Raw genomic sequence first — 267511 nt, 5'->3', positions numbered from 1 at the left:
TCCGAAGACACAGTTGTTAGGAAATGTCTTTGTTTGCAATTTTCTTCCCAGTTTTCATTCCCTTTTTTCCATTATGGCGCTACACAGCGGAACCGGTGTGCTAGTGCTCTTTGCATACTAATTACCTTTTTTTTCGCTCCCGTGTTGCTTTTCCACTTCCATTCGGTTGCTAAGAGGTCTTTTTTGTGTACTGCCAGCGTTAAAACTAAGACAAATCAAAGAAACCATTGAAATTTTACGTTCTGTAGGGTAGAGTCGACATCATGGAACGGAGGACCATAACAAAGGGAGTTTAATTGTGGCACTGCTTTAGTTGGAGAGCAATCTTAAAACCACCAAATTACGTTTCTAAAGCACTTTTATTTGCGGGTTACTTCTATTTGATTTTTCTTTGTAAACATGTAAAAGAATAATTGTCCATTCATTTTACATTTCAGTCATAACTGGTCATTTCCAGCTTTGTATTTTTTAACTAGATAACTTGACGATAATCCAGCCCTGCAAACAGAAGCACGATCTGGATGCAATTTGATACCGACCTACAACAGGGTCACCTCAAGATATTGAGGCTCGCGGTTCATATAAAAATATTCAGCACTACAATCTTCTGACCGTTTAATGTACTTGTTCAAAATATTTTCACTTGTCTGAAGCTTTTAAGCCTTTGTTTTTGCATACCAGCACGAACGGAAACATCCTTAAATTTTCGCTTCCTCCCATAGTATACACATTGTGCAACACTCCGCTAAGTACTATCAATCAAACTCTTATCGCTCAGAAGCTTACACACGCTGATCGCGTCACACGAAATGTCGAGAGCGTGAACATAATTTACGGTCAACTGCAAATCATTTTCCTTCCCAACAATCGTCTAACCCTTTCTACCCGCCATTTGTTGCCCATGGATAATGTTGCTAGCAATAAATAAAAGCGGCATTTTAATTTTTCGTCAACCACAGATGCGTACCCGTTTCGCGCTCTCGTTCATATTGCACCTCGCCCTGAAGTACAGATTTCCCGACGGTAAAATTTGTCAACAATCTCTCAGACGTTTTAACGCGGACGACGACAACATGAAACAGAGCAGCAAATAACAATAATAATAATAATAATGAAGAGTAGCCTGCCGGGGTTCGTGACACCATATGGACATGCAGCCAAGTCTCGCGTTTGTTTTGCTGCATAAATTTGCAACCATTTTGTCACCGCGCAACGTCGTTGCACCGCGTGACTGACGGTGCAACTTATTGCTTTTTGCTGCACACCTAATAACCGCAGATAGGACAACACGATCCGTTGGACATTGTTAATCGGTTCGGGCTGTTTTTTTTCTCTCTCTATTGGCTTCCGTCTAAACGATCGATCGAACGGTGGAGATCGTGAGGGTGGCAAGCGTTTGCTGAGCCGTGGTCTGTCAATGAAACGCACCGTTCGACGCATTTTGTTAGTTGAGAAAAAATCATACCTACCTTTCTAATCGATGCGAGGCCAGTTTTTATCATCTTCCTATCCTCTCTCTTTCTTTTACTGCTTTGATTTCAGAGCGCCAAAGACTCAAGGGTTTCCTCAAGGGGATATCGGTCGACGGAACATTGAAGAGAACGGCTGCTTGCTTGTGTACAATGTCTAGTAATTGATACGTTTAAAAGTGGTTTCATTTAGGTAATTACGACCTAGGCAATATTAAATTATTTTTTTTAAAACATACAGAATATAGTGGAGTGTTACTTGGAATAAACTAAAAGTGATAAGCGTATTAAAAAGCAATGTGAAAATAGTGAACAGATTGTGCAATAGAAGCAATACGGTGTGATGATCGACTTCATTTGTGCATTGTGACGCGTGTGATGATGTGTACGGGTGCGAGTGTCTAAGGTGGCGTCTAGAAGCCTCGCTCAGGTGAAGGGCGCTTGGTTGGTTTGATCTTCGACATCACTTCGGCAAGGCAACATAGACAGCTCAGGCTTCACGTGGAACCGTGGCACCGTGGGCTAATTGGTAGTGGAATTGTGCAATCGCCTTCAAGCTTGAGCTGTGCCGTTGGAAGTGCAAGTGTTCACCTGAATCTGTCGCCGGCGAGAATGTTGCACTCGAGGAGAAGCCGTCGGCCTTAGCCAACTCAAGATCAGTCCGACTCTCTGTGCGTGGATTTGTGTGAGTGATTGTGTGTGTTAGGCCACCAACTAAGGTCCAGCTCTTTCGGTGAACTTCTAGAAGACCCTGCACAGGTTCTCCCAGGAAAATCCCAAGCCGCAGTGAGATTGATGTGTCTCGGTGTCTGTGCGTGCCCGTGTTTGTGACAGTGTCCGTAATCTATTCTGCCAGTGCTCGGTGCTTGACCATCTGTGGTGGAAGCGGCTGTGTTCGGTGCAGTTGGCCGGTTCGAGCGCAATGGCAGTATCCTGCCCGGAAGTTATGTACGGTGCATACTATCCTTATTTGTACGGCCGTGCCGGACCGAGTCGACCATTTTATCAGTATGAAAGGGTAAGCACATCTCTAAATCACTCACAGGGGGGGGGGGGGGGGCTGGGAAGATTTTACGAGTCACTACTGTTGTTGTTCTACAAAATTATTGATGTTTTTACAATTAGATGCAGAGAAATAAACATCGCAAACAGTTCAAATTTGACAGCTACGTTGCTACGTGCTACGTCAAATGCGTTAAGTAGTGCAGTAATAGTACGGACCACACCACTAGCGTGCAGAGTACAAAGACTGGTTGTTGTTGTTCTTCTATTAGTAATTAGTTCTGTTCCATCGATAATCTTGGAACTGTATTACCAAGAATGTGGACATGTCGCTGAAAGAGCTTAACACAGTTAGTAACAATAACCATTATAACTTCACAGATATGACTAATGAAGTCATAAAACCTGTTCGTGATAAAGCAATAGTACTTTCAATAATGATTTATTGTTACGAGCGCTCAGTGTGGGCAGCCACCATCGAATGGAGCAAGATTAGAAACTAATTAATCACCTGCGCCATTTAAAGATAGACACTAATTTCACCTCACCGGAGGCTAGCAGGCCATTTGCTGCCAGTGTTTCGCTCCGCGTTTTCTTTTTTTGTTCGCTCTGTAAAGTTGTTTCTTAAAACTTCCCTTCGCCCGATGCCGGTTGGATCGATTTATTTGCTTCTGTAATGTTTGCAATTGCCGCGACACGCATACATACAGCTACAGGTGAAGCAGGTTTTATTTGTCCAGTGGCTCTGTGAACCAGTTCCGGCAGCGGCGGTAGCATGTTGTTGCAGTAGCGATATGGAGATGTTTAAGCGATGCTGCGTAAAGATGCTACCGGAGCGATTAGTCGCGACAATGTTGCTAACCCGTTTCCACTACCGGTTGTCCACAGTTTGGCACAGAAAGCAGTAGAAAGAGTACCCCATGACGTGGGGTCAGTACGGCCAGTGCGGTTGATACGCCGTGGTGCACATTGTTCGTGAAGAGTCCAAATGGAAGTTGAAGGTCTTCCTGAAGTTGATGGCAGGTAGCTTTTCATAAATCACACAGTGTGCTGCCTCAGCTTCAATGTTACAATTACTCCACAGCGGATATACATTGGTATGATTGCATGGAAGTCTTTAAGCCACCAAATGTACGAGATGCCGCATAAATCTTGCAGAACCATTCAAGAAATTTATGACACAACTTGACTAGTTTGCACAAACTGCTTGCAGGCGATGATGACACGTATCTAAGAAGGCAGGTGATAGATGATACTATAAAAATTAATTGCTATTTGTTTCACTCCCATTTGGATCTCTTTCAAATTCCTCAAAGATAGTTATTGAAGTGTATGTACAGACAGTTACGGAATGGGGTTTTCGAGTGTACTGAGACGCGGTATTATGGGTATACGTCGCCATATAACGCTAATATGTTGAAATAGTATCATTGAAAACGAAGAATAAATTTAAATCTCCACAGGACGGTCGTATCTTACACGTTGGGTATCTCGTAAAACTCGTATTTCTCTAATGCACGCCTGTTGGACCTTGAGGATGCCGATTACTCGCAGTCTCTCTTTCTATACAACATGAACCGATTCAAGCATTGCAGATATAAAAACCACCATTCCCATACCCAACATTTCTCTGCAGTCTCCCCCCAAAGGCATAATGCAATGGTGCAGGTGCGTTTATCGCTTTTTGTTCAACGTAGCACGGCTCTCGGCCACTCGATGCGTATAATAACAAACCTGCATTCGTTACGCACCTAAGCTGCCACGCTGGCTCACGCACCCGCCAGAAGGCACGCCTGAGAGCGATCCAGCCTTGCTCCCAAACAGCGATAGGGGCCTCGTTCGAGCTTGCAGAAAGTAATGAGCAAACAACGGATGGTTGGGTTGGTTCAGTGCATAAAGTGTGTGTGTGTGCGTTTTTTTTTGGTCTCTCCCTTTCCCAATCTCAACCATAGATCGATGCACTACGGCTATTTATCAGTGCGCTCAACAATTCCACTAATGTTGTTTGTTTTTCACTATACCTGGGAGTCGATTGGTAATCGGTGAGCCGGAGTAGCGGAAGCGTTTGCGGGGATTATTTTTTTTGTTTCCATTAGCTAACGATTTCGGACCGATCATGCCACCGGGCGGTGCATGTGTGCGGATCGGTTTCGATAACCCATGCGCTGTGGAATGTCTTGTGTGCATTTGCCTAATGAATGATTGGGCGTCTCCATAACACCGTGTGCGTATTGCATTTTAATTTAAATTAATTTATATTCTGCCCTTTCGCGGAACAGTAACCCATGACGGAGCGACACGTGAAGGGGCACGAGAGATTTATGAACAAAAAAAGTGAAAAAATAAATGCATCCTCAGCATTGGTACAAACGAGGCCAAACAAAAAAAACAAGCAATTTGTTGCACCTGAGAGGTTTGTTTTGGGAAGGGCCATGAAATATACCGACAATTATGTATTTTAATTTATCAAATTTACTGCCTCATTTGGTCGGCCAACGGTAGCGTTTGGCTCAATTGGTACAATTTATGCGCCATCAAGCGGGAAGAAAAATCGGTACCATTGCCGGTGGGTTAATTTTACAGAATTGATCACGAGAGTTCGTTGATTAAATTGGAACTCACCGGTTGGTTGTGGTTAATTGTGCCTGATGAAGGTAGCGCGCGGCCCGGGGTGTAGCTTACACATATTTTTTACTCGTTGTGTCAACAGTCCGTCCGTGCTTGCAACAAACAGCCATGATTAACTCAGATTACCATCGCATGGTTCGTTCGCCTCGTCTAGGAATTGATTAAATAAATCTACCTTTTAAATGGTTGCCCAAGCGATGAACGACCAGAAGCATAATTCTAGCTGCCTGTCATTAGCTTAGCACGACCCTCGTAAGTCGTGAGATTTGATTGATGTTGCGAGCCAACCGCCCTCTAACATGAACCCTCTTCTACCGACGTCAAGAAGGTGCTGTGAAGTTGCAAAACTTCACACGCCTTCACTGTAAACGTTAAAGCGAAGCAGCGACTAGCGAAGAAATTGGCTTTAGTCCCCGTGATCCTTTGCGTACGGCAAGCGCTCTCTGAGCTCCGGCTCCACATTCGCCATCTCGCGGTGCTTGCTGCTGGTCGAACCGTCCACCGAGATGGTATTAATATTTAATGAGAAAATTAATTATTAATTTCACCCAGAACCAAGCACAGGAAAACGGCCATTTTGATGTAAGCGCACCACGATTCGTAACATCATATCCGAACAACCAACCAACCAACCGACCGACCGACCGACCGGCCGTACCCTTGTTGGGGAATATAATTGCACCTGACTTCTCGGTAGCTCAACCCATCGGGACCGGTGTGGAAGGGAATTAATTATGCTCTAATTACGGGCCACCGTAATTTCCACGAAACGTGCAGCTTGGAGGAGCAACACTGGTCAGGAGGAAGCCATCTTCTTGTGGCGTTGTGAATAGACTTTTCAGAGCTCGGGGCGGATGTTTCCCGACACTCCCGTCTATCGCTGCCACGCACACGCACTGGCCATTGTTTGCTAATTTGTCCTAGAACTCAGCTGCGGGTAGCGGTTAAGTTTTGCGGCTTACACGAAGAAACACAGCGAGAACAGGAGTGTGTGTGTGTGTATGTGGCTGTGATAAACATACAAACCGTCCTTTGGGTTTGTGGTTAGCAGCTAGACAACTTACCAATCAACGGATTTAACAACGGGTGATAAGACTACCGGGAAATGCGTCCGATCTGAGTCATAGCTGAACTCATTGAGCAAGGCAAGAAACCGGAATGTTGATGAACGATCGACGCACGGCCGGTAACCGTGAAACTAGTGCGGGAAAATGTGCACTTTCCTGAGGCCACACACGTGGAAACTACCCCGAGGTAAACACAGTCAACTGAGCGAAGGAGAAAAAAAAACCGTGTAAAACGTGTGTGTTTAAAAAACGATTAAATTATTCATTCATTGACAGGAAGCTCGAAGCAAAGACGAGCGGCCTGTGAACACGGAATACGGGAGGAAATAATTACAAAAGCTAAACATGACATGGGGTGGGTAGCATGGACGAAGTGCTACTACTTCTGAGCACCGTGATGGTTTGCATTATAAGTAAGGTTGTTGTTTGCTGTGCCTTTGCTGGGAAATACTAGAGTGCTTACGCTGAATTACACAATACAGGCGTAGTCGAGATACGATCGGGAACCCTGGAAAGATGGTGATGTGAAAAACATGTATTATTTTGATGTTCAAAACATATCCATACTCGGCTTACATTGTAGTTTTCCCAGGACAAATGTCTTTAACGGATCGCTTCAAGTCTAGCCTACCAATGCACCGCAACTTTGCTCAAGTACTAGATTAACTGCTTTGAAATTAAAGCAACTTTTAACCAAAATCAGCTCACCAAACCGATAGTACGGCACTTCTTGCAGCACATTTCGGCCGAGATGTTGTTTACATTCGGTGTACTGTTTGTACTGCCAAGGTGTTTATATATATATTCAAACAACTTAATTTTTCAGAATCAGAATCAGATACAGAAATTTATCTTAATCCAATTGCTTATCAATCAGTTAAGTCTTTACTAAATCACAATAATTTACAATTTACAATCACAATTGTGCGATACGTTGCAAGATTATATCAAATTAATTTAACTTTCGTTGAGATGTTCATTGGGGCCAATCATTGTAAACATTACTGATGAGGTTATACCGCCTACTCGAATAGTTGCATGTGGGGAAGATGTGGTCCAAATTTAGCTACGTAAATACTCACGACGAAATGGTTGTGTCGTACAATTTGAAGAAGAATGAACGTGCGTATTGTGTTGTGAAATTGTGCAAAAAGATATTTCCCCATTGTGTTGTTTGTGATGGCATTGAATCAATAGGTAGGCAGATATTTATTACAAACTCAATTTAAAATGTGTTTCGCTTGCAATCCCAAAAACTGTAGCTGGACATATAAGACCGAAATCACATTGCAGAGCAGAACACGTTATTTGCGAACGGTTTGCAATTCCGCGGACATTCTTTGGAACAATCGTTCGCGCAACATCTGCTGCATATGTTGCCACTGGCGGAGTTTGTTTATCACTCTAGGAATTAACTCCTTGCGCTTGAAGAAGTTCTCTTCCGGTCCGTCACGTTGCTGCACCCGGGTTACCACATCATAATCCGGCTCGTAACCGATCATACGCAGGAAGTGATCGAACTGTACCGAGCAATAGTTCTGATAGATCATATCGATCTCAAAGTTACGTCGTTCCTCGGGCGTCATCGAGGCATTATCGCCAAACGCCGTTCGGAATATGTCGTCCAATTTGGAGACGTGTGGTTTCACCACCTCAACCGGCGGTTCCTTGCGTCGGAGACGGGAGCGCGGTGGTTTAACTTTGTGATCCGGCTTCTTGTAGGGCGGTGCAAGTCCGCGGCGTAACTGTACCGCCAGCTGGCTAATTCGATGTTCCTCTTCCGCTGCTCGGACCGCTTGAATCATGCGCCTTCGTCGACGGAAACGAACCTTATGTTCGATGGAGTGCACTAAAGCGGCGGGCATCTGATCAAAGTCAGCCAGCAGTTGCAAGACCATGTCGAAAATGAACGCAAAGCATGTGACACCGGACAGCTGAACCGTCGAACCATCGTCGCGTTCTTGCGCGGGCGTAAGCTTACTATAGACGACCGTAACCAAACTTTCTATCTCCCGGTTTCGCACGTTGTGGATGGCTTCTTTAAGCGGTCCTTGTACCAGCTCATCGAACAGTAGTTTTAACTCCACGGTACGCTTCTCATAGAATTTACGTCTTTCATCCATGTCGCGAATAAACCGACGTATGCCTTGAATTTGATTCGCAAAGTTTCGTTGCACTTTTTCCGATTCCGCTTCAGCATTCGATTTTACCCAGTTCATGAGATCTAGCCGAGACAGCAGCGTCATGGAGTTGGTGTTCAGTTCGTCCACTCCGTTCAACAAATCCGCCGCACTTGCAAAGGCTTCGTGTACGGGTTTATTCTTCGCAAGGTACTGGCGCTCAAAGAATTTCTTCACCGCCCAGATATCGTTACCATCGTCAATGTTACGAATATTAACCACATCGCGCCGACTGATCGAAACCGGGTAACTCTCGAGCTGCCCGTGATCGTCCTGATGTATCCAGTCGTTGCGTTCGCGCCATTCTTTGGGCATGATAAGGTAGAGGAAGTTTTGCAGCTTCAGTCGCTGCACCCAGATGCTTTCCAGCCGCACCACCTGATTCCACAGACTGGTCATTCGGTTTTGCAGCGCTTTCAGCCGTGTCTCCATCTGGGCAGATGTTTCAAAGTATGGTTTCACCGTGTCCAACACTCTCATGGTTGCACTGAACCGTTCTTGTCGAATTGTGCGAACAGCTTCCCTGAGTTCGGTGCAACGTTCCGCTAGCTGCTGGTAGCAATCGTTCTCAATGCGCTGTTTGCGCGTCTGTCCAAAAATATACTCCTGACGATAGTACGTCTCGAATAGTCGGCGTCCCGATTCGCGTAGATTATGGATGGCGTCGATACGCATAAAGTTTCGTATGCGGGGCCGGTACGTTAGTTCGTTGCGATAGTGTGCATCCAGCTGGGTGGCCAACCGTGAGGGAAACTTTGTTGATTTGTTCGGTCCTAGCATTTCCTCGTCGAAAGGAAGCTCCTGAACGTGCAATCGTTGCTTCACGTCCTGACAGCCACGGGAGCGTGCCGTGTGAAATTTACTTTTCTTCGCATTACGCTGTGCAATATGTTCCGGTGTTGGGACCACATAAGGATTGTTATAATCACCCTGTTCTTGCAGCTCGGTTTCCTTGGAACTGCTATGTGCAATCGATTCTTTCGGGGAGATTTTTCCACTCTCTGGAGAAATGTCGCGGAAGAATTCTAGTGGGAATTTGCGTCCATTCAACACTATAAAGCTCCCGCTCGTATCACTTACACACTCGAGCGTGGAGATATCGGATGGTGTTGTCTGGGCAAAATTAGGTTCGGCCGCTTCCTGCTGTAACCAGTCATGTTGTAAATTTCGAAAGAATCCTTCTTGTAGAATATCTTGATATTTTGCTCGTAAATTTTCTACCCTCTGCATAATCGAATCGACAGACGGTGTGTTTGAAGTGCCGGATCCTTCCGAACCATCGGACCCTTCGGAGGAGGACATTTTGCTGCTAACTTTTGGCTTGTCACGACTCTGTCACAACTTGACCCATGGATTGCTTTTCATGTTTGGACGCATAATCGCTTTCAGTTTTAGCTTCATGGCATGCTCTTGTTGAGGTTGAATCGTATTGCGCAGCGTTTCCTTGGAACATGACAGAACAATATTCTACGGATGACGTTCGTAAATTAGTAACCACAAGTCTCCCAAAGCTTGTGTACAGCAGAACTGGTTCCGATCTGTTTGCTCAACTCACGCTAATGAGATCAGTCGTGCTAATGGTGTAACATTTTCTTCACAGTACATACCAATGTAAGTATACCAATCGACAAGCGCGAAAATAACTGATCACTCATATCGCATAAACTTCTCCCGCTACAGGAAACGAACGGAACAGCCGTACAGTGACTCGAATGGTTAGCAAATGAATACTTTGTTGCTTCCCGCTGTAAGCTTGTGGAATTTCAACATCAATTTCCAGTTTCGGTGTGCAAGATTGGGAAGCGCTGTTCGCTCTGTTTTAAAGCTATAATTTTCTTAATTCACGGCAGCCTTACACTGGTTGTCAATCGTGTCCAGCTTGAGTTTGATGAATTACACCTTTTTAGGATACATGTCGAAGGTGGCATAACTGGTGGTTTATAAAGTAACCCCTTCAACACGGTGCATAAAGCATAGTGGAATTTATGCAAAAACTTAGTACACACGTCAAACATAAGAACACGCGAACACGTACTGTGAAGTACTGTAGTAAAATCGAAGGAAAGAAATATCCAACCGATCCAAACAGTGCACATATTTGCAGACATTTTCGCTTAACCGTCTCGAACGAGTAAGTCTCCAGGCGGGCTGCGGACGAGTGCAGAGCATGACCACGTTTGGACGGTGGTGCTTAATTAATTAATCAAAATTCTTGATGCCAGGTTGCTGCTGGATGGGTAGTACGAAGTTCTTATTAATGCTATTCCTAGAGCGTGGACTGTGAAATTTATATATTTTTTATTGCTCTTTCTCGTACGATATTGCCCAGGTGTCGTGTAGTAATCTCCATTTTTGTAGCACTATTGAGATGAACCGCCGCCGGGGTGCATGCCAGTGCTAGCAAGCCTATCACCTGCTGGACAAGCTTAGAATTCCATCTTCGAGGGACAAGATTCAGTTGCAAGTGTTCGAAAGTTAGCCGTTGCGTGGCAATTCAGAGTCACGTTCTTCGAGATATCTCCTCATCTCTGCGGTGGTAGATATCTCTGAAGACATCTGCGGTGGTAAACGAAGCTAGCGCATGAAGGCGCGCGGTCAGATGTAGGTAGAGGTAAAGGTACAGAGATGTTTGATCGTTTCATCAATTCAAGGATTGGCACCTGAGTCTTATGTTTATGGTGTCGGGGTCTCCTGCGATGTAGACTGGCAAGCAGATTCAAGATCGATCGCCGCTACCATACAATACGCACCCAGCTCCATATAAGAATTGCAGATCGCCGCCTCTCGCCGTTGTCGTTGTCCGGCTATCTAGTGGGTCTTGGAGGTGTTTGTAGCCGTGTCACTGTACCTTGTTTTGGGTGGGGAGATTGCTTTTCGGTAGCCAATGGTGGCGGTGAGTGACAGTCCGCACGTCAGTATCGTTCTCCCGGTGACAAGCGGTCGTGGTTGTAGGAATGGTCCCTATCGAAAGATGTAATATGTAACATCGTACCTTCCTAGAGCACCTAACCCAATTGTTGTATTTCTTTTATTTATTTTCGAACGAAGGGTTTTTTAAGAGCATTAATTGCTCCATGAATTTAAATGTCATGTTCGTCATTAACAACCACTACTATGTAGCAACTGTTTTGTTGTGATGCTTGATGTAAATACCAAAACTGCGAAAGGATATGGCTAATTTGTTCTAGCGAGCTCAATCCCAAGAAAATGTACTTGTTAACAGTTAATTGCCACGTTTATATGTTCTAGATTTGAACTCTGTTTACGCCAGCAAGGGATGTCCATGAAATATGTACCTAGAATCTTCGAGAAATATTCCCGGTGTGTCCAAGATTCCGAGAACCGTGAAGCAATTCCTGTCCGTGAATGAAAGCACCAGCACGAAGAAATCAGTCAAACGATATGGTTGTGGATGGACTGTTGTACGGGTAACTCCATCCGTGGCACAACCGATACCAGAACCTGTGGATGGCAAGCCGGCAGAAAACCAGTCCTGAGGGAATTCGGTTGATATCACTTCTCTTTTCCGCGCTGGAGCTAAACGATACGAGCCAACAAGATCTTGTGGCTCGCGTATTACTGCAGACGGTAGTTACGTCTGATCAGTCAATCAAAAGTGATTCATCGTAACGATATTGTGTGCATTTGTTGCATAGTACGTGCGTGTGGTTAACTTACTAATATATTCTTTTTTATATAGCTTTATAGACATTATCCGGAAGGGAGCTGATAAATGAATTCTCGTCAAAAAGACCACCTTCAGGTCACTGTGTTACTGGTAATGCGAGAAATGTGCTATCGTCTAAACTTTGCGAAACCTCAATCAATCGATCAAGTGATTCGTTATCACTTCCATCGAACCTTTCAACGCCAGACATTGGGCTCCTTTTAGTGGATATTATGCCGCGTTTGGATCGTTGCCTCCGTGCGGTTGGTCATACGCGTCATCGCGTTCGGGTGCTCCGTCGATGGCCTGGTTCGATGGAATAATCAATTCAGCCCAGCCACCGAGACGCACCAGATGCGGGATGACCAGTTTTTCCTGCGCTTCCTGCGTCGGGTGCTTTTCGCGACAACGGAGCGTTGTTCGGGCCGGCGTACAGCTTGAAGCGATTGTCATCGTTTAATCAAGATAATTGACTAATTGACTGGGTTATCGCAAGATGCGAATCTAATTGAAGAACGCGACACACGGCGTCCCAGCGGCGTTCAACGGGGGCACCTACACGTCGCGCGTACCTGCCAGGCGCGGGAACACGAACATGCGGATGACATGCTTTAGCACGCAGCATTCTCACCCAAACAAAAAAGCGTTCGATCCAGCTGTGGACCGTGGCCGGTGGACGGTTTGTGATTAATGGGTTTTCTCTGGATGCAGTGAGAAAAACTAGACACCCCGGTCGGTCGGATGGTCCGATATGGCTAGACTGGTGAAAGTCGCATCTCTCTTTGTCCGCGTGGAATCGAGTGTAAATGCTTCACTAAATTAACAATCCATCCCGATTGGTCCCTCACGGCCACACAGACCACCAGGTCTCGCTTGGTGTCGCTCTGGTCCGTGTCGCTCATGCGTATCGAATTAATTGCAGCGTGGTTGTGCTGATTGTTGATTTGATTAGTCTACTAACTGCCAAAGACCACCATGTCTCGGGGGATTATTTTTGAAGCAAACGGTACGACACATCACAACCGCAACAGTAAGTCGCAACATCGAGCCGTCTTTAGAGCCTTCTGTATTGTGGTATTATTCTCTTTTGTGCATCTTACGATCTGATCGTGATGAAAATACTAATTTCATCGAACGTTTCGGATGAAAGTGGTTTCTTTCTTGCAACCATTCAATTGACTATGTGCAACTATCTTCATATAGTTTCGTTTACTTTAAGCTCAGCAGTTTAAATGTTTCGATAGTGCAATAAATCAAATATCAAAGTATTATTGATTCGGGAGCATAAAACATTTGTAGTTTTGTTTTGGTATCCCGCCGTGTTGGGAATGCTGCCGGTGAGGAGTCAATATATGGAATGACCGCATGCAGGCGTTTGTTTTCGAAGTTCAATATCAGAACTCGTGCTACACCTGCAGAGTCTCCGAATTGCGTTACCTGCATAAAGGGTGATTGATTTTGAACGATAGACAGAGAAGAATGATTTATGAAATCTATTCTTTTATGTAGTTCGATCTATTTATTGGGTATGGTTTTGTAGGAAAAAGAAACTGTCAGAAAAAAATAACTACGCAACATTTATTATCATAAAAAAGAGATTTAACTAATTCAATTCACTGTAACGATCGATCGATAAAAAAAAGAGTTTTATCATGGTTGATCGAAATGCGATCGGGATGTGCATCGAGTTTCGCATCGATGACGCACTCCACACATGCATCACGGGGGTGCATCGGTATGTGGCATGGAATGCAATTCATAAGATGCTGCTCTCCGTGTGACCGTGCGAGCAAGGAAAGCAGAGCAACAACAAGAAAAAGTGTAACAAACCTGCCTTTGTCCTCGTCGTCATCGTCATCACATCCGTCCGGAACCTCCAAAGTGTCTCAAGTCCACATAAATCCACACAACTCTTCGGGGCTTGTGACGGTGACGAGATATACCTTGAGCGTGCTGTTTTGAGCGTGTGTGAGAATGTGTGGTGCGTATCAGTTATTGATGGTTTTGTCGCTGGTTCCACCTTCCGCGGGCGAGACACTGCTGGAATGCGGTAAAGGTGCCAATGTTCGAGCGCGATTCACGATACGCGAGTGAACGCTTGAACGTTTGTGGCATCTTAAACTTCCGTTTTTGCGATCCGTCGGGTGGTTGGATACCACCCGGTGTTCCGTCCCGGGGCCCGACTCTGTGTGGGATGCGGGTTTTATGTATGTTGGCATTTAGAAAATACACCCTCATTATGTTGTCATGCAAGTAAGGATATTCATGGCCGAGTCTGTCCTTTACAAGATGCTTGTAATATCGGCCCATTTAGCCACGCCACAGAGCGGAGTTCTAGAAATGAAAAGATAAAAATACTTTGGATAAGAAACTTTGCGGTGAAAAAAGGGTAAATGAAATCTGCCTTAAGTTGTTTAGTTGCGGTTTTTTTCCATGAAAGAATAGTGTTTAATAATAATTATGGGTTTGTTTCTTTTTTTGCAGTTCAACCAAGATCTTTACTCGTCGTCCGGTGTGCCGTTGGCAGCGTCATCCAGCACCTCGGCCGGTTCACACTCACCCTGCAGTCCGTTGCTACCTCCGTCGCTACCTTCCAACGTAGCGGCCGCGGCAGCCGCTGCACAGTCCAGCTCGGCCCTTACCTCCTCGGCGACGGTAACCTCCGTCAACCAGACCGCCATACCGACCATCCCGCTAGGTGCACTGCAGAGGCACATTACCAAAGAGGAAGACATCAGTACGGCCCGAAGTGACACGGAAGGTACGTTTCTCCGCTCCATCACCCGTCCTTGGGGACAGTCAAATTTAGAACGGTGCAGCGTGCATTTAGACGCACGACGGTTGGAGAACAAAACGAAATCGGAGAAAGGAAAAGTCACAAAGCCCCTTAGAGAACGAGTGTGACCCCCATCGTGTACCGGGTGCATCATATATTATTTATGATTCGATGATTGATAATGGTCGAAGGACAATTTATTTATTGGTCTGCCGATCCGGTTCGAGGCAGCGCAACCATCACGGAACCGGGCAAACACACCGCATAAAGCAAGCGGTGTGCATCTTTATGCGCCGTGGCTCTGCCGGTCGGTTGGGTGTTTTTCTGCCTCCATTTGAAAGGGCAGGTGACGACAAGCATGCATGTCGGTGGGTTTTCCGTTTTTCTTGCGCTAAATATGAATTGTTATGATCCACTCGTCACCGGTACGGTGTGCTAGTTGTGCTGGATCAAAGGAGATAAATTATGAACCTGAAGGAACAATAAAGCTGCACACACGGTTCCATGGTCGTCGACGTGTGCGTAAATATGCGATTGCAATCGTTTGCCACCTATTGAGCTTCTGTTCGTTTTGGAAACGTACGCAGCACATGGCACGGGAAGGTAATAAAATAATCGATAGCATAGCATCAAACACGGCAAAAAATGCATCCGCCGCATGTCGAAACTGAAAGTGAGTTCGATGGGGACAATTGTCCACCGAACGGGAAAGTGTCTGGTTTGGTTTTTAGTTTTGCAATTTATGCAAGATAGTGATACTTGCCAACTGTGGTGGTTTGGGCAGATGACTATATGTTGGTTTTCTTGATTTAAATGCGAATTCAAGCACACCTTTAATTAAACGATTTGCGAACCTACAACAAATTAATAGCAATGGTTCGAACAAAATGAATGACAGATATCGCTCTTGCTTTATTATTCCTCCCCATCCATTTAGCAGGAAGATTTTAAAGCACCTCACTTTGGTTAATTAATTGATGTTTAATTATTCTCTCTATCTTCTTCGACCCACTGCAGGAACGATTTCCGGCGCGCACAATGATAGCTCGTGCTCTTCCGGGCCTGACTCACCGCACAATCTCAACCAGCAGCAGGCGGATGCGAGTGGGCTGGCGGCGGCCGCAGCTGCAGCGGCAGCAGCCGTGGCCGGCGGTGGTGGCAGTGGCGAATCGTCCGGCGGTGGTGGAGGATTAATGGCCGGTGGTAGCGGAAATGGCCGGGCACAGTACGTGTCGGCGACGTGTGTCGTGTTCACGCACTACTCGGGCGATGCAGCCAGCGTTGTGGACGAACACTTTTCTAGGGCGTTAAATTTTAGCGATAAGAATAATAAAGGTAAGTACGCGATTTGCAGCACGTTCGATATTGCTGAAACGAAATTTTTTAACACCATCTGTTCCGGGAAATGTGGGGAAAGCCAACCCTGTGGCATGGCAAACTGCACAATGAAAATGATCTACACGCGAGATTGTGTAGGCGCCTACAGGAGAATAAGTGAAGACACGGGAAAAACACCCATTAAACTAACGATGCGATCCCCACCCGCAAACGGTGCTTAATTAGCTGTTTATGAGTTTTTATGAGCGCCCTCCGGTGTTTGTTGTACGGAGCTGTCGTAAATATTGTGCGTGTGAGAGGTTAGCGAGTGTGGCCGCGCTGAGGGCAAAAGGCGTCAGAAGGTCGTAAATATAAATCACAGCACCAGCCCATAAAAGCCGACACCACCGCCGTGCATAAACGCGTTGGAGATCGCGTTAACTTATGGCTGAAGATGTTCACTTTACATCTTGCAGGGAATATGATCGTGGCTAGGCGCATGGGAGAAGGCAAAACTCCATTTGCAGGGCACAAGAACCTTCCCTTTCGGAAATTGTCGCAACTGTCGGATGAAGCTAACATGCAACCATGGCGGTGGGAGCTTCTGTTTTGTTTCGTTTTACGGTTTGCTTTTGGTGTGCGATAGCGGATTCAGTTGGTGGGGTTATGTCACCGTGTGTGACGTATAGGCGTTATACAGCCCTTTTAGTGACATTCCCAGATTCAATCGGGCGCAGGTTTTACGGGACCGTATGGTAAAGATGATGTTCCATAAGGAGTTTTTGGGGTGATTCGAACAGAAGGGGAGTATCGATAGAAAGAATTTAAACACGAGCAAGATGTTGCGTTTGGATTGTGGTTTTACTTTATGTGACGTCTTTATGGTTTTGGCGGTTTTTATACAACGCCACACGATGATTGGGATCGTGTTGTGTTAAAGAGCAAGATAACGAGTAACGGGGGCTTATTGAAACCAATTCATTGTGTTCAATTGTCGTTAGGATGAAAAGTGTGTCTTAATTTTTGTCACCTACATAAAAGACATTTTTGCGGTGTAATAATAATATTGTTTGTTTGCTATAAATTTTTACATCTCTTTAATGTAATGAAAAGATTTCAATAAGTGGGATGCAATTCAATGAACCGACACGATCGATTCAATAGTTGTTGGTTGATTCATCCTTTGAAGAATTTTATATCTGACGATCCTATCTGAATCACTTTCATGTTTTTTCGCTGTTGTCTGAAATGTTCGAGAAATGCTTGCTGACTAATCAATAAAACCTGGGCATTCCCTGATCAGGACTATTGTCTTTTTGTCAGCAAACATCTCAAAAGCAGGGAGATGTAAAAGATGTTTCTATTTCAAAGGGTCAAAGGTAGGAATTGAAGGATCAAGCAGAGAGAAACAAAAACCGGAATAATATTCCTGGAAAAAACGAACCATACAATGCACGAAGGAATCTCCAAAACGGAACCACATTTTTATGACCACCAAAACTGCTTCCGAACGTTTACGTTTCCACAGACAGACAGAAAGGGGTTTTCTTGCTCTGCGGGGAGTTTGTTTTGGGACCGGTGACGATGTAATGGACGAGTTTATTTGTGTTATTGTTTACATCATCTTCATCCTCATCATAGGGGACCACAAAGGGTCAATGATTTATTAACGTACAAATGGGACAATTATGAGTGTACTGCGATATGCTTAATATTTATCACGCACAATCAAGAGTCCCGCGCAATTATCTAATGTTATTTCATGGTGACATGGTGTTTTCATGTTTTTAACGATCGTTTGTGTTTGACAACAATTGGACAAAGTTTACAAACAAAAATTTACTGTAACTTACTGATAACTTTTTTTAAATTCAGATATACTGTCAGTCCCTTTTGTCCTCTCTTATTTTTATGATATTTTCAAAGGTATCCAAAATATCTACTGTTCAAACAAATCTTCGGACTAATTACTCCATACAAAATTCCACAACAACTTTATTAGCAAACGAAGAAGAAAGTTGGCTTAGTACGGAAGGTGCCCCAATAGCATCATAAACATTAGTCTGATTTTTACGATGATCCCCGAAAGGCTTCACTTTGCCCATTTGGGCGTCCATTGGGGAAAAAATGGGAATTAAACGAGAACCCCCCTGCACACTTTCTTTGATGGCCATTTCTCACGAAGCTATTTGTAAAACAGGTGTGAAACGATAGCAGTCACTTTAAACGAAGTGCAAACCATAAAATTTAACACCGCCTCAAGTTTTATGAAGGTAGCAATACCTCCGGAGCATTAAGTTCTCCGGAGCACAAGTCTTGGCAAGCGCGCACCGCAGGGTGGGGTGTTGTAACGATAAAATTGTAACAATTTTTATGGCACATCTTCGCTATTGTTTGTTGTGCGAGAGTTGCAAATGCAGCTGAAACGCATCCGGTTTGCAGATTGGTTCAGGTCCAACCAAAAGGTCGCGGACAGACGCATTTTAATTTGAAGTTGTTGACTTTATGCTTTATCGTTGTGTTTCAAAAGGCAATGGGTTAATTTTTCCACGGCCAATTTACTGCCCGGAGGCTTTTCCGACTCGCAGTGTGGTGAGTGATGCGTAGGAATAATTTTAATGGTTGTGTTGTTACACATGCAAAACCGGGTGTATTCTTCACAGGTAGGTAGGATGTTTGCAGAGGCGAAACAGAAACAGTTTGTGTGGAGTGGTAATAAAAATTAAAATTCTCCATTATTTCACTCAGCAACCTTAGCTGCAATGGTTGTTAGGGGAAACACGAGGGCTGTACAGCGCATGCTTAATTGTGCAACTATTTTAATGTGGCCATTTTGATTTGTTGGACGAAGGTGGGGAGATCTTTGGGTATGGAGGAAACATTTCTGCATTGGTGTGTATGCTATAGCAACATTTAATCTACTTCTAGTTCGCCGAAACGCAGGATTTTGGCCTAGTTGGGTGTAATAAATGGAGGAAAAATCGAAAGAAATCTGTCCCATCTTTTCACATCCAGGTGAGCGATGTAGAGATTTGCAGGAGGAGAGCAGTCGAAAGGAGGTTGCTCAGCTCTTCTACTGCAGACAGCGAAGGAGATTAAATGGCGTCATTTAAATTTAAATTAAGATGATTAATGTCTCAGTTGGGGAGTCGCCGGAACCGATGTGTCGCGACCGTGTATGTCACAGGGTAGAACGTGTGTGCTACCTTACATTGGAGGAACTTGTTGCAAAGGGTGGAAGATTATGTGTAGACGGGAAGATTTAAATGGTTGCATGATAAATGGCGGCAGCCGACTAAGCATCAAAGCATCAAAACATATGTCCACAACACCATAAAACCACGATACGACGGGTGGGTAGGTGGCGGAGCGTTGTTTTGGCTACAGTTTTGCTTGTTTTGATTTTTGCCTGTGCGACTTTAGTGTGGTGGTCGCATCCCCCACCGCGAACCAGGATGCAATAAATGGCTGCAGGACGAACAACGCGGCAGTGCATAACGTCGTACTACGGATGAGGAAGCGAAATAAAATGCGTGACTTATTACGCAGCTCACATCGCACAGCCCGTAAATTATCTCTAATGATGCAAATTAAACCGATGATAATTATTTGTAGTTGGGGATTTGTTTTTTTGTGGCTGCTGAAGATTTGGTGCTTGTTGGGGAGGGGGGGATTTGTGAGCCACAAGCAGACAGGATACTTTATGAATAATGTGTTTCTTTTCTGGATAATGTAGCTTTGTAGCTGAAACTTTCCAGACCAAGGAGGGCGTCCAGTGGCAGACGCTGTCGCATATTTTGTTTTAACTTACTTAAAAATTCACCCCCAAAAAAACATCACCGCGGTGAGTCAGCGGGTTTTATCCGTTGTTGTCTCACTTTTTTCCACATCGGATCGGCCATTAGCACTATTTTTGAGCGCTCATTTTCTACACTCGAACTCCTCCGAGCACCAGCGGCCTCTCGACACCCGGGGAATAAGAATTGTTTCGTTTGCCCGAACGAACTCGTTATGAGATAATTAATTCATTGCGTTCGGTTTTGCTTCCGATTGCGCCACTCTCGTGGCTTTGCCGTGCTGGTGTACCACGGCCCGAAGCCGGACGTCTAATATGCGTTGGAATGTCGTCTTACTGCAAGCCGGTGCGGCGTGTCCCGGCGTGGATCTTGCGATGAAACGCGTGATTCGTCAAAAAATACGCGTGCAAAGTCTCGAGTCCACCCGAACGCAGGGCGACACATCTTCGCACCAACACGGCTGTGGTATCGGCCGGCAAGAAAAGGTTGAGAAGAAGGGTGTGCACAAGTGTATGTGTGAATATTTGAGTGTAGCTGGTTAAAATCCCTTTAAAATTCTCTAGGCGTTAAAGACACAACATAATGTGAAGAGAAATACAGGGAAAAGATGTTAATGGAATTCGGTTGCAACATACAGTGCGTGATAAAAGATTGATGCTGGTTCTGGGCTGAAGCTCAGACAGAATTTGGGGGGGGGGGGGAGGGGGTTTAAGTAGCGCGCAGTTTTCCTCATTAATGTATTCCATTTTCATGCAATTAATTTAGTCTTCATTTAATTGTTTTGTAATCAATCAATTCGGCGATGAAACGAATTAGATTTCCCGAAATGTGGTGTGTAATTTTATAGACGTTAATTGATTACTTTGAAGCCCTGTTAATCTATGCCCATCCAAAGACGATCGTTGTCATAGAAGTGGACAAAAGGTACAAAGGTTTATTTTACTTAGTAATTAGCGATTTATTGCAACGCAAAGTTTTCGAGGTTTTGTGGTAGACCTTGTTGTTAAATCAACTAGCAGAAAATTGAAAATAAACTCATTCGGACTTTCCCCGAATTGTGGACGAATTTACGATGCATCTTACACACAATAATTACACCTTGCAGACGCAAAAGAAGATATCATAAAGTAGATAAAATTGTAATAATTATCACAAATCCCGGCACCCGGATTGTTGGTCCGTTAGCGTTGCTGAAAAAAAGTATTGCAACGATGGTGCGCTCATTCCTCGTTCAAAGTTCAATCTTCATTCACTCGCGCGAGGAAGCGAGAGTTGTTTAAGCGACGCGTGACTGATGCAAATTCCTCAGATCGTTGGGCGTTTTGTAAAAATTCACCCAAAATTGCATCGTAAATTTTGCGGTTGGCAAAGCGAAAAACAAACAAATCTTCGCAACCCTTTCCGTTCTGGGTGGGTTTTTTTGGGAGGGAAATTATTCTGCTTGCCGCGATAGATATGCAACGGTAAGGAGGCGATGACGCACAACGAGCCGGGCAAGACGAAATTATGTCTGGCGAACTTAATTTAGTCGTTTGCTCTTTGATCGAAGATAATAAATTTAATTTCTTAGCTACCAATTTTACGCTAAAATAAGTACTGTGCACACACGCGCTGACGGGTTTTCGCCGTCGAGCGACGGGGTTTTGGGTTGAAGTACGTCTAAGTATTGGTACGGTAACCCAGTGAACAATATGCAGCACGGGTCGGGCAAGATTGGGGAGTTTCCTCCCCCTAGGGGAGAAAGCATTCACCCGTGAAAGAAGAGTACGGTGTGGCTACTACTCACGGTTCGCGTGTACTGTGCCTTGAACTGTTGGGAGCATTTTTCCGCAGGAGCTGTTGTTGCCGCTGTCGCGCATCTTTTCTCCAACACAACACATCGTTACAGGCGGCAACCAATTTTTCCCGACGGGCATCAAAGTTTTCCAACCGTCTTGCGGCGTGCGTGCGCTGTGTTCTCGAAGTAACTCTTTTAATTATGGCATACAAAATAAAACGAAACAAAATTAAAACTGTAAACCCCGTGCCCAGCCACTTCTATCGCTCTCTTTACGGCAAGCGCAAACTTCATTGTTTGTTAACCCTGCCGAAGAAAAACGTTTTAATGAAGGAAGGATTTTCCACCGGTTTGCCACCAAAAACGCACAAGGGAGGGCGGTAATACAGCTAACGGGGAAGATGTTACCTTTTGTTGCCTTGTAACCGGTGTTAGGTCTCGTGTTTCTTCGTGCCCGGGAAGCATTAATGCTCTTTAAGTAACTCTCCTTCGAAGGGAAGATCGTACGGGGAAATTGTTCTAACTTCATTCTAGCCCCAGCCATTCAACGGAATAGCTCGAATTCCATATCGATCAAACGGAGTAAGACGCATTGCTGTTTCGTTTCTTTTTGTGTGTGTTTTTTTTTGTTTTTACTTTTCCGGGCATATCTTCCCTAACGGCAATGCAGGAGGAAGCACCTTCGAATGGATACGGGGCGGGCAAATAGCATCTGTGATCTTTATGGTTCCGTTTTCCCGTGGATGTTGCAGTGTACTACAAGATCGCCCGAACAGTCGTCTATCTCAGCCAAAAATTCGTCAGCTTTCCCCGACCTGATACACAGGCTGATGTTGTTAATTTAATTTAAAGTCCCGGCATGGACATGTACTCCATTCGGGCGCTTAAAAGTGGAGCCTTCACGACCCTTTCTAGCGCAGCACGGTCTCGCAGCTCGGAGAATGTGTTAGCGCACACATTCATTGTTCATCGGTTTCGTGTTTTTTTTTTCGTCAGTTCAAATGCGCACGCCAAAGTAACGAGAAAACATTAATTAAAATTTCATTGAAAACTAGACCAGCAGTCAGGACAACGAGATGCTGCGAGCGGTTTATTTTGGGGGCTCCGTTCAGTGGCCGTATTCGTGCCGCGTGTTTGCAACCGTTTTTCGATCAGTTTTAAATTTAGCTAAGGTTGTTAAGAATGGGTTGAAAGCGATGTAAATCATTGTGCATGGTGACAAGATGACGGCGGTTTTGTAGTGATAAACCCGAATGGAATGTTCTGGGGTTTTCGGGTCATTTTTTTTAGTTTACTTTCAAAGAGTTGATGCCCCCTGTACTTGTATCGAATAATTGAGAAATTATTTCGTCGACAAGCTGTATATTTCCTTTTAAAGATCTGACCGTGTGCCCAGAAATGATATCGATTCCATATTGGATTTGTTTTCTCTAATAACCGTTTTCTCTAATAATCTCGTTGTATTGTTTTCATCTGTTTTTTTTTTAATTAATATTCGCTAAACAATAACATTCATTGGACGTAATCAGCGTAAATAAATAATATTCGATAATAATAATATTTTCGATTCGATTATTATAATTTGATTATTCGATTATTATAATAATAATATTCAACAAATAATATTCGGTTCTCGAAGGGAAATGCGGTACAATGTTTGCGAAACTGTTATGTTTTGTTTCATAACTTTCCATTCCGAAGCCACAACTTGACCGAGAAAGCGTGTTTGGAAAAAAAACAAGCGTGTTCCCGACGGGTGAGTTCGATTATTCCCTTTTTGCCTTCGCTCCCTTTTGTGCCACAATGGGCGAGAGAGGCTAAAAAATCTCCGTCCGTGTCGGCATGGCAAAAAGAGTATTTGTTTTTGACCCCGCGTAAACATTCCACCCCCCCCTGGGTCGGCCATTCTTTTATGGCAATCCTTTCAGTTGGGTGGACCGAGCGCGAAGGATAAAGCACAAAAGCGCAGCACGATGGAGAAACTGAACAGAAGTATTAAGTAAATCACCCGATCAAGAGCGATTACATTGGAGCCCGCGATTGAAACGAGGATTGAACCGTCGAACCGTGCCTGCCACGATTAAGCTGCAACACACTGTCCCTTTTGGTTCTTCTGGATGTGTCCTTTGTTTGGGCGTTCTTTGTTCCATATCTACATCACCTTCGCTTCGCGATTCGTGTGGCTGGTGCGTGAACTGATCGCGATCATCTCGGTTCGATAACCGGTCACCACATCGTAAAGCGGTGAGCTGATGAGCATCGATTGGGATTTTCCGATACACCAAAAAGGCGGTACACACAACAAATGTTGTGAAATAATTTGTTTCCATTTGGTCAGTTTCGCGTCAGGTCGCGAAAGCGCGTGACAGAGAATGCCGGATGGGGGCAAATTCGATTGTTTGTTTTTCCGCTGCTACCATCGAACGGGTTTTAACTTCTGGATTTAAATTTGTGTGGGAGTTTTTAAAGCATTACAGCAAGGGTCTCCAACAAGAATGGGAGGAAAATCCAGTTTTACCGTTACGACGAAGTGAAGGTCGTTGCTAGAAAGCATCCTTTATGGATTACAAGATTTATTCATCGGTTGTTTTCTGCCGGGGTTCTATTATCGTCGCGAAAACTAATGTAAATTTAGAAGAAAAATAAGTGTGATAATAATTTCATCAACAGTTCATCAACAAGACATTAAATGTATTGTGTATCTAAGAATTTGAACGTCCTGGAACAAAATCTCAACAGGACCTTCCTCACTAATAAGTGGAATGTGTTTATTTTGCCATGGTTTAATGGAGATGTACACCTTTACATAGGAAGAAATTATTAAATATGAAATGCGCTATATTCTCCTGTGCGTTTAGGTTATTTAACTCTAAAAGGGACATCGTAATCTGACGACGTGATTAATACAGTGTTGTGGCGTCTTTAAGACACGGATGTGACATTCCTTTTTCGTTTTTAAAAACAGGATCAAATTAAAAAAAACTGTATACAACACGTGTCCTAACTCGTTGCACCCTTTCAGCTATCGTACCCCTTTAACATGGGTAGGGAAAGCTCGATGGGACCTTTTTTTATGTCACAATACACATCCTGACGTACCCATCCATTTTTTTGTGTCTTCTAATCGAATGCGACAACCATTTCTACCATCTGCATTTTCCAGCTCTGGCTCTTCCATCACGAGCTATGCATTACCACCGGTGTGTTAATGGTGAACCCTTTCAGCAAACAAACACGTGGGGACGCGTATCTCTTCATCCATCTTGTGTTTCGTGCGTGGCCACTGTGGCGATGGAGATGCGTTCTTTTTCGGCATCCCCCGGATTGCACATTCGACTCTGCACCGGAACCATTTATCTTTGCCCGGTCGCCTAATATTTCTTCTAGACTTCTAACTCCTCCGTCCTTGCAGGCGATATCTCTTCGCCGGCACTCGGTATCAAATTAATTTCTACGGATATTTAACGCATGTTTTACACCAGAATACGCGCGGGAGTGTGCGCGCGCGTCCAACACTACCTCACTGTTTTGGCTGCGTACTTCACCAAACTGTGCAGGAGAAATGGAGAAGCGGCCTTTTCGGTTTCGGGGAAAGGATAGGTAGCGGTGAAGAAGGCCGGGATCTTGGTTGGTTTTGGTTGGTTGCCTAGAACCGCGCCTCGCTGCCATCAAACGTGCGATAATTTATGCTTTCTGTACGCATTTTCATTAACTCGTTTAACTCGTGGTTCAGAAATTGCTTGTTTTTTTGTTTTGGTAGCATGCAACTACCAGTGCGCTTGTCTCTCGTGCCATTGGTAACCCGGTAGAGCTGAGAAGGGTTTTGGGTATGAGCGAGGGAACTACGCTAGCGAAGCGTAACCCCGTGATGATTGTGGAGGACTATTAAAATCATGCTTCATCATTACAACACGGTGTGTGCACCCTCCTAACACCCAAGACACTTAGTTACGGGGGATGTTGGATCTTGTACTTGAGACGCCGTCTAAGCGAGACAATTTATAGGGACTACCCACATGGAAGCAACATCCTTTCCTTGTTGTGTGGGGATTTGGGAGATTTAACCCGCAATGCTTCCATCAGAAGACGAAGCTGCCTTAAGCACTGGTCCACAGAGACTGGCACGAATGATTTATACGAAGCCAAAGGTAAGATCCATCATTCCAAAGGGTCGGACAAGACGGATATCTCCAGCTGTAGCGCAAGAAAACCATGAACAAAACATTACGCTGTGAGTTAAGTGAGTTTTAATGTGCAAAAGTAAAATAAATTTAGCATGTAGTATCTTAGTATCACACTGTATCTACAAAACTGATGCAGCCTGCCTTCATTCGGTTCAACTATTTTTGACCTCAAAACGATTCGTTCCCGGCGTTCCACGGCACCATTATTATTTGCTAGCGGAACAACAGTGCAAACGTGTGTTCCTTTGGGGGGAGCGAGCATTTGGTAGCCGCTCCCGTCAAGTAGCTCCGTCCCATTAACGCACAACCCATTACTCATTAATGTCATCATAATCGAGTTTAATTAGTGTGGAGCTGCATTTAGCACACGAGTGGCATCACTGCAAACAGGAAGGGATCGGTTGGTACGCGTCAAATTGTGGTAATTAAAATATTAATTAACATAATAAGCCACACCTGACCGAGGAGGGGCGTTACGCGACTTGAGTGACATTAGAGAGATGCTTCTTAAGCCCTTGAACGGATCAATGTCACACCAACCGGGAAGTGACTTCTCGGGCCACACCTAAAACGATGGGATGGTGGTGTCGCCCGGTAAAAGAAGTCATCAACCGTCTGTCATGTGGCATTTTGTCACCCTGTCAAGAAGGTACAAATTAACCCGTTCTTGGGTTTTTTGTTTTTTTTTTCGGTGGGATTGGTCTCGTTGCTGTCGTCGGGTAATCTCCGGGAGGTTGCTTGAGTTGCTCCAAAAAGTAACACCGTTATGACAGATAATCGGAAAAAGAAGCGTTTGGGGTGATGTTGAAGAGAAACCCCCCGATCTATAGGCGTTAAAAGGATGGATTGAAGATATCAATTAGCATGTTTGAAAAGTGTCCTCACCACCCAGACTCGAGTTGCATGGGTGGAGGTGGAAGGAAGGTTGAAGGAAAATTTGGCCAAATTCATACGAGTCATCGAGAAATGCGAATAATGCCCTTTCCTCCCTCTCTCTCGGGGTGGCGCGTGTTCGATGGGAGGCAAATATTTCCTCCTTTAACCTTTCGGGCTGCGCAAATATGCAAAACAACAAATAGTCTAGTGGCGTGAACCGAAAAGTAGGAGGAAGTGTCTGCACAGTGCTGCCGCTACTGCTCTCGATATCGTTCCGCGTTGCACGGGGCCCCGTTCGCGATCGACGATCCCGAACAGATAAATTATACCCCGTTGTTGTAATCTCATCAATTTGGGTGTTATACAGATCGTTTAAATTAGAGCGGTACCGTTTCTTGGAGTGTAGCGTACCGCCACCGCGACCGCGGGGCCCGAATTGTGTGCGTTTGAACCCGAAAATAATTTCCGCACACGAGAAGAATGCCACCAATTCGGTGGAAAAATGTGTGAGGCCATGCTTTGCTGATATCCGCGAACGCCCGGCACGCAAACTTGTTGCGGAGCGGTGAAAAGCGTTCGTCGCCGCCCAGCGTATGGTGTGAGGCCAATTTGTTTTTTTTTTTTGGGTTTCCTCGGTTCTATTTTATTTGTTTCATCTTTTGGCTGCTGCGTGCTCAAAACACCGCAACATCGTTGTCACCATTAGCGTGTGCAATACACGCACACGCAGGATATACACGCATCAGGACCGAGAGCTCTGCTGCTTTGAATGCCTCTCGGTCGGGGTATTTACCAATGTCAACAAAAATGTGTGAAACGCCACAAACAAACACAAAAATAGTCAAAAGAACAAAACACACACACACACACACACACACTCGAGTGAGGAGGGGGAGGGGAGGGGGAGCATGCTTTTAAAGCATTAGCCACACACAGGTTAAAGAGCTAAAATGGAGCAATGAATAAAAAATAAATGAAAGATTAAATGAATTTTAGCGTTCAGGCGAAAAATGCCTCACTGGCAACGAAGCGAACGGGACGGATCCCCGCGCGACAAAATTCAGGGACCGAAATGCTAATAACAACGCCCCAACGAGAACTCCTTTTAAGTTTCGTTTGGTTTTTTGTTTTAGAAAGTATGATAAATTTAATTTTCCACGTCACGGATGGATGGATGTGGATGGATTTAGAATTTTTATTGTTATTTTGGTTTGTAGTTTGACAATTATTCCCCAATTCTACTGGGTATAGGACCTTTGCCGAATAAGTGGAAAACACGGATAATGAATGTTAGTGTATGCTTTTTTCATTAATTCCAGCACGAATAATCCAATACCCGGTTAAAAGGCGCCTGGATAAACGGTGTACTACTATATTTAAATTTTGAAGTAAACCACTTGTCTCGTCACTTGTGTAAGTTGCTAGTAAAGAAATGTTTCCAATACTACACATTAAAAATCGCTGCGTGTTTCTATTTTGTATCAGTTCGAACCTCATGCTACGTTATGGCTCGATTGATTTAACGAACGAGATCGTGCGTTCGAAATGAATCACGCACGTGAATCACGACGCCTTTCTGTGGCTGTCATCGGCGGGTGTGGACACACGAACAAAACACACGCGCACACTTACCCACAATTTGCTACATAATGGTGTGTGCTGCCCTATTTGATAATGCTATTCAAAATATTTGCACCGTTCGAATGCATGAAATAGTCGAAATATCTGTCTACTGTTAACCATCCATCTTGGGGATGTTATGTTATAAGGGTAGCAGGACAGCAGAACGAGGGAGTGAAGGGGGTGGGAGTGGGGGTGATCTTGTGTAGCGGAAAGAGAGAAGAGATGCCTATTTTTCCGCGTTCGCCTACAACACACAACATCCCCGAGCGCTTCGAGATCCGCGTCACATGCGCACGAACGGTGCGTTAGCAGTACCGTGCGTAGTACGAACACCGACCGACAGATGGCGACACCAGCTTTGTCGTGGTGCGCGAGAGCGATTCGGTTTAAATTATGCATGTAAACTATTTGAAAAATGTCCACTACTGAAGTGTGTTGCTTGAGTGGGGAAGAAAACGATGAGAAACTTGCTAAATGTCTCTATTTTGTGGTTGATGCTAATTTGTTTTCGAAAGGGAGATGCGTTTTATTAAAAAAAAAACACTTTTCGGTAGTTATGTTGAAGGAAAAAACACATCTTGCGGCCTTGGTCGGAGAGATATTGGTAGGGAGGCGAATATTATAACACGATCCGAACTTTGATCGAGTCGATCTAATGTGTTTAAATTATTTATTTTACTTTAACAGCACCAAGCGGAGGAGAACGTGCGAAACATAGCGATGGTACATTTTGCTGTCCGCCAGTAGATAAATTTGTCGTCGAGTGGATTCAACCGAGTGTGCGAGCGGGGGAATTGTTCTAGCATAGGAAAGAAAATGAAACTGTTGTTGCCTAAAAATTGTGCTCTCCACCTCAGGCTGACATTCCTTCGCCCTGTGGGGAATGTTGCGGGAGTGAGAGAAACAGGAACGGAGAGCTATTCGAGGAAAGCAACGTGTAAAAATTCGACAATACTACCAACCCCTTCTCGGGGGTGTTGGGGAAGTATCGTGCAGGGTGGCCAATTCGGATCGGGTGGGTTCGTTTGTTGAAATTTCAATTATCGTCAGCACATTTCGTCCACAGTGCTGTCGTACGTCCCCAGCGGAAGTCGCGCAGTTGAATGGTGCTGTTTTGCTATGCATTAACGTACTCACATGAATGTACGTAAATTAATTTACGCATCATCAGTGGGATGCCTTGCACGATGCAGGCATCATAGATAGAGTCGTCCGAGAGATCGTGTACATTAGAATGAAATTGTCAGAAAGTGGTTGTTTTTAATTTTCATTCAGTCGTTCTTATTAAAGTCACTTAGTAATCATTAGTAAATCTATGAGCGCTAGAAGAAAATGACTACTTGTGTTTAAATAAATTAATTTCCTACTATTCTTACAGCTAAGGAAATATGAAAACAAAAGAAATAAAAGTTACTCCTTTTCGATACGATCAGATCCGATACACAGGGGGACAGGCAATTTTTCCCGTGGAGACATGCAAACCCCCTTGTTACAATGCGTGACGGTTGCCATTTTAAACTTTCGCTGTTCGCACTCCTGCCCCGTTCCCCCGATGGTGTCCCAATCAAAGATCCGATCGCTCTGATGGGTTTCCAGTTTGAAATTCCTTCGGTCGACTTCGATGACTGCGCTGCGGGGATAAAGTAAAAACTCAATTGCCGCACCGGTGCCGACAGTCGTTATGTTTTGTTTATAATTTTGTTTTGCTTTTCCCGCGTCCTGGAAGATCGTTCGCGGAAGATTCGTTTGGCGACGACGCTGAAACCAATCGCACACTGTGCGACGAACGGAACCACCGAATGGTCATCGTTGCCGGAAGGAATAAAGGCTTCTCGCCGCCTTTTCTCCCTTTGGCAGTGTGTTCCATCGCGGTCCCCCCCGTCGGTATGTGCCCCGTTTGGCCCGTTTGGACCGTTGTGAGCTTCTTGTAAAATGCGGGACAAAAAAACTTCGAAATCGTTTTGCTTGCTGGCAACTTTAGAGTTGCGCGAGCGCGAGCGGGAAAAATGAGAAGGAGATGCAGAGATGCTGGGAATTTTCGCGTGATATTTTTCTTTCTTACTGCTCTTTGCCATCCTCCGGGTTTTGTTTTGTTGCGGCTTTTCTCTCTATCTCACTTGATGTGATCGAGGGCTAGCTTTTCTTGGTGTGCTGTACCTTCCACCTGCGAAGAATGCACGCGCGACCCTTCCACCCATCCAACCCGAGGCGGTTCGGGAGGGAAATTATCGAAAGCTGGAATGTCGATGCTTGTTTAATTAGATTTTTCCAACAATTTTCGGCTGAAACCATCGCGCTTGTGTGCGAGGGGAGAGAAAATGCAACGGGAGGAAGAGGGGAAGACGGAGACAGGGTGGAATCAATGGTTGGGAGACTTCAAGAGAGAACGTCCGTTGGTTTGGTCCCGGATGTGCAGTTGTTTAACAGGTTGTGTATGCGTCGAGAACCAACTGTTTCTGTGCGATGTTTGATTGCAATTATGCTATGCATGTGGAGTTGCATACAAAGTGCAAAGCGGGATTTATGTTTGCTGTATGGAGTGATTGGTATTGTTAGCTAAAATGCAAATTACCATCGCATCGATAAGCAGTATGAGTTTATTACAAGTTGATAAAGTTAAAATATTTCTTGGTACTTGAAAAATTTCAAAGTGCTACTAACATCGTTGAAATATTTCACATGATTTAAAAAAAGTTTCAATCTACTAATACGCTCTTGTGTGTCTATGGTCTCGTTTATTCCTGCAGGATACAGTTCGATGTCGAGTAGAAATTTCCCTCCCTCATTCTGGAACAGCAACTACGTTCCTCCAACACCTGCCCCAACGCATCACCAGGTAAGTGGACGAAATCTTTTCCCGCAGATTTTCTCGACAGATCTTATTTAACGTGAAATGTTCTCGCCCTCTCCTTTCGCAGGTTTCCGACCTTTATTCCACCGACGGTGGTTATTCGGCGGATCCGTGGCATGCGGCACACTACGGTTCGTACGCACACGCTGCCCATGCGCATGCCGCACACGCCCACGCGTACCACCACAATATGGCCCAATATGGCAGCTTACTGAGGTTACCCCAGCAGTACGGACACACGTCCAGGTGAGTAGTGTGGTGATTGAATAGATGTGGAACGATCTATCTACTTGTAGAACCTCTTAATTTGGAATAATTTAATAGACAATATTATGCTGTTTCAATATTGGAACATTGTTTGATTTTTGAAAATTTCTTTGCATTTTTAGGTTACACCACGACCAACAGACGGCACATGCGTTAGAAAGTGCAGCGGCGTACACGAGCTATCCAACGATGGCAGGTTAGTACAAAGGGGCAGGGACATTCTACAATGTAGAGTTATTTAGCTGTCTATAGAAGGGAAGGAATTAAGGTTCCAAAGACTTTATTCAGAATGAAGAAGTCAGCCGTGATGCACTGTCCATTCCAGATAATTCTTCTAGGCGATGCACCGTTCGTTATAAGCGAAACGTTTAATCGGTTCATTTCTAACATCGCCGTTTGATGTCTATACCGTCGGAATCTTCCTGCTTTTTTTTTTTTTTGGTGGGCACTCCATCATTTGTTTTCTCGTCTTTTCATCACTTTTCCAAATCTGTTGTCTCGCTCAACATTCCGACGGCAATTTATGCTTTGTTCTCCGTTCGTCAGGTCTGCGGACTGCATCTATCGGACCATTCGGTTGGACCACTCTCGTTGCATAGCCTCCACAGGAGATAATGCTCATGATGGGAAAGTACAGTTGATTTACATGGAAAAGAGAAACAAACCAAGCCGTGCGTGTATTTGGGCGTATTTGGTTTTTATTTTTGTTGCGATTGTCCCGTCATATCGTACCATGTATCTCTGGACGGTAATCGTGAAGTGTTTCATCATCAAAACGATAAAGTAAGAGCATTGCCGTCGGTACTTTTTGTTGTGAACCGCCTGAGCCCTTTCGATTATTAACAAAGTTACAAATCATGTACTTACATGCTAGCGAGCCCTATTGATTCGATTAGTATCACATGCATTTAAACGGGCTTAGAGGTTATCGTAGTTGAATTCATCAAACAGCATTTATGATGTCTTTCATCGTACCGCATACGGCCATATTTTCCCCAATAATGCTTGTCTTTGATAGATTTTGTAAGTTGCTTAATCAAAAAATTCGAACCTGAACTGTAACTTTCTGTTCCTCCAGTCGAGATAGCTGAGGTGTACCTCAAAGTGTCTCAAACCCTCCTGTGTCGCAGTGAGTGGAAAAATTTGTTAAATTGAACCATCCGAATTCTTATTCTAATGCACTCGGAACATTACACACAAATCCCCGCAACGAGAGCAGTGTATTTTAGCTCTCGCTTGTTTCGGTAGCGCAATATCACACAACAGGCCACGGCTCTTCTTATTTTCGATGTCCACCAGCCGCCACCACACAGTGTAGCTTCCGACGATACGCAGTGCCGAATCTGGCAGTGGAATGTGTGGAATGCGATTTGAAACAAGCGGCGCGACTACGATGAAGCTAAAAAAAAAGCATCGGTCCAAGCAGCGAGTTTTAAAAGTGGTGCAAAAGAGATCGAAGTAGTCAGAGAGAAGGGTTTTTTTTATTTTGCTGTTGTACGGCTGGCCGTTGTTCCCGTTGCTAGTAGTGTGTTTTTGGCGGTGGAAGCAACGCGCGAACCTTGCGCCGAAAAGTGCGCGAGCAAACATACCCGTCGAATCGGTCGCAGCAATCGAAAGAATGTCACCGGGAGTCATCGCTGTCGTTGTCGTCGTCGTCGTCGTCAGGTTCGGTCGCGTTGTCGATCGCGACAGATTTTCCGATGACATCTCTACGCTACTGGTTTTTTTTCTGTTGGTTATTGTTGTTGCTGGTGTGTTCATTCGGGAGGTTAGAATGGAAGCAAGGTATAGGCGGACATATCGCGAGTTTCAACGCGTGTACCATGTGTGGTGTATATGTGCGTATGCTACACACCCGTCGGTCATGCCGAGCAGTACCAGCGGGGGGAGCGAAATTGGGCTTTGGAATGCATTTGGTTTGCCGTTTTCGTCACCGCGCAGAACATTAGCTCTCTATATCTAGCTAACTAATCGATAACGATGGGACAGACAAAAAAAAAACGGCACCAAATAAAACATAAACACATTCGGGATTGCGATGAAACGGGAACCGCGGTTGGTGCCGCCGGGGGATGTCGACGTTTCCATCATAAATTATCATAAATGCTTCCGATTGGACATTGCGGCATGATTAGAAACTATCGCACAACCAACCGGGTAGAATTCAAGGCAACACGAATTTACCGACGCTTTTTTGGGGCTTTTGTATGCGGCGGCAGCGGCGGCTTTCTTTGACTTGACGTTCTGCTTGTGCTTTCGCTTGTTTCGGGTTTGTTTTTAGTGAGCGTTGTGTAGCTTTGCCGCCAGTGGGTTTCTGGCACCGGTCGGATATGAGATTGGCCGTCATTATGATGGATGGCATGTGGTCCGTGTTAACTTGTAAACCCGCATCGGTGTATTGCTGATCCGATCGGTTGCCATGACAACGAACCGGCCACAGAAAGATGAAGTGACAGGTAATCGCCTGTTGACAGCAGATAAAACTGTTAAACTGTCAAGTAAGTAGTTCCAACAAAAAAAGAAGTTAGTAATCAAATTGACAGCTGGGTTTAGTAAGGTTAAGGACGATATCAATTTATTGTTAAAAAAAACATAAATCTTATCGCTTTAGTGTGAATCAATACTTTGCGGAATGAGTGTTAAAGTTGCGCAAACAAGGAAACAGGCGACAGCAAAGTTTGTTCTCCTAGCAAACGAACGGTGCTTCAGCTGTTAAGGAACATATTATCAGAGGAGCAGAGCAGTACAAAGCACGTGTATGCCCGAGTGTACGATCTGGCACATACGCATGAATTCACCTTCAAGCCATGGATTTGAATCTAATAGCACCCAAGCAACGACAACGCCACCGCGTCCTGTTTGATCTAAACTTTGTCCTTTTAGATTTTGTCGCAAAGACCGTTCGGAGAACCCGACCAGTGACTGACGGCGGTGTGTTTGGGCGTTGTGGTGAGTGCTGAGAGCACTGGGGACATAAATAATTGCATTTTCCTTTCCCGTCATGAATAAACTTTGACCCGAGATGCAAAGTAAAAGCCCCCCGGACCCCGGGCGTACTCTTCGGTAGCTACTTCCCAACCCTTCTAGCGTTCATGTGACGTTCCTCTTCCGCTGGTTCTTCGGTTCGTAGAAAAGCGGATCCAGATTAGACAGTGGAAACTAATATATCCTGGACACAACACTGACAATATGGTGTCGCTTTTGTGTGCGTCTCCTTGCTGCCCGGTGTACGGTACCCGTGTATCGCCACTTGACAGACCAGGAACTTTCCCGTATATGTACGAACGAACGCAATACTTGTTTTGCCTTCGGTACACGGAATGGGAAAATTTATGTGACACATGAAAGAAAAGTTCTTCTTCGTTTGCTACCGTTTTGGATCGGGATCCGTTTGCCTGGTACCCTGGTTTGGATGGATATGCCCGTTGGAAACGTGTGTGTACATCGGAGACATTGTTGGAGGACCGTCACAGGACGTAGGACCGATACTCGGAACCCTTCTTTTTCAAGTGGGCGCTATACTATGAATTTCCTCGTACGCTTTGTGAAACAGGACATTTTGCTTTGTCGCCACCCGGGGGATCGGTGTTGGTCCAAGAACTTGAAACGTTGAGCCAAATGAAGGATATGCTGCTATGCGTATCCGATACGTAGCGTAGCGTTATCCGTTGGGCCTAGTGTTTGTATGTGTGTAGGATGATTTGTAAGCTATTCACACACTCAGTTCCGGGTCAAACATGCACAGCAAGCGTCTCCATTACACTCTCCTTGCATGTGTTAAAGAAGTCACCCTTCTCCACGGCCGGTATCCGTTCGTGCGATCAGAAAGCATACATGCAACCTTTGATGATAATATCGATTATTGTGTGTGGTCGAAAATATATTACTTGTCGTTTTACTTTTACAAAGGAAACGCTCTAAATCATTGCACTTAAAATGGCCCAAAAATCACAATAATCGAAAGGCCATAAATAACGAAAATCAAAAGAAAACATCTTACGGGCTAACCATGTAGCAAAACTGTTTCGTTTCGTAGATGATAAAGTGTTGGTATGTTTAATTTATGACCACCGGGTGCTTCTTTGCCACTGCGGCGCTGCCGAGAATTGTAATTAGAAATCTGACCACTTTGCCGAACGTGAAGATACATAAGACTCAGGCAATTAATTACAACCAAAGAAAAAAACAGCACATGAATTTAGTACATTCCAATTATGAAGTAATGAATATTTTTTCTATGCTAAATGGTTCCACACTTTTTCATTTTAGGCGCAAGGCGGGTCGTGGACAAGATGGCATCATCAAAAGCATTTGTGAATTTGGGGTGGAAATGAAACCACATTTATCAAACGGAAAGGAAAATGCGTGAAAACTTTATGCAAAAGCGGAAAAAAATACTCCAGAACTGCTCCATGCTCCATCCTCTTATATGCGTCTTTGATATTTGCCGCCCCTTAACCAGTGGTAGTGTGCCAGTGTCCATCAAAATAATTTTCCTGTCCATCATTTCAAACGGGCGCTGATGAAAGCGGATGATAAAGTGAAGAAAAGCGAATCTCATTTCGGAACGCGGAGAAGAATTGGGAAAAATTCTTCATTGAGTTGGTGGGGGTTTCCTCTTTGCATTTTCATTCGCACACGAAATTAAGCAATAGTGTGTGTGTATGCGGGGTGACTCCAGTGGTAGTTTAATTTAATGTGCATCATTTCCCTTCATTCATAAGTATATAAGTTTTAACGAAAGAATAATGGGGAGGAAAAGGAAAAAAAAGTGTGTGTAATTTGATGGCGAACTAAAATTCGTTTCGGGGCGCTTATTATTTGGCTTCCAAATTGCTGCAATTATTCATTCGGTTCGTGTGTACACACTAGCTCCAAAAGTTTTATACAACTTACATACACTCTTATGCGCACAGGACACGGAAGGGAACCCATTCCGAAACTTCCTGCTCACGCAAAGGCGGAGGGTAATTAATTTGGTAAATGGTTAATATTTGCCGCTAGAACAACCCGTCTGTACTTTGTGTGTTCGAAGTCAAACGGCGTTAAGATAGATGGTATTTTATATAGACGTAAACTTTGCTATAATATTTAAAGGCAAACACGTTTTGCATGAAACTTCTTTTCGGTGAATTTATGGACACTTTTGACTTGAAAGTTCAAAAGCCACAAAATCAACAAACTATCGGGTCTTTTTTATGCAACATCCCCTCTTGAAACAGCTTTGCGTCCTAAAGACAAAGTTGGTTTCGTTCTTTTGTGGCTTCTTCTTTGGTGTGTCCTTTTTCGGTGACCACCGGTCAGTCCGTGCCCGCAAGAAGGCAGATGAATCAGAATGGGGAGGAAATAAATAATTTACTGCTCTCTCTCCCCTTGGGTTCAACCAATTGCAACGGACGAACCGCCACCGTGGGGACCGCTTATGTTTGCTCTTTTGCCGAGGACACGCCCTTCGATGGTGGTGTGTTGTTGTTGTATTGTGGCCACCGCATTATGCTGCCGCACAAAATATATTTGCGACGGTGGTGGTAGCACGCTGAGCCAACGGTTCGATGGAAAGGGTACTGCCATAAAGCCCATACTCTTTTTCAGGAGTCGATATAGTCCTTACACTGGTGACTGTGTGTAGCGAGCTGTAATATTACATTCGGTGCAGTAACAATGAGGCATTTTATTTGGAGGTCATTCCGTTTGGTAGTATGACGAAATAAAATGTTATTGATTGTAATTGAGGTATTTTATTGATGGTGTAAATCTTATGGATACCATAACTACTCTCCTAGTAGCAACAGCCTGAAACAAAAGCATTTTTGTTTTAGTTTTCAACCTTTTGTTGAAGCATATTAACAATGCGTTTCGTCTATACACGAGTGAAATGTGTTATTGATTAAGTTATTTTTTTCCTCCTTTTTACTGAGTACTTTACCAATAGTACTTGTATTGAACGCACGAAATAAGTTGTTTAGCTAATTTGGCTATACATGGTAAAACGCTAACAAAACTTATCATAAACATAATTAAAAAAAACCTTAAAATATAGTATCTCTTCCAATGATTGATACTAAATGGCATTATTTTAGCAACTGTTAGTAGCGCCATCTATTGCTCGGAATCATTACTAAGCACACTGCTAATACGTTTCTTGCCGAATGGTATCATTCGCAAACGATTTTAAAGTATGAAGACATTAATAAACCATTTAATATTCTTCGAAATAATGTTTCAATGTAAATATTCGTGTGGATTAACATTTTTATTTGTTTTATCTTTTCTTTCCAGGATTAGAAGCACAAGTACAGGAATCGTCGAAGGATTTGTACTGGTTCTAGATAGTCAAAACTGTTGCAAAACGATATTAGCATCAGGTAAACCAGCATGACGAAGCGAACGTTCGTTAGTTACAAAATCTCTGCTCTAGCAAAGGCACAGAAAAAGAAAACAATATATACAAAGATGCAACCTTATACATTTGTAAGTGCGCAATATTAGCGGTTTTTTCGGTCGGTACAAAGCAAAGCTAATACGCGCGATATGGACAAAAAAAGGGAACCGAAAGCATTGAAATGACATTGAAACTCTGTGCAAAGCGTTGGGAAAATCTTATCGACTGAAGAAGGACAACACGCGCGGCAGCGACGTTTTGTGCTTATTTTGTACAACTCCATACACTCCCTTCATCCCCATATGCGAATCGTTTTGCCCCCTTAACCCCTGTGTATAGTAGTGTAATAATATTAAACTAGAGTTCCGAAGCATACGATCGTTTCAAGAAAGAAAGCCACAAGTTTGTGTGTTTTTTTCCGCTGGTGAGATTAAGCCCAGTCTGGAGAAGAGATGATGTGACAGAAGAATAGACAAGAAACAGTCTTTTACGCTGTGTATAACGAAACAGGCATGTTAGTAGCGTAAGGAAAATAGAAGCAAAAAGGAGAAAATATTGAAATGTATAATCAAAATCGAACGAGCTCTCGATCCCAAGACAGTTGATGAAAAGACAGATAGGAAAAAAACGAACGTTAGTTATAGAAAAGTGGTAAACAACTCGGTAAGACGCAAGACAAACCAAAACCGTGCGTGAAAATGTGCATATTTTTTAAAGTGCGGTGCGAACCGGAAAAGGATATTCATTGTATTTTTGTTGTTTTTGTGAACACTTTTATTCGATTGAATCAATTATGATTGAACCGACTACCGTTCCAGCCAGTTTTCCATCATGCGAAACATTTGAGTGAGTTTTGTTAGTTCGGGGTGTTCCAAAAAAACTATTTTGAGTAGTTCTTTTAGTGTTCGGTATGAAGTGAAGAAATGAAACCGTACGTAACCGAGAAGCATATTATAAACTCAGCGATGTAAAATAAAGGTACGAGGAAACAATGTGAGATGCAGTAAGCATTGCGTGCGAAGATGAACAAAGACAAATTTGTTAATTTCATGCTATTTTTCTACCACAATGTAACCAATATAGTAAAGCGATCGTATATGATATGGCGAGAGATAGAGAGATTCAACCGAAAAGGCAAATTACTGTTCGTACGTTAACTTTTGTGAATAATTGCAACACGCCATGGTAGCTATTTGGGATTGAAGCTTTGAATTTGTCTGATGAAACGCGCCTCACAAAACATCACACACTTTGGGTGGGAAATGTAAGTTTGTCTAAGATTGTCTCACTTTCACCTAAAAGCAAAACACACAACCCAACATTATCACACAAAATGCGCACGGTTTTACAAGCCACAAAGCGGGGAAAGAAGGTGGTACCGATCGGGCGTTTAGTTATTTTAATTGTATAAAAACAACTAACGAAATCAAAATCACCAACCAATCCTTCTTATACAATAGTAAAGACCACTTAAGAAATACCGTACAGAGCCGCGTGTATTCGTTAAGACCGATAGAAACAGCAATGTTTTTGATTTAGGAAGGAAAAGATTTAAAAAGGGCACGAAAGGAAATAAAAAGTAAAAAAACGCGTGTAAACTGATGATATTAGCATGGCGAAAGAAGCACTCTCGAACTTAAACTGTCACACAACACAAAACTATACATATATTATATATACACACAAATTATCACTCATCCAAAATGTGCAAGTATATGAGAACGAGAAATAAATGAAAAAAAAAAACAAACACGTTCGGAAATGAAAATTATTACTAGGATCGTAATTTTGGTTGAAATGTCCGAAAAAAGAAGCATTACCTTTAAATTTTCATAAGATTTGTTCGCCAGTGTCTATGTCGTATGCACGTGTGTGTTTCTTTTCTCCATCTGGTCGTACAGCGCAGCAATGTTTTGTCACGCTAAGCGCCAGTACGATCTGTATGAGTGTCTGACGATCCCACAACGGTTCCAATTAAACGGAGAAGAAGCAGCACACACCGAAAGGACAACCATTCCCATTCGATACGGCCAGGCGACCTTTCATCCGCTCATTAATCATTCTCTACTGTTCCTGGTGGCAGGTTGGTGTCTCTAGTTGTTTTTTTCTTTGTTACGACCCTAGATCCTGACGTCGTGTACCGATCTCATCTGCGTTCCCATCGAAAATCGATCCCGAAAAACAAAAACAGAAACAAGAATAAACCCCGCAGCAGCAGCAACAGCAGCAGGATGCACACAGCGTCCCGAAAACCGCTTCGCATTCCCATATAAATTAATACACGTTTAATTGATAAAGTGTAATGCGTTGTCAAATGTCAGAAAAACTGATTTATTGCCCAAAACATGTTAATTATGGTCTGGCGAACCGTGCACTCCGTGGTTGATGTGCATGCATGCGCGTAGAAACCGCGGCACGTCCGGTGGGTTTCGTCAACGATGCTGCGCACTGGTGTGTACTGTACTGGCTAAAGTTCGTGTCTGTTGTTGCTACAGGAAACAGGAAGCCGGCAATGCAGCAACAGGACAGATGAAACTCAAGAAATAACAAAAAAAAACAGATCGCAGTCAGAGAGGACATCTCTCTTACAAACTCACACTAAGCTTAAAAGTGCTATCCTGGGATTGCTCTGATACTGATGCATGAACGTTATGACCTTACAGGTGCGCTAATTCCCTCGCATTCTCGCCATTCGGCAGTGAATAATAATCTGTTCATCAAAGTCAACAGTTTGCATTTTACATTCGGACTGCAAAATGAAGCATTCCATGATAAAAAAGAGTGTTAATGTGTGGAGATATTATCGGCTCGCGGTAACATGGGCAACCGTACATGGTTGGTACATAAATTCTTCTATAATATTCGCCATTAACCAAAACAGAAATCATCTTATGAAACAGTTGTGTGACAGGCTTGCTTGAAGATATCGTTTATGCAACATTCCTGAAGTTCCTTGCCTCTGAGGACAAAACCCAACATGTTAGTATCGCTGCATGAGCCGTCGACTTGTCTGCTTAAATCAAAAGAAGCAAGCTATGATTGTAGAAAAAAGAAACGTTAGAATGTTTAACATTAAAATCTTCTTCGCTTGTAGTCAACATGTGTGCATCCGATCCGGCCCGTGGTGGCCATTTATTATAAATTATGACTACAAAAAAGGTTCTTTGGTCTAATGGAGCTACGCAAGAATATATCATTTGCAGCTCCTTTTTCGGGTTGTTGGAGACAGTTGTCCAAGATGCATTCTTTGCAAATAAATACCATTCCTCGTATTATTAACGCATTACGCGACTAATGTGACTGTTGGTGAAAATGATACCGCAAACCGAAAATGATATGAGCACTCTTGTGAACTGATTAGAATGCCATTAAGAACGACTATGCTATATCTCGACAGCCATTGGAAATGTATGGTGCGACAACCCTATAATATACTACACCACACTACACGTTAGAAGGAAGGAGTGAGTTTTATGAGAATGATTTTTTTCCCACGGTACCGTAGCAGACATGGTGACTCCAAAAACAAACTTGGTGTATAATGGAATTTATTCTGCCTACAAAAGCGACACAGGTTATAAATTGCTACGTTTGATGTAACAAAAGCGAATAAAAATAATATTTATTATTATTTTAACTAGGTGTGTTACAATTTATCAAGGAGTAGTTAAATGATTAAGAAAAAAAAAACCTTGGACGATAACGCATCAAATCGTTCGGAAAGTAACTCGCGCGTAGTTCGTTAAGTTAATTTTCGTTACTGGCGGCTGTTACAAATAGAGCATCTTCTTGAATAATAATATTAGAAATTAAGCATAGCAACCCATTCGGAGTTATTTCTTCAACTTTTCCTGACGCTTCTTGGAACTAGAATAGAGGAGTTAAAACAAGGTTAATCACTACTGGGAAAAAAATCCAAATAGTCTCATTGGAATCTGTAATCAAACTGCTCTTTATACTTTTTATCAGCATTGTTGTTTGGTGTATAATTCATTCTCAATAGGTCAGTTGGTTCGTAGCGTATTGGCTCATTCGGTGGTGTTGGATATTTGATGATCCAAACACTCGGCTTAACATCGGGAACCATAGCAGACAGTGGAATTGTTGGCACAGGATTGTACGAGGTGTTCTTTGTACGCTGGAAACCATCGATACCAAAACGTTCCGTTGTACAGTTAGAACATCTGAACACAGTAGGCTGCAGTGGATTTTTCATATTTGACGGTACGTTTTGGTACAACTCTTTTTTCCGTTTAATCCTTTCTTGCTCTACACGCATCGCTTCAATGGCTTTTTTACGGCGCGTTGCCTTATATCTTTCGTAGCGTTCAATTTCCTGCGTCCGATCATCCAACTCAAGCAGAATATCAACAGCCATCGCTTGATGTCCTCTTTCAAACGGTGTCAACTTTTTTCCGACGATTTTTCTACCGATTGGTTGGGTAGTGGTCGGAAAATTATGATTGGTCTCGGTAGCATCTGTGCACTGCTGAGGAAGTTCTGGTTGAGGATTATTTGTTTGCACATTCCAAAACGTCGGTTTTTGTTGTACACCGACGTGGGATGCTACAGAATCTTTAGAAGTGCCATGATCATATAATATTTTCTTCGTGGTGTTCCATTCTTCAGCCATAACATTCAGTTTGAATGTAGGCAACTGGCTAGTATTGTTAAATTTGGTAGAATTAAATACATCAGGGATAACTTTTCTTATAGCACCTGTGTCGCTGGTTGATAGCTTTGGCTCTAGCTCTTTTTCTCTTCCCCCACATACGTTATCTTCATATTGCTTAGCGGTTGGGGCCAAGAAATCAATTTCCTTGATATGAGGAGCTGGGACATCATTTATAATACCTTCTGCACCGTATGATTCAGTCACAAGAACCCGGTCTTGAGGTTTGTTTGATTTTTCTTTGATTTCCATCAAAGCAAGCTGTTTTTCGAGCCAGTTCATATTAGAACCCTTTGCACTAGTTGTCGAAATGGTGTGCTCAAAAAGGGAATTATCTTTAAAGGCCCCGCAGTTGGCCCTGAAACCGACATTCAACTGTTCCCCATTTATCGCTCCAGTATGATTAGTAACCGATTTTTTACTACTTATGCCATTGATCATTTGAAACGGCTTTTTGAACCCGACCACCTGTTTTGCACCATCCGCAGGTACCTTCATCGGTATCTTCACATTAGTTTCACCATCTGCAAACACCTGAAACCCGGAAGAAATGGTTGCCTTCCCTATGTTCCGTCCATCTTTAAACGGAATATGAGGCTGGTGCCTTCGATTTACATCGATATCTGCACATTGAACGAGAGAAGCAATTATAATCTGACCGATTGAAGCAATATGGAGACTAAACGCTATGGCACAGTACTTACCCTTTAGCGGTCTCCGTTCTGTTGTCGTATATTCACTAACCACTGGCGTTTTGGTTTTCAGAGCCTGTGTTCCAATCATTCTCACTGATTTTCGATACTTTTTCGTGTAAAATTTCTTCAACTCAAACGTAACACGAGCAATATGAAGTGAAACACTTGACGTTCTGACTATGACTGGCTTGTGAAAATTGGATGCTAGCAATGAGTCAATCTTGCGCGGCCTCTTCGATGGTTGCTATGGAAATACACAATTCTGACCGCATACGCACAAGAAGCAGAACGCAACAGCTACAGTGTGTGACAACTGTCAAATGTCAAGGGATATGTCTTGTCAGGGGTGTGCAAACAACATATGCATGTGACTATCAGAAATGACCGTAATAAATGATTTGCATCTGATAAAGCACTATCTGGAACTGTCCCGGACACTTCTGCCGCAAACCAAGACTTCAAAGCAAATGTAATACCGTGGTACATATCCTTTCCCAGCTTAAACCGCAATTGAATTTTGTGGAAAAGCTTGATGTGGTACAATCAATACAATTCTCAGCATTAATTTGAATAATCTACCATATGATTCCAGTATCAAAGGCATTGCGTAAAATTCGTATCTATACTCCTTTTATCGTGGGAAACACATTCTCGGAGCAGATTGTTGACATCCTTGTGTACGAGGCGACATCGAAGAGCTGTTAATACCTATTCGCACGACACGAGTTTTTAAAATCGTCGCAATATTTCACCCATTAATTGACATCATTAAGAAAGACGCGAACGGAACGACGGGTTCAAAAGCGGCTAACCATATGGCTACTTGGCGCGTACAGCTGGCAGGCAGGTTTGGTCACTGGCTAGCGTCGTCCGGATGAAGGAGGTAGAATATTTGAAACATCATCCGCTGTGCTGTAAGTTCTGCTTTACTTGCGGAGCCTTCGCACGTTCTGCGCTTTTCCACTCATATTTATCATGGTGGCGCAAGATTAAGAGATGCCGCCCGAAATCTTTGAATTATCTTGCCAAATATCAATCCTTCGCGGCGGTGGAATCGCCGTTCGCACAGTCAGCCGGCACGGTACCCGCGTGCCGTGACACGAAATGCCCGAATGTGATCGCTGCTAAACCGGCCGGTGTTTGTAAAATCGGATTATGGAATGTGGAACGGTACGCGCTTGCAGGGGTATGACGGACGATTGGGCGCGACTGGGTGTTGAAGAGGTGAACAGGTTTTGCGCGTACCATTTGTGCTTTTGCCGGTCCGGCGCCGTTTTCGAAACAAAGCCTGGTGCGCTAATCGTTGGCCATTAGTTTTATGGGGGAGGCTCGATCCAATTATCGATTATGGTTATTAATCGAACCCGATTTGGGGTATGGAATTGGAAGTGCCAACTGTACGGCTCGAGCGGCAAAGAATTTCATCCTCGGCTAGGAAAGAATGGCGACTGGTATGTCAGGAACGATTTCTTTTCCATTCGCGTTGTGTTTTTTTTCTTCGAACAGTTGACGATCCCAGAACGATCGTACTCGAGATCTCAATTTTTTCGGTAGAATTCAAGAGCAGTCAAGCTCAGCCATCACGACGCGTTCCTGCGCGCTCGGGTGTATGCTGGTTTGTAGATCTTTAGCCACACGGATACACAGCTCTACCGGCGCTCCGTGACAACATTAGATTAATCATTGTGGCAACCTGACCATCGGCGGCCAGAGATGATATTGATTGATCGTAGCCATCGTTTTCCGAAACGTGTAGAGTGCGTTTACATGCGTACCCACAGTACCGCCATCGGACGGGACGCGGTCTTCGTCTTCGGGATCGCGACAAGGCGCTTGTAAATATCAATAATCGTGACGCGTACGATGAGTGGAAAAAACGCAGCAGGATAACATTTTTCGAATGCCTTCATCATCGTGCGCGCGCGCTGCCTTTGAGATTTCGGTGCTCGGTAGAACTGTCTGCCGATGGTGGTTACCGTACCACGGTACGGTCCCTTCGTCGAACCAGCGCCTTCGTCTTCATTGGTGGAAGTTATTTAAAACGCTTAAGCTTTGCGCAACGGGTAAGTACTTATTTATCAACACACTGTCGATTCTTTCATACCCAATTAAGGTGTTTTTCTTCGTTGCCAACCGCTTGTTCTCAGTGGTGTGTAGCTGAAAGTAAACATTATACGGGTATTAAACATTCATCAAACAGTAATGTTACGTGGAACGTAATACCTACACACTGGAAGATCACATCTCCCTAATCCAACCCGTAACTACATTTCACACCTGATCTGGCACTTACCCTTCTCGACGTTTGTATCAATTAAAATTTTACATATTTTAATTAATACCTAACCGTTCGCGGTGCACTGCTGCCTTCCTTGGGTCCGCGTTGAGTTTGGCGTGCCCATTAAAAATGGTTCCCGTTTGGTGGTTACAGCGCGGCATACTCTTTCAACTTGCATCACGACGACGCGTTAAATAGGAACCGCGGTTCGGTTTGGGTAGCGAGTACCACCGTACGACAAGGTCAACAAGACAAGGGCACTCCCGGTGACACAATGGGACACCGCTGCCCGAACGATGTGTTTCCCTTTTGGACGTTCCGCCGGGCTTCTTGGTACCGTTTCCAGCGTCGGAGATGGGGGTTTCGTATTCTTTCGATCGGTGTGCTTGCGAATTGACCAAAACTGTACCACACTCCACCGCCATACCGTAACCATGTTCCGCGAGCTCTATCTCCTTCGCTATCTATTTATCTGCGATTCTGTGTGTATGTTTCTGGGTTTTCGCGAATCATCGAAGAAACGGCGTTACTCAAAGTGTCCCGAAATGCTGACCCTCTCGTTCGCTCCTCCGTTCCGTACTTTTCTTCCATTTTTTTTTGTTCGTGCTGCTTCATCCAATGCACAAATGTCCAACATGCGCGCATACTGGAGAGGCAAGAGTGTGGGAAAAGTCGCAGCCTTTTTGAGACCGATGCCGCCAGTCGTCACCATACGGAACCGTGTTCCGGCCGGCTCGACAAACTCGCAATCGATGAACGTGTACGGGCAGGGCTACGGAAGATACAAATGAACGAAGGACTTCTTTAGCTGGAAGGTTTGTTTGGAGTGTGTGTTTTTTTGTGGGTTTGCACTTCTTATCCTCTTTCTTCCCTATTCTTTCCCATTCCCAAGTGCCATACAAACCACGTTGGCTTTTCGCCTTTTCACGCTTGCTCGAATGGGTCTGGACACACTCGCTTGCTGCAGCACGGAAATCGTTTTGCTCCGTGTGTCCCATTTAATTGACCGTGCGAAAACGAGAAAAATTACTACGAAAAATGCCGAAAATATAATTCCCGCCCGTCGATTTGCAATAAATAACAACGTGACGACGATAAGTATCGAATCGAACGGTTGTTTGGTGGAGCAGTGGTTTCTTCGCGCATCTTTTTTTTCTAGCGTCAGCATGGTTCCTTTGGGTTGCCGATTCGATGCTGCTACAATGCGTGTGTAGCGTAGGGCCAATTTCTAATGCTGTAGCAATGCTTCTCTATGCGATTCGCGCGGTATGGATTTCTATTGTCCGAGGCAGATATTGAATTTCCGGAAGGACAGTTGCTTTTTTCGGGATCTGAGGAAGACATTGAAAAATATTGGACTTTAATACACCGGATGCGATCCACCTAAAATATCTAAAAAATAAATCGCCAATATATTAGATATTATTTGATAATTTAAGAAAAAATTATCTCCACGTTGCATGTCACGCAACATAGCCTCTAGACAACATCTTCCAAGAATGTGCATGTCGTGACATTTGGCTACCGGGTGACATCGTCCAACTGTCAGGCTGACCGTTAAAATTTAAGTGCCGATTTTTATAATCGGTCCTAATCGGAAAACCGCTATCTTTTGCGTACAAATTTATCGTGCTCATGTTTTCCCAAGAAGCACCGGCCAAAAAGCTCGTAAATAACATCACATCCTTTCCAATCCCGTTCCCGTTTAATGTCCCAATCGCGTTGATCAATGCTCGAGATGATCGTTGGAGCCTGCTCTGCGACCTGCTCATTAGAATAAACGATACACCAATCGATGGTCCCATATCCCACCGGCACTCGGAAGGAACTGGAACTTGCGTTGCTTTATCTTTGGTGCACTGTCTGGACACCAGCACCAGACAACGAGATTTAGAGCCTCGAAGGACGGTAACATTTATCTGTGTGGTACAGATTTAAAATGCGTCTTGATCGAAACTCGATCGATAAGTCTTGCCCCGAGGGGGCAGAGATTCTGTGACTTATTGATTTCATCGATTGGTTCACTGCTATAAACTTGACGAGGGGATTTTGTATTGTCTGGCGTCCTGATACTTATAGACAGACTCTTGGGAAGATTTTAGACACCATGCATTGATTGTATTTCTGCCTGGATTGATCGCGTTGGCGTTCTGGTTGCTGAATCAATATAAAATCCAACTATAAACGGATCAGATGAACCATTGTGCTGCATATTAACATTTGGCTCTAATTAAAAGTCACTGGCTCAACTTTACGGTGAATGTTTTACTTCGTATCGGTATCAAAACGGAAACTTTAGGAAATAAATCACAAAATTTCGGAACGGATCCCTTAACAATGACGAATTGCCTTTCTGGATGCGAGCGGTACAAGCTTATTTTTAGCCGTTCTTCCAAGATACTGTAGACTGCGCACGTAATATTAATTCTGGGAGGCCTCTGTTTGTCGGTCGGCCTAAGAAGTGTGTAATAGGCAGTTCGTCTTTGTCTGGAGGCGCCAGAACACACTCTGCTTTGTTCAGTTTTTGGGAAGACAAATATCGTCACATATGTTGTACGATGTGCCCTATCTCGTTGGGTACTCGCTCACTCGCCCTATTTCTCGCTTTGCTTTTATGTCGTTTAATTATCGGCGCAATATTTCACAAGACATAAAGGCACTTTCTTGGTGGGAAGCACTTCCATTGGTTCCAATTGCCAGCTCCGAAATCAGTTATTCGAAGCGCCAAATAAATCACGCGTAGGGTGTACGTTTTTCCTGGAGAGAAACAACGCGTAGTCAAGACAAGCAGGTTTTCCTTCCCGATATTTTGGCTACCCGCTGAGTTCCCTAATCCACCCGCAGCAAATCAATAAATTCTTGGTAAATTGTCAATAAATTCATAAACATCATTAATTACATAATTTAAATATTTGGTTCGTGTCCACCCGGTTGCGGGTACGTTGAAGCAATCGACAGTCAAATCGACAGAGATACAGACAATTCGATTCCGCTTCTAGTCAGACGATTTCGAAGAATTCTAGCCCAACTTCTTTCCTATCTCAACCCGCTCAATTCCAATAGCCAGTGGCGTTATCTATGAAATAGATCACCGTCGGCGTCCGATCTGGAATCTGTAGATCAATGGACCGATCGGGTGGTTTTGGACTATGGATTAGGGAGACGTTTGCCCTTGGAACCTAGGATAGAAGAACAGCACAGGAAGATGAACGAGGTAAGGAAAGATAAATGATGTCGCCACCGCTATTTACCAGGAATAAATCGTTCGACATGCTGCGCTCAGAAAGGGATCATGGTTCCTTCACATTGCACATCACAGATTCAGTATTGTGATCAAACTTTTTTGCTCTATTTACTGAAGACATTGTGGTTCTCTTGTGGCATTATTTTTATCTAGGACTTCAGTATCATTTCTTTGAGAAGAAAAAAAATCCCGTGACCTCATCCTTGTTAAAATCGATTGTGTCGATCATGTCTAATTTAGAGACATATGTCTCTAATAAGTTTCGATTGTCATTATCATAAACACGCCTCGAGTTTCCTAGGAAACCTGCTCTTTTGGAGCTGGCCCCCGTGATGGAGCCGGGGGCTAAAAACAAACAAAACTCACCAAACAAACGATACACCATCTGCGGGCTAGAACATCAAGGAAACTGAGAAGGCGCAACGTGACGGCATGGTGTTGATCTAATAAATCATCCACCGTGGTAAAGATGCGATCCAAACGGGAAGGAAGAGCCAAAAGAGAAAAAAAAGGAGCCACCGAGGCTGTTCTAAACTGCTTCGATATAAAAATACAACCTTCTTCACACGGCTTCCAGGGGTTTGTTGTGGTTTGTGCCGGGGACTGAACGAAAAAACAACAGCGGATCTGATTCAGAAAAAAAAGAATACAAGAATTTACGAAAAAAGACATCGCACCCGTGTGGTAGCTTCGATCGGTGGACCGTGTGACTAAATGAGGACATGAATCGACTGCAAATGGGTCATAAATTTGAGACTGTTGCTCCCCAACCCGACAATCCCGCCAAATCCACCCGGTATGTTGTGGCTGAACTTGGGCAGGACCCGGAAGGCTATCGTCCAAAAAAAAAAAACAAAAACGTAGACCAACGTACAGAAAACACACACAGAAAGCGATCGATCGGTTATTAATTGATATTTATGCGATTAGATATCAAGTAGCTGACCGACGAGTTTCTCTGGAACTATCTCCGGTTACTGTGGGGTTTGTGTGTTTGGATGTTGGGGTCGGTGTGGAGCTAGCTCACATAAATCACCCAACAATTCCCAGGGTCTCCACGGGTTTGGGCACGTTTGTTCTTCCAGGCATTTCTAAATCGAAGTTCGATCTAAAGCGATGAAAATGTGCCTTTTTCCTGTGGGGACGCTTTTTGAGCGAATTTCGTTTGCAAAACACATGAATATAGATGTAATGGCGGAGATAGAGAAATGGTTTACGCGCGACTAAACCACCTAACTATTGGAGTGTTCGTTGGTTGGCTTTAGCACCATCGTGAAGTTGCATCTTTCATCTCCGGACGCACCACGCATGACGAGGGTTTTGTGGAATGGGCCTGAACTAATTACATCGCAGCTCCTCACTGAGTGGTCTTACTTCTTCGCCGAGAGCTTTCCGCTTGCATTCACTCACCAGGCAAGCGTTTTCCGGATCGTATCTCCATCCAGTGGCGTTTTCTTCAATGGCGCAGAGATGGTTGATTGTTTTCTCAAGACATTCGACAGCTCCGTTGTCGGTAGAAATCAAAGACTTTCCAACGGCTGGTTCCCGCTCGCGTTCGAGTTTGGGGTCGCGATCGTTATCGACGTGCACGGGGGGGGGTTTGCTACTGACGGTTTTGCCGGTAGTGATTGCGTAATTAAATCGATTGCATTGCCCCACTCTCCCGTCCCCAGCCTGCGCCAGCGGGTAATGAGTGATCCTGTGCTGCACGCGGTGCCCATGCCTTTCGGTTGACCAGCATCGAAACGGATGCTTCCATCCAAGTCGAAGACCAAGCGCGTTCAGTTAAGTGTCCGAGTGCCGACGTCGTGTTCCAGTTTCATCAAAAGTCCAGCCGACCGAACAAAGTGTATTTGACTTTAATCGTTAATTAATCAAAACACAATTAATTACCGCAATTACTTCCGTTTTGGTCCGGCGCTAGCAGGGCACTACGGGAAGCTCGCTATTCGGTCTGGTAATCTTGTGCGATGGTGAAACAGCATAGTTTTGCGAACTTACGCGTTGAATGTAATGCTTAAAGCTTGATGGTGGTGTTGACGCTGGCACGGCTCCGGCTGTTAGATTTCCTGGACATTTATATTCTATAGTCCCTTTAATGTTCAATCATAAATGAGCTAATAAAATATTATTGTACGGTCAATTTAAAAGCACTCCTACCTAAACAACCACCTTGTGGAGTTTATGTTATGTGCCAGCCGGAACAAATATTTACTGGTAGTTTAATATCCACGTCCGTGATCATGACACTCTGTTTCCCTGGAGAACTGGAAGGATAGCCAGTGGTATTTTAGCCACAATGTGGTTCACAATCAATTCAACTGGAAACGTTCGCGTCTATGCAGCCAATTAAACCATCTGCATTATTGTTTCTCTGAATGCATGAATTAACCCGGCACGAGATTAAATCGTACAGAACAGATTTGTGTTCTCGCGCTGCGTAATGTGCTTTCCTTCATATTTGCCATCAAATTTACGATGTTCATTAGCGGTTTGGGAGCTGAAATCATTACTCATGCTGTGTTTTGTTTCACCATTTCCGTACCGTGCATCATGGTTTGTAAATTTGTCACGGCATTACCCAACCAGTGCCGGAGAAACAACCGTTCCAGAGACGCGTGTGAACAACGGCACAATGTCGAGAAACATCACGTCACAGATCAATTACACGTTCTGCCACGGAGGTAGGCGATGGAAAGGGGGTAGAAGGTAGCGCTGGTAGTTGACAAAAATAAACCAACATGACACGAAGCGTTGACTGGCGAGATTAAGCATACTTTACTGAACCTCCCCATGCCCGGTGCCCCATGCTACTGTTCTTGTGCCGACTATTAAATAATGATGCCACCGAAGCAACGGCAACCGAACCGGCAAGCACTGAATGGGTGTGAGTTTGAGCGATGAACAACGTGGCAACGATCGGACAGCACGCACGCGATCGTGCTCATTAAACATCTGTGAAGATTTCTTCAAAACAGAAGAGAGTGTGTCTATGTTCTAAGGGTGGTCCCCGTAAGGGTCGTGTACCGGTGGTCACACGACACGAGCCGCCAACAAGGTGTCAAAGATTGAACAGCAGCGATATGATCGCACCAAACTTCGGTCCATGCGTGGAGCGTTTGAGCCGGCTCCCGGTAGCTTTCACCAAAAGGTGTTTGAGTAAGTGATGTACATCAATTTCGATTAGAATTAACAAGCTACACGTAACTCCGATGGGGGAATGGCAAATGAGGCTCATTTGTTTTTGGTATCCGAAACAGCACGCGATTATCCCCACGGTTGGTTGAGCCGGCTTGACGGCGTCTTAAGACGATCGGATTAATGGCGTTATCCCTCCCCGATGTCTTCTTTAGACCCTCACTAAGGGTAGTGTGGAGAGTAATGGGTTCCCGGTAACGCTTCGAGTGCGTTGTTTTCGGTCAAGCTGTCGGTGTGACTTATCTTCTCATCATACACGAACAAATCTTAATTGCTGTTAAACATGGAGCTCAGAACTCGAGCAGCAAGGAGGGCATTTTCTCTAGAAATGTTTACTCCATAGTTTCGTTTACAGCAGCAAAAAAGGGGAAGCAAAATGGTGTATCCAGTAAGGGTATTTTAAACGATCGGTTGAAGCTATTCTTTTGTGCAACAATCATTGCGCATTACGGACAAAATGAAGAAAACTTGGCATATGAAACAAGTTGCCGAACCGAAGACGACTAAATCGCGCCTATACCGAGGAGTTGTTCAAAGACAACGGAAAAGGCAAAAACAAAAACAAATTAAAAATCGCACCGCATCGGACGCGATTGCGAAACAAACGGATTCCTTTTGAACTTCAAGCGGCCGCTGGTACCGATTTCCGTGAAATGGTTCCCCCGTTGTTTCACCCTTGCTCCCTCTGGTTGTTTTACCGCCTTCCTCTTGCGCAGTTGTGGAGATTTCTATTTTACGCCACAGCATACCGTCCACCCGTACGCAACAGCTGAGGATGTGCGCCGAATGTCGTCCGTGCGATGTGCCGTACTGAACCTGAACGTCCTGAAAGGCGAAGGATCGCTCGGCCATTGGAGATGTTAATGATAAGGCGTATTGGATCTTGGATGGTTGTGGCGGTGGTAGAATACAACAACAGAAAAACAAGCTCTACGTTGTGTATAAACCTCCCGAAGACGGTTCATTTGAGCCTTTTCCGTGCCTTTACGGTCGATGAAGAATCGAATTTTTTGCTGCTGCTGCTGCTGCTGCTGCTGCGGTTGCATCGCCCTTCGTCGGCCATCGAGATCCGCATCCGATGGGATCCCTCAGCCGTGGATGGACAGAAAAATGGCCGACCAAATTTAGCAGCATGGAACTTTCAAGCGGACCACGGTGAGTACGGAAGAAACTGTGGAAGCGAAGCGGAAGATTTGGTGTACTTTAGAAGCTACTCCAAAAGAAGCGCACTAGAGCTGCCTGGGGATGACGAGAAGCTGCACCGAGACGTGGAAGTAAACTCATTAAACGGTGCGTCCAGTTGGTCAATGAGGGCTGTGTACTGTGGCTACGGTTTTTTTTTCAGTTTGCTCATTCTGTACTTCTTCGACACGATTGTATTCACCGCTATTGGTTGGGGCAATTTCGAACGATCGCTATTCGATCGGTATACACCCTCTCCGGGGCAGCAGGGAACGCGGCCCATGGAACGCGTCACGAAGCGTTTGCCCCCGGGGGTCGCGGGTTCGGGCTTTCGTGCCGTCTTGTGTTCGACCGAATCGACCGTTTGAAGTTTGGCCGCCGTGTACCGTCTGAATCGCATTAGATGTAATGCTGCAGGTTCTTGGCTTTTCCTTTCGCTCGCCTGTCTGTTTTCTCACAGGCACACCGTGGACAGAATTTTTCGCGTGGAATGTTTTGCGGACGCACGGTCCGCATGGGAAAGTGTGTAGAGTTGTGGTGTTTTGTTCGCTTTTTGGGGGTTTCAATTTGTACACCGTTCAATCATTTTTTTCAATCATTCAAAATGGAGTTAAACACGGTAATTGTGTGACGTTTTTGTTCATGTTTTAGCCATTTTGGTAGAATGTGTTGGGTAACAGTGTTTAGTCTAACAAGAAAGAACTAAATGATGTCAATCCTTCCGTTAATAAGTGTTTTAAGCACTACTTAGATTCTGGACTCATCTTCGGTTTCGAATGCTATGCTTTTTGCATACCTTAAGGCTCTTGAGGCTATGAAAATTAAAGTATTACACTTTATATCAAGAATAAAGCAATATCAAGAATGAAATGATTACTACTTTCTAAGGCAAAAATATTCAACATAATATATTATACGATTACACGAACGTTTCTAACATTTTTGAGAAGTAATGATAATTGAAAAATATTTATAATCCCATTTAATTAAATACTAAACCCTTTTAAAAGGTAATGTAGCGACAATTATTATTTTTGTTGGCTTGGTCAGATTTTTAAATTGATCCTTAAACAATGTTTCTCGACAATTTTCGTTCGGTAACGCTTAACCAGAGACAAAAAAAAACGTTTACCTCGTCCGGGATTAAGGATAAAGCTTAAAAAGTGACAGCTTCCAATCCCGCGACAGTATTCCGAAAAGCATAAATGCCACCACCTGGACCGGAGATGCACGTAATTACGCATCAACGTTGCGTTAAGTCGAGCTGATTTCAGCACTGACAGACAGGCTTCCGGGCTTCCACCGTAAGCGAGGAGCCTCGTTGCTGCTTCGTGCCAAGGTGTTACCGTGACAAAAGCACTCGAGCGCTAATATTTCAGCTATTTGCAAAGGATCCGATTGACTGGTGTCGGGATTCGATCGGCACCTCGGTTTGACGGGTCTCTGCTATTTATAATGTCGCCGAAGCATGCAGCGTCTGGACGTGAACCGGACGATGATGATGATGGTGGCGACTGAACGATAATCAATTTATTTGATTGCAAGCTTCAATTAGAGTGCGGTGAGGCGTCTGTGAACCGCAGGATTGCAAAGAGGGTGGGATAGCAACTCGGTGCCCCCCTCCCCCGGTTCCCAAAACCCACACCACCTTTAACCGCTTGGCGCAATGATCCTACGCGCCGTGGTATAGCGAACGGTATCGAAGCATTCAATAAATTTGTGTTATTACATTTTGATTGATACATTAATTGATTGCAGACGAATACCGAAAGCCGGAAAGCCGAAAGGTACCTTGGACGGCCGCCCGCTGGGTAGAGATCGCAGGCAACGCTAATGCAGCGTACACAATCATCGCCGACAATCAACTCAATCGTGGAACGTGCGGCGGACGCGTTTGTTATGGCTAGAAGATGGAGTCGTTTGTTTGCTGAAATGGGAACGGCTTTGGGAGCGCTTTCCCAGCAATGGTTCTATTAGCTAGCGAGAGTGATGCTTCTATGATTATGTAGCGAATTACCAGTGCGAAGAAGAGTGTACTGAATATTGGGAACAAACATATTTTGGAACCTGCCGGTTCTAGGAACCAGAAGGTTCCAGGAGACAGTTCATGAACTTCATGAAAAATTTAGTCTAAGGTAAGCCCTTTCTTCACAGTTTAAAACGAATATAAAATTATAATAATCAAAACTCAATCCCTATTAATGTTAACTCTAATCACATCAGCAGCATCTCCAGCTGGCTAATGAAATTACACAAAGCCGCCATCACCTAATGAACGGCACACTGGGACTACCTGGAGCGCATTAAACAACAGCAAAAATAAAACAAAGTTCCCCAAATGCCTATCCGTATTCTACTTTGCAAAAACCTGCAAAGCCTCTCAACAAAGTGAGGCCGATTTTCAATTAAAACCTAGCATATCTGCAGCACCTGAGGCATGCGTTTGATGTTGATGTACTGTGCAGCAAAACTGCATCCGGAACTGCATCAAACCCCCCGTACCACCTACAGTCTGGAGCCTGTAGTGGGTAGCTGGTGGGGACGGCAAAATGGCAACCGACAAAACCCCAATCTGCAATTCGCTTTTCGCCCAGAATCGGATGGGTTGCCGCGCTTTGCAGCACAAATTCACCGGCAAGTAGGCAATATCTGCAGTGGTTGGTTTGCGCTGCGGGTGCAACAGGAACCACACCATCACACCCGATGTTCGTAGTTTGCAGGGCGACGCAGACAGACCGGAGTCTATAAATTAAAACATTGACTTCATACGTTTGCATTCAGCATACCCGGCCGGTATCGTAGCACCGGCCCGCACACAACCGTTCGTGGCTTTGATGAATGTGAGGAAAGCTCTTGGTTGCGGGTGCCTGAAGGGACAATCATCGAGGACGCGCCTAGGCTTGAGAAATCTTTAGCATTTATCCGTTTTTAAGGCCCACTCGTTGGTAGGAGGATGGGGCGAATAATTTACACACAATTTCAATAAAGATTTCTTCGGTTCGGTAGCAGTGGTTCGAGAACTAGCTGGTCGTAGATTGCATCCGGACTGTTCGACGGAGAAAGATCTTTACACGGAGAAGTCCGAACTCAGCTCCGGTAGGCTTGGTTGCAAATGCCAATGGTTCTTCCAGTAGCATCTTATCGACACCGCACGATCCACCGCATGCACCGAAGGTCTACCGTTTGCTCTAGCAGCCAGTACGGTCGGTAAAGGTACAAAAGGATTTTTGGACCAGTATGGACTAAAGGAAAGCAGGACTCGTTTCCGAAAACATTCCCCACGCCTGTAGCAACCGGCGATAATAGCAAACATTATAATCTTAGTCCGAAGTTCTCTGCTGAATCTGGGCAGATTCCCTAACCAAACTCGATATCTTCCCGATAGGCCAAAGACTGGTGCTGTACGCCTCCTTACGTAGGCCTAGAATTTTATGGGACTGGGGGAGAAATAGTTGAAGATAATTACAAAATACTAACCAAAGCCACTGAAACTACAACAACAGGAAGATGGTACGATGTGTGCTTTTCAGTGGGTTTGTCTTATTAAAATATTTACTCCTCTACCGGTGTTTGCATTTATTCTACGAGCGCGGTGTTCCAGCGGAACACCATTAATGTACTGGATATGGTAAAGAGTTTCCCCTTGGGAAGGTACCCACATCCGTAAGACGAATGGACGCGCGTTACAACGCTGTTAACTAAACCAGTTTTATAACGATTCCAAAGTTTTGCTTTGCTTTTGCAAAAGGCTTTGTGGTTTCTGTGTGCAACTTCCAACTTCCCTGGGGCGGAGTTTTCGTAAGCGGGGTTGACAAAAACCGTACCTTTTGCTGCACGCGCAGCCTCGGTACCGAAGGTGTGTAGTAATATTTCAGATCTAACACGATCATCTCTTATCTGATTCAATTGTTCTCCCTTTCGACACGGTCAGCAGAAAGGTAGCGATGGAGACATACTGAGCGCGGCCTTGATGACTCTCTTTGACACCGCAAAGGCACACTGGCTGAGGTGGCCCTTTTAGCACCAGCAATATGCTTGCGTTTCGGAGAATTTGTTCATGTGCTGTAAGCGTTTTAAAAGGATAGGAAGCAATCCAGCAAACAGAATGGCCCAATAAACGATACACATCCGCGGAAACTGCATCTTGCTAATCGGCAAGGCCCTTCGGCAAGACCTCTGCTGCAGGGCGTGTGTTGTTGTATCGGGCAGGATCATCAATTAAGATGTTTCACGTTGCTAAATTCCACCGAATCGTGGGCTAACATCTGGATTAATAATTGTCCATAAAGTGTACGAAGAAGGTTTAATGTTGTATTCCACTGTAATACTCCCACCATCGGAAATCGGTGATCGAAGATCTTCGAAGAACGAATACGGGGAAAAATAATGTAATTGAAGTTTAGTTAATACTATTATAACTAGCATTATAGGGTTTGAGTTTCAACAAAATTGAGTATCTTCTCACATGATTTAACGCTTGAGAGAATTATTTTTCTGATTATTTAAAAATAGTGTTACGTACCAAAATTTTAACTTATAAGTTAGGACCTATAACCATTACCCTCTTAAGAATTTGGATATTTTTCAATAGCTTCCAGTTTAGTAAATGTCAAGAACAAATGCATTGTATAAATGTTGTAATGTTGTTGTGCTATAGTTTCCCAAAAACTTAAAATTACCGAAAAGTATAATCATAAACCAACCATGTTCGTCGAAGAAATCATAGTGAAGCCACTCAAATCACTCAAAAAGTCCCTTTAACGTTAACATGTAATCGTTTGTAACTCTAAAATATTGTCTATCTTCATTCGACAACAGAAAATCCTACAATTGAAGCCCAACAATGTAAAAGATCAATTATAAAATAAATCCTCAAATTCTCCGTCTATAACACAAGAACCCGAACTCGTTCTAACTACGTCATCAGGACCAACTTTTTCGGGGCGACACGAAAATGAGAGTGCCGATCCGAGGATGTGGTGCATTGGTAGCAATAAAATTCAAACAAGCTCACCAAGAATGTCGGCAATTTTCCAAACACTTTCCCACGCTCTACCGTGTGCACCGGTGATAAGAGTAGAAAAAGCAGAAGTAAAACACTTTGAAATCCCCTTTCCTGAGACGACCCTGATCGGTTTGTTTCTGTGTGCGTATTTTTTGTTTGTTTGATCATCCTTTTCGTTTGCTTCACGGCTCGAAGTGTAGTGAATCGATCGATTTTAGGTGAAGATCCATCCGATTCTGGGGATAAGAATTCCACCAGTAACCCTGTTACGGTGACGAAGAACGCAGCATCGCGGGAAAAGCTGCACAGTAAACGGTGTTAGCGCTTGGTTCCCATCGACTGGGTGTAGATATTTGGGGTAAAGGGGAGACCAACCTAAAGCCAGAACAGACGAACTACCGCTCGAATCGGGGTAAATTATGTGCAAAAACCATTGTTCTAACCGGCTCAACAAGGACAACCGTCCGTTACCATGGGAACGGGGGAAAAATCCATCCTTATGGAGATGTGTGATGCAGGCATAACAAAAAAAAAACGTGCACACTTTGATGGATGAATCATTAAGCTTTGACGATTAATTGAAGATAATCGAAGGTGAGCCTTTGGCGATAAGCTTGATCACGTCGATAGTTTCCCTCCGTGCAACATTGTCCTTTCCTGCCCGTACCAAACCACTCGCTCTAACGGGTTTCGCGTATCGGTCACGTTGTACTTTCCGGTCCGGCGAAACTATCGATGATACTGGAGCGTAATCTACGGGCAGTTCCGTAATTACTTTATTGATCCCGGTGGATGCCGATACGCATTCGTAACGTTGCTCAAAGGGTTTCTTCGCCAGCTAGGCTAGCCAGCAGGGCCGTTGCGTTGGCAAGATAATCGGTCGCGAATGTCACTCCCCTTTCCGTCGGAGATCCACCCGGGAGACACGGAACCATTCTAGGAATCGATGTCAAATGAAATGATTCGCGCGCATTAGTGGCGGTTGCGGTGGTTAGGTGCACGGCGGTTCCCGATGGCGGCAACCATCAATCAGATATTTGCGAGCGGGGTTGTTTGTTGCTCACCCGGCACGATGAGCGCGCGGAAAGCGATTTTCCTATCCGGTTTAAAGGGCCCGACGCGAAGGATCGATTGATCGGTCGTTTTTTTTCCCTCCTGCAACAATGCGTACAAAAGTCCCTGCACAGTTATGGCTGAGTGGCTGTGTGAGTGCCGCTTAGGAGATTTATTTTTTCGTCATTTCTAGTCGTAGGGATAGTTATGAAAAATATGCTGCCATGCCTTTGTACGCTCGGTTGGTAAGGCAAGAATGTCACATCTGGTTCCGTTCGCAACTAGCAGATCTACAAAGCCAGACACAGAACTATGGGATAACGACATTGGAAATAGAACAAGTTGTTGGATATATTTGTATATTAAAAATAATTTACTATCCTCGAACGTAGATTGGTCTACGTTGGCCTATTTAGAATAAATGAATGAACAACTCTGCTCTTGTTCATATTAAACACATGAGGAATGTTTAAGAAAAATAATACTTTAGATATTAAGTATGCCTTACTTCCTCATGTCTATTCGCTTTTCAATAATCCCACTGTGCACAACTATGTATTTGATTCATCTGGCATAGTTTTTTTTTTAGGTTCATAGACCACTTTCCCGGCGTTTCAGTTAATTTTTTCTTGCAAGGCGTACACTTCTGTCATATTATTTAATTTGATTAATTACGCCTAGTTGTTCTGATTATTTCCTGTGGGCTTGCCTCCAGCCTGCGATGTTGTAAAGAAGGTTTGGAATCTTTTATTACATTCAAATAATGAGCTCTTTATTTTTTTTCTATGAAATGTTGAAACACAATTGAATTTCAAAGATAAATTGTTGCTGTTGGTGGCTATACAATTATCAAACGTAAATAGCATGCACCAGTATCTATTTTAGTACAACTACCCGTGAAGTGTATTTCCAGCCTTGCAGCGTGGAAAAAGAAAAAAGCATTAACGTGGCATTCTTCTCTGCCGTACAATATACTCGGAGAAAAATAGCCATTCCTTTCCCAGACACAATAGCATCGGATGCATTTCAGTCCATCGTGCGTTCGGTTCACTTTCACCACTTGGCGGCGAAAGTGACACACGTCCAATTTGATTTGGAACGATAGTCAGTGTGTGTGTATGTTTTTTTCTCTTCTTTTTGTCTGTTACTACTATCTACTGCTTAGTAGACTTAGTTTCGTTCCTAAATTTTCGCTATATTTAGTTGTTCGATGCTTTCGGTCGCTGCGCCGGTTAAATGCAACGTATTGCCCTACTTCGGAGAGTATGTTTGAATGCTTACAGTGAAGTAAGAATTAAACAAGTTCCCCAAAGAGAAGCCACTGCGAAGAGTGAAAAGTCTGTGCCGTAACTTGATGCGTACGCCGCGAATGTGTCGGTGGATGAAAATTGGAGTAAAATTAGAAATTCATCGATCGGATTCGGTGCTTAGCCGACGCTACGAATAACCGCGCGGATTGTCACCGATGTCACGTGGATCGCCCGGCACGCCGAGAGCAGCCTTTGACGATGCGAGGAATTCTGATCGGAACGCTTTGGGTCCCCGCTGGTCTAGCACTATCGCTACGGTCACTGTGGCTGCCCGTCTTGCTCCACACGAGCGAAAGACGACGTGCCGTGATTCTTGACATTCTCGAAGCACGTTTCTAGCCGGCGAATTAGGATGGGCAAGTTAAGAACACGAGCACCTAATACACTATCGAATTTGTGAGGTGCTAAGAAAAAAGTGGATTAAAGTAAAAATATGATATCATCAAACTTGTCCGTGCAGAACGAGACAAGTGTTGAATTTCTGAAGGCTCTACAATAGCGTTGTCCTATCAAACGTAGCTATTCTAGTGGTGTACTGAAGGGAATTGCATGATCTACTAAAAAATTGATGATGACTGCATTAGACTGTGCATGCATAATTGCCTCAAACGAGATTTTTATTTTATATTCCCCAAAAACTTTCTATTACTATTTTCTATTACTCAAGAAAACGATAGGTGTATTGATATTTGTTTATAAAAATAAGACGACATGGTCCGATAAGGTCCCGATATGGTGTTAGCAAAGGGAGTTGCTCAGTCAATCATTTTTATTACTTTTGTTCCCTTTCTTTTCAAGTACAAACTTAGTATTATTTTTCCTACCACGTCAAACTTGTCCTTACAGAGAGTTTGCCAGACACCCAGACTCAATTTCTCTGGTCCTATATAAGTCCTATGATGTCCTATGCCATGACGAGTTAAACCTGCTTGATTCAATGCTTTAATGTTAAGTAAAAATATATATTTCAATACTCATAAACGTAGAATCTTAATATTAACCCGCTTATGTCAAAACACATCGCACATAACTAGCATTAGTTAGCGCCATCTAGCGGATTTAGCACAGAGCCCGCGACATTACTAAACATGTAGTACTATGTGTACACTATGTAACTATGGGACCTTTGTGCGCTTAACATCGAAACTAGTGGAATTTTTCCAATTTTGGTGACAATTTCACCAGCATATTGCTCTTAAATTGCATTATAAAAATATTTTCATACTAGAGTCTTGCTAGTTGAATATAGATATCCAATTCTCCAATCCTAATTCGCAAGTAATTACACATAGCATATGATGTAAATGTGACAACTCTCATACAAGTCGTTCAATCATTACCCATCGACCTTCTGTAAACGACGCTATTAATTACACTAAAAGCTTCCCGTAAAATCACACCGTTTTCAACCTTTTAATTGTGTTTTAATTTTGTGATTTCCCTCGTGAATCGTGCAAGAAGTGCAAGGAGCTCAATTTTCCTGTGGACACCTTTTCTCCGGTGTCAACATAATTCAGTGTTAAGCGAGCCGTTTATCTTCATCACCCGAATTGGTGTGCTGTAGCCGGACGAACCACACCGTAAGCCACTTCAACCCTCACGTGTGCGCAAACGATTCATTCATGGTAAAGAGACGCCCGCTTCCATCTTTCACTCGCTCCCTAAAAAGGCCGAGCTGTCGACAGTCGGAAAATAGCTACAAATGCAGCTGGCAATAGCTGGCGGGGCCCGTTCTGCCAAGCACGGCCTTAAGGAGACGGCACTTTCTCCTCCCCGAAATTCCCCACCCCCCCCCTTCCACCCCGATCGAAAAGCGGATGAAAATTATCCAACAATCAATCCCCCTTGGTGCTGCATCCGAACGGATGCACCCATCGCGACCGATGCAGTTCGCGCATTCATTTGTTTCTCTAGCTGTTTGTTGCCCTGCACGAACAATTTTCCCGCACGTAGTGACTGCAGCGTCAGCTGACTTTCACCGCGGCATAAATTGCGGCCGCGAGACGCTGTCGTTATTTTTCCGGCGGCTTTTCGGAGATGCTGCGGACCCTGTCTGCGCTGCAGACATTTGCCACCGCGACCGTGTGTGTCTCGATCGTGGTATTGTTTTTCCAATGCAGCAATGCCGTCGCTGCTTTCACATTGCAGTAGGGAAAACTAGGGCCACTGATAAGTCCCGTGCGCCAGCGAGAACGATACTTTTGGGCTAGTTTTATGTTCTTACCAATGCTGTACAGTGCCCGCAACCGCACCCCGGACAACACCGCCGTTCGCTTGTAATTGTTCGGGTTGTTTCACTATTTTTAAGTCTGATGACAATTACCTTCTCCTGCTATGGGGGGATAGACAGAGCCGGGTGGAGTTCTCGATTGGGTGATCGAAAATAGAACTTGAGTGTTTGTGTGTGATGAGGTCACGTGGCGGCAGTGAAAATAAAAACAAACCCAAAACAGTTAATACACATGCAAACAACAACAAACTTCATGCCGAAGTAGAGCCGCTCATGGTCACAAAAAAGGAAGTCCCCATACTAGAGTTTCTATGCGTGCAGTTGAGAACTGGAACCAAGGACTAGGCCAGTACAATGTTATTTTGTCAGCTAGACAGCAAAACAACGTATCAACAACAAGGTGGTGGGTTATAAATCAAGCAGATAGAAATTATTATTATGCAGGAAGACAAAATTGGGAAAATCACTAAAAACCACTCGATGCAAACGATCACCAAATTTACGACTTTCGGCAGCAAGCTTCGAAACTTTTCTCGCCCTCACCGCAGACGTAGTTTACGAGTTTTCCGATAATCTTACGATCCCTTGGGACCGCTAAAGTGGGGGGGCCAAACCGTTGACATAGGCCACCGAGGTTTTTGGTTCGGTTGTTGACTTTTCCGGGTGATAATTGGTCTAGTTTACGGTTGGGATCTCCGGTTTCGAAGAATCGATCAGAGTGATACCGTCGTAAACAACGAACCCGGTAGGTATTAGATGGCTCCCAACGGTTGCGCGCTTTAAACGATCGCTCGGAACCCAAACGTTGGACATCCCATCTAGAGCAGATGGGGAGCAACAAAACATTTTTCCTGAGAAATCGTATTAAAACAATAATTTTCATGTTTGACCATACCGGTGTCCGTACCGTATAAGAAAAAAAACGGAACCCCAATTATTGACCGTTAAAACTGCACTTGATCATTTAGAATATTTATCGTTTTGACAGCAACTGTTTGGAGCTAAAAACAGATGTCTTGAAAACCGAACGACCAGCACAAGCGGCAATACAAATGCAGGTTGATCCTTTGCGAAACAATGATGCAATCCTTTGAAGTACAGATAAAAAAAAGAAAGACAGAAGCATAACGTGTGCTGGCTGCCACCTGGTAGTACTGATGTTCGGTTTTCGTTTCTTTGGTGCTAAAACCCCAACTCCCGGCTTTCCGTACGGACAGGATCGTGTGCTGCGTGTACGAGTCGGAAGTCGTCCGGTTCACTTTCCATTGCGATTAAACAAAAAGGGAAACAGCTAAACTGTATTGAATTGCAAAGCAGATTGGCCACGCGCAACGATACGTCATTCGTGTGCGGAGCTGCTGCGAAATGTGAATGTCACAACAATTGAACCGACCGGGCACCGACCGGGCTCGATTGAGAATTCATTGTCGTTGCACACTTTTTAGTTCGCAAACTTTTAAACTTACGGGCAAACAAAAAAGGGTTTTTTTTTTCGCTGTCGTTGCTGTTTGTGATGCTTTCCAATTTCGTTTTTCCGCAGCAGCATGAGTGTCTAGCTGCTTGATGCGCGGTACCCGGTGCATGATGACAGCGCTACATGATCGTATCATGTGTCCGTACATAAATAAGTGTGTCATTATACTCATAGAAACAGTGAATCAATTATTTATGAGCGTCCGTGCAAACGACACACGAATGCTTATTCGGTGCAAATAAAAATGGAAATACATTCCGGTGGTGGTGGTTGATAAAGGGCGCTGAAGGGATCCCATCGGGAGAGTGTAATGTGCGAAGGAAGATAGAAAACTTCGTTGGATGGTTTGACACCAATATAGAAGGTCTAGAACTTTAGCTTACGAAAAATAGAAGGAAAATTACGTATAGCTCAAATGTTTTTCTGTATTTTATAAACAAATTTGAAACAATTGTTATCTATTGTTATTTGACGTAGTTGGTCTTTTTAGAACGAATGATTTAATGCTTAATAATACATTTACACAATTAATTGAAGCGAATACTAAGATATGTGCTCATATTTCCTTAGAAGAACAACGATCGCTGTGCGCTTATATTACATAGTTGGATCTCAGCTACATGTAATGCAAAAGTAGACGATACACGCATAGCATTTTTAGATAAAATCTAACAAATATTCAAGAGAAAAATAATTTCAATTTATTTCCTACGAGGGCCCAATACCTCGATCCCTCCTAGATGCTATAATGCAAGATGTCGCATATTCTGAAGTTGCCTGTTAAATCTCCACATAAACCCAGAAATCTTAACGAACTGGAACAAGAAAATTATGTTATGAATTGTTTTCTGGACCAGCAAAAGGATTTAGAAGAATTTATTCATATTCTCTTACCCCTTCATTAGCAGAGTGTGAAATATTCCAGACACCGTACGTCTAGATCTTTCAAGCGAACTAATCAACCACGGGTAAAAAATCCCTACGTCCAAAGACACATCCCAAAATGGTAATGGATGGCATAAAAAAGGGAAAAGGAAAATGTTTTTAAATGTGTTAGCTAACATTCATTCTAAGACCGCATGTTTCCGTATCCCGGATGAGCATAAGAGTAATGATGAATGTCGGTACGTTGTGAATTATGTCTATAATTAATTTATGATGTCCCAAAGTAGTGCGTTCAGCATATTTGAGCTTGTGTGTTTTATCTCTTAGCGTAAAAAATGCAGCTGTGTGACAAACAAAATCAGAAACGATGAAAGAAGCGAGAGCAAAAGGGCAGCGCCCCTAAAAAAAAGGAATATGACACAAATATGTAATGAAAACAATTTTCCACGATGCACAGCCATGCCAGGGGTTGTGCTTTCCACCCAAGTTTTCCACGGCAATGAACGCGCTTCCGTACCTTCTTCAGCCTGTGCCATACCTTGCCACGCACATCACCACAAGGACACTCACAGGACGACAAACGAGATCCAGCAAACAAACTGTTTCACTCAATCACAGAACAGGAAAGACACATACACAAATGGATACGCAGCTCCCAAAAAATAATACTGCTGCGCTGTGGTATGTTTGGTTGGTATTTTTAATGAAACTTATCAAATATTCGAGAGTTAGTAATATTTTCTCACCGCTGTACCGCACCATCTCCACCTGCGGACACACACCGCAATCTGCCACATCCTACCCCGTATTCTGGCCCACAATATATCTGGCTGTGTATATACAAGTACACCTTTCACGCAAACAAGGATAATGCTGCCGGGGGACAGTGAAATGAGATGGTAACATTATATCCCCCCTGACAACAGCCTCCCCTATTTCCGACCCATTTATCCTGAACGGAGATGGCAAGTCTTTCGTCGACCCGATGGGGAACGAGATGGCGCCAATGCTGCGTGCCAAAGTGTGCGCATATTCTTATGCATCTTTATCATTGCTCGCTCCGTTTCGGTGGGTGTTTTCCGTGTTTCGCTTTCGCCATCAAGGCATTCGGGGCCCCAGTGCACCCCTCGTGGAGTTCCCGTGGGGGACGTCATAGGCGTTGACGTGCATCAACTGTAGCGAATAGAGTGATGCGGTAGCGAAGAGTTGGATATGTTTAAAGAAGGAACATAACAACAACAAACAAAAAAACAATGGACAAATATTTTAATTCACTGTGTAAGTATGGACCAGGTGGATGGAATGTCGCGTGCAGTATTTTTCGTGTTAAAAAATAAACATTTTAATAAGCATATACTGTTTATTACTGCTTGTTACAAACACAGCTTTGCTTGTAAATGAGCAGTATCGGAATATACTGCTCATTGTTTTGTTTAACATTTTTTATCAATCTGCTTAATGTGTTGATCGTACTTAGGTGCTTTGTTAGGTGCTTTAAAATCAGTTTAGTAGCTTTTTTACATTCCCTTAGTTCATTCGTTCCAGTGAATTCTTTTGTGGATTTATTTTAATGTGATAAGGAGTTGATATTTACATACACCATAAAATAATAAGTTTAATACTATGCTTAGTTCTAACGAATAATCTGAGATGGGCAGCCATTTTGGTTTTGCAGAATTTATTAACTGGCCTGCTATACTGAAGCAAGCAAAACATTTCAACAATATTTATTAATGGTATTACATTATCTAATGATCCTTGAAAATAAAGTAGTAGCTATGTATAAATGTTTAAATAAACAAGCGATTTGAAATATTTGGTGCTATACGCATTACCAGTGTTGCGCCAAATGTCAAATGTTAGTGGTTCACAGCGGCGGATCAAACGGTAGGCGGAGTAGGCGGTCGCCTAGGGCCTCGCCGTGTTGGGGGCCCCAATAAATTTGTGCCTGTTGTGCGATTTTTGAAAATTTTAAAACAAAATTAAATTATAGCAAAAAAAAAAAAATTTACAAGGTAGAAAATTGATCAAAAATATCTTCCTTGGTTATATAAAACATTTTTTTCTATGTGATAAATTAAATGCAGAGAAGAATATCGACTTTGTGACTTTAAAGCATAAACGAAATTGCACCAGGACCAGAACACTAATTTTCCCGTTGGTCGAGAAAAATTTCTTCGAAAACTACCTGTTTCCGAATGTATAATACCAGGAAAGCATCCACGGAAGAGGTAGCACCTAGTACAGCAATTTTGGTCGAAAACCGCCGAAAGGTATGCAATGTTTAAACACTAACTTTCCCGTTGGTCGTGAAAAATTTCTTCGAAAACTACCAGTTTCCGAATGTATAATACCAGGAGAGCATGCACGGAAGAGGTAGCTCCTGGTAATGCGCCGTAAGGTATGCAATGTTTATACACTAACTTTGCAACCAACTTGCAACGCAATGCGCCGTAAGGTATGCAAAGTTTATACACTAACCTTGCAACCAACTTGAAATGCAAGTTTGGTGCATGCAAGAAACTTGCAGCAAGATGGCGCCCAACTTCGTACTTGCATGCAAGCTTGCATGCAAACTTGCATGCAAGTTCTTGCAAGCAAATTCTTGCATGCAAACTTGCATGCAAGTTTGCATGCAAGTTTGCATGCAAGTTCTTGCATGCAAGGTTGCATGCAAGAACTTGCATGCAAGAACTTGCATGCAAGAACTTGCATGCAAACTTGCATACAAGAACTTGCATGCAAACTTGCATGCAAACTTGCATACAAACTTGCATGCAAGTTTGCATGCAAGAATTTGCTTGCAAGAACTTGCATGCAAGTTTGCATGCAAGTACGAAGTTGGGCGCCATCTTGCGCGCCATCTTGCTGCAAGTTTCTTGCTTGCACCAAACTTGCATTGCAAGTTGGTTGCAAGGTTAGTGTATAAACATTGCATACCTTACGGCGCAGTACCAGGAGCTACCTCTTCCGTGCATGCTCTCCTGGTACTTTAAATTCGGAAACTGGTAGTTTTCGAAGAAATTTTTCACGACCAACGGGAAAGTTAGTGTTTAAACATTGCATACCTTTCGGCGGTTTTCGATCAAAATTGCTGTACTAGGTGCTACCTCTTCCGTGGATGCTTTCCTGGTATCAGCAATCTGAAAACAGCAGGTTTTGTATGGAATTTCGTACCAGCTAATGGCGATCCAAGTAGTGGCGTTATCGTTCACCTTAGCACATACAAACGTTTATATATAGAGACTAGCTTACTAGGCCCGTTTACAGGGCTACGCAACAGAACTCTGAGATGTACGCAAGGGAGCTTTCTTTCCGAGACTTTGCTGGTGTTGTTACTTCATGTTTGAAGTACATCTCCCTAACACCGATAATGCCGTAGCAAAATTATGCGCCCCCCTTGAAAAATTCCGCCCTGGGCCTCCAAGGGGATTGATCCTCCACTGGTGGTTCAATAGTAAGCATCATCACGGATGTTGACAGATCACGAAATCAAACCATCTACAACGCACCCGGATAAACCGACAGGCCGGTTAATCAGTGTCCGCTTGAGCGATATTTAAGTATAGCACAGTAACAGTCAAAACTAACGCCAACTTATAGATACAATAATAAATAGTAATCAGTTATAGTAAAATAAAAAGTAATATGCTAAATCTTAAGCGACAAATAAAAATTGCATTAAAGCAAACAACCCATGCGGATACTTTTAAATTTCCACAAGAATTAGTTCCGACAGTATGTTATACATAATTGATGTAGAGTTTTACCAAGAATTTACTTTTATTCAAAGTAGCCATACCCGTCTTCCCAACACAAAGGCATCTTCCAGGTGTATCACCTTACTTCGTCGTGCATGTATCCCAGCTTTATGGTTGGACGAAGCCACCAAAAGCATTGCTTCCTGCTGCCCATATACAAATAAACAGGAAGGAGTGTACGACGGAAAGGGAAGAATTTCGCGCATACATTTGCAGACAAATTAGCTAGCACACCGTGTCCTCCTACTAGGGCCAAAGCCGACCCAAAACCAGCCACCCATAGCCGGGGCAGCAGTAGATGCGTGATGCCGTACAACACCGTACCCACCGTACGTACGGCAAAGCAAGACAAATTCCTAATATTCCTAATTGATCGATCAACTGGCAAACAAGGTGCGTGATGCGGTGCAGCGGTACAGTCGTTGCCAGTTTGTGCGAAATGGTGCAACATGCGGGCAGATTTGGTTGCGCTATGTGAACCATCCCAAATGAGTTCCATATTCGGGTGGTGAAATTTTAATTAAAACTACATTTTCCCTACACATGCGGGGTTCATTAGGCGTACTGGAGTGAGCAGTGTGATCCATTTCGCTTTTTCCGATGGAATGAATCGAAGATGGGGACACAATCAGCAACTGTTCAGTGTAGCACCGATACCGAGTTGGTTCGAAAATTATGTATACTCCCGAACGAGGTTGAAATGTGATTTCCTCATGTACGCAGACACTAGACAAATCAATTCCAAGCAAATGGCGGAACAATGGTATTAGCAAATTTCAAATCCAATGCAAATTCCACTCGGAAAGCTTGTGCGTACCATTGTCAATCGATCGATCAGCCTCGAAACGGGGATGCATTTGCGGAAGCCACATCAACATTCTAAAGAGCCGTTTGATAGGGCTGTCACGTTTAATTGTCTCTGCGCCTAAGACATTAATGAAAATCCGAAACCGTAACCGAATTGTTCTCGAAATCGATTGAAATACCTGAATGTATGGTGCATGCATCTCGTTTTGGCCGGTGCAATTCGGTGCATTTAGTGAATGTTTTAACCGTAAGATGATTTGAATTGTGCTTACGTGCCGGTAAGCTTGCAATGTGCAGTATACTAAAACCAACTGTCAACACTGTCACTCTTTCCATTGTTTTGATGTTTCAACAGCCGCTTGCCATAAAGGCTAGAACACGCTGACGTAATGACCCACCAGCTGGTTCATAAAAGTTTTTATTCATCCACGTGCCGCGTATCGCGCTTTTACGATCGCGGGTGTTTTGTTACACGCTCGCGTAGTTCATTTCGATGTTCACCCTTTGCTCGTTCGTCAGCTTTTAATAAACATCTTCTTTTTTTACCTCTATACAAACAACCCATTAGCGCTACATTGCCTTTCGTGCGATGGTTTTATTCTTTTACTGTATCCCATTGTACGTCCAAATCCCCAATTCTCCATAGAATGTCAAACATCGCTGCACTGCATTGGGGTAGCAGGATAATTAAACCGAGCGCCCCGAGTGATAAGGAATCTTAACCGTTGCACCCACGGTTAGTAACAAGCAGTAGCGAACATCATAGAGAAGCAATTAAAGAAAGGACGCAGCACAAAAAAACTGAAGGAATAAAAAAAATATTCAACAAGACTCATAACTCCAGCGTCACACAGCAAGATAATTAAATAAAATCAACCCTTCCAGTACCGGTGAACGGTGGACCGGAGATGGGGTTGGGTTTTTGGCCGTTTTCATAAATTCTCTACCGCCAACGGCACCCGAACACACGACACGACAACGTCGGAGGTTTAAGGACCTTCTTTCTTGCCCTCGCCGAAGAAATTGACGACACAAAACATGGCCGAAGCACACCGACGGCTAGCTATAAAAATGGTTGCGTTCGAGGTACTACCTTAGCTCGTAAAAGCTTCGTAAAAGGATGTCAATCTTAGCCTCCCTTTGTCGTCATTGTGGTGTGTCGCTGTGTGTTTTATTTGAGTGACTTTTAATTATATTCTAATTTAAGGAGCGCGCTCACGATGGGCTTATGCTAATGGCGACCGTCCCATTGTTAAGGACGCGTCGCAAAGAAGGTTGACCTCGCTGCTTAAGCGTCCTATGATTGATGGACTGCTGCTGTTACTACTGCTTTAATACCAGACAGAGAGTAGTTAAAAATTTCATTATCTCGTTGAGATTATGCCGAAAAGGAAATCATTACGCACGCAAACCGGCGCAAATAAGTTGGACTCTACGGAGCAGCAAAAGATGTTTGCCAAAAATGTTAATCGCTTCCATCCGCGGGCCAACGGTGCTGATGTTGCTGGGAAAAGTGAAAAACCAACCGCGCTCACAACTGGCGAAGGGAAATTTAATAAAGCGTCAATAGCGTCAGCTCGCTTGGGGGGGTAACTCGGAGTTTCTTCAACGTGTCTCCGTGCTGCTGTATAATGGCCGTGCGAAAATTGTCTCGCCGGCGAAGGCGATGAAAAAGGTTACCCCTTGTGAGCCAACCCTTTTGCCGGGTGAGAAGCAACTAATCGCAAATCGTGCAGCTACCGAACCGAAGGGTTCCTGTATGGACGTAACAAAAATGTCCAACAGCCCCACTAATTAGTGCACACACAGCCGAGCAGAGCGCACTCGGCAAGGAGGTTTCCCTTCGCTGGTTGCTCTGTTTGGTTGGGTGTTTTTTTTTCGTTGTTGTTGCTTGCGCCACTTTATTTTTCTTTTAATTACCTCGATGGCTCGATGGTGCGGTGCCAGCTAAGCGTGTTGCATTGGAAAACCCCGAGGCACACACAGCCGCGCGATATGCAGACTGCCTGCAGTTTTCCCATTTGCTATCGCATCAACCAATAGGAAAGGTGTGTTTGAGCGGGTTGGATTGTGTGTTGTGTGCTCCCCTGTTGGTTTTTTTAATGTGAACAATCATTTCCACGAAATTGAAACTCCCTTTTGTGCCCTAGAGATAGCCGTTGCCACCTACAAGTACGCACTCGAACGTGAAGCCCAAGGTTCGTCTCTGCCAATGGAAAGCTCCGATTTAATAGAGCTATTTTTCATTTCCAGTTATCCATTCGCCCGGTAGCTGATAAGTAGTTTGTTAATATGCATTATCGTAAATAATATAATTATAGATAGGAGAGACAGTTAGTAAATCATAAAAGTTAACTATTGCGTAAAAGGGAACGTAATTGATAAGAAGAGAAATAAAAATTCGTTCTACGACACAAAAGCTCCAGATAAAGATAAACAATCTTATCCTAGAGGCTAATATTAATAGCTTTATTAGCATGAGTTTATTTATTGAGAAAAAAAATATAATTGGAATCGAAAAAGAGATAGTTTTTATATAACTATCAATAAATTGCCACCAGATGGCATAATCACATCAAACACATCAAACACATCAAACACACTATCAAACACACAGACGAAAATGGCAGTTAAAACTTGTCGAACAGATAGTATACTAATACTAAATGTCTTGAATAACCTCACAATGCTAGACTAATCAATGTGTTATTTAAATTGGTTTGAAGAACATCATTTGTTAGTTAAAGTATTGTATGCTGCCTTCAAACAGTCTTCTGTTCTTTCTTACAGCGAAAGTGGAAAGAATTTCTCTACTTCTCTGATCCGACACATCCGACACAAAAGCGTTCACTTACGGATGGACAAGAATGTCCGCTCAAGCGCCTAGATACATTACATACCGCACATACAAACAGGACCAACAAACGTGTGTACATTTGTGACAGAAAATTATCAAAAATGAACTGCTTCAAATTCCGATTGCTCGGGCTCGGAATTGGGCGTTTTGGTATGTTTTTGGTTTGCTCGGGGAAATTCTGGAATGTCTCAACTACTCAATTAACATGACCGCGCGGACGCGCATACTGACGCACACGGCATAGCGCGCTTTCCGGCAGCTTCTCATTAAAATTAAACTGGAATGTAGTAAAAATTTACCGAAACATATCATAAAACCCATCCCCCGCCCAGAGATGGACTCTTAGACGGGACGGTGCTATTCGAGTTACCTAACGCACCGCGCTTGTGTGGCTAGAGCATGTGTGTTTCTGGTTTAAGGATCGGTTCCGTAAGATACCGTAACCGTTTTTTGGGAACCTTTTTTATGTTTAGAATTTAATTATCGAAATCTGCTGTACGGTGGGTTTCCTAGTTCCTAGGACAATCCGTTGATTTTATACCTGTGACCAGGACCGACGGATCGAACCGTATCTTAATTCACACTGACAACCGGGAGACATTGTAAACCGCTCTTTGACTACTGCTCTTTAGCTACCAAAGCGTCCCTGCTTAACGATCAACGGACCTTTCCGGCGGGCGTTATCTTAATGACTAGGTTCGGGAGGATTTTTTGTTTTGTTCGTTTTGGAAGTTTGGAACTAGCAGCTCCCGGCGGTCAACAGACAACAGGCTAAAAGCATTCGGCTGACTTCTGTGCATATGTTGAATTGTTTTCTTTTCCCTTCGACATCTTCCCGGCTATGTGAGAACAGCTTCACCGGGAGAGATATAGCTGAAGGCGGTGTCTTTGGTTGACAGTTGCGATCACCCAGAACTATCACCTATGGGTTTAGGGGTGGTCTTGGAATTGTTATGGTGTGTTGTTGTTGTTGGCAAAGCCACAACCGGTACCGATAGCCAATCCAATGAAATTTATGATCTTGAAATTATTGGGACCACTGGGATCAATACACAATAGAAAAACAATCTGCTTAGAGGTCTAGAGCTCTAGTTGTAAGTTAGATGATGATGCCCTAGACCTTATATTTGACAGTTAAAGCGAGATCAGAGAGGACTTGGAATTTCTACTAAGAAAAGCAGTTGTATTGCTCAATATTACTTTTAAAGGCAATACATATGCGTAGGTGTAACTCTGTTTTGAAGGGTGCTTTGAGAAAAATAATTAATATACTATCAATTCCCTAAGAAAGAAAAATAAGAAAATCCCTCCACTAAACAAATCCCAAATTCCCAAAGGTTTTGCACACCTCCAGGTGGCAACAAAAGCCACACCACGGCACTCTATCAGGCCCGGGTCTGATTGAAAAACTCCAAAAAATTCAGTCAAACGCCCAAAACATAACACGATATGGGGCCAAACCCGATACCGGGATATTCGAATTGTACAGCTTCTGGCGAGCAAACACCACATTGAAGCATTCTTCACCGGCAACTTGGGTGGCAAACCTCGGGATCGAAATAAGAGCGATAGAATATCTAAGCTACCGGCACGTAAAATGTAAAGCATCCGAGATCAATAAATTTTAGAGTTCGGTTCTACGCAAATGCTAATGGTTAGTGGCCGGCATCAGAACCCCACGGACGACGGAAGCGGGAGCGGCGAACGGGAATCAAATAAAATTGTTATCAACTCAATTATGATAACGACCGATCTGGTTGGGGTACCTTCAGCCGACGGTTGGCCAGAAACCGTACGGTGGATTGTTTTGTGTGAACTCGGGAGTCACCGAGTCTCGCGTATGGAGGCCTCTGGGTGAATCTTGTTAGCACACCGCGTAAAAGCTTCGTACCACTGGGAAGCTATCGACATCGGCCTCTGTTGGGTGGAAGTTATCCGCGCTTATCCGTCTGTTTGTTGTTGCTCTGCTCCTGAAAGGATCGCTGATAAGAGCAAATATTTATTAGCACCGGTACAGGGATACTGGGAACTGTCCCGGGTCCATTGAATGTCTACGCGTGTAAACGCGGAAGCTTTCGTGCTAACAAGATTTCCCATCCACATGCGCATCTTGGCGGTAGGTCTCGTACGCATACGTTGCGGAGAACCACTTCAGTTCCTCGGCTCTTTCAATCATGCCGCTTTATTGCTTTATTTATAGCGCCTTTAGGTGATGTGGCCGTAAGAGTGCCTGCTTAACCGCGCTCTGGAAGCTAAAGCCCGTTCAGCCACAATCATCCGGTTGGTTGCCGATAAGAGGACAGCCTTACCTTGCAAAATAAAACCGTCTGGACGGGGCTTTGGTGTCCTTTTCCCCCGTTTTTCGGCCGGGCGTTGTGTTTTATAATTTCACTCCATTCGCCTTCGGGTGGATGTTCACCGAATTCAAATGGGGCTTCTGATTTGAATTTTAAATGACCCCAACACGTCACCCCGAAATGGGTTTCGCTGGAAGCAATTGGGTGTTTCGGGTTCGATCTCCGTATTGGGTTTTATTTTCGTTCCTCCCGCTTTTAATTTCGAACCTTATATTCACGGTCGCTGGTGAGCTTCGAACCGAAAACTCCGTGTTTCATGGGTGAATTCAATTTGTTCGCAATTTCTCGGACAGGAATGTGTCGTGTCGCTGAAGTCGAATGCGTTGACGATTATCGTTTAGTTCGCGCGCTCGCGAAGTGTGTTTAAGCCGTGGGGAAAAGCGGTGACACCGAAGCGCCAGAGCGCCAGAGAGTGGTATTGGCATTAAGGATAAATGATTGCTCGACGGCATTCGATGGGTAAGTTGTGTTGCAATTAAATCGATGATTGAAAGCGGAGCAACATCTTTACTTTGTGCTGGGTATGGTAGCTATGCGAAATTGTGATTCGCTTGCAGAGTTAAGGAAATAGTTGGAAGTTTTGGCAAAAGTGGTATCTTTTGAGTAAAATGCTATCGAACCGAGTTTGGACATTTGTTTCAAACCTTAAGAGTACAACCTTTTGGCAGCTTTATCGTAATCATTGCTGTTGGTATTCACTTAAAGCTGATCAATCAATGGCTCGCGCCAGTATGAATCTTTAGGATTTTCGAGAAAATTTGCAGGAAAATGCATTAAAAACATGCTCACTTAACAGAGACCTATCGCGATTTTTAATACAATTTGGATTGCCTGCATATGTAGATAATTTTAATATTTTTTTTATATTCGATATTCGATATTTGCTCGAATTATCTATCAAAAAATAAGGTCGAGAATACGATAGAGCTCGGAAATAAGTTGATGCAAAAATTGCCTAAAGTTATGCAATCTGCTTAACAAAATATGCTTACTGTCAGGTACACAGCGGTTTCACTATTTAATTATTCAACCAGAATATTAAACATCAGTATTTTAATCTTACTGGCATTAGAAAACTTTGTCATGTTTTGTCCGCCTAAATCTTATTAGGTTGCATTTATTTCAATTAAACCCGCTTGAAACCCTCCATAATCTCTTCTCTGGCAGATAGATCTCTTCGCACCTGAGCTAGTTGTGCGCTCGGTAGATTATGAAGCGTGCTTTACTACCCATAAATTTTGCCTTCATCCCCCAGACATTTCTACACCTTTGTCTTCATCCCGTGTGTTTCCACTTCGCAACCAAACATTAATCACTCTTCATTTTAATAATAACTTCCGATGACAAATGTGGTACCGGTGCGGATCGAATACCCCTTGCCAGAGGAAGTACGAACACGATACGGAAGAGGGCAAGAAACAGGTTATTTGTCGTTCCTGCTCGCCCTGGGCTCATCCTGACTGCACGTGAATTCGCTTCACGCGTCACAAGATTATTGCGTATCCCTCCCCCGGACACGGAGTACCGGTGGTGGTGAAGTGCTTATTTGATTTTTCCACCCACCCAGTAAGTGAGAAGGATAATCAGTTGAACAAATCGCTTTTTGAGGGTTTTTTTCTTCTCTCGATTGCGTTTGCGTTCCGAATCGCCGCTGTGTACGAGGACCGGACCGTATGATCATATCATCCCTTACTAACACGACCTGCGAGGGGTGACGATGACAATCTCCGTCTGTTCGAGCGGCAAAATTTATTGAAATCGACACCCTGTAATCCCTGCACGGCGCGTTCCACTCTAAGTGTCTTTCGGTGACCGAAAACAAGGGATATATCCTTTACGACTTTTGGCGACTACGTGTGTGTTTGTGCCCGTCTCATCCCCCGCTCGATGATGGTCGCATTGAACCGTAGCCATTGTCTCGGAGAGTCCTTTTGCGAAACGGAACTGACCCGTTCGGAAGTGGTACGGTACGGTTCGTGCTCGGAATGATTTGTCCCCTTTCCGCCCTTTCGGGTTTACTCCCCTCCGTCTTCCGGTTCCGGTTGGTTGCTGCATTGAGAGGGTAAACGTTTTCCAATAAAATCTAATAAAAGAGCACACAAGGGAAAAGGACACACTGGACGCTCCGACAAGTGTAGCGAATCGGACGAGGGAGGTATTACCAAAAGTGGCGCTACAAGAAGATGGGTTTCAAGGGACAACCACACACACACACACACACATTGGCTTTGGAAGTGGGTGAGATAGTAGTAATTTTGAAAACGATCGCTATTCATATGTTTTTAATAAAATTCTAGCATAACAATAGACTTCATGTCGTGACGTGAGCACGGAATGGTTGCAGAAAGGACAAGGTCCAGCCGGAGACGGTTCGCTATGCTGTCGTTACGAAAAGGGTTTGCCGTTTGGTCGTTAGGAGGTGTGTTGAAATCGCCACACCGTTTGTATTCCCGGGATGGATTGCAAGGGTTAGCTTTAAATGTTAATCGTTTTTTTTAGTAATGTTATTTTCTTTTAAAAAAAGATAAAAATAATGTTTTTTAAGATTTTTTCCAAGTATACAAATTTAATGTTGATTTTCTGCTTAAAATTATTAAAGCTGATTAAATTTAATATGAACTTAAGAATTACATCGTGATTGTGACTGACTTATTACCTATTTAGCTAATTTAGTGAAGGAAACCCAGCAATGGAATCCAACGACATTCTTGAGGTTTTAGAATCGATACCAAAATTTAACCTTGATTGAATATATCTAAAATTACTTCGTATATCTTCTTCCAATTGAGTAGTTGTAACGAAAATCATACATAAACTAAAATTATTATTTAAAGAATTAACTAAAATAAATTCTAATTGGGACAATATAAAGTACAAAACTTGTCCAATTTAAAGCTCTATTTTACTTTTTTTAAATAAACTTCAATTTGAATTTGAAACGTTTGTGTTTGTGATTTGCCAACGTTTTACGTAACAAAATGTGTCTATTTTTAAACAAATTCCTTCGAAAGCGGTAACGGAAAAGCGCGCCACTACTATTTGCCACCGAGCATCACAAAACCATTCGTCACCCTGCGGAATGAGACGTTCGTCATTGAAAAGGGGCGATGGTAATAAATTTGCACACGGTCATAATGGACGGGAATGGACGGGAAAATTATTATCTGCTCCCTATGATAATAACGGGCGTCGCCCGGGTGGTGTGTAACGTCGGAGAGCAGCTAATAAAAATTTTCATAACCTTCTGGTAAACGTCTAATAGCTCATAAAATTAATACAAAGATAAATGGCCAGCTCCGTGTCGGTGTAAGCGAGGAGTTTAACACACACCGACCAGCGTCATCATCTTTGTGATCATCCGGATGTGCTGTGTGTGTGTGCTTACATGGCACAAGTGCACGTGCAAAGAAGGTCCCTTTAGGAGGGAGCTGCTCTTGTGACACTTTTTTCGCCTCTCTCTATTGTTTGCTTCTAATTTGAAACCGACCGGTAAGGACAATCAATGTATTCCCCCTGCCGGAACGCGGGGTTCCCCGGTAACCCCCCTCCAGTTGAAAGGGATGAAAATCCGGAGGTTATTAAATAAAAGTTAATTCGCCCTATCCGTTACGGCACACGTGATGCGTCGGTAGGGTTAGGAAGGATCATCAATGGCGTTGCTCTTCTCAATAGGCTGCAGTTTGTGAAGGTTAGGGCGAAAGGATGCCAAACACAGCTACAATCAATTGAGCAGACCGATAAACATGACTCCGAGTCGGTGCGTGTTGCTTCAAAAGGGATCCTATTTTTTCTTCTCTTCTCCAAGGGTTGCACTTGTTTCTAATGCCCGAAACAAGGGCACCAGGCACCATCCGGAAGGGATGATGTGTGGTGATGTTTTTTGCCTCCTGATCCCTTTACAGATACTGCAACCTGCAAACAAACCCGATCTTTGCTCTTCCGCTACCCTCTGCGTTTTGCTTATTTACTTTTTTAATAAAATTCAGATTAGTTACGCGGTGGGTGTCGGACCATTGGCGAGGGAGATGGCAAAACTACGGCACGGGGCACAAGGTTGTGTTTAATATTTGCCACTCGACATGGATGTAGGAACATAATGTTTCGTGAGGGCTGTGCGCCACGACTGTGCGCTGTGCAGAGGGTTGAGTGCGAGAGTATTTGCATATGGTTTCGCAATTAGTTTGCTCAGCGATGCCTGAAAGATGGACAAATTATTGTGTTAAATGTTTTTTATTGCATCTTCGTTTATTGTGCTGCCGACACGACAAGCGTTTCGTGTTGGGAGGAAATGCAGCGAAGGGATGGGTTTAATCATGGTCTAGTTTTATAATTTGTTTTTAGTTGAACTGTTGACTTTGCTAATTGTACAATGTCTTGTAACGTTTTCAAATCTGCAGTATAACAATATAGTTTTACCCTGTTTAAGTAGAATGAATTTCAGGCACAGAAGTAAGTATGAAAAATATAATATTAATTGATTTCGATTGAGTAGCTAGTGAAGGCAATGCATTTGACAATATAATCGACTTAGCTCATGCTTAAGCGCTGAACAATTTGTCTAAATATTTAAGTAAAAATAAGGCAAGAATATTTTCATATGTGTATCAAAAATATCATCAATATTCTTCTTGTTTCTCTCTATAGCCTCTGCCACTCAACGGTCAATTCAAGTGGTTTCAAATGTTTGACCGTAAAGGGCGCTTCATTATAAAGAAGTGAACGATCGAGTATAAGATCCTCCTGCAAGATGTTCAAAAGAGGGTAAATGACTGGAAATTTGAATGAAATAGGATTCAAAAAGAACTAACCCAGCTAACGAGGACGAGATTTTTTAACAAATACTAGTACCAAATAAACGACAATTAAAAGAAGTCCCACATGTGTTTCTGTTTTAGCTATGTTTGGTGTCAAAAAACTCTAATTTGATTTTAATAATTGTATTGCAAACATTTCAATCGTTTAACTTCAACTTTTCACGTTGATGAATAAACAAAGATTTGCCAAAAAATAAGCTATAACGTACTTCGTCTTCTGACTCCGATATCACAGCAATACGCGTCTGTTATCATCTTACCAAGCCAGCGTATCGGATGAATCCACTCTCATCTCTCCAGGACGGTCGAATTTTCGCCGCACTACTTAAACACGAAACAACCTGTATCGTTTTCATTAACGTCATTTTCTTTGGCAAACTTCCGAAAACCCCCAGCCAACGTACCGTTCCATTCCTCGAGTCCGTCCACAGTGTGCTCTCACTCACGAGGACACGCTTTTCCAAACGGTTCACGCGCCATGAATTGATCCACGCAATTGATGGTTAATAAAACGCATTTCCATCGGAATGTTCGCCTTTCAAAGGGCGCGGAGGAAAAACGCCAGAATGGCGAAAGGATGCGGTAAGCGAACTTTTGTCGTTCACCCACCGGAAAAGTGTGTGTGTGTGCGTACTTGTTCTTCAGTTTCTGGGCTTTCATGATGTCGTGGAAAGATCGCTGAGGGAAGGAAAACGTACCCCAGTGAGCAATTCGAACACGCCCATCCATTTTTTATTCGGATCTCTCGTTCTGGCCTACATGCGACGCGAGATAAAAATTCGAACACACACGTGATACACACGCAAAATCACGGTACGCGATCCACGCCCTCCATCGCGCGTATACGGATATCGCAACGCACCAACACATTCAAAGCAACCGACCGACAACGCGTGTGTCGACAGGTACCTGTGTACTGTGCTCGCGTCTGCCGACTTAGAGTTAAATTTTGTCCGTGCAGCTTACGCGCCTATGTACGCATAGGCGAACACATTCAAAGCGACCGACCGATAACGCGTGTGTCGACAGGTACCTGTGTACTGTGCTCGCGTCTGCCGACCTAGAGTAAAATTTTGTCCTTGCAGCTTACGCGCCTTGCAGCTCAGCATATGCGGCTCGAAGCCCACATATTCAACCTCTCATTTAAAGCATCCAACTGACTGGCGTGTGTGGATTTCTGCATTTAATCGTACTTAAATTATTATTTATTTATAAACCATCGGTTGTAAAGTATTGGCAACACTTTAACTAAACAATTGGAATACTTTTTCCTAAGATATTTGAAGGACAAGCGCACAAATTCAATGATCAAAACTAGGTATAATTTGATACATTCGAAGACATTGCTTTGTGGCGATCGGTAACACACGGGAGTATTTAACAATAGCAGGAAAAGTTTAAGTGTTAGATACATACATTGTTCTACAAAGTGGTTAAGAATAAGAAATGTAGTTTTGCTATACATATTAGTGGTGATTTTTCCACAATTTTTACATATTTTTAAGAATAACTAGAAAAGTAGCAGAGATAGATAAAAATGATGTTCTACAAAAATGTAAAGAATAAAATAATACATCTTTCTATGGTGTTTGAAAAGTTCTAAAACTTATACCAAAAATTTTTTTTCATTATTTTTCAATGCAAAAATTATTTCAAAATGCCTTAAATTTTATGTTTTATTTAAAAACAGCCAATCGCCAAGCCATTTGAATGTTTTTCAAAATTTTCAATGACAAAAATCCTTCCCGTTAGGCTTTGTTTATAAACCGTTAGCAACGCACGTGAGCCAAGCTACTCGCGCGACCCTGAAGGATGTACCTATTGCTGCTGCTCGACCGACTTAATCCAATATTCTCTTTCATTACAGCACTATCGCCACGCAAATATATGGGGAAAAAGAGTATCATTCTCTGATAACGGCTCTCACGAGAGAGCCAGAGAGTGGTGCTAGGTCCCCCACCCCCCTTTTTTTTGCATAGAATCATATTTTTGCTACGATCCGGCGTAGGTCCACACGCTGCAAAAGCCGCCGGGCGACTGAAGCGGGCGTGGTTACGCGCCGCTTTATATACCATGCGGTGAGAGTGTGTGCGTGAAGGTTGAAGTTCGTCTTCCTGTCGGTTGTCTACTCGAAAGAAACTTGACTCAAAATTTGACTATGAGAACAAAAGAAACTCGACCAAGAGACTCCGCCTTTGCATGACTGGGACCTATCTCACCACCATTTGATTTTGTGCCCCTTTTCTCTTTGGCATCAGCGAGAAGAAAATGGAGAACCGTGCAAACAAAGCAAGTGAAACTCCATTATCCCCGCAGGGCCAATGCTTGCGAGTCGACGTCTTCGGTGTTTGATGTAAACTTCTTATTTTCCCTTCGGTTGTTTGCACGCTTTGTACGCTTCTTTCCCATGCGGAGTAACGCCTACTCCTGATGAAGGCTTTTTGTGTCTTCAATGAAAGAGCCAAGTAAACTCGGCCCATTGTTCTTCGCAACCGATGCGGCATCGTTGGCGGGAGGAATCCTTCCTTCGCATTGCCAGCCTTCCCCAGCCCTTCTTTCCACCCCGCCGGATGCCACCATTTTCCGCTGTGATTCGAAAAACCTGAGGGCCCACTCAATGATGGCGCGGGAACAGAAAGGGCGAAAGAGCATATCGAACGGGTGAAAGGGAGGAATCTTTCTCAAACAGCCTCAAAGCACATCATCATCTTCATTTTCAGCAAAAGCCACCATGGCGAGGATACGGTAAAAGGAATCATCCTTTTGTCCACACCATTCCGCACGGTGGACTTTCCACAGCATCCAACTCGAAGCCCTTGCCATTTTCTATTTTCCACTTGGTTTCGTCGGTCCCCTTCCGTTTGCAAGTTTCATCCGGAATGCAGGGCTCCGTTCCGGACTGCTGGTAGCAGGATGTTGGGGGATGAAAATGTGGTGGTAAGTAAATGTCGAAGGATGTTAAGGAACATCCTTTAACTCTTACTGAAAAAGCCTCTTCCGTCCAAGAAAATGAAAGCAGCGCTCAAAGGGACTTTAAACAATTCCATAGAAGAAAAGGTAGAAAATTTGGTTTAAATTGAAACAATCACAAGCAGGGATGAGAATTGGACGAGCAGGGACGAAAGAAAAGCAAGAGTAGCAAAAAACGGTTTTATATTTCTAACAGGTTGAGAAGTGTGTCAATTGAGCTGAGCAGTGTTGGGACAGGGTGGAAAGCAAAAGGAAGCACAGGTTAGGATTGCACATTTTACTGATGTTCTTTAGTAACGAGTTGTAATTTGATGTGAACAAATTTTCCATTGCAAGTTGTCAGTGTTACACAGCATGGGAGATTGAAAAAGGACACAATGAACATGTACTAGAAATTGAGAGAGTTTATACAATTTAAAATAATGAGGCAACATCCTCTAGTTCAGAATGTTAAGGTTTACTAATCCTATTTTCCAAAAGATAAAAGATAGGATAGGACCAATATACAGAATTGAGAAAGGAAGCTTACCCACGTAACCACTGTATCCAGTTATTGAATAAATATATATATTTATCAATGAAAACAACAAGATTCAACAATTACAAACAGAAAAAATGAAAATGGTAACAGTTTTCAAATCCTGTGTCCGTGTTATATTAACATTTCTCCTACCTAGCGACTAGCGCCATCTAGTGGTTGCCGAGACAGTTAAATTTGTCTTGGATAAACTGTTTGGTTAAATTCGTAATTCGTTTAATTCGTAACTAAATAGTTTTAACATTATTATTCGTACCCGGTGGTGATACAGAAAATATACAGATGTATAGATTGATAGAATCTCTTATTATAAATATTGTTTTAGTAGTTAAATTAGATTTAAAAAGATATTAATGTACGTGTACATGACCGAAAGTTTCCCTTGGTGCAGTTGTCAAATCATTGCGAATGTATACAAACTATTTTCCGGTCATCCAAACAAAATAAATCATTGCATTTAAGCCGGAGAAAAATTAAGTGAATTTCATTGTAGATCATTGTACAAGCAACGTACAACATAAAAAGTGCTACCGAAATAGTGTACATATCTTCTCGAAAGTTTAATAAACAACATTCGTTTCACTGCCATAAAGCTGTTTCCTTTGACTCCAGGTATTATTTGCTGCTTGCCGATACAAAAAAACTTACTGGGAATGTAATAAAATCCATTTCCAGATGGTTGCCCCAAACTTTCAATCACACCTTGCGCAGGTAGAAGTGTGCGAAGTGCTGTACAACATTCGCGTACTTAAGATGAAGGATTCAGTGTTCCTCTACATCGGTCAAGATAAGGCGGAATCGTTCGACGAGATGGCGGTAGCAATGCCAAATGCAAGCAACGCATCGGATGTGCTGGGAACCACCATCATCGGTCCACCTGATGGTAGCGGTGCACAGGATCTAGCGCAAAGGCTTGCCAAAAAGCTAAAGAAACAGGTGTACCTCAGCCTGGGATCATCCGTCCCGAACGATCGTATCGTGCGGCCGTCGATTGAGAAGAAAATATTCGACGATATCAAAAACAATTTCGAATGCTTTTGAAGCACTACCGGTGGACCAAGGACGGAGCTAGGGTGAGATGATGGAAATACATTATATGAAGAGAGAGATAAAAGGAGGGAGCTGCACTACACTCATATTACCTCAAGGAGGAGGGATCGCTTTTTACGTACGTTAGGCGTGTGATTTTTACAATGCTTTGCTAAGGAATTATCAGATTATGCTGTGCCGTAAAATATTTTTTGAAAATAAATACAACCATGCGAATGGATTAGATGGCTTAACTCGGCTGACTACGGTTATAAACGTCGATTAAGTCGGCGACAGCGATTCGATACAATTAGCTGCAGTTATCCGATCATCAAACGGTGCTAATAATATAGCTTTATGTCGCCGATCGAGCGGAACCACACTGGGTCGAGTGCTACTGCTGGATCTACGTTAGATCATCGCTCTATGCTAAACCCGAACGGGACTAGCGCGGTGCTGTTACGTGAAAGTATGTGCTAAAATGCGGTCATTTTCGTTGTATCACTGACTGTCCCACAATGGTTGTGTTACATGTTTGATTCAATCATGCCGTAGAAGAACTGACAAACGTTAGACTTTTACTCCGTTTAGCAGCGGCCTTTGATCAGATCGTTTCACTTTGATTTCCCGTTGTTTCCGTGGCTCTAAAGACAAATAGCTTATAATGCATTGCTATGGCAAAGCTCATGCAATTATCGAAAGCATAAAATAATTTTTGGGGTACCTTTGTGTACATCAACAACATTTTGTTTTCTGAAGCAGAACGCCCAGCAGTGTACGATATTTTCGATTCGTACTGCGAGCGCTGCATAACGGGCATATCGAACATGGAACGCGGAGTTAAGCATTTGAATGATCGCTACCGAATGAGATGCTAACGTAGTCACACTGTCAGGTGTCGTTTTGCTTCAATCCGAAACCGATTTTCAGCCCCCAGACGATGGGCCCCCGGTCGGTGGTTTGAAAATAGGTCATAATTCCATTACTCTTTACATTGTTTGTGGGTAGTTACTTACGTCTGAAACGCGCTGTGCGGACCACCGTCGTGGAGCTGATGCGTGACCGTTTCTGTTACGACTGTGGTTGGAACGAACCGGCCCGGTGCGCATCGTCAAAATCGTCATTTTGGGCTGCCACTGTTAATTATGATATTGACGAACAGCGTGTGTTTGCACTGCGAGTAGCATAACAGGTGGGCTGATAATTGTTTGGCCTATGACAGTAAAACACTTTTTTTTGGCCAAATTTTTTTTTTATATTCAACATACGTCCCTTCAAGGATGATTCACCAATTATAGCGGTCTTTCAATTTTTCGATACCATTTTTATAGTAATATTTGCACCTTGCCTCAAAAAACGTCTTTGTTTCGGCGATCACCTCTTTATCCGACGAAAATTTCTTCTCAGAGGACATCCTTTTGGGATCTGAGAAATGGAGTTAGTCACTGAGAGCCAGATCTACGAAATACGGTGGGTGGCGAAGAATTTCGTGGCCTATTTCATGAATTTTTGCCATTGTTTTCACTGATTTGTTGCACGGTGCGTTGTCTTGACGAAACAAAACTTTTTTTTCTTCAAATGCGGCCGTTTTTTGGCGATTTCGTCCTTCAATCGCTCCAAAAATTTGATGTAATAGACGCTGTTAATGGTCTTTCTTTTCTCAAAATAATCGATGAAGATTATTCCTTGTGAATCCCAAAAAATTGACGCCATAACCTTGCCAGCTGATTGTTGCGTTTTCCCCCGCTTTGGATCAAGTTCATCGCGTCCAGTCCACTCGGATGACTGTCTATTGGGCTTTGGAGTGAAGTGGAGAAGCCAACACTCATCCACAGTAACATACTGACGCAAAAACTCGGATTAAATTCGCTTAAACAGCTCCAAACTCTGCTCCGAATCATCAACTCTTTGTTGTTTTCGGTCAAATGTGAGCTCGCGCGGCAGCCATTTTGCACAGGGCTATCTCATATCCAAATACTCGTGAACGATATGTCCAACACGTTCCTTAGACATCTTTAGGGTGTCAGCTATCTCGATCAGCTTCACATTATGGGTGCTCCTAATAATTTTGTGATTTTTTTCAATGTTTTCGTCAGTAACCACCTCTTTTGGGCTTCCACTGTGTTCACCGTCCTTAGGGCTCATTTTACCACTTTTAAATTTAGCATACCAATATCTGATGGTTGATTTTGGTAGAGCAGAGTCCGAAGACTCTTCATCAAGCCAATTTTTGGCTTTAACTATATGTTTCCCCTTCAAAAACTAATATTTTATCATCACGCGAAATTCCTTCTTTTCCATGATTACTCAAAGCACAAAAGTTGCGTCACACAAAATGCTCTAGCTCATTAGGTTATGGCCCGAGTGCTGTCAAATTTGGACAGAATTCGTTTGAAGGTTGGTACAAACGAAATATGATATGGATAAAAATCTTCTAGCGCGATAAATGTGTTAGGCCAAACAATTATCAGCCCACCTGTTAAGAGAAAGAAAAACATGGGTGAGGATTTGAACAAAAAAGGCCACAATACAAATGTAACAAGTGTAATCTACTCACCCGCGACAGGAACATACTAGGAACATAATATGTGCCCTTATACTGCATTTTATTCACTTCACATCAAACTGTACGTAGATCACCACTTATGTCACCAAGGGGTTAATTTAGGTTTAATTGGGCTTGAAGGACTACTGCGTTTCGTGCTCAGTACTATTGCATTCTGCAAATTCACCTCCAGTATCAGCAGGCATCTTTTACACAGCTGGAAACCGTAACAAAACGTTTGGACGAGATTCTGCACACCGATAAGGACCAAGGACCGTTTTGTTTTTGGCTTTTGGGAAGATGGCGATCTGCTTAACGGTTTGACAGCAAGGTAACGATCACTTCGTTGTTTACGCTTTCTGGAGTGTCGATCGTTTAGTTGATAGTGGAGTTGCATGTTTAGCACACGCGTAAATAACTTCTTTTGTTTAGCTAATAGAATTATGTTGAACATGTTGAGATATTGCACGAATGAAATTGAAGTGTGCGCAATGCGGGATGCATAACAATAACCGTCCAAGGTGTCATACGAAACTGGCTCGCTGGATGCTGCGGTGAAGAAGGACTATTTGGGTGTAGGAAGCTCGTACCTTTGTAAACCCATTTTTGAGAAGGTAAGTATGAGAATATATCTTAAATGTTATCCTGGGAAGTATACAAGATTGCGTTAGGGTTTGATATGTATAGTTTTAAATTCTAGAAGACGCCAACGTATTTGAAGGCAGGCGGTTATTTGGTTGCCGCCCATGATGCTGGATACCAACTCCCCTAGTCAGCAAGAAATCAATAAGATCACAATAAGTTCGCTGTCTGTATGTTCTTAAGATGTGCTTGTGCAAGATCGTTTGCATGGAGGACCGAGGATATGAACGGAATTGTGATTTGCGCACTTGTGTATAACTGTACAGATGGCGGATACTATTTTCGAACATTTGCTAATATTCTACATTCTGAAGACTTCCAGATCGTGAATGTAAGGACTTTGATTGGAAACATGGATGTGTGTCCTAACGATTATGAAGTATCATGATTAGAACGTCCATTAAGATTCACAATGGATCGTATTCGATTCCATATGATCGATCGGTTGAGGTTCAAATATCTACTATGAACATAATCCGACCACATATATTTTATGATCAGTCAGAGCCCGCACGAATCCGCGAATCATTGTGTACCGTTTAGCCCATCAGGAACTGGTCGTAAAGTGGAATACTCACCGGTACACCGATTAACCGAGTTAATATGGGTTGGCCGTTGGTTTCGCTTCCGATCTCGAACGCGTCCAGTCCGAGGTGGGGTAAAAGAAAAGCTTCCTCTCTTTACCACTCGAACGAGTTATGCAACGCGATCAAACGGTTGTGCGCCCTCGATACGCGAAGAGCGCCTTCTTGCATACGCGAATTCGCACTCCGTTCATGCCACTTTTCCATTTCGTTTATGTTCGCACGGAAAGCGCATTTGTGTTCGGATGCTGTAGAGACCTGTTTTACATTTGGTTCCCCGCATTTCCACTTCCACTTTCATTGCGTTAAACTTTTCCTAGGCTTTCGCTTCGAGGTGGATCACTTTGGCACTTTGGCTCAGAGGAGGGGGCTTATCAGTGCCAAGACGTCACGCGTTGCGCTCGACTGAACCGCAGGATAGGAAGCACTCGTTTTTTTTTGTCCACATTTTCCCCTCATTTGTATCTGTTTCGCGCAGCTTTCGCGTTTTTTTCTTGCTTCTACTTTTTTACTTCTACTCTTATCGTTCGCCCATCATGCTTCCATCAGTGTGTCCTCAAGCGTCATTTGCCGGTGGAGAAAAAAAAATTATAATCGATTATGAAGGCGAGGAAGCACATCTTACTCAAGGGGGCACGTACGGTAAAGCATAACCATTTGGGTGTGATACATAATTTGCTTCGTATAGCCTACGGTCCCGTGTTTCGATGGTTTACCACGATTTAACAAGCTGCAAACTACTGATCAACTGTGTTAACAGCGAAGGTTCCGAAGAGAGCAAAACAGAATTTAATGAACGGGTTTGCCTCCCGTCGCACAATAGGGCACGGAATGCTGGAGGTTAAATTATATCAATCCACTGCACACAGGTCCACACCTTCGGACGCATGCGGAATATGAGAAAAAACAACCTAAGGAAATGATTTTAATACACCCAACCGCCCACAGCTTCCGGCTTGCGTACGGATGCACATCGTACCAATTCCCACCACCAACCGAGGTGTTGGAGAAAATGGTTTTTTTTATCTTTCACTGGTGCATGCCATACATGGCTTTCCCATTTTGCAATCACGCGTTCCCTAATGATGTGAGCAATATTAACGCTTCGACAAGAGTGCTATAATACCGGCACAATAAATCAGCAGTTATTCTATCAAGCTGCAAACTACCGATTGCATTTTCCAATCAAAATGCTCCCTCGGCTGGCCCGCTACAACTCTACGTCAATGTGAGAATTTTGTCACATAATCAGCAGGAAGTGAACACTACCTGCCCATGTTCACCCAGGGAACAGCCGATTGAGCACAGATGTAACGCACCCAAAACAGTATGCACCACCGCCGTGATCAACGTACGGAGAATAAAGACAATTATGTCTCGCGGAAGTTAAATTATTTAACCGACAGGTTGAGCTTGTGAACCGGCAATATTGAACTACATATCCATATCCATTGCAAACGACAGTGCGAGCGGGATGATAGCGGGCATGCCTGGGTGTTGTGTGCAACATGCCCGACATGCTTGGCCCACATGCACCAACAATGTTCCCACCCCGGGGCCGGGGCATTCCGTGGACGGACGATGAGATGTGGATCTTTTTGATGGATTTGTCTACGCTGTGATGTCAGGTTCCGCTGACCATCACACTGGAATTATATGTATTTTCTGGTCTGTAACTTAAACCCTCGGATGGAAAGGAGTGTTGTCGTTTAGATTATTGAAGGTTTATCAAATTCATGGTGATTAAAAAGGAACAAATGGAAAATCTTGAAATTGATTTATGATAGTGATGCTCTTCTTCCAAGTAAGCTTGAGGAACAGCTAGGAGCTGCAGAGAATTACTTAAATAAGAAAAATATCTCAATAAGTTCCAGTGATGGAACATCCTCTTATTTCTTGAATTATCGCCAGTACTAGAAGATACTAAAAATACTGTAATTTTCATATCGGGAAGAGATTTTCTAAAAAGAAGCTGAACCCTTGTATACGGTGAGATCAACCAGAGGTTATTTATAATGAGTCTGTAAAGCTCGTTCATATTAAAAGACAGCAAATTTATTATATTAAAATATTACAATGCGAAAATGTCACGATAATTTCCTCACTATACACCTCAACACGCCGAGGGGTTAATTTTTCCCTTTCACGGGTTTGATCCACTTTCAGCCACCGTCGACCAAACGGACCGTATTATGTCATCGAACCCCGTCCAGTCCGGCGAAGGTTGTTTCCTGCGTGTCCCGGTGTGGTCGCACAAGGGTTTCAGGTTTTTCTGATCATTGTTACCGGTTTCCAATTTCCTGCATGCCAATCCGGAGGAGACTGTCGATCATCGGAACGTGCCACTGCAAGCGAAGAAGGCAAAAAGGGCTGCATTAGGACACCTAATCGCGGGCGATCGACACTATCCATCCACCCTTTCGTGTGGACCCTTCGGAAAAGGGTGGTATAACCCGGTAAAACGGATTTTGAGATATAAAATGTTTCGTTTGCTCGCTGGAACGTAATCCAGTGACACCTCTCGGACAGATCGGATCCGAGCTGGCACGCTGGCTGGACGGCTGGATGTTCATCCGTCACACGTTGGAAGGAAAATTTTGTAAAGCCCATTAAAGAGCGTTTCCACTTCGGGGCGTTCGCTGGCACGGCTCTTACGCCTTCGACACTGGGACTGGTGTGTAACTGTTTCGCGCTCCCCCTTTGGGAAAGAGAGATAGTAGCGAAAGGGGTGGAAAATTTCGCGCTCCGTACGGTTTCGTAGTGGGGAAAGTGATCGTTGCGTGGTTCTATAAGTACGGTCGGTGCACCGGTGTGGAAGGTTATTTTCCGAGCATCAGCTGGCAAGGTCGGACCGTACATTGGAAAGAGAGATAGAGATAAAAGTGCAAGTGCAGTTAATAAGCTTGAACCGAAAACCAGTGCAAGTTGCGGAAACTTATCCATCTGTTCTGTGCGAGTGAACTGATCAACGGAAAACGAGTGTTAATTTTTGGTGAAATTTTGTCGAACAAGACAAGTTTACAACATGAAGTTGCTTACAGTGGTAAAGAACATTTTATGTTTAATCTTTAATATTTAGGCGTTATTTCCTTACTTTGTGTTAAGGTGTTGCATTAAATTTTCGAATCAGTTTCGAAACAATGGTTGCTCCGACCGTTGTTACCGGAAGTGTGTTTAAGCACAAGCGCGATGATAGAAAAATAAGGAAGTAATAACGTTGCATCCTCCAAGCTCTTCCCACAACGCCGCTCGTTCGATAACAGCGAGATGTTTTGGATGCAACGGTGGCCGTATGGCGAGAAGCAAAGCACGCAACAACAGTACAAAACGGGCACATCACACCGAACATCATTCATCGTTGCATCATGCGCCTTTGTGTGGGAGATTGGGAGGCGTTGATGGCAAACGGTCTTCGGAGTGCATTAATTTGGCCATCATCGGAATTTTGTAATGCTGAAATACACGCGCGCCCGCTCGTTATGCGCGGCGCGTTCAGCTTGAGGTGGAGAAAGAGAAATGCTCAAATTAATGTAACGCCAGCTTTTTGGCAAGAGATGCAACGGTTGATTAAAAGATTGCGTGTTCCTTAACAACGTCCTCTTTATCGTTCTTTTGTGTTTTTCTTCAACATTAGTGGCTCAATTGATTGGTGCAATTAATTACGATTGCATTAATCGCTGTTGAGTGTTTGGAGACAGTGTTAACGCGCAATTTAAAATAATTGTTGTAAACTTCTAAGCGTTCCATTCCAAGAGCCAACCCAATCCGATAATCGAACAGTTGAGATATTTTAATTCAAATTTCTTAACCACTTTTGCAGATCGCAACCACCTGTCTGCTGGGAGCTACCCTGCTCCGGGCATCACCACTCAAACAGAGCACTCCGCGAGCCCTTGTCACCAGCCGGTCCGATGTGGTGACACCGGAAGCGACCAAGGACAAACCACAGTACATGATCCGCGTGATGCCAAAGGACGAGGAGCTGGAGGAGCTATCGAAGTTGGTAGATTTTTTCGCGAATGGGGAGACCGGCTCGCCCAGCGGATCAACCGGCTCTCCCCACACGACCTCCTACGGTTCCTATAGTCCGCGCCAGGACGATCTGACCGAACCACTCCTGCCACCACCGGTCGAACAAAGCGAACCAAACTATTACGCCGCCAAGCCAAAGAAAACCAAGGGTAAAAAGTATGTCCCGACCCAGAAGCTCATCAACCTGAAGAACACCGAACAGACAGAAAAGGCGAACGAAAAATCGCGTCCCGACAGCGAGAAGGTGCAGGAATCGAGCGAAGAGGATACGTTCTTCCTCGATGCAATCGATCTCGATCGGCTGCTGGCCAGTGCTTTGCTCGGTGAGCAGGACGCACGATCGGAAGCGACGGCCGCCATCGGCCGTTCGCTTTTGCCGCTGCGGCTGGATGAGCTGAACCGTGGCGAGTTTGTGCCGAGCCGTACCCGCCGGGTGGATCAGTATACGCGCCGCGTTGCCGGAGAGGATGAAGGTGCTAGAATCGATTATCAAATGCATGGGCACCATGGGCCTAACAGCTACAAGTTTGGCTATGACACGGGTGAAGGGTAAATGTGGTGATTTTTTGTGACTAACTGCACGATTGTGTTTTCTGTGTGTGTTTTGCACCCTCTGTTTGCTATAGTTTGTGTGTTTGATAGATGCTCCTCAGTGCGTAATGTACTAATTAATGTTTTTTTTGCTCTTCTTTTACCCCACGATAGGAAGAATCGTCAGTTCCACGTAGAGGAGCGCGATAACAAGGGTAACGTTCGTGGCCGCTACGGTTACTACATGCGATCGGGCAAGTTTCGTATCGTCAACTATAGCTCCTCACCGGAGACGGGCTTCAGGATAGAACCGTAGACACAACCGACCACAACGGATCGCTCTGTAACAAACAAATCATCATTAGTTACCTGTTTGAGAGTTTTATTTATTACTTATACATACTTACGTTACAAGTATTCTGTACCTTTTCGTCACCAATCGTTTGTTTTTTTTTCATAGCCATCTTTCCGTTTCATAAGCAATGGACACACGAAGTAAGAATGACAAGAAAGCCAAATAAAATTAGTTCGATTAATTAAAATGACGAACAGTTGTATTCTTTCGTTTCAAGCCTTCAATCCGAACAGAACGTTGTTAGAAAACAGAAACAATATGTATTTTTATAGATATTAATGGATTGTAGAGGTAGGAATGGTGTAGTTCCTTCTTGCTTTATAAACTCTCCGTAATATTTCATTTTTCGTTAACGAGATTTTCAATCTTACAATCGTTTCGAAACGGCATAGAACTGCTTTTCGATGTCATCCAGCAAACCGGATGCACCGAATCGGAACAGCTCCGGTTTCAGCCACTCCTCGCCCAGTGTTTCCCGAATCATGATCATCCACGCGATAGCATCCCGAACCGTTCGTACGCCACCGGCCGGCTTCAGACCAATCTTCTTTCCCGTCAGACGATAAAACTTCTGAATGGCACGAATCATAACCAGTCCGACCGGAAGTGTGGCGTTCACGGCCTCCTTACCCGTGGATGTTTTTATAAAGTCCGATCCAGCCATCATAGCCACCATTGAGGCTTTATAAACCTGTAAAAATATTTTACACTTTCAATAAAGAAATTCATAGTTTAGGTGTAAGAGCATCTTTACTCACGTTAACCATTGTGCCACACTCTCCGATGCCAAGGATCGCCTTCAAGTGAACTTTATCGCCACAAGCCTTGCGCATGGCGACGATTTCATCGTACAATTCCTGCCATTTTCCGGTCAACACTAAGCTTCGATCAATCACTATATCAATCTCGCTGGCTCCTTGCTCGATTGCGAAGCGTATTTCCTCTAGGCGCGTTTTGAGTGGATACGACCCAGAAGGAAAACCTGTCGCAACGGAAGCGATTTGAATTCGATTGAGCATTCCCAGTGCTTCAAGCGCCCGGTGTGCATCGGCCACACGGCTCGGATAGACACACACAGCCGCCGTATGCACTTGTCCTTTCAGCTGGGCGTGGACATTAAGATCCGAAAATGGATACGCAGCCCGAAAACAGAGGCGCGCAACATTCGATTCCGTATCATCGCCGGCGAGTGTGGTTAGATCGGTTAGTTTTAATGCTTGTAGAGTGTACTCCCGAAATTCGGCATCTGTGACGCGTTTGATAACAGCTGAGGTCAACAGGTCAACAGAACGGACCACGCACGCAAGATTTACTCGCACATTGGAAAGCTGCTTTGCGTCTGAAAAATAGAGCAAAGAAACGGGGATTATTTATGAACAAGTGTACATGTAGGTAATATGTAGTGATATACCATATGGAATTTCAGCGTTTGCCACCATTTCTATTAGAAGTGTTGTTAGATAGGGGGTGTGAAGTTTTTTCCCTCCGTTTTGTTTAGCCGGCAGATAAGAAACAACGTTCTAAAACTAAGAGAAGTATAACGTGTAATTAAAGCCTCTATATCTATAAGCAATGTGCCGTGGTTCTGGATGCTTACTTACGTTAAATAGATTAACTATTTACCAAAAAACTATGCAAAACTCGGTTAAAATCGAGAAGTTTGCAACAAAACAACTGTTCTGTGTGCTTTGGTGACACTGTTCGCCCACATAACAAATTTCGTTATGCAGGCATGTGTACACGTAGGCAAAAGAGTAAACATTCCGTTACGCTTTATTTTGAATTTCGTTTGGAGAACTGAAGTTGGCGATGCTTTTGTGTAGAAAAAAAGCAAAATTTTGAAGTCATTTTAAACAGGAATGATATAAACACACATTAAAATGAATCCAATGTTCCAAAAGCACATAACGGTCATATGAAAATGCAATGTTTATTTATGTTGTCCCAATAAAGCAATCGAAAGTATAACTGTATTAAAACCTCTTTGCTCTTATGTTTTTGTTTTAAAACAGTTCAAGAACAGCATTTTCATTAAAGTTTTTTGTAATTCCCGTATTTCTCGTTTCGCCTAGCTTTCTGAATAAAATGATTTTTGTTTATGCAAGCGAAAGTTGTCAATATTCCCGCCATGATATAACCTCCTCGTCACGCACCTCTGGTCGAAAACGTCAGTGCAGTGCGATTTGTTTAGGAACGGACTGTCAAACAGTGTTGTTATTTCATACGCGTCGGACGTGTGCGCGTTGTTTCCGTGCGTGAAATTTCCCCCAAATAAAACAGCTTTCTCCGCGTTGCCTGACGATCTAACGGTATGTTTCACTGCAACTGCACTATGTGACACGGTGACAGAGTGTAGAGTGATTGCGGAAAGTCGTGTAAACATTGTGCCACTGTACGCGTGTATGTTGAACGGGAGGGGTTGGAAGGAGGGCAGCGAGCTTAAATTCCCTTGCTTGCAGCGTATGCTTCAACGACGACAGGTTTTCCACGCCTCCGTCTCCATGCCGCCATCGACGGCTTCCACGATCAAAGTAAGCCAAATAAATTGAAACAGTGAAAGGAGTGTGAAACAAAAGCGGAATCAGGCTTTCTTGTCAAGAGTTATCAGTGTGTGAGCTGCTGTGTAATTTAGATTTTGTGGTAAAAATTTGATGCGTACTGGTGATTGTGTGGAAAATGATGGTAAATTTCATTTTCATCACCATCACCATCATCATTAAGTAAAGTTTTGGGTGGCTGTTTTTGTAGTTCCGCGCAACGGTGCTGATTGTCGTACCACGCGGAGTGATAAAATCGGGTCAACATCCTATGAAAAGCAAGCATGCATATTGTGCGTTCAGTGGCAGCAGAGGTGGTTTGATGTGATTGCGTTTGTTTTGTGTTTGTGTGTGTTCGGTGTACCTGGAGTCCACCGAGTTAAGCAGGCAAAAACTGGCACACGAGTAAGGTGTACCTGAGAAGAATTCCTTCCCAATACCGCGTGGTGCGTTAAGAGTGAAAGTTTCGGTGTGTTTGAATGCGTAAAATCGGGCGTGAAAAATGAATAACAACAGTTCGCGTACGCATCTGCCCTGGATGTTCAACAACTCGCTGGCCATCCGCCAGGAGATTCAGCGGTTCGAGAGCGTCCATCCGTCAATCTACGCCATCTACCACCTGATCGATCTCATCCCGGACGTGCAGGTCGCGCAGCAGATCCGAGATCATGTCGTCTGCATAGAAGGTACGATAAAGTGCAGTGTAAACTTTAATTAGATGACGCACCGGACCCCGGACCCAGAGGTTGAAAAACTGCATTGGATGAAGTTGATGAGGAGTAAATTGCAAGGGAAATCGGTAGCTACTGAGACTGCTTATTTTTGGGAATTAATTTATGTTCCATCTTTATTTTTAGAGGGATGAGAGATTCATTAATGTAGTTGGCCTTGAAAAGCTCTACATGCAGTTTCAAATGCTTCTTCAGCTATGATCAAATGAATGTTTTATTAGGGATGAGTTTGGAGATGCCCTTCGACTACGCTACCATGGAAACAATCCCCGGGGTCTCAAAGAAAAGCTTTACGCGTATTGAAATTGTAGCCCTAAATCGAGATTAGAGGCTCACAACGAGTTTGTTTGATGATTGTTGACTGTTTATTAAATTAAGTTAATGGCAATAGCAAACGACCCACCAGCCGATGTATGTTTGCTCCCGATTTGCTTTCGCCACAGGAAAAAAATGTTACAAATTCGGCGACCTTCTTGCTCGTCTGAGTGCTCCATTAATTTTGGGATTTAATTATGATTTACGATGGGCTGTGTGAACCTGTATTGCTTCCCCTGCTGGATGCCCCACAGGCCATAGGGAGGTTCGTTGGAGAATCGAAATAAATCGTAGTCCATAAAAAAGTAAATCACTCGCTCGCAAGCTGTTATCGTATCTTGTCAGCGTTTTTTTTTTGTCTCTCCATTGGAATGCTTGGGCGTATTGGGGAAGTCCTACAAGCAGACGAACGTTTAGACGAAATGTATTCCACGGTGGATGCTCTTGTCAATTAAAGTGATGCTCGGTGAACATTGTAGCTGGGTGTCAGATGTCGTTTGGAATGTGAAACAAAGAAAAAAAGGCGAGTGTGACTAAAGAGAATACGAAAGCACAAGAGGAAGAGTATTGAGCGTTTCCTTATGTTTGGTAGATTTTTGCACAGTCCGCTTTGTTGCTTCGCCATTCAAAACATAACTTTTGAATGAAGTAACTTATGCAGAACAGCTGTGCACAGTTGAAACCGTGTGTTTGTTTTGTTTTTGCTTGACATATCAAAACGAACGCTGTACGAAACATGTGCGTGAAGCCATGGAAAAGCTTGAAATGAATCCGGAGTAAAATCAAACACGGCTTGCTGACAGCACGAAACGGGCGCCCCAAAAAAATTGCTGATGATAAGTTGATTAGCAAATGGAATGGAAAAAACGCTTTATGGGGCTTGTTGACAGGGCGTTCCGCTATAAGGTATTTAAGCGTATTTAACGATTGAACTAAAGTGCTGACAGTTGGCAGTCCCCAGCAACTTCAGAACATCATATTTAGCGACCTGCTGGCTGTTCCAGCACCACCTTCCAGTTGTGGTGCAGATGCTTCTCGGCGTTATGTTTACCGTTTTCTTTGCTGGTTCTTCACACAGTGAGTCTTTGTTTTTGGTACCCCAGGGAACATTATGCGGCAGAAGCATTTGTTCTGGCAAATACCGGTTTTGGTTGTCCGATGTGCTGCTCCGATCATCATGTGCCGGTGGCAGGGCATTGGAACATTTTATGATTATGCTAATGCAATGGGCTTACGGTTAGCTAAAATTAGACCTATGCCAACCGACGTGCCGGCTAGCGGGAGCGGTTTTTTTTGCGGTGTGTGGTTAAAATATATATGGCGATCTTACCGTTCGAGTAGACTGAACCGGTCAGCACGCTAGCATGAAACAGCCGGGGATTGAGCATTTTAAAATCATTAACTTTGTGACCTAATTTTTGCGGATTGTATGCTTTCGGTCGTTTCTGGGGTTGGTGACTTTACACTGCTAATGGGGCTTTTCTTTGCCGAGGTGTTGATTTGCTTTTGGAAATAATCTATCAGTCTTCTTATTGGCTTGTTTCCGTGTTATTCTTCGTGATAATGATAATTGCATCCTTCCCTAGCGTTGTGTTCATGCATTTGCAGTCTTTTTATTGTTAGTCTGTGTGGCTTTCGAAGCAGAATTTGTCGAATATTTGTGTAATATTCCTTGAAGGAGGTCTCGCGTTTTGGCGCTCGATGTAGCACATTAAAGTTCGCGGAATACATCTTATTTGGACCTGCGTGCCTAATAAGACTAATATTAGTTTACACACTAGCGTAAAAGACTAATTTTATGAATATTAGAGATCCAACGTTTCATTCGGTCTTCGTCTAAGCAACTCTTATTCTTATATCTAATCTTTAAAGTCCCGCTAGACCTGCTTTTCTATGCGATCGTGTGAATGTTGTGTAAAGGCTTATGTATAACAACATAGAAGCTCCCCAAAACTACCATTGTCATTTCAGCACTGATGTTTGAAACGACAAATTCCTTGCCAGATTCTAAGAGTGCATTGGAAACTTTTACAAGCCCACGGATGAAGGTTTGGAGGAAAATGGGCTGCAGGATACACTCTCCGGTAGCGAAGATTCTGCCTCTTCCTGCTAACGAACAACAAAATAGCAGCTGATCTGTACAAAACTCGAAGTATTCTTTCTCCAAAGTTCGTAAATTGAATATTTGGACGAAATTTCAATGCATAAGTTTGCATCCATCCTCAAGGATTGCTCCGGAATGGCGAACGCCACAGCAAAATATCCGAGACACTGTACCAAATGCTAGACTGAACAGAATGAAAGCGAGAAGTAAAAGAGCTTTTGGAAAATTACATCTTTTATACATAAATGAGATAATCAGATAATATTACACAAACCTATGTGGAGGCGAACGGTGGGATTTATCATCAATAAAAGAATTTGAATTATAAAAGATGAAAATGTAATAAAACTATTTAGTTTCAACTGTGTGCTACATCGCAGTGATCTTCAAAATAAAAAAATGATAGCCTTTTCCAAATGTCCCCATTGCTTTTATAAAAAAAAAACCGTTAAAGTAATGAATGAATCCCAATGGGTTATTAGCTGCAAATTAATAGCTCCATTTTCTGCATCGTTAAGCACATAAATTTGTGTAAAAATATGTCTACCAAATTCAAATGAACGTTAACAGTTTAGTTCAGTTAGGGCTGGATGTCTCTCAATCAGTCGCTACCATCGAAATAGCAACGTTTTTTTTTCTATGATCCGCTTTTTATTCCGCAACATGCGAATGCAGAAGTGTGTACCGTAACAAACTCATTCGCCCGGTAGAAATCGCATCAAGAGATCGCATTATTGTTCGGCCCGGGTTTTGTGCCATATTTTATCGTCTTAGATGCGCACGGAGGCACGCTGGCTGTTTTTGGTTTGGACCGCAAGCAAAGAACCTAGCGTGGGCTTATTTTATGCTCCGACGTTTTTTTTTGCTCCCAGTAACATGTAGCGAGGCACCGGGTAGAACGAATCATCTGTGCGCTAGATCGTTGAGCGGAATCGGTTCGGTTTTTTGTGTGTGTGTGTGTGTGCTAGCAAAAGCTGTCCCGAAGCACTAATAAATTGTATGTAGATGAAAATCAGATTACGTCACTTGCGTTTAAGTAAGGAAAACGGGGCTGCACTTACTCGCTTACAGGGGTACCCGGTCCGTACCGTTTATCGTTTCGCTTCCGTGGTTCTTTAGTGATTGATTTTCTCTCGATTCACTTGATGGCTTTTTCATGCGCCGTGCAGTGTTTGCTGGTCGGTTGGACAGAGTAAGGGCTTAAGTGAGGTATGGTTTAGTACACGCTTTGGAAAGCATTATGCTTAAGATCGCTTGGTTTGATGGTGTGAAAAATGGAGTGTGGTTATTTGTGCTTCAAAAAAGTGTTGGTTTGCTATATTTAGGTCAAACTATGGCTGTTAAGCGAAAGCTCCTGATGGTGAAAGCAAGCTAGAACAATATTCTTATTATGATGTTATTCGTTACGAAGTTCTCCTCAAACGCTTCGAATAAAGAACGCTCATAGTGATGGAATACAATTAAAAACATTCTATACAATCATAGAAACTTCCAGGCAACGCCAGCTCCCTTTAGCGAACTGTGGAGAGTATTTCTTTTCCACTGGAGGAAAACTAATTTCCTCTTTATCGATTTATCTTTCGAGTGTCATTCCATGCATTTTCCCATAGTTGCAGCACACCAGCAGGAAACATGATGCAGTTTTACCTTTCGGGTTTCTCGCCACCAGCAATTCTTGCACTGGAAAGGCTTCTTGGGCGAAAGTGCTGCTGCCAGTCTATTTATAATCGCACGAAGGTCGCTCTTCGATCGAAGGGTTTTTATTTTCGTTGTTGTTTGGTTTCAGTTGCGATTGAGAACATTGGAACAAAACGTTGCGAGTTGCAGTACAATGAGCAAATTAGTGCTCCGATTGGGTGAGCTTAAAATGGTCAACAATGTTGAAATATATTGGTCTGGAGGTGTTCCTCGTTTATTTTTCGCTGAAAGCAATATTCTTTTGGCTCGCTTTGGTACGTAAATAATGAGTCTTCCTGACGCAAAAAATCGTCCTTGTCTGTCAGTCATTTATGCTTACCATAGGCGAAACAAATATGCAGCTCAAGGGAAACGATGGCAGAAGATGAATAGACAGTGTTGTGCCAGGGTTGTGTACCGTGCTGATGTTGTTTTCCCTTCGACCATCTGATTTGCTAAAAATGTTCCTCACATGAGATCAAATTTCTTCTGCACACGGATGAATGATTTTTCTTGTGAAGAAATCTTACATGACACCTTCATTCATACATATTGAGTCCCATGTACTCGTAGTCTCTTTAATGACCGAGAAGCGGGGGCCCAAAATATAGCTAAAGTTGAGCAGTAATATAATCCCTACCTGTCGTACGTTTACCTGTCACACTTTGAAGAATTCGTTGGCTAAAGGAAAGGTACCGGTTTTGGAAGATGAGCTTACAGAGTTCGGCCCTGTTTTGTTTCATCTCGAGAAGCGTCCGGATTACTTCCTCAAGGACTTCTCGAACCGGCCATAAGCTTCTCGATTGAACGTGCCGTAAAAACTCATCCACTGAGCCAATGTGTTGTTGGGATAGTTTTGGAAAAACAGAACCATTCGAATCGTTGAGTTCCCGAGGGAATAAGGGCGCCTTCCGATGCTCTGTATATGCTCTTTATCCCATACAGAACTGTTCGCTTATCTTCGTTTCGTTTCATCCAGCTTGTTGTTGCTTGGGGTTTTTATGATGTGATAATTTTCTCACTCACATGCCCACATACCCTCAGTTTGGGAATGCTTCGTAGGAAGGAGAAGGTCAGTTCGAAAGCTAACGGAGGCAAATGGGCAAAGGATGGTTGGTGTAATAAAATCCTGAAGAAGGCGCACAATGTTTCCGGTGCAACAGGGTGAACCAGGGTGTGTGTGTGTGCTTGTACTTCTTTACATGACATGATGGGCTTCTTTCCGGTTTGAATTTCAATGAGTTCGTCAGAATTTTTTGCGCATAAAGTAAACGATTTTATAGTACGGTGTTAAGCGTGGATGAAATAGTTAGAAAAGGCGATGCAAATATGGGAAGATATTGGAGAGTTGCCTTTCACAGGGTGGGTCACATTTTTTTTTCCATTCCATTATGGCATGTTTTGAGAGGATATATAATTTAGTAAAACTGTTTGAAAAAATTGAATCATCCCTTGGTGGGATGTTCGCACAGTGTGACGTAGAGCGGTGAAGATAAATATTTGTATAACGTTTAGTAAATATTTAATCACACAAGCTGGGTTACCATTAGCTTTCACCTACCTTCAGGCGGTAAAGTTTTGTTTAAGCTGAAAACTTTCATTCTACCACCAGAGAGCAGTGTTCGTGTGGGTGGAAAGACGAAAAAATAATGGAGGAGTAACATTACGTCAACTTTAGAGAATAGCATCGCTTCGCGTCTCCTAGAGACATTTGGAGGCTTAAAAATGTTGAGACTCCCAACTCAAGGCCACAGCAGTGGGTTTTCGCTCTAGCAGACGCATTTTTATTTGACCCTGATTACTGTAAACAAATCATCCCCAGCAATGGCCGGCAAGGCGCGTTCTCTTCTTTCTCTACCCATCTTGCGCAGGCAGCACACTCGTGCGCAAATGTTTACCGAAGATGCGAAGAGAGGCGGGAAGATCATCACGGCAATAAAATATCCATCCCCGAAGCAGCTGAAAACTATTCTCAAACTTTTATTTGTTTCGAATGGTGGAAGAACGCACAAGTTCCCCCCGGGCCCGGGAGCAACATTTTGATGTGCGTTGGCTCGAAGAAAACGGCCAATGGTTCGGTTTTTTGTTGTTGTTTTATCGCGGGTCGGGTGTACACCATCGTTTGCCAGATGGCTTGGGCGAGCGTTTGGTGTTGGAGCAAACACGCAGACCCGCACGCGGATGAGCTGCAAGACGTCATTCAATGCCGGGCAAGTGTGGCTATATTCACCCCAATCCGACTTCACCTCGTTTGGATATATTTTCTTATTGGAGAGCCCGCTAGAATGCTGTCAAGTGCGAGGAATTCACTCGAGCATCGGTTCGGCTACATTAACCAGCCACTCGAGATAACGCCTCCACGTTTTGCGATTATTTCCATATTAGTTTGTCATCCCACGCGCGCACACCTCCATGGCGTTACATTACACTCGACGGGGTGACAGTGGAAGTTGAAACATTAGCTCATCGAGTGCGAGGTCGCGTGCACCTACGCTCGAACTTCTGGTTGATCGTGTTGATGACAGATTGATACGGGGCATTGGAGTTTCAGGCGGGAGTTAATTGTGTACGGTCAAGGTCAAGGTGGCGTTTACATGGTGTTTGCATGCGATACGACATCAAGTTTATCGAGATAGTAAGGTGGCTACGATCGGCATTATTGTAGTAATACCTACAAGGAATATCTCCAATTGACGTAATCTCCCAATTGGTTCCATTCCCTGTGAATGTTGCCTACTGACTGACGACGGAACGTGATCGATGGATGAAGCTATTGAGTGTTGATCGCGTGCGGAACACGATCAGCTAACTGTTTTGTAAACAAATGTGGTTCCCTTTACACATGCTCCATCCGCACGACGGTGGCATCATTCAGCCCAGTACAAATAGCCCAGAAATCTGGCAGGAATGTGACCGAATGCGCTTGTTTGTGCCTTTTTTTCGGGATCGAATTCTTCTGGTCTCGCGCATATTCACAGCAGCGTTGCGTTGCGATCATTCTTTCGATTTCGCTCCCCGTTTTAATTACGCTAGGGCCTTTACACTGAGGTTCCCCGTGAGGGAAGGGTTGGAACCGGCACCCCCCGTTAAGGGAAAGGGTGTTGTTTACATGGCGCTATGTTGGTGGTGTTTTATGAGCGCACGGTGTGCAACTGCTGCTGCCAAGGTTTGTGGGAAGGCAGACGCAGATAAACAGTGTCGCATTTTACGCAAACAAGAGCAACTAAGTTTACAAGCGGGAAGGCGGGAAGTTTGCTGAAGAATTGTTGTACAGCAGCTGCCAAGTTGGAAATAATTAAAAGAAAAATATGAATTTGTGGAAATTGAACACGAAAAGCGCAAGCTTAGTTTCGAGTGGTTGTGTAATTACTCAAATAATAACAAAGATGTTATGAAATGTAAACTCTCGGTAATGTCAAACCAGTTCTGGTTACGGCGTTTTCAACTTCCATTGAAACTGTTCTGGGGGTTCTGATTTCTTGTTGAAAATTGAATCGGGATGCGTTGAAGGAACTCATCTCTTGTAAACTTCAAGATTTTTTTTCAATTTGAAATTGATTTTATACAAATCTTTCTCAATTGAAATGTCCTTAAATGCCCAATATATTAATACATTCAATATTTCCTATAAAGAGGAACTCCAAAATATTTTTAATTCGGTTTAAAATATTTTCGAACTACACTGTGTTGGTTTGTTATCAAATTTTGTTTAACAAAACTGTTGATCGTGCATAAGTTCGTGCGATGGAACATCAATAAACCTGTACGTGCCGGAACGCGTACTTGAAGTTCCTATGTTGACGAAAAACATCATTCTACAAATAGACCAAATAGAATGTTGCGAAGAGATCACATTGCATTTTGTTGTTGAAACTTCTCGGGAGTTACTTAACGTCATACAATGTATGACGTAGATGATCAGTAAAGTAATTTGAAATTCCATTTCAATTAGGGGAACGAAAGGGCGCTTGTTTATTTACCAACATTCTGTTTGCTGGTGACACACTATTCCTTTTTTCCGTCTAGACCTTGAACCAGATACGAAAGATTATGGTGACGAAAGTCGTGAGGACTTTGCTGTGACGAGATGGAACACTATTTCTGGAATGTAAAATTGCAGTTCATGGATGGCTCATTATAATTGCTTTTTTCGCCCGAGAACATCGGGATAAAGTGTTTCGGCACGGTGTGATGTGAACACAGGCCAGGCGTCATCTTCGCGGCGCGGCTCGCTTTACGTTGATCGAGTGAGTTGCCGCCGGGGTTATTTATAGTGCTTCCATTCAATGCTCTCGACGATGGCTATCCATGCCGTGTATATGCTGTGCACCATCATCATATCACCATCATGATCATCATCGTCAATGGTTGTGTAAACACTCGGCTATATGTGGCGATGAAAAGGTTGACAAAGAACGGTTTGGTGACAACTCCACCGGGGAGGGGGTGTTGTTGTATGTGCCGCCTGCAAGTGTACTATGTTTCGTTATTATTGTTGCGAGCGTTGCCCAAACCACGTGCTTGCTGTCAATGGTGCGCTTAAACACCGCCGCTGTTGCGTATTGATGGGTGAACGAGCTGCACGAGAGCAAAATGTCAAAACCATTCACTTGTTCGTGATAGAGGGGCCCACGCTGGGCGATGATTGAGGGGGCGTGCGTCGTGTCGTGTGTGTATGTTTGAGTACGGGATAGAGTTAAACATGTGTCCAATCGCGTAAGAAGGGAATGAAAGGGTTTTGGCAGGGTTTTTTGCGCAACTGACTGGTGCGGCTTATTTATAGAACCAATTCTCATTTCGGTCTACGTTCATTTCGGAGGTTCCATCCAATGGTTTGGACCCGTTTATCAATATTCATGCCCAAACGGGAACGGTGTGCTGGGTCGAATAGTGCTAAATGCAAATGAAAATGTCATCCTCGGGATGGGATTATGTGCGGAAAAGATATTTAACGTGATTTGCTGAGTCTATTTATCGAGCGTCAGCTGCGTGTACTTAACTCACGCGATAAGTACACACCATTCGAATTTGAAGGAAGTTGTCAATGGGTAATGGAATTCGTGTGACATTGTGGTGTATTGACTTTTTGACTAATTGAACTTTACTTAAGAGTTATTTTGATGGCGTAAATATCTAATATTATTTTTTATTAAATAAATATCTAATATTTATTTCTAATAAATCATTTCCAAACGATGGAAACAAGTTCAAATCACATTTAATAAATCAGTTGAAACTTGTAGTTACAGGCAAATAAAAGAATTGTACACTGCATGACGGGTGAACAAAAACACCATAACACCATCCACAACTTCAATCGGACACGTTTCTTATAGTTTCGTCTGGATCACGCTGTTAAGTGACAATTTTCTCGTGCCGACCATTCATTCCCCTGTTTCGACCTTTGCGCGTGCAGCATTTCCACACGATGCTCACGTTTTTTCCCCCCATACCTTTGGACAGCGCCAAATGTGGATCGTTTCGAATTTTGAACGAAAAAAAAAACACAGCATAGAAACATGAAAACCGGTTCAAACTTCCTAACCTAAACCATCGAACGCGCGACAATCGTCTGACAAAGGCCGTGGCGTTTCGACCCGCCACACAGAGATGTGCTAGAGGAGATCCGTGAACGGAAATGAACCTTTTTTCTTCTGCTGGCGATCAATCGTTGGAGCAGTGGAAAAATTGGGAAAAGAAAGCGTAGTAAGGAAAAGGAATGCGGTGTGTGGTGAGGGCAGTGTGTACCTTTTTGCTGTGCGTCACATTCTGCTACTTTTTTCGTTGTTGCACTACCCATCCACATGTTTTGTAACCAATGTTTTGGTACGGTGCGGCAACATACGGAAATGTCAAAGCAATGCAATGGTTCCTGATGTTGGCCCGATGTAGACATGTTGGAGAATTTATTTCCAGACATGTTTTGGTAGTTGATGAGGGAGTGTTTTTTTTTTGTTTGCGGGTTGCACTTGGTTGAGATTCGTTACAGCAAGTTGTTGCTGTAGTATGTTTTGACTAGTTTGGCTACGGGGGGGGGGGTTTCTATTCATCACGTCGGTATTGAGTTGCGCAACGATCTCGTTGGAGGCGAGTGTAAGGTGAAAGTTTGAAAAAACGGAAGATTTTTTTATTGTTAATGCAAATATTTTGCAAACATGCAGCTTATAAATGTCGATTTTGTTGGATCAATTTGCAAAATTTATGTGTTGCGATAAAACCAAATGGTAATAGTTTGTTAGCTTTTACACAACACCCAAACACGTATGCCAATTTTTCCTTTCCGCTGCATGAGAAGAGCTTCCGGCTTAAACTCCCCTTGTACTCCGAAGTTAATAAATTTGTCACCACAATTACAGCGCATTTTTCAGCTGTCAGTTGTGGGCCCTTTACCACAAAGGCGAATAAGTGCCGGCAAAATCCACCGAATCCTTCGCCTGTTTCCATCGCACAGAACGTGTCGCATCTGCAGTTGTTGGTTGGGCCCTTGTGCTTCTCCTCACGTGCGTTGTGTGATCTGCTGCAACATGAAACCATTCTGAAAGGGAGGCTGCTTTTTTTTTCTTTCTTGCATGTACTTCAGTCCCATTGTTCTTCGCATACAGTGGAAAAGCTTTTGCTACCGCTGAATAATCGAGTGCCATCATTCAATGCTGTGATGCTGGGCTGAGATGCTGCTGCATAGCAAGTGGGCATAGGGATAGGGAACGGGAGAGGCAAACGGTTTGACGAATGATACGTGGGAAGCGTAAGATGTGGTGTTTTTTCAGGAAGTCGGTACTTGCGTTTTGGGCTCTCGATTTGGCACTTTCGATCGATCGCATCTAGGGAGGTTGATGGAGAAAGGCCACTAAAGGAGTGCGTGATAAAATAGAGATCGTGTCCGTGACGATGACGTGTCACTAAATTCGAGAATTCGGAAAATAAGCTGCAGGAAGTAAAAATATCCAAAGAATCCGTTTCGTATGATTGGGGGTTCCAGTTTGCTTTTGGGTTTTTTGCGTTTGCTTTGGAGTTCGTTCATTCGACGAGACTGAATAATAGCTGCGTTTCAATTTCTCATTTGTGAATATAGTTAGTTAGTTATAATGTAAAAATAAACAAACATTTGACGAATCTTCAGCGTTCGTGCCCTTCACACCAAGCTTAAAATGGCATCGAGAATGTGCGACAATTTCAATACGTATTGACACTTCCTGGCCTTCCAATACATCACTGGCCAACGGTGTGGTGACAGGTGGCAACCTGGTGTTTTCGCTTGCGTCACCATTTTCCTGATGAAAATTGTATCTCATTCCACTCACGTACGTCACACGAGCGAAAGGGCATCCACTTAGCACCGTGCGAGGAGGACGGTGTCCTCAGACGCATATGTCTCTCGAAGTTTCTCGAACCACGCTGTCTGCCGGCAATCGTGCAGCGCATCGTATCGTCGGTAGGTGCGAAGTGTAATTTTTTGCTCATTTTGAAACTCAGTTTTATGCTCGATTACGAATAATGTGTTCGTAGGGCTGTGGCTGTGTGGCCGTTCGATTTCGAGACCCCGATGGGGGAGAAAGATTGGTGAGTCAGTCTGATGAATTGGCTGCATGCAAAGAAGTGTGAGGGATGGTAGCAAAAAACGCAAAAAATAAGCCTTGTAAACGTGATAGAAACGAAAAGATAGGGACAAACAAACGTGAGTGCTTAAATAAAAAAAAACAGAAGGAAGGCAAAGAAATTGACGAGCGACGACGAACCGACATCGAATGACCATGTTTTGTGCCTACTTTTGCCTGTAGCCAAACAACACCCCCAGCTAAGCAACGCTCGTTGGCATATGTGCATCGTCTTGGCAGCGAAATCGTGCACTTCTCGCTTGGTCTTTCGAAGGCGTTACGTTAAGCTGTGGCGCGGCAACAGCTCCGTATCGTGTACAGCTGATAACTGGTACGGCTGCATCTGGTACGGCTGAAAGACACATAAAAATAGAAGTCACGGCCTCGATACGACGTCGTACTGTGTGTGAGAGATGCCCCCCATCCCGCCATCCCCTCTGTTTCGGCTTCATCGTGTGCATCCATATCCGGTTGATAGTTGAGCCGTGGCCGAGGAAGAGCAACATCTCGCTGCAAAAAAGGGAACGCTTTCGGCGGTACTTCGGTTGGCCCAAAACCTTCCGCACGAGCTAATAATGTACGCAGAGTGTTATGTGCCGTGTTTTTGAAGGCCCTGTGCCCCTTTTGACGCTGGTACGTTCTGTTTTCGATCGGTTCGATCGGCACCTGTCATAAGGCTTCGCGGCTTGTTCGCTTGTTCGCCAGCGAGGGTGGTAATGAATGTTTAATTCAAATATCGATTTCCTTCACTTCGGGAATGGGAGAAAACAACTGTGCACGTAAGGGTAGCTGCAACCGCAAACGTGTGGTATGTTACTGGCGAGTAATATAATGCTTTACCTTCGGTGAGCCTTGCTGAAAATTGAACATCATAGGTCTTACGACCTTGTGTCACCGGTGGGATCGTCTCAATGTTAATGTACAAATGGGCACAATCTACGACACATTGCGCATCATATGTTAATGGAAAGTAAATATTTTCCATGAAAAAGGTTTAATTTGCCGTCAAAATACGTTGAAAATGCTATGAAAACCCCAACGAGGACAGAATTAATATGGACGGTTCGGTGTCATAACGTTCAGCTGTTGCAGTTGCCGATTAAACAGACCTTTAACAAATAAGTCATTGATCTAATCGCTTCTAGGGAAACGAATAATCATAATAATAATCATCATCATAATCAGTATCATAATAAACTGTCAATAAACAGTTCTTGCGAGTCTTAGGGATTCTTTGAAGTTGACGTTTTAGCAGCCAATTTCTGGTCGTCCAAATAGCAGCGTCGGTAATGCGAGGTTTTACTGGCATCACCGACCTGTGTTCAAATCTCATCTGCACCTTACAACTCTGTACTCATTTATAACACACGCAAAGTGTCGATTATTCGATTGTGGATAATGTGTTAACCAGATTGTTGTGTAATCTGAAGTAGGAGTCATAAACAAAAAATCCTGGCTTTCTTATTACTTCTTCTATTATCTCAGACCAACTTCTTTAACAGTGACTTCTTTAACAGTAACAGTGAAGTTCTTGGAAGCAGGAAATTATAGAGCCGTATTTTATACGATATTATTATTTCCCAAAGACATTTCCGTATCATGTCTTACCTCCTTAGAGATTGTGATAACTTTACGTTGGGACACCTTCCCCGTTTTATACAAGCAGCTGAAGAAAGCACGATGATGAGACCCCTCCTTGAGGGCATCGATGACAGGGGAGTTATTTCGTCGACACATTGGAGATGATGATGATGCCGTTGCAATAAGGAACAATATTCAAGAATATCATTTTAATGAGACACTCTTAAGTGATGCTGGAACATTAGCAAAGAATAATGTGACCAAGGAAAACTTTATTTCTCTCCCTTATTCTCTCTCTTTCTTTGGCTCTGAGATGATGAAGTATATAGCAGTAAAGTGTGCCGTAAGGGTTTAGTTGCAGTGTCACGATTTTGCTGACGGATGAGCGCGCAGTTTCTTTCATCATTGTGACGACGGCGTTGGTAGCCGTCTTAGAAGAAATTAATGAAGTATCCCATCCGTCAACCGGAGACATGGGCAGGAATTGCTCTGCTGCCCGTTTGGATCGTGTTGATCGTTATCGGAAGGTGTAGTTACATGATCATTATCACGCTACCATGCATGTCCTGCTGAGCATGACGGACAGCCCGCATGTTTCGGCCGGATCTTGTTTCCCGGGGCAGAAGAGCCTCACCCATAAGAGTAGAAATATTTAGCTGAAATTCGACCGGCCCTAGGTATGCAGCATAGATTCAATTGATGAAACCGTAACGAATTGGATCATCGGCGGAGAGGAGTTCTACAACAAAGCTCGAAATTGTTCCAGTTCGTTTTGAGGCAATCACAAATTCGTCTCTTCGGTGCTTCATTTTGGGTGTGCTCGCGATTGCGAGGCACCACCACCCCGGTTCGGTTGTCTGCTCTCGCTCGAACATTAGGTACATAAATCGCTGACCAATCAATGCCCTCCGCTCGCTTGCAAGTTATGCTTTCCTTTCTGCCGCCAACGTCTAAGCGTGGTTCAAAGTTCAATGGCCCCAAACAAAATTACCCCACGGGCATAGGAGTGATAGAGGTGGTGGCCACAACATAAAAAAATAAAACGCGATCACCTACAAATAGCATCATCCTTGCGAGTTCTTGCCGTGGATGCTTCATGCCAGCAGTATTACCCGGTATGTGTTCCGGGTGGAATGAAGTGATCTTTGCTTTTATAGCCCCGGTTACGTTTCCGTTACGATGGAAGCGGCCCACTCTAGTGGGGTTTTCTTTTTGCTCTCTCCCTTTCGATTCGCGATTCCTCGCCCGTTGCTGGTAGCCGATGAGGAACTGCACACGAATCCAACAGCAATTCGCCCTGTGTGTTGGAAGTGATCGTTTTCCGCAAGAAACACCATCTCGATTTCGTGAACGGCAATGGAGTTGTACGGACAATCTCGGCTGCAGAAATTCAGCCTTTCGACGAGGATGAACCAATAGGCTCTGAATGTTGCGGGACGTGCAAAACCAAGAACAAAACCACCTCACGAAGTGGCAGTTTCGTTGTGGTGTGGCCAACGGTTGGCGAAGAAAGCACGGACGAAAAGGGGAAAAAAGGGCTCGATTTCAATTTCCAAGTTCGTGCGCTTAATAAGCTCCGTTTCCATGCTGTGTTAGCTCTCACCAAAGAAAAACGGTCGCGATGGTCCGGTTCTCGCTGTAAGTGACTGCTCAATACCTGTGTCCCGTGCAACCCTTTTCAAGCTCCGTTGAAGGCTCGTGACCGTTGAGACAGTCCACGAGAGCGCATCTTCGTGTGCTAACTGTCAAAGTTAGCATCTCCCCAGCCCCATTTGCCGTCTACAGTTTTACCTGATCTGATCTAATAATCTTCTTGTTTGCCTAAGCGGAACCGACCGGTGTACTTTGTGTCCGGAGACTCCGGAGACCACCGCTTCGGGGTTGGGTTGATTTATGCATCGCTAAGAGTGATCCATAAATCACCACCAGCGGCACAAAAATGGGAACATTCGGGGCCCCTGGTGTACAACACCATGTCACCATGGGGCCTCTGGGCGCGTTCTCTTCCGCTCCGTCGTTCTGTGGCGTTGTGACAGGAATGGCAAAAGGCGCAACTCACCTGAAAAATCCGAAAAAAAGAAAGTACCTTCCGGGGTGGTGAAAAAAAAAAACTTTCGAACGTAGCACCAAACTAGTTCATCGTATCGTCACCTCGCATCATAACCTTCAAACGTACCTTCTTTGCACATCTTCGCTGTTGTTTGTACAGTTATTCATTAAAGTTCTTTCGCCACCATTGTGATCGTTGTGATAAATGCAAAACAAAAGCGCGAGAGAAACCCTTCCTTTTTACGATTCTGACCCAACTTCCAATAGTTGTTGGGGTTGTTCGGTGTGAACCCGCCGGGTTACATCGTCGTCGGGTCGTCGCATACTATTCGGCCGGAATTTCAATGGGTCGTAAAAATATGGCCAGAATTGATAAGTGGTGGCAACATAAACACGAGGTGGCGAGTGGTGGGTGGTGTGATGTTTCGTGGAGCATGGTTCGATAATTTTTGTGACCCTGGTTACCTGGTTTGGTTAGAATTGAATGATGGTATGATTTATTGACAATTGTTTGTTTTCTCATGTTTGGATTGTTGTTTGGTTGAACCGTGATCGAAGATAGGAAGAGAGAAGACTTTTATTGTTTATGCATACCGCATCATAATCGCGACACGGCAGAAAGTGTGCCGGGTTTATCGCTTATCGAAGAGGTTGTCTAAAACAACATGAATGGAGCAGAAATTATAATCGCTTATTGTGTGCTAAAACCCAGTTTTCATACAATATTTATGTGGTTCCGATGTTTAAGCAGAGATTAATCGAAAGTCAACGAGACATTTATTGATCCGTAATTAATAGGCAATGGTACTGTTTTTAGTCTTATTTCATGTGGTTCCACCACAAAACCACCATCCATCCATCGCACCATCGTGTGAGGTAGTCTAACTTAACGCGCACCGTGTTATCGAAAAATCATGCTCCGTAATTGCCACATCGGTGGCTACTGAATTATGATCGCCTTACCAGCGTGCTTACTGCCTGCTTTACTGCTGAGGTGGTGTTCCCTGCTGCCTTGTGGCCCCTTCTTACGATGTGAAACAACCTGCCCCAGAGAGCTCTACTGCTCGGTTCAGTGAAATAGAAACGGAACAGTCTTGTAGTGGGGTGGGAGTTGTCTGTTTTCTGGCCACCGGCCACATCCAGTTGCGTTGCGGGATTGTTAAAACATCGTTCCTTATTTCGCTCCTTCCGGCGTTGATTGTTCGGAAATCAGGTTTTTCGTTTTTCGGACGGTTTGTTTCTTGCGTGTGTTTTTTTTCCACCACCACCGCTCAAATCATTCGACGTTAAGACAGGGGCGATGCTAGACGATAATTAGCCACCAATAGGGTGGGAGTGTGTGTAACTAACGATTTATGTGCTCTGGAACACTCTGTTCTCGGTTTGCCGACTGCTAAAAATCGGGTTTTTTGTTGTGGTTGTTGTGTGTCTGCCATGTTTCCTGTTGGTGGTTTTTTAGCTGTTTGGAGTCACTTTTTAAAAGGGAAGCTTTCTTTAGGGAGTTTTGTTGGAGTGTTCGATGAACGGCCTACTGTGGCAATTTTTGATTGTAATTCAGTAGCTGCTATGATTAACTATTTCGCATTTTTACTCCCTTTGGACATGTCATTAATGTATGTTTATCCTTTTTTGTTTGCAGGTACGGAACTTGATGGACACTTTTACCAAAATGATGCATTATGTATGTAAGATAAATAGCATGGTTTGATACATCGAAAATCAAGTGTCCCGTGCGAGTGCAATATATTCCAAATTATGTTGGTGAATGTGTGCATATTGTACCCGGCTGATCAATGATGTCAGATCACCGTGTCGAGGAGTTTGCAAATCACGTAATCCGATTATGAATTTGAGCGCTGTAATGAAACAATCATGCCTCCGGTGCCGGGCTGGACCACTAAAGTCAACGTCACGATAAGCAAATCAAGCACAATCAAAGTCGATTGAAAGTCATTAACATAATCGTTGAATTGCATTTCGGGGGTGATGTGCTGATTTATGTTTCCTCCTATTTTGGACGGTTTTCAATGATTCATACATCCAGAATTAAATTGTCATTGCGTTCGGTACCTCATCTCCCTTTGTTGGGGTTAATAAACCGCATTTTCATATTTCTTAACTTATTAGTAATGTTAAAATTTTCACATGACAATAAATGAAGAATACTGAATTTTGAATTCTGAACTGTTCAGAATATTCGTACAACCCAAACCCTTTCAGATAGAAGCCCATATGCAATGCGTCGGAAAGGGTGCAAACGGCAAATGTGGTGGATATAATTACATGATGGAAGCTATTTTAAGCGACATAGTCAAGTGCAGCGCTGGGATCTAATAAGTCATCGTTACTTCAACGTTGTCTAGACATGGAGGATGAGCGCTATTTTAAAACTGCTAACGAAGCGACTAAAAGGAGGTGTAAAGAATCTCCAAGTTCCTGGAATGTGCAATTGTAAAGTACTTTTTAGAATTAAGGCACTTGACACCATGAATAATTGAGATTAGGTCAATTAGAATTTTTTAACATAATCAGTAATTTTCATTCATTCAATTGTTGGTTCTCTTCAAGAGAACAGCACGATCCTACATTGGACCAAATTTATATGTCAGATCTCTTGACCAACACCAAGGCTCTACTCTCCAGAAACTTATCAATCTGCATTACAAAGCACCGGATGCAGGCTCATGGAACGAGGTGAAAAAGTGTCCGTTTATGAGAGGTTCCCGAATTTCGATTTAAAAACAACACACAAGAGGACAATTTTGTAGCCAATGATTACGCATCTTAAGATGGTTTCTTCTCTGTTTTCGCCGGTGCGCCGCGAGGTCACTGAACCGTAGCTAATCGAAACCGGCGTCCGCTGCCATGTACGCGATGCCCATGGGTAGATAGAGGTGTTTACGCCAAAGATACGCCTCGTTACGCTTCGTACACCGCTATACCGGCCTGCCTGTAGGCAGTGTGGCAAGTCGTGCTGGGAGTCCTGGGTGGACGCTACGCCGACCCACGGCACAACACAACGCCCGTACCCTGGAGAAATCGCACGTGGGTGGATGTGTGTGTATTGCGGTTTTCGGACCAAGTTTTGTTGTGTTTTCTCACGCCACGCGAAAGTGATCCAATGACCGGATCCATACCCGGTCGTCGGGAACTGGATTGGTTTTTTTTTTGGGGGGAGCCTCTCCATGTCCTTGCGACGCGCCGGGCTAGGGGAAGGGACGGTGCGGGTACGCTTTCTGGACGGGCAGTTTTGCAGGTCTCTCCGGGCTATTAAAAGTAGGTCAAAATACCGGCCACAAACCATGGTGTGTTCTCGTGTGGAGGCTTCATAAGCTCTGGATCAAAACGTGAGTTCATTCATTCGCAACCGAAGGCATTAAGGCGGTGGAAGAAGTTTGTTGTAGGATGCGATGGGTTGCTTTTTTCAGTGAGTGCCCCAATAAAACATTAAACCTGTAATATATGGGTGTACAGATAGCTGGAAGATATCCGCGTTCTGAGGTAGTCTGTTGAATGACGCATACAACCATGTGGAAAAGACTTCTCTTACTGTGTATTTAGTAATGATAGCTTAGACGTACAGTAAAATCTTTATCATATATTCGAATGTTGTCTTTATTTTAATATTTATAATTGAATTGTTATCCTATGTTTAACCTCTGTATATCATTGGATCTATTGGGCTTTCAAATGTTTAGCTGCCTTTTAGTAAATTAGACACTTATATCTTACAATTAAATTAGCTTCAAAATGAGAAAAAATGGCATTTTGCCATGCTCTGGCTCTGCTTTCTTGAAGAATTCCACACACGGCAAACCTATTGCCAAGAATATCTTGCCCAAAATGTTATTAGCTTCTCTCCGTACTGCGGCACTTGCGAAAGGCAATTGTTTGCCTAAATCACCCGAAATGAACATATCTTAGTTGGTTGCGTGCGGTTTGGGAGTTACTTCTAAATGCCGAGCAACCATTTCTCGAGCTTGGGACGAAAAAGAGTTCACTAAACAAGGCAGTACCATTTATTTGAACGTTAATTTTGGTTGCCTCGCTGAACATGATAAAACATACTAGCAGTGGATTGTTGGAGAGTAATATAGAGGAGTTTGCCCAGCCCACACTTCTAATCGGCAACGAAAGATGGACTCCAGCGTCAAACGTGGGGAGATATGTTGTTTGGGGATAAAGTTTTACGTTCCTTTTCTTGCCTGCTTGCCTGCGGTTCTTGTGAGGAGTCCGCTAGACACGTGGCGAAGAGGAGTTTATCTCAGCTTTAACAGCAGGCACACACACACTCTCCCTGGAGAAATTCCCGGACTTTCCGAGGAAGTGGTGTTAGGCTGCGGAAGTGTATTTTCGTGATTTTATTCGTTGCTGGCTGGTTTCTTCATTAGCATTTCCGCCAGGACTGTGTGTTTGTGAGAAACTTTTTCAACGGAAGGGAAGTGCTCCCCAAGGAGGCACTCCTTCGCAATGCTCAAACTTTCCGAATTTTCCCCCGTTACGATTATGATGTTTTAGTTCTTCCCGTACAGTTGTGATTAAATATGTATTACGGGGTGTTTTTTTTAAGGGACCTTTTTTCATGCTTCTCGCAACGCAGAAGGGAAAATGTTTACATGTACTACACTGTGTACGTCTACCTATTAGAATGTGTGATCAGAAAGATAAAAAAATGTGTAATATTCAAATGTACATCTACAAATTGATGAGCAAAACTGTGTGTGTGTGTGTGTGCAAGAAGCGGGCTTGAATTAATGAGCTTTTAAGTGAACGATCATGACATGGTTTTTCCGACGCCGCCAAAGAGAATGATCGTTCCGCGGCGCACATGTACGGTGGACACATATGCATACGAACATTTCGCCTCATTGTGCCTACCGCCTGGGAAGTCGATCGACGAAAATTCCCAGGGCTTGCACAGGTTGAGCCCCTAGCGCGTCTGAAAGATTTATGGAGCAACTGCGGCGTGGAGCGCATGTTACGCGCAGCCAGGGAGCGCTCGATTTGGCTAACGCAGCTTCGAAGTGATTCAAGCGTGTCGAGACGAGAACTTCTCGCCACACAACAATGAAGCAATAAAGCTATTCATGAGCTGAAATTAGCACCTTTTTGGGGCCGGGAAGTTGGCGTTTTGTAGCTTGGAAGCTTGCGAGCAACATAAATTCACTCTTCGCGCGCATACATGCTGGCGTTGTGGAGCACCAGTGCAGGGGATCGTAAAACAATTTTATAGATCAGAGGGCACCCTCTGCTGATTTGATGATTTAATTACGGGCACGTGTCTGGTGTGCAAATGTTTCAATCAATCAGAGATAATTTATTGTTTGATTTTACTTAAAGTTAACCGTTATAGATTTTATTTCAGTATCTAAAAACTGTTGAAATGTGTTGAAATGCGTGTTGAGTGCTATATGAAACGATTGATCGATTGGACGAGATGCTTCCGTATGGCATGCCGTCGTGCACTGCAAACAGCTGTGCTAAGAAAACACGCAGAAGGGGAGCCAGACAGAACAGACAATTGAACGTCTTCAGTAGCAGCTCTGGCAGTTGAAGAAGTTGGTGGTTCGCACCTTAGTTCCACAACAGCTGTATCCACCAAGAACGCAAAGAAAAGCGGGAATGAAGCAGCTAAGTAGAGTGCTTAGAGTGAGCAAGAGTGTAGTAAAGCCAGGAAAAAAGCAACTCATGTTTCGTGCAATGCGAAGTACATAGAGAAGCATTTACCGTCCTGCCCAACAGCAGTGAATTAGAAGAGGTTATTAATAATTTCTTTTGATGGTCTATTGAACACTTCTTCCGTGCCAGTCCATCAGTCTTCTGGGTTCTGGTGCGATAGTTGGCACCACTCCTACTTGCAATGGGAAGAGGAACTGTTCTGTGTAAGCACAATCATCGTCATTAGTTTCTCGCTAGCTAGATGAGCGCGCCTCTCTTACCGAGACCGAGTGCGTATGGTTGAATGATTCTAAGCAGCAAAGGAAGTGTTGACAATCGGATCGCGCATATTCGAGTCACGCGTGTCGCTGTATTTGGAAAGCTGTCTAATAGTGACAAATAAATTTACATACCGCTAATAGCGTTATAATTGAAATTGATTAAATATTCATCCGCAATTCCGGTTCCGTGCGCAATGCTCAGTGTTAATGATCGATTCTGAGTGGACAAAGCAAAAAAAAGAAAAGAAGATTCTTCATTGGCTTTATAAGAGATTACTTGTTTTCTTTTCATTCTGTTATAATCAATCTTATATAAATAAGAATTTCGTAAATATTGTTTTGGTTCAATAAATTTATTATTGTTACTTTATTCTTATATTCTCTTTTTATTCCTGTAAGTACGTCCTGCCCGAATTGTTATTCCTCTATTATATTTCATTTAAATTATTCAATTAATATAATTTTTCTATTTAATTTTCGATTCCTTACTTAACTTTAACAGAATATTCATATATTTAGTTTATGTTGCTTATTTTTGTTTTATACACTGCTCTTTTAAACATTTTTTATTTAGAGGAATAAATTGATTTTTTTTATTTCTGCAAACAGGGCCGTTTTGTTAAATAAATTGATGTAATAGTTTATAAATTAACAAGACCCCTTTTAGAGGTAATTTTCGTAATAAGTAGTGCACTCTATATATTTTGTTTTATATCTTTTATAGTTCAATATTCAATTCAATTCAATTCCTATATTCTTTTTTATTACTCTAAGTAGGTCCTGCCCGAATTGTTATTCCGCTATTCTATTGAAATTAATATATTAATTTAATATTAGTTTTTATTAAATTCTCGGCTCTTTATTTAACTTTAACAGAATATTCATGCTTTTAGCTTATATAGCTTATTTTTGCTCTTTTGAAACACTTTTTTATAGGGGGATTAAATTAATTTAATAATTTTTTAATTAACAGGACCACATTCGGAGGTGGTCTGCGTCATACATTAATGTACTGCACCCTACATATTTTGTTTTAATTGAATGCAACCCTCGGAGTTCAATAGTGACGCATGATCTTATGGCACTTTGTGTTATCTGCCACCATTAACCAACATATGGAGACGATATTATTGATTTATGTCATGTTTCATGAAATATGATCCATTTTTTAATTAATGCTGTGGGGATCTTGATTAAGGATGCACTATTAGAGAATATCTTTAAACAGCCGACAAAATTAAGGTAAATTAAATGATTACCCAACGAAGCCATTACGAAGAAAGAGGGGACGTACGTGAACTGTTTACTGATGGGAGGGCGTAAAGTTCTAACTGAAAATGGATTGGTTCAATTTCTCGCCCGAACGAGCCTAACGCAACTCGGTTCTAAGCGAGCGTTTGGTTAAATAATTGGTATATTTATTGTATCGCCTATGGCGGGGGATGGATAGCGCGTTGGGAACGGCAAGGCGTCAGTTCATTTAGCCCAATGGTGTGTTTGTGTTGAAAACCAGTTCGAACTCCTTTGCCCTTTCCGAAGGTCAACGCGATGTGGTGTCCTGGGTCGAGCACCGGAAGGACATCGAAGGACGTGAGCGCGCTCGGGCGCCAGATAAGAGGACACAATCAATGAGCTTCGTGCGCGTCTGGGAAGCCGCCCGTACGCCAGGGTCATCCAGTTGTGCGTGAAAGCGAGTAAGAGTTGGAAGGAGAATTGACTTATGTGCGATGGGTTCAAGTGTATGTCAATGCTTTATGCCCGTTGGTGCATAACTTCCAGCAAAGACAATCGTACGCATTTCGTTGCACAATTTGCGATGCGATAATTTTGCATTTTGCAATTTACATCTTTTCCCTGTTTCATGGAGCTGGTAGCATTCTAAGGCTCTAGAATGTGTGTGAGTGTCTGTGGCAAACGTACAACATTGTGAGTTGCTTGATAAACAAACGACCGTACGTAGAGCAGAAGTGCCAGAAGGGAGCAGTTGCTTGGGTCGAACCTTCACATATACCACATGGTACATATGGTTCGCCGGGCGCATGATGCAACCGCTGTGCGATGCCAGACGACGATACACACGAGGAAACTTCATTGAATGGCGCCACCGGTAGAGAAAAGGGGGCCACGGGAAATGGATGGCCTTAGGTGGGAAAGTGTTGCCCCCAACACTGGTTGCCGTTATGAAATGTGTTTGATTAGAACGATCTAGGCAGGCGGATGCCGGTCGGTTTCATCGATTGAATCAGTCGACAGATAACGCTATTATGGGTGGATTATACGTACGTTTAGAAGAAAATTTTAATCTTCATGTAAATTTAAACCATTCTCGCTTGTAGTGGTGGGACGAGTCCTGTTTTTTCCGAGGGGTGTGTTATGTTGTTCAACATGATGTAATATTTTTCACTCACACAAACTCACACATCATCAGAGGATATGGAGGCCCGTTCATTACAAAGCATGAAAGCGTGTGCACGTAATACAAATATATTGAGCAAAAAATACAAAAAAAACCCCAAGCAAAGCCAGCCTAAGGGTATAAAAAGTAATCTAAATTCCACCACATCATCATCCATGGTGGCAGGCACTGGGGGTTCCGGATGTATTTGATGCTGCTTCCCTTTTGAATGCTCGCTGGTTTTGTTTTTATCCCGTTTGAAGTTGTTAGCGTCACTGTTGTTATGCTTTCATTTCTAGACTAAAGAGGTTGTTGTGTTTTTTTGTTGTATGTTGAAAACTCCGCTTTATGTACGTCACATAAAAGTAGTTGTTGTGCCTTTTTTACCGGTTTGTACTTTGGGGTTTTGCTTTTCTTTAGCTTACATTTCGACATCGGAATAAAAGATGGTAAATGCATGTGGCATTTTGCGAACCGTTTTTTTTTTCGTTGTCCTTTTGGCTACATATTGAGTATGAATGCAAATTGCCCAAAGGAAGGAAGGGAGGGAGGTACGCAATAGTAACGTGTATTTGTTGTTGTGCGGATGCGGAATCTAATATAGCGCTTTTTGTGGCCGGAAAAGGAAGGAAGGAAATCGAGCAAATAGGCTTCCATTTTATCTGCATGCACTGGCGGTACTGCCACATCGGTACGAGAGAAACTAACAGAGAGCCGCAGACTGACGAATGACCACGTCAAGCGACTTCATTAGCATAACGCTACCGGGCGCCGTATGTTCGTACAACACCGATGGTTTCTTTTTCATTGTGCCTTTGCCCCATTTGCTCTCTTTCTCCGTTGGGAGTGTTTGGAAGGGGTTTGTGCAGAGCCCCCCCACTCCACTCTGACCATCGTTTGGAATTAGTTTTTCGTAGTTCAAGGGCGACTCGCGAGCACTTTCTCTAACGCGTACAGCGACAACGCCGACCGACCTTCGCCAAACCACCTGCCGTTATTTAATACACAGCAAGGCAGATTGTTTTTTTGTCCTGCGTGCACACCCCAATTCGACGAGGTTTTGCAACACGTTTGTCCAACGCGCGTGTGTGTCTCTGTCAGGTCGTGCCGGGGTGAACCCTTGCGGGCATACTGGACTAAAGCTTGAAAACGAGTTGCTGCCGCTGGAAGTTTCTTCGACCTGTGGTGCTACTGGCGTTTGTCACCTTATATGTGGATAAAAAATAAATACGCAAACATAAACATAAATTAACCTCCCCCAACGTATCTCGGCGGTGTGAAGTGTGATCCCAAATGGAGTTTTGGTGTGTACATTGCCTCGCTGTGCTGTGAGTGCTAGTTGAGTGTACCTTTTAAAACGTGAGAGCGAGTTGAAATTGATTTGGCCACTAGCGCGTTGAGAAGGCTCGCGCTATTCGAGGTGCGAATGATCGTTCGCTTCCCGCTCCAAGCGGCAAGGTCAAGTTTCAAGTAGTTGGAGGTGAGCAGAAGCTTTTTTTTCGAAGGCTTGCCTGGGTATGTTGAATAGCAAGAGTAAGGCAAGAACAATATTATGCTTCCAATGTATGTAATTCAGATTCAAGAAATGTGGCAACTACAATCAGATAAATAATCAGGATGATCTATATCAAGCACGCAAACTTCTAATGTGTCTTTTCCGCTTTCTGCTCGTTTACGAGTTGGCGAGTTGTTCTCCATCGTAAAAGCAGCATCGTCCCGAACGTTAACCGGTCGTTTCATATTTAATTTATGCACACATCGTACTGTTATAAATTATTTTTGACGAGCGTGCCAGACACACAGCCAGCCAGCCTGCGATGCGTGGTGGAGAATCAAGTTTTTGGACAGATGGTTGCCACACAGGTCCTCCAGTGTGTCCTCCAAGCGATCGAGGAAGAATGGGGGGGAAGGTTATTCGCGCTTTTGCTTTTCTTTCGCTTTTCCACACGCATACACGAGCGAACCCCGACCGCGCACGAAGCCCGGTTGTGCATCACGTGCTAGGTGCTTAAAATGGGTCACAATTTAGGGGTGAGTTTTGCAGAGTGGAACCGAGCGAACCCATTTACAATGCAGCCTTCGCGGGCAGGGCGTGTGCACTTTCACTTTCATCGAGATGGTTTTCGGGGCATTTGTTCCATTTGGTGTGCGTCACCAGTTGATGGAGGGATTTAGTGTGTCTTTGTTTATGGGACAGTACATTTTTTTTTGGTTGGTTGGTTGTGTGGAGTTTCTGGCAGCTTAGCATTAGCATCATAGCAGCAGTAAAAGGTGTGTAGTAAATGGCTAGCAAGATGAGTATTGTGTTGGTCACGTTTTGCTACTTGTGGAGTAGTTTTTAGAGGACACACAGCGCCAGTGTGCGGAAGATAATAGAAGTGGAACGTTCCAAAGTTGTCATTTTCCTGTTTTCCGTGTCCGTGTCGTGTGTTTCCTGCTATCGCAGTATTGTGTCAGTTCAATTTCAGACTCTGGTGCTCTGGGTTGGGTGCTACTTTAGTTCCTTCCTGCGGTGAGTCTGCGGTTGTTCTGGAAAGCTGCTTTTCTCTTCGGCGAAAAACATGCTAACTGCAAGGCAATTTAGAATGGAAGGAGAAGAAGTCGTAAAAGAACGCTGTAAAAGACTCACAGGGACGTGTGTCGTCCGTAGTCTCCAGAATTGGGAGAAGATGATATCTCGTAGAAGATCGTAACACGGTCTCAAGGAATAGTTTTTTGTGCTAAATGAGGCTCGGTTGCTTCGTATTTGCTTCTTTGGTGTTATGTTGTGAAAATTTTCCCCGTCTTTATATAAAATAGTTCAATATTTACCTGATTAACTTATAAAATTGTTGCTATGCTTATACCATTAAAGATGGAAACGTTTAAAACTGTTATGATTTTAATGTGATGTTTTTTTTCATTTTCTGTAAAGGTGTTTATAAAAAATTTTCTATCAAGTTATTAACTTCCCGCAAAATTCTATCAAAGAATACATAACTTTAGGCGCTTGCAGACAAGACAGACATGAAACCTAAATAACTGTTATGAGGCGAAGCACTTTTTTACTTTAAAAAAATGAGAAAAATGAAGTGAATATTCGCAAAGGAGTTCTCGGGAAGTTCCTCAACCGGGTGAATGCCAGTGGCGTATGGCAGGACAGACGACACAGACGGCTGTCTGTCGAGTAGGTGAAAGCCAATCTTCTCGACGGTTCGCAGCATCTTTTCGGGCGCTAAGATATGCGTCGGGGAATTGGCAGCTAATTTGCAAATAGCTTTCAAAACCCATCAAGGCCCGAGGTGATAAACCCTATCGCTGTGCCACTAATGGTTTACGTTTAATGGATGCCAGGATGCGTTTGATGAAAGCCAATGGAGATTGTTTAACAAGTGTAAGCGGTTTCGCAACACAATCATTTTACATTTATTGGATGTCGCAGCTTTAAATAATTGAAAATTTATTATCTTCGTAACGGAATGGAAAATAATTTATTAAACTTATTTGCGTATTTATGAAACAGACAACTCTCTTTCGTAAATTCAGTTGAAATTAAGTTCTGTTTGAGTCGGTATTTTGCTGGTGCATCTCTTCGGGCAATAGATTTCTATCTTCCAAGAGTCCTAGAAAATGGTGTACACAGCGGTACGAAAGCTTTTACAACGTTTTCCACTCTCTTGAAGTACTTTTTTGTGTGTGGATGTTGATACTATGTAGATAGCTTTATTTACGATTTACCATTCGCCAGAAAGAAGCATCCTTCTCTTTGTTGTCTCTTCTTATTTCCTACTCGCGTTTCTAGCAGCGATGCCATACTACGGGCACTCCATTACATTGGCTGGATGCACTTGACAGTAGCACAAAATGGTGGAAGTGCATTGTCGCGTTTGTGGTTAAACTTAACATCGTTAGTCTCCACTCTGCTCAACAAAGTAACGTCAATTGGCAGCGAGAGAGAAACGGAGCAAAGTTTTCACAAGGGTGATCGTGATCAGCCGCCATCAGGTAGCATTCACCGATGCCAAGGGTCGTCTTACCGACGCTCGGTACACCGGTGTGTCGTTAAAATTTTTATTTGATTTTATTCGTACAGTCGAGCTGACGGTAGTTGTGTTAGGGCTAGGTGTTGGTTTATGGGTACGGGTAGTTTATTGCAAGTAAGTTTTTTGTTTCTGCCAACTACAGAACATCTCCATTTCCCACATACCAGCAGTGGCAGCAGTAAAAAGTGACAACCGATGTCCGAATGTGACCGCAACAACCCGACGGTAGTAAAAAGGAAATTTACCACCATCGACCATCGGTGGTGTGTAAAAAAGGGCTATTAATTTAAGGGTTTTTCTTGAGGTTTTGCGTTTGCGGTAGCTAACGGTGTTCCTTCGGTGTTACGGGGAAGGTTTACATAGCAACGCTTGAATTCATGCCTATAATTTATAAATGAATGTTATACAAAGTTTTACAATATTCGATGGAAGGTTCACCTTTAGCAGGTCTGTATAGGTGATCTCTCCCTGAGGAAGGAGACATGAACTGGTGTCTTATTCAAACAACAGACCGTAAGGGAACCCCATCAACCCGCAAAGCGCTGTTCGTTCGTTTGGTTGAGAAAGACTAAGAGAGCTTAATTTTAATTATACATGAACCTTATGGAAGCATTTCTCGGAAAATTTGCTGAAAAAAAGATGAGCCTTTTTCGTCTGCCAGATACCGAAAAGTCGTCGCCTACTTGGATGTTTTAGTTTGTTATTGTGGTTCTACTCAGTGGGAATCTGTAAAGGAGCTTGTGCAAAATGTTATTATTTTTCCAGGATTATCATTAAGCTGTTTTTTTACTCAATAAGTTTGTTTTAAAATAATATTTAAGGAATACTATATTAATAATATTTGTGATGGTTTTTGCACCTAGTGAAACCCTACTTTTGCAAATCAGTGAAATCGGTTTGTAGTACGGTTTAAACTTAATTTTCATACATTTCTCAGACAGCGAAAATGCAATCGTTTCGCGAAGTGTAACATTTTCAACTCCAATTACAATACGATTCACCTTCGTCGTCGCGACTGCTTCCGGGCGCCGTTTCCCGCCGGGAAAGCACATCGAATTGTTGTGCTTTTCTTCCTTCCGGCTTGCCCTGAAAGCTGAAACCGGGCCCGGGGGCGGACCAACGGATAACACGGCGTCGTCTAGCGCCGTAGGGTTGAAAAGTGGAAAATAGAAAATGCAGACAACACCACCGTACCGCCGGGTATGGTATGGATAGCAATTTGTGCTAAATAAATTATCCGGCAAACAAAGTCCTTGCCCAGACTGCTTGGCGGGTGGTTATGGTGTGTTTCGCTTTTCCATCTTTCTTTTTATCCAAAAGGTACCGAGGTGTTTTTTTTCAGGATGGAAAAGCTTATGTGTGCGAGACTCTTACAAAAAAAGGGAAAACACACACTCGAGGAAGGTGAAAAACTCCATTAAATGGTAGCTTATTTAAGCTTTCCCAACCGGCATTCAGACAAAAGGTACAAAGTCTCGATGGTAAAATGTGTCCCCTTCCGTATGCTTGGTTAAGTTTTGTTCGTTTCTCGTGGTTTATTTGATAAGCTCCGGTCGAGCCATAGTATGGTCGGTATTGCTCTTCCGAAACCATATAACATTGAGCACCTGGGGAACTATTGGTAGCTTCCGATCTTGCTGCTGATCCTGTCCAACGATGCGGCTTAGCTACGATGAGAAAAGAGCTACCGATACTCCTAATTCTTCTGCTTTCTGACGAAACACCGATCGGGTTTGCTTCGGGTGTTCATTTGATATTGCCCTTAAACTGTTCACAATCGAAACAGTTGGTTGCCTGCCGGGTTTCGCAACATAAAGTGTGAAATTTAATCTACATTGTTACGATAAGGATCGGTACTCTGTGTAAATCGTGCCCGGTGGTTCCTCATCGGCAGCAAAACACTCAAAGGGCAGACAATAATGCACCACACCTCTCAGCCCTCGGTGCGCGTCGAAACGAAATTCATTCCAATTTTTACGGTCGAAGGTAAGGGAATCGTGTCCCGAGCGAGCATTTTTTTGTGTGTGTGTGTTTGGATGTTGTGCCTCCGGTCTGTGTGGAGGTTGCTGATGATGCTGATGATCCACCTTTGCCGACCGGACATTGGGCGAAATAGAATTACGAGTGCAATTTTGCCTTAAATGCTGGTGCTGGCTGGAAGCTTTTTTGCCGGTGCGCCTTATGCCTCTCGAGTCTGACTCGTTCATTTTCTCGTTACCGAGAAAACGAGGAAAATTGAGTGAAACAAGATCAACATTACCGGATATTATTGTGCGCAAGGATAGAATGGTTCGTTTTGCTTTGGGTTTGGCATTTACTTGCCGGTTTCCGTCTTTCGGGACGGATGTGCCTTTGGTAAAGCTCACGGTTTGTTTTCCTTTTTTTTGTTTGTTGGGAAAGAAAATCTCTGGTGGGTCTTACATTTTTTACAGTTTTATGTTTCACCAGCGAATGGAGCTCTACTCGAAGCAAAGGAATGTTATTGAACAACGGAATTAATGTGGGTGGCTGCGTAGCTTTGAAAGCAATATAATTTGATTAACTGGAACCGGTGCTTTTATCTTCTGTATTTCGCATTGTACGAGCAACCCTTCTGGGCGAGCAAACCTTCCAAGAAGTAGCATTAATTATTTGTATTTTCTTTTCTTGCAGGTAAGCGGAAAACATTGGAGCTTTTCACTAAGGCTAATATTTATCAAAGTGTAAGTAGATATTGCAATGATAATTGGTGATTTAGGCTGTTAGATTAAGTTGTTTCAAGACATAAAGGCTTCTTCCTATTTTTTGTGGTGCATATTATTATAAGAAATTACAGGCAGTCCCCGAGATACGCGGTTCCTCTTGTACGCGGATTCGGAGATACGCGGTTTTTAAAAATTTGACAGATGAGCTAGTTTATACCACAAAATCTATTCAAAAATGTGAAACTTGGTCCAAAAAACTTGTTTTTTGTCACAAAAAGCATTTCTTTCTAACTTTTTTTAATGTAATCTTTCTAAAAATCGCCTGCTACGCTGCTTAAACTAAGTGCAGAGAAGGAAGTCGACTCTGTGACTTATAAACGATAATGCACCAGGATTCGACTTACGCGGATTTTTCCACGGTTATAGCGGTTCGCTATAATAGCGTATCTCGGGGACTGCCTGTATATTGATTTTGAAAAATTAAAGTTCTCTTTCATAATTCATAATAAGCTCGTTAAAATATGTGTATTCCATATCAGTCCCATTGTGATTGCTCCGAGTTTGCCATAAACAAACACACCTAAAATTTAATAACACCCTAGTGCTGTGCCACGTTATTGGTCGCAAAAATTACCCTTCAAAGAAGATTAAAATGCACCACATTTTGCACTCAGAATCCGTTCTGTGTGTACACTGGCAGCTTGTGTTTATGTGTTTGCTCTAATGAACGGTGATGATAATGATCGCGTGTGCAAGCGTACTCGCGATCGCTAGTTTTAACTTTCAATGTTAAAAGTCATTGATTGTTATTAGGTGTGCTTTTGTGCTCCTCGGAATTATTGAATGAGAAAACATTTGACCGAGATGAGAATAATAGAGGGGCGTGTAAGCGAGAGATTTTACGAAAGCATGAAGCGACACAGTCCCCCACGGTACGGTGGGAGACTTACGCACTTCCACTACACGATACACTGACGATGCGTTTAAGGTGAGCATGTTTCAACATTATCAACCTGCACGATGCCTCGTGGTGGCTCGTGCGTTGCGAGACGGCTCATTATCATTCATTACGGACATGCGAAATTATCTCTCACTCTTCGACCTGCCACCGGGTGTGTGTTTGCTGCACTTTCCGACGTAGTAGCGCTGCCAAACCGTGCGTGTGTTTAGTGTGGCTACATGGTGCTCGCGAAGTGGTCGGAAGAAGAGGGGGGAACACAAGGGGGATTATTATGGCCTCAATTGTTTAATTACAATTTGGTCAGGTCGCCGTCATATTGCTATTGTATGCGTCCACGGGGTGGTGGTATAAAATGATGATGTTGTACGCGCGCGAGGGTTATTTTGTGGTTTTTTGTGGAGGCAAATTTATAGGCAGTGTGATGCCGCCACTGCATTGGTTTGCAGGTCAGCGAGGTGTTTAAACGACGAGCTGCAATAATAATGTTCCAAATAGTTATGATTAACGAAATGGATTGGATGCACTTAGAGTGAATGGTAATTTATGTTTCGACACCGGTACATGACGCTTCGATAGGTGAGAAACTACATGAATCTCGCTTGAAATAGTACTGGCCGTTTTTTTTTTAAATATTTTCCATCTCTTCAATATGTGAATATGTGTATGATTTAAGCTGCCTCCTCATCTGCTACCGTTCCGGGCTCTTTTCAAAACGGAAGTCTAAACGCCTTTAATCTCCGGTCTTATTCTACGTTCCGCTTCCAGCACGTTGCACGTGGGCATCTCTCCCGCACGGAGGCTTTTATCTCCTCGCTTAACGCTACCTTTAAGTGGGTTTGTGTGCGTGACGTAAGCCGTGCAGGGAAAATGTCAAACGTGAATAGAACGTTCGCCTTAAATCGTCATCAAGCTCAGGAATCGGGCCTAATCGCTCACATACCATCTTCGTCGTCTCCACTCAGGAAGCAGTTAGACGTGCCTGGAGAGCTTTGACGGGGGGGTTGGGATAAAAAATCGAATGCCTGCTCGTACGTACAGCACTCGAGAACGATGCTTTCGAGCCGCATTGGCTGGGGGATAAATTCTGCAGACATACCAGAAATTGAAAACCGCAGGTTAGAAGTCGTATTGCTAGGCATGAAAGAATGATACCATGTGTACGGTATAGTGCCATATGGTCTTCTTAAAGAACGAGAAAACAGAGCAGTGGGAAGGCTCCGTGTCCATCTGAACTTACCGGGTTGGTATCCCGGTTTGTCCCTTATCAATGCCAACCGTGACGTTAACTACCCACCTAGTTTGGGGTAGCATCATGGTGAGCGATTGAAATTGGAATTACGGCTTCGTTTATGCAAGACGATGAGTGTCACTCCCTGCATTCTAGGTTCTGTTTAGTCAGCACGTCAATCCCTGTTTCGGAGAGGCTAGAATCATTAAACACGGTCGAGCAGATTCTGCAACTGCTCCTTGTTGTGATGCCATGGTTTTGATGAGGATTTGTGGCTTTGTTTAATTGCCCTGCATTAGTTGTAAACACTCAGATTGCATGGTATGGAAATTGCAAACCGTATCTGAAACGTAAAATTAACGATTGGTACCTGGTTGGACCTGGCCATTGGATGTTTATAGCCTTTGCTACAGGAGATCTTTTGTAACAAGCTTCTTGACCGGTTTAAGAGACATTAAATTGAAATGATGACGCAAATAAAACTGTTTATTCTTCAATTTCCGTACGGTGGTGTGCCGTCAAACTCCGCACTTAGTGTTACGGACGTACGGACCGATAAACCACGATCGATCGTAATGTCTCTTTTATTCATCGATATCCTGCGGCGCATTGTAGCTCTGTAGTTCTTCGCAAAGTTAAGGTTTTTTTTTTGTTACATTGCGTCTTGATTAAGAGAATTCTTATTTTCCAATTTCCAACTGTGACATCGTCAAAGACGGTGGATGGGTCTACGCTGGAAAACAATTTTATAAATCGCTCAACATCCTTACGGGTCTTTCCGTTTTGTGGACCATTGTTCTGGCGATATGAATTTATATGGAAAAGGATGAATAAAGCCAATCGTTTTTGTTTTTCAATCATTCTTTCTTTTTTATCTTTACAATTTATGGTTCAACTTCGGAGTTCTCTGTAGCGCAGGCAGAGAGTTCATTCTTCCAGTTTTCCCACCATAAAATGGGGTATGTCGCTTGGTTTTTTTTTGCCCTTCATCTCCCGAAAGGCTTTCCAATATTCAAACCTACCCCCTTGGGGTGTTACGAGATGGTATTTGTGGCAGGAATGCTAGGAATTACATTCATCGAATGCCGTTCATTTTTGTGGTTTTTGCGAAGTATAGGAAGTGTGCGAGTTATGCGAGAGCGTGTCTGTGCTGGACATTTTCCAATCTCGCGGCAATCGATCGATTTTCACTCCCCGTTTTCGGTTTCGTCCGATAGGAACGTGTATTTTTTTTTATATTCTCTACAATCTGATGCTCATCCTCGGGGATTTTCCGGGTTCCGATTAGTGCTTTGTATTTTGTCACGTTGGAGGTCGTTTCCGGGGATTATCCTACCCCATTTCCGTCGTTTGGTGCGGATATGGGCAGCGAAATGGAAGTTAAATATTTACCGTCAGGTCGCGTCAGTCTTTTTAGTCTTCGTTTACTCATAATCCTTGAACGGGAAAGAACTTTTGAGGGGTGAAGAATCATTACGAAATGATACATTGAATATAAATAGTAATATTAAAAAAAAATCAACAGCTTTCGTCTTATTCCCAGACGACTGTTGTTGGTTTTGATATGCATATTTCATTGTTATTTGTTTAAACAATATATTTTCTTTATTAAATGTTCTAAATAAGTGTTTTCCATTACGTTGAACCGCTAGTAAACATCGCAATATTTGTGATGAAATCTCCACAAGCCGACAAACATGCATCGAATTTTCATTGCATAAATTAAGGGGAATCTAATTGACCAAGTGCTACTACGATCACGGTTTCCACATCTGTAATCGGTGAGGTCGAAAATTTTGTGGTGACATTTTATCGCACACACGAAAACAGTCCTTCCTGCTGGAAACCATTTATCGTTCCGGCCTGCCTCCGGTGGAATAACCGTATGCAAATTATGCTCCAATTGTTTTCTAGCGCTCACTGTTGCACAAAGCGAGAGGAAGAATGCCGAGTGATACATTCCACACAGTTTCCACAGTCGGTTCGGATGTGCCTTCCATTAGCAGCATTTTTCGAGGCTTAAATGGACTGCACTTTTACTCTGCTCATAGTCACAGCGCGTGGTTCCATAAATATTTTAGTCGGATCGATTAAAGCTTCGTCGGGGTTTTTCGCTCAATATTCACAGGTACATTTCAATTTGTAGCACCCGTTACTGTCACGAGCATTCATCCGTTTAATTGGCTTTTGATCATTTAGAAAAAAGCTCAAATGAATTGACATGATTCCGGTGGTTTTTGTGGCATTCGTTGTCAGGCGGATATTTTGCTGCTGATTGCGCAACAACGCAAAAAAACGCATTAACGAGTTGAGAGTAAATGGATGAATCACGTGGTGTAAAAATATACGCCCCTTTAATATACTGATAAGAGCACGCATTATAGTTGTATTACAGAAGGAGAGCGCGATTGTTTTAATATTCGAAATAGCACGCTCTCTCATCGACTTCAGATGATGGGTAGGTGAAACTGATTGAAAAATAAAAGCATTCAACCATCTGGCATGGTTTTTTTTTTCTTCAATCGAATGTTGCCCTTGCGCTGCGTTATCAGACGTATACATGATTTGATTCTTTTCGCACACTCCGAAACGTATCAGTTGCTGTCATTTCACTCGGAGAAGTTTAATTTCCCGATTGCCTCACACCATCCTTCCAAAACAAATCTCGTTCTAATGAAAGTCGGTGTTCTCGGGGGCAGTGGAAATAATTAAGTAGCTAGCTTGTAATCGGCAGATGATAAGTGATGTCGTGAGTGTCGTGCTGACGGTTGGATTGTAAGTTGTTCTTGTCTTGGGAAAAATTAACACCTTCTTTGCAGTGATGTTTCATTTTGTGCTTCATTATCATAATTGTGTTTCGCTTTTTACGCGATGCAAATTTTGAAGCGCACTGTACCTCAAACAATCGTTTACTCTTTACAAGTCGCAGTGTTTGCGATGATAAGTTTATGGTGAAACCATAATTCTTAATGGGAGGCACCACTCATAATTCACCATTTATTAACAGGATGACATTGCGATTACTTTGTAGGTATGGGTTTTTTGTTGCGTTCGTACGCGTTGTGAGACTTAATACAGAATCACTCACCACGTGTTATTTGCATGAAATATCCGCACCATCTCATGAAACACGGCGCTTTAATTTACTTCCGCACAATTGTCTTTTACGTCAACCGAGTCGAACCGTCGGGCGCACGATTTGTTTTCACGTGCACCGGGAGCACACGGAACCGGTGACAGTATAATTCGTCCCATTCGGTCCCGTCCGTGGCGCACACGTTGTTGCAGTCGTTGTTTCGCGACCTTCACCGCGACCGGGCTGGTAGGGGGCCGACGAATGGGTAGGTTGGAAGATTACGCCATCACAGCACAGTATGGTAGCGTTATCATGGCAGCAGAAAAAAAAATTCCACCTTTCCGAAACCTTCCCAGGAAAATTGCCTCTCCGGGTTTGGGAAAAAGGGCGCACATGATTGTGTCTCTCGTGGTAGTAAAATGTGTCTGTGAAAATGTGACATAAAAAACGACCCTCCGACTACTGACTGACGCGCGGATCGGGTACGGTGTACGCTGCTCCATAATGAAAGACTAGCTTAATAATTACCCGGTCTTGTGTTTCTTGGTGGTTTTATGTTCACTGATTTACATTATTCACTGACTCTCGGGCGTTTCGCTGCGCTTTTTTTTTTGGTTCATCTTCGGCTCATGATAAAAAGTGCAGACGAAGTTAAGTAGTGCAGAGCAGTGTCCTTTCCGGTGGGGCAAAAACTATTTTCCAACCCGCTGTTCTCTGGATGGTGGATTGTTTTTTGCTTTTGTGCGGCACAAACGTACTGTCCCCACCGGGGTTTAAAATCACAGACTAATTGGATTTGGCGAAGTCGTTTAATTTTGTGTGTGCGTGTATCTGTTCGGCTACTTTTTATATCTCTATCGTCATTCTGCTGCATCAAATGGTGGAAGTGTGAAATGGGTGAATAGCTGGATTTAGTGCAGTTGTTGAGTTCTGCACCTCACGTGGATTTTTCATTTCTCTGTTGTCAGTGGACGGCAAGTTTTGTAGAATAATGAAACTGTGGAAACTGTAGAAAAAGAATAACATGGTTCGTTACAGCCATTCGTTTAATTCTTTAGTTGCGTTCTAACAACGCCCGGATGTATGCAATCACTATTCATATAGTCGACTAATACAGACTACATGGTCGTAGCACGTTTGAAATTGCATAAATCAAGGCGCGAATACTCAATTCCAAAACCAGTGCAGTAAATACGAATCGTAAGTTTGGAAAAAGGTTTATATATTTTAAAGCAAGGGTAATTTCTGTAAAGTTTGTTTAGAAATATTAAAAAATAAAGTAATGTATCCAAACTTTTTTCACTTTTGAAGTCGCACAGTGCCGACCACTGTTGTAATTGGCTGGTACAGAGGAAAAAAAACCCATTGTGTAATCAAAACTGATACCCGTCGCGCAAATGAATCTCAGACAGTGTTGTCGGTTGTGCTGCTTTATCGGCAAAACGTTTGCGTAAGCTGTGTGTTCCTCATCACCAAGCGCAAGTTATTCGGACCGTACGGGGGAGAGCCCAACAGGGAGTGAGTTTTTATTGGCGGAAATTTATTGGCGTGCTCGGTGTCCGATGGTGGAAAATCACTAGCACAAACATAGGGCACAGCACAGCAGCAGATAGGCGTATTTTTCTGACCCTTCACTCGTCCTGCTTCACTTTTCATTCGCACCACCAGTTCTCGGCAGCAACTTCCCAAAGTCGGATCGGGTGGATTCTGGTTTGGACGTTGCCGAACCGAGACTGATTTTCCAGTGAAGCGAATAAAATATGTTTTCCATCAATCTAATTGTCGGTTGGATGGGAGGAATTGGGAATTGGTGAGCAGTGTGGAAAGGCACAGAATGGGAACGAGGAGCATGAGGTTTAAAAATGATTCTTTCTTGTTTGTACTAAGTTGCTCAAAGAATGGGACAGTGGGGTAGGAGTGTTTGCGCTTCCTCATTTCGTGTTCGGTGAAGGTTTTCCCCTTTTTCGGGGTGATGCGGTTGGGTGTGTTTTCACCTTCGTTCATTATCCTTCAGCGGCGCTTGTGTTTTCCGTTGTAAATTGATGGATTCACGCCCAAAGTTGAACTCGACCCCTTGTACGTTCGATAAACGGGTTAGCTCGTGAAGAAAGGAACGGTAGCGGGAAGTGATGAGAGTGAAAAATCATCTGTCGTAGCGTAGGAGTAGTGTCGCAATATGAAGCAGCTGACTAAGAGGTTTTCCCCAGTTCGATCGATACCGAGAGGCTTTGCTTGGGATTGAAAAATTGATAGCTGAGCGCAATATTTTTGCTACGTTTGCACATACAATATTGTGTAATCTGCTCCATGAAGGATATCATTGAAAGATATATTTTTTTGTTTATTATATACAAAAAACTCCTTTTTTCAAACAAGCAATTGCAAGGAATCAGCTGATAGTGCTAAATCTGACAGCAAAGATTGTACTAAAAATGTTTGCTTCTAGTTATGCTAGCTGCTCACAGATGGCGCTGCCCAGAGACTTGTCGCCTGCTCTATGCAATCTGCTGTGCAACGATTCAAGTCACGGAAGCCCCTGAAAGTATGCAATGTGCTTTGCTTGTTTGATCCGTTGAAAAGGTATGCAATTCAATGTTTTTGTACTAACACGAGGAAAATGCTTCCATGCAGTGACTGCGGCTTAGCTTATAAATCTGATGTATTTATCGTATTATAAAAGTAAACGGGACCAATTTTAATACTGAATTTAATAATAAATAAGAAACAAACAAATAATTGTCCAATGTACGACAGTATTTGTGGAATTTCAGTGAGAGTTACATGTTTATTTGTTTTAGAACAATTTGTGTTGCTTTAAATATTTACTATGGATTCTTTTATAAAGATTAACGCTGATTGATGTGATTTGTTTTCCTGTATATATTTTAATTACATCCAACATTAATCGTTACGCCTTTCTTACATCGAGTGATAATTAAATTTTCATCGGCCAATGTTCACTTGTCAATCAAATCACGCTTCATGTGGCACTTAGGTAACGAAACGAAGGACCTTATTTCTTTTGGATCTGTAATTAAATTGCAGCACATACCTTCGTGGTGCAAACCGAACGCGTAGGAATCATTGGATGGATGGTCATTATTAGAGCGTGGGTGGCATATAATTGCACTTTTCTTTAGCTTAGCGCCGCATCATGATCGAACTGATTTTTCCCCCATTCGGAAATGACACCTTCGCCGAGGGTGTCTTCAAAGAGGTTGGGAAAACGGGGAGAATAACATTAAAGTATTCACCCTGATTACGATGCGAAGGAGCAACCGGGTGTAATCGTCCTACAGTCTACCAGAAGATAAGCTGGAACTGAACCGAAACATCCAACCGATGAGTCATCGTGTCCATACCCGAAAATAAAAGGAGGGATTTCATGGAGCGCAGGGACACGCAAGGCTCGCGCGGGTGTTCGAATCAAGCAAAAGGAAAATTCATGTACTCTCTTTTACGATGCGTTCCTTCTCTGTCCCGCCTATGGGTTGTTTACTTAGTGGGTCTTTGGATGGAGTAAAGCATCCACTCGTCCATGGATATCCTTAGACACAATTTTCCTCACTTTTGAGAGAAATTGGGCCAATGTGCTTTGGACTGTTGTTGCTTTAAATTGCGCCACGGTACGGTAAAATGGTTGCACGTAGAACTTACCGTCAGAAACACGTGCTAGTATACACAATTCCGGATGTGGAACGGTGTGGGTGAGTCTATGTAAGCATTCGTTAAAAGTCTCGTTAGGTAAAAGTTGGTCATGCTGGTTGATGGCGAGAACTTGCTCGCAGTGCAGGAAGGTTTGCGAAAAAGCGCCTAAGAACAAGATATTTGTTTCATACAACACCGTACAATGTGTGGAATAGGGCCGATTCTAGGTTCTACCTATGTGCAGTGGTAGCTGTTGCATGATGTAACCACAGCAACGCTCAAAAGCATACCTTTCGGTTGAGGAATCAAACAACAGCATTGATTCGTTGGAGCGCTTGAAGTTTTCTTCGCCAACCACCCGACGAAATGACGTGATCATTCCCCAACCGTAATCCTCGCGGAAAGATGCTGTAGAATGAATTCGGGACGGGATTTACTGGCAGCTGCAGACTGTTGTGATGAAGGTTTTTCCTGGCAGGCACCTGGAACACGGGTGGCGGAAACTTTCTTCGTGTGTTGTAGGGCACGAAATGGTTGAAAATCCATGGAAAGGAAAGCATATTTGCATACCGAAAAAGCGTACTAAAAACGGATCCTGGATCAAGTTTTATTTACCTCTCATCTAGCATTGTTAAACTTCGTTATTGGGGGTGGTTGTTGTTGATTTCTGGAGCATTCACCATCCGGGGAAAACACTGAAAAGCTTCTTGGTTTGTTTATTGTTTGGAAGGTTTTTCAGCGTTTGTGATGTTGCTTCGCCATTTGATGGTTTTGATGGTGGAATGGTAAATGAAGTATAAATGTTTTATATGGCCTAAAGTAACTGTCAGCAACTGGTTCCGGATGCTTCAATTATTCAACAACGAGGTTCAAACCCGGTTGCAGTTTTTTTCTGTTTCTTCTTGTTCGTAAATCTTGTAGCCCCCGCGCTCAGGAAACATTCACTTGGAAGGAATTCCCTTAAAAGCTAAAGCAAGTCTGTGGGATAAATTTATATCGAGGTCAAACTCGTGGTTTAAACTGGTGGCAATCCCAAACTCCCAATGGCCCCCTTTTGTGGAACAATTTATGTACTTCTTTAGTAGCGTATTACGATGAGGGTTTGGTGAAAAGGCTTCGAACGCCACAAGAGGACCCCGTTTCATGGTGCGCCTAATGGTACACCACTTTCATCACATACACACACACACACCGAACGGTGACATTTTCAAATGCTGTCACAAAATGTCCTTACTGGTCGTAAAATGTGAAAGAAAGGATCCAAACGCTCCTTGACCGGATCTCCCGTCTACTTGCGGGCTACGCTCGCAAGCGTTCGTCAATAGCAGCCACTGGATGACCTTTTCGGGATAAATGTACATTCCTTGTGGCATGGATGGATGCCTTCCTTAAATGACGTTGGGCATTGAGCGGTACTTTCTTCAATCGTGTTGAAACTTTCTTCGATAAATTATGATCTTCCCCGATGGTCGTTCGGGTTGGAAGCTTTGTGCTTTGTGATGGCTTTATTGATTTTTTTTGTATCTCGGGTCTTCCATCAATAAACTTTCGATCAGCAATGGGTGATGATGTTGTCGATCAAAGCGCTGCGTACGCATCGGGATTCGGTGCGGAAAAGGAAAGGTTCTTAAAGGATCGTATCGAAATCGAATTAGTTGCGCTTGACGGCACGGCCGGGGAAGCAGATCCTAACCGCGCTTCTCCACCCGGGATCGTAAATTGTGGGATATTGTAGCATTTTTGTTGCCTAGTGGTAAAGTATCAAAGCGGAGAAAATGTTGGGCCCAAACGATAAGGTAGCAGCGTTGGCGACTCCCGAGGTGTGTGTGACGATGATGATTGATCCGCATGGTTTAATCACTTTCGACCATAGGCTCTCAATTGGAGCGAATCGTGGCCGTGTAGCATGCGATCGTTATGCCACATTTTAAGAATATCCTTTCCGGAGACCATCCGGTTGGGATGCGATTCATCCGGGACGCGATACGGTCCGTTACGAAAGTTAAACAAAACCGAAAACACATCTGATCACCTTTCGCGACCGAAAGAGACTCAAGCGTCAAAACATACCAAAGTTGAGTGGCTATCGAGGACTACCGAACGAATAACAAAAAAATCGGATGGGAAAAGTTTTCATTTTCTGACCGGAAAAAACAAAAACAACACCAGAAATTATAATAACGGGCACTGCCCAGGATCTGTGAACCTTCAGAACCATGGTCTAGAAGGGTATGTTGTGGCGCATTATTTCCCAAACAGTTGGAATTGATATTTAAAATATAAACACACAAACAATAGCGCCCGAGCGTCCTGAGCACGTTGAACCGGGTAGAAGCGGTTGAAACAATCCTGCTCCGTTCCAAAAAAAAAAAGGACGAGTAAAGGATGTGTCAAACTCACGCTGAAAAGCTGTCAATAGTCTAGAGTGCGCTGCACGTATTTGACCTAACAGTAGCACTGGCATGGAAGCGCGAGGGTGTATGCATTCGGGTGGTGCATTTGCATCAGACGGAAGGGATTGCTTTGTTTGTCATTAAGTTCAACATTCGGACAGACGGGTGGACAGAACTCATTTTGATTGGTTAGTGGTAGAAACAAATACAAACAGAGAGCAGCACATTTGATTGGGGTTGGGAAATGATGGAAAGTGGTATATCAATCATGGGAAATAACATATTTTAATTAAAAACATAAAAGATGGACAAATAAACATAGGAAAATGTAAAGCGAATGCACTGGAAAATAATTGATTGTATAGAATGCAGGGATCTTCTCAAGAGTTCTTGAGCGAGCCATATTTAGTCGACTGGTGCAGTCGACGATACGCATGTGGAAAAATCAATAAATCTTTTTAAAAACTGTTGGAAATTTTTGTATGTTTTTAAACTAATATACTAGTAATTAATTGTGTTAGTTAAAGAAACCCTGTATTGACGGTTGGAAACTAACTGTTCGAGAATTTTAAACCAACGACTTTATGAGGAAAATATTGCTGTGAATAAAAGGCTTTTTGGTTGCTGAAGATATGACCAATGAATGTTTACTCCCATATTTTTAATATATTTCCATCTTACAGCCTTTATTAATCTCCCTCGTACCAGTCTTTTTTATGGAAATAATCAATTTTTCTCTTCCCAACATTAACACATTTACCAAACGGTTGTCCGAAAACATGTGTTAGATTTTCATCCATCCCATTGTTGGATTTGTTTACTCCCTTTCAACTTCCCGTAACAGAAGAAACGGTATCGACACACACGGTGGACATTATCCCATCCGCAGGACACAGCGTTGCTTGATCGATGATGCAAAATGACTTTTTTCGCACTATGCAATTAATTTTAATGACACTTTAGCGTTGGACACTTTAGCTTTCGGGAAAATCCTACCAAACCGAAAACCCTCGGCAGCGGTTGGTAAACTGTCGAAATAACCTCAAAACCGAAGAGAGCATTGTTTATCGAACGTGCCGACACATTGCACCATTTCCTTGATGGCCAACCAAGTTTTGCCAGCCTTTTCCTGGCGGATGTTATTTGTTCTTCACCCGTTGACATTAGCTTTTGGCCGCAGAATGGTGTCCGCCGCAGTATCCTGAAGAAGCCTTTTGTGTGTGTGTGTGGCTACAAGCCATCCCGGGGTCCAGTGTGGTCCGGCGTGTGTGCCTTTCCGTGTGGCTTGTTTGGGACATAAGGGCTCTGGCAAAAAAAGGGAGCTGTGCCAACAAAGCTGTCGATCAATCTCGAGAGCCATACGGATGGGCTGTTGTGTGATGGTGATGAATTTTGATTAATGATGCGCACCGGTAACAAATGGCAACCAAACAACGGATGACCTCTCCGACACACATCGTAATGGTCCTTTGAAATGTCAATCGGAGTTTCGACTCACGGTGGACGTTAACGGAACGCACATGAAAGCGTAACATCACGGACACAATTAGACGAGCCAGTAGCAGAGTCCAAAGGGACCCACTCCGATTCGATGACCTAATTGATAAATGTGACGAAACTGTGTGAAACGGTGTGAGAAAATGCATTCATTAGAATTATGAAGATAAATGCAACTAAAAAGAGACACGGCGGAGAAAGTGTTCTGTTGGGTCGAGTGGTTGAAATGAGGACATCGGTCGATGTATTTTTTTTCTCGGATGCACGTATATCCTTTCAATTATTTGTACTTTTCGTTTTTTTACGTTTCGTTTGCGCAACGGTCTGTCTCGATGCCGGCGTCCTTTTCACGTCCACCATGGCACGTGATGCGTGATGCACATGAAGGACATTCGCGAAAACAGTACATCTCGTTTAACCGTTGCAATACGGAACGAAAATGGATGTCCGCGGGAGCTATTAAACCGTGTTCCATCATCACCATCATTGCAATGAACGTGAAAAAGTACAGAGAGAGAGAGGGAGAGTAGGGAGGAGGATACCGAAAGGGGAGCATCAGAATTTGTATGCAGGACGAAGCTAACAGCAGCAGCAAAACAAAAAAAACCAGCTGGCAGATGGTTTCGATCGTGCACCGCTATGCACCCGTTGACCGCAGTTGCAATTGCAAATAAATAAAAACGAACAAAACACACGCGTGTGGTGGTAGTACAGCAGCAAGGGTTGGAAGGGTGCAATTTTGATGTGCCTTTTATAGATGGACGTTTGTTACGTTTTTTTTTTCAATGTTTTATTTTGCTGTACACGAAAAACAGAAAAGGAACGTTATTTTTAGCGTTTATTTTATGTACAAATGCAAAATAGTTTTTACTCCCGTTGGTTGGGTTGGGTGGGTGGAGTGGGTTCCCGATGGTCGGTCCAGCTGGGGCAATACAGCAATTGCTACTGGAATGCGTAAACATGCTACTTGTTTTTGTCGAATCGTTTTACTTTACAACCAAATTTTGTGGAATAATTTATTGTAAAATTTTATTTGTGTTTATTGTATTTTATGTTTTTTTTTATTTTATTTTATTTATATTTTTATTTTACTTTATTTATTTTATTTATATTTTTATTTATTTTTTTATTTATCTATTTATTTTATTTATATTTTTATTTGTTTTTTTTTTATTAAATTTTAATTTATATCCAATGATGTTTGTCGTTGTACAATTCATTTTAGAGATTTTTACTTGTCTCTTTTATTATTATGAACTCCAATGAACATGATGGAATTATCCAGTTCTTCAAAATGCTGCATTAAGTTACCATCTATTTCTAGCGGACCTATTTTAAAAATATTTTCCCAGTAATGAGCATTAATGTATTGTGCAGCATAAAACCACAGCAAACACAATAATGTTTGATAGCACATTACGTTAAGTACTTGCAGACCATTGCACTGCAATAGCGACGCATGATTACAATTTATGTGATCTACAAATAGAACAATTGCACGCACACAAAAAAAAACATGCTAGTTTGGAAGGAATTGTTCACTCCCCCCGAACACACCTTCCCATTTGTTCATTGTGTTACGAACATAAAAGAACTTTCCACATCCTTGAAGAACTTTGCCAAAAGCGTTCCGGGAACCGAAGGTAGGAAGAAAGAAAACAAACTTATGCAAAAAAAAAACAACAAAACAAAATCAAAATGAGGTCCAAATGAATGGTGTGCTACACATAAATAATTGTCCAACCGGTCATTGTTGGGAATGTGCAGCGGACAGTACCGTGGTGCAAGCTGGCCAAGATGTGCCACTCGAGCTCTCGAGGTTCGTTTGCCAAAAATTACGACCTTCCTCGCATCATCGCGGGATCTCTTTGTGGTGATGTTGTGCGAAGTGTGACGCTCCCTCCCGAGAAAGAGAAACCGTTCGATCGTTCCTCAATCTCCGTACTCGTGAGATGGTTTTTGTTAGCGCCAGGAAAAGGATGCTTCCGACGTCACTGTGCACCTTTTCGTTCTTCTTTCGGGGATGATAATCGTGTCTAGCAGCATAATGTTCTCATTTCAATAAATTGCAAGCTGAACGACACGTACTTAGGAAGGGCCAACTGAAACAAGATGGACAATTGTATCGTGAGTTGCATCAATGTGTCGAAGATGGTACGTTTGATGGACGGGGGATAGATCGCTTCAGGCCTTTGATCGTTATGTTTTCGCCATCGTTCGTCGTAGCATTTTAAGAAACTGAAGAGACCACTTCGACGTCGAGTGTGATGTTTACTGTTATAGCCTATTTACAACGAATTGTAATAGAAAGGATGATTTTCGCCTTGCCTTTTTGCCTAACAGACGTCAACCCATAAAAGCGAACTACATAAATTACAATCATAAACTGCCTTTTACACCAGTGTCAGGGTAGTGGTTGTTGCTGTTGAGAAAAATACTGGTTTATAGCTTCTCACACACTGATTATTAGGATGAGTGTACGGATTTGAAGACCCCGTATTTGTATCCGGCTGTTTGTTGTGATAATAGTTTTATTTGTATGCTTGGCTAGCGGTTTTTCTCTTCAAGGACGAAAATCAATCTTCTTTGTTCGACGTCAATTCGACGCTCGTTCCGAATGAACCTGTTTCCTCATGGACAAAATGTGTTCCGTTTTTCCGCTTTTCACTTTCTAATGGAACGGTTTCGGGATGGCTTTTATGGTATCAACTTACATCGAGCGGTGAGCAAATATTGAACGAATAAATGGCACATAGGACTCCCGTGTGCTATCTACTGCCTTTCGCGACCTTAATAGATATTGCTTTAATAAGAACGAAACACAATGTAAACGTCTTTCTCGCCCGTTTGTGAATACTGATTCACAAAATGGGCTCATAATTTAAAAAAGGTTTAATTTAAGTTCATTTGCAATGCAAAAGTTAGCTGCCAGCAGTTTGCATCTTTAAAAAACGATAAATAACACCATTTTCCAGCATTTTCCACCCTTAAAACAACTGATAGGCAAACAAGAAAGAGGTGATCTTTATTTGAATACCACTCCATCAACTGGATGTTGGATGCGTTGTACCGCCACACACACACACGTTTCGATTCCGATCGTGCGTTCTTTCGCGATCGTTGATGCGGAAAACCAAAGCAGGGAAAGCAATTTTCCTGCCTATCGAAGATAGAGAGCGAGGGAAAAAAAGCGGAATCACCTCATCTCTTGCTTGCACTTTACTTCTTCGGTTGACAGGATTTAGAAGTGCTGTGTGTCAATAAAACACAAGCGAACGTCATATTTTTTTGTGCTGCGTGGTTGTTGTTCTACTGCCTTGCGCTCTACATTCCTCTCCCTTTCGCTGGTGCGTGTGCGACTGATTCGTTATCCTTTTTTGTACGCTTCCATCAACAGCGTCCCGTTCGACGTTTTGTGTATTTATTGTATTTTATTTAAATCCGCATCCCAAAATGTGTTTTCCCAAAAACAAGAAAAAAATGCATTTGAATGAACTGCTGAACGGCGGAAAAAGCAATAACTTTCCATCTCTCGCGATGGGTAGAGTGGAGTGGCTGTGTGTCCAGGCACAGGCACGAAGGGTAGGGAAATTAAATAAACTGCGGAAAAAAAGTGTCCCATAGATGGAACCGCGGCTGCTGCTGCTGCTGCTGCACATGCACCGTCGCCGTTTAATGATGTCGGCAGCTGATAAAGTTCCATAAAATATGTAAATAAGCACAGTGTACGGGATGGCCGGAAAGCGGGTGAAACCAGCTCTCCCTACCATGCCCGTTGGACGGTACGAAGCAAGGATGGACGAACGGTCGGCGTAGATCGAATTGAATCGTTCAAACAAACAACATCTCACCATTCGACAGGCAGGCGACTGCTTTCACCGCAGTTTTTGTGAGGGGGTTAGTTTTTCCGTATGTTGAACCATTTTGGGATGCTGTTCCCGATCCATCTCTGGAAATGTACTCTTTATAGTGAAACAGTATTGAAAGATTGAATAATTTTTATTGTATAATTTTATGAAAGTTTATACTTAAGCATACTTTATTCATATTTGTGCAGTTATAAAGGATCAAAGTACAGCATTTAATTGGCAGTTCTTATGTGACATTAGTTTATTTCCATCAAGCTATGCTAAGTTGGACTAAGCAAATGTCTATTAAACCGTCATTAGTTTCTCCATTTGCTACAATACCCCACGGTCGGTTAATTTTCAATGTTGCGCTCCACAATCTGACGAATGTGGGAAAAAGAAAATGATCCAAATAGCTCATCATGTTTGACAAAGCAAATACACTATTCTCGCTATCGAATAGTTCCAGCTGTGATGGCTTTAGTTTTTCTTCAAGATTTCCTTTCTTTGACCGTAAAGAGCAAGCACACACAAAAAGCTGCATAATGACGGGTAAATATGTTCGTCAAATTACGGCGAATCAATAGAGAGCAGGAAAAACTGCCACCGTGTAAGCATTTTTTCGATTAAAAACGCTTCTAATTGTCTTTAACGTCGAATTAAAAGCTTTCCTTACTGTTCCAACGATTATGGCCTCCCCCCTGTTCTGACTTTTCTGGTAAGGATATTCGGGGCTCTCGGTTGTGTTGCGCCGTTCGTTTATCCGTCCATGCCACGGTTGTTTCGGTTTCGCTTCCTGTGGTTCGTCAAACAAATTTCTTGACGTAACCTCAAATTACGTACAATTAAACCACTCTAGCGAAAGGTAACCACCCTACGCGTGTTCCTGTTCGTTTTTGTGTGTGTGTGTTGTGAGCGGAAAATCCTTCCAAAAATTGGACGAAAAAAATATGAAGAATGGCTAGAGAACAAATGTGGGTCCTTTGGCTGAAGCATGGCTGCTTCCAAGATGGAGGAGGTTAAGCGTGGTTTAAGTAGTTTTTTTGCTCATCAAAACATCGAAAAGAAGCAAGAAAGAAACAAGCCACCAGCAAAGATCGAAGGGAACCGAGTTCGTCGTCTGCCCCGAAGGGAGCGAAGTGAATAAAATTATACTATAAATTGCTTACAATTTCGACAACTTCTGGTAATGTTCCGCACGCGACGCGATAAGCGATCGCGAGCCGATGCTTAAGTACCGTGTACTGGAGAGGGAATAAATTTCCGAACACCACAGCGCCCCGACACGTGATGCGTGAAAGATAAATTACACAGGCCGGCCAAAGATGTTGATGGTGTCGTGTTTTTTTTCCTACTTCCACGACGACTCAAAACACGTCGGCCATACGTCAGATGGACCCCGTTCGGTGGTCGGGCGCGTGTGCGCGAGACAAAGAACCGAGCAGAAGGGAGTTGCTTTTTGGTGCGCGATCGCGAAGGACCCGTGAAGGATTGTCCGCGCGCGCTTATGATGGACGGTTGAGGTGACCGTTTAATTAGCGATACCAGCAAAAAGGGGTCCGCGAACACCCAGCGGGACATGTGCGTTATTAATGCTGTTGAGAGGTTCGGTGTGCCACCTGGATCCCGGATCGTGCGCGATATCTTATCCTTGATGCATGATCATACATTCATAAATGCATGGCTAGGTGGTGGTGGTGTTTGTGAAACGTTTATAAAGGAAAACTTGTTAGTTTTGTAGCTAAAGGAAGGGCTACATTCCATAACAACAGGGTGTCCTGCTAAATGGCTTCATCTTGCAGTGGATGGAATTTACTGCGTACAATTATTTTCAATTTATTATGTTTGGTTTTCAAATATTACAACTTCTAAACAGTCAAAAATCGCTTCAATAATTTTTAAGCAATTAAGAATATTTTATCACAAATTCGATCATGCAAGGCATGATGCTTACATGCCACAAATTGCAAAATTAACCACCAAAAGCTTACCATCGGACATTCGCCGTCACTGCAAATTGTTTCCTTGCGGTTAAGGCGTGCTAAAGAAATGTCCACAAATTACTCGGCCGAGAAATGAATGTTGCAAATTTGTCAAATGTGGTGTCGACAAGCTTCTAACCCGTCATCCCGTGTGATGCAATTTTGCACGCATTGAGCGTTTCATGCTTGGGAGGGAGCAACTTGGTGCCATTCCTGAATGGTTGCAGTTGCATCGCTTTTAAGAAAAAGGGGTTGCACATCCTTCTACCGAAGTCGTTTGCCTAATGATGGTTATTTTAAATCTTCTTTTCTGCTTTGTTTTTCCCTTCTCTGCAGGTATGTCACAAATCGGGCTGTTCATCAGAAACGCAACAACGCCTCTCTGGTGTGACGTCAAACCCAAATGGGGCAAAGCAATCATCTTCCTGGTTTGTGTGTGTCTGGTGAGGCGAATCCATTGTGATATTGTTTTTGCCACAGTTTAGACCGGGCCACCGTTCCGGTTGCCCGAACGTCAAAAGGGCACTCTAAATGTAGAGAACGCTTGCATAAAAAAAAGTTGCTGCACCGCAACTGGCAGCAACCAGCAAACTGGAGCGAAGTAAAATAAAAACTTCATTTCCATACCAACTCCGCGCCGGCAGGAAGCGTTTCCTGGCGGTGCCCGTGTGCACATCCCATCCCATCCGATCGGCGCATCGGCGAAGAAAACAAACAGCTCATTCTCAGTTCTCATGTGCATGTGGTGCAGTAAAACCATCCGCAAAGCGATCCGATCGTCTGCAGAATAAAGTTAATGACAAAAAAATGATGCATCAACCATCGTCCGGATTATGGCGCGTGATCCTTCCGCTAGGTGACGTTAAACAAACGCAAAGCCGCAACGAATGCAACGCGCCATATGGAATGGGGCACGCCAGGACGTTTGCCCGACAACCGTGCAGGGCAACGGGCATTATCACGCCCGAAACCTTTTGTATTTACATAATGAAGCGTCACGATCCGTCGCTCCGGTTTTCTTAGGCGAAAGGATTTGTGGAAGGATTTGCAAGAGAAAGGGTGTTGGGAAATACAAGATGAACTGAAAGGATGCTCTCTTAGTAGAATACTACTCGAGAAAAAAAAGAATATTAATTTCCAACATAACTCCAATGTTTGTGGATTGTTTTACGATAAACAAGGAATTAAATGGCAATGTTTCGTTTAACATTGTCTAAATTAATTAATGATAGACCAAGTTTATCATTGCTCGAAGTCAATCATTGCTATTTCTTGTTTACAAAACTTCATAATACTATTGATGGAAACAGTACTCCTAATGGTGCTTTCAATCTTTTCCATCGTTATACTCTATTATCGCAAAGTGTTTGTTCCGCTACCATTTGTGGCACACATTAAATGCGTCCTAAATTTATCTTTCCGTTCCGGAAATGCAAAGCCACTTCGACGGGAGAAAGGTAGTCCAGCAGCGCTGCAGCTCATGCAGTGACATCTTTCCGCAACATTCGATGGTCTCTAAAAGAGTGCCAGCTCTTTTAGTGACATTTGCTATAAACGTTTGCATGCCGCCGGGTTGGCACATCGAGCGTGAGATGACTCCCAGATAAACGAAACTAGGACAACGCCACAACCAACACATCGGGCACACTGCAGCCTCATTTAAATCTTCGTCCCGATTCGTATCGTTTGGCAGAGTTTGTAAAAAGGATGCGGATCTGTCCGGTAGTGGGTGTACCGTGCCGGATGCTCTCTGATTGCCTGTCACGTGGTTCCCGTTGGCTGATGGGTTTGCGTAGTGTCCTAGTTTAGATAATTGGAGCGTCAATTCCAGGAAAATCCAACATGGCGCACAAATCGGTTAACAGGACCTCGAGTGCAGTGATGTTATCGTTGATCTCATTAAAAGAGCTGTAAAAGGATTAATGAAAAAAGTTTACTATCAATACGGAAGCACTTCAACCTTAAACGTTGAAATCCTTCAAACACAGGATCTTAAGGAAATATATATGTAGGGATTTCTGAAGATCGGGTATTGTTTAAGATTCTTTTGTAAACAAAAAAAAACCCAAAATCCCATATCAATTTCCGTAGTAAACTACGCGGTTGGATAAGATTACGTACGGTTTAATTTCCATTAATCAATTTGTTTAAGCGATTTGTTTCACTCGAGAGAAAAAATACATTTTTTACCACTAGGACATGAAAACAATATGCATCGCATACCCCCTTTTTGTTTTAAGAATATGCAGAATGGAAGCAAATGTTTGTTGAAGTTGTATTTTTTTTTTGTTACATAACAGATAAGAAAACAAACTCCAGATGCCAAGACGTAATCAAATCAAACTGATATTCCCCCGGGGCGGTTAGAAGACCGATGTCAAAACGAATCGGATGCATTACCCAGGAACACTGTAACACAGTGCTTCCGATTATGCATGTTTTGCTTTGTAGGCAAAAACAAATCATAAACAGTAGCAATATACAGAAGTGCGTCGAAAGGATATAATCTGCTTGAACGTTTTTTGGACCATTCTTTTTTTTTAGAAGTATCTTCTAAACAAAAAATACGAGAAAAAAGAGAACCTCAACACCCTTTCTTTCCAACGGATGTTAGCTTGCCGTGGACGGTGTAAAAGTGACGAGGACGATTATTAGAATCATACCCCATCTTCGGCGGTTACCGGCGATGGTGTCGATCAAGATTCTCTTTGCTTGGCATGGCAAAGATACAGCGGGAGACGGTTTATCTCGCATTAGGGGCACATACGGCAGGACCGGCCTTCTGTATCCCGAGCAGATCGAGGGATCGTTCGTCTAAAGGGTGGCCACGAAAAATCTGTCCCGAAATCGCAGCCTGTCAGTCAGCCATGTCAAGAATAATTAGCCAGATAATGAAGCGAACGAAACACGACGGTCGAGATAATATAGATTAAGATCCGAGGGACGAGTGCCGAAGATGCCGGTGCCACCGGAAAGGTGAGAACTGAGGAAGCAAAAAGCATCGCCGTATCAGGGCGCGAAACCCTTTACCAGACAGAGATTCAAATTTGATGAGGATTGTTAATGTGCGCTACTGAAATTTGAACGGGGCATGAACTGTGACATGAGTTTGCCTTTCTCGTTCCCGGTAGGTAGGAACTTCTAACAAATATGTAAACGATCAGCACAGTGCACGGTTTCTTTACGTCATCTTATTATGCCTTGAAGATTTTTTTTTTTAAGAATAAGATTAAGTCCAACAATTCATGGAGAAAACTGTTTGCGTTAGCGGAGGAAAAAAAAAATGGGCGCGATATTTGGTTACGCACCACGAAAACCGCTTGTAATCGCCTCTGTAATCAATTGTAAGCTAACAACTGTCCTCCCTGGTTAAGTACGGCTACGCTACGGTCAGATGCATCAGAAAAAAAAGGAATCATTATGATGCTGTTTATTTTCTTGCTTCTAATATTCTTCTAACATCTTTCTAAACCCTTGGAACCTGTATTATTGCTGCTGTTGATGCTGATTGTCCAGTTCTGGTTCACTGCCTGCTGAAGGATGGTCATTTCGTCTTGAAGGTCCCCAGGTCCATCTTCGGGTCGTGTCGTGTCCCCGGAGGGTGCAAACGGTCAAGAAGCAGCTCGAAAGGGGTCAAGAATGCGATGCAACAGAGGATGATGCTGCAAGCGCGTCACATGATGGATCACTTTCGAGACCGGACATTTTAATCTGCCGTGCCGAGTTTCCTGCTGCGCTGAATTCGATGATGTTTCCATTAGGATCAGCGGGCCCCGCAACTCTTTGGACGCATTTGCTCATTTGGTTGGCAATGGAAAACAAACAATTCCCAAGATTCGTCCGGAGCGGCTGGGAATGAGTTTGGACATTTCTTGAAAGGTGTTGCAACAGGGGTTAATAAGAGGGCAGAATGGCAAACTTCAACAACTCCACATCAACGGGACATGGGTATAAACGGGAATGAAGGATTGTCGGCAAATTATCACAACCTACAGCTTGAGGATATTGTTTTTCGGTGATATGGAAGTGTGAGAGAGTGTAGATTCCGGTACGGGACGAATGGCGATAGGAGGCACAGGATGTCTATCCTTGCATATCGCTAGGGATTAGTATGCCCGATGATTTATTCGTCGTTAAATCGGGTCAAATGGATAAAACTCTTTGGATGATCAGTGAGGAAACAATTTTTTTCCCACCGATTCTTAAACTAACGCGAGGCTAAAGGTTGTGAACTCTCATAATGTTTTCCTCCGCTCATAATTGCTTTGAACCCCGTAAATCACACAGCGCCTTAATTTATGCAATCGCCCTCGGGTGAGCCACAATTTGGCACCTCTATTTTGCCAACAGAATGCTGCATCAGCGTCGTCAATTCGCTGGTTTCTTTATAATTTCTGTCGCAAAATGTTGCTGATTGCTACCGAAAGCCATTAGAAATGCAGCAATGATTAGAACGATTTCCATACAGTCTCGCATCCCGCTGCGGGAAGAAAGTCGCAACCAAATGTTGCTGCAATTATGCACAACAGCAACACAACGCCCTGCATTTAAGATTCGTTTCATACTTTTTTTGTGTGTGTGTTGCCTTTTTGTTGTCATTTTCATGAGCGCACTCGAGGCGCAAAGTTCTTTTACCGCTGTACCTCTGGGTGAAACAATTCCTTAAAGTCAAACGTTCGAGAGCTGTGTGTTGCTACTTAGAATGCAATAACTGTTATGCTAATGGCAGGGCGGACCCTGGGAGTCACGCGCAACCCATGCATTTGTGTTTTCATTTCTCTTTTTCTCCAGCAGCGTTGGTTGGTGTTGCTTGCTGATTGACAATTTGTTACGCAAATCGTATGTGCGCTGTTGCTGTTTAAATTCGATCACCCAGAAGCCGGGCATGTTGCAACAGACGGTGCATCGGAGGAGAGAGCGAAAAAAAAAACGTTGAAATGGAAAACCATGATGCATCCAGCCTGGGAGGGTTTTGTAAGGAAAAAGGGGGAAAATGAACGTGCCGCGTTGCTGCTTGACATTTTCCACTACACCCCAAGCTGGCCGGCGAGGCAGGAAGAAGGGTTGTAACCCTTTCACTTGGCTTTCACTTCGACTGCAGTTCTAGGGAATCACCGCGTTCTAGGGACTTTCATTGAGATGAAAGAAGGGACTGTTTTTTTTCTTTCGAGATGTGTTGTTTTCATCTGTTCCCCGAAAATCGAATCACGGAAATTCGATTCCCCCTTCAGCGTGCAGAACAACATTTGCATCGTGCGTATCACCTGAAGCAGAGGCAAGAAAGTTGACATTCCGTTCCTTACGCTTGTCACACATCGGACAGCTAGTGTCGTAACGTGTTGCAGCGCTGTTGTGAAACGAACGAACAGGAAACACGATAGGTACCAGCGAGAGGATGAATTTACGGACAAGGATTCGTTCCTGTGTGTGTGAGAGTGTGAAAACTGCAAGGACGATTTCTTCTACACTGTCTTTACTTTCCGATCAACTTTCCCTTTCAACTGGCCTGGTTGATGTTGGTAGGAAAGTCTAATACATATTGTGCATCACACAAGGACTCGTTGCAAGGGTTTTGGGTTTCAGGCAACGATCGCCTGAAAGACCTGAGCAAAAAAAAAGGCCGTCGTAATTTCATGCCTGTTAAAATAACAATCAAAACAAGCGCATTGTGCACAATTAAAATGAAATTAAGTTTTTGTACCTCTTTCTGTCTCTCTCTCTCTGTTCAGGTTCTGATGGTTGCTATGTTTAGACGATCATGTTGCGATGTGAAAAGTGTCAAAAAGCGTACATTTCGATTGATGTACCGCGAAACGGAGTTTATTTTTTGTTTTGTAGTAGAAAGGATTATGCCCTCTTTGGGTAGTTTTTTTTAATCAAAATCATAATCAAACAAAGTTTTCTCTTATCTATTGTTTGTACCATTTAGCTTACGCATTGCACTCTACCTAATTTAGCCGATAACAATAAATTTCCACACTCAGAGCATGCCTTGACGATAAAAACTTCCTTACGATCGTCATAATCTTTCCGACAGTTACCGTTTTCCGACCTGGGAATAGACTCGATTAAGCAGCGTCATTATTAATAATGGCACGAAAACCATTAGCTGCGTGCGAGCGTTAAAACCTCGCCAAATGCCAAATCCATTTGGTTGGCAACAATTTCTAAACTTCCCCGCACTTCTTTGTGTTCGAATGGTCGAAAGATGGCGCGACGCTAATTGTTCGCTCGTAAACATAAACAAAGCCACCCGTTTGGGAAACACCCAACGCTTGGCCGGCTATTTGTTGTTTGTCGTCGTCAACGGATTTTCCACACCTCCTCCACACCTGGAAAATGGAAATGTTTCCCATCCGTTGGTGAGTTAGGAATGTTGAGTAGTTTTGCCGAGTTTCGTTTGGCCGAAAGTAGGTCAGAGCAGGACGTTCGCATATTGAATTTGTGAGGTAAATGTTTTCCTATTCTTGTGGCGCATCATTTCCGTCAGCTGGGAAAACATTGCTGGGCGTTGTAAGTTTCGCTGTACAAGTGGAAATCTTTGTAGAAAAGTGAAAGAAATGAAATTATTATTATTAATATTTCTTACGTTTCGTGCTGAATTCTTTCAACCGCTTGCAGGTTTTAGCTCATTCGCTCACTCTTACTCAGTGCTCACTACTGCTAACCACCTCCTAAGCTAACCGGTACTTTCCGAAGAAAAAAAACATCTTCAACGCAAGAATATTGTTTTCTTTTCCACAACCCAAAACATGGTTCTTCAGCGGGTTACGCTTGCAACATTTATGAAGGGTAGGAAAAGCGTTGTGTCTGAATCTTATTTTTGGACAACCGGATTGGTGCTTCCTTCGTTCTGAAGCAACCGTTCTGGAAGTTTGTCACGATGTTGTTTTTTTTGTTCTGTTCCCGGTCCCGTTCTAGCACGGTGTACCTTCCTGTGCATGAAAATCCAGGTAGGAAAACTGTAACGTTACTGAAACCTTCTTTTAAAACCAAACTTTACCCATGTCATGATGTTTTTGGTAGACCGACGGCACCGAACCTTATCGTCAAGCAAGATTTTGTGCAAAATAGATGATGTAGCTCACCGCTCGGAAAATGTTGCTCTATATGTATTTGCATGGAAACTGAATCACAAACTTCCTTATGAAAGGTGTGTGTGTGTGTGTGTAAAAAATAAAGAAAGACATACAAGGTTACACAGCAACATGGGCCAAGTACGGGTTGCGTGGAATTTGCGCAACTTGTTTTTATTATTAGCTGTGTTTGCCAACCGTAAAGAATGTCGCGAAATTTTAGCGAACCAACATTCAATATGAATGAAAAACCGAAAATGGCCAAAGGGTGCCGAAAATAGCAAAAAACGTTGTGGGCCCTTTCTGAAATGTTATCCTTTTCTGGTTCATGAGAGGTTCTCCTGTTGCATGTTCACTTAGCGATTTTCGACAGTCAACGGAAACGTTACTTTATTTTAACGGTTTTCTGTTATAGATCATCGATGCGCATGTTTTCAGCTACATAAACATGAAATGGTTATAATTAATTCGACGATGTAACCGTCACTCGTTTGAAATGTAATGAGGTATTTTAATCTTCCAAAATGGTAATTTTGAGAACTTAGTTTCTGAGACTATACAACCAATCGACCCGTTGTGGTGGTATAAGCACTTTTGTCACAGAAGCATCGCATCATAATGCGTCATATCGTATTATGTATCTATTTGTTTAGATTGTTATTGACAAAGCTGATTATCGGAACTTCCTGTATATGTCTGTTGGTTTAATCCTTTGCGGTACCAACTTCCCCCTAGCGTGAGGTCATCACAAGGGGCAACCGACAGCCATTGCCATCCATAAATCAATCGACCGACAACAAAACCGAACTCTTTTCGCATTTAAGTAGCTAAAACCGGCCGAAAACCCGATTGATCCTGATTAGAGGCCACCGAGCATTTGAATTAATTTCCATCTTTCGTACCTTCGCTCGGCGTACGGGAACACCACCATTACCAAGCAAACGGGGTTAGACCATAACCCTTTCTTGCCGTGTTGTAGCCGATATTGAAGGACCCTGTGGACCCTCGGCATGAATTCGACCATTAAAGTGCAATAAATAATAGTGTGATGGAACACACTGCCTGGGCTGCTCGCTAGCACTCTTGTGGGCCTCCTCAAGGAAACTCTAAAGATAAAACATCCCCTTGAACTATTTCCCCTTTGGTAATCGATGGGGGGTAGCGCAATTGTGCGTAAGGTCGAGAAGTGCGATTAGGATTTTGTTTTCTTTCCCTCCAAGGAACAACCCTTTTCTAGCGGTGGAAGGATACGCATGGCTGCACGCGGTTATTTCTTTCAATTTCCTCGCCGAAGGGTTGATGTACGAGGTGGTGGAAAACATTTCTAAGAAGCGTCGTCGCGAAAGAAATCTTCCGCGGTTCCGTTGCTGCAAGCGGACACTGCTGTAGCCGAAAGGTCGCAAGATATGTTCGTACGGTCATAATTCAACTAAATATGACAACTCGATGAATGGTTAATGCCTTCTAATCCGTTGGTTGTGATAGGTTTATAGCCATGTTTTTCCTCGTTGATTCTAAACAAAACGAAAACGGGAGCGAGATTTTCCTGGCAGCATGGAGGGAATAAAACCACATGTCACTAATCAAACTGGGGTCTGTTTGGATGTGATAAGGAAAAAGGAAACTTGAATTTGAAGATTCTCCACAAACCTAAATTTTCTGCTTGGGTGACTCTACGAAAAAAGGAAACACAGAATTCCCACGCTGATCGTGGCAAAAGTGCGATCGATTGGTCTAATTATTCAATGTCCACTTCTTGCATTGCAACATATCCTAAACGCATGCATCACCGTAGTTGTTTATAAATGCAGCGTAAAGTTTACGTGTCAAAATTTGCAACACACTACAACAAAACCGCCCATCTCATCGTGCACCCTTATTAGGGTCCTCTGATGTTGTGCCTTCAATTTTCTATGTCCAGTTCACTCTCTCTCTCGCCACGGTTCAACACACTTTCTCTCGGGGTGGTGTGCAAATATTTGCGCGGCCCATAATTTACGTCCAATCAGGATGCGGAAGAGATTAAGCAGAAATGTACGCAAAACAGAGCGAGTGGACGATGATGCATGCGGTTGTATTACCACCTAATGCTATGGTCCCAACATCGTAGTCGCTGCACCATAGGCATCGCAGAAACCAGGTCAATCGAATCGATGATAAATTGGAAAAAATTTGTCATACGATCGTTCCACCAACATTCGCCCCGAATGTGGCTGTACGTGTGTGAGTGGTCAGGATGGGCTTTTCCGAAGCTCCCAATCGGAGGGAAAAAGGCTATAAGCTGTAGGAAAAGGGCACACTAGATGTGTTTGGTGATGTGATTTGATCGCATGATGCAGTTTGCGCAAGAAAATAGAGAGAATGCGAGAGAGGTAGAATGCACATCCTGCTTGATAAATTGTATCGTTATTAATCTAATCGCATCGTTTTTTTCTGCCGACGGGGGAAATTAGTAGGGGTTGGCAGGAATTCGGTTAGCTTTTATGGATGCATTGGTTGGCATGCCAATAAAGCGAGCAAAATGAGTGCAAAACTAATATTGGTTCTATCTGGCTTGTTCTGTGCTTGTTCTAGGATTTTACGGACATTGATCAAAGTGACACGGTGGGAACCGGTGGGAATCGTAGTCCATCAGAGATGTTTGCCACAGACGTGTATTGTAACACGAGTGGATTTAGTTTTCCTTCCCCTTTTCACATTCACGGTCAGTTCCCGTGAATTCGGTAATGTTCTGACTAGCCCTTAATGTACGTCCGATAAGGTCCTTGATCTACCCGAGGTCACTACCTGCGAAGGAAATGGAAAAAGGATTGTCTTCTTCACAGGATGATGAGTCCTGACTACCAGATGCAAAAAAACAACGACTAAAAGCTTACAACAAGTACCCATGTCCTACGCGATGGTGGATACATCGGAAAAAGGGACATGCTTTTAGCTGGCCATCGGACAGTGTTCCTTCAACTCTCTCATTCTCTCTCGAACCTTATGTTGGGCCGGGTGCGATGAGTAGATCTGGGTCAGTGTTTCAAAAAAGGGGTCAACGATGAAATTGAGTTTGACCATCCCGAAACCAACCGGCACCATTTTTGATTGATTGTGCAACCGGGTTAGATTGGCAGATAGAGCCGTCCGATAGCAGCGGGTCCGTTGCTGGGAATGATGATGTTATTCATGAGTGACCGGGAAATGTGGTCGGACACGATGGGTTCATCCAACCGTCATATTGCACTATCGAGAGCTTAGGCTGTCCGCGGTGGAAAATTGTCCACATCCATCGGTCAAGTAGACCAGAGTATTGTGCAGAGTTTAGCTGAATCGGTGCAGGGATTCCACAATTCTGACCCAAGAGCGGATAATGGTTTTTTTTTGAATCACAAAGAAAAAAAACCAGTTTAGGGTTTGTTTATTTATGCGGCTTTACTTTTAAAGTGACGTTAATCTGTATTTAAAAAGTTCATATTGGACATAAACAATTTGCCTAACATTTTTAAGTAATAATTCAAAGGTGAAAACAGTTAGAGGTGGTACATTTTAGTATTGGGAACTTTTCTTTTGCCAATTTTGAAAAAAATCTTGTTCTTTCCTTGCAGCTGTACTTTGCAAAATAAAATGCTACATTGTAGACAGTTTTGTGGCACACAGAGTAAGGATTATCTCGTTAGAAACTCATTCGTATCTTAGCATCAAAAACACTACTTTCATGTTCCGATCGCAGCAAGCGAATCGTTAAAAAAGGTAGGCTTGAAGCAACAGTTGTGTGTCTGTACAAAGTTGCACCAACAAATAGATTGCAATCTTGCGCAACGGTTAAAATAGTTGCGGCTTGTGTGTCACTTTTTATCCGATCTGATCGATATTGAATCCTTTTCGTACCATTTTGCCCCGTCCATGCGTTACCATTTCACCGCTTATCCTTCTCGAAGACATCTGTTCAAATATAGGCATCAAAGCCACAAAGTCCTCTCAGCAGTAAGCGCGGCACGAACCCGATCGGAGCAACAGCTTGTGGAATTGGGTATTTTTTTTCTCTCGTATGGTTAAAGCTCGGTGTGAGGAGTATTTTTTTTTTGTGTTAAAAATTGCCAACTTCTTGCAGAAAGTTTAAGATAAAAAAAACGTGAAATGTCAACCAGGTGATGGATGTAAGAAGGAACTTAAATGGGAGAAAAAATATCCATGTATCACCATTGAATGATGGCAGCCGAGACGAGGCTGCTCCTGCCTCGTCACAGCATTTCCCAAACTCCAAAAAGGCTAGAGACTGCTCCTTCTTTGTCAATGGACAACTGTATCAATGAGAGTACGAGAAATTGGAAGCAACGAGAAAAGCCACAATCCGCACTTCCAGGTTAACCAAAATATTTATTTCCGGTTTACCGATTCAGATTGTTTCACGGACGATATTTTGCCACCGCCCTTGTGTGTCTTGCCGTCTGGAAAGCCATGGGGGAAGCTTCCGTGTGTTATTAGCTTTCTTTTCATGCGTTTTTCGGGCAGGCAGGATTAAACGCCATACATGCCGCATCCAATTAGTTTCTTCATTCTTTCGTGACTATTGTTGTGAAAAATTCCACGGTGAGCTGTGGCTAAACTTACCGAACGCGTCCATCGCGATCGGTAAACTTCGGAAACCGGTTCCATAGCTGATGGCTCTCGATACACTCTCACATGAGATTGACGCACCCGAATGCAACGGGGAGGCAATGCGAGAGGCCAAGAGGATAGGAGGATTAATGAAAATCCTTGCCAAAATTAAATTCCCATTACCACCGCCGAATCCCGGAAGCGATGGGAACAGGGAAACGGTGATGGATTTAAAATTCGCAGCACTGGACACCGGGAACACGGATGACCTTCTGTCCATCACGGCTCCGAGCCTGTTTCGAAACTTGATTTTTTGGGAATTGAATTGAGCGAAACAGCCACAGGGCTATTCAAATCTCCAAAAGTAAAATTAATTTAATAACAACTGAATACAGCAAAAAAAAACAGGATTTTGTTCACGCCGCCATCCTGGGAAAGGAAATCACTGCCACGCGGAAATGCGAACTGTCACAAACAATTAACGTCCTCTTTTTATGTGTTTCGATTACATAAAAAACCGGAGTAGCATCAGTGTAAGGAGGATCGTTTGAGATGGTAATGCTTTTATGCGTATTTGATAGATGCATTCACGGCACGGCTCGTGAAGTTGTTGTGCACGGAACTCGTAACATCCCAGCGCAAGTTAAGCAACGGTAAGATAGCGCGACAAGAACCCGGTGGAATGATCATAAATAACTTTAAGTGTCTTTTAATTGCACCTTAATATCCGGTAAAGTTTTCTCTCTCGTTTTCTTTTGGCCACCGGTGGATGCAAGTAGCGAGCCATTTGATGATGCTATCTACATGAGGGAATTTGGGATATTAATTCACACTTAGATTTGTATGCGTGCTGGGACGTATGTTGCGTTTGTGGTTTTGTGGTTGGTGGCAACAAGAAAGCCAAAAGTCCCATGCTGTGGCCTCCATAAAGCAGCGGGCAATGTGTGTCCTTTCTTGTGAGGAGTACTTTTTTTCGCACATTCATTGCACTTATAATGAATTACTTTCCAAATGGTGAGAAACCATTAAAGGAGTTGGTTCTATCTCACTGTATCGTTGCAAAATCTTTTATGCTGAGGCATTTGGTGGGCATTTTTAAGGGAATGGATTGGTCTATCCTAATGGTGCCGTAATGGGTTGCAAAACATAAACTATTTCGGTGTTTGAGCCATCGTAAGATTAATGGAAAATTGAGCGGTCTTTTGGATATGATTCTTTTAGGGATTTTTAAAGTTTTTCTAAAGGTAAGATGTGAAAAATTGTTTTCTGATGACGTATGTTGTATGGCAGCCAGTTTTATGTGATCTTTTTCCGAAACTAAACTACAAGTTGTGTGATTTTAGGGCAAAAACATGCTACAAAATCACAATAAAGAGGTTTAAGTAAATGTTATATTTACAAAGATATTTTTTTAAATCAATAAATGTACCTTAAACTGGGCCTTGACTTTGAAAAGTAACGCCCTTACCAATGCTCGTATATCTTAGAACAACGTATGACGTAACGTATTATGAACAAATCGTATGACGGAGAAGAAAAAAACCAAGGATTCGACAGCTATATTTGATATGGGTATTGTGCTGAATAATTTTATAACAAAAGGAAACATATTCGGGATGCGCCCCGAAATTAGGTCGCTGAATTGCAGCGATTGCACATAATGGCTGGTCAAAGTAATAAAAGCCGTTGCTTGGTTTCCGTTACATTTTCCACTACGCGGCCGATACAAAAAAAACACGCATTTCGTTGCCCTTTTTTTGATGCCGAAAAGTAAAAGTTTTCCCTTACAATCTGAAAGGTCTATTTTTCCTGATTATCCGGCCGGACTAAGAGAAAGTAAAATATCTGTTTGTTCCTTTCACATGGCGCCCTATGCTTTTTTTGTGATATTGTTGATCCCTTATTTAAGGTTAATTTTGGCATCCTTCCGGGTGACTCTTATTGATCTGGCAAGCCTCCCGTACGCGTCGTTATCCTGGCCACTCCCAAGATGCCACACAAAGCAAGCGCGTTAAACTTTCCCGTGCTAGCGAAACTTCACACACCGAAGGTTCGGTTGCCTTTTTTTAATTGAACTGCTAAAAATCCTATTTATGACAGTTCACTTTCGAAAGAAAGTAGACAATCATAAATATTGGTTGTAAAAGAAAAGGTATCATAAAGTTGATTTGCGATCTTGAGAACTCTTGGGAGTACCCACTTCAAGTTTGTGTACTCATTACATTTTTTTTGTCACGTATTGTGATGGTTCAATTATTTGTATGAACAGTTGAAAAAAAAATGCGATACATGCCATTTCAATTACATCGGAACAGTTTCTCATGTTATAATACTAGCCGCTAGGGCGATTTTCAACGTCCTGTGCGTAGAATAGATTAGAAACTTCCTTTCAACTGTTCCATGAACAAACACATCGGTTCATTTATATTAAACAATTCTAGTCAAAATACAGATATCGATCGCATTATATTTGGTCCCATTTTCTCCTTCAGGATACCTATTTCTATTCCAACTCCTATTCCCACACGTTTATTGGGGATGGATTCGACAAAATCGGGTCATGATATTTCCCACCGGGCACTCATACCAAATGTTGTGCAGTCTTGTGGAGCTTGCATACTTGATGATCTCGTTATAAACTACACTGTCCCGTATCAGGAAAGGTAGGATAAGTTCGTTGTCCCAATTCCGATCTAGTTTGCTCTCAATTACGATGGCGATGACGCACAGCGTTCTGTTTACGCTCGGGAACGGATGGTGTTCTGATTCTGGGTAACCTGTCGATCTGTTCTCTGGAACGGGACTCGCCGGCAGGGAAGCTGCACTGTAAACGTGTAACGTAATCATATTAACTTTTCATTTCTAGTTTAGTATTCAATGCGCGCTTCTACAAAATCGGTCGATACATTTAAGGTGAAGTAGGTCAAAGCGCTGGAAAGAGTATATTGATTGCTGTGTTTTGTACGACCATATCAAGACGTAGGAAAGTTTTCAGAACTCTTGTTTGTTGTAAATTCATGAAGAAAAAGTATATTTCAATTACAAAGTTGTTATTTTAGCTTAAAATGCGATAAAAAGCATAGTAACGCACACACTCGTGAGAATTTTGATTTTTAGTGGATCATCTGATGTCGCAGTACGTTACAGGATGTGGTCGATAGAAACTGACACCGATACACCATTTTTGTCGTATCTTCTATCCCTGAGAAGATAGCTCATTATCATCGTTCCAGTCAGACATTATCCTTTTCCCCCCTTTTTATGCAAATGCGAAAAGCAAAAAATAAACGATTGACGCTTTCTTACGATCCGTCTGGCTGCTCAAAACAAGCGTAAAACCGGATATAATTGTATACAAAAAAAAAGACCGAATAGAGAGACACCAGAGCTACCGCACCCAAAACGCCGGAAACTGATCGATGACACACTGCTCGGGAAGGAGACAATTGGTACGAGAAATTTAAAACCCATCCATCGATAATCCGTCAATAATGATGTACTGCATTTGCATATTTTGGTGTTTCGTTGACGAAGTCTACCGGGCATTCCGGCGGGTACCACACAACGGGAGTGATTGAAACGTTCATAAAGTTGTGAATAAGATGTTCACACACGGTTGGAAAAATGAACGCTCAAAAAAAAAAGTCACATGCCCATGAATGATTCCAAAGACTCCATTATACTGGCATTTCTATGCTTCGGTTTGCCACTTCCGACACAGAGCTGATGTTACAGGATTTCCATCGCGGTGAAACATGACGATGAATCGTTAGAAAGCAATTCGTCCATGCTTTGGTGTGTCTGGAGTGTTTTGCCCTTTTTTCTTGTCGGAGGTACATTTTGTCAATATTAAAAAAATCTATGGTTGAACTTTATTTCTGGCACATACATGGATATCCTTGTTGCGATTCTTCATAACATGGCATTCGGTTTGGGGTTTTCATCTGGATCAAACTTTCTTAGGCAACAACCAAACCAAACAAACCTCTAGCATCTTAGCAAGATCAGGAGCTACGCCGCACGCTGTCAAGGGGTGCATAGAATGTGCAACAAAACGTAACTCCGGTTGCAGCTGCAATCGATATTGTTATTTTAGAATGATTGAACATTGACAGGCTTTTCGCTTGATACGTCCGGCGGGATAAGGGAAAAGTAGCCGGGTTTGCGCCGTGAGAAGGAAGTGAAATGGCTAATCCGCCACTGTGCGAAGTATGTAGGACGAATAATAATGTCGAAATGCCGCAAACCGATTTGTGTTACCGGTCTTTGGAATTTCTTTCGGTGTACGGTTTTTCATCGGTTTATTATGGTTTCGGTAACCGTTTTGTACTGCCACCACGGGACCGGAGGATATATGACCTCCGGGTAGGTCAACGAGAACGTGAATGCAGGACGTCCGGACGTTTCGGACCAAGGGGAAGCTACGAAATGACCATATAACGAGCATAGAATGTGGGAAAAGTGCATGATGAGGAAATAATAAAGGAAAAGTTAAGACACACACCCGGTGAAAGTGGGAAGAAACATTTCTTTAACGTGCAATGGTGCGGTAAGGATTATGCATCTCGTATTTATTTAGCTTGATGTGATTTCTTGCGAATCGTATCAAAATGTAGCGGGTATTTGCTGGAAATGTCGATCGAACAGAATAAACAGACAATTTTATTACATTCCATAGCGAAATGTGGATCCCAAAGATCGGTCCCCGGGCACGATCATCCAGTTTGCGCACGAATGCCATCCATTGCGTGTCCTTTTCTTTCTCTCCCTCTAATAAAAACGCTATTCTCGCAAGGGTGGTTTCGATCGTATCGTGTTTTGTCTTATCGCGATCAACAACCGCACGCGTAGATGTTGCTTACTCCCCCCAGAGCGAAACAAAAAGGAACCAAGAGAAGATGCACCCCTTGTTGACCAATTTATACGTGGGTACAGTCGCTTACCTTTGTGGCAAGTAGCATGCGGGATACATTTCACTCGACGTATCTCTTGTACACCCTTACGAACATCACGAATGGTTAAGGATATCACACATGAGAAGTTTGTTCCCCCTTTGTGTACCGCGCGTTGTAATAAGATTGAAAATTTTATAGACCCACAGATCGTGATAAGAGATGACGCGCTTGTACGTGGACGAGTTTTGTTCGGATTCTAATTGCTGTTTTGTGTTTTTTTTTCTTCTCTCTTTCAGGTAATTTTTCTTCCAGACGCATCTTTACATTAGAATGACAAATTCACACATTCAGGTGCTTTTTGGTTCCATCTACAGTAAGTTGAACTACAAATTCTATTAATTTATTTCATATCTAGAACGCTACTAAGCAAAGAATATGACCTCGTGCCCCGGAATCCCGGATTTTGTATATTTTGGGTTATATGACTTTAGAGCTTCAAGACGTTTCATTTTTTCTAAATTTTAGTTTTTAATTTTGAATAAACTCCTTAATGCTGAATTCCTGTGTAGGAGAGATGCATCCGACAACAGATTAAAAATATCGCAATAGAAATTGCGATCAGAAGTGTCAGCTTGGAACCTTATTTACAAAACTGGCTTTCTATTGAAGCTCGCTTCGATCTACCCGCAACATAATTACACCCTCCCTCGCCGTGTACATTGTACAGTTTGTATATTCTGTTTTAGGGAAAGTGCCAATTAAAACCCACAAACAGACCCCATAGATATGCTGACGTGTTTTTAATTGCTTGATTATTAACAGGCTCACCTTCTTTCTTATCAATCCACTCTCTCCAACTGCAATCGACAGGCACAGAAGCGTCCTTAGTCCGGTTCCTACCATTCCAAACATATGACGCTACGGCGGGCTGTGCGGGCGATCACAATTGAGCATCATTTCTGGTTCGGCACACTCGGGCGAACTATCTAAAACAATAAAATGGTTAACTTTAGAGAGCTTTTCCAAACTCTCGAAGTGTTAATGATCCGCTAGGGCAAGACGAAACTTTCTTTCCAAAAAAATGTGTTTTTTTGTTACCTTGGCACGTGTAAGCTTTAGTGATAAAATTAAGACATTTAGACCACCTCTCAGCTTTGGACGTACGATGGTAACCGTCTTAATGACAGTAAACAGTGCTCGAAAGAAGGTTCTGTATCGTTCCGAAGCGAGAAAGTAAACAATTGCAATCAACTCCCTGAGCTGGTTCGTCAGACCGTAAGATAACGTGAAAGTGTTTTCGGTTTTTTTCGGTTCTTGTTTGACTTTTAATTAGCGGGTGCCTGTACTATCGTATACCTTTTAGCTGTGGCTCTTGCATAGTCGCACCGGCCATAGTCAGTATTCGTCATCCAGGGTTAATGCACTTCTGCTGTTAGAAGTCTACAACATCCGTTAACGCCCGCTTTTTGGTGTGTACGATAATCATATGGTATGCAATTTCCGTATGCTTTTTGATGATGTTGTGTACAAAACATGACGTAAAGGACGGCTCGGCACGAGGGTAAACTAACGATAAAAAAGTATAAGAGCACAAACTACACGAAAGTTTTACCATCAGAGTTAGAATAGTTAATTTGAAACTAAAAAAAACGTTATGTTTAAGCACGTTTTACCCTTACACGTTATTTGGGTGGGTAATAAGCAGAGCATGGGGAAGTCAGTTAGTTTTTTTTAATATGTAAATGTATTTAATCTACATAGAAGCTATGCCCCGCTGACTGTATGGATTGATTCGCAGTATGAATTAATGTTTCCACTGCAATTATAACCCTCAAATAAGGCTTTGGTGTTTTTTTTAAATATGAGGGATAGTTCACTACTTTCAGGGTGGTTTTTATTGCCTGTGGGCGTCTAATAAGGGTTAATTTATTAACCCAAAAAAACTAAAAATATGAATTTTTAGAAAAGTGTATTAGCTGAACGGGATTATAATTTGTCACCAGATTTAATATCCATGTAAATTATGGTTTATGTAACGTTATTTATTTTGTCAAAATATTTAGTTTTTTTTATTTACTGAGGACAACCTAGGGAGAATGATAAAATTTGACATTGTAATTTGTAGAATGTGAAAAAAGTTTCCCTCAGTTTTTAAAGCAAAGCAAGAAACCTATCCTGACGTTAAAAATAGAAATGTCATGCCGTCGATACAAATCCAGGATCCTCATCGTACCTCTCATGCTACAAGTAGCATCAACAAATGTCGCAGTGAGATGACAATTTTTACAACAAAACCATCCCCCCAAATGGCACGTAACAGCAGCAGCAGCGGCACTATTACCTACCGACAAGGTACAAGTTTTTCCGAAATTGAATTTCAAAATCGTTTATTGCAACATGTCGAAAAGAAGAAGAAGCATTTCTTCCCAGTTTTCCTTTTTCCGTATGCTTGCACATGCGACGCTGTGTTCGCAAAGGAATAAATAAATAATCGCAAAGTAAGTAAAAAGAATAAGCAAAAGCACACGATACGACGAGAGTGCTGCAATACTGCTTAAATAAAGGACCGTCATGCGCCATCTACGGTCGGTCTCACCGCAGAAAGAAGGTCTGTCCGATGCAGAAACTCTTTTGCTGCACCACGATTCCCAGTTGGGTTTTGGATGGTAGGGTGTGTGTGTTTCTGTCACTGCATTGTGCTTTACTTTGTTCGGCTTATAGGTGAAAAGTCGTGTGGGAAGAGAATGAGTTGGCAGAAGCTTTCCGCAGCGCCGTGTGCAACAGTGCGCTCTTGGGATCATATTTCAAAATTGTATTATAAATATACCCCGTAACTGGAACTGACAATCGGAAATGGAGATGGTCAAGAAGCTGGGTAATCTTACCGGCCAACTCTCGCGAGACTGATGTATGATTGTGCCATGTGTTTTGTAGAAACTATGTAATTCCTTTTTATGTTTGAATATTAGTCAGCACATGACGTTCGTTGTTAAATTTGCAATCGATCGTTCTATTGTTTATTGCTTTTGAGTGGTTAAAATGTTCGGCCAGTTCACCATTAAAATTCATTGGAAAGTCACGTATTCGAAGCGGAGAAAACTCACACATATGACCTCAAAAATTATTTTCGTACGATTTTTGTTTCTATTTAACGCATTGTGTCAAGTGACTCAAGCCGCATGAGAAAGAAACGGAATTGCAGTAAGATTGTAATTTAAATAATGACATCACGGGTGAAACCACCCACCCATGAGAGGTTGTTTTTAAAAAATTCTCACTCATACGCAACTGTTCCACATGAATCACACCTCGTCGTCGTGACTCGAAATGCGCGCAGATGGCCGTAGAAAATAACGGATGCATAATAACGGGAGTATGGGGAAACGAAACCAACTCAATGGCCCTTGCGGCAATTGTGATTGTAAAAGAGCATAAAATGTAATACCACATGTACTGATGTACGTATAGTTTGACCGTACGCAGCATAATAGGAAGGCATTTGGATGGCCCATCACGAATGAGCTCATAAAAATCGGATCCCTTCAGTGATCCTGCAGTCCATGCAACTTAAACCTTTTTTACGACATACTCTAAAGGTTCGGCTACTTCTGGAGCGACCTTGAAGTTGCGGCAAAGATCCTTTTCGGTGATCTTTTGTTATCTATTTTTATATGTTAGCCACAATCGGAACCAGAAATGTCTTAAACGTCTTTAATTTTTATGTAATATGCGAGTATTTATATCATGATATTTACACGTTATTTAAGGATGAAATAATATTTTTTTATTTATACATTAAATGTCTGTTTTATAACTTTTGGTTCTGAATTCACAAGCAGATGAAGAATTTCGAACAACTTTGCACTCTGGTCCATTTGTACAACCTCCGCTACCTTAATCGTGCTCAAGGGTATTAAATGACGAACGTGTCAGAAAAGTTCATCGATGACACTGTGCCGAACATCAACTTTCCGATACAGAGTCAGCCACCGAATGTTACTACCGAGCATCATCTCACGTTACACATGCTGGTGCAATCGGTGAATCATTCCATTGAGAATGATTTTCGATCGGAGCAAAACTGTTGAAACTACCAGCACCAGCACAACCCGTTTTAACAATCGCCCAAATGCGACCACCCCACAGGCAATGCAGCCAGCTTACGTCAAGGTACGTTCGGTCGTGTGTCGCTCGTTTGGATGGGATTGCCGTTTGACGTAGCAGCAGACTTGCTGATTCACACCCGCCGACAGTGTCGTGTGCCATTAACCTGATGCTGCAGCGTACGACTGTCGGTCGTGTGGTGGATTAAGCACCGAGAAGAAGAAATGGATAGAGAGAACATGATATCACCCGGTCGCCACCTTCTACGCCCGTTATAAAACGTTGTTCGCCCACACGCTTTTCAAGATTCGTTCGTTCGTTCGTTCGGCGGGTCATTCTCCTTCAATGTCAGAACTTGCCAGACGGAGCAGGGGATGCGAAAGGATAGCTTGGGATCGTTAGCATCGTGATGGACCGCGCCAGTTCGATGGAGCTTTCGAGTGAGGAATCTGGGGAAAAGTCATCGCCGTGTGAAGCGTTTTGAAAGAGTATCTTCCATGTTGGACGATTTTCTGGACGTCGCAGCAGAGAGATCGGAGTTGAAAGAACTTCGATGACCTCCAGAACGGAACGGTGTGGAGAAATACGTCCTGTTTTGTTGTGCAAAGTTGCATGAAATTATGTTGCTTAATCCGTTCCTTTTAGAGTTTTTAACTTAATTGATTCTACTCTTTTTCTGCGAAGAAAGAGCATGGCAGTTATTTCACTAAGGATATCCCTGGAAACATGCTTGAGGCATCCCTGGTGCGATAATTAAGACTTTCGTTTCGACGATACCTCCGATGTACACAATATCATAATTACATGTTCTCAAACACTTATTGTTCGTCTGTTTTTCAAAAGTTCGTCCTTGCAAATGCTGCTTGCTTTGTTCTACTCCCCAATTTTATTATTATGAAAAAAACACTTCTCTTCAGTTTCTTGCCAAAAATCGGATAATAATATTTATGGTTTTCTTCATTATGTCGAGTACCCCGATCACGACACAGAGGGGGGACTACGATCATATTCAACAAGATCTGTCAACGGTGTGTATCGGAGCGAATTTTGTAAATTGGCCAAATGCAACCGGTGCGCTGCAATAGTTCCGTATCGACGCATCGATTGTGTTGGGAATTATCGTTCTTTTTTTTTTGTTCTCTTTTCCCATCAACGTAAAGCGCGGGGATGTGGTTCTTGTGGCATTCGGTGCGTCCATCCTTGAAAACCCCGTCCGGGCCCAACCTCCTGTCATCTGGAGGCGTGTGCGATCGAAACCATAGAACGGTCGGTTTTTCTTCCGCAACCAAATTGTTCCATGCCTGATAGCGTATAATTAGAGCACCGGCAAAACCGGAGACGCAAGAGACGTAAATAATTGCATTATTTCGATTGTTTCGGCTATGGTTTGTGAATTTTCCGGCATTTTCGTACCCTCCTTGCAAAACCGTATTGATCCAAAATGGAAGGCTATAATAATAGTAATTCCTAAGGAGTTTAATTCTCCACCTTAGTTGAAGGAAGAAACTTTTGATTTTTTTTCTCCAAATGCTAGCAAACAATAAAACAAGAAACGTAAAACAAAACACGACCTGCAAGTTTCACTACAGTTTTCGAGGAAGATGTCATACATTTTTATGAGATGTTTTGAGCTTGTTATTTTTTTTTTCGCTCTTGTTTTGCTTCCAACGGCTCACGAACCCTCCAATTAGTGCCAGCTATTTGCGAGAAAAAGTTCCATAAACCACCGGTGTTGTACATCCTCCCGAGGAAACTTCGGCACTTCTACGGCACTGTTACACTGCTTGGGAATTCACCACGGTTGGTGGTGTGGTTAGGAATATCATGTGTGTATGTGAGATTTATGTACTTGGTCAAAAATCAGAGCACCTTTTGGGTTGGATGTCGTCTTGTTGAAAGAATAATTCTGGGTAGGAAGCATGCTTGACAAGACACAAATATCAGATTCTTGAAGCCCTTCGCACGGTTGGGATGGTTCGGTTTTTATTGTTTATTTATAATTTATTTGCCGATAAATAATAATTTCGGTCGATCTTTGAGAGAGGGGGGGAGAAAGAAAACCAACTCCTGTTGCTTTCCCTTTATGGCGTGGTGTCCTGTGTATTGTACGGAACGGTGGAGGACTTTTTGGGAAGAGCAAGAGAATTTGAGCACAAAACTGAAATAGGAACCTTATTGTTTTCCCGCTGACTAACAGCGGTGGAAACCAGAAGGGAATATTCGGGTGAATGGTCTACGGAGGGTAATGAGGTGATGAGTGTGGTTGGTCCATCCCAAGGCTGTAAAACTTGTAATTGTTTTAGCAACATTCCACCTAGAAACTGTGAGGTGGTGCTGTTGCCCATGAGATGATTCTACACCGTTGCTATGTAATCAAGAAAGATCGTCACACATAAATCAGGTCGATCAGGCGAGTAATTCTACACGTGGAATCAAACCCTCATTAGCATTAGCAAACCGAGCAATGTCTATCGATGTGTCCTGCTGGTTAGTTTCATACCGAACCGATACCGTGTCAAGGTTTCGTGTCGGGAACGACGAACCGAACGAGAGATCCGGTCGTCCACCGATGGAATGTACCATTTTCTTTAGAGCAAAATCAAGATCAACCTTGTCTCTGCCTTTCGTTCGTTGCATTTTCCGCCGGCATGTGTATTTTCAACCGGTTAACAACCGAGTCCCATGGCGAGTACGGCGAGTAGCTCCAACTCCCGAGGAAAGTTTATTTTTAGACTCGTTTATAATCGAAAACCATAACCATCGTTCCCGATCCGTCGCCCCGTACTGGATGGAAATGTGATAGAAAACTCTTCATCGTTCACCTAGTGGGGAAATGGGTATCAGCCACTTGGGAGCGGTTTCGGTACAGCGCTGGAATTTCGGTGCTTAGGAGGTGTTAGGTTAATTGGATGAAATTCCTGTCGAATGATTTTTCAATCAAACGTTCGCCCGCCCAGATATATATATTTTTGGACCAGTCCGTCACATAAGCAATGATGGAGGGTAGCTTAGACATGTGTGTCCAGTGGAAAGGAAACCTTTCCTGGAGAGAGAGAAAAGAAACCCGTAGATAATTCCGTAAGACATTGGAGATATTTGAGGGAAAATTGTAAACGAAAATATTTGTACAGCAAAAAGGAAACATCTTACACGTGAAGCTTACGTTAATGAGGACGGATCATCGTCCATGTCTAGCTATGTACCTGTTTTACATCCTTATGCCCATCGACACAGCACAGTAGGATTCCAATCATTGGACCGAAAGGACATGGAACGTGTTCCGTAAATGAAACAATCGGCTTATGAAGAAGGGTTTTCATTTTAATATTTTTATAATACACTTCTTTCCCAGTAGGCTTGTGTATACGAGGCAGATTGTTTATCGAAAAGTAACCCAATCGGATTAGGACTTTGGGCCGACCGAAGCGTGTGACCTGCGTAGGAAACATCTTCCCGCTGTTTAGCTGGAACTATTCGCAGGTGTGTGATTGTATTGCAAAGGATTGGCAAGACGAGCTGAAGACAATATTGAAATGTTTTCTGTCGGATTTGTTTTGACACGATGTTCGCTACGCTAGATGCAAAACTTTTGGCGATGATTTGGTTGTTTGCATCAGTTCGTGCAGCTGTTGCCAAATTGACTCGATGTAGAATTCAATTCCAAAAATGCATGCTCACATCTGTGGGTGAGATTTGAATTTGCAACATCATTATCGTACCAATGGATGCAATTTATCTTGTTGCTTTTGAGTCTTTCCAAGAAGGAGCTTCAACTCATGCAATAAACTCGAGCAGTTTCTGAGAACGTAGTCTGGAACACAAGTCAATTCAAGAATATAAAAAAGTTACTTCCAAATTGAATTGGAAGCATTTTGCCTCCGTCATACTCGTACACGTTGCAGATAGAGTGCTCAGCAGAAGTATGACATTTTCCTGCAACTACATTGCATAAATTCAATCTCAAACAAGGAAATTATGTTGCGCAATTCTTTTCTGTTTCACCATTACAAAACTCAGGTAGAACGTATACTACTTACCATATTTGAAAAGAATGGCGATTGTGGGTGACAAAATAGTATGATGATAAATGATAAATTTAGAAGAGGACAATCGGTGCAATCTTTCTTACAAAAATATGATTCAGCATTCCTTTCAGCGACTGGGCGATCGGGCGGCGGTTCCATTGTCGGAAAGCTTTTGCCGCCACACGGCGCATCTTCGGGATGTTCGCCGGGAGAAGGCGCACGAAATAGGATAGGAATGATATCTTCAACGAAATCGAACCGATGCGGTTAATGGTATTTGAAGCGTTGAATTATGCAAGCTGGTCGGGGCCTGTCTTGGGACAAGATTGGGATCGTTTGTTTAGCGAAAATCGGAAGACTCTGCCAAGACGTCTTTTCCTTTTTCGCTCCATCATGATGGTGGAGACTTTTGTGTTGTCCAGACCAATCCTTGGAGAGTAGTCAAAGTGAGGGCAATTGGGAAAAAGCCATCTCAAGCAAACAACCACCTCTTGGCGACCGATCCGATGATGACCGATTGTGAATTGAAGCGTACTTTATCAACCCGGGGAAGTCCTCGGCACTTCTGCTGTGAAGCAGGATAAGAAGGTCTTCCATATCCAACGAAAGAAAAAAATAGGGAAAACGCAGTATCACTTCTCGCCTTGGACAAACATTGCCTGCCCACCGCTCGTCAGAGCAGAGGGAGGTGTATGAATAAATAATGATGAAAAATTATACCTGCAGTAGAACCTCGGGAAGGAAAACCTCCAAGCGCGTGCTAGACAAATCTTTTGCCATAGTTGAAAGGAACAAGGGAATGGTGTGTGGTGTGTGATGGGAATGGCGAACTGCTGCAATTCAATCCGGGCTTTATATGGGCATGCATGGCCTCATGCAAGAGGCTTTTCAATTGGTCTAAATGTTGTACATGTGTTTCCAGAAGGAAACATCGTTGTTAGGGCCTCCGATAAACAAGACATCGGCAAACGCAAGATGCCGTCGATGCGATAGGAACCGCACTGGAACCGAGCTAGTGTAGGAGTTGTAGCCAAGCATAACACAACTCGGACGATAGCGAACTAACATAAGCAGCTTCTTTGGCTGTGAAGCACCTTTAAGAGTAGCGGAACTCAAAAAAGGACGCAAGCAAGAGGTAATGGAAAGGAAAAAGGCCATTGATCCCTCTTGGTGTTGGTGGCACGTGAAGACCATTCTCGCATGCTGGCGAACAACACCTTTCCAATGTGGTTGATCAAAGCCGAAAAAAATGAACGCTAGACGAGGATGAAAGGGATGTTCAGCATCCAGGAGGTCTCCAGGGTTCCTTTTTTCTGGACGATGGTTGAAGGTTTTTTTTTGTCGCTTCAGCTACCGCTTGTCTGCACGAAGCTGCATGCATTTCACCCATACTACACCCAGGTGCGGTGCGCGTGCAGATGACGATTGATGTTTGCCGAGATGCCGAAGCCGGTAAGATGCCTCGGCCATCGGCTAGGCCACCTACTTGAACGCGAAGGATGTAGGTTGGGCACACTTATTATGCTTGTACATCGAAACCTCTTTCTATTTGGGAAGCATTGTATGCTCTCTGCCTTTCCCTCTTCTTGTCCAAGGATAAGAGCCGCTTGGTGCACGCATTACTTAAAGGCGAGCGAACCCGACAGTGAAAGAAAGCGATAAACAAGATAAAGGACGATAATTTTTGAAGGCGTTTGAAATTTACGATGGTCATCGTGCCGAAGGCAACCTCCTGCCCGTGTCCACGTGCCAGACTGGGAACTCGGGTGGCAGAATTTACGTACCATCGGATGTAAGTGATCGTCTTCGGTTACGAACACAATAGCGCTGTGATGCAGCGAAAAATGGCCAGCCGTTAAGGAAGAACCCAAGAGTGGTGTAAGGTGGTGTGGTGTGTGCCTGTATGAGTTCGGGCATGAATTGGATTGCCGGCTGGTTTTATGAAGTACCGATGCCGTTGCAACTTAATTATCGTACGTCAGAAAGTCGCCAAGAAACCGAGTGTCATCTTAACTGTATGTCCATTGTTTGTTCTGTTCTGCCCGCGGGGAGCTTCTGTTGGTTATGTTCCTTTTTTGGAACTCCAGTATCTGCAGATAGAGATAAAAGAAACTATGAGGAGCAGAAACCTTTAATAAGTTTATTTTAGATGCATTAGGTTTAATAGTTAACTCTTGACATTCTGTTAATGCATTTCTACTAGATATTACTGCATTATATCCGTTCTTAATGATTTAAAAAAATGCTGTATGTTAAAATACTGTGTTTTTACTAATCTAATTTAATATTTCGCTCATAACTAATTGTTTTGTGTTACATTTTTTTCTTCCACAGGTAATTTCGATCGATCGCCAATTAAATCAACTGTTGAAGTCGAATTATTTCGGATAATTCCCAAATGGACCTTCGTTGGAAAACCAACCGCATCAACCGAATCTACTTATTAACAAATCGTCCTTCATCAACAGTACAGTCACGCTAATCGTTGCGTATCATAAACAGGCATTATATGCAGCATATAAATACGCCAAAGCTAGGCTAATCAAACAGTGAAGACGCACAACTCACCAGCAGATTTGGTAACGAAGCTATTTGTATTAGCTATCGAAATCCCTATCCCCGGTCCACGCGGCACTCAGCTCCGTCCTGGTCGAACTGGTCGGATTATGTCGTAAGGATTTGTCACCAAATTGCCCACCGGCTAAATACGTCCACGAATAACCGATCTGGTTACGATGATTCGGAGGGGAGTTCAACGATAAATGAGATTGTGCAGGCAACCAAATGCACCCAATGCTTTGACCATTGTCCCGCGTCTGCCTGATTGTGCATTTGAGGGTCGAGGGTGCATTGTGTAGGGCGCGTGGACTAAGCTTTACTTCAAACGTTGGTAGCCCAAAAACTGCTTGGTTCATCATTGTTATTATGTAGAAGTTTTTTTTGTCAAACAAATCTCATCATTGACGGGTGGAGTGTATTTTTGTTTGGCCCTTTTTTTTTTGCTGCCCTACGGACGCGTGCAGCCGATTATACCCAAATATGGCTCAACCCCGCTTGAAAGTACTCCTGACTGTCGCGTTGTGCACTGTCCGTTGCATTTTAATCCTTCGCTCGTTATTTAGCGGTAATGCAAATAAATGAATTACATTAAACAAACACTGAGAACCTGTGGAAGAGAGATAGAATGAACAATTCCAAATTTGAAGCTAAGTACGAACATAGCTACGAAACGGATAAATATCCTGCGGGGGGAATAGAGTTTAATCCATTCGGAAAAAATAAGCAAAAACCCGATACCAGTCCTTTGGTGACAAACAGTGCATTAGGCAGTGATATTTATTTCCCAAATCATCAAACTGCTCTCTTTCTGCTTTTACGCACGCTAATGATACGTTACGCTCGAGAATGATCTCCTCCAAACGCGAATAAGCTTATGGTGGCAGGCAAATAATATGGCTTAGACAAAGAAAAAGAAATCCATACCCAAACTGTAATCGCTTTTTACGAATGGATCGAAATCGGGCGACTCATCATCAGACGACGGAAATAGAGACACACAAATACAATGCCATTAGCATTAGGGCTATGCCTTCTGCTGATACTCTGGGCTTCCAAATCCCACTCCGCGAAGCCCATGACGGTGGTGTCGATTGTGTCTGGTGATAAAAAAATAAAGACAAATCGGGGGTATAGTATGGCGAGCAGCAAATCTCCATTGGCGGAAAGGACATTACGACCATTACAGCCGTGTTACATCAGGGACCGTGTATAGTACATCCTAAAAATAGCGAATTGCAAAAGAAGCCTCAGAAACGATGTCTGCACAAAGCCGAGACTGAATAATGTAATACGAAATCAATACATTCGATCGGTCAACGTTTCGTCGAGCAAAATGGATCATCGAGACCGTCGCTTATACTGTGTGTTGCTATGTCCTAGGCTAGGCCCTATGTTGGAGCGTTTTTGTTGTTTTGTTTTTAAGGCAAAATAAGTCATGCCTTTGAAATGCTTGGAGGTGAAAGTTCAAGAACATCTGCTTCTAAGTGACCACGTAGTATGCAGAATGATGCGAGTCATGTAACACACTGAGATGTTTTTCTTTTTGTGGGGCTTTGACGTTATCGTTTTAGAAGGGACGAGATAATATTGAATATTCATTGTACAACTATGTAACATTAGGAAATTGTAGCTGTTTCTAAACTAAAACAAAATGCCCTTTAACCCTTTTGCATGTGTGTAAGCTATTTTTAATGACATTAAAAGGAATTTACATAAATTGCATAAATGGATGGAAGGACATTATTTTACACGAGCAATTAATTTTCAATTTATAGCCTCATTATCCTTTTTTGCACATTTTATTGAAAGTAATATTCGTTGAATTCCACATTACACATGACACGCGGGTAAAACTAGCGACCAGTTAAACGTACGTATGCTTCACGTACGGTGTCATAAAACGCATAATTCCGGATTAGCACTGATCATAACTTAAAGATTATTTCGAAATGGATCGTAAATTTGAGAGCCCGTACCGAAACGCGTCTGATATGCAGGAACGGGGGAAACATTCTAATTTTACATTCGTCCTTCAAAGCTGGTCCTCTCGAGTATCCGTATCTCAGTTTGGTTTCGGTAAAAAGTACACCGCAGGTCCTATTATAGCTCTCTGATTACGTTACGATAGTCATCTATTTTCCCCTCTCCTTTATCCACCTATTTTCCCACCGTGCATGTCCTTCCATTCAACGGACGCCACCCGATTCCGACGGCGGGTTTTGTAGCCAGTATGCCAACGCCAATTGAAATGCATCCCCTTTCGCGCACTCGCGGCGCAATGGCTTGCGCACGTGCTTGGCTTCATGTTGCGTTCCATAATGCCGCGAGCCCATAATTCCTAAGCCTGAACAATTTCTCTAATCCGCTAAAAAATTAAAAAACCTCGTGCAACGGCCGTAGCGGACGGCTTAACTGGCTCGCGTGCCACCGGTAGGACTACGAACTTTTCATAAATAAATACACCGGGAGAAAGAATCAACAAATCGTTTGTAAATTGTTTGAAAGCTACAGAAAGCAAAGCAAAAAAAAAGCATGCCGATTTAATCCCCGGCCCCCTGGCAAGCAGAAGCAATAGAAGGATAACGATGGCAGGGCACACCGGTCGCAATTTATAATTAGAATAATTAAAAAATAAAATCAGCTTTGGCGGTAAATTGTAGCTGAAATGTTGTTTATTCGTCTAAACGGCACAATGAGCGGGAGTTTCTGCAATAATAAGTAAGGGGAACAGCGTGATCGTTTGCGAACATTGCGCACCAATCCGTGTGCTGCATGGCGTTAATCAAGTAACATCATTCATTGATTTGAACGAGAAAAAAAAACGATATCGATTTAAAAGGGGCGAAAACGACTCGTAATATTGACAGGAAAAAAAATGTAGCAAATCCGCAAATCACTGTTTTGGATTGTCGATGATTTGGTAAGTGTAACCGTGCGTTCATGCGTTTATTTGCACGCGTTTAAATGATCCTTTTTGCCAGTCAACTAAAAAATCACCTTTGTTAAGAAGCTTTTACCATAGAGCTTTTCATCCATTTTGCTTCAAACAAATTTAAACACACGAGTGAAAGGCATGAAAATAAAACTCTTGATGCAGAAATTTGCATCCCACCACAACACTTGCTTTATTTGCACATCAAAGCGTTGCAGCTCTTGAAAAGTTAGCCTGCACAACCTCACCTCAGTCCGTGTGCGGTTGGTCGCTTTAAAACACGATTAGCAAACACCGCAAAATACTTAACTTTGATGCAGAGAATGGCAAAACAGGATAAACCGCGTGTCTGGTTGCACCCTCGTACCCAACATGCCAACACGAGAGAGAGGGTTGACATTGTGCAATTTTTCCAGCGGGAGAAAAGCGAAAACATCGCCAACCCTTTTATTTTCGGTTCCGCTAATCCTGCCACGCTGAACCGGTGCCCGTACCCCGGAAGCGAGGACATTTTGCTATGCTTCCAAAAAATAGTGAAAAGAATAAAAAATAGCACAATGTAAACAACGAGAAAAAAAACCGAGGAAAATTCAACCAACGCACTAAACACAACACAGATGAGATCGAGAGATCCGGTTCCGGTGGCCACAATCAATTTACCCTATGTACACAATTTGCGGTTACCAAATTGGTGGTGGTTGCTTTAGAAATGAAACAAGAAAGAATAGAACGGATGAAAATGGATTCTGCCGTACTGTATTGATTTTGCTGATGAGATAACAAAAGGTGGTACACCGTGGTACACTGTGGGTTATCTGCTGTTAAATCATGAATGAAATTCGGTTCGGTTTCGATTTTTGGTGGTATGATGATGGTTAATCAACGCCGTTAAAATTTGAAACCATTAGATCACCAAACAGATCCCCTTGGTTTGGTTTCTCTGCTGTCTGTCAGTCAGCGTACCCGTGTCCCGAGAGATGACACCTTCCTGGTTTCAATTCCCCGGCACCATAGGACATTTGGGCGCCACCCTATCTATCCCACTTAACCCCTTTTATACGTGCGCAAACTCATCTGAACGCGCGCGCGCGCGGTCAGCCTGATGCGCACCACCCTTTGGACTTCTTCCGTTGTCATCGGTTCGGACTGTCATCCTGTCAGGTCGATCGCTTACAATGTTAAAGTGACACACCGTTTTTACATTGTGTCACAGCTTGATGATGATACTGCTCCCTCACGCTTGCCCGTGTCCAGAGCCCGTTCGACCCTCGGAATCGTTTAATCTGATTGTCTCATAGAAGAATGAGCGCGCGCTCGCGCACGCACGCACTGACCGGAAAGAGCTGCTGTTTGCGTAGGTTTTTGTGTGGAATAAAGGGAAGAAAAAACAAAATCCTCAAATGCGCACAACATGAAATGATACACACAGAGCGCATTACAGTGGAAGATGAAAAAAAGAACTCCTTTGTAATGATATCATGAAAACGATTCTTTTTTTTAAGCGCTTCCCGAGTTGTAATTCGTCAATGGGGCATGCGCTGCTAGAAGTTTGAACATTTAAACAGACATCTGAAAGCCAAACCCCGAATACGTAACGTACCAAATGTACGTACATTTCGATTGGGATTTTTGTTTGATGTCGTCCTGTTTTTTTTCTGATATCGCTCTACAACACGAAGGCAAAAAACTGTTGCGTTCAGTCAGCATGTATATCCTCTTCATGTTCATTCATGCGAAAAACATGAAAAAGGTAGCCCGGATGGCCCAGGGAAAGGAACGCACGCCAGCAGCATCAGGCAGACCGGGGGTTTCGTACCCATGTTGCATCCTTCCGTGCGCAACGTTGTTTTAGAAGAGGACTTTGGTGTTGTATTTTTTTTCCAGTATACACTTTTTTCCTATTACTCCAACTGGGTTGGTCCAACTACTAGAACACTGCACTTTGACGTGACGTGAGTGACATGTGAGTGAGCGCGAAACAGGAAAGGGAAAAGCCTGCCAAGTGCCTGCCCGGGACAAAGACCTACAAATTGCATACCATTTTGTGCGTACGGAGGGAGAGCTGCCGCACACACAGGGACCTAAATTGCGTGATTTTAGCATGTAGTAGGGTTTTTTTTTTGCAAACGGTGCAAACCAAGGAAAAAAAGGGCAAATCGGCAATACTTGAACATTTGCGAGAAGTACGTTATAGCAGGACCACTTCAAAATGATTCGGAGAGGATTTTATAGCGCGGTGCGCTGCTCGCCCGTACACCATCGCTAAGTGTGGGGTTTTTTTTCGAGGAGCTGTTGAGATTTTTTATGTACAAATTTCATTGCAGAAGCCATTTAACATACACTATGTACACGAGTTGTTGCAGTGGTCTTTTAAGTGTGCAAATTTTCATTCTCCAAAACCATTGCTTTGTGTTTTCGACAAAAAAAATGCAAAAAGACCATCCACACCTGGTCATTTGTGGTTCGCTGTTGCATCCCGACCCCACATGTTAGTTAGTTCAAGTGGTTTTTGCCAATCAAACCGATCACTTTTGTTTCCAAGCCACACCACACAATCTGCACAAAGGTACCAAACCAACCCCAAACGTGACGTTCGTTCCGGTTCGCGTGCGATCATTCAAGAAAGAATCGTAAAAATCTGTCCGCGGGACACGTGCACCAAGTTGTAAGGACAACATAGAAAGTGATTATAGACACCACAAAACATGCACACGTGCACCCTTGGCAGAATGGGATCTGAAATGGGATACGAAACGAGGAAAAGTGGACATGAAACATTCACAAAAACGGCTAATGTCCAAATTATAGTTGTGTCACTTTCACCAAACTATCTTTTATTTTATTACATTTCATTATTCATGTTCCGTTTTTCGCTTTATCATTTACAATCTCGTGTTCTGGTGGTTGTCATTTCACACCACCGTCAACTGCGTTTGCATATGGAGCATACGGCAAGAATAACGGGAGGAACTACAGTTCTCGTGCGCGGTTTTGAGCGCTTTTGCTATAATTTTCAAATTAGGTTTTACGACCGGATAGACGGGGCACGGATATGTGTGCGAGGTTGGTTGTTCATTGTTGTTACGCAGTTCCGAATCGCGTGCGCCAGACGGTTGCGATGTGATAATTAAGATATAGCAGCATAACCAGTGTGAGTCGCACAGCCACTACTGGTGCTCTGCTCTCGTTAGGAAGTTAATCGTCGTTCTAGTTTGCGAGATAATCTTTCACACCAACGGCGTACTGTATGTTATAGACCTTAAAAATTGTGCAGCTTAGTAAATGGAAAGCAACCAACAGAGAAACAGTTAACTGAGCGTGATTGTTCCTTATGGAAATGCAATACATAAAAATATCAATTCCCTATAAATTGATCACTTCCCAATGCCGTCATGATGGCGTCATCGTGATGTGCAATAATTAATTATTTAATGATGTACCTTTATGCCTTTCCCGACATGAACTTGAAAACCTTAACCACATTTTACCAGTTGAAATGGATCGTTAGAGCCGCTAGTTCATGTCGAAATGCCGTTTTTTTTATAAATGTCAAATTTATTAAGGTAGTTTTCAAAAACATTATTGATTGTTTTTTTTTCTCCAATAGAACTTATAGGTGTTCTTTTAAAATGTTACCCAAATCCTATCAACCACATCAATTATTGTGAGGTAATGGTTTTTTAGCTCCCTATAGCCCTGTTAATAAAAAAAACTCCACGCCATGATGGCGTATCGTAAAAATTTCGGAAGCAAACCGAGCTGATGATTAATGAAAGCTCGTACCGCTCGTGGCCGTACAGCCACACCGTGATCGCACGATAATGAGCGTAAATATTTTCCAATAATTATTCGCTTCAGGCACCGGACGACGACGCGTCACAGGTTCAGGCTCGTGCAATAGCTCCGGGCGACCCTTTCACTCTGATGTGCGTTGTGTTGATTTTTATGGCCAACTTATAACAAATGATCAAACGTTCGACTGACGGGTGGAAGCGTGCCTCGTCTAAAGCCATCACCAAACTTCCATGGACCTCGTGCACGTGGATTGTGTCAAATGGCAAACAAGCGACGAAAATCAACGGACTAAGAAATTAAACCAACATTTGTTACGGTGTGGCGTTTGTGTCGACCGTTTGATGATGATGATGATTTTTGTTCCACTCGTCTTATCGCACGATTGCGCAATATGTGTGTGCAAACCTCAAACGCATTTTTGTTTTGGCTTATTTGCAGTATGTGACCATCACAAATCATACCACTATAGTATGCTGCTTCTTGTAACATCCAGCTGGATGCAGCATGATTATGTTTACAAGAAGGCACGTGGCTTTCCATGAGGATGTGCGTGCGCCGTACACAACTCAACGTTCGAAACTGTCACGAGCCTCCACTTCACGCACACACACACAATTTCACCCAAAAACCGAAAAGAACCTCGAAATACCTAGCACGAACACGGAACGGGAGTCCTTTTACCCGTTGGAAAAAGAAACACATGATAAGTGGTGGCCTTTTAGGCAGCGGCCTCCTATACTTATCGCGGGGCAGATGCTATCCTAACGAGCTCACGAAGCTCTCAAGCTAACCTTCAATTGGTTTCGACGAGTTGCACTGTCATTTTCGTAACGTCATTTACTTCCAACGTCTCCATCTCGCAGGACATCACGCCAACGAGGCCTCGTTACGCGAGGTCCAAAGTGAGCCGGCCTAATTAATGCTCGATTACACTAAGGGTGGCTAAGTATGCTAAGTGCTAAACGATCGTGTCCTGTGACGGTCGCGTAATGGAGTTTGGAAGAAAATTTATCGACCACGGCATCGAAATTAATGGCCAGAAAACAAGCGTTTCCACTTTCGCATTGTTTCGATGGTGTGCATTTCCGAAAAGTGGTGGAAAGGTAACGTAATGACATGATTTGCTGGTGGTAATTCAATGTTTTTGGGTGACAATTTTTGCATATCTTTGAAGATGATAGGACATATCGCTTTTAAAGTTTACTTCACGATTTATAAGCTCTTTTCATCTAGAGTTAAGATATAGCAATTACTTCTTGTCATACATCGTATGGAAAGAAAGCTTCCCTGAATTTCCTGGGATACGGCTGGTTGAAACTATGGCCATCTCGCTTCTGTTTAATCCCCAAGAATAATTTTCTTGTAAATTTAATTCTACAACCATTAGCCAAGTATCGTTATGTATCGTCTGAAATAATGACTGACTATCAGGGACTTGAATTTTCCAGTTCCACAGTTAGAGAGAATAGACATTAAACCAAACAGGAGATATTGTGAAGTCATACATCTCCAAGTCTTTCTGTCTCCTTCGGGTCAGGGAGTTTTCTGCAAATAAATTCTACATTACCTCCATTGCTTTTCCTATAAAGTCTACAGAAGCATATATATAAGCTGTTCTTACCATTGATCGTTTAAACATCCATAAACAAACATGCTTTTAGGCAAACTTTTAAACAGTGTGGGGTACACTCAACGCAGTTGTACAGATTTATTTGATTACTTTTTAAAGATAACGATCCCTGCCTGCTGAAAAACGGTAAACGCTTTGTGCCCGAACAGTAAAAACCACATGCTTCGTCCTATTTGCATAAATCGTGTTCAAATGAACTTTCGTCCGGGATAGATAACAACCGAACACCTGAACACCCGGGCTTGGGGGACACCCAACAGGCGTGACCTACAACGTTCATGTTCCAGCAACGCCTCAAAAAAAGACAAAAATTCAGCACTTATGCAGTAACTACACACGTTTATAAGGAACTCTATCGTTCTCTCTTCGCAACATTTCTGAAGGTGAATATGGTGGATCGAACTTCATGACACCGTACCGTGTGAGAAGGTAGCTGCTTTTATTATCCTTCAAAGGCTTCGCAAAAAGGGGGGTACGTCATTCAGAAGCTCTCTACTAAAACAATCATCGTTCAATTCGGTCCGTCCGGTGCGTCACTCGAGTGCGTTTCCATTTCCATGCCGACCTGAGCGGAGCGGATATTATTATTATGATTGTTATTAGAACGCACGGCCCTTTGAAGCGAATAAGGACACTCGAGCCCGGACTAGCGAGTGTAGAACTCGGGCCTCACAGGGAAGTCATGGCTCATGGTTCTGCGTTTCATAAAGGGAATCAAACCTCCAGCGAAGCCAGGAAAACTGGGACACGTGCCGGCTAGTGCACGAAGGACCACTTCTGAATGGTACTTCACCGACCGCTGTAAGGACGAACGCTGGATGGTCATAAAAATGGATCCGGATACTTTCGTGCAGCTCTCGCCCTAAGCACTCCGTGGGGTCCGTTGTTTGTTTGTGGAAAGGGCTATCGGAAGAACCAAAGCACTAGCAGAAACAACAAAACAACATTAGATTCGCGTCGGTTGTGTTGCGCTTTGGTGTTGCTGCTATCCTTTACCAGTTCGACCGTCACAAATCGCGATCCTCACGTGCGATCATTTCATAAAGGTGGGATTTTTTTTTTTGCTTCATTCATATCTGCTATTGCTATGATTTGTCGGATTTCTCTAGCCGTTGTTTCATTTCAAGCCATTGTGTTTATTGCCGATGCAAATCAAATTAATTAAAATGCACCTTTCCCAGGTGAGAGATAATGTAGAACGGAGCTGACTGCAAACCGTAACGGGCGCAGATACCGAAAAAGGATAATTAAAGTCCAAAGCCAAAAAAGGGGTAAACTCTCAGCAGGTTATCTAAAAGATGGAACGAAAGGATTAGAGTGCAACCCGCTCACTGCATCCCAGCTTCCACCCTGACAGCGCCCTTTGCCCGGGTGTGTAGGCAAATGATGCTTCCCGGTACCGGACTCTTTTCCAGCGCTGGTTAGCATTAACCGATAACGAAGAAAACTGCTGACTATGCTACCCACCGGGTGAATGCTTCGTAATGTTTTCGCGCTTATTAAAGCCGCATCATCATCATCACAGACGACTAATGCAGGGCAGCTAATGCGGGTGCCTGTAGAACGAGCCAAAGGGAGTCACACACTGCAATCCGTGTGCAGTACTCCCTACTTTTTTGTTCTGTTACCACCCGCGGTGCATTGCCGGTGACATGGGCGCAACGTGATTGTCACATTTTCTGGCTCCCGGGCCCGGTGGTTTATCGTATCACGCTGGTTCTGTTTTGGTTACGGGTTGTTCCGTGTTTTTTTTCCGGTGTCTATACTATTATTATTATTTCGAGGATGCCTTTTCCGGTGTCGTGTGGTTTCATCCGGGGAAGTGTTTTTTTTTCTTGGTTACATAATTGCATATATGATTCGGGCATGATACGCACGTTAATAAGAGTTGCATATAATAACTTAAATCATGCCTCGTGCAGATGCAGACAGATTAGCTCTGCGAGCCGTCAAAACTGGATAGTTTCATTGTGATTCTTTGCCGAAAGTGATATTTTTTATATTATACGGGTAAACACACCCGGTAACTGGGAACTGTATGCGCGAAACCTGATTTATGATATTCAGAAAAAAAATTCTACCTAACTACAAAATAAACATAAAATTTTCCTAATTCCTGTGCATTTTGATGGCTTTGGTTTGCGCTTTCGATGCAATAAACATAACAATAAAGCTACCCTCATGTGCCGGCATTAGATGTAGGTCATTTTGCTGCAGTGAGTAAAATTTATGATCGCCGCAAAACCAGCATAAAATGGAAAAGGCTTAGGCTGGTGTTTGTTTATCTCATGCGTTCGTTGGAAAATTAATTTATTTTCCCCCTAAAAATCCTTCGATACATTTTCAAACCGTCAATGGTGAATTATCTAACAACTGACCAAGGGAGATCACTGACCACTTTCTTTCTTTCTTTCTGGCTTTGACCCGGTGTACCTTCTCCTCCTCGGCCTGGCCCAATCGATTATAATGGCACACGTTCATGATATGGCAAATTTTGTTGCCATCCTGCGGTGAAGAGTAATTATCCCTACCCCGCTTTTAGCAGAATCCTTCAACCACACACTATCATCCCTTTCTCTTGTGTGTGCGTATTTTTTAAGGCAAACCTAACCGACAGGGTTAGTAAACTCACCCCCCGGGGGCCAACAGTATCGACTCGATCAGTTCAAAACTGACCGGTCAAACCGATTGTCCAAATATTTTCATTTCACTTTCGCCGCCGTACACCAACCCCTGGCCAGCAGTTCATTCGCGAGAAAAACCGTTACCAATCGGTCCACATAACTGGTGATTTTAGACACTGGCCTCATAGGCAAACATCAAGTAGGAAAGGGAAACAGTGGAAACGCTGGTGTATCGCCCGAGGGGCTCATTAGATTATTGGGATACGCTTGAATGGGAAGCGAAATGCAGCAACAGGATAATAGTGGTGGTCATCGTGCTTCCACTCCTAGCACCTGGCACGCTGCTGTCCATTTGAGGCCGTCCCGTCCTGACGGTTCCGTTGAAAAGTGCACCACACGGCGACGGAACTAGACGAGATCACAGTGCGAACGGCAGTGCGAACCACCGCGTGATACAGAGCAGTGTACGGGTGTGCGCGTGTGTATTTATGTTTCTGCTGTTAACGCATTATATTTTAATGATCCATCATCCTGTATGTTGGTGTGCAGGGTCACAATGACAAGCGCAGGACGTCTCAGTGGCATACCATTTTGATTAAGCATGGTCACGCGAACGATATCCGGAAACGATCGGAATTATGATTTTGATCAGCGTTGGGCGCTTCAAAACGGAAATAAGATGTATTTTGTAAACTGCAACCCTTCCGCTACTGCGTAAGTGGTTGGTGGAGTAATCATCAACAATGATCATTTAAAATGTAATTTTGTAAACATTCAAGTAGATCACATGATTAGGTAATTACCAGCGTGACTGAACATTTGTTACGTTACGAGTTTATTATAAGCAGAAGTTACTAAAACATGTTAAATAATTGGAACTTGTTAACGTTTTTTGTCGATTATTTACTTCTCTCGGACTCACTATCTGGACATACTAACTTAATTTAAAAAATGTTTAACTGTCAATCGCTTGCATGTTTTTAAGTATGATAAGCTTAAATTAATTCTAAGAAATATTTGAAAGCATAATAACATATGTAATAACCAGAACGAACCGAAAATAAAACAAATCCTTCACACTTTAGTTCATTAGTATTTTATTTTGTTAATGTTTGATCATGATCCCAAGGATCTCTTTCAATTTTCTGAAGAATCAACCTTTAAAGATTATATACCTGTATGTTATTTATTTACTACAATTGTTGTACCACGAGTTCTGATAGTCCAGCTTCTAGTTTCTGGAATCTTGAGTTGAGTCTTTCATGATTAAACTAGCTGATGTGAATGGTATGTGGAGAAAGTTAAACAAATCTTGATCAGCATAATGTGTGTTACAAAAATATTTATAAAAATCTTTTAAAGAAGACTAATAACGTTAAAAGAAAATAATAAATAGCTTTTTCACGCGACTCAAGCAGATTACTTTATCGCAAAAAAGCAAATCCAATTTTTAATTTCGTACAGGTTGAAAATAAAGCCATCATAAATTATTCAAACTAGTCACTTCCCTCATCCTTCAACATTCACCAAAGACAACAAACACGCAACTTCCATGACTATTCGCGCAACACCATTACTTACTACTGCTGCCATCGCTAAGCCGACCTGCTGTGCCGGTGCGCTTCCTGGATTAGAAGTAAAATGGAAACATTAATCATATCACCTACCGCCGTTGAACTTTCGTATGCTCGCGTAATAGAGTTTTTAACACCCACCGCTTTGCACACACTCACCACATAGGTCTCCGGACAGGGGTTATGCTGTTATAGGTGGAGTCATCGTAAATTTTCACGCGGTCCGCTAACCTCAACGCCGATACGATTAGGTGGCTGGGAGAGCTCCTAGCAAAAGCATCTAGGCTATTTCTTTACGCCATTGTTCTCTTCGGGGCCTCACAATGATCAGCACAATAGAATCACTATCGTGGCTTCCGCTTTCTGCACACAAACTGACGATCCGTAAGGCTAGAGGTGATACGTTATTCTTTTAACTACTCACGATCTCCGATGAAGCATCTCCCGGGTTCGGGGTATGTTCAATTTTCGCGTGCCCCATTAATTAGCCACGGTGTTGTGCGAATGTTTGGTGTTCGGCTCAAGAATTCGTGACTGTCGATGGGAGAAATTTGCTTCTTGATGACTTCGCGTGGAATAGCACACGCTTTAGGACTGTTATCTACGGAAGATAGTTTTAGATTCGCTTTGGGGAGAAAGCTGGCGCCAACATGGGTTAAACGTGTGTAGCGTGTCGGGCTGAATAAACACGTTCCTGTCAGGTACGCATTAAAGCGATATGTGACCTCCTGGTTTCCCTGCTGGATTGTTTGCCATGGCCTGCTGTACTTCTTCCTGCTTTGAGGGTTCAAAAGCGTTGATGCATTATGCTACCTTGCATCCAGGGCGCGTGTGTGAAGAGACAGCTCCAGACAGACACCGCCGAAACGTTCGTGTGTCTTGCATTTATGATTAATCTGTTAGGAAGGTGCGCAACCATTGCTTAACATGATACCGACAACAACGAACCGGCGATAACGAACGAAAGATAAGCCAGGTGGAGAACCTGAAGGAGGTCGTGTTTGACCCCTGTACCCCGGAAGATGAGGCTCGTTTCATTTGGTGACCTCCCACCGCATCGTAACATAACTGAACGTCATACCAGCGGAGGTCGGAAACACGAAGCGGAGCATTAAAGAAACAGGTCTCCACAATATGGGCGGTTCGTTGAAGATGACGATGACACAACGCGGTGTCGCGTGCAGCCTAACAACTCCGGAACTAGGCCTCGGTGCGCACACGCACGTGCATAGATTTCTTGTTAGAAGCACCACGCAAGCACTAGCGGCATGCGTAAGCCCTTGTCGTGTTAACTCGCGTTGTTTCATTCGTTTCGAAAAGGGGATTGTTATCGAGGTCTCAAGATTGGTGAAACGCTGCTCGAACGTTAGGGCAAGAGAGAAATGCAACTCATAACGGATCGGGGACTGTAAAAAAAGCACACGATATAGATTTTAAGATAAGCGAACCTTTGTAATAAGCCACGAGAGCGTGATATTCTTCAAAAATGTTGAGTGCTCTACCAGATATTGGCCCAAGCGGACATATGCATCTTGGCATCTTGGATAGCCTGCCTCTATAATTAGGCGTTAGTGACATACAGCTCGTAACAACGATCTGACCCAACTATAGCGATCGTGGCATTCGCCTTCAACAACAACATCATGCCATTTACAATATACAATACCCAATATACCCTTTAGATCATCTTCAGATCAACATTCACCATTGGTTACATATTTGAAACATCCGATAGAATAGCATTGGTAATAACAATTACATAAAAATGTGTTACTGCAGAACAGGAGCAGTATCTCGGGAGAAATACCTTTGCGGACGAGTTTCCAAATTCGCACCATAAAAATATATGATATCTGACATCCTTAGGCAGCTTTCGATACCAATTTGCTGATGTTTTACTCCTCTCCATACCCTTGAGGATTGAAGTGAATTACGACGTGTATTAATGTTTGCCGCCGGCACGAAAAGATCCCGGATGCGGATGTAGCGCGACTGCCAAGGAATTTGCCCAAAAATGTAGGTCACGAGCCCGATTTAGAAGCCTTCGTATGTGGGTCGGGGGTTGTAATAGCACCTCCGAACATTCTCATGTGCTGGTTCGATGATCGGTTAGCATCGCCGATGTGTGTCTATAAAGGTGATGGCAGCAGAGAATGCAATAAACGGAATACCATTCTGTCTGCGAATCTTCCGATGGGCATGCTAGAAGCAGTAGAGAAAAGCCGGCTATATAAATCACACATTTTTACGACTCACGTGCAATTTCCTTTCGGAGGTATGTGTGCGCGATGAATGTCTTACACCGTGCGTGAAGAAGATACTGGCATGGCTGGCCAGTCGAGTCGTTGCAGTCGTGGCAACTCATAAAAGGTTCTTCACACCGCGTAGTTCTTCCCGGTTCTTACACTCGCGAATACAAGCGTGACGAGTTTTGCGCATCAAAATGCTACTAGCGTGGCCGGGTTTTAGTGGTACAACATTCATTCCATCGTATTCCCGGCTGGTCCAAAAAATTTACGATGCCGCCATCGGTTGGTTCCACTGGAATCGATCGGTTTTAGACACTTTATGACCACTGCTTGTATCGGGAAAGGTTATTGCATTCGTTCAGGTTGGGTTTCTAGAAGGAGTGACCGAGTGTAGTGCGAAAGTTCAAGCCTTACCGTACCACTGCCACACCACATGTGGGTTTGGAGGTTTGGTAAAAAGTAAATAAATTCACATAAATGTCAACAAAAGTACAATTAAATTTCATGCCCATCAGGAAGGATAGTGTACGTTCAGCAGATGGGTTCTGTAACTGTTAGCCTACCTGGCCAAGGACTATTTCTTATCTTTAGGCGCAGGCCGCACGATTCGCGTACGCAATGCGTCACCAGATGTAGCCAAAAATTGGCAACGGCAGACAAATTTGCGTGAAATTAATTCTTTACACCCAACGGAGAGCATAAGACAAGAAGATGAAAAAAACACGCAGCATGATCGAGGTGGTCCTTGACTGAGGTTTTCGCTGAAAGTTGGTCCCTACGGGCATTTGGATTACGCGAGATCGTTGAGATGGGTTAACCCTTTTTGACGGTTTTTTTTTAATGTTCTTGTCGAACTGGGTCAATCGATAGCTTTATTCGCGTAGCGCTCCTTGCACCATTTAACAGCGTGAGTCGCATCGCAACCCTTGAAACAACGGTTGGCAACAGTAACCAAAAAAAAACAACAACGGACACTTTTTTCTGACTGCTGAGATTTTGTGAACGGCAAATTTGCCATTTCCAATATTCATCCGAAAGGCGAACGGGTTTAATGTTGTTAAACCCCTTCGCCCCGGATGCCAATTTTCTTGCAAGGGAATACAACAAAAATGGATCGCACTGGGATGAAATTACTGTTTGTACATCAATTTGGAACTAATCGATTTCGTTTATTGCCATATCGCGTTCGATCTCGGCTGACTGGCGAGATCGAGCGCTGATGGTGTATTTTGCGATAAGCATCCACGGGTACAGCGAATGCTTCCTTACGCAATCCTTCCAAATCCTTGTCGGCAAAAAGGGTAACCGCGCCAGTGTGTTATGCTCTCAAGGATGGGAAAACTTCGAAATGCGCATCGACGACGGAAAAGGATCAAACAAATCAATCTAAATGGCAAACGAGCACGATCGGTCGATGCAATTAACAACCAAATTTGCCAGTAAATGACGGGCTTTTTCCCGGATGTCGAATGGTGATGTATGCACCACACCAAGCAAGTTTGTTTTGTTCTTGACTCTTTCGGTACGGTGGACAGAACACAGAACAGAAAAACAACCCTCCGGGGGTATGGAGATTGCGATCAATCACACTTTTGTTTGGTTAAAATAAAATTAGTTTCCTATCAGGCGAATACATTGCTGGATACTGTGATGTTTTGCCGAGCGTTTTGTCCTTTTCCTATTCTCTTATCTCATCTTGTTCTGCTCTTATTATAAGCTATTGATTTTGGGGCAAAAAACTTTATCCATTGTGAGAGAAAAACTTTTCCCCTTATCTGCATTGGAATGTGGAAAGATATCCCCATATCACGAAGTGTAATGTAAGTTCCAAGGCACTTTACACACACTCCTCATGGCAAAAAGGGATGGTTATTATCGTCCCAAATCGATATGCCAAAGTTTGCTCTGGAATAGCAAAAAATTGTTATCATGGTTGGGATTGGGATGCAATTATCTTTGTTTTATCATAGTTTTTGGGGTAAGCAATGTTGTCCATCGAAAGGCAATAACCGCCAAACACTTTTCACATACTCTGTGTGCTTTACTGCTGCTTGCATGAAGCAAACGCACTGGACTAGAAGAACGTTTCTGGGCAATAAATTTTCATTCTATGTTTCATGTCCGACTTCTTGTGTGTGCATTTTTTTTTTCTTTCTTCAACTTGGCTCATTAATGTTGCCTTCGTTTATTACACGCACGTACGAACATGCCTCGTGTGCGCGTTCTTATCGTGTGCCGCAACGTAATGATGCGAGGGTGTTGGTTCCGATTTATTTCGTTCCTTTCGTTTACATCTCTGCCACCGGAATATCGTGCCCTTGGTTCAGTCTGGTGGATCTTTTGGTTCTTTTCCTGTTGCCTTCCAAGCGTAGAAGTAATTCCTTACTCTTCATTTTCTTCAAGCACATATTTTCTGCTGCAACTCCACTTTCTTCTTAGCTCCCGGTATGACGCGATGTTACGATTATGCGCTACACTTGCATCGCTATCTGGGTCTGCTTCGTTTATGTTGTGCCGCCACCATCACACACCGGCACGTTTTGTATCTTTTGGTTCTTATCTTCTTCTGCATCGATTACATACTACAGTGTGAGCGCTTACGTCACAATGTAGTCTTCGCACGAGCTAAGGTATGGTTTTGCGTGGAAATGGTTCATAATAATACTTCTTCGACATTCTTCACTTCGAAGTTCGTTCCCGTTTTCGGCAGCAGATTGACCCGTTATTGCCCACCCGGCTCCGATTATGATAGTTAATATTTTATGCACTCATCAGCGGAGACGCATCTTACATACACCTCACTCCCGGTATCAAATTTGCCCGATAGCGAAACGAATAAATGGAGATAAATTATGAATCGTTAGGGAGATTAATTACGCAACCGAACTGAACGTGTGACGCGAAATGGTGCTTTCTTTCTCGTGCTCCGCTCAGGGTTAACGGTTGCGAGAGCAGATAAATACAGGTAGCTGATGAGAGACGCAGATAAAGTGCCACCACAAAAAAAAACGTATCTCGTAATTATTTACATTTGATTAACCACTGTTGCCCGAAATGGCCAAAAGAAAACGCCCCAGAAATGCTTGGATTGGCTACGAATATTACCCTTTCTTTTAGGGGTGCCTTCAGCTCCGGCCGGAGATTATTACTGTCCGTGCGCTGTGGGGTCATTCTTCAGGTGAATTGGTCGGACTTATTTCTCAGTGTAATTAGGCATAAAATATCTCAAGTACCTTCACAGTAAATGTCGTTAAGGAGATGTGACAATACCTTTATGTGGATAATATTAAAATTGATGGAGAGTTTCTTTAGTTGCTCTTGTACTTGCCACATATTTTTTGTTTTGTCGTATAGTAACTCTTTGTATTACACATTAATAATTGTTTGTTATCTCCTCTTTCTTGTAAGTTTCTTTACGTTTTGCACAATTTTGTTAATAAAATTCCGTAGAATTAGCTCGACCTTCATCATCTAGGCCTTCATCTAGTTAAAAAATATCAGACTTTTCCTATTTTTGTTATGTCTACGTTCTTTCTAGCATTAATCTTTCGTTCAATAGACTATCCAATAAAAAGAAGCATATTTCTTTTGAAGTGCTATACGCTTCGAACTTCAAACAGAAAAGGTACCCTTTGCTTTGTACTTTATCGACTGTTGGCGAGTTAAATGGTACAAAACATAGTGCTTCACCCATTTGACTGTGACCATTTCTTTCCTTCATGCTCCACACCGCGTGTGGTATTGCTTTGAGCCGGAAAAGAAATCTCCAAGAAAACCTCACTCTACCCACAAGATAACTTTCAATGTCCACCTTCTAACAACCCACGCGTATCTCTCGCCAAGGACCTGACATCTCGCATCGCGCAACGTGCGATCCGTTCCATTCCTTTCCAAAAGCAACCACCGCCAGCACCACCAGACACCAGACACCTCATGTACCGGCTAGTTAGTGATCGTGAAGCATAATGTTGCCACACGGTCGGCATGGGCTCCGAACACCAACGGAGTAGAAGAAGCCTCGCGTTCTAGCTGCGGGCTTCAAATCCGTGAGGTATTTGCTCGTAGGCGAAGACTATCGGGCTTCCAGATATGGTAATGAACGTTCGATACCCGGTTTTCTTTTTATACACACGACAGCAGTTGGACTGTATTTTGTTGTGGTTTGTCAGCTTCAACTTCAGTTTAATGTATTTTCTATCCGATTTTATTCCACGCTTCTTTTTCATTGGAATGTAAATTCAATGCACGATGCAGTATCTATGCTGGCGCTAAGAGTATCTGTGCCGTTGCGCTTGTTTTTGTTTTCGGATGGTGCCAAGAAGCATCGCAGTACCCGAACCGGTTCGTGAGTCAGTCGGTTATGTTGGTGGAGTTTGCTTCTAAAGGTCAGCCGGTGAAATAGATAAGCTTGGGAGTATTTCAAGAGCAAGTCGACAACCACGCTATATTGGATGCCATATTGGAAGAATGGTTTAAAAACGGTTAATAAAGTGGAGCATAAAGTTCGACCGAAAGTTTATTCTTCTGAATACAATATGTTTAATCTATAAAAGACGCACTTGTTCTATTCAAGCGAACCACGTTTTTTATTATGATAAAAGAGATGTAATAACTACTAGTTTGAAACTATTTTATACACAAATTTTAATTGTTTTAACTTAATTCGTTTAACGTATATCAAACAACTTTTCATCTCACTTAAAATTAGTAACCTTGATTAAAAAATGTTGAACTATTACGACAAATTTGAACTATTCTAAACATATTTTGTGCGTTTGAAGCGTTTGAACATATCCCATAGCTGTGTGCGTGAGTGTACAAACGCTTAAACTTTTGTGAGTGCCCGAAACGCTTCAATCGGTCCCTTCGGTTTTCTTCGTTTTGTTATTGAACATAAAAAGAGCCAGAGAGGAACCACAATGCAATCGGTAATCTCAGAGAGAGAGAGACTTCTTTAAATGAGATATTTTTGAGCGGATTACTGTAGCATTGGGGTTTTGTGGAAAATGTTACAATTTTCGAACAAAACGTTTCGTAAAAATAAATGTTGTTCCTTTGGTCAAGATAGGCAGTAGCATACTTTAATTCGTTTTTTTGTTTTAGATTTAATAAAAAATTCCGCTGCAACTACGAAACAAGTTCAAACTATTGTAAAAATAATATGCAAAAATTTTACTATTTCCAATACATAAACGTGTTTTAAATAGTTATAGTAATTAATGAGGAAAATAATTAATTATTAATATAATAAGAACGCAGATTGCTAAATGAGAAATAGCATCAAAGCAACGCACATTTAATCTGAACCCTCTTAGGGGGATAGAATGTTGCAACAGAGAGCGTAAACGGGGGTTGATTCTCTCCGATTTCACCCCTTGTGGAACGCACCGATGCAATGCTTCGATCCTGACTCGTGAGTCTCTCAGTATCTTTCGTGGCAGTCGGACGTGTTTGCAGTGCCGGTCGCCGTGTAAAACATAGAGATGCGTTCGGTGCATTTTGTGAGCTCGATCAAGTAGCAAATGTTTACGATTGGCAGAGTTTACACACGGCTTTGATTGTGCAATCCCTATTATTGCGTACATTCCGTTTGCGATTGTTTTTCGTTCGCGTTAAGCGGGCTGCAAAGCTGGTTGCCGAAATAGCTGGCCACAAAAAAAAAATAAGTGAAAAATGTGGACCACCGTGTGGAAACGGCGACAATGAGCCATTTACTATCAAACCCACCAGTGAGTGAGTCTGTGCCGTGTCGTGGTAGTTGCAGATGATGGTGATGATGCATTCACCGAAATAAAACGTGACAGTTTTTGAACACCACTACCAATTGGTGCAAGGTGCCAAATTTATCCGAAGGTGTCGACATTAATCAGCCACGTTGCACGTGGTGTGGCTTATTTTCTGCTAGCTCCAAGCTACTAGCCCCGTGTGTGTTCTAAACTGAAAATGAATGCCTGTTGATATCGGTTGTAACGGTGTGAAGGTCGTGACGGAAACGGGTGCCGTAAATCATCGGGATTAAATTTGCCAAAAAAGATAGTGCTGCAGATTGGGAAAACATCTGTACTGCATCGCTTGTATCGAAACCAAAGAAAATAGTGAAAATTAATGTAGTTTCTGTAGGGTGTGTGCTGTGTTTAGTGCATCCATCGAGCTAATTCTGAGAAGCCAAAAAAAGAAAACAAGTGTTCAAACACGCCAATAGTTTATATTTTACGCCAAAAAGTCGTTCTTGCTTGTGTGAGTGTGTGGTGCTAGTAAGAAAAGTTGCAGCATAAAACAAAATACGTCTGTAGGGAGTTTTTATTATAAAACATCCGTATAACAGCACGTGTCACAGATAAACAAAACAGAACAGAAAAAAGTGAGATTAGAAACTTGTGCAAAAAAAAATACACTCTCACACCACCAATACATTCGAACAGAAAAAAAAAACACATCTTTCTACAACAACATGACGATGCTTGCGGTGAAAAATTTCTTCCTGCCCGAACGGAAGGCACCACCGGAAACGCCAAAGTTTAGCCGCATGCCTGAAGCATTCCTGCGCTCGATCCGACGCCGATCGTTGCGCATCAAACGCCCGAAAACTGTCATCGTCGAGCGGGAGAAGCGAAAATCGGGTAATTAAAACACTACCATTTAATGGCCATCGCTTGGCACGCTTTGCTTACTGATAGTGGCATAAGAAATTGATACAGTGGGTGACGTAAGGAAGCACAAAATCAGCAATATGTTTGATGACAAATTGCGAACAGCAGGGACCAGCAAAAAAAAAAACCACTTCCAAATTCACTTCTCAAGGACAAGCGCCATCCACACGCTGAAGCTTATCTCGCTACCATCACGTCATGATGATGTTGCTGAGGTGTCATCGTAAATGGCATTTTTAATGAATATTAATCACCGAGTATATGGTGGTGCGCTTGTTTTTTTATTTTTGCTTTTGCTGCTGTCCTCTTCGGGGTGGAATTTCATTTTCCGTAATGGATGCCCGTCAATGACCGATATTGCTTTGATGCCATTTTTAGATTTCTACACATTTTCGGGGTGCCTGTTTGGATGTTGCTGCTATCACTTCGCCTTCGACGAGATGATTCGTGCTGGGTTAAGAAAAACGGTGAATGGGAAGGAATCGTAGACATAAAGATTATCTGCATGCAAATTGTATGTCAACCCACCAGCTTGCCAGATGAAATCCACATGTTTTGCCCCGTCGACCGGAATCGGCGAGACACGAGACATGTCTGGTCGGAAATGATGATTATGATATTGTTGGCGGTGGTGTGATGCTGGTGCATCTAAGGGTGACGCAACGATGTTGGCAGTGTTGGGAGTGGTTATGAAATTCATTCGAGCATAAAACACATGTGCGAATCTGGCAAAACGGACCAAAAACTTTACATGTCTGCTACTGATATGTTGAATACAAAATTAGAGCCATATGGGAAAAATAGCGAGATGTGTTTTTTTTTTGCTAGGCTTCGAGCATATTTATTATAATTTGTCTCACATAACGACGTGTGGTAAACATGGAAAAAGGTACAATAAATTAAAAAAAACTCTCCTTTCCGATTAGACGTGATAAACAATGTAAACATAGGAAAACATAATAAGCAAACAACTCAATGCCGAGCGTTCCACGTGCAGGGGGTTTGAATGCATTTTAATACGCAAAAAATCAATAACAATGAGTTACTTTCAGCGCACTGTACCACCCGGCTCTGGAAACGAAAATCCCTACACTATACGTACTCGCCTATCATGTGTATCTTTGATAACAGTTTGTTGTTGTGGCAAAAAAAAACTTGCTGCCGAGCTAAGTACGATGCATCTCGAGTTCGTGATTAAGACTGCTCACGTACACTCAGCTAGGTGTGGTTTTTATTTTGATATAAAAAGTCCATTTTTTTTGCGCTTCACCCATCCTACGCGAAGATAAGATTAAAACCTTCACCGTACCGTAACATACACGGCCGCGGTATCGAACTTCGCCGGCATTGAAGTTAGCGCTATAGTTACCTCGGCGCTATGTTCCTCTTATCAGCAATCTTGACCGTTTTTGCCCTTAAAAATCGTGCACTTCTCTCGCTCTCCCAGCAGACACGCGTAACCGATACCCGTTTCGCTGCGGGTTTCCCATGCGTGAAGTGAAAGATTTCCGTTTTTCGTATTGTTTTTCCACCCGGCAAGCGAAAGCAGCCATGGAAATTGGTGGCCGTAGAAGCTTTTCCTTTGCCGTGCCCCGGCCGCAAGTAACCTTGAAGGAAAGTTGAACCGTGCGTCTTCAATGTCGGCGTCTTCAATTATTTCACCACCACCACCTTTCAGCTTTCTCCCGGAGCCGAACCACACACACACGCACACGAACACCCAGCTGGTGTTGTTGCCGGTCCTCGGTTTCGAAAGACAATGGTGTTATGCGCTCTCTGGCAAGGGAAGCCATTATGCAGACACATTTCTTCGACACACCCGTTAAACGGATCCCGGCGATCGAATGATGCACACCCGAGATGAAACATATTTGTGTAACGCAGCTCACAGCTCCCAAACACATTTCCTTTCCTGGCGTGAACAAATTTCACACTCATTTAAAGAGATGCAGGCGAACCGTCTCAGCTGACCGTTGCGAATTTTGATGCTGCACCACTCGCAGCAGCATCCCCGTTCGGGTTGAAAGTGAGTCTTGTTCCGGTTGGAACAGGGAAATTCTGAACGCCCCGTAAGAAAGTGAGCGCCGCTCTCCTCCACATCCGAAGCACACCGCAAAAACCATTTCTCCATTTTCTCCTGCAAAACCCCGTCGCGCACGATACCGTCGCATGCTGGCCAGCTGTCCATGGAGGGGTGAAATACCGGAAGGTGGAATCGAAATTTATGACCTGACCGACATTTTTCCTCGCATATCGATTAAATGTTCCAGTTTTCTAAATTTTCGCTCGATTCGTCTTGCGTCATATCTTTTCCGGTTGGGTTTTCTGGGTGTGTAGCGTACGCGTACGTCCAGCGGTATCATAACCGCGCGCCAGATGATGTCACTTCGGGTGAACGGTTTTCCGACTCGGTAAGGCAACATATTTGCAACAATAGAATCGGGAAAGAAAAGAAACAATGTAGCGCGAAAGAGGCACAGGAAACGGTTCTAACGGAGGATCGTGATGCAAATGTAGGTGGCTTTGGAGGATTTGTTTTTTGTCCACCCATTTTGCATGTGTTACGCATACGCGATTATGGGGGCCTCATGTGTATGTTACGTAGCCAATCGCACGTCTTATAGTGGTGTAGCAGCTGAAGGAACTATTCTACCACGTAATGGCACGTAAGCGAATTCCCTGCTGTATCGGTGGTCGGTGCCCGTGCCGTGGACTTCCTGTCCTTGGAACAATGTTACGGTGGAATGATATTTACACCCCTGGTAGTACACCGGACAACCAAGTTCAGGAACTCTTCAGCATAGTAGTGATATTCATAGCACTATTCCATTGTTTTATGAGGATTCGCCAGCGTTTGTTGCAATGCCTTGACCCGCTTCGCCTTATAAGTCATCTCGGCTATCCGTTACCAATTGTTCGTTTGTTTGTCTACTTTTGGAGAATGGAGTTCCAATACCCAATCCGTACTATTTTTCGGTAGCCCTAAATTCAATTGTAGCTCGGTATTTTTATTTCACCACGTTTCAAGAGTAACCATCCTTATATGGAGCTGCTTTGGAGCTGCCAGCAAGAAGACCCAAACAAGCCTTCCAAAACGATACACAGCCGGTAACACTGTGTCCACCTTGGTCTTAACCGTCCATCCAAAATAAACAAGGAAACGTGACTTGGTGTGTACATGAGGCTTAAAGAAACCAAACGTTGGCCATTTTTACGCCTTCAGTAGCCTGCTTTTATGTGAGAACGTGGCTGTAACGAAGCCGGTGTTCTACTTGGAGATTCGAGAAAACGCACCCGCGTGTGGAAAGTGTGGACCGCACGAAATAACACATGAGATTGTTTTTGTTTGCCACCGGCATATTCGGGAACGTTGTGCTGTGCGCACTGATATTTTCAACAGCGCAAATAGAAAGTCGCTTGCCTTGAAGCAACAACACACTGCTTTAAATGAGGCTTAATTTGAGGGTATGGAGGAATTGGATGTTTTAACCTGCCCACCCCCAGGTTGGTTAGAATTTGCTGCCAAAACAAAATAGTTAAAGCCCCGAGGTCCGGCCATTTATCTTCGTTCTGCACCATAATGATCCTGTTTTGCGTTGCTGTCGCTGCTACACGTTGATCCATGCCAAAATGTCTTGGCGCTGTGCGACTGTCGGATTGAGCCGATGTCGAGTTTGTAAAAACATTTATTTTGTCAGACATCTTCGGACATCTTTACTAAAATGAAATAAATTAAAAGACTCTCTCGTCATGAAAGTTATTGATAAACAACAGTTGTGTTCGAGTAATAAGTTGCACATTTTGAGCTAAGAGGAATTGCACAGGTTACATCCTGCATCAAACCACCCTTACACAATTACATCGAAATGGGAACTAATCTCATTGACCTTAAACTCTCCAACTGTTCCCGCCACCAAATTGAAACTACATTAGTCCGCTCCTGCCGACGTTCCGATCCAATTGACAAAACACTCCAGGCACTTTAGACGTTGGGGCCTCACGGACGTTTGGGGATGTGTGGTGCGTTCCGGCCACTGTGAAATTATTCGCTTCCTTCCCACGCTGTTAAACCAATCAGTGGCGCGTTAGTTTGCCCGATAGTTGTGGTCGTATGGTCGTCGTGTTTTTTTTTCTTCTCGCATTTACGTTGTCCGCTGACGTGCAACCTGATCACTTGTGGATGTGTCCACAGTCCTCCCCCACGCAGTAGGTGTCAAAACCCACGCACCAAAACACTGTGGCGCCTATTCCGAAGTGAGAATCACAAAACGGATTGGAGGTGGTATATTAAATCTTTAAATCATCAGTTCCCACATTTGGAGAATTCTTGATACATTTTCTCAGCTCAAACTCTTTTTCAGAGTTTTTCAATATATTGTGGAGTTAAAAGAAAAAAATCACTTCATCCGCCATTACGATCCACGATGCCGATGCTCCGGCATTGCAATACTTGCACCAATGACATAAAAATCTTACGACCGGTTTTTTGTTCTTGAGGAATGCACAAAAACCGAACCGTCCGTACCCCTCTTGCACGTTGTATAGGCTACAAGATTAAAGGGTGATCTTGCAGCTTAGACGCGACTGTTAGGCTCCACCCCTCGGGGCAAGAAAAATGCATTCACAAGGGAATACGTACTGCAATGCATAATTCTTCCTTGGCAAAGGGTAAATCGGGTAAACTGTTTCCTTGCTGCAAGGGTTCACATCACCAGGGCCGTAATGTGATGGCATTTTTCAGCACGGTAACGGTACACCTGTGAAATGTTTCATGCTGAACGGTTGAAATGTTTCACACACGTTGGCGCGAAATGTGAGACGAATTAAATGTATGAAATCAAACGATTTTTAAATGTGTGTGTGCGTTTTTTATGTTTTCCCCACGTGCTTTCGTTCAAAGAAGCACGTGAGTATAGTGTTTTTTATGAATGTGTATGAGTGCTCTTGAATAAAAGAATAGCGTCTGGAAATGAACTGTGCTGCCAAGTCCGTAAAAACCAACATAGTAAAATGGTCAAAGACCGCAAAAACGAAATTGGGCTAAACATAGGGAAAAAAGAGGAAGCATCCCAACAAAAAAAGGGCACCGTAAAAAGAAGGTCAAAACGCGTCGTTCTATGTCCATGCGGATAGTGAGAGTGCGGCGACTCGCATTAACACGCAGGTATAACCCACACGCGCGCACACGTTGGCAGAGAAGCGTGGCATTTCGATGGTGGTGGGTAAGGCAAAAGGTGTCCCTAAATGTAAGTGCAGCTGTTTGGTGCTGAAACTGCTTCTTCGGGTTCCAATCGGGAAGATCTTTGGCCCGAAACGGTGCACCCAAACAAACGCACAATTCAAGAATGGGAACGACATCTACCAGCGGGCCAATTTAGATGCTAATTTAAAGGGAAGCAGGAAAACGAACACCTTCATCACCAACTAACCGGCCACCGACACCGCGCTGGTGGTTCCACTTCCTTCAGGCGTTCGGATGTCATTGGCGGGTGCATCCCGAGCCAAACCCGGTCGATTGCATATTTATGTTGGGCTTAGTGCAGCCGGAGCAGCAAGGAGGCCATCTGGTGATGGCGTTTGTGCGCGAGACGATGGTGATGATGATGAGATATCGTCGATGGTGTCTTGAGAATGGATAGGATTATCCTTCGCTCGATCGTAAACACACACGCTGGGCAAGGGCATTTTGCTTTATTTTCGCTTCCTAAAACACTGCAAGATGCAGAGATTTTGACGAGTTCGGGTTTGTTTCACATTTTGGACAGGGAAATCCTACGCGCACGCCTTAATCGGGAGTAAGATTAAGGTATTTTGGCTTTCATTTCGTTTCAAATCCCCAATTCCAAGAGTGGTCTTAAGTGATCGATCTTAAGTTGAGGGACAGCTGCAAGCGCATCGTAAAAACTAAACCGTATATTTGAAACAGAAAGAGTATCTTTAAACTTTCTATACGATACAAAAAAACAATATAGCAACGCCTGTGTCAGGAAGCATCATTAATTGATCTTTTCACTAACATTTCGATCTTTTATGGTTTCCACATCTCTTGCGCCGGGTTCATTTGCCACCAAGAGGCTGGAAAGGAAATTACAATTTATTATTAGAGTCATGTTGAACGTTTGTTTCTGGTGTTATTTCTTGTTCGTTTCCGCTCCAGAAACCGATATGAAGAATCGGAAAGAGTCATAACAAACAACCGGCTGTGGTGATTGACAGGGGCATCACGAGGGAGGCTGATAGATGATCTATGCGAAAGACAACATTATGACTAGGCATGATACAGCCCTTAAAGAGACGTACTGTTGACAGACGAAAGGTCATCTAATGTCGGAAAAGGAATAATCTTGTGATGGAAATGCATGTTTTCATTGAACGCACAAGAAATGATAAGAACTTTGAGTTGTGGGGCTATGTCACAAAGTGATCGATTATGTATTCCTAATGAGTTCTTCAAAAATTCTAAAAACCTTTCTCCATTTATTTTTACCGATTTGATTGCTTGTGTATTAATTTTAAAAATAACACAATAATAATACATTTCCGCTTTTCCGTTGGACTTGACAGTTCCAGAACTGTACATGTGTGCTCTGGAATGTTTTAGTTACTTGTAATTCTTCCCTCCTCGGTACAACGGACCATAAATTCAATCTATTTCAATTAGCGCCAGCATTCAGGCATAACGAAAGTAGGAAGAAAAACCACAAAAAGATGAATACTGTTGAATATCTGTAATTCTTTCTCCTGCTACACCAGTTCTTGTTCACGAGGAACAAGGTCCTTTCAACTGAATTCTAATTAACTTTCAAGTGGTGGATTTAAGCGGAATTATTACGAAAGATGCTGCTCAAAGTAGCGGTAGAGAAAAAAAGCCCCCCACAAGAATCCTGTTCCGCATCCTGAAGATAAAAGCGTCCTTCGCGAGCTAATCAACCATTCCAGCTGCGTACGGGGCATGTGGTTATTCCTGCCTGAAATCCAACCGGAAAAGTATGCATTCCTTGCAGACATGCTCCAGGGAAGAGATACAATCACACTTTATTACGGTTGACATCTTCTTCCTTCAATGATATGCGCGTTCGCGGTTAATCGTTCCTCCGACCCCGATTTTGTCACACGAGCAGACGAAGAAGACGTTTTGCCCGGAGATGGATGCGTTCCAGTGACAGATGGATGCATGAACGGCGATAAACTGACCAAAACGTCAAGATTCTAGCGAGGTTTGGACGTGGAGGCACGAAGCGGCAGTGCCAGAGACCAAGCGGCCTGTGCAATATCTCATCTCTAACCTCCGTCCCTTGATCGCGAAACTGTCCCTCCATCGCTATTTCCGGACCGGCCGGGCAAATTGACATTAATGTAACCCCGTTTAGCGTTTCCTTTCTTCGGCCTTAAATGCTTGCCCATTGATGTCCATTTGCACATCCTTCACATCCACGGAAACTGGCACATGCATATGATTAACGTCCTCCCAGCAATGCAGTTTTGTTTCGTGCAGACAACTGCTGCTGAAAGATTTTTGTTCCCCTGCCTTGGTCAGTTCCGCATTGCTGTCACTGTAATCTTCACAATTGTAACTAACCTTTTTTTTGTATTTGCTTAATATTTCTTTATTGTTGTGCGATTGTGCAGAAAACAATAAAAAAGAGCTCATATTTCACCACACATTCCCGTTCTGCACATCATCCGTTTGACGAGCCGCTTGTTCTCGACGGCTGGTCACTAGTTCCGAACGGGCGATGCCTCACTTTTCCTCCCCAATTTTTGTTTTGTTACCGCTTGCGTATTCAATGCCATTTGATGAACCCTAAAAGCGCGGGACATTTGTACAACTTTAAACATAAAGTCACCCCTCCAAAACATGCATTGACCATTTCCGTTACCTCCATCTCGGTAGCCCCCGTTCCGTTCGGTAGGGTTCACTTTATAATTTTATTATAACAGTTATTAAAATATGTCCTCACGTGTTTGCTTTCCTCCCTCGTTGTGTCCCAGTGTCCCTTTGTAGAATCGATTTTTCATTGCAGCACATCATCGTTAACCACTATCCACCACCACCGGAGATCCGGGCGCTAGGGGCTGGTGATAGGGCTAGAAGCGCTGCAATATAGTTAAACTGTGGCCCAAATTGTGTGCAATGAAACCAGTCCCAGGATGCATAATTCGCCCGTCTCATGTCTAACGGTCGACGGTCCTGGTGATCGAATCAACTCTCAAAACCCCCACAACGCATGCGTCCCATGTGCGAGATGCATATTAGGGCAGGAACGGTCCACCCCGTCCGACGGGAAACAGATTGGACCGGGTCAGGTTTCACCATTCTCTCCACGCACGGCCCGATTCGATTCGCGCATAATTGTGCTAATTTGTTCTGTCCAATGGTCACAGAGAGTCGCACAAAACGGACCGAAACAGCGCGCCGCAACACCGGGGACCATATGCCGAGGGTGAGCAGTGTATGATTTTTCGCAATAACTGTCAGCTCGAAGCGTTTAACCTTGTGCCGGCTTAATGAGTCATTTTGAGGGTGCAGGGTGCATTTGTCAAAAAAAAAAAAGAAAGAGGGGTTCTATAGTTGGCGTGCGTAAAAGTGGGTGCATTATTTTGGGCCGCTTATCGCAACTGGACTTTTCATTAACTTCCAATGAACGTGTCGAATTTCGGTTTGTCGCTGGTGGACCTCGGTACGCACTAGCAAACACCTATCATTACCGAAAAAGACGCAAAGCAAATGTGGAAAGTGATTATTGTCAAATATTTGACATATGCTAATGGGAAGTCATTTCAGCATATGTTCAGTGTCAGTTTTTTTTTGGTTCCTGTCTGTTCTGCGGTCCTTTTGTTTTTTTTTAAGCGAAAATTGAAAGGTGACACGATTAAATCGAAAGTCGAAATGTCGTTAATGCAAATACAAGGCAAACAAATCAAACATACCAGGTTGGCATTTAAATTAGTTCAGTATGGCACGAGCTGTCTGTCATGTAATCAAATAGAGGCGATTCGACGAGGTTTATTCAATACGTTCAGCACGGCAAGGTGACGTCATCCTCCAATTGTATCCTTTTTTTGCATTTGTTTCTAACGTATTAATTTGAAATTTGACAAAACTTGATAAATTAAATAAAATTTGAAGCAACAAATGTATCAATGGAACGGGAAACGCCGTATTAATCGAATATCTTTCATTCCCTTGTTTACAAATCATAACTTATCTCACCTTCCGGGTAATAAAAGAGATCGAGTTGGACTTCCTTAAACCGAAAAACCATACCTTTCAAAATTTCTTAATTGCTGGTAAAAAAGAAAGCGAAATATGTGAAGTGTGTCACATAAATTTCCCAATCATTCTAACCTATTCGCTACACATTCCATCCTTTTTTTGGCTGCTGAAATCAGTTGCTTTAAGGATAATGAATAATTGCAATAAAGTATGTCACAAAAATAGGGACAAAGGATAGAAAAATGCTGAGCAAATAATAAAGAAATGGATGGCTTGCAATGGAATTGTTTTTGATAGTTGGTTCATGTTTTTTTTTCTTCAAAAAAGAACCAGTGTGACTGATTTCGCTCTTCAATCAAGCGAACGAAAGTGAAACTCCGGCCAGATCGGAACTCCCCACGGTGAAGGTCTGGAGCGAAATATTTGCACTGAGCGTTGCGTTGCATCATCATCATCCACAAGTCATCGATTGGTAGTTAGCAGGCACCGGGGCAACAAGATTCAATCAAACGTACGTTATCCAACATCGAAAGAAAAAACTCTATTCTCGGTCGCGAATAGAAAGTGTTCCTGCCGCGTTCGCTTTGTGCCTTTTTCTTGATGTGAAATGATGCCAAAAGAAACTGCATCCAATGAAAAGAAGCATAGGCAAGAAAAAGAACAAAAACAGATCGATCCTACTGCACTGAAACTGCGCTCACTCGTCTAATGTCGATCATTTTTGCGTTTGTTTTTTCCTCACCCTTGATACGTTATGATACGTTACGACGGGCGAGATCTCTGCGCCGGAAAAGTGATATTTATGTGACAGCTTCTGATGATGGGTCGGAGCGCATCCTTCGCGAGGGGTGAGAAAGCATAAATGGGCCAGACCGAGGATGGGGTAGTAACTGATGAACAAGCAACAAAAAGGCAAAGAGAAGGAAATCAAACCTTGTGTGCGTTGATCGTTCTTTGGTACTTTTGCGCAATTTATGCACTTTTGTGATGGGTAAGGACACACGGGAAAAACCGTACATTCTCGCCAGTCAAAATATCGCAACCGAGAGAGCAAGGAGAAAGCAAAGGAAAAAAAAGGGGAACGACTCTCGTCGTTCATTTCGACATCCCGGAGACACTTTTCATTGCTCAATCAGAAGAATAGCAATCACAGAGTACAGAGCGCTTGTGTCGGTGTCGACCTTTTTTTCTGTTGTTGATCTCACTATCTCCCGGGACAAGAATCACACCGACAGTAAAGGATCCGTCGAGCCCTAGAATAGGACACTTTATTTGGCACGGCTTTCGCCTCCCAGACACGAAGAAAATGAAGGAAAGGTTAATAAATTTTAAATGATCATCAACGATGCAGACGTTTGTACTTTTCCTTACCTCTCAAATCTGTGTCGCTTATTCCTTGAGTCATAACTAAAACGGAACTACTTTTTGTGGGCTCTAGTTGTTACCGTTGAGCTCCTGTTGCGTCAATGTTTATCTACCGGATGTTTTTCGCCGGTGCGTTGGTTGTGCCAAACTAAAACTGTCCATCGGAAAGGGGCAAAAAAAATCCGTTATAAGGTTGTGTACAGTTTTCAAATTTAGGATTGCATGGGCTTTTTTTCCCCCACAGAATGAAATTCAACTGATTGTGTTGAAGGCGGTAAATGTTTACTAAATAACCCGCACCAAAAAAAACTTCCGCCTAGTACCGGAGTAGTCAATCTATCTCAGTAAAAGGATGTATTTCTTTTCCGTGTTTTCCGTCCGCGGTGGCATTAGTGAAATTGCACACCGCGATAGAACCGGGTCACAATTGAATTTCGCCCCACAAAAATAAACCATGCCAACGTTAGCGTTTCGGCGGTACGTCAGTGCTGTGTTGTGCCATTGCTTACCGCCAAAACATGTTGCATGGCTTTCAAATCCTGCCCAAGAAAGGATTCTAGGACGAAGGGTAAAAAAAAACATCCAACAGTACAGTCAACCTAGTTTCCATTCTTCGGAAAAAAACCCAAACCGCCTCAGGCCGCGAAACCGAATCGCGCGCGCGTTTACGATCCGTAACGCCCAGCAAAAAAACCCAGATGGCACACGGAAGACGATTGCAAAATTACTCTATCTGAGCGGCATGATCCCTTCGCCTTCTACCTAAATAATAACGAAAAGACACCAAAGCAAACGCGCTCCGTTTTTTCGAGAACGACTGGACATGTTGGTCGCGAACCATCGTTCCAGCGCGTAAGGGAAACGATAGCGCACGGCTTGGCTTTGAGTGGAATTTAATTTGCGAAAAATATAAATTGTAAATTGAATTGCTTCAAGCCTTTTTATATTCCTGTTGCCTGCACCAGTTTAGTTGGTCCCTCCTGATGTCTATGGGCGCGTCCTTTCCTTCGGCTCACGCGTGGTACGTACTATCCTAATTTTTTGGGCACGCAACGGCATTTGCCTCTCAAGTGCCTCGTTCCACAGTAAGCAGAAACGAAGTGCGTACAAGCAAAGGGGGCCAAGGAGCGGTTGAAGAGTTTTTAAATGTTGAAAATTATACCATGCAAGTAAATGTGTGGAAAGAAAAGTGAAGAAAAACGCATTGGGTAGAGCGAAAGGTAACATTCTAAGCACGCAAACGACCGAACGAGTAGCAGAACTGATTTTGCAGCACATCTTTTCCAGCCTTTTTTTTATTTGGCTATAAAAAGCTTTTCGCTTGCTAAGAAAAATCAGTTACAATGAGATTATGAACGAAAACCTTCCGAAGACCGGCGCTTAGGAGAAAAGTCTTGATTGGTGAAAGAGAAAAACACGTACATAAAAAAAGGATTTGCTCCAATAAAAAGACCACAGCGGCGCTACCTCCAGTACTGGCAGCACCGAGAACTGGGAGACACCAAGCAAAAAAGGGTTATGGCAAAAATTTTGGAACCGTCGTTAAATTTATGAGTCCTCGTTCATTAACATACCTGCATTAATTCACCGCTAAAGATGCGTTAAATTGTGAATCTGGTTGTGACGGTACGGGACGGTACAAGCAAGTGGAAACCCTTCGGGTGAGGCAGCGGAAACACGCGGTGTCCAGAAACCATGACGCACTATTACGCACATCTGTACTTGTGTAACGCAAACGCTTTTTGCTGGGTTAGCTAATATTTTACTTGTTTTGTTTTTTTTTTGCGTCGAATCGAAAGAACAAACCTGTAAGAAAAATGTAAAAGAAGTCACCGAACGTTACGCACTGACAGCGTAAGGCTCCCCCCGGGGGTAGACTATGATGGACGCAAAAAGGGAGCGAAATACGCGAAAATGGCTCAAGTACAAACCGAGTCCAATTCATTATGTCTCTTTTGATAAATGGTGACCGTCTGGTTGCGGACCTGATGTGAGGTTACGATTTTTTGGGCAAACATTAGCGCGTAATTTGGTCGTGTATTTAAATTTTTGCCTGATTGCTCCGCTTTTTCGCTGTTCACTTCGCTTCCTTAAATCCCATGGCAAATGCTTTGATTTATGTGTTGTTTTGGAGGATAATTTATGTTAATGGTCTCCTTTACTGACTCTCTTTCTTCTTTCCTTTTTCTCGTTTTAGGTAAGAATAATTCCTGTAACGGCATGAGTTAAAGGATGCGGTGCATGTGTCCAATCCGGAATGGGCCCTCCGGATGGCTATACCTTCAGGATAATGGAATCGCATCTAAATGGCCAATAGACATTACGATCACCACTCTCAGGAAGCGACTCCTCTCAGCGGGGGATATTAATATCTTCATCAGCATATCAGTCACAAAAACAGGTCCAACCGGGCGTAATTGAAAGGCCGACTACCATTGCGTACTAACGCTCGCTATAATTTAACGCTATCCGGTAGGGCCCAACGTAACCTCCCGCAGGTTCCGCTACAATGTTGCTCACCTTTATACCGCGAAAAAGGGGCGCGCGATTCCTGGGGCGAGCTGAAGTATCGACCTTAAATTTGTCACCTGAATTAGCACGCCGCGAAACGTCGGCTAAAGTGGAGTAGATGTAGTAGAAGCGTATCGCGCACAAGCACCGGAACAGGTCATCTCCCGCTGTGTGGCATGACGTCCTTTGGGATGGTGCTAGGCGAGAAAAAGGCTAACCGTTGCATACACTCAGGCCCCAATAGCGTTTTCTTGGGCGGAAGAAACGGCCCTGCAGAGAAAAGTGGCCAAGCACAAGGATTTGCTTGAGAAAACGAGCACTGCTCGGCAGGACATCGTGTCCAAGCACCGTATCGTCGAAGAATGTGATCTTTCTGTTCGTTCCCATCGCTTGGGCGCAGGGCAACAATGTTTTCCCGCGGGCAGTTTCCACTTTAATGCGGCGATACGTAAGCCTTTTTTGTATGTTTATTCTTGTCTCACTCCGATTAAATCTGTTCGGCACATTCCAACATACGCATTGTGTCCGGTAACGCGCGGTGCGTTAGCGCATTTTCGCGAATGTTTTCGGCAATGAATAATCAAGCGAAAGAGGGCCCCGAGCGTGTGTGTGTGTGTTTATACACGGGAGTGTACATCTTTATGTTTGTGAAATACGATGCTAGAATAACAGAATATTATCAACTGCAAACAATGCTCTTTCTATCGCCCGTGGTACATCGGCAACATACATTTCGGGAATCGTTGACACGCTCATAACCCTACATTCGCAAGGGACAAAGGCCGCGAAAAATGATCCTGCCAAATTCCCCCGTTCTGCTACACAGTTTGGTGGCACGCTCGCACTCGCAAAGTGGTGGGAGGAAGAAGAACAAAACGCCAAGGAAGAATAGGATGTCCTGCCGAAAGAAAAAAAAACAAGACAAACCTTTTCCGCCAAGATAAACGAGTCAGACAGCGGTGTTTGTGTGGCCAACGGAAAAGGGAAACCCCCTTCCTAAGTTTTTCATCAAATTCAATCTCTGCTTCCCGATTCCACTGCCGGCATTATAATGCAAGTGTGCGCCCTATTGTAAATTGCAAACGTATGCTTTATTGCCAAACATTTTCCGCGCCCGTTTTTCTACCACCAATCCAACAAAAAAAAAGGCTTCATTACTGCCAAGGAGAAGTAAAAACGGCTTTCGCCGGGTTGCATGTGCCAAAAAGAAAAATACCGCCATCTCTCGCTTCTCGTTTCGTGAAGCCGCTGTCTGGTGATCTCAGTTTCGTTGGATTCCTTCGCGAATCCTTAGCACACAAAACTGAAATGCGCCATACATGAATATTTGAACTGGTTTATGGGGGTTTCTTTTTTGTTTTTCGCCTCTAACTGCAGTGCAGCGTTGTTTGAAAATTTTGTTTCTTTTAGCGAAAAAAACGAACAGCCTGACCGGCTCCGCCCAGGGCGAAAAAGCGATTTGAATGACGTGTCTAGTGCGCAGTATTAAGATGAAGAACTCAATTACTTTTAAATGAATTTAAAATCAAGCTTCCCTTCCCATAGTGGATAAGCAGAAGAAGGAAAATTGTTCTTTAAAGTAACCTAGTGGCCATATGATGGGAAAATCACGTTGATGAACTAGTTTCCAATCAATTTCCATTCAAACCTTATGCCATCTTGGCTGTTAAAAGTCGGGTGTTATAAACCTGTTGTCAATTAACTCAATCTGTTTCTGGTTAGTACAATTCCCATGGCTGACTTTACCCTTTCACGACAATGACGGGTCATATGCGTTTTCTTGTACCAGGTCTTCTGATATTAAGCGAATTTCTTCTATTGAAACACATCTGAATCTCCTGTTCTCAGTAGCATTTTCACATCACTGTCATTCATAGTTGCAAGCCAAACATGCAATTTGCTTTATCATCTTGCCTTCGAAAGTTTCCATTCGCACAACTGCATCATCCTTCCGGCAGCAGAATGAGATGAGATGGCAGAAAACAGAAAAAATGCACCTTTTATTTCTTAGTTCCGCTTGTCACCCGTCCAGTCAGCGTACAACGTCCGGCACTGTGCCCCGGGGATGTGTCACCAAGCCCGAACACAATCGTGCCGTAATTAGTCTTTCTGTCGGACACAAGCTTCTGTTGGTAATGTTCCGGTCCAGTAGAGCAGCCCGGATAAAATCAGCTCAAACTGGAGCACATCCCGATCACCGATCCGGTCCGGCATGGGATACCTACTGCACGGACGATGCATTCAACTTCCACGTTGGGCGATCCTTTCCTGCTGAGATTTATTGGCATCAGTGGCTCAAAAGTTCTTCTTCCTGAGAATCCCAACCGTCTTCAAATGTGCTGCGTCGCAGAGAGTAAACATGTGCGAGGTGAGGGTGAACTGGTTGCACCATTGGAGCCAATCTTGATGAACTTTCTTTGCTCACCCTCGAGCAGAAGCAGCTGCACCGAATTTCTTTTACCCAAATGCCCATCTACTGCAACAACCTTTATGTGGTAGACGAGCGACTGACTGTTTGCTCCCTGTGTTATTGATCCCATATTTTTGGCGCAAGGCACATGCCTACGTAATCTAGAGCAAACACAGCCAACCAACCCCGGGAAGGCACCTTTCCTTTTTGGGTTTTTGGCTTTATTCTGCGAACCTGAGTCTCGTTCTGTCTGGCCGGTAGAAGACTGTGATCCTTTCTCGGATACAAACGGTGGCACAACATGGAAGAGCGGGAGGAGGGCAAAATCAGAGCCATATCTATTTTTTTTGTTTATTTCGTTACAAACCTTCGAATGTGTATATCCCGTTTTATTTGCGAGGGTGCACAGCACAATATTGGCCGCTATTATACGCTTTTCTTCCCCTGAATCGTATGCCTCCTTGGGCGCACCAGGATGACCTGTTTTTTCGAGCGTCCTGCATTCCTCTTTTCCTCGTTACTGCAATCGGATTGCAGTTGCAGTTGACACAAACCCACCGAAGGGATCTCATTTCTCCAGCCTTCCTGCATGACGTAGAGCGCAGAGTGGTGGAATATTTTACTTAAAAATCAGCTTAAACATGTGAAGCCAGCGGGGCAGAAGAGTGAAATAAAATATTGATTGGGAAAAGTAAAGGGAAAGGAGAACTCCAATGCGCCTTCTTAAGGTTATATTTTTTTCCTTGCCGCTTCGCAAATGTTTATACAGCATTGTTTTGCTTACTTAAAAGATTCTACTGTTTGCACAAGAACGGCTGGCATAAGCGTCTGTCGATGGTGAAGAATGTTACCGTTTTGGGTTGTTTTGTTTCTTACTGTACGTACGTACGTCAAAACACAACAACATTTCTTTGGTCCCAGTCATATGTCTGTCCCAGGAAATGTGCCAAAGGCCGTGCATTTCTTACTGAGAGGACTTCCGCCAACTCGAGCCATTGTTTTTCGTTGCTGGAAAGAAGATAATGTTGGCTACTGCTCAATCGTTTGTCGATTTGCGCTGATCTTACGTCAACTCTTCCGTTGCGTAGATGAAGAACGTGAACTCGGGATAGACATTTGACCGAGATCTTACACCACCAGTGTGTGTGCGTGTTTGGATGCTGCTGGAATGTAAACCACTGTCGGAGATCGGATGTTATACCAATTCTTGGTATGATTTATTGCTGCCCGAGGCTGTAAATAAACAAACATCTTCACCAAATGCACATTCCGATCGATTAGGAATCGGAAGAATGGTTTTCAATTTCATTGCTACTTCGACGAATTTGGTCAACGCAGAGAAGCCAACGTGGAATCTGTTGCTGTTGGGAAGATCGATTGCTTTCCACGAACGAACTCACGTTAGGAAGCGCGATGGTTTGTGCATTGCTTCAACTACAATCACCTGTATCATGCCCCTGTATGACACACCCCACCGCATTGGTGGATTGAAACCGGAAGGTAATGATGCTATTATTGATTTAACAAACTCGCTATCCCTGGGAAACGTGCAGATGCAACCAGGTCTCTTGTTGATTTACTCACTTTCGCATTATTATCGCAGCAATATTCCGTGAACCTGACTACCACACACACCCAACCGAAAATGGACGTAGAAGCCAAACATTATATTGTAATTGATTTGCCTTCCGGTTGCGATGGTCCCGGGTCTTGGAGGAGAGATATTTACGTAACTAACCAAACGGAATGCTACACAAAAGGTAGCCGAAACCAAGTGACGCTTTCATCTTGTTCCGCTCATTATGTGATCTCACCACGGTATGCAAAACCATTATTCCATTAAGCCAACATTAATCGTTCCCTTACGCTTAACGCAACCGGTTATTGCTGCAAGAGTTCCTGAAGAGTGAAGGAAATCGGCAAACCTTCATGGCGCCGCCATCATGTGTGATGGGGAGCTAAAATCGGGCAAAACTAAACGGCTTCGGGCTAATCGATTTACCCGCCGAGCATGCAAATTTGCGCAGTGCCGCCATGTCACCAAACCGACATCGACGGCGGGTTGCAGATCGATCGATCATGATTGTGTTGGTATGTTGGTGGTTGCGTGTGCCCTTTCCTGCACGTGTCATCGATGTTTACCACCGCTAATTGATTTATCGCGGAGTGGCTGCACGATTTGCTTGAACCCGAACCCAAACCATAACAGATTATCCAAGGAATTGTATAACTTCTTGCGGTGGTGTGTGTTTGCTTTGCCTGTGTTTACGGAAAAAGGCGTATTTATGTTGTGACAGAGCCGTGTTTTATGCGACAATCAGGAAACCATCACCCGGTTCCACTAATGAATGATGATGATTGCGTAACGTTACAACCGATTTAAAAAAAAAATTGGAACAATCCAATTGTGATCGAAATTGATCGAACTGTTCAGCTGCAATAGTGTTAAATTATAGGTTTAAGACCTATAGTGCGAAGAAAACGCCTTTTTAACGCTTACCCACGACTGTAACTGTAATTTAAAAGGCCCCCGCAATCGAAAGCTCATCGAACTGAAACCAATTGAAAATTTCCTTTCAATGAGGTCGGTTTGCGTTAAGCAACAGCAATGAAAGGCGATTGTGCCTCGCTTTGCTGCGTTTATGTTGCTGTTTTTGGGGGCCGACGACGTTTTTGTAATGGACAAGATGCTTCACCTGCCTTAAAATCAGATCCAACGGCTCGTCACACACATCGTTGAAACATGATTACAATGCAATGCCCGCCACTACAATGCTTCATTATTCTACGCGCTTAAACTTTCGATTAAGCTTCGATGCGGTGGATCAATTATCATCAGACGGGAAGCGTCCAGGGGACGGATGTGTTTATGCTGTAGCAATAATTTAATCTAATCGAAGAGGAACACGCGAACAGTTTTCGGTGGGTTGTGTTGAACATTGAAAAAGAACATTGCTCCTCCAGGTCCCAATCGCGTGAGCTTATTGGTTGAATATTAAAATAATGATCCACACCAATATGATGGTAACAAGCTAGAGAAACATAAGAAAGTCATCGTTTTTGGAATAGAAAAATCGCTTCCTAGCCACCCTTAAAACGCAACAGCACGTTTATGTTAGGTTGGTAAGAATGGATGGTAAACAAACAACACAATGCCTTACACTTGTGGGCAGGAAATCATTAACCGCATAAGTAGTTCCATGGTTCTTTCTACGCGGTCGGTTTCGTGGAGGGTTGTTTAGAAGCCAAAGCTTCTCATCTACATGAGAGGGTTCATAAAAGCGTTCGTTAACCTTACCGACAAGTGGCCACTGGTGGATAATTTGAGCAGGCGAACGCTTCTAACCACAGCTGGGTAGTTTGCTAGTGCTGGTTAGAACAACTTTCGGGGACCGTTTCCGATCCTCGGATTAACAATAAAATCTGCTCGTTTACGTTTTGGGCTGTTGTTTGGAAAGTGTTGATGCAGAACAGCAACACCTCGCGTGAAAGGCAGTCCACGGTAACGGTGCAATTACGAGCTGGAAATGGTGTCTCGTTGAGGGAAGATGCGGTCGCAATGTATGTGGTGGAGCGTCAAACGATGCGTTTTTATTTTAATAAGATACACAATAATGTGGATGATTTGTGTGAAGAGGGGAAATGTTCAAGAAAAAGGGAATTCGTCTCCTTTTCTTGCTACGAAACTCTGTTTGAGGCTTAGCGGGGCCAGTTTTGCATGGTTAATTAATTTATTCCACTGTGTTCACCGAGGTGGGGAGAAGATGGTTTGATGGATACACCGATTCCGGTAAGCACGTTCACGGTGTAGTTTTGCCTCCGGAAACGGAAGCGATAGAATAAATATATACACGTTCAGATCTTCACCGAAGAAGCGAATTCTTCTACCCCCGGCCGCCGGGGGCTAGACATTTCAACATACCGCAAGTGCATAAATCGATCAAAACAAAACGCCAAAAGGAACATCCCGAAACGCCCTCAAAACACTCAGCGAAGCATATTATTTCGGATGTTTCGTGATGAGGGGGGGGGGGGAAACGATCGTATGGAAATTCGAAAGGCATCGAGAGCATTATCAGACAGGGAAGTCCATTTCCGCCGTTTTAGGCTATTTGTGTGTTCCTCTCCTTGAGCCATGGTTACTGAACCATGGTAAAGCTCCCCGAAATAGATGACTCAGAATGATATTATTTTCTTTTTTCCCACTTTGCCAGCTTCAATACTGCTCGAAACTGCAAAGTTCGCACCAGTACCAATGCCGGAAAGAAGACGAACCCCCAAAAATCCACGTTCTGCTTCATTATTTTCAATTAGCTCCGATAGGTCTCCTGGGGGAAGCGAATAAGAGATCATGGTGTTTCACCCTGGTTTCTTTTCCACCTGCGCGCTTTCCGGTCGATTGTCTAGTTCGATTGGGAATTCCGGATGTGGTTCGAAAGGAATTTTTTACCCCAACTTGCTGCTTTACCATTCTCCCTGGTTCAATATGCGAGTGGCGATTTTGAACAATTTCGCCCCGGAAGGGTCGCGCCGCGGCCCAGTGTGGCGAGACCAAACGATACGTTCAGGTGTGTAGATCCTTGAAGTGTTTGCCACTACGACGTCTACCCTACGGAAGCACCTAACCGAGACACCTACACCGGAAAAAAACCCGCTTCCCTGGTGTTCTGTTTTTGTTAGCTTTTATGGTGTTCCCTTGTTTTATTTTTGCGCATCACTGATCAAGCGTCATTCGTTGTCGTTTGCAGGGGATGAGAGCAGCAGATTGTTATGGCGATGACAAGCATGGCGATAATGTAATACACAAACTTTGACCCTTAAGACTTTTACGCGATGTCTCTCTCGTTCCCCCCCAAGCCGCTTTGGGAAGAACCGAAGACTTGAGAATTTTTGACATTTTCCTTCCATTGGCACAATTTAATTTCCATCGTGGGAGCGTCATTTTTCCCCGGTAGGAAATTAAACCACCAAGCAACAAACGATTGAAGGGACACTTGAAGCAATGCGTCGAACCATCGATGCCACGATAATGTTGCAGCTCCGTTCCATTCCTGCGGTGCGTTTGTTTGTTAGTCAGCGTTATTTTTAGGACTTAGTGGGACTAACTAAATTCACACAGCCACTCTCTGGTGGCGTCATCCGAACACCAACCGGGGGAAGGGCGTCCCAATTTCATTAGCTTTACGACGAGACCGTACCGAATCGTAGCGACGAAAACTGCTTGCAGACTTACATTCCAACGGAACTAAAGGAACTACTGCCACTGGTTTATTTTTCCGTTCGCTAGGTGTCCAGAATTCTGACCGAGTGCGATTCTAATTGAATGCTGTCTCACACTGCTTCTTATGTGTTCGGTGCACTATGTCACGGTACGGTTGCTGACCGTTTTCTGCAGTAACATCGACATCTTCATTTCGCTTTCTGTGTAGTGTCGGGAGTGCGAAAATGTGGACATATTTCGGTGGGGGCGGGTTTTGTGTGCGCCGTCACACGCTGCTTGACACACTTGTTAGTCGTGGTCGTTGCAGTTCTTCGACTGCAGTTTGGTTTTGAATAATGATAACACCGCGCGTACGCCAGGAAGGGCCTTAAACTATCCACACAACCTCCGCGTGCTACGGGATGCCAACTGGCAACACTCGGCCAGCTCGCACAACCTGGGAGGTGTAAATGATTTGTTGGAATCGTTTCAGCGCGGTTATTTACGACCACCAACTTCCTTACATGATGCTGCAGCATAATAGCGTTCAGGCGCGAAGTTGGCCAGAAGATGAAGCAATTTGAAACGGTTGGCGCTGCAGCTCCAAACAAGCTTAGCTGGGCGGAAAATTGTAATGGTTTTTCATGTTTTTTTTGGTTGCTTTCCTTCGACTGCCAGCACTAGCTGCTCGGTTTCGCACTGATGATGTGTCCCCGCAGCAGCTGTTTGTGTGTTTTGGAACCATAAAACGCGTTGTAGTCATTATGTCACTATTCGCGCCTTCCCTCCCTTCACATAATTTTCTACACCCCGAGTGCTAGTTTGTTAGTTTTCCGATGTTTCTTCTACTGTAATGCTACTATGCTTCATTTCGGCATTATGTTGTGGTGTGGCAGTTTTGACTTCCAATTTGTAGTCACTTTGCCCCCGCGACGTAATCAACCACTGTAGGCGCTCCATTCGTAGCAACTGGGTCGTGGAGAGTGAAATCATCGCTGGCTCGATTAGCCACGGTTGGCGTCATTAACATCTTCTTGTGCATGGTGCGCTCACGCTGTTCAACGCTTAGTTTAAACTCGATTAAGCGCCAACGAAAAAGAAAGCAAAGCGCTTTAAAGCAACTCAATTTTAATAGCTTCGTTTGAATGGCGTGTGGTGACGCGTTTTTTTTTTAATTTTTGTAGATATATTCTAAAAGCCATGAACTTAAAAATAAGGCAAAAACGTCTCACCAACGCATATGCTAATGAGATTACAGCTTTATTCCGCATGCATGAGTGTCAAAAATGCAAAAACCATATGTGTCGTCTGTCCACCAGATTCTTATGGTTTCGTTCGCCAAAAAACACGCCTCATGCATGGCAAACAGATTAAGCAAAGTCCACCAAAGATCATTCACGCGGTGGCGATGAAACTGGTTCAATGCTTTCCGATAGAATACCTTTCGGTCGATAGCAAATGGCGAACAGCTCTGGGGGGTGACGTGATGTTTTATTGATTTAGTTCAATTTTCCGGGAACTGCTGAGCGATTACTCTAATTAAATTAAAATAAATTTCATCAAAGTGAGCCTCGCAGTCGTTCCTGTTTGTGGCCGCTTTGTGTTACGAATTAGTGGCCTCAATTTCGTCGGGTCACTAATGAAATGAGCGGATATTGGAAACATTTCTATCAAGAAAAATTCAATTTAAAAAAATACAATTCCAAACTTTGTTGCCTTAATGGCCTCTACCATCTTCATGGCTTGAACTATTAGGACATCGTTTCCCTGGCCAGTCCAATTGCAGCGTAGAGATATAAAACGGTGAAATTTATGTTAACCGTCCAAACTTCCAACCGGGTGACCGAACGAACTCTAGTAAAAGGTTTTGTAAACAAACCACGTCCCTTAAAACGGCCACCGTAAACATTCCAACCGCCCTGACTGGTCTTACTGAAGCACAAGAAGGTTACATTCCGATAGACAAATGGGTTTGGTGATTAATTTGAAGATTAAACTTACGTCAACTAATTTGTCCGGGACACAGCGTTCGCTCGAAATCGGACCAACCGAAATCTCGCCCCATGCCAGCCTCCAACCCCCGGAAGAGAATGACAATTAGCGTACGTTCCAGGGATCCGGAAGAAGCGCAGAACGCTCACCGTGCCGGGCCGACAGAAGAAGGAAGATGCGCAAAAGGTGGCAGGTTTCTCACGCCGATGCGTTATGCGTTGCTACACCCGGTGAACCCTTTTTTTCCCGGAAAACATGCAGGCGCACAACTCCCTCCTCCTAGGGGTGTCGCGTCACGGCGCTCTGTCCTAAATGGTGTTAATTTACATGCAATCAATCTTGCGCAATCTTACCCGGCAAAAGTGAGAAAGCATCCTCTTTGCCTTTGGTAATACTTCCAGAGGTGCACTGCATGCAAGGGCGTACGCTGCGCAATCAATCAAGATGCAAATGTGCATTCCGGGCGATGCATCTCACCGAAAGGTGTGAGTGTGTTGTCGGGTTGACATATAGGAGCTGTCTCTGTCCGTTGGTGTTCTATGTTTTATCCCATTTCGACACTAGAACGTTTCCTTCCGAACAAGAATTTGGAACATTCGAGGGACTCTGAATACCAGAGTGTCTCTTTTCGGGCATACATAGGCGAAGGAAGTTTCCGTTGGGGTACACATAGGCAGAAAGTCCCACCAGAATTGGTCGGATAACATCAATCAAACGAAGCTTTTCGGTGTTTGTTGTCAAGGTCCAGTTTTGTTTTTCCGGTTGATTCTGCTTTCATGTATTTCTTTCCACAGTGACCTTACCGCTGCAGTGGCTAATCTTTTAACAATCAATCAATTTTACGCTTTCAGTAGCAAACGAATGGTGGAGTTTTATGGTGAGAAGAAATGTTCCTTTCTCTGCTTCGAAAAGAATGACGGATTGTAGTGTGACAATGCTTTAAAAATTATCGATTGAAAGCATCGTTTTATTCCACCGTTTTGTGTAATATTTTTTAATGAAGTAAATCGTCCATTGAAAAGAAGCAAAAATCGATGTGCCTGTCACCGAGGATGATAGAATACCAACATAAAAGACATTTCTTCGACGTTAAAAGACAAGAAAAACTACTTCTGTCCACATGATTATCCGTTACAGACACGTGAAAGGAACATATGTACGCGTGACATGTTTTTTTTTGTTTAAAAAATCGCTTTCATCAAATAAATCACCACCGGAAAAAAACCAGACCGAATTGGACATTCAAACAGAAACGAGATTAAAGACGAAGCAACACAACTCCGATGGGGTCGAGTGCCTTTGGACATGACGAAATTTGGTGACATTTCATCACCAAAACAGTGACGACGTTGAACCGTTTTGGCCGCGCTGCTTGCATATCAAAATATAATCCCGCGTTGATTAACTACAAGCAGATTTGGATGGAAATAATACCCCGAAAGGAAAAACATCGGCCCTGCCGTGCGACGACGAACCCGCGATCCCTTGATGGATGATGGATGCTGTCGGTTCTGTTTTTCTTCTTTTTTTTTTAGGGCAATATCCGGCACGTCCGTTAGCTCCCGCGGGGTTTTGTGCGAATGTTGCCGAAAATGACATTTTGATGAGATCTAGTGGCGTTTTCGCAGCAGCAGCAGCAACGAGGCGACGAATTTTTAATTTTAACTGTCGTTTAAAAAAAACAAGTATTAAGAAACAGGCTCTTCGCTGCGGAAACTTTTATCCCGTATCTGTCGGAGCAACGAAGGACCCCTCCCGAACATCGCGAAAATAGCTCTATTATCCTTAAAGAAAACTCGGTAACGCAACGGTGCACCTCGAGATTGACACTTGAAAAGGAAGTGTTAATGAAACGCCGCGGATCCGCGGCAACATCGGCAACAGGGGGTTGATTCGTTCAGTCCGGTCCACTGTACTGACCTTTCCCTAGATGCCCTTTTTTATCTTTCTGATGCCAATAAGCGATGCAAATCCCTGCTGTCAGAAATGGGATTAGTTTGCTGGTTCTTTTTCCATTTTCTTTGTTTAGTTTTTTTTTTGGCCAACAAAACTTTCATTAACACTTCACAGTTTTGAAACTGGTTCGAATTTTGCCTTGGGGGGGGATTTTTGTTTTGGGGCCAAATCTAACACGTTCTTATGTGCTTTTTTCTCTCCACTTCTTGCAGATTCGTTCGTCAACAGCCAGGAATGGACCATCTCACGATCCGTGCCGGACATCCGGCTCGGTATCGTCGGCAGTCTCAGCTCGGGCAAATCGGCCCTGGTGCACCGCTATCTGACCGGCACGTACATGCAGGAGGAATCGCCCGAAGGTGGCCGGTTCAAGAAGGAAATTCAGATCGACAATCAAAGCTACCTGCTGCTGATACGGGACGAAGGTGGACCACCAGAGATACAGGTGAGACAGACAGAACTATTCCCAGTGCTGCTACTGGGTAGGGCGGTAATAAAACGTACACAAACCCAGACTGCCATGCCCTTTCAACGACAACGTCCATAATGCTAACGTCGTTTATAACCTCGTAATATCATTAGGAGTTGTGTGTTTGGCCACGCTTGGGTTCGGTTTGGGCTCAGTCATATCTACTCATTCCGTTGCTCCAGTTTAGATCCTTTGACCTCTCTCTAACCTTTGCCGAGACACCAAAGGGTGTGGTGTGATGATGATGGGCCAACCAAGGCCATTTGAATAAAAGGTTCGTACGTATACGGGAAAGGAGATGTTGCTGATAACGTTTCTGCTTAATTGGTTGAGTTGCAACACCTGTCAAACGCATTGCCACGAGCTTAGCTTATCGATTGCAGACGATGGAATAAAGTACCAAAAATGTACATTTATTTACTGGTTCAGGAAGCTGAAGACAATCCAGTTTTCTTATCTGTACGTTCACTTGTGGACATCTACAATTAGCTATGTCGGTATGTTTCTTTAATAAATAGCTTATTCCGGAAAGATATTAGTTTCTATGCAGGAAAAACGAGATATCGACGACCATGCATTATGCTTCCATCTACTGAGCAATTGCGTAAGCGTTCACACGAGCAGAAAGGGCAGAAGAGAAGTAGTGCCGCTCATCCACATAAACCGGCTCATGTGGTTTGATATTTTGCCGATCCACTTTGAGCTTTGAGGGCGAAGCACTGTGCCAGGAACGTCGCGTAGGTTGGAATTGAAATTTCAAGGGTGTTTCTTTTTATTTTCTTAGATCTACCCACTACGGCTTTAAACGACGCTGTTTACATTTGAGACTCAATGACCCAACCTGAGGACGCTTCAAATTTCACGTGCGTGCAAGTGTGTTGGCGCCAGCTCACCAAATAGAGATTGTCCACTTAAGAGTTTGGTGCCTCTAGAGCAACACTAGCAACAAAACCCCTTGCTCAATCTTGCTCCCATATACAGTGCTGGACAGTTGAAGTTGTGCCAGGCTTCTTGTTCGGGGTGGATTAAAAAACTACATTTTAATAAAATCCCATATCCCAACCGTACGCATTGCAAACGTCCCATTCACTGCAGCTGCTTTGAATTGCATTTTATAAATGCACTTTTTTATCTGATCTCCCTTCAAACGGGTCTTGCTTTATTGATTATTTCAATGGGCCGCCTTCTGTACGGTAACAATTAAAAGTCATTCGAAATCAGAACAATTGCAGGTCGAATCCTATTGAATGCGTTCAGAGGAAGCATGACTAGCAGATTTTTCCGCGCAAGTCTCACCCTCTCTGTCAAGCTGCACTGTCGCGATGAGCTATCAGCAAACAACCCCCCAGTGAGAGAAGGGCGCATTAGGGATAGAAAAACACACACAAAAAAATAAGACACAATAATATTGCAAACCTAATTGTTGCAAATATTTTCATTCATACCCTTTCCTCGATGGTAAGGATACGCCAAAACAACAATAACACGGTGTGTGCGCGCCGCAACCGTTAGGCAATAGCAAGAAGGAATAGAATTCAGGGAAATTCGCAATTCATCGATGCATCACCGTACTACCGTTAAGGTATGGTGCAAAAATTTGCATACGACCGTTTTCACTCCACCATCATGGGTGGTAGGTGCGTGAATAATTGGTCCGCGGCTGCAGATTTTCTGCCCGCCAATCAAACAATGCAGATCAAAACCACAGCAGGCGCTGAGGATCGGCTCAGATCCGATCGAACGTTTGCCGGCGCTGCACGAGAAAGGTCGACCGCTCACTAATCAATTACACGAACCCGCTATCGGCATCACACAGACACACCGGGTACACTTGGGTGTTTATCGACGCGCGAAAAGCAATTCATTGCAGTTTAATGACTTTCTCCCCGGCCTTGCCTTGGTAGTGTGCAGCGTGTACTGTGTGAAGGGTACCGGATGGGTGGGGAAAGGCCTTATTTGAATTGCTAATTAGTTCGCTTCGCGATTGATCGGATCGGATTGATCAACCCTACTTCGAAACGGTAACGGTAACAGTTGCTGCTGCATTCTGCAACTCCTGAGTCGTCAGCCTCCCGTTACATCAAAATTTACTGTTTGTTGCTTTTCTGAATTTGGCGAACACCGACCTGGCTTGAATCGCTAATGGGTTGTTGTCGTATCAATGTTACAATTTATTGATTCTTAACGTGGCAGTATTGACTATCATCACCGTTGCTGCAAATGGCGGTGAAATGTTCGATGGATATTCCGCAGGGAGGATCGAAAATCGAGTTATAAATCGTTGATTTTCCATGCACGACAACTGGCAAAGGGGATGTGTACGATAGGAACGTATCGTACCGACCTGCGTGTCCTTGGTGCTAGTTTCGGTAGAGATTGTTATGTAAATATTGCTGGTGCCGCACGGGAAGGAATGAAATGGAGCATGTCGATCGTGATTTTGGTTCGATTTTTAATGCTAACATGGCGTGTCGGAGTTGGTGGAATCGTTTCGATTATTTATCGCTTCATTAGCGAGGGTTCCTGGGCCTTTTTTCCCTCCGTATTCTATCGAGTTTTCCATCATCAAAAGTCATTACCATAAAAACCGGGTTAGTAAATTTTATATTATTCTCTCGTTATTGTAAGAATTTTTAATGTTTTGAGTCCTTTTGAGGGACGTTTTTAACTTCGTCTGTTATTGGAAATAAAACCCCTCTTACATCGCATCTAAATTTTGCTTTGTTTAACCATTCAAATCCTTTGTTTTTCACCGATGTGACATAGGAAATTAAAAAGAGACACCTCAATAAAATGCGCACTAAACCTACCTCCATTCCATTGTGCACTGGGGTGACACATCTAACGCACTGCTGCATTGCATAAACTCTGCAATGGTGTTGTGGTGCCTGTGTGTGCGCTTTGTGTCCACGACTACCCACGAAAGGACATTCAGCATCCCGGTAGAGGTGGCACCGCTTAAAACCGCTGCGCACACAAAGGCTGCTCGCCCAAAACGACTCGTACTACCACCCGCGGTCAGAGCATCCACTTTCGGTCGCTTGTTAAACACCCCTTTTCATTATGTCCTGACACACATACGCTCTGGTGGCAGCATGAAGTATGAGGCCAAAAAAAAATGAATCAAACAATTGATCAACTTAAGTGTGCACACGCTCTTCTCGTCGTGATCGTCAAACGGCGGACGTGTGGTGGTTTCGCATCCATAATGCGCGTCGAGGTTTGGCTTGCAACCATAAACTCACCCCCGGGGCCCGTTTTGTGCACACCCCCCCCCGGAGGGGGTTGCTGCTAAGATTACCCTAGGTATTTTTTTTTTGCAAAATCTTGTACCAGAACGGTGGTTTGCACAAATAATTTCCAACCGCCCTGCGGGCATGGTGGAAAGAAGTCTTTGCTGGCGCACAAATCAAAGAACGAACAGAACCCAGCGCTGCACATAGGAAGGATTTTATGAATGCAAAGAAAATTCGCCGACTGCATCATCCCCGGTTCGCTGGCGGGTTTCAACCTTTTTTATTTTTGTTTGAAATGGTAATTACAGTCTAGCGTTGGCAGCTGTAGCGCTGTTATTATGTATGCTACTGAATGCCGCACTGGATGCAGCAAGACACACGTGGACGGGGACACTTTCTTTTGCGTGGTAGGATGTTCGCGTATCTCACAGGCGCTTTGTACCCAATACGAAGATGTGTGTGTGTTTGCAACTGAAGAAAGTAAGCTAGAAAGAGTAGTGAGCGACAAAACCAACCTTTGGAGCCTTCAAATCGAAAGGGGGGAAATAGGGGAGAAAGAATTCGCCGTCAAATCGCTTTCCATTTCAATGAACCTGGAGCAGCACCAGTGAAGTGGTAATGTGAGCTGTAAAATATGAGCCTCAAGAGGCAGCTCTGCCACCAACTCCCGAACTCTCTCCCTCCCATCCAACAATCGCTGGTTGATGGCGTGATGTACGGGCGACCAACTTCCAAGTGGCCCCGAAAGGTAGACCAGGCGCAACACAACAACCCCCCACGGCACGTTCTGCAGCAGTAGTAGCGCAGTAGTAGTGAAGTGTTGCCGTCGGCGACGCAAATTCTACCATCACACTCTACCCGGTTACCCCCCAGACTTCGGTGTGTGTGCTCTTGGTGTGCCCGGTACGTGTGTCGTAACGGTTGCTATTGAATTTTGGACCTACGGCCTGCTGCTACTGCCACCTTCTGGTTGGTTGCGCCTGCGCGCCTCCCGTGTACTCTGTGGCGCGACCTCTTGAACTTCCGTCTGCAGCGGTAAGGCTCTCGTGCTGTTTGCAAGAATTATGCCTGGTTTTTCTACAAGCATCATACAAGAAAGCCAAACCACTCATGGGGGAGGAACGTTGTAACTGTAGGAGCATAATGAAGCACGAACCGGGCCAGCAATGGTCGTGCAAATCAAGTTCATTGCCTGCTTCGTTCGGGGTTCAGGTTCAGCAGCAGTCCTCCTGCGCCAGTACGCGAATTAGACGCATTCGGGCTTGACTTGTTTCGGTGTTTCGGTGCGGATGCAAAAGTTTTGGAGTTTTAGACAACATTACTAGCTGAGGTTTGTCCTTGAGTGTTGTCTGTACTTGCTCATTGCTGCATTACCCATGAAGTGCATCGTTTGGTGACACGGACAATGCTGGTTGATATTCGCGCCTGTGTTACAGTTTTAGCTTCAGGAAGTGTGTGTATCTGTGTCTGGTTTGCGACGAGTGAAATCAGTACCCGTATCGTACGCAGCGACGACGCACGGTAGTTTATAAATACAGAAAGTTGTGAAGAACAAAACGAGAAATGCATACCCTTATGCTGCGCGCGTGCAACAATCACGTCACCGCTACTACTGGCGCTTACTGTTTCCACGTTGAAACACCGCTAATGAGAAACTTCATAAAGAACTAAACGAATGGCAATAGTTGCGCAAACAGTGAACCAACGCTGGACGCTTTTCTGGTGCCTAGCATTAAGGTACCGGCCATCATCATCGTCCCTCCGCTATATTTGCACCACAAACCTGGCCCCGGTTATGGTGCAACGGTTGCACTATCTTTGCGCAATGCCCTTGCCGCTATTGTCGGCCAGTTTAGACCAAAATTGAGCACCCGCCATAAATTAAATATCGGTGCCATTAAGAGGTGGGCATTCGGTGCATTGCTGTCGATTAGGTTCTGTCTTTTTTTGTTGTTGCTAGAGCTGCGCTGTCGGTAGGAAGCGGTGGATTCCTACTGTACGCGGCAGCAACATGCTACGGCCGGTTTTTGGCTATTGTGCGATTTAAGTTTGTTGTTGTTCTCCCTTCGAAGCCCCGGGACGGTGAATGGCGGCGCCGCGGTGTTCTCCAGTCCAACCATGTTTTACGGGGTACCCCCGACTCGCTGACAGCTCTATTAGGTGTGCAGTTTAGTGGCGTAACGTTGAGGCGCACCAGCAAAGAGCACGTGCGCTTGGGAGATAATTTCGATATTTTTTTTTTTGAGCAAAAAAATGGCCCAGCAATTGAATAGAACAATAAATCGTAACTATTACGCTGGCGAAATGCGTTATAGTTTTATCTCGCACTGACATCATTATTATCGGACAGGGGATAGATTGTTCGACTTTGTTTTGCTAAAGCAACATTGCTCCCGCATGTTTTGTGCGCACCTTCTCTTTGGGCAGTAAGTCAACATTAATGGGGGAAGCTCGACTGAAGAGAGAGGTACCTTAATATCGGTACTTTCATACTAACATACTTCAGTGACCTCTGACTGTGTCGGGATGTTTTGTTCCCGTATGCAGCCGCCCGTGTCAATGTCAGTTACAAACAGTCAGAATAGAAAGTGCTCATATTTGCACACAGCGTGTTGTACTCGTTTTGATTGAACAATTTACTTGCCCGGCACGGGTAATTTTTGTTCCTTCAAATTACTCATCTAAAGCATGAAAACTTGCCCAATGCACACACAGATGGCAAACGCTCCCAGTCTGGCTTTTGTTTTGCTGCGCTACGACGCCTTCCTGTACGCCTTCTTCAGTCTTTGGTTTAATGCCTCATTAAAGTGTACAGCACAGTCTCAAAGCACTCGCCCTCCTCGGCACGCCAGAAAAAGGGTCCTTGGTTGTTTGATTTCAGGCAAAAATAATATACTCCTGTCATGCAGTCGTCAGACTTTGACTTTGTGACTGACTTACACGATGTCTACAGACATAAAGACCCTCCCGTTCGCAGGCTACCCGCGAGGATAGTTTATAAAATTCTTCCTTTTTTTTCGTAAATCTCACATTATCAATCAAACCGAGCCGAAACCGCCTCGAATTCTTGTGCACCTTCCAGCGGACGAGTGCGCATTTCCCTGACGTCCCTTATATATTTTATTCTTCAATTCTTTTACACTTTTCGACATCTTTTGCCTCTCTCCCTTTTGCTTCCTTGCGCTCTTTGCCGGTCTAATGAGTTAATTTTTCGACAAAACAAACTTTAATGGACTGTGTGCACCACAGTGTGCGCTATTGGATTTCCGGTAATGTTTCCCTTGCATGTTTTTTTTTTGCGCAAGAAATCTCCTACCGTTTTTGGTTAAAAAGGAACCAAAAAATCCTCACGCGTAACCATAAGACGAGAAACATTTCTCGTGCGTTTTAGGGAAGCATTCCGGATTTTCCCTTTTTTGAGACATTTTTTAGCAACTTCCAGTTTTTTTGTCTTTTTTGAAAATTTTCGCACCAAAAAAGCGTTCGCAATCGTAACGCAATTTAATTTAACCAAACTCAACAGCAATACGCAGCAGCACGAAGCAACGAATTGTCCTGGCCGAAAAAAAAAACCCGCTCAGCAGCGTATGGTGTGTTTGTGTATAGTTGGTTTTGATTTATTGGTTCACCGTGACGAATCAATTGTAAGACATACTGTTTAGATGTGTACTTTTTCCCTATTTTCTTTTGTTTGGTTGCAAATTTGCAAAAAGCCGCTATTTCGGTTTCACCCCAATGATCACGGCAAATGGGTGTTCCGTCGTATATGCGCGCGCGTGTGAGAGAACCCATTAACGCATCCTTTCGAGAGTTAACTAACCATTCTTTCTTTTCTCTTTTTTGTCAATTTAGTTCGCTGCCTGGGTAGATGCAGTAATCTTCGTCTTCAGTCTGGATAATGAGTCCAGCTTCAATGCGATCTACACCTACTACAACCGGATAGCGCATCACCGCAATACGGCCGAAATTCCGTTTATTCTCGTTGGAACACAGGGTAAGTGAGGGAGTGGATTCCAACTCCGTATTTGAGAGCACTAGCTAAATAACATATGTTTCCCGTCCTATTGCAGATGGAATCAGTGAGCGAGCGCCACGAGTAATTGATGATGCAAGGGCGCGAAAGTTGGCGCAAGATTTAAAACGGTGCACCTATTACGAAACCTGCGCCACCTATGGACTAAACGTGGAACGAGTATTTCAGGACGGTAGGTGTAATGGGAACGTATAAATTAGCGAGGACACAAACCATCGCAAGGATAGGGGTTTATTTTTATTGTGGGATTAAAAAACATATCTTGGATGCTCTTTATAAGCACTGTACAGCATTTTAAATGAAAAATCATCCTAATTTATAACTTACACGCTTTTTGTGAACAATTGTTCACCAATATTGATTTGTTAAAAAGGACCTTTTTGTGCAAAAATCCCTTTTAAAAAAAGCCTTTTGCCGAACTTGTCAAATGCAAGGACACAACACCGTACGCCACCTAGTGGCCGGTACCGCTACCACAAATAAATGCTATGTCCCTACACGCACACAAACGCGCGTGAACACACAAAGCATAGCACGCAATTCGTTCCCCGTATCAACAACGGCAAAAGGGTAAGCAGCAATTTGGTGCCAAACAGAAAGAAGCCTCGAAAGAACGGTCTAAAAAGAAGCGTATTAACCTAAAGCGAAGGAACGGAACAGCGAGCAAGCTTTTTCGTAAGGTAAGCCCCGGAAAAAGGGTGTGAGATGGAAGCATTCGGTAAGGCTCAGCAGTACGATAGGGAAAGAACTAGGGAGCAACATTGAAGGAAGAGCATAAACAAAACAAAAGCCAAAGCCTGCTCTAATCGTAAAGCGTCAAGCACCGACCTCCGAAGCTGCCGGGGGGTTGCTTTTTTTTTGTTTCGCCGAACCCTGCGTGTGTGTGCGCGTTTGTGTATGTGTGTCCCAATCGCAATGGGGTGGTGGTAGTGGTGGATGTTTTTTTTTTTTCGGTGTTAAGTTCTCCCTTTTGCTGGGCCATCTTCTGGTCCGCGTTTTTCGTATATGCTCACCATACGGCGTGTGTATGTTGCGCGTTCCCTTCCGCTTATGCTTTATGCTACACGTTCTTTAGCCTCCGCTTTTCTTCCATTCGACCGGGACCGGTCCAAACGTGTGTATCGGTCTCCGCGTGGTGTGTGCGTTGTGCAGTACTCATCTTGCCACTCTTCGCATCTCGTTCATTTGTCTTTCTTTTCGGAGGTCCATTTTCGTCGGTTTCCCTTTTGCTCTGTTGGTCGCGAGGCGTTCATTTCGATGGGTTTTTCGGTGAACAGCAGCAGCAGCATCTCCAGTGGACCAGCGGACATGCAAGCCTCTGGCAGATAGCAAAGCCTACTGCCACAAACAAGCCGTATATACAGCCTTGTTGTATATCACTTTATGTTGTTGCCTTGGTGAAACGTGAGTTGTGAAGTGTTTAAAATCGCACAAACAGCGTTAGCACAATTTCGCGTGACGAACGCTAGACATTCGTGTTTTGTTCGATCCGAGTTGAAGTTACTTGCCGCATTTATGTTCGAAAAAGCGTCCAGTGCAGCATCCGCCAGAAAGGGTTCCTCCGACGGTGGTGGAACGGTTGGTGACGGTCGCCACGCTGCTGCAGCTACAACACCCAAACCGCAAACAACGTCCACCAGCAGCATGCCTTTCTACAGAAGATACTGTAATTATTCGCGTTGCATTACCCGAGGATTGTGCATCCTCGGAGAAAACGAGTTACCCACACATACACAGAGAAAGACAGAGTGCTTTCGCAACGGCAAGAACATCTGCCTGTGACAACACAACGCAAGACCCATTATGCGTGTAATGATAATTTCCCTTTATTTTCTCTCTTTCGTTTCGTTCCATCTGTCGCCTTATTGCAGCCTGTCAGAAGATCGTCCAGCAGCGTCTCTCGACCGGTTCCACGATAACGCCAACCAATTCGCGTCCCACCACACCGCAAGGTACGCGGCTCGGTGTGGCCAGCTTTCACCCGTCAGTTCCTAGCCCCACGAATGGGTATTCCGGTGGTGCGGCCAATCCCGGACCGACTGGTGGTCTAACGCTTGGCAACAACTCATCGCCCAGTCATCAGCAGCATCCACAGAACCATCAAACCGGCGGCACGATGACACTGCCCCATCGGCATCACGTCCTGTCCGCCTCGAGCCATCACATTCCGATCAAAATCAGCCAGGAGCTGATCAATGCCGAGGTGGCACAGCATCACCACGCGGTCGGTGCGAACGGCGGCAGTGCACAGAAGTGGGGAACGATCTCGCACGGCACATCCCAGCAGGCACTGCTGGCAATGACGAACGAAAACAACAACATTGCCAAGTTTGTCCCACCGACGCATCCCGTTTCGGCCGGACCAACCGATACGCTGCAACCACTCGGACTGTCCGCGAAGGATAGTAGCAGCAGTGGCGGTGGTACGGGCAGTGGTAAGGATGGCAAAGATGGCAAAGAGTTGCCAACACCGACGTCGACACCGACCACGTCGCGCAAGAGCCGCCGAAGATCGAACCTTTTCATCCCGTCGTCCTCGAAGAAGGAGCAACAGCAGCAGGAAAAGATCAAGAACGGTGAGCTCGGTTCGGGCCGGGCCATCCCGATCAAGCAAGGCTATCTGTACAAGCGCAGCAGCAAATCGCTCAACAAGGAGTGGAAGAAAAAGTACGTCACGTTGTGCGATGATGGGCGGCTCACGTACCATCCGTCCCTGCACGACTACATGGAGGACGTGCACGGGAAGGAGGTATCGCTGCAGTACGTTACGGTGAAGGTACCGGGGCAGAAGCCGCGCGGTACGAAGTCCATCATCACGAACAGTGCACTAACAGCTGCGGCTGCTGCTGCCGCCCAAGCGTCCAGCAACGGTACGAACGGTTCAAATGGGCAGGCGGGAGGTAGTAACGGGCTTACCGAGGGTATAGGAGGTCTTTCGCTTGCCAAGGATCGCAAGTGCACGGAGAAGGCCCTGATAACGGTGTTCGATACGTTGCGCGAACCGGTCAAATCAAACTCGCAAACCAGCGGCGACGAAGGTATCGTGATCAGTAGCAGCAACTCCCAGGGCTTCCTTGGATGTGACAGTAGCAACGCAGGCGGTACCGGTGGTGGTAGCAAGATCGATGCTCAAACGCCAAACGTAAAGAAACGTCACCGGCGCATGAAGAGCAGTGGTGTGGGGAAGAACAGTGAATATGATGGTAAGTTGATGGCATGTCCAACATCCATACGTCGTTACTAATTGGGAATGTTCTTTTATCTTCCCGCTATGATAACAGATTCCGACGGGTTCGAGTTCTACATCGTATCGCTGGATAACAAGCAGTGGCACTTTGAGGCGTCCAATTCGGAGGAACGGGACGAGTGGGTTTCGGTGATAGAGCAGGAAATCTTCAAGAGCTTGCAGGGCATTGAGTCGTCCAAATCGAAACCGCTCAATCCAAGCGATATCGCCTCGATGCAATCGATCCGGAGCCGCGTACCGGGCAACGGTTACTGCGTTGACTGTGACTCACCAAGTAAGTACATTGCAGGGAAAGATTTTACTTGTAAAACCCTGCCGTAGCAATGCTCCGAATGTAGAATTAAAAATCCTAACTGTTTTGTATTTCTTTTTCTTTTGTAGATCCTGAATGGGCCAGCTTGAATCTGGGTGTTTTGATGTGCATCGAGTGTTCGGGCGTGCATCGAAACTTGGGCTCGCACATCAGCAAAGTGCGATCGTTGGGTTTGGACGAATGGCCGTAAGTAGCGACAGCATTTTCATCATACGCTGCAAATAAACGAGATACTAATGGCTTTCTATTCTATTGACAGTCCCGGACATTTGAGCGTGATGCTAGCGATCGGCAACAGCTTAGCGAACTCGGTGTGGGAGGCAAACACACGCGGACGGGTGAAACCGACACCGGCAAGCTCCCGGGAGGAGAAGGAAGCGTGGATACGAAGCAAGTACGAGGGCAAAGATTTTCTGCCCCACTTTAACCCATCACCGCCGATCGGTCAACAGCTGTGCGAAGCCGTTGTGCGTTCGGACATGAAATCCATCATCATCCTGCTAGCGAACGCATCGAATGAGCATATCAACTCGACCGCTAGCAACCGTGATCTCCGGACGCCATTACTGTTGGCCTGTGCAATTGGTAATCTCGCCATCTCGCAGCTACTGATATGGGTAGGTAGAAGGCTCTTATTCCTTGGAAGAATCCCATTGACTTATTGTATTTCTTCGTTTCTTTTATTTAGCACCACGCCAACCTAAAGCACGTTGATAGCGAAGGCCGCTCGTGTTTAACGTTCGCCAAGGCGGCCAACTCGCTGGCCGCAGCCAAACAGGCAACCAACTCGCCCCATCACGTAAACGTGGAAACGACGACGGCGCTGGTCGAGCTGCTGACCAGCCTCGGCTGTACCGATCCGGCGCCGTTCTCTGCCAGCGGTACGCTACCCCGCCGTAGGGAAACCATCGATCAGGCCACGTTTGAAAAGTTTTCCTCCAGTGTGATCTAAAATGGAGGCCAACGCCACGCCACGTAATGTTGTAAATGTTTGTAGCATAATAATAGTAACTAGTGGCTATATATTAGACAAATTTTCTGAGGAACGCAATCTCAAGCCGGCGCTATTGTTTATTTTTCTGTTGTATTAGGACGCGTGGGAAAAAGAAAGCTTACTAGCAGTATATTTAGTTTTTGCTCAGAATTATCCTCTGTGTTTACCTGTACAAGATAAGGCAATAGGACGTAATTGATAGTGGTGCAAAAACACAAAGGCAGTACGTTTTTGTTTAGCGTATAGCAAAAAAGTAAAACAAACCGAACGCATCGGTTACATTGTGATCCGTTTTAAGTCGAGTGTATAATTGGGAAGCTTCTCTGTTTCATGTGCAAGCTACATTCAATTACATGTACATAATTTGTGCTCTTAGTTTTCTTTAAGTTCCCTCACAGTACCGTCTCGTGTTTTTTGTTTGTTTGCCTAAGGCACACACAGTTAACAATCGATATCCCGCTATAGTTCGTACAGTGTGTGTGAATGTGGTTAAAAAACTATTTTGATTTAGCAAAGATAAATTGTTTTTAAGAGGGCTTTAAATATGGCAAGCGCGCGTGTAACAGAATCATCTCCCCGGGCGTTTAAGTTTTAGAATGGTTATGTATGTTTATTTTAGCTTTAAACGTGTAAGGCTTCATAATGTACCATGTAAAACGGGAACTCCATCAGGCATGGTATGTTTGATTTGTTTAAAAGAGGCAAAATTTTGAGATGAAACTGTTACACTTTCTGGACTGGTACCATAAATGTACGTATGTATATTTTTTTAATCATCTTCATCAATGCATTGATCCTTAAAGAAGCTCGAGTTTAGGTTTTGTCGTACGCAGTATTTTGTTAATTGTTGCAATCTTTTTGTACTGTTTTCAGTTCCTACTTTTTCCCCTTAAATTGCTACAGTCACAAATCCTTGAGAACAACTATTCAGTACAGTCCCACATACCTAATCGAAGGGAAATATGGTAGTTCCTAACTATTCCACACACCCTTTTTGTTAGTATTTTGATTGTTAGAAGCAACAAAACAGCTCGATTTAGTCTCATGAAGGAAAGGAGTACATTAGCATAAGAGGCACCAGGAAAATAGAGCAAACAGATAGCAAAAGTGACAATTATTATGTTTTACCATGTTATCGAGTGTCGGTATCGTGAACAAAACGAAAAAAATACATGCCAAAAGTGGTCAGTAATTTCCAATCGGGAGTGCCGAGTTAGATTGATTGCTCTTGCTGTTCCATAGTCGAGTGCATCCATTAAATATGCCATAAAAGGCCGGTGTGTAAGCAAGCAGAGAATTAAATGTATTTGCACAGACATAGTATAACACATAGCAGCAAACAATTACCAGCACGCAGCAGCAGCAGCACCACCACCACCAACATCCCCCCAACAAGTGTATCCCACATCCCGCAAAACAACAGAGCCACTGCACCACTGCAAAACCTTCTCTCTTTGTCTCGTACCTATAGTTGGATACAGTAGTACAGTGGGTAGATTGTACGGATCATCGTGTCTTTTGTGCGGAGTGGGACGCAAACGGTTTTGGCAGAAACCGAGGCTAACCTCATAAATTAAAACAAAAAAACTCAACTCCCGCTCCTAGTTAGAGAAACAGACAGATAAAAATACACATAACTAACATTTAGCATTAAAGAAACATGAAAGCTCTCGAGTTTATAATAACACTACACAAAGAAAAGAAAAAGCAAACAGTGCAGCAAAATCGTAAAACGTTAAAGTATCGACAGTTTATAGTAAACACCTAGAGTAGTATAGCAGAGAGAGAGAGATTGTATTAAAAACAGATGCAAACACAAGTAACAAAGCAAAAAAAAGTAAAGGTAACATCACCCAAAACAAATATTTAACAAAGTATCTAGTATAGCAGATGAGCCAATGTTGAAATAATTACACAAAATCAATAACAAACTCCGTTACAAAATTGCTATCCTTCTATCCCTCACTTTCAAATATTAACACAAACAAATAATATACAGAAGGTATAGATGAAAAACAAAACGTTATCAGGTGTATGTGAAGCAAGGTGGACAAAACACAAAAAGAGTGAACAATAGAAGGAAGGAAACAAGTAGATTAAATCGTAGTACCTTTAGCGATAACTTCCCCTTCTGCGCTCCCACACAAACCAAGCAAACAAAGTATATAGAGAAAAAAAAACAATCTATCTCCCATGTTGTCTTCTTACCCCGCCCTATTGGTTTGTTTCGTTTATTGTGCGTTCTGCAATAGAGAGGGAATGTGGTTTTACGATGTACTGCGATCGATGAACTGATGTACACACTGAAACACACCCATTTGTGTATGCGACACGCGATCGATCAGCAAAAGAAACCCACAAGCGAAGTTGTGTACGAAGCGAACTGCGGTTATCAAAGATATAATATACGAAAATCGATGATACGATGAAAATTAGTTCACCATTTGTTTTGGTGTATTATTAAGTTATATTGAGAAGGATTAGTTAGTTAATTTTTAATTGCGCGATAGAGAGGTTTAGTTTGATCCGTGTCTTTTTCTGCTCGTCACTTAATATTCTGTTATATTTTTGGCACAAAAAAATCGGATATGTAGATATTCGTTGATTTGTATTGAAGCAATGATACAGAATGGTAGCAAAATATTCACAATTGTTGTTTCTATTCACAACAATCTTTTATCACAGTCGTAGCAGAAATACAAAATCATCTCTTCATTGCAACGATTATCACTAATCAAATACTGCACGAACGGTGTAACAGCTAGAAGCAGCCAGTACAACAGTTTATTGTTGCAATATATCATTAGTGCTTTCTCCTACTAAAACAAAAAAAAACCTTTATCATGACGTAAACAAGCAGCAATCGCTCGCCATAATTGCGCTACCATTCATCTCTTGATAGCCTACTATGATTGTACAACAACGTAGTTAGTACGACACAAACACATTTGCTTAGTAGGGGAAGTACAGTAGCATTTACAAATCGTCATTACTATTGCTCCTTCTCACTCTCTTCCATGGGTGACTTTGATTATGTAAGGCATGCAAATTGATATCAATCAAACACCACCGTAGGGGAGGAGAAACATACCTTTGACCCTGCGTCAAGTACTACGCACGCTGTGATGTGGAAGCCTGTATGTAAATATGACTATTACTGTACAAAGGGATGACTTGCACACTATAGTGTGCCCGATTGTTTGTGCCCCTATCTATATACGACTGATAAGCAAATTTGCGTACAGATTTGTCTGTATGGGTCTGTATGTACAAACTCTCCGTGATGGATTGAATATTCCCATCCGCCACGATCTGATGATCAGTCTGCCTGCAACCGTGTCCGTCGGTAGGAGTTATTCCCCCGAACTTCGTCAACAACTGCTCGTCCGTCGTGTGTGTGTTTTGCTACAATTAGAAACGGAATGGAACATGTTAGTGCCCAAAGTGTGTACGATGGTGAGCAGAAGCTTTGGTACGGTGAGCGGTTACCGTCGGTGTTAAATCCTGCGGCCGGCATTGGCCGTATCGTGCTCGATTCGTTGGCCCGCTGCCCTGATCGTGTGATACAGATCAATGCGGACACCGGTCGGAAGACAACTTGCGGTGAGATGAGGCTGCGCATTATACGCGTGGCGCTGCATCTTCGCCGCCTCGGTTACAAACGTGGTGACTTTGTGAGTCTTGCCTGTGGAAACGGGGAGAATGTGGTGCCGGTGTTGATCGGCTGTTGGGTGCTAGGGTTGGCCGTCAATCCACTCGCACCCATCTTCGGCAGGGACGACTTCGAGCACATGATGAAGCAAACGCAATCCGCACTGGTGTTCTGTGATCCGGCCAACAGGGAGGTGGTCGCAGAAGCCGCCCAGAATGCAATCCGTTCGAAGGTTCAACTGTTCGTGACGGGGAAGGCGGACGGGAAGGGTGTCCGATCGGTCGACGAGCTGTTGGAACCGATCGAGGGTGAGTTATGTTTCCGTCCGGAATATCTCGGCGATGCCACCAAACTACTCGCGATGGTTCTGTGCTCTTCCGGCACAACCGGACTGCCCAAGGGCGTTTGTCTTTCGCATGCACACTTTGTGGATGGAATGGTGTTTTCCACGTAAGTTGCACAAATGAGACCGAATTTTAATGCACTCCAATCACTACATCGTTCATTCCAATCCAATTGCAGGGACGTTTCCGATGGACCCATCTTTAACTTTAGCTCACTGTTCTGGGCCACCGGTATCTTTGCCGTGATGACATCCCTGTTCCACAGTCGTCCGCGTGTCCTCACAAGCAAACCCTGCCAGCCGGATCTTCTGTTGGATCTGATCGAGAAGTATCGCATCGAGAATCTGTTCACACCACCGTCCTACGTGTCCGCCTTGCTCGCACATCCTCGGCTCCCAACGGCGGACCTTAGCAGCGTACGACAGTGGTCACTCGGAGGCTCCATGGTTCCGGCGGAATTAATTCTACGACTCCAGAAACTGCTTCCCAATGGACACACCCGTTCCATCTATGGCAGTTCGGAGATCGGGTTTATCACGCGTAACGACGTCACGGTAAAGCCCGGTTCCGTTGGTCCACTTACAACGAACGTTGAGTGCCGGGTGGTGGATGAGGATGGGCGAGTAGTTGGACCGGGCACATCCGGCGAGCTTCTGTTGCGCCATCGGTACATGTTTCTGGTAGGACCGAACAGATCCGTAGCGCCCAAAAGCAATAGCAGCAAATGAGTGGTTCTGCTGGTGTTCCTATTTCCAGGGTTACCTTTACAACGAGGAAGCCACGAAGAATGCCCTTACGGAGGATGGATTCTTCCGGAGCGGTGACATCGGGTACATGGACGCCGATGGCAGTCTGCACGTGATCGATCGCATCAAAGACATCATCAAGTACAACAACTTCCAGGTGTCACCGTCCGATCTGGAGGGCATCATACAGAAGATGGACGGTGTGAAGCAGGTGTGTGTAATCGGCATTCCATCGCCGGACGGATCGACCGATCTGCCGATGGCGGTCGTGGAGCGCAAACCTGGCAGTGTGCTGCGGGCAGAAGACATTGTACGGCACGTGGATGGGCTGGTGACGGATTTCAAACGACTGCGCGGTGGCGTACGGTTCGTCGACGGATTTCCGATGACACCGTCCGGCAAGATTGTGCGGCGTGCTGTGAAGAAGATGATCGACGAAGCAGTGTAGAGAACAGGGAACCATTAGTATTCTTGATGCGTGCTTGAACATTTGTTTAGTAAATCAGTGTTTGGCAAGGGTCTGATTATGACTGTCAGCGCGTGATCATTTGTAGCTAGTGTTGGGTATTTCAGATTGAGATTCATGAATCTGAACGAATTTTTGCACTGAATGAATGAATCTAAATCTCTATTCCGAAGATTCATGAATCCTCAGCAGTGGAGGATCAATCCCCTTGGATGGAGGCCCAGGGCGGAATTATAGTTGGGGCCTCTAATTTTAAAAACGACGAAGAAGGGGGGGGGGGGGGGGCATTGAGGCCCTTGAAATGATCTGCAACCACATTTGTCCAATTTTCCTATGATAGTCCCGGTGCAAGAGTCGGTTCCTGTCGCGCAAATGAAACCAACAAAACAAATAAAACCAAACTGAAAATACTAACAGCAATGCAAATTAATTATTGTCTTTCGACTCTTAAATTCGCGGTTTTCGTTTCGCAATAAGTACCATCCGAAAGTATTTTTATTGATAAAACAATACGTAAGTATAATGGGGGTGTATTATTTGATGAACGTGGTTATTTTTGAACATTCTGTTTTATGAACTCCATCCTCACCATGTCGTTCGTTCCACGCACATTATTTTCGTGTCTTGCGCAAGCGTTTAAATCTCCACCAGTCGATGAAAAAAATGCGTGTTCGAAATTCCATAAAAAATTGCCGTCGTCGTCGGCTGATCCGAAATTTCATACAAAACCGGCCGTTTTCAGATTTCCTACACCAAGAGAGCATCCAAAACAGGAGCTGACATCAATTCCCCTCCAGTATGCATATTGCTGATCCGCTCTCACGTGTTATCATTGCGCGTGATAGGAGAGTTTCTCTCACGTTGGCTATTATTACAGGGTTTTTGGGGACTACATTGACATGTTCAGCGTGATGTTGTTTGGCTCGTTTTGGTATCTCATATAATTGTCCTTTATATCTCATATAATATAATATAATATAGTCATTGGCAAGTTATCGTTGCCAGCAACAACATTTGACGGTCATTCCATAGCTCTACCGAACTTGTCAACGCATATAACCTTTCCCGAACAAAGCAACACCGAGCTGGAGTTGTCAATACATACGACGCGAACCCTGCAACGCACACCATCGCTCTCTTCAAGATGAAGAATCCCCTCCCTCATTCGCATACCTGGCTTATCACGTGGGAGTCTTATCACGCGATGCTCGCATTTAGCATCGGCAGCCGATCTCGCTCTCACCATTCGAGCGATACGATCGCCGTGTGTGGCTATGTGTAGCGTGTGTGATCTGTATCCACATTTTACCTAGGCGAGGGGAACTGTTTGCTCTTCGGTATGATCGCCTTGTGTGGTTTTGTGTTGCGTGTGTGTGGCAACTGAGATAATCAGCTGCGTACCGGTGGTTGATACGAAATTCCATACAAAACGGGCTGTTTTCAGGTTTCCTACACCAAGAGAGCATCCAAAACAGGAGGTAACATCAATTCCCCTCCGGTATGCATATTGCTGATCCGCTCACGCGTGTTAACATTGCCCGTGATAGAAGAGTTTCTCTCACGTTGGCTATTATTGCAGGGTTTTTGGGGACTACATTGACATGTTCAGCGCGATGTTGTTTGGTTCGTTTTGTTATCTCATATAATTGTCTCAAATATCTCATATAATGTAATATAATATAGTCATTGGCAAGTTTTCGTTGCCAGAAACAACATTTGACGGTCATTCGATAGCTCTACCGAACTTGTCAACGCATATAACCTTTCCCGAACAAAGCAACACCGAGCTGGACTTGTCAATACATACGACGCCAACCCTGCAACGCACACCATCGCTCTCTTCAAGATGAAGAATCCCCTCCCTCTTTCGCATACCTGGCTTATCACGCGAGAGTCTTATCACGCGATGCTCGCATTTAGCATCGGCAGCCGATCTCGCTCTCACCATTCGAGCGATACGATCGCCGTGTGTGGCTATGTGTAGCGTGTGTGATCTGTATCCACATTTTACCTAGGCGAGGGGAACTGTTTGCTCTTCGGTATGATCGCCTTGTGTGGTTTTGTGTTGCGTGTGTGTGGCAACTGAGATAATCAGCTGCGTACCGGTGGTTGATACGAAATTCCATACAAAACGGGCTGTTTTCAGGTTTCCTACACCAAGAGAGCATCCAAAACAGGAGGTAACATCAATTCCCCTCCGGTATGCATATTGCTGATCCGCTCACGCGTGTTAACATTGCCCGTGATAGAAGAGTTTCTCTCACGTTGGCTATTATTGCAGGGTTTTTGGGGACTACATTGACATGTTCAGCGCGATGTTGTTTGGTTCGTTTTGTTATCTCATATAATTGTCTCAAATATCTCATATAATGTAATATAATATAGTCATTGGCAAGTTTTCGTTGCCAGAAACAACATTTGACGGTCATTCGATAGCTCTACCGAACTTGTCAACGCATATAACCTTTCCCGAACAAAGCAACACCGAGCTGGACTTGTCAATACATACGACGCCAACCCTGCAACGCACACCATCGCTCTCTTCAAGATGAAGAATCCCCTCCCTCTTTCGCATACCTGGCTTATCACGCGAGAGTCTTATCACGCGATGCTCGCATTTAGCATCGGCAGCCGATCTCGCTCTCACCATTCGAGCGATACGATCGCCGTGTGTGGCTATGTGTAGCGTGTGTGATCTGTATCCACATTTTACCTAGGCGAGGGGAACTGTTTGCTCTTCGGTATGATCGCCTTGTGTGGTTTTGTGTTGCGTGTGTGTGGCAACTGAGATAATCAGCTGCGTACCGGTGGTTGATACGAAATTCCATACAAAACGGGCTGTTTTCAGGTTTCCTACACCAAGAGAGCATCCAAAACAGGAGGTAACATCAATTCCCCTCCGGTATGCATATTGCTGATCCGCTCACGCGTGTTAACATTGCCCGTGATAGAAGAGTTTCTCTCACGTTGGCTATTATTGCAGGGTTTTTGGGGACTACATTGACATGTTCAGCGCGATGTTGTTTGGTTCGTTTTGTTATCTCATATAATTGTCCTTTATATCTCATATAATATAATATAATATAGTCATTGGCAAGTTATCGTTGCCAGCAACAACATTTGACGGTCATTCCATAGCTCTACCGAACTTGTCAACGCATATAACCTTTCCCGAACAAAGCAACACCGAGCTGGAGTTGTCAATACATACGACGCGAACCCTGCAACGCACACCATCGCTCTCTTCAAGATGAAGAATCCCCTCCCTCATTCGCATACCTGGCTTATCACGTGGGAGGATTATCTCGCGGTGCTCGCATTTAGCATCGGCAGCCGATCTCGCTCTCATCATTCGAGCGATACGATCGCCGTGTGTGGCTATGGGTAGCGTGTGTGATCTGTATCCACATTTTACTCAGGCGAGGGGAACTGTTTGCTCTTCGGTATGATCGCCTTGTGTGGTTTTGTGTAGCGTGTGTGGGCAACTGAGATAATCAGCTGCGTACCGTCGGCTGATACGAAATTCCATACAAAACGGGATGTTTTCAGATTTTCGACACCAAGAGAGCATCCAAAACAGGAGCTGACATCAATTCCCCTCCAGTATGCATATTGCTGATCCGCTCTCACGTGTTATCATTGCGCGTGATAGAAGAGTTTCTAATACGTTGGCTGTTATTGCAGGGTTTTTGGGGACTATATTGACATGTTCAGCGTGATGTTGTTTGGCTCGTTTTGTTATCTCATATAATTGTCCTTTATATCTCATATAATATACTATAATATAGTCATTGGCAAATTATCGTTGCCAGCAACAACATTTGACGGTCATTCGATAGCTCTACCGAACTTGTCAACGCATATAACCTTTCCCGAACAAAGCAACACCGAGCTGGACTTGTCAATACATACGACGCGAACCCTGCAACGCACACCATCGCTCTCTTCAAGGAGAAGAATCCCCTCCCTCTTTCGCATACCTGTCTTATCACGCGGTGCTCGCATTTAGCGTCGGCAGCCGATCTTGCTCTCACAATTCGACAATTCGATTCAATAGATGACACTCTATCGAAACCAGCTTATCATTCTTACACACAGATGACACTGTATCGAAAAGAGCTTTTTATTCTTACACATGGATGACGCTCTTACTTTCCACGCTTGATACCCTTACCCTAGGTGAATTAACAAAGCACAGGTGGTTCCAAGGTGAATTATCAAAGTAAGGAGACAGGGTCTGTCGCTCGTTTTTGTACTAATGCATACACACGCAATGTTGTATAAATATAAATCCGCCCGGGGCCACCAAAGGGATTGTTTCTCCGCTGATTACTCTCTCAATGACACATCGCAAATCATTCATTTAGCAAATCCTACATCATTTGTAATTATTAAAATCGCTCTCTGAGATAACACCCTTTTGATCATGAGAGAAAATTTCCTCTTCGTTAAACATTTATCATTGTATACAGCCGCCCATATGACTCAGCGTCGTGTAGAGATGAAAAGGTAATTGAAAACAACCACTCAGAATGTGTCTGCCCTTTGGAAAGGATACGATCATCAAGTACAGATCGACACGTCAGAGACGCAGTCGGGTCCGACAGTTTCACGCTCCAGGACAGCCACTGCCGCTCATCATCGTGGGTTGGAATAGCTCTACTTTCGGAAAGGTAGAGGTGAAAACTTGCCTATAGAAATGATCCTATGAAGCACAGTCTTAACCCCACTTCGCCAAACCAACCACTCCGGATTCTACGCACACATGCTGCGCTAGCGATGCGCGTTCCGTCTCATTTTCGCATCGCACGACTCACCACAATCCATACGCGGAATCTCCGATGATTCATTTCCTTTTAACTGCAAACTGATTTTCACTCTCACAGCACACGGGGTTCCAAACGATTCGCCTATCGAATGCAATGAATTGAGGTCTAATTAGTGGAATTAAATTCAAAACCTTTTGATCGCACATTCGTCGAACGGGGGGTTTTGTTATTGTAAACAATGCCGATTCCCACGTGGTGCTGCTGTCAAACTGAGCGCTCGCGCACTGAACACTACAAATGTGACTTTCGTTAAAACGTTCAGCGTTCCGCACAGTGCGCTGGCGCACGGACATACGTTCATAATTATATATTTATTTTTGATCTCGAATTTAGAAATTCCTGTACAATATTCTCTGTCAAACCATTAGTTATTCGTTGTTACTTTATTGTATTTTTCTAGTCTCAACTATTTTTATTTTACCTACTGATACATCGTATCGCTAGGTTTAATAATCGTACAATCTTTTCTCGAGTTACGCGATTAATGCGAGCCAGAGCAGTTCGCGTAACTGGAATTTCCTTAATAGTATCGTTTATATTTAGTATTCAGAGACCTATTTCTTCTTTTCACGGTACAAACCGCAATAATAAGGCAGCGCGCTGCAAAGAACCAAACAAACACGACAAACACGACACTGTTCGAGAGGTGCACTCTCAACAGTCGTGCCGAACTGTCACTCTACCCCTAGCGGCACAATTGTACGAATAGGCTAGCTGTCAAACCGATCAGCCTATGCTTCCCGTATGTAGATATGTGCGTGGTCGCGAGCGTGTGTATCACCCAGCTCGTCATCGTATCATTGGCTTGTGTGGCTTTGTACCTTGCGTTGTTTGGCTACAGGTTTTCGGTTTTCTGTCTCGAACGAAACGGAAAAAGCATACTCCTGCGTTGGATGCTCTCCTGGTATCAGAGCTTGACAAACTGGTAATTTTTGGCGAGTTTTCTGCCTCGATAAACACGGAAAAAGCATTCTCCTGCGTTGGAAGCTCTCCTGGTATCAGAGCTTGACAAACTGGTAATTTTTGGCGAGTTTTCTGCCTCGATAAACACGGAAAAAGCATCCTCCTGCGTTGGATGCTCCTCTGGTATCAGAGCTTGACAAACTGGTCATTTTTGGGGAGTTTTCTGCCTCGAAAAACACGGAAAACGCATCCTCCTGCGTTGGAAGCTCTCCTGGTATCAGAACTTGACAAACTGGTCATTTTTGGCAAGTTTTCTGTTTTCTGTTCTGGCAAGTTTGTGTTGAAAGACTACCTCCATGATCATTCGCTCACGACGATGTTTTAGGCGATGAACAAAAATTAACGGTTGATTTCTGTGGTGAGCTGCTACTTACTGAACTTTTTCAACAATTGATCATGTTTCATAGCATTCTTTGATCCATTAGGTGCAGGGCCACGAGAGTTGACAAAATGCTGATAAATTTGTCCAATGACCAAATCAACTGGTCACCTGTGAAAACCACTATACCTTAGCCGCGCACAAAATTGTTTTCAGATTTACGATACCAGGAGAGCATGTTTTTCAAGTGGTGACATCTGCAGCTTATGACAAATTTGCCCATCACTATTGCTATTGCATACTATCAAACACGTGAGAACGATCGCTAATGTAAGGAAGATCAATAAAACGGAAAGCATCCTTCATCTCGCTCAAACTTTCCGTCGGCTGGTACAAAATTCCATTCTAAACCAGCTGTTTTCCGATTTCCGATACCAGGAAAGCATCCACGGAAGAGGTAGCACCTTGTACAGCAATTTTGGTCGAAAACCGCCGAAAGGTATGCAATATTTAAACACTAACTTTCCCGTTGGTCGAGTAAAATTTTTCAGCAAATTTGCTCAAAAACCGCCGAAAGTTATGCAATGTTTAAACACTAACTTTCCCGTTGGTCGTGAAAAATTTCTTCGAAAAATACCAGTTCTCCAATGTATAGTACCAGGAGAGCATCCACGGAAGAGGTAGCTCCTGGTACTGCGCCGGAAGGTATGCAATCAACTTGCAATGCAATGCGCCGTAAGGTATGCAATGTTTATACACTAACTTGGCAACCAACTTGCAATGCAATGCGCCGAAAGGTATGCAATGTTTAAACATTAACTATTCATACAAACCAGCTGTTTCCAGATTTCCGATACCAGGAGAGCATGTCTCTCAAGAGGTAACATCTTCCTTCCCCCTCCCCCCTTCCCAACAAGATGGCAACCAAGATGGAGGCCAAGATGGCGACCAAGATGGCGGCCAAGATGGCGGACAAGATGGCGGCCACGATGGCGGACAAGATGGCGGCCAAGATGGCAGCCAAGATGGCGGACAAGATGGCGGCCAAGATGGCGGACAAGATGGCGGACAAAATGGCGGCCAAGATGGCGGACAAGATGGCGGCCAAGATGGCGGACAAGATGGCGGACAAGATGGCGGACAAGATGGCGGACACAAGATGGCGGCCAAGATGGCGGCCAAGATGGTGGCCAAGATGGCGGCCAAGATGGCGGACACAAGATGGCGGCCAAGATGGCGGACAAGATGGCGGACAAGATGGCGGGCAAGATGGCGGACAAGATGGCGGCCAAGATGGCGGACAAGATGGCGGACAAGATGGCGGACACAAGATGGCGGCCAAGATGGCGGACAAGATGGCGGCCAAGATGGCGGACAAGATGGCGGACAAGATGGCGGACAAGATGGCGGACAAGATGGCGGATAAGATGGCGGACAAGATGGCGGACACAAGATGGCGGCCAAGATGGCGGCCAAGATGGCGGACAAGATGGCGGACAAGATGGCGGACAAGATGGCGGACAAGATGGCGAACACAAGATGACGGCCAAGATGGCGGCCAAGATGGCGGACAAGATGGCGGACACAAGATGACGGCCAAGATGGCGGCCAAGATGACGGCCAAGATGGCGGCCAAGATGGCGGACAAGATGGCGGCCAAGATGGCTGCCAATATGGCGGCCAAGATGGCGGACAAGATGGCGGACAAGATGGCGGCCAAGATGGCGGACAAGATGGCGGCCAAGATGGCGGACAAGTTGGCGGACACAAGATGGCGGACAAGATGGCGGACAAGATGGCGGACAAGATGGCGGCCACGATGGCGGCCAAGATGGCGGACAAGATGGCGGACAAGATGGCGGACAAGATGGCGGCCAAGATGGCGGACAAGATGGCGGCCAAGACGGCGAACAAGATGGCGGCCAAGATGGCGAACACAAGATGGCGGACAAGATGGCGGACAAGATGGTGGCCAAGATGGCGGACAAGATGGCGCCCAAGATGGCGGACAAGATGGCGGACAAAATGGCGGACACAAGATGGCGGACAAGATGGCGGACAAGATGGCGGACAAGATGGCGGCCAAGATGACGGACAAGATGGCGGCCAAGATGGCGGACAAGATGGTGGACAAGATGGCGGACAAGATGGCGGACAAGATGGCGGACAAGATGGCGGCCAAGATGGTGGACACAAGATGGCGGATAAGATGGCGGCCAATATGGCGGACAAGATGGCGGACAAGATGGCGGCCAAGATGGCGGCCAAGATGGCGGACAAGATGACGGACAAGATGGCGGACAAGATGGCGGACAAGATGGCGGACACAAGATGGCGGACAAGATGGCGGACAAGATGGCGGACAAGATGGCGGACAAGATGGCGGACAAGATGGCGGACACAAGATGGCGGATAAGATGGCGGCCAATATGGCGGACAAGATGGCGGCCAAGATGGCGGCCAAGATGGCGGACAAGATGGCGGACACAAGATGGCGGACAAGATGGCGGACAAGATGGTGGACAAGATGGCGGCCAAGATGGCGGCCAAGATGGCGGACAAGATGGCGGACAAGATGGCGGACAAGATGGCGGACACAAGATGGCGGACAAGATGGCGGACAAGATGGTGGCCAAGATGGCGGACAAGATGGCGGCCAAGATGGCGGACAAGATGGCGGACAAGATGGCGGACAAGATGGCGGACAAGATGGTGGACAAGATGGCGGCCAATATGGCGGACAAGATGGCGGACACAAGATGGCGGACAAGATGGCGGACACAAGATGGCGGCCAAGATGGCGGACAAGATGGCGGACAAGATGGCGGCCAAGATGGCGGACAAGATGGCGGACAAGATGGCGGCCAAGATGGCGGACAAGATGGCGGACAAGATGGCGGACAAGATGGCGGACAAGATGGCGGACAAGATGGCGGACAAGATGGCGGACAAGATGGCGGCCACGATGGCGGCCAAGATGGCGGACAAGATGGCGGACAAGATGGCGGCCAAGATGGCGGCCAAGATGGCGGCCAAGACGGCGGACACAAGATGGCGGACAAGATGGCGGACACAAGATGGCGGACAAGATGGCGGCCAAGATGGCGGACAAGATGGCGGACAAGATGGCGGACAAAATGGCGGACACAAGATGGCGGACAAGATGGCGGACAAGATGGCGGCCAAGATGGCGGACAAGATGGCGGACAAGATGGCGGACAAGATGGCGGACAAAATGGCGGACACAAGATGGCGGACAAGATGGCGGACAAGATGGCGGACAAGATGGCGGACAAGATGGCCGACACAAGATGACGGACAAGATGGCGGCCAAGATGGCGGACAAGATGGCGGACAAGATGGCGGACAAGATGGCCGACACAAGATGACGGACAAGATGGTGGACAAGATGGCGGACAAGATGGCGGACAAGATGGCGGCCAAGATGGCGGACAAGATGGTGGACAAGATGGCGGCCAAGATGGCGGACAAGATGGCGGACAAGATGGCGGACAAGATGGCGGACAAGATGGCGGCCAAGATGGCGGCCAAGATGGCGGACAAGATGGCGGACAAGATGGCGGACACAAGATGACGGACAAGATGGCGGCCAAGATGGCGGACACAAGATGGCGGACAAGTTGGCGGCCAAGATGGCGGACAAGATGGCGGACAAGATGGCGGACACAAGATGGCGGACAAGATGGCGGCCAAGATGGCGGACAAGATGGCGGACACAAGATGGCGGACTAGATGGCGGCCAAGATGGCGGACAAGATGGCGGACAAGATGGCGGACAAGATGTTGGACACAAGATGGCGGATAAGATGGCGGCCAATATGGCGGACAAGATGGCGGACAAGATGGCGGCCAAGATGGCGGCCAAGATGGCGGACAAGATGGCGGACACAAGATGGCGGACAAGATGGCGGACAAGATGGCGGCCAAGATGGCGGACAAGATGGCGGACAAGATGGCGGACAAGATGGTGGACACAAGATGGCGGACAAGATGGCGGACACAAAATGGCGGACAAGATGGCGGACAAGATGGCGGCCAAGATGGCGGACAAGGTGGCGGCCAAGATGGCGGACAAGATGGCGGCCAAGATGGCGGACACAAGATGGCGGCCAAGATGGCGGTCAAGATGGCGGCCAAGATGGTGGACACAAGATGGCGGACAAGATGGCGGACAAGAGGGCGGCCAAGATGGCGGACAAGATGGCGGACAAGATGGCGGACAAGATGATGGACACAAGATGGCGGACAAGATGGCGGACAAGATGGTGGACACAAGATGGCGGACAAGATGGCGGACAAGATGGCGGACAAGATGGCGGACACAAGATGGCGGCCAAGATGGCGGCCAAGATGGCGGTCAAGATGGCGGACACAAGATGGCGGACAAGATGGCGGACAAGATGGCGGACAAGATGGCGGCCAAGATGGCGGTCAAGATGGCGGCCAAGATGGTGGACACAAGATGGCGGACAAGATGGCGGACAAGATGGCGGACAAGATGGCGGCCAAGATGGCGGACAAGATGGCGGACAAGATGATGGACACAAGATGGCGGACAAGATGGCGGACAAGATGGTGGACACAAGATGGCGGACAAGATGGCGGACAAGATGGCGGCCAAGATGGCGGCCAAGATGGCGGCCAATATGGCGGACAAGATGGCGGACAAGATGGCGGACGAGATGGCGGACAAGATGGCGGACAAGATGGCGGACACCAGATGGCGGACACAAGATGGCGGACAAGATGGCGGACAAGATGGCGGCCAATATGGTGGACAAGATGGCGGACAAGATGGCGGACAAGATGGCGGACAAGATGGCGGACACCCACCTCCCACGGGTCTACCATCTGGTCCGCCATCTTGTCCGCCATCTTGTCCGCCATCTTGTCCGCCGTCTTGGCCGCCATCTTGTCCGCCATCTTGTGTCCGCCATCTTGTCCGCCATCTTGGCCGCTATCTTGTCCGCCATCTTGTCCACCATCTTGGCCGCCATCTTGTGTCCGCCATCTTGTCCGCCATCTTGTGTCCGCCATCTTGTCCGCCATCTTGGCCGCCATCTTGTCCGCCATCTTGGCCGCCATCTTTTCTGCCATCTTGTCCGCCATCTTGGCCGCCATTTTATCCGCCATCTTGGCCGCCATCTTGTCCGCCATCTTGTCAGCCATCTTGTCCGCCATCTTGTCCGCCATCTTGTCTGCCATCTTGTCCGCCATCTTGTCCGCCATCTTGGCCGCCATCTTGTCCGCCATCTTGGCCGCCATTTTATTCGCCATCTTGGCCGCCATCTTGTCCGCCATCTTGTGTCCGCCATCTTGTCCGCCATCTTGTCCGCCATCTTATTCGCCATCTTGGCCGAAATCATGTCCGCCATCTTGTCCGCCATCTTGTCCGCCATCTTGTCCGCCATCTTGTCCGCCATCTTGTCCGCCATCTTGTGTTCTCCACCTTGCCCGCCATCTTGTGTCCGCCATCTTGGCCGCCATCTTGTCCGCCATCTTGTCCACCATCTCGTCCACCATCTTGTCCACCATCTTGTGTCCGCCATCTTGTCCGCCATCTTGTCCGCCATCTTGTCCGCCATCTTGTCCGCCATCTTGTCCACCATCTTGTCCGCCATCTTGTCCGCCATCTTGGCCGCCATCTTGACCGCCATTTTGTCCGCCATCTTGTCCGCCATCTTGTCCGCCATCTTGTCCACCATCTTGTCCGTCATCTTGTGTCCGCCATCTTGTCCGCCATCTTGTGTCCGCCATCTTGGCCGCCATCTTGTGTCCGCCATCTTGTCCGCCATCTTGTATCCGCCATCTTGTCCGCCATCTTGGCCGCCAACTTGTCCGCCATCTTGGCCGCCATCTTGTCCACCATCTTGGCCGCCATCTTGTCCGCCATCTTGTCCGCCATCTTATCCGCCATCTTGTCCACAATCTTGTCCGCCATCTTGGCCGCCATCTTGTCCGCCATCTTGTCCGCCATCTTGTCCGCCATCTTGGCCGCCATCTTGTCCGCCAGCTTGTCCGCCATCTTGTCCGCCATCTTGTCCGCCATCTTGTCCGCCATCTTGTCCGCCATCTTGTGTCCGCCATCTTGTCCGCCATCTTGTCCACCATCTTGTGTCCACCATCTTGTCCGCCATCTTGTCCGCCATCTTGTCCGTCATCTTGTCCGCCATTTTGTCCGCCATCTTGTAACCGCCATCTTGTTCGCCATCTTTTCCGCCATCTTGTCCACCATCTTGTCCGCCACCTTGTCCGCCATCTTGTGTCCGCCATCTTGTCCGCCATCTTGTCCGCCATCTTGTGTCCACCATCTTGTCCGCCATCTTGTCCGCCATCTTGGCCGCCATCTTGGCCGCCATCTTGGCCGCCATCTTGGCCGCCATCTTGTCCGCCATCTTGGCCACCATCTTGTCCGCCATCTTGTCCGCCATCTTGTGTCCGCCATCTTGTCCGCCATCTTGTCCGCCATCTTGTCCGCCATCTTGTCCACCATATTGGCCGCCATCTTGTCCGCCATCTTGGCCGCCATCTTGGCCGCCATCTTGTCCGCCATCTTGGCCGCCATCTTGGCCGCCATCTTGGCCGCCATCTTGGCCGCCATCTTGTCCGCCATCTTGTGTCCGCCAATTTGTGTCCGCCATCTTGGCCGCCATCTTGTCCGCCATCTTGTCCGCCATCTTGTCCGCCATCTTGTGTCCGCCATCTTGTCCGCCATCTTGTCCGCCATCTTGTGTCCACCATCTTGGCCGCCATCTTGTCCGCCATCTTGGCCGCCATCTTGTCCGCCATCTTGTCCGCCATCTTGTCCGCCATCTTGGCCGCCATCTTGGCCGCCATCTTGTCCGCCATCTTGTCCGCCATCTTGGCCGCCATCTTGGCCGCCATCTTGTCCGCCAGCTTGTCCGCCATCTTGGCCGCCATCTTGTGTCTGCCATCTTGGCCGCCATCTTGTCCGCCATCTTGGCCGCCATCTTGGCCGCCATCTTGGCCGCCATCTTGTCCGCCATCTTGTCCGCCATCTTGGCCACCATCTTGTCCGCCATCTTGTCCGCCATCTCGGCCGCCATCTTGTCCACCATCTTGTCCGCCATCTTGGCCGCCATCTTGTCCGCCATCTTGTCCGCCATCTTGTCCGCCATCTTGTCTGCCATCTTGGCCGCCATCTTGTCCGCCATCTTGGCCGCCATCTTGTCCGTCATCTTGTGTCCGCCATCTTGTCCGCCATCTTGGCCGCCATCTTGTCCGCCATCTTGTCCGCCATCTTGTCCGCCATCTTGTCCGCCATCTTGGCCGCCATCTTGTCCACCATCTTGTCCGCCATCTTGGCCGCCATCTTGTCCGCCATCTTGTCCGCCATCTTGTCCGCCATCTTGTCCGCCATCTTGTCCGCCATTTTGTCCGCCATCTTGTAACCGCCATCTTGTTCGCCATCTTGGCCGCCATCTTGTCCGCCATCTTGTGTCCGCCATCTTGTCCGCCATCTTGGCCGCCATCTTGGCCACCATCTTGTCCGCCATCTTGTGTCCGCCATCTTGTCCGCCATCTTGTCCGCCATCTTGGCCGCCATCTTGGCCGCCATCTTGTCCGCCAGCTTGTCCGCCATCTTGGCCGCCATCTTGTGTCTGCCATCTTGGCCGCCATCTTGTCCGCCATCTTGGCCGCCATCTTGGCCGCCATCTTGTCCGCCATCTTGTCCGCCATCTTGGCCACCATCTTGTCCGCCATCTTGTCCGCCATCTTGTCCACCATCTTGTCCGCCATCTTGTCCGCCATCTTGTCCGCCATCTTGTCCGCCATCTTGTCCACCATCTTGTCCGCCATCTTGTCCGCCATCTTGGCCGCCATCTTGACCGCCATTTTGTCCGCCATCTTGTCCGCCATCTTGTCCGCCATCTTGTCCGCCATCTTGTCCGCCATCTTGTCCGCCATCTTGTGTCCGCCATCTTGTCCGCCATCTTGTCCGCCATCTTGGCCGCCATCTTGTCCGCCATCTTGGCCGCCATCTTGTCCGCCATCTTGTCCGCCATCTTGTCCGCCATCTTGTCCGCCATCTTGGCCACCATCTTGTCCGCCATCTTGGCCGCCATCTTGGCCGCCATCTTGTCCGCCATCTTGTCCGCCATCTTGTGTCCGCCACCTTGCCCGCCATCTTGGCCGCCATCTTGTCCGCCATCTTGTCCGCCATCTTGGCCGCCATCTTGTCCGCCATCTTGTGTCCGCCATCTTGTCCGCCATCTTGTCCGCCATCTTGGCCGCCATCTTGTCCTCCATCTTGTGTCCGCCATCTTGTCCGCCATCTTGGCCGCCATCTTGGCCGCCATCTTGGCCACCATCTTGTCCGCCATCTTGTGTCCGCCATCTTGGCCGCCATCTTGTCCGCCATCTTGGCCGCCATCTTGTCCGCCATCTTGTCCGCCATCTTGTCCGCCATCTTGTCCGCCATCTTGGCCACCATCTTGTCCGCCATCTTGGCCGCCATCTTGGCCGCCATCTTGTCCGCCATCTTGTCCGCCATCTTGTCCGCCATCTTGTGTCCGCCACCTTGCCCGCCATCTTGGCCGCCATCTTGGCCGCCATCTTGTCCGCCATCTTGTCCACCATCTCGTCCACCATCTTGTCCACGATCTTGTGTCCGCCATCTTGTCCGCCATCTTGTCCGCCATCTTGTCCGCCATTTTGTCCGCCATCTTGTCCACCATCTTGTCCGCCATCTTGTCCGCCATCTTGGCCGCCATCTTGACCGCCATTTTGTCCGCCATCTTGGCCGCCATCTTGACCGCCATTTTGTCCGCCATCTTGTCCGCCATCTTGTCCGCCATCTTGTCCGCCATCTTGTGTCCGCCATCTTGTCCGCCATCTTGTCCGCCATCTTGTCCGCCATCTTGGCCGCCATCTTGGCCGCCATCTTGTCCGCCATCTTGGCCGCCATCTTGTCCGCCATCTTGTCCGCCATCTTGTCCGCCATCTTGTCCGCCATCTTGGCCACCATCTTGTCCGCCATCTTGGCCGCCATCTTGGCCGCCATCTTGTCCGCCATCTTGTCCGCCATCTTGTGTCCGCCACCTTGCCCGCCATCTTGGCCGCCATCTTGGCCGCCATCTTGTCCACCATCTCGTCCACCATCTTGTCCACCATCTTGTGTCCGCCATCTTGTCCGCCATCTTGTCCGCCATCTTGTCCGCCATCTTGTCCGCCATCTTGTCCACCATCTTGTCCGCCATCTTGTCCGCCATCTTGGCCGCCATCTTGACCGCCATTTTGTCCGCCATCTTGTCCGCCATCTTGTCCGCCATCTTGTCCGCCATCTTGTGTCCGCCATCTTGTCCGCCATCTTGTACGCCATCTTGGCCGCCATCTTGGCCGCCATCTTGTCCACCATATTGGCCGCCATCTTGTCCGCCATCTTGTCCGCCATCTTGGCCGCCATCTTGGCCACCATCTTGTCCGCCATCTTGTGTCCGCCATCTTGGCCGCCATCTTGTCCGCCATCTTGGCCGCCATCTTGTCCGCCATCTTGTCCGCCATCTTGTCCGCCATCTTGTCCGCCATCTTGGCCACCATCTTGTCCGCCATCTTGTCCGCCATCTTGTCCGCCATCTTGTCCGCCATCTTGTCCGCCATCTTGTCCGCCATCTTGTCCGCCATCTTGTGTCAGCCACCTTGCCCGCCATCTTGGCCGCCATCTTGGCCGCCATCTTGTCCGCCATCTTGTCCACCATCTCGTCCACCATCTTGTCCACCATCTTGTGTCCGCCATCTTGTCCGCCATCTTGTCCGCCATCTTGTCCGCCATCTTGTCCGCCATCTTGTCCGCCATCTTGTCCGCCATCTTGTCCACCATCTTGTCCGCCATCTTGTCCGCCATCTTGTCCGCCATCTTGACCGCCATTTTGTCCGCCATCTTGTCCGCCATCTTGTCCCCCATCTTGTCCACCATCTTGTCCGCCATCTTGTCCACCATCTTGTCCGCCATCTTGTGTCCGCCATCTTGGCCGCCATCTTGTGTCCGCCATCTTGTCCGCCATCTTGTATCCGCCATCTTGTCCGCCATCTTGGCCGCCAACTTGTCCGCCATCTTGTCCGCCATCTTGGCCACCATCTTGGCCACCATCTTGGCCGCCATCTTGTCCGCCATCTTGTCCGCCATCTTATCCGCCATCTTGTCCACAATCTTGTCCGCCATCTTGGCCGCCATCTTGTCCGCCATCTTGTCCGCCATCTTGTCCGCCATCTTGGCCGCCATCTTGTCCGCCAGCTTGTCCGCCATCTTGGCCGCCATCTTGTCCGCCATCTTGTCCGCCATCTTGTCCGCCATCTTGTGTCCGCCATCTTGTCCGCCATCTTGTCCACCATCTTGTCCGCCATCTTGGCCGCCATCTTGTCCGCCATCTTGTCCGCCATCTTGTCCGCCATTTTTTCCGCCATCTTGTAACCGCCATCTTGTTCGCCATCTTTTCCGCCATCTTGTCCACCATCTTGTCCGCCACCTTGTCCACCATCTTGTCCGCCATCTTGTCCGCCATCTTGTCCGCCATCTTGTCCGCCATCTTGTGTCCACCATCTTGTCCGCCATCTTGTCCGCCATCTTGGCCGCCATCTTGGCCGCCATCTTGGCCGCCATCTTGGCCGCCATCTTGTCCGCCATCTTGTCCGCCATCTTGTGTCCGCCATCTTGTCCGCCATCTTGTCCGCCATCTTGTCCACCATCTTGTCCGCCATCTTGTCCACCATATTGGCCGCCATCTTGTCCGCCATCTTGGCCGCCATCTTGGCCGCCATCTTGTCCGCCATCTTGGCCGCCATCTTGGCCGCCATCTTGGCCGCCATCTTGTCCGCCATCTTGTGTCCGCCATTTTGTGTCCGCCATCTTGGCCGCCATCTTGTCCGCCATCTTGTCCGCCATCTTGTGTCCGCCATCTTGTCCGCCATCTTATCCGCCATCTTGTGTCCACCATCTTGGCCGCCATCTTGTCCGCCATCTTGGCCGCCATCTTGTCCGCCATCTTGTCCGCCATCTTGTCCGCCATCTTGGCCGCCATCTTGGCCGCCATCTTGTCCGCCATCTTGTCCGCCATCTTGGCCGCCATCTTTGCCGCCATCTTGTCCGCCAGCTTGTCCGCCATCTTGGCCGCCATCTTGTGTCTGCCATCTTGGCCGCCATCTTGTCCGCCATCTTGGCCGCCATCTTGGCCGCCATCTTGTCCACCATCTTGTCCGCCATCTTGGCCACCATCTTGTCCGCCATCTTGTCCGCCATCTTGGCCGCCATCTTGTCCACCATCTTGTCCGCCATCTTGGCCGCCATCTTGTCCGCCATCTTGGCCGCCATCTTGTCCGTCATCTTGTGTCCGCCATCTTGTCCGCCATCTTGGCCGCCATCTTGGCCGCCATCTTGTCCGCCATCTTGTCCGCCATCTTGTCCGCCATCTTGTCCGCCATCTTGGCCGCCATCTTGTCCACCATCTTGTCCGCCATCTTGGCCGCCATCTTGTCCGCCATCTTGTCCGCCATCTTGGCCGCCATCTTGTCCGCCATCTTGTCCGCCATCTTGTCCGCCATCTTGGCCGCCATCTTGTCCGCCAGCTTGTCCGCCATCTTGGCCGCCATCTTGTGTCTGCCATCTTGGCCGCCATCTTGTCCGCCATCTTGGCCGCCATCTTGTCCACCATCTTGTCCGCCATCTTGGCCACCATCTTGTCCGCCATCTTGTCCGCCATCTTGGCCGCCATCTTGTCCGCCATCTTGTCTGCCATCTTGGCCGCCATCTTGTCCGCCATCTTGGCCGCCATCTTGACCGTCATCTTGTGTCCGCCATCTTGTGTCCGCCATCTTGGCCGCCATCTTGGCCGCCATCTTGTCCGCCATCTTGTCCGCCATCTTGTCCGCCATCTTGGCCGCCATCTTGTCCACCATCTTGTCCGCCATCTTGGCCGCCATCTTGTCCGCCATCTTGTCCGCCATCTTGTCCGCCATCTTGTCCGCCATTTTGTCCGCCATCTTGTAACCGCCATCTTGTTCGCCATCTTGTCCGCCATCTTGTCCGCCATCTTGTGTCCGCCATCTTGTCCGCCATCTTGGCCGCCATCTTGTCCGCCATCTTGTCCGCCATCTTATCCGCCATCTTGTCCACAATCTTGTCCGCCATCTTGTCCGCCATCTTGTCCGCCATCTTGTCCGCCATCTTGGCCGCCATCTTGTCCGCCAGCTTGTCCGCCATCTTGTCCGCCATCTTGTCCGCCATCTTGTCCGCCATCTTGTCCGCCATTTTGTCCGCCATCTTGTCCACCAGCTTGTCCGCCATCTTGGCCGCCATCTTGTCCGCCATCTTGTCCGCCATCTTGTGTCCGCCATTTTGTGTCCGCCATCTTGGCCGCCATCTTGTCCGCCATCTTGTCCGCCATCTTGTCCGCCATCTTGTCCGCCATTTTGTCCGCCATCTTGTAACCGCCATCTTGTTCGCCATCTTGTCCGCCATCTTGTCCGCCATCTTGTGTCCGCCATCTTGTCCGCCATCTTGGCCGCCATCTTGGCCACCATCTTGTCCGCCATCTTGTGTCCGCCATCTTGGCCGCCATCTTGGCCGCCATCTTGGCCACCATCTTGTCCGCCATCTTGTGTCCGCCATCTTGGCCGCCATCTTGTCCGCCATCTTGTCCGCCATCTTGGCCGCCATCTTGTCCGCCATCTTGGCCGCCATCTTGTCCGCCATCTTGTGTCCGCCATCTTGTCCGCCATCTTGTCCGCCATCTTGTCCGCCATCTTGGCCGCCATCTTGTCCGCCATCTTGGCCGCCATCTAGGCCGCCATCTTGGCCGCCATCTTGTCCGCCATCTTGTCCGCCATCTTGTGTCCGCCATCTTGTCCGCCATCTTGTCCGCCATCTTGTCCACCATCTTGTCCGCCATCTTGTCCACCATCTTGTCCGCCATCTTGGCCGCCATTTGACGGCCATCTTGTCCGCCATCTTGTGTCCGCTATCTTGTCCGCCATCTTGGCCGCCATCTTGGCCGCCATCTTGTCCGCCATCTTGGCCGCCATCTTGGCCGCCATCTTGTCCGCCATCTTGGCCGCCATCTTGACCGCCATCTTGTCCGCCATCTTGTCCGCCATCTTGTCCGCCATCTTGTGTCCTCCATCTTGTCCGCCATCTTGTCCGCCATCTTGGCCGCCATCTTGGCCACCATCTTGTGTCCGCCATCTTGGCCGCCATCTTGTCCGCCATCTTGTCCGCCATCTTGTCCGCCATCTTGTGTCCGCCATCTTGTCCGCCATCTTGTCCGCCATCTTGGCCACCATCTTGTCCGCCATCTTGGCCGCCATCTTGGCCGCCATCTTGTCCGCCATCTTGTCCGCCATCTTGTCCGCCAATTTGTGTCCGCCATCTTGGCCGCCATCTTGTCCGCCATCTTGGCCGCCATCTTGTCCGCCATCTTGTCCACCATCTCGTCCACCATCTTGTCCACCATCTTGTGTCCGCCATCTTGTCCGCCATCTTGTCCGCCATCTTGTCCACCATCTTGTCCGCCATCTTGTCCGCCATCTTGTCCGCCATCTTGTCCGCCATCTTGTCCACCATCTTGTCCGCCATCTTGTCCGCCATCTTGGCCGCCATCTTGACCGCCATTTTGTCCGCCATCTTGTCCGCCATCTTGTCCGCCATCTTGTCCGCCATCTTGTCCGCCATCTTGTCCGCCATCTTGTGTCCGCCATCTTGTCCGCCATCTTGTCCGCCATCTTGGCCGCCATCTTGTCCGCCATCTTGGCCGCCATCTTGTCCGCCATCTTGTCCGCCATCTTGTCCGCCATCTTGTCCGCCATCTTGGCCACCATCTTGTCCGCCATCTTGGCCGCCATCTTGGCCGCCATCTTGTCCGCCATCTTGTCCGCCATCTTGTGTCCGCCACCTTGCCCGCCATCTTGGCCGTTATCTTGTCCGCCATCTTGTCCGCCATCTTGGCCGCCATCTTGTCCGCCATCTTGTGTCCGCCATCTTGTCCGCCATCTTGTCCGCCATCTTGGCCGCCATCTTGTCCTCCATCTTGTGTCCGCCATCTTGTCCGCCATCTTGTCCGCCATCTTGGCCGCCATCTTGGCCACCATCTTGTCCGCCATCTTGTGTCCGCCATCTTGGCCGCCATCTTGTCCGCCATCTTGGCCGCCATCTTGTCCGCCATCTTGTCCGCCATCTTGTCCGCCATCTTGTCCGCCATCTTGGCCACCATCTTGTCCGCCATCTTGGCCGCCATCTTGGCCGCCATCTTGTCCGCCATCTTGTCCGCCATCTTGTCCGCCATCTTGTCCGCCATCTTGTGTCCGCCACCTTGCCCGCCATCTTGGCCGCCATCTTGGCCGCCATCTTGTCCGCCATCTTGTCCACCATCTCGTCCACCATCTTGTCCACGATCTTGTGTCCGCCATCTTGTCCGCCATCTTGTCCGCCATCTTGTCCGCCATTTTGTCCGCCATCTTGTCCACCATCTTGTCCGCCATCTTGTCCGCCATCTTGGCCGCCATCTTGTCCGCCATCTTGTGTCCGCCATCTTGTCCGCCATCTTGTCCGCCATCTTGGCCGCCATCTTGTCCTCCATCTTGTGTCCGCCATCTTGTGTCCGCCATCTTGTCCGCCATCTTGGCCGCCATCTTGGCCACCATCTTGTCCGCCATCTTGTGTCCGCCATCTTGGCCGCCATCTTGTCCGCCATCTTGGCCGCCATCTTGTCCGCCATCTTGTCCGCCATCTTGTCCGCCATCTTGTCCGCCATCTTGTCCGCCATCTTGGCCACCATCTTGCCCGCCATCTTGGCCGCCATCTTGGCCGCCATCTTGTCCGCCATCTTGTCCACCATCTCGTCCACCATCTTGTCCACGATCTTGTGTCCGCCATCTTGTCCGCCATCTTGTCCGCCATCTTGTCCGCCATTTTGTCCGCCATCTTGTCCGCCATCTTGTCCGCCATCTTGTCCGCCATCTTGTGTCCGCCATCTTGTCCGCCATCTTGTCCGCCATCTTGTCCGCCATCTTGGCCGCCATCTTGTCCGCCATCTTGGCCGCCATCTTGTCCGCCATCTTGTCCGCCATCTTGTCCGCCATCTTGTCCGCCATCTTGGCCACCATCTTGTCCGCCATCTTGGCCGCCATCTTGGCCGCCATCTTGTCCGCCATCTTGTCCGCCATCTTGTGTCCGCCACCTTGCCCGCCATCTTGGCCGCCATCTTGGCCGCCATCTTGTCCATCATCTCGTCCACCATCTTGTCCACCATCTTGTGTCCGCCATCTTGTCCGCCATCTTGTCCGCCATCTTGTCCACCATCTTGTCCGCCATCTTGTCCGCCATCTTGTCCGCCATCTTGTCCGCCATCTTGTCCACCATCTTGTCCGCCATCTTGTCCGCCATCTTGGCCGCCATCTTGACCGCCATTTTGTCCGCCATCTTGTCCGCCATCTTGTCCGCCATCTTGTCCGCCATCTTGTGTCCGCCATCTTGTCCGCCATCTTGTCCGCCATCTTGGCCGCCATCTTGGCCGCCATCTTGTCCACCATATTGGCCGCCATCTTGTCCGCCATCTTGTCCGCCATCTTGGCCGCCATCTTGGCCACCATCTTGTCCGCCATCTTGTGTCCGCCATCTTGGCCGCCATCTTGTCCGCCATCTTGGCCGCCATCTTGTCCGCCATCTTGTCCGCCATCTTGTCCGCCATCTTGTCCGCCATCTTGTCCGCCATCTTGTCCGCCATCTTGTCCGCCATCTTGTCCGCCATCTTGTCCGCCATCTTGTGTCAGCCACCTTGCCCGCCATCTTGGCCGCCATCTTGGCCGCCATCTTGTCCGCCATCTTGTCCACCATCTCGTCAACCATCTTGTCCACCATCTTGTGTCCGCCATCTTGTCCGCCATCTTGTCCGCCATCTTGTCCGCCATCTTGTCCTCCATCTTGTCCGCCATCTTGTCCGCCATCTTGTCCACCATCTTGTCCGCCATCTTGTCCGCCATCTTGTCCGCCATCTTGACCGCCATCTTGTCCACCATCTTGTCCGCCATCTTGTCCGCCATCTTGTCCACCATCTTGTCCGCCATCTTGTCCACCATCTTGTCGGCCATCTTGTGTCCGCCATCTTGGCCGCCATCTTGTGTCCGCCATCTTGTCCGCCATCTTGTATCCGCCATCTTGTCCGCCATCTTGGCCGCCAACTTGTCCGCCATCTTGTCCGCCATCTTGGCCACCATCTTGGCCACCATCTTGGCCGCCATCTTGTCCGCCATCTTGTCCGCCATCTTATCCGCCATCTTGTCCACAATCTTGTCCGCCATCTTGGCCGCCATCTTGTCCGCCATCTTGTCCGCCATCTTGTCCGCCATCTTGTCCGCCATCTTGGCCGCCATCTTGTCCGCCAGCTTGTCCGCCATCTTGTCCGCCATCTTGTCCGCCATCTTGTCCGCCATCTTGTCCGCCATCTTGTGTCCGCCATCTTGTCCGCCATCTTGTCCACCATCTTGTCCGCCATCTTGGCCGCCATCTTGTCCGCCATCTTGTCCGCCATCTTGTTCGCCATTTTTTCCGCCATCTTGTAACCGCCATCTTGTTCGCCATCTTTTCCGCCATCTTGTCCGCCATCTTGTCCACCATCTTGTCCGCCATCTTGGCCGCCATCTTGTCCGCCATCTTGTCCGCCATTTTTTCCGCCATCTTGTAACCGCCATCTTGTTCGCCATCTTTTCCGCCATCTTGTCCACCATCTTGTCCGCCACCTTGTCCACCATCTTGTCCGCCATCTTGTCCGCCATCTTGTCCGCCATCTTGTCCGCCATCTTGTGTCCACCATCTTGTCCGCCATCTTGTCCGCCATCTTGGCCGCCATCTTGGCCGCCATCTTGGCCGCCATCTTGGCCGCCATCTTGGCCGCCATCTTGTCCGCCATCTTGTCCGCCATCTTGTGTCCGCCATCTTGTCCGCCATCTTGTCCGCCATCTTGTCCACCATCTTGTCCGCCATCTTGTCCACCATATTGGCCGCCATCTTGTCCGCCATCTTGGCCGCCATCTTGGCCGCCATCTTGTCCGCCATCTTGGCCGCCATCTTGGCCGCCATCTTGGCCGCCATCTTGGCCGCCATCTTGTCCGCCATCTTGTGTCCGCCATTTTGTGTCCGCCATCTTGGCCGCCATCTTGTCCGCCATCTTGTCCGCCATCTTGTCCGCCATCTTGTGTCCGCCATCTTGTCCGCCATCTTGTCCGCCATCTTGTGTCCACCATCTTGGCCGCCATCTTGTCCGCCATCTTGGCCGCCATCTTGTCCGCCATCTTGTCCGCCATCTTGTCCGCCATCTTGGCCGCCATCTTGGCCGCCATCTTGTCCGCCATCTTGTCCGCCATCTTGGCCGCCATCTTGGCCGCCATCTTGTCCGCCAGCTTGTCCGCCATCTTGGCCGCCATCTTGTGTCTGCCATCTTGGCCGCCATCTTGTCCGCCATCTTGGCCGCCATCTTGGCCGCCATCTTGTCCACCATCTTGTCCGCCATCTTGGCCACCATCTTGTCCGCCATCTTGTCCGCCATCTTGGCCGCCATCTTGTCCACCATCTTGTCCGCCATCTTGGCCGCCATCTTGTCCGCCATCTTTTCCGCCATCTTGTCCGTCATCTTGTGTCCGCCATCTTGTCCGCCATCTTGGCCGCCATCTTGGCCGCCATCTTGTCCGCCATCTTGTCCGCCATCTTGTCCGCCATCTTGTCCGCCATCGTGGCCGCCATCTTGTCCACCATCTTGTCCGCCATCTTGGCCGCCATCTTGTCCGCCATCTTGTCCGCCATCTTGGCCGCCATCTTGTCCGCCATCTTGTCCGCCATCTTGGCCGCCATCTTGGCCGCCATCTTGTCCGCCAGCTTGTCCGCCATCTTGGCCGCCATCTTGTGTCTGCCATCTTGTCCGCCATCTTGTCCGCCATCTTGGCCGCCATCTTGGCCGCCATCTTGTCCACCATCTTGTCCGCCATCTTGGCCACCATCTTGTCCGCCATCTTGTCCGCCATCTTGGCCGCCATCTTGTCCGCCATCTTGTCTGCCATCTTGGCCGCCATCTTGTCCGCCATCTTGGCCGCCATCTTGTCCGTCATCTTGTGTCCGCCATCTTGTCCGCCATCTTGGCCGCCATCTTGGCCGCCATCTTGTCCGCCATCTTGTCCGCCATCTTGTCCGCCATCTTGTCCGCCATCTTGGCCGCCATCTTGTCCACCATCTTGTCCGCCATCTTGGCCGCCATCTTGTCCGCCATCTTGTCCGCCATCTTGTCCGCCATTTTGTCCGCCATCTTGTAACCGCCATCTTGTTCGCCATCTTGTCCGCCATCTTGTCCGCCATCTTGTGTCCGCCATCTTGTCCGCCATCTTGGCCGCCATCTTGGCCACCATCTTGGCCACCATCTTGGCCGCCATCTTGTCCGCCATCTTGTCCGCCATCTTATCCGCCATCTTGTCCACAATCTTGTCCGCCATCTTGTCCGCCATCTTGTCCGCCATCTTGTCCGCCATCTTGTCCGCCATCTTGGCCGCCATCTTGTCCGCCAGCTTGTCCGCCATCTTGTCCGCCATCTTGTCCGCCATCTTGTCCGCCATCTTGTCCGCCATTTTGTCCGCCATCTTGTCCACCAGCTTGTCCGCCATCTTGGCCGCCATCTTGTCCGCCATCTTGTCCGCCATCTTGTGTCCGCCATTTTGTGTCCGCCATCTTGGCCGCCATCTTGTCCGCCATCTTGTCCGCCATCTTGTCCGCCATCTTGTGTCCGCCATCTTGTCCGCCATCTTGTCCGCCATCTTGTGTCCACCATCTTGGCCGCCATCTTGTCCGCCATCTTGGCCGCCATCTTGTCCGCCATCTTGTCCGCCATCTTGTCCGCCATCTTGGCCGCCATCTTGGCCGCCATCTTGTCCGCCATCTTGTCCGCCATCTTGGCCGCCATCTTGGCCGCCATCTTGTCCGCCAGCTTGTCCGCCATCTTGGCCGCCATCTTGTGTCTGCCATCTTGGCCGCCATCTTGTCCGCCATCTTGGCCGCCATCTTGGCCGCCATCTTGTCCACCATCTTGTCCGCCATCTTGTCCGCCATCTTATCCGCCATCTTGTCCGCCATCTTGTCCACCATATTGGCCGCCATCTTGTCCGCCATCTTGGCCGCCATCTTGGCCGCCATCTTGTCCGCCATCTTGGCCGCCATCTTGGCCGCCATCTTGGCCGCCATCTTGTCCGCCATCTTGTCCGCCATCTTGTCCACCATCTTGTCCGCCATCTTGGCCGCCATCTTGGCCGCCATCTTGTCCGCCATCTTGTCCGCCATCTTGGCCGCCATCTTGGCCGCCATCTTGTCCGCCAGCTTGTCCGCCATCTTGGCCGCCATCTTGTGTCTGCCATCTTGGCCGCCATCTTGTCCGCCATCTTGGCCGCCATCTTGGCCGCCATCTTGTCCACCATCTTGTCCGCCATCTTGTCCGCCATCTTATCCGCCATCTTGTCCGCCATCTTGTCCACCATATTGGCCGCCATCTTGTCCGCCATCTTGGCCGCCATCTTGGCCGCCATCTTGTCCGCCATCTTGGCCGCCATCTTGGCCGCCATCTTGGCCGCCATCTTGTCCGCCATCTTGTGTCCGCCATTTTGTGTCCGCCATCTTGGCCGCCATCTTGTCCGCCATCTTGTCCGCCATCTTGTCCGCCATCTTGTCCGCCATCTTGTCCGCCATTTTGTCCGCCATCTTGTAACCGCCATCTTGTTCGCCATCTTGTCCGCCATCTTGTCCGCCATCTTGTGTCCGCCATCTTGTCCGCCATCTTGGCCGCCATCTTGGCCACCATCTTGGCCACCATCTTGGCCGCCATCTTGTCCGCCATCTTGTCCGCCATCTTATCCGCCATCTTGTCCACAATCTTGTCCGCCATCTTGTCCGCCATCTTGTCCGCCATCTTGTCCGCCATCTTGTCCGCCATCTTGGCCGCCATCTTGTCCGCCAGCTTGTCCGCCATCTTGTCCGCCATCTTGTCCGCCATCTTGTCCGCCATCTTGTCCGCCATTTTGTCCGCCATCTTGTCCACCAGCTTGTCCGCCATCTTGGCCGCCATCTTGTCCGCCATCTTGTCCGCCATCTTGTGTCCGCCATTTTGTGTCCGCCATCTTGGCCGCCATCTTGTCCGCCATCTTGTCCGCCATCTTGTCCGCCATCTTGTGTCCGCCATCTTGTCCGCCATCTTGTCCGCCATCTTGTGTCCACCATCTTGGCCGCCATCTTGTCCGCCATCTTGGCCGCCATCTTGTCCGCCATCTTGTCCGCCATCTTGTCCGCCATCTTGTCCGCCATCTTGTGTCCACCATCTTGGCCGCCATCTTGTCCGCCATCTTGGCCGCCATCTTGTCCGCCATCTTGTCCGCCATCTTGTCCGCCATCTTGGCCGCCATCTTGGCCGCCATCTTGTCCGCCATCTTGTCCGCCATCTTGGCCGCCATCTTGGCCGCCATCTTGGCCGCCATCTTGTGTCCACCATCTTGTCCGCCATCTTGGCCGCCATCTTGTCCGCCATCTTGTCCGCCATCTTGTCCGCCATCTTGGCCGCCATCTTGGCCGCCATCTTGTCCGCCATCTTGTCCGCCATCTTGGCCGCCATCTTGGCCGCCATCTTGTCCGCCAGCTTGTCCGCCATCTTGGCCGCCATCTTGTGTCTGCCATCTTGGCCGCCATCTTGTCCGCCATCTTGGCCGCCATCTTGGCCGCCATCTTGTCCACCATCTTGTCCGCCATCTTGGCCGCCATCTTGTCCACCATCTTGTCCGCCATCTTGGCCGCCATCTTGTCCGCCATCTTGTCCGCCATCTTGTCCACCATCTTGTCCGCCATCTTGGCCGCCATCTTGGCCGCCATCTTGTCCGCCATCTTGTCCGCCATCTTGGCCGCCATCTTGGCCGCCATCTTGTCCGCCAGCTTGTCCGCCATCTTGGCCGCCATCTTGTGTCTGCCATCTTGGCCGCCATCTTGTCCGCCATCTTGGCCGCCATCTTGGCCGCCATCTTGTCCACCATCTTGTCCGCCATCTTGTCCGCCATCTTATCCGCCATCTTGTCCGCCATCTTGTCCACCATATTGGCCGCCATCTTGTCCGCCATCTTGGCCGCCATCTTGGCCGCCATCTTGTCCGCCATCTTGGCCGCCATCTTGGCCGCCATCATGGCCGCCATCTTGTCCGCCATCTTGTGTCCGCCATTTTGTGTCCGCCATCTTGGCCGCCATCTTGTCCGCCATCTTGTCCGCCATCTTGTCCGCCATCTTGTCCGCCATCTTGTCCGCCATCTTGTGTCCACCATCTTGGCCGCCATCTTGTCCGCCATCTTGGCCGCCATCTTGTCCGCCATCTTGTCCGCCATCTTGGCCGCCATCTTGGCCGCCATCTTGTCCGCCATCTTGTCCGCCATCTTGGCCGCCATCTTGGCCGCCATCTTGGCCGCCATCTTGTCCGCCATCTTGTCCGCCATCTTGTGTCCGCCATCTTGTCCGCCATCTTGTCCGCCATCTTGTCCACCATCTTGTCCGCCATCTTGTCCACCATATTGGCCGCCATCTTGTCCGCCATCTTGGCCGCCATCTTGGCCGCCATCTTGTCCGCCATCTTGGCCGCCATCTTGGCCGCCATCTTGGCCGCCATCTTGGCCGCCATCTTGTCCGCCATCTTGTGTCCGCCATTTTGTGTCCGCCATCTTGGCCGCCATCTTGTCCGCCATCTTGTCCGCCATCTTGTCCGCCATCTTGTGTCCGCCATCTTGTCCGCCATCTTGGCCGCCATCTTGTCCGCCATCTTGTCCGCCATCTTGTCCGCCATCTTGGCCGCCATCTTGTCCGCCATCTTGTCCGCCATCTTGTCCGCCATCTTGGCCGCCATCTTGGCCGCCATCTTGTCCACCATCTTGTCCGCCATCTTGGCCGCCATCTTGTCCGCCATCTTGGCCGCCATCTTGTCCGTCATCTTGTGTCCGCCATCTTGTCCGCCATCTTGGCCGCCATCTTGGCCGCCATCTTGTCCGCCATCTTGTCCGCCATCTTGTCCGCCATCTTGTCCGCCATCTTGGCCGCCATCTTGTCCACCATCTTGTCCGCCATCTTGGCCGCCATCTTGTCCGCCATCTTGTCCGCCATCTTGTCCACCATCTTGTCCGCCATCTTGTCCGCCATCTTGGCCGCCATCTTGGCCGCCATCTTGTCCGCCAGCTTGTCCGCCATCTTGGCCGCCATCTTGTGTCTGCCATCTTGGCCGCCATCTTGTCCGCCATCTTGTCCGCCATCTTGGCCGCCATCTTGTCCACCATCTTGTCCGCCATCTTGGCCACCATCTTGTCCGCCATCTTGTCCGCCATCTTGGCCGCCATCTTGTCCGCCATCTTGTCTGCCATCTTGGCCGCCATCTTGTCCGCCATCTTGGCCGCCATCTTGTCCGTCATCTTGTGTCCGCCATCTTGTCCGCCATCTTGGCCGCCATCTTGGCCGCCATCTTGTCCGCCATCTTGTCCGCCATCTTGTCCGCCATCTTGTCCGCCATCTTGGCCGCCATCTTGTCCACCATCTTGTCCGCCATCTTGGCCGCCATCTTGTCCGCCATCTTGTCCGCCATCTTGTCCGCCATTTTGTCCGCCATCTTGTAACCGCCATCTTGTTCGCCATCTTGTCCGCCATCTTGTCCGCCATCTTGTGTCCGCCATCTTGTCCGCCATCTTGGCCGCCATCTTGGCCACCATCTTGGCCACCATCTTGGCCGCCATCTTGTCCGCCATCTTGTCCGCCATCTTATCCGCCATCTTGTCCACAATCTTGTCCGCCATCTTGTCCGCCATCTTGTCCGCCATCTTGTCCGCCATCTTGGCCGCCATCTTGTCCGCCAGCTTGTTCGCCATCTTGTCCGCCATCTTGTCCGCCATCTTGTCCGCCATCTTGTCCGCCATTTTGTCCGCCATCTTGTCCACCAGCTTGTCCGCCATCTTGTCCGCCATCTTGTCCGCCATCTTGTCCGCCATCTTGTGTCCGCCATTTTGTGTCCGCCATCTTGGCCGCCATCTTGTCCGCCATCTTGTCCGCCATCTTGTCCGCCATCTTGGCCGCCATCTTGGCCACCATCTTGGCCACCATCTTGGCCGCCATCTTGTCCGCCATCTTGTCCACAATCTTGTCCGCCATCTTGGCCGCCATCTTGGCCGCCATCTTGTCCGCCATCTTGTCCGCCATCTTGTGTCCGCCATCTTGTCCGCCATCTTGTCCGCCATCTTGTCCGCCATCTTGTCCACCATCTTGTCCGCCATCTTGTCCACCATATTGGCCGCCATCTTGTCCGCCATCTTGGCCGCCATCTTGGCCGCCATCTTGTCCGCCATCTTGGCCGCCATCTTGGCCGCCATCTTGGCCGCCAGCTTGTCCGCCATCTTGTGTCCGCCATTTTGTGTCCGCCATCTTGGCCGCCATCTTGTCCGCCATCTTGTCCGCCATCTTGTCCGCCATCTTGTGTCCGCCATCTTGTCCGCCATCTTGTCCGCCATCTTGTGTCCACCATCTTGGCCGCCATCTTGTCCGCCATCTTGGCCGCCATCTTGTCCGCCATCTTGTCCGCCATCTTGTCCGCCATCTTGGCCGCCATCTTGGCCGCCATCTTGTCCGCCATCTTGTCCGCCATCTTGGCCGCCATCTTGGCCGCCATCTTGTCCGCCAGCTTGTCCGCCATCTTGGCCGCCATCTTGTGTCTGCCATCTTGGCCGCCATCTTGTCCGCCATCTTGGCCGCCATCTTGGCCGCCATCTTGTCCACCATCTTGTCCGCCATCTTGGCCACCATCTTGTCCGCCATCTTGTCCGCCATCTTGGCCGCCATCTTGTCCACCATCTTGTCCGCCATCTTGGCCGCCATCTTGTCCGCCATCTTGGCCGCCATCTTGTCCGTCATCTTGTGTCCGCCATCTTGTCCGCCATCTTGGCCGCCATCTTGTCCGCCATCTTGTCCGCCATCTTGTCCGCCATCTTGTCCGCCATCTTGTCCGCCATCTTGGCCGCCATCTTGTCCACCATCTTGTCCGCCATCTTGGCCGCCATCTTGTCCGCCATCTTGTCCGCCATCTTGGCCGCCATCTTGTCCGCCATCTTGTCCGCCATCTTGGCCGCCATCTTGGCCGCCAGCTTGTCCGCCATCTTGGCCGCCATCTTGTGTCTGCCATCTTGGCCGCCATCTTGTCCGCCATCTTGGCCGCCATCTTGTCCACCATCTTGTCCGCCATCTTGGCCACCATCTTGTCCGCCATCTTGTCCGCCATCTTGGCCGCCATCTTGTCCGCCATCTTGTCTGCCATCTTGGCCGCCATCTTGTCCGCCATCTTGGCCGCCATCTTGTCCGTCATCTTGTGTCCGCCATCTTGTCCGCCATCTTGGCCGCCATCTTGGCCGCCATCTTGTCCGCCATCTTGTCCGCCATCTTGTCCGCCATCTTGTCCGCCATCTTGGCCGCCATCTTGTCCACCATCTTGTCCGCCATCTTGGCCGCCATCTTGTCCGCCATCTTGTCCGCCATCTTGTCCGCCATCTTGTCCGCCATCTTGTCCGCCATTTTGTCCGCCATCTTGTAACCGCCATCTTGTTCGCCATCTTGTCCGCCATCTTGTCCGCCATCTTGTGTCCGCCATCTTGTCCGCCATCTTGGCCGCCATCTTGGCCACCATCTTGGCCACCATCTTGGCCGCCATCTTGTCCGCCATCTTGTCCGCCATCTTATCCGCCATCTTGTCCACAATCTTGTCCGCCATCTTGGCCGCCATCTTGTCCGCCATCTTGTCCGCCATCTTGTCCGCCATCTTGTCCGCCATCTTGTCCGCCATCTTGGCCGCCATCTTGTCCGCCAGCTTGTCCGCCATCTTGTCCGCCATCTTGTCCGCCATCTTGTCCGCCATCTTGTCCGCCATTTTGTCCGCCATCTTGTCCACCATCTTGTCCGCCATCTTGGCCGCCATCTTGTCCGCCATCTTGTCCGCCATCTTGTCCGCCATTTTGTCCGCCATCTTGTAACCGCCATCTTGTTCGCCATCTTTTCCGCCATCTTGTCCACCATCTTGTCCGCCACCTTGTCCACCATCTTGTCCGCCATCTTGTCCGCCATCTTGTGTCCACCATCTTGTCCGCCATCTTGTCCGCCATCTTGTCCGCCATCTTGGCCGCCATCTTGGCCGCCATCTTGGCCGCCATCTTGGCCGCCATCTTGTCCGCCATCTTGTCCGCCATCTTGTGTCCGCCATCTTGTCCGCCATCTTGTCCGCCATCTTGTCCACCATCTTGTCCGCCATCTTGTCCACCATATTGGCCGCCAT

At 44.9% G+C, this 267511-nt stretch overlaps 7 protein-coding genes and 1 non-coding gene across 9 annotated transcripts; 5 read left to right on the top strand and 3 right to left on the bottom strand.

The window, feature by feature from the left end:
* The first annotated feature begins 2354 nt into the window (after positions 1-2354).
* Positions 2355-37867, top strand: LOC128303512 (protein vestigial). The gene is made up of 7 exons (XM_053040492.1): positions 2355-2487; positions 14498-14774; positions 15807-16124; positions 31111-31199; positions 31282-31460; positions 31604-31677; positions 37761-37867. Exons 1-7 carry the CDS (start codon positions 2392-2394, stop codon positions 37808-37810), a joined length of 1083 nt encoding a protein of 360 aa, XP_052896452.1. The 5' UTR covers positions 2355-2391; the 3' UTR covers positions 37811-37867.
* A 3756-nt stretch (positions 37868-41623) lies between these two features.
* LOC128302649 (uncharacterized) lies at positions 41624-43318 on the bottom strand. The gene is made up of 2 exons (XM_053039515.1): positions 41823-43318; positions 41624-41730 (listed from the first exon to the last, which is right to left on the bottom strand). The coding sequence occupies exons 1-2, from the start codon at positions 43316-43318 to the stop codon at positions 41697-41699; spliced, it is 1530 nt and encodes a 509-aa protein (XP_052895475.1). The 3' UTR covers positions 41624-41696.
* Positions 43319-83615: 40297 nt separating this feature from the next.
* LOC128304237 (uncharacterized) lies at positions 83616-84459 on the top strand. Its single transcript, XM_053041397.1, has 2 exons — positions 83616-83805; positions 83869-84459. Exon 2 carries the CDS (start codon positions 83869-83871, stop codon positions 84232-84234), a length of 366 nt encoding a protein of 121 aa, XP_052897357.1. The 5' UTR covers positions 83616-83805; the 3' UTR covers positions 84235-84459.
* Positions 84460-91018: 6559 nt separating this feature from the next.
* Positions 91019-92873, top strand: LOC128304727 (uncharacterized). The gene is made up of 3 exons (XM_053041943.1): positions 91019-91036; positions 91814-92498; positions 92731-92873. The coding sequence occupies exons 1-3, from the start codon at positions 91019-91021 to the stop codon at positions 92751-92753; spliced, it is 726 nt and encodes a 241-aa protein (XP_052897903.1). The 3' UTR covers positions 92754-92873.
* Positions 92874-93154: 281 nt separating this feature from the next.
* On the bottom strand, positions 93155-94607 carry LOC128303799 (deoxyribose-phosphate aldolase). The gene is made up of 4 exons (XM_053040862.1): positions 94513-94607; positions 94323-94437; positions 93670-94250; positions 93155-93602 (listed from the first exon to the last, which is right to left on the bottom strand). Exons 2-4 carry the CDS (start codon positions 94348-94350, stop codon positions 93279-93281), a joined length of 933 nt encoding a protein of 310 aa, XP_052896822.1. The 5' UTR covers positions 94351-94437; positions 94513-94607; the 3' UTR covers positions 93155-93278.
* A 953-nt stretch (positions 94608-95560) lies between these two features.
* Positions 95561-233456, top strand: LOC128301696 (centaurin-gamma-1A). Of its 2 annotated transcripts, none has more exons than XM_053038289.1 (9): positions 95561-96134; positions 218734-218966; positions 226079-226220; positions 226297-226431; positions 228131-229462; positions 229541-229780; positions 229888-230005; positions 230079-230436; positions 230508-233456. In XM_053038289.1, exons 1-9 carry the CDS (start codon positions 95951-95953, stop codon positions 230769-230771), a joined length of 3006 nt encoding a protein of 1001 aa, XP_052894249.1. In that variant the 5' UTR covers positions 95561-95950; the 3' UTR covers positions 230772-233456. The 2 variants fall into 2 exon arrangements, with proteins under 2 accessions (XP_052894249.1, XP_052894250.1); XM_053038290.1 differs by lacking the exon at positions 95561-96134 and adding an exon at positions 193678-193840.
* A 698-nt stretch (positions 233457-234154) lies between these two features.
* Positions 234155-236433, top strand: LOC128301548 (acyl-CoA synthetase 7-like). Its single transcript, XM_053038097.1, has 3 exons — positions 234155-234915; positions 234988-235489; positions 235566-236433. The coding sequence occupies exons 1-3, from the start codon at positions 234236-234238 to the stop codon at positions 236001-236003; spliced, it is 1620 nt and encodes a 539-aa protein (XP_052894057.1). The 5' UTR covers positions 234155-234235; the 3' UTR covers positions 236004-236433.
* A 4110-nt stretch (positions 236434-240543) lies between these two features.
* On the bottom strand, positions 240544-240743 carry LOC128306105 (small nucleolar RNA U3). Its single transcript, XR_008287533.1, has one exon. It is a non-coding gene; the product is annotated as a small nucleolar RNA U3 (small nucleolar RNA).
* Between the last annotated feature and the right edge of the window lie 26768 nt (positions 240744-267511).

Source organism: Anopheles moucheti, chromosome 3 (genome assembly GCF_943734755.1).
Source record: "Anopheles moucheti chromosome 3, idAnoMoucSN_F20_07, whole genome shotgun sequence".
NCBI lineage: Eukaryota > Metazoa > Arthropoda > Insecta > Diptera > Culicidae > Anopheles > Anopheles moucheti.
Note: the sequence above shows the minus strand (reverse complement) of the source record. Positions and strands in the feature narration are given on the sequence as shown.

Coding starts and splice junctions, on each gene's coding strand:
- LOC128304237 (XM_053041397.1), top strand. CDS start 83,869: ATGGTTGCCCCAAACTTTCAATCACACCTTGCGCAGGTAGAAGTGTGC.
- LOC128304727 (XM_053041943.1), top strand. Junction 92,499..92,730: donor CGTTGCCGGAGAGGATGAAG/GTGCTAGAATCG, acceptor ACCCCACGATAG/GAAGAATCGTCAGTTCCACG.
- LOC128303799 (XM_053040862.1), bottom strand. CDS start 94,350: ATGGTGGCAAACGCTGAAATTCCATATG. Junction 94,251..94,322: donor AAACGCTGAAATTCCATATG/GTATATCACTAC, acceptor TCTATTTTTCAG/ACGCAAAGCAGCTTTCCAAT. Junction 93,603..93,669: donor AGTGTGGCACAATGGTTAAC/GTGAGTAAAGAT, acceptor ATATTTTTACAG/GTTTATAAAGCCTCAATGGT.
- LOC128301696 (XM_053038289.1), top strand. CDS start 95,951: ATGAATAACAACAGTTCGCGTACGCATCTGCCCTGGATGTTCAACAAC. Junction 218,967..226,078: donor GTGGACCACCAGAGATACAG/GTGAGACAGACA, acceptor TTGTCAATTTAG/TTCGCTGCCTGGGTAGATGC. Junction 229,463..229,540: donor GAAGAACAGTGAATATGATG/GTAAGTTGATGG, acceptor CTATGATAACAG/ATTCCGACGGGTTCGAGTTC.
- LOC128301548 (XM_053038097.1), top strand. CDS start 234,236: ATGGAACATGTTAGTGCCCAAAGTGTGTACGATGGTGAGCAGAAGCTT. Junction 234,916..234,987: donor GATGGAATGGTGTTTTCCAC/GTAAGTTGCACA, acceptor ATCCAATTGCAG/GGACGTTTCCGATGGACCCA. Junction 235,490..235,565: donor GCCATCGGTACATGTTTCTG/GTAGGACCGAAC, acceptor TCCTATTTCCAG/GGTTACCTTTACAACGAGGA.
- LOC128302649 (XM_053039515.1), bottom strand. CDS start 43,318: ATGATTGGAACACAGGCTCTGAAAACCAAAACGCCAGTGGTTAGTGAA. Junction 41,731..41,822: donor AACAACAATGCTGATAAAAA/GTATAAAGAGCA, acceptor CCTCTATTCTAG/TTCCAAGAAGCGTCAGGAAA.
- LOC128303512 (XM_053040492.1), top strand. CDS start 2,392: ATGGCAGTATCCTGCCCGGAAGTTATGTACGGTGCATACTATCCTTAT. Junction 31,200..31,281: donor CTGCCCCAACGCATCACCAG/GTAAGTGGACGA, acceptor CTCCTTTCGCAG/GTTTCCGACCTTTATTCCAC. Junction 31,678..37,760: donor GAGCTATCCAACGATGGCAG/GTTAGTACAAAG, acceptor TTTTCTTTCCAG/GATTAGAAGCACAAGTACAG.